Source organism: Sceloporus occidentalis, unplaced genomic scaffold, assembly GCF_023333645.1.
Source record: "Sceloporus occidentalis isolate IW3139 unplaced genomic scaffold, rSceOcc1.0.p SCAF_110, whole genome shotgun sequence".
In the NCBI taxonomy this organism is placed as follows: Eukaryota; Metazoa; Chordata; class Lepidosauria; order Squamata; family Phrynosomatidae; genus Sceloporus; species Sceloporus occidentalis.
In genome coordinates, this window is record NW_028317090.1 from 2236394 (window position 1) to 2524751 (window position 288358).

At 40.3% G+C, this 288358-nt stretch overlaps 2 protein-coding genes across 3 annotated transcripts; both read left to right on the plus strand.

The window, feature by feature from the left end:
• Nucleotides 1–62410: 62410 nt before the first annotated feature.
• On the plus strand, nucleotides 62411–199028 carry LOC149283183 (triple functional domain protein-like). Its single transcript, XM_089497907.1, has 57 exons — nucleotides 62411–62564; nucleotides 104257–104331; nucleotides 105842–105956; nucleotides 107059–107251; nucleotides 108228–108740; nucleotides 110175–110297; nucleotides 112631–112822; nucleotides 114139–114270; nucleotides 114970–115200; nucleotides 119935–120057; nucleotides 122450–122641; nucleotides 126070–126239; nucleotides 128102–128276; nucleotides 129848–130043; nucleotides 132348–132514; nucleotides 133086–133205; nucleotides 134255–134446; nucleotides 136018–136167; nucleotides 136853–136967; nucleotides 137184–137299; nucleotides 137924–138046; nucleotides 140248–140442; nucleotides 140851–140966; nucleotides 142182–142248; nucleotides 143345–143454; nucleotides 144208–144277; nucleotides 144935–145024; nucleotides 145678–145770; nucleotides 147534–147645; nucleotides 147771–147961; nucleotides 148221–148322; nucleotides 148608–148753; nucleotides 148892–148991; nucleotides 155131–155374; nucleotides 173203–173495; nucleotides 173767–173937; nucleotides 175955–176050; nucleotides 176708–176856; nucleotides 177199–177265; nucleotides 177523–177626; nucleotides 177877–177946; nucleotides 179620–179709; nucleotides 181190–181282; nucleotides 181630–181680; nucleotides 182110–182187; nucleotides 183002–183193; nucleotides 184041–184218; nucleotides 184792–185546; nucleotides 188612–188859; nucleotides 190088–190226; nucleotides 192048–192075; nucleotides 192894–193056; nucleotides 193423–193544; nucleotides 194172–194250; nucleotides 194585–194785; nucleotides 196353–196491; nucleotides 198486–199028. Exons 1-57 carry the CDS (start codon nucleotides 62411–62413, stop codon nucleotides 199026–199028), a joined length of 9252 nt encoding a protein of 3083 aa, XP_089354033.1.
• A 29009-nt stretch (nucleotides 199029–228037) lies between these two features.
• On the plus strand, nucleotides 228038–239195 carry LOC149283184 (protein disulfide-isomerase A4-like). 2 transcript variants are annotated; one of them, XM_089497887.1, is made up of 10 exons: nucleotides 228038–228122; nucleotides 230294–230474; nucleotides 233150–233355; nucleotides 233891–234029; nucleotides 234411–234616; nucleotides 235175–235333; nucleotides 235648–235799; nucleotides 237724–237880; nucleotides 238190–238423; nucleotides 238783–239195. In XM_089497887.1, exons 1-10 carry the CDS (start codon nucleotides 228038–228040, stop codon nucleotides 239193–239195), a joined length of 1932 nt encoding a protein of 643 aa, XP_089354013.1. The 2 variants fall into 2 exon arrangements, with proteins under 2 accessions (XP_089354013.1, XP_089354015.1); XM_089497889.1 differs by having other exon boundaries at nucleotides 230309–230474.
• The last annotated feature ends 49163 nt before the right edge of the window (nucleotides 239196–288358 follow it).

A 288358-nucleotide genomic window follows, 5' to 3' on the forward strand; every position in this document is an offset into this window, starting at 1 on the left:
ATCCTGCTGGTCTGCCCCTGCAAAAAATACCAATACCGGCAGGGTGCTCTAAATCAGCAGATATTAAATGAACACCTGACTACCTCTGCCAGGAAGCTTAAAAAGGGCCGTGGTTCGATCTTCAAGCAGGACAATTATGCAAAACATGCATTAAAATCAACACAAAACTGGTGTTTTGAACTAAAGAGGAGAGTCTACCAGCATCGACCTCGAAATTTGAAGGATCTGGAGTGATTCTGTATGGAGGAATGGTCTCAGATCCCTTGACGTGTATTCTTCACCTCCCCCGGGTTAGCCCCCCCATATTAAATTTTTTTACAAAAGATCATGGCATTTGTTAGATCATTGTTAGATCAGGTTTGATCAACTGTTTTTTTCGTTAGATCTACTCTAAAATAGGCAATATTAACAATCTTTTTCAGGGGGGGCTAACCCGTAGCCAGCCCCCCCTCAACAAAAATTTCAACAAAATGTTACTGATTATGATAGCTCTACGTTAGATCAGGTTTGATCAGACAAAATTTTTGTTAGATCTAGTCTAATTACTGAGATATTGCATATTTAATGAGGGGGGACTGGCCCCCCCTCAACTGAAATTTGGATTTTTTTTAATGGATCTTGGTAGATATTCGTTAGATCAGGTTAGATCAACAGTTTTTTTCGTTAGATCTACCACGCAGGAGGCGGTATTCACAATCCTATTTTGTGTGCGGGGGATGGGTACACATACGGTCTGGCCCCCCCTCAACTGAAATTTGGATTTTTTTTAATGGATCTTGGTAGATATTCGTTAGATCAGGTTAGATCAACTGTTTTTTTCGTTAGATCTACCACGCAGGAGGCGGTATTCACAATCCTATTTTGTGTGCGGGGGATGGGTACACATACGGTCTGGCCCCCCCTCAACTGAAATTTTGATTTTTTTTAATGGATCTTGGTAGATATTCGTTAGATCAGGTTAGATCAACTGTTTTTTTCGTTAGATCTACCACGCAGGAGGCGGTATTCACAATCGTATTTTGTGTGCGGGGGATGGGTATACATACGGTCTGGCCCCCCCTCAACTGAAATTTGGATTTTTTTTAATGGATCTTGGTAGATATTCGTTAGATCAGGTTAGATCAACTGTTTTTTTCGTTAGATCTACCACGCAGGAGGCGGTATTCACAATCCTATTTTGTGTGCGGGGGATGGGTACACATACGGTCTGGCCCCCCCTCAACTGAAATTTTGATTTTTTTTTTAATGGATCTTGGTAGATATTCGTTAGATCAGGTTAGATCAACTGTTTTTTTCGTTAGATCTACCACGCAGGAGGCGGTATTCACAATCCTATTTTGTGTGCGGGGGATGGGTACACATACGGTCTGGCCCCCCCTCAACTGAAATTTTGATTTTTTTTAATGGATCTTGGTAGATATTCGTTAGATCAGGTTAGATCAACTGTTTTTACGTTAGATCTATCACACAGGAGGCGATATTCACAATCCTATTTTGTGTGCGGGGGATGGGTATACATAGGGGCTGGCCCCCCCTCAACTGAAATTTGGATTTTTTTTAATGGATCTTGGTAGATATTCGTTAGATCAGGTTAGATCAACAGTTTTTTTCGTTAGATCTATCACACAGGAGGCGATATTCACAATCCTATTTTGTGTGCGGGGGATGGGTATACATAGGGGCTGGCCCCCCCTCAACTGAAATTTGGATTTTTTTTAATGGATCTTGGTAGATATTCGTTAGATCAGGTTAGATCAACAGTTTTTTTCGTTAGATCTACCACGCAGGAGGTGGTATTCACAATCCTATTTTGTGTGCGGGTAATGGGTATACATAGGGGCTGAAAAAATGCATGTACACAGACCTAAACAGTCTTTTCTGGGTTTTTTTTTAATAAACAGTTTAATTAGTATAATAAAACTAAATATTAAAGTTATTTGCATGGTCTAAAACACAACTAAGTAAATACTGTAGAAAAAAATGTGCAGTGCTTTTACAACAATGTCTAAAAATGGAAACATGAAACATCTTGAACATGCATAATAAATGCCCATAGTGTACAAATCCTATCTAATTTGGAAAATCAGAAAAACATTGTTTTGGTGTATGTAAACCAACATGTAGCTCAATTAAGAGGTGTGGGCCACATTTACATCCCATTGTAGCATGTTGATTGCATTTATATGAAAATGGTCTATGAATGACCTTAGATTAACTTTATAAAGAGTGTTTAAAACTATGTCTTACATAATTTGTTACATCCGTTATGTTAACAGAAAAAGCTACACCTTAACATATACAACTACCTCTGAAAGTCCACATACTTTGTTTGGGTCAACAGTTTTTACAGTGCGCACCATATCATCGTATACCTCCCAAAAATTGTCTTTTCTTCTACAACATGAAATGTAATGGCCTCCTTGAACATGCATTATAACTGCCCCTAGTGTGTAAACCATGCCTGATATGGTCACATCGTTAGGAAATTCAGAGAGCCATTGCTTTGTTGTTGGTGAACCAACACGTGGCTCGATTATGAGATGTGGTCCAGGTTTACAGATCACACAAAATAGGATTGTGAATACCGCCTCCTGCGTGGTAGATCTAATGAAAAAAACTGTTGATCTAACCTGATCTAACGAATATCTACCAAGATCCATAAAAAAAAAATCCAAATTTCAGTTGAGGGGGGGCCAGACCCTATGTGTACCCATCCCCCGCACACATAATAGGATTGTGAATACCGCCTCCTGCGTGGTAGATCTAATGAAAAAAACAGTTGATCTAACCTGATCTAACGAATATCTACCAAGATCCATAAAAAAAAAATCAAAATTTCAGTTGAGGGGGGCCAGACCCTATGTGTACCCATCCCCCGCACACAAAATAGGATTGTGAATACCGCCTCCTGCGTGGTAGATCCAACGAAAAAAACTGTTGATCTAACGAATATCTACCAAGATCCATTAAAAAAAATCCAAATTTCAGTTGAGGGGGGGCCAGACCGTATGTGTACCCATCCCCCGCACACAAAATAGGATTGTGAATACCGCCTCCTGCGTGGTAGATCTAACGAAAAAAAACTGTTGATCTAACCTGATCTAACGAATATCTACCAAGATCCATTAAAAAAAATCAAAATTTCAGTTGAGGGGGGGCCAGACCGTATGTATACCCATCCCCCGCACACAAAATAGGATTGTGAATACCGCCTCCTGCGTGGTAGATCTAACGAAAAAAACAGTTGATCTAACCTGATCTAACGAATATCTACCAAGATCCATTAAAAAAAAATCCAAATTTCAGTTGAGGGGGGGCCAGCCCCTATGTATACCCATCCCCCGCACACAAAATAGGATTGTGAATATCGCCTCCTGTGTGATAGATCTAACGAAAAAAACTGTTGATCTAACCTGATCTAACGAATATCTACCAAGATCCATTAAAAAAAATCAAAATTTCAGTTGAGGGGGGGCCAGACCGTATGTGTACCCATCCCCCGCACACAAAATAGGATTGTGAATACCGCCTCCTGCGTGGTAGATCTAACGAAAAAAATGTTGATCTAACCTGATCTAACGAATATCTACCAAGATCCATTAAAAAAAATCCAAATTTCAGTTGAGGGGGGCCAGCCCCCCCTCATTAAATATGCAATATCTCAGTAATTAGACTAGATCTAACAAAAATTTTGTCTGATCAAACCTGATCTAACGTAGAGCTATCATAATCAGTAACATTTTGTTGAAATTTTTGTTGAGGGGGGCTGGCTACGGGTTAGCCCCCCCTGAAAAAGATTGTTAATATTGCCTATTTTAGAGTAGATCTAACGAAAAAAACAGTTGATCAAACCTGATCTAACAATGATCTAACAAATGCCATGATCTTTTGTAAAAAAATTTAATATGGGGGGGCTAACCCGGGGGAGGTGTATTCTTCAACCTTTTAATGCAGTACAGAAGACTCAGATATACATGAGAGCATAGTATTTTTGTGTATTGTTTGAAGAAAATATCCAAAAGTTAAACAATAAAGATAGTTTTTCACATCTTCTTCTTTGCTCATATTTACCAAGCATACCAATATTTCTAGAGGGTACTGTAGCTGGTTCTCTTAGGTTTCATTTTATGTTTTGTTTCTCTAACTAACAGGCCAGGGTTGAGGCAGGAGGGGAATTTGTCAAAAGATATAGCTGAGGACAAAGCTGGAGAAACAAGAATAAGTACACCCAAAAGATACAGACACATGAGCACAGTCCTGAGTGTGTCAGGACTAAAAGAAATCAAGAGGCAAAACACTGAAACGTCATAAAAGATACCAGATGATACCAGCCGTGCAAAAGTATATACAGCATGTGTCTGAGTTCATATTGTCTAGAATCTATAGAGGTTTTGCCATGCTAAAATGTATTTATTGGGAACTCCAACCATATCTTTTTATATTATTTTGCTATTGTCCTATGGTTGTAAGAAAGATTTATATAATGTATTGTGAAAATCCCATATATATTATTTCTTGGTTAAATTGCTATTTCAGAAGTCTTTTGGAGATCAGAACGTGGCACCGATTTTGTCATATGTAATTACGCAAATATTGACAAACATCCTTACACAACAATACTCCAGCTTCACATACAACTTTTTTGACATCAGCTTAGACTAAAGGTCTATATAGTGTGTATATATGTATATATCTTACATAAATTAAACACATTCTTTCAAGCATTCAAAATTCATTCCTCATTAAAAGATTTTAATTTGCCAGCTAACAAAGCTGGAAGCACTCTTAGTCTAAGAAAACATTAATACAAACTTCTCATGTCTTGTATATAATTATCAATTTGATTCTGCTCATTATTAACTCAACAGCCTTATTTAAACATTTAACAATTAGTGATGTGGTTACATTGACTTTTCAAGCTAAATAATTATTTCTGGCCCGTGAGCGCTAGATCATCAGATTGACAACGCAGTCTACAAAACAGTGTATAACATAGCTAGAATATTGTACCTACACTAAAACACATTTCAAATACAGTAAAATAAAATGGTGCAATCTTCTGAAATAAATAATATTAACTCCACTAGGTGGCGATATTCTACATCAGATAAAGTGGTAAAAAAATAAAAATAAAAGGTAAGCTGATCAATTACGTCATTGGCTTAATAAAGGGCAAAGCCCAATTTCTGTAGGGTAGTGGGGCCTTCAACCGTCTACTCGGTGAAAGTCACACATTTAAGACTGCCACACATTAACTCCTAAAGGCCGAGGCTCAGTCTGGGGAGAAGCGAAGCCTGCTGATTGTTCTGTGACTGATCACCAGCTTTCCCGTTAGTGTGTGGGGTGGGGGGCGAATTGCTGCTTGCTACCATGGTAACCAATGCTATCCTAGACAAGCACGAAAGAGATAGCATGCTACAATCTGACCTATTGTGAGATCAGATGTGCAGGATTTTGGTAGGAAACCAAGTTCTCTGCTTTCTATAAAATATCCCTTCCACCCAATAAAAACAATAGATGAAAATCCAAGGGTAAGCAGATTTACACACACACATATATATATACACATATATAGTTTGAATGTGTTAAAATGGAAGAAAAACAGAATGGCAAGCTTTTTGTGGAGTGTAACTCTGGTAATTCTCAATATAATTGTGGAGGTGACTAGAGCTGAAGCAGGTGCACCAGGGGTACAAAGATGCTGCCATACTTTTGGACACGTGTATCTTCTACCTGTTTTCTTCTTTAGCATTATTACTTTATTGTAACATAAGCCTATATTTGCACCCTTTACCATATTACTGTATATCAACACCACAAGACCAAGCTGCTGAGGAGGTCTAATGTTACAGCTGGTCAATTCAAATTAACAGTGTGACGAGAACAAGATCACAAGCCTCTCTGAATGAGAGCAGAATATGTTTGCCAACTATAGCTTTAGGGAAATCACCTAAAATTAGGATAGATGGGAATATATGCTTTATAAATATAAAGCAAATCTAAAATTAAAATCCACACAAAAATTATATATCTTTTAGAGCTATAGATTCTTATTATTGCCTTGTCTCCTACCATCAGATTTTTTTTCTTTAAAACATCTGTAAAATGTATATAACACATCTGACACGAGCAAAAGGTACATATCGGTACAGTTTTACTATTTCTCATGTATCAGGTAACATCTACGCTTCTTCTAAACAGCCTTGATGGCAAAAATGGAGAACTAAAGGTGGCCGAAGAATGTTACACTGTTAAAATATGGTATATATTATTTTAGCTTAATGTTACGTTATATTTATTATTTTTCCTTAGATTTCTAAAACGTCTCAGATAATTTAGAGAAATCTCATATTACAACAACTTGTCAGTCTTTGCAGTTGTGAATTAGACAAAAGTAGGCAAACAGTCCAATGGGTAACTATTATATTGTTTCAAATCAAATATTTACACACAGTAAAAGATGCACCTAGGGTTTTACCACCAAAAAACACACCAAATACAGTCATCACGTTGGCGAAATAGGAATGAAACCTAAATGTATTTTAATTAAATACAAAAAATGTTTTGTTAATTCTACATACACATGAATACAGATACATACACATAAGCCATATACACACTTAGTTGTGTAATTTGAAACATAATTGAAATTACTGATATTTGATCTAGCAGTAGCTTTTATAAGATGCACATCTACTTACGTCCAATTCAGTGCCAGACTCCATTTCCTAGATCATATCAGATTTGACTCAGCTTTTAACAAGTGTAACGTTGAAGCCAGTGTCAGTTACAATATTACAGTGTCACTCAATAAGAGAGGAAGGATAACCATTCACCTGTAAACACTCTAGAGCACCAGGGAAACTTAACTCTCAAGCCTTATAAAACAATTCGATGGAATGCAGAAGGAAACACAATTACCACTGGACAAAATTATATGGTCTTGTTTAACAAGCCTCTTGTATCTGACAAATAATTGATATCTTAGCAACAGATGTTATTCAGTGATCCATATCCCCATTTTAATGTATTCATTAATCTCAACACACAACACAAAGCTTTTGTACTTGGTATTAGAAACATCTCTCTGTCATTCATTAACAGCCAAACTGCCCAGTTACACTCTCTAAAGCACACTACATAATACTTTATGTGGCATTGCATCAAATCATCTATTTGTAGGATTAAATACCACTTTGGTCCACAATAACAAAAAATGTTAACAGCAGGAAATTGGATAATTTACCTTGTTTTAGGGCCTGGTGAGATTTTCTAATAGCATCTATTATCCCTTGGCAGTTTAAGGGTCATTGACCTACTACTTAACTATAACGAGTAATAGTAAGCAAAGAAATGTTAATTGTCTTTCAACTGAAACATCTAGTAATGTTGCATTTATTTACTTACATTTTACAAATAGGGAAGATAAATAAATGCATTTGTTATTGTATTTCTTTACACTATTTGAAACGAAAAGGCACATTCAACAAGTGGTTATTTACTAAGCCAATTAATAGAATTTGAGCACAGTTGCAATTTGAGATTCTCCAAACAAAAAGGCATATGGGGGAAGGGTATAGTTTAATCTGCTTGTTTGATAATTTTGCTTTGGTTAATTTACAAGCAAAATTATTGTATTGGGTACGTTAAGCTTCGAAAACTGGATTGAATAGCAGTTAATTTTTAGATACCAGGGCGATGTATAAAAAGTAATTTTACTACAAAGTTTTAAAAGGAGTCTCATCACCATAGCAAATGACAGTTTGTTTTTGAGGCTGTAATGTCAAATGTTAGCATAATATATTACACTGGAACAGGTTAAAGTAAGCAGTTCCCCAGATATGTACCAGGCTTCAGCCATTGTTATGTTGCGTGCTGCAGCAGTGGTTTGCATCCAATTTTCTGCCATTTTTTCACCTCAGCCTGGTACCCTTGGTTCACACATAAACCATAATGTACCATATTTATCGGCGTATAACACGCACCCTCATTTTAACAAGGACATTTGAGTAAAAAAGTTTAAATAATAAAAAACTATATATAACACGCAGGTAGGGTTTCAGCTTCATGTTTTAGTTAAAGTGCGTGTTATACGCCGATAAATACGGTAACTATCGTGTCAGGTGCATAAAAGGGACTCCCCAAAGCTGCATTGTGCAGAAGCAGGCACTAATGACCTCTTTCCTAAATAGGCCACTAATGACCTCTTTCCTAAATAGGCCACTAATGACCTCTTTCCTGAATGGGCAGGACAGAATGGATTGTTTATTACATAATTATGTTTGTGAAAAATTCATACCTTAGTTTTGCAGGCATTTTCAACTATTAATAGAGAATAGGACACACATGTGGAGGGGGCACAATTGTCTGTTGTGCCACTACTGTTTGGGGATTTATACCAGTTGCAATTCATGATGTTTACAACTAACTCCTTATTTTCAAATGACTTGATATGGACAGAAAGTACTTATCTGAACATTTTCTCATCTGTGATAAATCAGGTACTTTTCATTCTACGTAAACATCTTTATACAACTGCTAAATATAATCTGTTGATTCAGTTTAAAGAAACAGTAGAATATCAGAAATATTTTCTCCACAATCGCTACATGTGGTATGTAGTTGGCACTCTGAGTCTTTTATGGCAATTACATATAGCCACACTCAGCTAGGCACACTCAACACACACGCTCCCCATGATCAGGGGCATTGTGGCTGTGGCTGCCAATGAATGCCAGTGTGGACTGGTCCCCTGTAAACATTTTTGGACTGGCCAAAACAGCTTCCCATTGCCAACCTTGTCCAAAAAAACAGCTTCCCATTGCAAACCTTGTCCCCAAAACAGCTCCATATTGCCAACCTTGTCCCCTAACAGCTTATCTGTGCCAACTTTGTCTCAAGAAACACCTTATCAGTGCCAACCTTGTCCCAAAAAACAGCTTCCCAGTGCCAACCTTGTCTCCTAACAGTTTCCCAGTGCCAACTGTTCAAAGTTTGCCAACTTACCTGGCTGAGCCTCGCACGGGCCCTCCATGCAGACTATCATTTTCCTGCTTTCATAACTCACTCTGCCGCAATGAAAAGAGCCACCCGAGAGCTCTCATTCCAGGACAATGCATTGTCCCGGATTGAGGTTGCCAGGGACGCGGCATATGAAGTCCCATTTCGGAACTGTCCTGGACAATCTGGAGCATGTGGTTACTCAATTAATTTCAAGGCTGGTGTTAATTCCCAGTCCAGCCCTGAATATTTACATAGATGTATGAATATTTGCATAGCTGTAAGTGGTTTAACCCTTTGAGGATAAGTGACGTGCCAGGCATGTCATGGAAATGTATTCCCTTAATGCCAATTGAATGGACATGCCTGGCACGTCATGAGGTTAAGCATGGGTAGAAAGCAATCAATGGCCAAACGGGGCTTTGGCTGTTTTGTGTTTCCAAATGTCTTTATATAGAGGCACTTCAGCAACACAAACAAAGTCAAGGCCCTGTTTAATTGCGCCTAGGAGTGTTTCAAACTGCCACCTGTTAGAGACACACTGCCTACAAGATGGCGGCGCTTGTTCAAAATAAAAGTTCCAAGAGGCTCTTTCCAGACCCTCCTGAGAACATGTACTGCAGCCAACCATGCAGGTCAATGGATCCCAGCTCACTAAGCATGTGATAAGTGAAATACATTTTTTTTTAAATATAAAAATTGAAAATGTAAAAATAAAAAGGATCTCAGTGATGTCACCATTACATGAGAAGGGGAATCATCCAGTTCAAAGACAATATGCCCAAAAAATGTAAAACAATAAATAAAAAAAAAAGTTTTATGAGCAAGTTCTAAAATTTTAGAATGACCAATTTTGAAAAAAATGATTTTGAAATAGCAATATTCTACTGGTACTTATTGCCCCATAAACAAATTGGGTATTTCTAAACCCAGGACAAATAGTAGAATCTATTTAGCAGGTTTTTTTCATTAGCTTTTGTAGATGAATAAAAGTTTTTTTCAAATAAAATTAACAAAAAATCTTTTTTTATTTAAATTTTCACCATATTTTATATATATATTTAGTAAATTAGATGATATGATCAAAATAATGGTAGCATTATATAAGCCAAAGCAAGCCCTATATAATATGTGTAGTCTAAATGAGGGATGAGAAAATTACAGCTAAGCACCGCAAAAAAGTGGAAAGAGCCATTTTCACAAACATTGCAAACATAAAAAAAAAAAAAAGCTCTGTCCATAAGGGGTTAATGGAGAAGAATTGCATCCAAGATGAAAGGTGATAAAACCACCCCATCTCATGCACCTGAGCTATAAGGTTTTTTTGCCATTCTTACTATATGTTGGTTTAATCAAGATCCCCAATTTATAAATTGATCTACCCACACAAATGAATAGGGTTTTCTTTTGAAACCATAAAAACAAATGGTTTGCTGAATATTACAAAAGTTTTTTCTATGCGTCCTTGCCTGATGACCACTCACGAGGGTTCGTAATTTTACAAAAAGCGGGGCTACCAAAGCTTACTCATGACATATTTAATGCGCCCATATCACAACTAGAAATAACACAAACCCTCATGTCCTTGTCCAATGCCAAATCAAAAGGCCCCGATTGAGTCCCATCGTAATACTTTAAGACCCTAAATGCAGATGTGGTGCCCATGCTGACATCTCTATATATTGCAATCTATCTAGATCAACTTGATACAAATCCTCGGTTGGAGGCAAAAACTAGACTTGTGCATTCGTCTTCGGGCGAACATGGAAACGAACACGAAGAGTGCGTTTTCGTGTTCGTTCCGAAGACACGCCGAAGAGAAGACGGCGGCGGTAAAACGTAGGCGAAGACGAAGACACACACCACGAAGATCTTCGTGATTGTCTTCGTCTTCGTCTACCATTCCCCCCCTTCATCTTACCTTGTCTTGTCTTCGCGGCTTCGCGGCATCGCGGCAGTTCCCGGAAGTGGAAATCCGCAGGTTCGCCGTCACGGGTTACAGGGCAGTGCGAATGAGCCTATTGGTCGCCTACAGGGACCTCCTCTGGCATCAACCAATTGGTTGATGCCAGAGAAAGACCCTGCAGGTGACCAATAGGCTCACTCGCACGGTCTTTGTAGCCCCTGACAGCGAACCTATGGATTTCCGCTCCCGTTAACCCCTTCGATGCTGCGTTAACACAGCATCGAAGGGGTTAACGGGAGCAGAAATCCATAGGTTAAAGGGCCGTGCAAGCGACCAATAGGCTCACTTGCACGGCCCCTTAACCCTTTAAAAAAAGGTTAACCCCTAACTAATTGAACAGGGAGGGAGACCAGTGGCATCGGCAGTGCCGATGCCACTGGTCTCCCTCCCTGTTCAATTAGTTAAATGTCCGTACGAGCGACTTTATTGGTCGCTCGTACGGACATTTAACCCGGCACAGACTAACTAATTGAACAGGGAGGGAGACCAGTGGCATCGGTCTCCCTCCCTGTTCAATTAGTTAAAGACCAGTGGCATCGGCAGGGCAAGTTGCAGCATTGGGGTTTTAAAACCCCAATGCTGCAACTTACCCTGCCGATGCCACTGGTCTCCCTCCCTGTACAGAGTTAAATGTCCGTACGAGCGACTTTATTGGTCGCTCGTACGGACATTTAACCCGGCACGGACTAACTAATTGAACAGGGAGGGAGACCAGTGGCATCGGTCTCCCTCCCTGTTCAATTAGTTAAAGACCAGTGGCATCGGCAGGGCAAGTTGCAGCATTGGGGTTTTAAAACCCCAATGCTGCAACTTACCCTGCCGATGCCACTGGTCTCCCTCCCTGTACAGAGTTAAATGTCCGTACGAGCGACTTTATTGTTCGCTCGTACGGACATTTAATTAATTGAACAGGGAGGGAGACCAGTGGGATGTGCCGGGTAAGTTGTAGCATTGGGGTTTTAAAAGTCTGCACGAGCGACCAACAGAGTCGCTCGTGCAGACTTTTAAAACCCCAATTCTGTAACTTACCCGGCAGATCCCACTGGTCTCCCTGTTCTATCAGTTAATAAATTATAGAACAGGGAGACCAGCGGGATCTGCCGGACAATTACGGCACCAGGAGTATAACAGTCTGTACGAGCGACCCTATTGGTCGCCAGCAGGGGGCTCGTCTGCCATCAACCAATGGCAGACGAGCCCCCTGCTGACGACCAATAGAGTTGCTCATACGGACATTTAAACTCCTGGCGCCAGAGCGGCTTTAACCCCGTTTTAACCCCTTAACCGGGGAAAACGAAGAAAACCCGAGCACGAAGAATGTCCGCGAATATTCGCCCGAAGAGAAGACAGGACCAGGCGAATATTCGCGGAATACGAAGTTCTTTTTTTTGCCGAAGACGAGCACGAAGACGAACACGAAGAGCCCCCTGGTGCCCAAGTCTAGCAAAAACCATCTTACTCCCTTAACCAAAAAAAAGACACAGAACTGGTAACCGTCTCATCACGTTACTAAACAATGACATTAAAATTCTCACCAAAATTATATTATTATAAAGCCATGAGACTACACTCTATCCTGCCACACATCATCTCACATACCCAAATTGGTTTCATACAGTCCTGCAGCCTAGTCATAGGTATTCGTAAGGCACTCACTGCGGTCAGGCATGCTACCCAAGCGAACCACCTGCATTATTATACATTGATCAATCTCGACACACGCAAAAGGCCTTTGATTCTATTGCATGGCCGCACATAGTAAGAATTTAAAGATTCAGGTATTTTGGTCCTAATTTTCTTGGGTTCTATAGAAACCAGGTACAGTTACATCTACAAATGGCTTAAATTTGATGCCTAACCTGATTGAAAGAGGGGGTCCTTCAGGGTTGTCCCTTATCCCCCCTTCTCTTTAACATTGCATTGGATCAACTCATGTGATATAGGACACACTCTGGGAGACCTGGAGATGGGTAACAGACCACTGTTGTGGTAACAGTAAGGATGGGTAAACAACTGGGATAGAGAGCAGCTGATGATCAGAGTACTGCACACAGCACACCAGGACGTCACAGACAAACGCTAACACAGCTAAAGTCAGGGTCAGGATACCAGAAATCCCCCAAAAAGTATAGAAGCAGTTTCCTGTGTCAGCGTCACAGACGAGGTCTCAGGGGTTACCCGGGCGCACTAGAGAAAAGCTGCAGGTGAGGTAAGGGGGTTGCGAGAGGGAGGGCGTATGTATGATTGTATTTGTGTATGTTAGACTGTATGTATAAGTGTTCGTTAACATATATTTGTAAGTGTGTATGTGTAAGTGTTTTTGTGTTAGCATGTATGTGTAAGTGTGTGTTTGCTGGGTGTGTATGTGTATGTATAAGTGTATGTTAGCATGGACGTGTATGTGTAAGTGGTTTAAGAAGAAATGTGTGTTAGCATGAGTGTGTAAGTGTATGTAAGCATGAATGTTTATTTGTAAGTGTTTGTGTGTGAAGGCATTAATATGTAAGTGTGTGTCAGGATAGATGTGTATATGTAGGTGTGTTAACATGGGTGTGTATGTCTAATTGTTTTAGTGGTGTGTGTGAGGAAGTGTGTGATAGCATGAGTGTGATAAGCTGGTTGGTGGCAAAGAAGGCACTGACAAGCTGTTTGGTGGCAAAGATGGCACAGGCATTCTCTTTAGGGAGCAAAAATGGTACATATAGGTTGTCTAGGGGCACCAATAAGCTGTTTGACGACAAGGAAGACAAAGACAGGTTGTTTAAGGCAAAGATGGCACAGCCAGGCTGTTTGGTAGCACTGGGGGCAAATATCGCACAAGCAGGCTTTTTGGAGTCTAATATGGCACTGATAATCCATGGGCAAAGAGGGCACTCACAAGCAGTTTGGGGCAAAGAGGACACTGTGGGAAATGTTGCTTAGTGAAGTTGGGGGGCCCCGGGGGAATTTTCGCACCAGGGCCCTGTGCTTTCTAGATACGCCCCTAATGAGGCCTACACAGAAAGTGTTCAGAATTTGCTCAAAGTGAGAGGAATATGTGTGTGAGTGAAAGGGCTGATGACAAGGCTCTTGTGGTGTCCCTAAAAGTATGGCACCCTTGGGAATTCTGGCTCTGTGAATTCTTTCTTAAATGCACTCATACCACTATGAACTGGGCCACATTTGTGTGACTCACCTTTAAGGGTGAATTAAATTATTTAATGGGGACCATTTCATTTATAATTCAAAACTGCACTAAACATCTATAACGATATAACGAAAAACTATATATATATATGCAATATGCATCAATGTAATTCAACAAAGGCATATATTTCCAGTAAGTCTTTATAGATATCAAAATATTTCTAAAAGCAGCCAGTAAGTTTCACCAAAGAAAACATATAATGTTGCTCCACAGTTTGCACACAGATTTTCCATTTATCCATTATACAAAGTTCTTTCTGCTAGTCACTGCCCCATGAATGCTAATCACTAAAATTATACCTTCTATTGTTTCCTATTCCTGGTTGTGTACTAGCAAGCCTTTGAATGCTATTTTAGGAATTAGTGTTCTTGAATTTATATTGTACATTTTTATTACAATCAAACATATGTAGCATGCTTTGATTTTAATAACGCATGCATGGTAACAGAAATTCCTTCAATGACTTCAATCTTGCAGCCGACTTTTAATTGGCAGTATATTTTTTTGTCAACCAAAAAATCAATTTCACCCCTTAACATTAAAAAAAATGCAATGTTGTCGTTTCACCTAAACAAATGGTGTTTTATTTAGAAGCAATTCTTGTTTATTAATTTTAGAGACTCTTACCCGGTGATCTATTTAAGAGGGTTACTGTCTAGGTCTGGGTCAGACTACATTGTCCAGCCACTCTCCCCAGGTACTACCTCAAGCTGTGACTTCTCTGTTCCGTGTGCCAGGACACTTAACATAATGCAAATGGGTCAGTTACAAAGGCAACCTTTCAACTGACCCATGGAGCACACCAGAAGTAAGTAAGAGTGGCCTGGGGGTATAATGGTTTTCTGGAGGCAGAGTGGCATATAGGGGTGTATAAGGAATATCTGGGGGGCAGAGTGGCAAATAGGGGGTTAAAAGGCATGTCAGGGTGGCAGAGTAGCATTTCTGAGGGGCAGATGTGCATAACTGGGGGCAGAGTGGCAAATAAAAGGAAATAAAAACAAAAAATCTTTTTTCTCAATCATAGTTTTTATTAATTATGAAAAAATAGATTACATGTGAATTAATATTTACTAGTAAAACTTTTTTCCTATAGGGTAGTCTTATATTCAGGCTTTTTCATTTGTTCCCTAAATTAATATTCCAATTTTGGGGGTCGTCTTTGAGCATTATAATTGAGCAAATATGGTATACGCAATGTAGTATAAAACAAAAACAGGATCAATAAGTGTACAGTTATTTCCTATTATAAAAAACACAAATCTTTAAAGTATAATTCAGTTTATTGCAAATGAAACCCCGAAGCTCTGTAATCCGTTTCGTTATTACACACCTGGATCTCCTTAATGTTCTCCACTGGTGCAATGGGCTGCGCTGGTCTGTACCGGTAGCCACTTCTGCCAAAGCTCGGCCGCCTTCCGTGTCCTCTGCTGAATTGGTTCAGTGCTAGGACTTGATTATCGGGATTTTCTTTCTCCATATTTGTTCCAACCTCCCCAGATCAATGAAATATGACTTTTAGGCTTGATTGGCATGTGATCGGCTGAGCGATGCTTGAACTTGTAACGTGTCTCTCTGTATGCTTCCTTTGGGATGAGTAAAACCGATTTGATTAGTTTGTAATGATGTGTCTCAGTGTATTCATCCCTTGTGTATATCTCACATGTTCTAAGCACAGTTGTTTGTGGTTGCCATGGAGAAGTAGAATCCTCAGACACCAAAGGCTCTGACATCATAATCCCCCAGCCTCCCCCACCCCTTTCTTTCACTGCTTTTGCAAAAGGCAATCAACGGATCAACAACTCGCGTTTATATTTTGGCAATCAAGTATGAATACTTTGCTGCAATAGGTATGTGTAACTATTGATGGATACACTACCTAGAAACCCGAAAGCTTTTTTCTTTGTTAATATTTTTTTTCTATTTTGAATGGTTAATAAAAATAAACTTCAGACAAAAAGTAAACTGGTGCCTCCATGACATTCTGGCTTGTGTTACTGTTTGCCTGCAACATTTTCTTCAACCAACATGATGGACAAGGATGATGATAGATATCCACAATATTCCCTTCATGTTTTTCAGGCCATCCAATAGTTCCATAGAATCACAGTAACACATCCATCCAGACAGTCACAACGCAACCATAGACTCAACTCAAACACACATACTTTAACACATATAGCCAGATGCTCACACTAACATGCACACTAAAACTTACATACCGTAACATACTTGAACACACACTCACGCTAATACATACTCACCCAGACACTCACAATAACACAACTATACATGCACATACACTAACATACACAGACACACATACACTAACAACTCCCACACACACAAATATTATGTTTTCAATAATATATTTTTATTAGACTTGCGCATTCGTCTTCGGGCGAACATGAAAACGAGCACGAAGAGGCCGTTTTTTTGTTCGTTCCGAAGACACGCCGAAGAGAATACAGTGCCGGCAAAACGTAGGAGAAGACGAAGATCGTCTTCGTTTTTGCCGCGCAGCCGCCAAAATTTCAAACAGGAGTGAGCTGATCTCGTCTGTCCAATCAGCTCACTCTTGTGACGTCACGCTAAGGGTTTCGTCCAATGCCTGTGCTGCTGTTTTTTGAATTCTGAAGGCGCCTTTATAAGACCAGAGCTTGCCTGAGAGATCCATTCATTTTTCGCTGTGACTGCTTTGGCAACACTGCTGTGCTGCATCCGAGCGTTACAGAGAGAGATTGTTCTGTTCTGTGTGAGACTGGTAAGCCTTAGCCTGCCATTTCTCACAGTGTACTTCATCCTCACTTCAGTGCTACTTAATATAATTAATAATAATAATTTGATTAATTTAATTTTTTTTATTTAATTTGTCATCAACTGTAGTGTAAGTGCTGTTGAGTTGACAGTGCACCCAGTGCCTCAGTGGCACTGGGGTGCCCTTGCCCTGGGCTGGCACTAGTGCCTATTGCCTGTCCTGCTTAAATAAATTAAATAGAATTTATAAATAATAATTTAATAGAATCTATAATTTAATAGTTCATTATTATATATATATATATTTGTCAGTCATATATATATATATATATATTCTATAGTATACTAGTGTAGAGTGTACTGTAGACATTCATCTACTAGTGTCTAATTTAAAATCAGTAATATTAATTAATATAATTAATAATTGAATTCATTATAAAATTATATATATATTTGTCAGTTATAGTTAGTAATAGTATACTAGTGTAGAGTGTACTGTAGACATTCAAGACATCTACTAGTGTCTAATCTAAAATCAGTAATATCAATAATTCTATAATTCTTTCTTGTCTTAATAGTTAATTAAATTAGCTATAAATAAAAGTAATAATATTAAATAATTACTACTAGCGTATAGTTCAGCTAATCTTATTAGTACTGGTGCTGCAGCTCTATAGTTTGTGCTTTGTTTTAGCAACAGCAAGAGACCAAGTCAATTTTTCTTAATTAATCTTTCATTTTATTTCATTTGTTTTGCTCACCTCAGTCCATCAGTGAAGTGAACTTGTTGGGCTAGTGAGTGCAGCCGCATAAGTGCTGTGTTTTTTTTTGATCAGCAAGCAGTGACGTTAACGGTTTTGCAAAGATTTTCTCATTTATTTTACATTTTATTTCAATTTTATTAAAAGTACCCTTAGTGTTTTGCTCACCTCAGTCCATCAGTGAAGTGAACTTGTTGGGCTAGTGAGTGCAGCCAGCAGTGAAGCTAACTGTTTTGCTGTGACATTTTATTTTATTTCTAATTCTTTTCAAGAAAAATTGACTGTGACGAGCTGTACTAAGCAAAGCTTCAAGCTACTAGCTGTAGTACTAAAATAATTCTAATCTTCTTTAATCTTAATCTATAATATATTATAAATAATATATAACAATATAAATTCTAATTCATAATCTATAATATAAGTAATTCTAATTCTAAATTCTAATTCATAATCTATATTCTTCTATCTATAATACATAATATATAAGTAAATTATTTCTAATCTATTAATATTATATAACTTAATATTAATTAATAAATCATATACTGAATCTGATTTAACCTCACTTTAGCTTAGTGGGTTTGAGAGCGTCTGCCTAGAGGTAGACTTATAGTAAGGAAATATAGCTTTAGGCTAGCATAGTAGTAGGCTAAGCTCTTAGGCCCGTGTAAATTCAAATTAAAAATAAAATACTGCTAGTTATTAAATAGTTAATCTTGAGTTAATAATTTAAATAACTTTAGCACTTTGGCAGATTGCACACAGCACAGTGCAGTAGTGCATAGTTTTACTTTTTAAGCAGTAGCACTGAAGAGAACTTCCTCTAATTTTTTGTCTTTAATTCGTTTTTCCTTTTTTTTTATTTTTATTTATTTTTATTTTTTTTATAGTTTTTTAAACACTACACTACACTACACACACAACACAAAATTTGAAATGGATCCTCCTTTTGGGACTAAGGAGGGACAAGCTCCATCTACCACCGCCACCACCAGCACCACCACCACCAGCACCACCACCAGTTCTAAGATGCAGCCTTTGCGTCAGTCTAGTCGGCCAAGTAGGCCAAGCTCTCGCTTATCATTTGGGGAAGCATTGCTTGAAGGATCATCAAGTAAAGGAAAGGCACCAAAAGCAGGCAGTAGTAGTGCGGCTAGGCCCACAAGCTCTATGGTTTTTTACGGAAAGCCTAAAGCACCAGAAGCACGTTCAAAGTTAAAGGGTAGCACAAGTAGTACCAGCCCAGTGACTAAAAAGAAGTGCCTTTTGCCCCAAGCAGCATCTTCCCCATCCACCAGCAGCATGCAAGGTACCAAGCAGAGCCAAATTAGCAGCAAGACTCAGAGGGGTCCCAAACCAAAGCGATCTCATTCCTTTGTAGGGAAAACCACCACCACCACCACCCCCGCCTCTACCACCACTAGTGCTGCGCCTACTGTTCCCACTGGTACCGCCACGCCATGTCCTCCTAGTACCTCTAGCAAGCCACCAAGTCCTTACAAAATTTTTGTAAAGACAGTTAGAGAGAGGGCTACACATAGTGGAACTCCACCTAGCGAGGTAGCAGAGGAGCCTGAGACTGAGAGGCCAAGTGCAGAGTCTATTCTTCCTGCTCGCACTACTACTAGTCACGAGTCTCACGACGATATCAGTCTTAGCTCCAGCCTAGCAGGAATTCCATTCGATCTGGCTAATGAAGAGCTAGACTATGAGCCAGAGGAAGTAGAGGAGATGAGTGGTCAGGAATCAGATTCCTCAGGGAGCAGTGTCCAAATGACTAGTGCACAATTTTCCCCTGAGCCTCCACCTTCTCCGCTACGATCATCACCACCACCACCACCACCAGCAGCAGCAGCAAAACCTAGCAAATCTAAAGCAATTAGCAGTCCCACTATGGCCAGTACTGTTACCACCAGTCCCACCACCACTAGTTCTGCCTCTGTTCATCCACCCCGAGCAGTAGGAGCAGCACCCAAGGCACACTCCCAGGCTATGCGTGCCCCAATTTGGGAGACTTTTGAAAATGTTGAAGAAGGGCGCTATGGAAAGTGCAAACATTGTGGGAAGCTAATAAGCAGAGGGAAAGTGTCTGGCTATTTTACCAGTGCTAGCATGAAGCATCACCTCAGCACTCAACACAACGCTGTGCTATTGGGGAAAGATGCAGAGGGAAAACTTAGTGCAGGCAGCATAGCTGGTGGCCGTGGAAAAACCCCAACAGCTTCTTCTTCTGAGCCAATAGCAGCAGCAGCAGCAGCAGCAACTAGTGCTGGCAGCCAGAGACCAAGGCAGGTTGGAGCACTGCATGTCCAGCCCACCCTGGAACAATTTGTGGCATTCCAATCCAAAAGGTCAATGCCCAAACAGCAGGCCAATAAAGTAACGCGACTGATTGGTCAGTTCATTGCTGTTGGAGGGGCATCCTTCTCTATGATCGAAGGGGAGCCTTTCAAACAATTGATGGCGGCTGTGGCTCCACAATATACAGTTCCGTCACGTTCCACTTTCAGCAGGAACATTGTCCCCTCATTGTATCGGTCCTGTGTTGCAGCAGTGAAAGAGGAGCTTTCCAAGGCTGCTGGTCAGTCTGTTCATTTCACTACAGATTTGTGGAGTGCACCTAGCGGCCAGCATGCCTTTCTTTCTTTGACAGCACACTGGTGGCAGCCCGGTGTGTCTAAGGAAGCTGCTGCAGCAGGCTACCGATCTTTCCTTCTCCATGCAGAAGTGATGGATGAAAAGCACACTTCCCAAAACATTCTGCATGCGATGAGGAAAATGTTTAGCCTTTGGGTGGGAGCAGAGGCGGGCACCAATGTTGAAGTTGGTTTTGTGGTAACTGACGGAGGTGCCAATATGGTGAAAGCGCTGCGAGATGGTCATATTGTTGGTGTGCGCTGTGCAGCCCACATCATCCATCTTGTAGTGAAGGCAGCAATGTCAGAAGGAACTAATGTGGCAGCAGTAGTTCTGTCCCGCTGCAGAAAGATCGCTGGGCACTTTCACCATAGTGTTAAGGCTAGCCAACTTTTGAGGGAAGAGCAAGAGAGGTCAGGTCTTCCCGTACACTGCCTACGTCAGGATGTCAGTACACGGTGGAACTCCACGTTAGACATGCTCGAGAGGATTTTGGAGCAGCAGAGGGCAATCCATAATCTTGCCTCAGAGCACAATATTGGGATTACCTCTCCATTGAATAGGGAGGATTGGACAGTGATCGCCCAGCTAGTGGCAGTCCTTAAACCATTCAGGGATGCCACAGAAAATTTAAGCTCAAACACTGCCAGTCTGGCCCAGGTAATCCCAGTGTTCTCCCATCTAGGCAGCAAGATGGATGTGTTCCTTGGAAATCGTGAGGCTGTTCAAGGTGGCACTCTACATCCTGACATAGCAGCCATAGTCAGGAAGCTGAAGGATCTGCTAAAAGTACACCTTTGCAAACGAATGGAAGAGAGTCCCGAAATGATGCTAGCGTGCCTTTGCGATCCAAGAATTAAGGGAAAGCTAGCTTTGAAATTTAATGTTCTCAGTAGCTACCGGGAGCAATTGGTCAACAAGGTGCGTGACTGGCAGCGTAAAATGGGAATGCTGTCCGAGGAGGGAGAGGTGCAGGAGGAGGAAGAGATGATGTGGTCTGCTACTCCTAGCAGCAGCATCAGCAGCAGTGCCACAAGCAGCACTACACAGCTGAGTGGAGCAGCTGCGTTTTGGGAAGAGGCACTTGGGAGTATAGTTGGACCATCTGACAGAGCTAGCAGCAGAAAGGAGAGTAGTGCTGCTGAAATGGTCAAACTTTACCTCTGTGAAGTTCCTTCTGCGCCTAATGTTGATCCTCTTAGCTACTGGGATGAAAAGAAGAGTGTGTGGCCTGCACTCTCATGGGTTGCGCAGCAGCTACTATCATGTCCGCCAACCACTGTTCAAAGTGAGCGCGTGTTTTCTATGACTGGAAACATACTGAGTCCACAGCGCTCACGCATGGCACCTCATCTGATGGAGCAGATTGCCTTCCTTAAATTCAATCTGCCCAAGTTGGGTTACCCAGCTCTTAGCTTGGAAAGTTAATTTTTTTTATCTGTAATGTTTAAGGTAGTTTCTCCCCCTGGTTGCACGTGTTTGCGGTGTGGCAACGTCTGCTACCTCCGCCGGTGTAGCCAATTTACGCTAGGGCCTAGTGTCTGAGTTCTGGAAGTCCGCTCCCAAACACCATGGACTGACAGACTTTCATGCTTTGCCCTGGGGTGAAACAGGTGAGCGGGTCGTCAATTGCCCACTCATTCACCTTTTTCCTTTTCCAACGGTGCTGCTGGTGGTGGTGCCAGCATCTTTTGCCAGTTCGCTTCCTGGCTGAAATCATGCCTCAAATGTCCCTAATGGAGAGGGTAGTTTCTCCCCCTGGTTGCACTTGCTGCGGTGTGGCAATGCCTGCTACCTCCGACCGGGGTAGCCAATTTACGCTAGGGCCTAGTGTCTGAGTTCTGGAAGTCTGCTCCCAAACGCCAAGGACTGACAGTCTTTGGATGCTTTGCCCTGGGGTGAAACAGGTGAGCGGGTCGTCAATTGCCCACTCATTCGCCTTTTCCAATGCTGCTGCTGCTGCTGCTGGTGGTGCCAGCGTCTCTTCTCTGCCAGTTCGCTTCCTGGCTAGTGTCATGCCTTAAATGTCCCTAATGGAGAGGGTAGTTTCTCCCCCCCTGGTTGCACTTGCTGCGGTGTGGCAACACCTGCTACCTCCGCCAATGTAGCCAGCTTACGCTAGGGCCTAGTGTCTGAGCTCTGGAAGTCTGCTGCCAAACGTCTAGGACTGACAGTGTTTGGATGCTTTGCTCTGGGGTGGAACAGGTGACAGTCGCCAATTGCCCACTCATTCGCCTTACCCAATTCTGCTGCTGCTGCTGCTGCTGCTGGTGGTGGTGCCAGCGTCTCTTCTCTGCCAGTTCGCTTCCTGGCTAGTGTCATGCCTTAAATGTCCCTAATGGTAAGGGCAGTTTCTCCCCCCTGGCTGCGTCTGTTTGCGGTGTGGCAACGCCTGCTACCTCCGCCGGAGTGGCCAGCTTATGCTAGGGCCTAGTGTCTGAGCTCTGGAAGTCTGCTGCCAAACGTCTAGGACTGACAGTGTTTGGGTGCTTTGCCCTGGGGTGAAACAGGTGAGTGGGTCGCCAATTGCCCACTCATTCACCTTTCCCATTTTTCAATGCTGCTGCTGGTGGTGGTGGTGCCAGCATCTCTTCTCTGCCAGTTCGCTTCCTGGCTAGAGTCATGCCCAAAATGTCCCTAGTGGTAAGGGCAGTTTCTCCCCTCTGGCTGCGTCTGTTTGCGGTGTGGCAACTCCTGCTACCTCCGCCGGAGTGGCCATCTTACGCTAGGGCCTTGTGTCTGAGCTCTGGAAGTCCGCTGCCAAACGTCTAGGACTGACAGTGTTTGGGTGCTTTGCCCTGGGGTGAAACAGGTGAGTGGGTCGCCAATTGCCCACTCATTCGCCTTTCCCAATTCTGCTGCTGCTGCTGGTGGTGATGCCAGCGTCTCTTCGATGCCAGTTCGCTTCCTGGCTAGTGTCATGCCTCAAATGTCCCTAATGGTAAGGGCAGTTTCTCCCCCCTGGCTGCGTCTGTTTGCGGTGTGGCAACGCCTGCTACCTCCGCCGGAGTGGCCAGCTTACGCTAGGGCCTTGTGTCTGAGCTCTGGAAGTCTGCTGCCAAACGTCTAGGACTGACAGTGTTTGGATGCTTTGCTCTGGGGTGAAACAGGTGAGTGGGTCGCCAATTGCCCACTCATTCGCCTTTCCCATTTCCTTTTCCATTTCCATTTCATTATTTTCCTTCTGATACACAACCAACCAAACATAACACACACAATAACACAAATAACACAGTGACATAACACATAACACACATAACACATATAACACAGTGACAAGTGACAACACACATAACACACATAACACATACACGTACAATGCAAAAATCACAAGGACCTTTCCTCTTGTTATTTGTCCTGGCCTTCATTTCTACACTCACTAGCATTAACGCTATAACTCACACTTCATACTATAACATTTTTCCATCCACATACCTGCCAACAGACCCAACTTTTTCAGGGACAGTCCTGCTTTTTTCCAGTCCTGTCCCATCTAATTTAGCTAAACTAGGTATGCAAATACACGTTGGTAGTTATAGCTCGGTAGGTAGCACTAGTATAAACATTAAATAAATATAATAAAGTACTAAATAATAAATCTAACTTTAAAATACATTTAAATAAACCCCTAATTTTTTTTTTAAACCCATTAAAATTAAATTATTATTTAGACATAATACATCTTTAACCAAAGCAGTGCACTGCTACTAATCTTAAACATAACCGTACATTAACCCTAAGCTATTTTTTAGTTCTTGTCCAACATTTTTCCATCCGCATACCTGCCAACACACCCAAGATTTTGGTGGACAGTCCTGCTTTTTTCCAGTCCTGTCCAGTAAAAGTTGGGTTGTTGCAAAGTATGCCATTGTAAATAGGTAGCAAATGTTAGGCATGTATTACAAGTGGTCCAAAATCAATTTAAAAATGTAAAATAATCCCTATTCTTTTATTAAACATCTATGGATGTGTGATTGTGTATGATAAACGGAGGCCAAGTTCCTTGGAGCATTTGTCTCTAGGTCATTTTGTGTACAGTACACCTCAGTACGTGTGTGCAACTCTATTGGTCGTTTCGGCAGGGGGCTGGCCTGCCATCAACGAATGAAGTGCGTTCTGCAATTCACTAGTTGATGCCAGACCAGCCCCCTGCCGAAACGACCAATAGAGTTGCACACACGTTCCTTCACGGCAGCTGCTGCTGCTCCGATGTGTTGTTAACCCCGTATTAACCCCTGCAAGGCAACCGGGAAGGAAACGAAGATTAAACGAGCACGAAGAATGTCCGCGAATATTCGCCCGAAGAGAAGACAGGAACGGGCGAATATTCGCGGAATACGAAGGTTTTTCCTCCCCCGAAGACGAGCACGAAGACGAACACGAAGAGCCCCCTGGTGCCCAAGTCTAATTTTTATTATAAAAAGTGCTATACTCAGCAAAGTGGTTGTAACAACACCTTAATTGTGCCATGATTATTTTTTTGTTGCTTTTTTTTGTTTTGTACACTGAATATTTAATGTTCATTCATAAACATCAGTTGAGACAGTCTAAAGCCATCTGGAATTTGTGAACACAGTGCAATTGTGCCAGATCTAGAAAAACAGGTAGTAGCACTTTCTTCTAAAGTTTATCAAGATAGACACAACTTTATTCTGTTCACACATTTCTTGTGCACACTTTGAGTATTTTGTTTATTCATCAACATTGGATGAGACAGCCTAATTGCGAGCAGGGCTCTCTCCACCAAATGTATTGGTTTGTCTTAGTCTGTCAATTCTCGTCTTGTCATACCCCTTGAATATATGTATTGTATTAAGCGTTATATAAATAAAAGATAATGATAATAATAATAATAAAATAATGTCATCTGGACTTTGTGAACACTTTGTGTCAGTTTGAAGAAAACAAGTAGTAGTACTTTATTCTATGTTTGTTCAAATGCATAAAGGTTATTTGCCAACTATTGAAGTGTTTGCTTGACTTGCTGTTACTAGTTTAATTACCTCCCTTAGAGACTGCAGGCCTGTTTAATTCATACAGTTTCTATGTGAGAAATTTCTTTGCCACATGTCCAAAACAGATGTAGTTAAGCAGTGATTATGCGACAGAATCCATCAAAGTGCTACTAAGTACTGCTAAGCAGATACAAACATCAAAATTAAAGAACAACTATTTGGAGGCCTTTTATTATAGGACAGTAGAACGTGGGTTCATCATATAATCTGGAACATGGACCATTTTTTAAAAACCTTTACCTTTGCAATGTCAGACATTTGTTCCTTGGAACAGTTTGGAATAGCCAATACAACCAAAAAAACCCTAGAAGCAAAGTCTAAGCTGGGTTGGAAACTGCAAGAACCAAATGCATTTAAATAACCAGAAGATGCTTTAATATTTAGATGAATTGTATTATTAGCTTTGTTTAAGATTTAATGTCAGAATTGAATTTAAATGTTCTTGTGATTAAAAACACATAGCCATTACCTAGCCCACATCTAATAGGTAAAACAAATCTTCTGTCCAAATGATGTATTCTGCTATTTGTCCACTATGTCAACCACTTGACTAAATATGCTGTTTTGAACCAAAATTGGCAGTAGTTTATACTGTTTTATAGTAATACTTTTTCAATTCTGGTTCTGTAAAGAAGTGTATCCACAGCATAGTCTCTAAATGCTAGGGAAAAATGCTGAGACAGAACCTATTACGGTATTACAAAATGCCACATGGTGGCGCAAGAATAAAAGCCAAAATGTAGAATTAGCTAGGATTGTGATTGCAGTTGCTTGTCTAGTACAGTGCTTACCCAAATCACTATTATGTATACTTAATATCCTTATTTTACATTACACTGAGTACAGTGGTACTTCTTGTTGACAGTTGTACAGTCTGTTCTTGTTGATTTCTTGCACAATCTGTTCATCCCTCAATGTGTTCATCACCTCAGTCCTTTCAATTATCTTTGTTCCAGTGTTGGAATAAAGATCTCTCTCTATGTGTTTCATGGGCCCATTTCTTGCTCCCTTCCTGAGCATCATGACGCACAAAGGAGCAGGAGAAATTATCTAGAGGTTCCCAAACTTATTTGGCTTGCTGCCCCCTTTTCAGAAAAAAATTACTCTGTACCCCTAGAAATTTGCCTGGATCGTTCCAGCACCCCCCAGAGGGCAGTATCACCTACTTTGGGAAGCACTTTTGTTATAACTTGCATTTTGTGTGTATATTTGAAAAATAAAGCAATCACTACGTCTTTAACTCTGTTACATAACAGATGAAACGTGCAAAAGGATTTGTTTATGCAATCACCCTCTAATTGCACCTAAGGCTTCTACCCCTCTGGACCGTTCTAGCGTTCCCCAGGGGGCGGTATCACCCACTTTGTGAGGCACCGATTTAGAATTTTTATCTGTTATGGCCCTAGAACTTTTGACATTTTTGTTAACAAACAATTTTTATAATGTAAATGGCTTTTCATTTATTCATTCATTCACTTGGTTTAACTGCACGCAGAATGTTGCGCCACTTCTGTCTTTCAGAAGAATTTAGCATTCAGTATTATTGCATTTAAGTGTTTTGTGGTTTGTAAAATGCACTTTACACATGTGAGCTGTGTGCTTTTCCTGTAGTTTTACATAATTCATTTGGTATTATCTCTCTTTATGTAGAGAAGGGAACAATGTTTTAAAGGAACGCTTTACCGTCACTGACCCCCATCCCCTTTAAAGAAGAATGCATTTTTAATTATTCTGTGAGTACTTTAATATGCATTCTTGCAAAGGAAAAAAAAGCACTTACCTGACATGGAAAAGACAGCCCAGCTACAGAAGCTGTCCACCTTCTCCATGGTTTGACTATTTTTGCCACTGATTGGCTGCTTCAATAGCAGCACTTTTCACATAGTGTTCCCTAAGCCAGTGCTGTAGCTGATTTCTAACTTCACAGGGTCAGGAAGCAGTATTGTATTTCCACACAATGACAGCATGCCATTTTCCTCAGTACCTTTGGCAGCACTGGTGGTGAACTAAGCTCCTCCCTTTGTTGTAGCGCAGGGAAGAATACGATAAAGTAATACAAAAAAAAGGTGTGCTTAATCAACCAAAATATTTTAAATGTGTTGATAAATATTTTGTGTACAATAGTGACCAAGGTCTAGTGTTAAGCACACCGAACAATAAGTGAATGATAAAAATTAGTGGTAGTACTTCCCCTTTAAATATTGAATTTTTGAGTTCTCAGTCTTTCTTGATCCATTGTGTCACGGTAACCCACATGGAGGTAGGTTTGAGTTTGAGAGGGGTCACTGATAGATTCCTGGGGAAACTCCTTGCCTGCCTGTCCAAGTCACCCTGCACTTATTTGGGTGCACAGGGTGACCGGAAAACCCCATCTGGTCTGCCCTAACCAGAATCCCATGGACTAGCCAGAAACGCTACATGCACCTGACCAGGACCTAGCTGCAAATTCATGGAACTGTACGACAGCTAGGAACTACATCGATGCCCTCCGACAATTGGAACTGAGTCACTATGGACGTCTTTTGCCCTACCACGTCGCTCTTTTGGGGTTATACTGTGTTAGTGGTGTGTCACAGAAAGGGCGTTTGTTTGGGAAACTTGGTTTTATTACCCATCTTTAGAACAGGGGTTTAACTAGCCGTGGCTCCGGAACTTTGGCCCGGCTACTGTACTGAATATTCTTGGGGACGTTCCTGACACTGTCACTCAGGGTCTGAGACAATAACAATCAGTGGAGAAAAACCATAGACTAAGATGTGGTTCATGTCATTGTGAACAAATCCTGAGTACCCACTACTAGACACTGTATAAAACCACTGAAGCTTTGCATTCTGAAAGTTGCCAATCAAATCAATCTCTGTCTGGACAGATTAACTTGAACATTTCTGGTTCTAGGGTCCATTGCCCAGGTGGAAACTTGCCCCAGCTCTGAAAGTTTGTACTTGTATTCAGCGATTGCTGTTACATTTTCTAGAGCAAGTTTAGCCCATCAACATATGCATGTATGTAGGTAGTGTGTATCGTGCATTGTAAACCCAATACCAGTTTAACCCACCAAATAACGACATGGAGACCGAAATTGGATAAAGCAGGCCACAGCACCATTTTATTATAAAACCATAAAACACTGTGTTGGCCCAAAACACCATAAACCAATAAGAATAATATACAATAACCGATAAATAATAAATACAAATATACAAATATACATAAAACATTACCGTAACATATTCAAAACATAACCAACACAGGAACCGAATTAACCCCGTCCTTGCCGGCCTCTCACACTGCACAATCCAGACCACAGGTCCTCACCTCCCCCCTCGTCCAAACAAAATTGACAGCTACCTTTCGCTGTCCCACCACCAATGCTAACCACCAGCCGTCCAACAAGCTCGGTGGGCACGTCCAATAAAACACCAGAGGTTAGGGGAGGATTGAGCCTTCCATTACACCAGCATCCAAACTCCATCACTTACCAAAACCAGTCCGGCAAGGACACACAAACCGCCAGCTGTGACAAAAGAAAGTTAGTACACAAGAAATAGGGAGGGAGGGTGGGAAGCAGGTAAGACTGTTGGCCGTGTCTGTAAAAAAGGACAGTGACCGGGGTCACCCAGAGGGCACCTTATATCACCTAGGGTCTCCCACCCCTCAATTAACATACCCCAATCAAAACACGGACATGCCCTGAGCATGCACTAACCCACACACTTACATGCTCCCTGTCCATTTAGCTACGCTGATTCCCAGGGGCCTGAACATCTAGACTCTGGCTTTTGCTCCCTGCTTGCTTGTTCATATAAACCATATTGCCAGTGTGGACCTTCACACTGTTGCACTTCAATTTCATGTGCCAATGTTTTAGGTTTTTCCAAACCACCATGAGCTCTTTAATTTGATAAGAAAAGAAGCTGTTTATTCCCTGGTCCAATCTACCTAGGCAACTTCTACCTATATTAGAGCAAGGCAAACTGTCGGTTGTAGTGATCATCAAATCCTCTAGTGCCCCAAAAAATTCTCTATTTAATCACGAGACTAAAGGAAGTCCTTAATAACCTTGAGAGGAATTGACCTGTCTAAAGAACAAATATCTCTGTCCCATGTTCTTAGGAGGGAAGATTGGGATAGATAAATATGAGCCAATACCCACTGTATTGCAAGATGATGGCAGAAATCTTCACCCTCATTATTTTGTTTTACCTTCAAAGCACTAGTACTGGAAATTGCGAGGTTTCCAGCTGAGAAAGTGTGCTCTTGTTGAGGGAGTCCTTGATGTGGACTGCTTAGAGATCCTGAAAGTTTACTTCCACCCAAAGACAAATCTGTGATGTATTCAAGAGGCTTGCTTCTAGTGCCCCCACGTTTGTTTAAGAAGGTTACCACTGTGGAATTGTCTGGAAGAACATGAAATCTGTCTCAGGAGATGACTCTAATGTTTAAAATCCTCCATATCGCAAGAAATTCCAGATAGTTGATGGGTAGCCTGGCTTCCCGTGTTGACCAAGAGCCTTATAATATATTTTCTTCCATCATGGTTCCCCAGCCTTTAGGGTGAAGTCTGTATACACAACAGTCCAGTGAGGAAGAGTCTAGGGTAGACCTTGAAGAAAATCCTCCACCTGCAACCACTATCTTAGAGATTAGAGTACTGTTGGTCTGAGGCATGGTGGAGATCCAAGGGTGATCTGTTCCAGTAGCTGAGGGGAAAACGCCGGATTGGTCTGATATGAGCCAAAGTGAAGCAACAAGCCGTCATAAGGCCTAGAACAGACATAATGCTTCTGATAATGAAGTCTTTTAGCCATTTGAACTTCTTCCTGGGAAAAAGTCTCTGTCTGTCTGCAACCAGCTGAGGCTCCTCTAGATTTAAAATTCAACCAAGGTCTTTAAGAAGACAAATAGTCTGTATAAATGGTGGTGGAGAACTTCTGTCAAGGGAGCAGCAATAAGCCAGTAGTCTGGATATGGGAACACTCTGATGCCCTCTAGTCTTAGATATGCCGTGCCTGCAGACATCTTCATGAAGATTACCCCTGACTTCGATGGCAGATAATCTTCCCTGGTGGGTTCATTGAGATATGCATCTTGTAGATCTATTAAGACCCTAAAGTCCCCTCCAGAAAGAGTCTTTACCGTGGATTTTATAGATTCCATCCTGAATCTGTAGTAGGTGATAAACCAATTTATGAACTGGAGGTTGATGATAAAGCCCATCTTCCTGGGGAGTAGGGGCCTAGCCACATCTCCTGAGGAGAAACTGGGCGTATACCGTATTTTGCAATGAGTTCATGTACGATTGTAGACAAGCCAATCCTCTTGTAAGGATCCTGAGGAATACAGGACACTAGGAAGTGATAGGGGGTTTCCTGTAAAATTTGAAGTCTTCTCTTTCCTTGTTGGAACGTAAAGGATTAGATTTGAATTATGGTGGAGCTTTCATCTGAGGCAGCCAATTCTTACCAAATTATTACCTTGGAGGTTGAGACAAAGTGTCAAAAGTAAAGTGTTCAAAGGTGGCTTGAAGATTGTCCTGCTTGAATCTGGAACAGGGGGAAGAGTTTTTTTAGAAGGATCCTTCAGTGTCTTCTTGAAATTTGCCATAGCCTTTCCAAGAGTGTTTTCATTAAGAGGAGGATCAGAGCTCCTATTATCAGTCAGCCATGCACAACCAGTTTCATAGGCACACATAGGATAAAAGGAAAGCCCTACGAGAGTGTGATGAGAAAACAAGAATTTAAATAGCCTGAAATGAGCTCTGGAAGTGATGTGTAAGGGTCTGCTCTGAGGTATCATTGATCACTCAGTCGTGGTAGGAATGAAACTAAGCTGTCCCCGAAGGCAAGGGCTCCTGAAACTGAATCTGCCCTCTAACTATAGAAACAAAAATATAAGATTTCCCCTGGAAATGACCTGCTGCATCTTGAAGTTCAAGCATGAGAAAATACCGGGCATATGACTTCCTCTGTCTCCTGACTCCGGGGCTGTAGATCTTCACCGCCTGCCTAGGAGAAATCATTTATACCAGGAAACCTGCCCAAGGCCTATGGGAAATGGGTAAGCTGGGGTTAATAACTGCACAGACCTTTCTCACAGTGCAGGTGCAATTTTTTTTTTACCACTTAACTTTTTATTGAATTTTTAACAAATAAAAAAACAACAGAAATACAGGCGATGAGATAAAAGAATACAAAGCTGAAGCATCAGTGTCATATAGTAGCATCGCGTACACATGAATAAAAATGTAAGGCCGAATCTAATGTGCAAAATGACAGGAAGTACGCGGAAATAGCCAGAGGTGACATACCCAATGACAACATTAATTGACAGAGCAGAACACATCCAGTACAGTAGATAAATGGGTAGCAGCACCTACGATAACAACAATGGAACACATATCCCGCTCAGTGTAAAAGAACAGTAGGTGTACTGCCAAGGAAGGAGGGGGAGGGGTAGAAGGGGGTAAAGAAGAGGGGGAAGAAGAGAAGAAAAAAAAAAAAAAAGGGGGGGTATGTGTGAAAGAAAAAAGAACAGACAAACACATTACGACGTACGAACGGCTCTCAGACCCCAAGGAGTACGCATATTGGGAAGCAAGAAGCCAGAGGGGAGACCCCGAAAGGCGTCAAGGTAGAACTGATCCCACCTGTCCCAGGTCGATTGAAAAATATGCGAGGTGCCCAGCGCCGAATGCGCCATACATTCATATGTGCGAGTAGTAGCTAAAGAGTAGAGGACCTCCTGTAATGAAGGAGGTGTCGGGTTTTTCCATTTTTTAGCGATGCAGCTTTTAGCTGCTAATAAAACATGGATCAGAAGTTTACGACTAGGAGCGTCTAAGTCGGGAGGAAGCATGTCTAGGAGGGCGACCGAAACGGACCTATCAATCGGGATCGAAAGTGAAGTATTGATAAGAGAGAAAACTTCCGACCAAAAATTTAATAACTGGGGACACTCCCACCATATATGTGCCATCGTGCCTACTTGACCACAGAGCCTCCAACACAGCGGAGAAGCGGACGGGAAAATCTTCGATAGTTTGGAAGGGACATAGTGGCAGCGAAAAAGGACTTTACGGTCCGTCTCAAAATGAGTGGCGTTCTTTGATGCACCTCTGATGGCTTCAAGGGCAGAATACCATTCCTGAACTTCAAAGGAGCAATCAAGCTCCCGTTCCCACGCCAGCCTGTATGGAAGCTTAAGATCCGTTTTACAATCTAACAGAGCTAGGTAACAAGTGGAGATGGCTTGAGGTATCACAGGGGTGGCTACGCACAAGTTAACAATCCGGGACACAGGAGTGGAAGGAGGAGCTGGTTTCCAATGTTTCTGAATAACGCTTCGAAGTTGCAAGAACGTCTTTGTTTGATAGAGAGTACTCATTCTTTAGGTGTTGAAAGGAGTGGACATGGTCCTTAGAGACAAAATGGTGAATAGAGCGAAGTCCAGCCTCTCTCCAGGAGTCAAAAGAAACGTGGGGTAGGAGGGAACGCAGGGCCGTGATAGGAGCACATGAAGGCAGCGTAGACGGGAAACCAAGTATTGAGCGGTGTCTATCCCACAATGTCAAGGATAGTTTTGTAGTATGTAGGAGATTTGGAAGGGTTGGGCGAGCGGATTTCGGAATCCAGAGTAAGTCTCTCATCTCCCATGGAGAAACAAAAACATTTTCAAGATCTACCCAGGCCACTTGAGCCGAGTCCGAGAATAACAGGAGACTTTGAGCAAGAGCAGCAGCAAGGTAGTATTTCATAACATCCGGAACCCCGAGGCCCCCTAACATCCTAGGGCGCTGCAGAAGTCGAATGGATAACGTCGCCTTTTTACCTGCCCAAATATAAGACGATAACATTGATTGAATGTCTCGTAAGAAAGCGGGTGAAACAGACACCGGTAATGTGCGGAACAAATAGAGCAGTTTCGGCAGAGAGTTCATTTTAAACAAAACAATCCTACCCGTCCATGACAGCTCCAGCTTGGACCAGCGCACGAGATCCCCTTTAATTGATCGCCAGATGATTTGATAGTTTGTTGTAGCTAAATTATGGATAGATTTCGTGAGTCTAATACCTAGATATGTAAGGTAATCAGACCTCCATTCATACGGGAACGGAGACGATAGGCGCTCAATCGTATCCACAGGGAAACCTAAATTCAGCGCTTGGGACTTACTCCAATTGATCTTGTAGAAAGAGACGTTGCCAAAAACTTCAAGGACGGAATGTAGGGACGGCAGAGATATCACGGGGTCCGTGTCACGTTCTACCCAGGCTATGGAGCTGCATATCTCACTCTTGCTTCAGTTTCCCTGTTTTGCTTGAATCCGTTCCTGGATTTCCTTTTGCTCTGTTCTGATCTTCCATTCCTTGCTTCTGCCTCAGCTCTGTTTCCTTTATAAGGTGTTCTCCACCCGTGTGTTCTGTTTGTCTCAGTCTGCAGTCTAAAGGTATGTCTCAGTGCTATGTGTTTGGTCTACATGTTTGGTTTGTTTCGTACCACTGTCAGCAGGGATTAGCGTTAGGACCCACCATCATTGGAGTACTTTGGCGTAGTGGTGGGCTAAGCATACTATGGCCATATGATGTGACGGAATCTCCAATTGTTATCAAACAGTTCTAGGCTAGTTCCTGTATTCATGTTTGTTTGTCTCTTATGTACCTTTGCCCTTCTTCCTTGTATCATCTGAGGATTCTGGTTCCTCTCTCCTCTCCCTATGTCCTAGTTTATATGGCCTATCCTTGCTTAAAGGAGAAGAGTCCGAGGATTCTGGCTCCTCACTCCTTCCCCTGTGTTCCTTGCCTTGTTCCCTGTCCTTTGTTGTGCCCTGTATCATGTATATCTTGTCTAGTAATGTTTATTCCTTGTCTGGTTCACTGTAGTGCCCTGCAACATGTATATCTTGTCTGGTTATGTTTCGTGTCTGGTCTCCCTATCCCTTGCTTGTTATGTTTCTTCTATAACCGCTGCGTAGCTTCCACACTCCCAGCCTGCAGCATCCTGCATATGAGTCTTGTGTGATGTCTCTTGCCTGTTCCAGGGTGCCTGCAGGATTTGACTTTGTTCTGGACTACATCCGCTGCTATATCTGGGCGCTGGTGTGTGGCTGCACTTCCCTAGATGCTCATCACCCGTGTGAGTGCAGTCGTCCCCGCAACCAGGCCCTGTTCAACTCCACTACTGCACCGTAACTCCTGCACACAATCTTTGGGCGCGCTGGGTCTTTTAGTCATCTGTACAGTAAGCAGAACGTCATCGGGGTACAACACAATTTTCGTATCAGCAGAACGACAGACAAAACCTTTGATATCTGCATTCGAGCGAATCGCTATCGCCAGGGGTTCCATCGCTAATGCGAACCGCAGCGGAGAAAGTGGACTGCCCTGCCGTGTGCCATTACGTATCCGAAAAGGCCTAGAAAGGAATCCAGCAACACGAACTTTAGCATGCGGGTGCACATAGAGGCGGGCGACCGCTCTGATGAAAGTGTCTGGAAGGTTAAATGCACGCAGAGTAGCCAATAAGAAGCCCCAGTGAAGCCGATCGAAGGCCTTCTCGGCATCCAACGAAAGGAGGAGGCAGGGCCGCCGCTGAGTGGAGGACAGATGAATGATGTTAACAATGCGCTGAGTGTTGTCTGAAGGCTGACGACCCCTGATGAAACCAACTTGATCATTCCGAAATAAGGTTGGTAAGAAACGGTTCAAGCGTTCAGTCAGAATTTTAGCATAGAGTTTCGTGTCGGTATTTAGAAGCAAAATAGGCCTATAATTAGCGCAGTCAGTCGGGGTCTTCCCAGGCTTTGGTATAGTAGTGATATGTGCCTCAGCCATCTCTGTAGGAAGAGCAGTACAGTCCATAAAGTGAGTAAAAAGGTCACAGAGGTGTGGGGCAAGGATATGCTGAAATTTCTGGTAATATGAGTTAGGAAAACCATCCGGTCCCGGAGCTTTGTGCCGCTTGAGAGCTGAAATAGTCCGAGACACTACCTCTACCGAGGGAGGTTTAATAAGGTCAGTCCAGCAATCCGGTGACAATCTGGGGATGGAAATAGAGTCGAGAAAGACTTGAAACTGTTGATCTTGCGGTTGAGGCGTCTGAGGTTGAGAGCTCAAATTGTATAAGGATTCATAATAGGCAGCAAATCGATCAGCTATATCTTTAGGGTTGTAGATTCTACCAGCATCCGGCGTCTGTAAATAGTGGATCGATGAGGAAGATGCCTGGGCACGGAGTTTCCGTGCTAATAAAGTATCCGCCTTATTGCCTTTAGAATAATAATTCTGGTGAAGCCGTCATAATGCCAGTTCAGTGTGCTGAAGATTAATGCGATGGATTTAAGCTTTTATCTCTAGAAATTCAGCGTGAGTTGCCGGGGACCAAGAGGATTTGTCCATTAACTCAAGGGTCGTAAGCTGGGCAGAGAGTGTAGAAAGGGAGTGCAGCCTCTTCCGCTTCAGCTGGGCCGCTAACTTCATCAGGTGACCCCGAATAACCGACTTATGAGCAAGCCAGAGCATGGAAGGCTGCAAATCAGGTGATGCATTCAGTAGAAAATATTGTTGAAGGGAATCCTCTATGTCAGCACAGATTTCAGGCAGTTGAAGTAAGCTTTCATTTAATTTCCATGTCGGGGGAGGAAGGTCTCGATTACCGGAGGCGAGAGAAATCCAGACTGGAGCATGGTCGGACCACGTGATAGTGCCAATAGAGGCCGAGGTAAAAGACTGCAGAGTCAACTTATCCACCAGAATGAGATCAATACGGGAATAGCTGGAATGAGGATTCGAATAAAACGTAAAGTCACGTCCAAGAGGGTCCAATACTCTCCAAGAGTCATAGAAGCCACAACGATGCAAAAGGTGTTGAAATCTAGAGCCCTGCGCTGTGAGGGTCCGCAGATATTTGGAGGACATAGTCGCGGAAGAGTCCAACTTGGGAACAGGAGCAAGATTAAAGTCCCCTCTGACGATCACACATCCCACGCGGACCTTCTGGAGTTTAAGAAAAACCTTCTCAACAAAAGATAGTTGATTGGCATTAGGAACATATAGATTGAGTAATGTAGACTGTGCCCCATTGACCACTGCTGTGAGCAATAAATAGCAACCCTTAGGATCAGCCAGTTTCGTACATAGTTGGAAGTGCACATTTTTATGGATAGGCAGAGCTACCCCAGCTGTTTTACTGTCGGACATGGCATGATATTCGACGGGGTAGGGTTTAAAATTAAAGAGACGGCATGAAGATTTTAGTAAATGCGTCTCTTGTACCATCACTATGTCAGCCCTCCTAGACTTGAGTATTGAGACCCTTGGCATTAATAGTTAACAGTAAGACTCATGACAAGGAGCAGAGAGCCGCAACACAGTTACAGAAAGAAAGAAAGAAAAAAAAAGGGGGGGGGATAGGAAAGGGTAACAAAGAAGGAAGGAAGGCTCAGACAAGCCGTCAAAGAGACAGGCGTTAAAGAGCCACAAAGTAGAGGAAGCCGTCAGAGAAGAGTCTCAACAGCGTCCTCTAAGAGGAGGGGAGGAGTCAGCCTGTGCGGTGGCGAACACACAAAAGAAAACATTAGAATATTATGAAAATTTTTTTAAAAAAAACGCAGTGACTGGGACATATATATAGAAGCATACATATATAATGAATCACCAATAAGAAACCACCGAAAACCCCTTGTGCACCGGGAAAGCGGTCCCAAAGGAATATCGACAGGCATTGGTCCCATACGTATCACAAGAGGCAACTAGAAATACATGGACAACCATAAGTAAAACAACAACAACATCCATGAACAGAGGTACCGTATCTGTGCAGGACAAAGATGATGGTGTAAAATAAAATGTGCAGAGTACTAATGTGCTGAAGAGGGAATAAAAAAAAAAAAATATCCCCGTAATAGACGATACAGCCCATACGTGAGGAGGAGTACGTGGGTAAGTATCCCGTAAAGCAAAAAGAAAGCATGAGCAATAATTGGCCAAGCAACGCCCCGACGAACACCATGTGTGTGCAAATATATAGTGGTTGTACATGCCGTAAAAAAAAAATAAAAAAAAATGGGTGGATAAGATGTATGGATTACAGAAAACATAAAATAAATGAAGCAAGGGTACCAACCCTTGTATACAGGGGACATGGTCCAAACGAAGTCGGACCAGCCCAATATGTGTCTCGTGAGGTAATTGGCAAGTAGCCGTATAGATCAGAGTCAAGAAGCGATAAGTGTAATGTGCTAAATGAGGACATGAGGGTCAGTGTATGAAATGTGTATACATAAAAAAAAAAAAAAAATCCCTTGAACAAAAACATCAACATGATAAGCGCATAACACATATAGGTATGTACAGAATGGTTAGGTGAAGTCAACACCAAAACAAAAACAATAAGCAGCACGAGAGCTGCACTCACGAAATCCGCGAAGGAGTCCAGCTAAACCTCTGGAGCCACCTGAGACCGGGAAGGAGTCCACATGAAAGTGAGAGAATAAGGCATGGACAGTGAGCCTTCATGTCAACGCAGATGGACCAGGTTTCTGACGCTTAGCATGAACCATCTCCCATTCTTGAGAAAGGTGGCGCGGTGAAGATGCAGAGGAAGCCGCCGGAGGAAGATCATCCACGTCAGTCAGAAGTTGCCAGGCTCGAAGAAGTCGGAAACCGTCGTCCGTAGACAGCACCACCGCTTGTTTACCGTTCCTCCAGATGAGAAGCCTCGTAGGGTAGCCCCAACGATATGGAATAGAGTGCTTGCGTAGGAGTAAGGTGGGTGGTGTAAACTGCCGCCGTGCCGAGAGGGTCGCCGCCGATAAATCCGAAAAGAGTTGCAGATTTTCGTAAGGAGCCAGGAATTTCGGATGGGTGTTAGCAAAGGACATTATAGCCGCCTTAGCTTTAAAATAATGTAGTCGGAGAAGCACATCCCGCGAAACAGAGGCAGGGAGCGATTTCAGTTTAGGAATTCTGTGGATACAATCCATCAGCAGGTCCGCCTCAGGCAAGTCCGGCAGCAAAGATGAAAAAAAAGCTTTGACATAGTCCTCCAGGGAACCAGGTAAGATGTCTTCGGGGATGCCACGAACTCTCACATTATTGCGACGTGAGCGATCTTCAAGACCCGTCACTTTAAGTTGTAGACGTTGAAGGGAGTCCTCCATAGCATTGTGGCGGTCCACCAGATCATTATAGGCCCCCGTGTATTCCTCAAATTTATTTTCCAGATGATCCGTGCGCGTTCCAAGTTGTAGCAAGTCCTGCTTAAAATCGGCAAACATGTCCTTAATGGAGTCCGTCATGGAAGTTTTTTAATCTTCTAACATGCGCTGCAGGAGAGTCGGAGTGATATGTTCCTCTGTCTCTAGGTGCAGATCCTCAACTTCCAAGTCAGGCTGGGAAGACACGAGGGAGGCCGCATCGCCATCTTGGCTGGTAGGACCCGCGCGTGTTTTCTTTCTATTGCGGCAACCTGTGGGAACCGCGTTTGGAGTGTTTAGAAGTCATCTCGGGTGTTTTCAGAGAACAAGGCAGTCACACTATAGCTGAGTGAGCAGAATTTAAGAGCTGGAAAAGCCGCTTAATCGCCAGTACACAGGCAGAGCTCCAGACCTAAGCCTCCATCTTGCTCCGCGGTCAGGCCACGCCCCCGCAGGTGCAATTTTAAATTAGTTTCTCATATCAAACATATAAAACCATTGATGACTAAGCTAATAAAACAACTGTTTGTTGGATGGAACAGATATGCGAGATATTATTACAGGGTGTATTGTTTAAAAAAAAAAAAATAAGCATCATGGTTAGACAAACTATAATTTAATTGTCAATAACCTTTTATTGAATAAACATAATATCTAAAACAGGGGGATATTTTACCCCTTAATGACCAATGATATGCAAGGCATGCCGTGGCAATAAGCAAGCTTAGAAAGCGAACTGAGATTGCTTTCTTCACTTAAACTCGAGACATTCAGCAACACCGAGATCAGCATCAGGGTCCCGTGTGGCCCCTCCCCGGCCGTCAACGTCCGCCATACACTGTATGGCTTCAGTGGTGTTGCTGAAATGTCTCGATATTGAGGCATTCAGCGACACCAAAAACCCACTCCAGGGTGCCTGTAGCAAAATGGTGGCCCTTAAAAAAAATAAACAGGATTCCAAAACGGTCACTCCATACCCTCCTGAGAACTCTGGGCTTCCCCTGCGTGTGGAATACAGGCACTGCATTCAACAGGGCAGGATCGGATACCGGGAAATTTCCCGGTGGGCCAGTCACTCCGTGGGCCGGTCGCGGGAGACAAACCTTCAAAACAGCCGCTGAGCGGCTGCAAGCGGTATTGAAAGTTAATCCTAATGAAGTTAAGAGGGCCGGTGCACACACCGCGCCGCCCAATAGCAGTGCCTGAGCACTTCGTCCCACGTCTTAAAAGGGGTGGGACGAAGAGCTGAGACACGGCCATTGGGCGGCGCAGTGCGTGAACACCGGCCCCTTTAACTTCATGAATGCCGGCCTCCACCGGCTGCCGTCACCTCCGAGTGGCATATAGGGGGTCAAAAGGCATTTCTGGAGACAGAGTGGCATATAGGGGGTCAAAAGGCATTTCTGGAGGCAGAGTGGCATATAGGGGGTCAAAAGGCATTTCTGGAGGCAGAGTGGCATAAAGGGGGTTAAAAGGCATATCATGGGGCAGAGTGGCATATAGGGGGTTAAAAGGCATATCACGGGGCAGAGTGGCATATAGGAGGGTATAAGGCATTTCTGGGGGCAGAGTGGCAAGCCTGAGGGCAGATGTGCATAACTTGGGGACGGGGCAGGTTGGCAAATAAAAGGAAATAAAAACAAAAAAATATTTTTCTCAATCATAGTTTTTTTTAAATATGAAAAATAGTTTACATCAATTAATAAAGGAATAAAAGTTTCTTACAAGAATATCGTGAAGAATAAAGTGATCACTGTTTTGTTTTGTTTTGCTTTCTGGCATTTTAATACAAAAAATGTGATAAAAGAATGTTTTATAGTTATTTGTATGGCAAATAGTGTGACTCGGGTATATATAAGGGGTGCGTGTGGGTACAAGAGCTCGACCGCGACATAAACTATATGGGGCTGGTCTCCAAATGTTTCCAGCAGGCCCGGACTGGGACAAAAAATAGGCCCGGGCATTTAAGCCTGAGCAGCCCATTTTTATTTATTTATTTATTTATTGTTAAAGCCCACCCTTCATGTACCATCTTTGCATTTACTCACTCATTCACACAAATCATTAACACATTCATTAATGCAGTCTCACAAATCATTCAAGCAATTCATCCACACATGAATTTATTAATTGTCATACGCATTCACACAATTCATCCACACATTTATTCATTCATTCTCATACACATTCACTATCCCCTCTCCCCATTTCTCACTATCTAAGCCCCCTCTGCCCATTCTCACTGCACCCCCCTCCCTCACCCTACTTACCTTGTTGCCGGAGCAAGCAGCAACTGCGACCGGGCCCACGGCAGGACCGGATTGACTTAGGGGCTGATGGAGCTGCAGCTCCAGGCCCCTACCTTAAAATAGGCCCAGTCAGGCCGCATTAACGCAGGGCCCCTTAAGCACGCCGCAACTGCGACCGGGTCTGCCACTCTAAGGGGCTGGGAAGCCCCCACCAGGGCCGGCCTTAGGGGTCTACGGCTGCACAGGGCTTAAATTAAAACATCAGGTTTTTTTTTTTTACTTTATTTAACATCCTCCATGTTAAATAAAGTTAACAAAAACTTTATTTAACATGGAGGCCCTGCGTTAATGCGGACGTGGAGGCCGCATAGGCCGCATAGGCCCAGTCAGTCCGGTGCTGACTGGGCCTATTTTAAGGTAGGGGCCTGGAGCTGCAGCTCCATCAGCCCCTAAGTCAATCCGGCCCTGCCGCGGCCCGGAAAATGCCCAGTGTGCCCGATGGCCAGTCCGGGCCAGGTTTCCAGGGCTGCTTTTCATTCCCAGTCCCTGGCATTCAACCATGCAAGTTATAGTAATTGTAGCAATGTTATACAAGCAACCTGCAGAGGGTGTTGGAGAGTTCAGTGTGAATTGTAGCAACTGTAGTTTGGAGCTAACCAGCTCAACATGGCAGTTGTATGTTATGAAGCTATGGATAATAAAGAAGCCTGTTTTACCCTTAACCCCTTCAATCCCCTATGGACGTACCGGGATGTCCAAAAAAGCCTCTTAAGAAACCCCTATGGACGTACTGGTACGTCCAGCCCTTCTTGCAGCGTCAGGGACACATCCGGGCATCGCCGGCTTTCTGTTGTCTGATCCGATGTAACAGCTTCCGGCATGAAAGCCAGAAAGCTGTTACATTTCAAACTGCCCGATCGCGCAATATGGCATTCCCTTCAGGGTTGCTTCACTGCTGACATAACCTGGATGTTCATCTGAGGACAGGAGATCCCCTGCAGGGAAGATTAGTTCTGAGAAAAGTTAGTTTAGTTGGCTGCTCTCATTGTATGCACATAAATTAGGTTTCTAATACATATATTAAAAGCTTTTTTTAATTTAATGTATGGAACTGCACAATATATGTGGATAAAACCTTACATGTTTACATCTTTTGTGCTTAGAAATCTGTTTCATTTACACCATCTCCCATTATACCAGATGTTATCTAAATAAAGTGGTACTGGTATATAAGTTATTAAAAAAAGGTAAATTGTCAAATCAAGGTTTATAGTTAAACTAAATAAAATAATGCTCTCATTATATCACGTTATCTGTGGCTGCTGTCTTTCAATTTGAGGACTAAACCTTCAGATACCATTTAAGACTTAGCGATGGTAAACTGACAACACAAATGTAAATCATCCATGTGGTTTTGTACTTGTATATATGATTACATAGTCAGAGGAAGATAAGGATCTTTTGGTCCAGGGGGGCAAGAAGCCCACCAACCCACCCGCTAAAACCCCACAAACTATATGTAACCAACCGTAATGTTACAGGTCTAAAAAACCACAGAACATATTCACAGGTGCATGCTGCTGCTGTGCAACTACTATGGGGCCATGTTACATGTTACTGTCTGCAGCAAAACTGAGTCTAAAGGATAGTAGGTGGTTACAGTACTTACAGTTTAACAACATAAATAGCTATGTTTAGATAATCCCTATGCTCTTTGTTGCTTAGCAAATAGCCACTCAGAGTATGTGTTTAATTAACTGATTACGTAAACTGTGCTCTAAGTATTACTGATGCAGTAATGTCTATGAGTGCAACCATTAACGTAAACAAATACATTTTCAAAAGGAACTGGTGACTATATAAAGCTAGCTATTTAATATAATCACCATTAAAGTAAGTACTTGGGTACGTACTTAACATTTAACTGGCGAATACTAGCTAGCTTGGAAACTCAATACTTAAAATGTGGTATAGTGTTAGTATTGTCTCTGGTTTACTTTCAGCTGAACCTAAAAAAGTGTTACAGATTTGGGGGCGTATAATAGGACAGGTTTTTTGACTAGAATTTCATAACATCTGGTCAGTGTACTGACGTCTTGGATCAGTACACAACCTGTTTAATCAAGCCTACTGCTTTGGCCCAAAAAGATAAATATATTCCACTTATGCTCCACCCCTTAGAAATGTTCCCTCCTTCAAAAACTCCTATGTGGACACCCATGGTCACAGTTTAATACAGTATTAATATAGAAAGATACAAAGTCAAATCCAAAGTGACACACTTAAATCTCAACAGTGATCCCAAGGACTACAGGAATCTCTAAGAATTGCTAAGCATTAGGAGGATGTGTCAGATGCGTTTCCATTCATAAAAATTAAAACTAGAAAAGTGGAATATACATGGATTAAGGATTAGACTCATGAATTACTGTAAAGCAAGATATACACTCACTGGCCACTTTATTAGGTACTCAGACCAGCCCGTCTGGCACCAACAACCATGCCACATTCAAAGTCACTTAAATCCCCTTTCTTCCCATTCTGATGCTCGGTTTGAACTTCAGCAAGCTGTCTTGACCATGTCTACATGCCTAAATGCATTGAGTTGCTGCCATGTGATTGGCTGATTAGCTATTTGGGTTTACAAGCAATTGAACAGGTATACCTAATAAAGTGGCCAGTGAGTGTATATCTTCACTATGAAATATTGTTATACTTTTATTACAATATTTGCTCTTTATCTCTTTTTTACATTACAAAGAGCAACTTATGGTTAAACAACCACAGAATAAATGAAAAAGGCTCTAGTTTTTGGAGTGCAAAATAGCTCACGTTTAGATGAGCAAAGACTGAGAAACAGAGACTGACCACTTGAGAGCAGCAAAGAGCATTGTTACGTATGAAAATGCCATACTGAAGCAGTCACACACTAACAATAAAGCTCAGGGCCGGACCGGGAATGAAAAGCACTCCTGGAAACATTTGGACACCAGCCCCATATATTTTATCTTGTGGTTGAGCTCTTTGTACCCGCACGCAGCCCTCATACATACCTGAGTCACACTATTTGCCATCCAAATAACTATGAATCATTTATTTTTATCCCATTATTTATATTAAAATCCCAGAAACCAAAAATGTTAAAAGGCCCAAATTAGTTACAGAGATTAGACATAATGGTATCAATGCTACTGCAAAAACTTTTTGATAAAAAAGTTCCAGTTCTGCCAGTGCATATGTAAAAAGTTCTCCCTTAAGGGGAAGGACAATGAATTACTCCCTGTAGAGCAGAATTAAATCATGCCTTACAATTAAATTGGTTTTCACAGACTCTGAAAATGCCAACCACCATCCCAGTTCCTGCAACTATATCTTTGTGATAAGATCTGCTTGTTGAAATAGAGTAAATAACACAATACCTTTTACGTTTCCTCTCACTGATTTCTGGGCCTAGAATGTTTTCTCCTCTGAAGAGACTACAAATTCAAGCACCCTATCAGCCTGGATCCTGACAGATATTTATTTGCTGTCATGTGTTTCTGCAACCACTAGTGGCCACTCTTCCCTTTCTGAGCCTTGGAGGAGGCCTGCCTTTATATACCTGCTCAGCCCCTCAGACAGAGCCTTTGGATTACAGTGTCAGCAACCTATTTGCTTTGTCTCTGTACCTGGTCCTGGTTTATTCCTGGTATCCCGTTATCCTGTTTCTGATCTTCGGTTACTGACCCGGACTGCCCTTTTGACTCTGCTTAGACGACCGCTGCCTGTCTACCGAGTCAAATTCCCTTTTGACCTTGCCTTTCTTCCTGCCGTCTGCCCTGCCAGTGGGCTTCCTGCCGTCTGCCCTGCCATTGGGCTTCCTGCCGTCACATCTGCCTGAGGACTTCCAAGCCGCTACAGCGCCCTTATATTCTGTTTCCAGTCTTGCTATTCCATCTGTTGTGTGCCTGTCTGTACCTACCTACCCATCAGGATGCATAAAGGGGTACAGACAGAACCCCTAGTATCCCCTGCACCTGGGCTCCTACCCGACCTGCTTGCCCAGGTCCTTACAGAATGCAAAGGCCATTACAAGGAGTCCACGGGGATATCCACTGTCCTAGAAAACCCGGCTGCGTGTGTTCTGGAGTTGTGTAAAACAGTGAGGAGTCTGCCAAAGACCAAAGCCCAGGATAAGCCAAAGACATGGACACCCATTAAGCACACACCAAAAAAAACATCCAGGTCCATCTCCAAACAAGCCCCTCTTTCTAAGGAGGAGAAGCAGAAGAGGCATGAGGCCGACCTATGTTTCTATTGTGGAGAGGAAGGACACAGAATAACTTTCTGTCCGTTTAGACCCGCTAAACCCACGTTACCTGACGGTCAACCCCAGGCCCAGGAACCTGCATACGTCAACCGCACAGTCTTGGAACAGGAGCAAACCCTGCCTCTTCTTCCACCTGGTGATCCTGGCTGTACCCAGCCCACAGCATCTGGGAACCCTACACCATCTGTAGACATGTCAGATGACCTCCAGACCATGTGTGATGAACCTGACTGGTCTGATATGGACAGCGTGTCTTCTGATGTTGATAAGACGGACACACCCATGAATGTTAACCCCACGGCTGTTTGTGCGGTTAGGACCACCACTCCTATCGCACACAGGAGTGAGAACAGTAGACCCCAAACCTTAAAACACTCCCTAGGGGCTCCTGGTAACATCCTAGCATCTGATGGCACAATCGTGCACAGAAAAGAGCTTAAAAGGTATGAGCAACATCTACATGATCAGAGGTCTGTTAAGCCTGCCACTTCAGGCTCGAACCGGTCCAGTCCTGGCAACACCCAACCCCGCTCAATGGAACTCCACGTACTTGGCACCTTCGTAACCACCTGGTGCAGGTGCTGTCAGGACAGAGAGAACACTGTCACCAGACTGTGTGGTGGCTTCCAACAGGACTGTTGTACGGCAAGGAGACCTGCACATGTTTGAAGAAGCTCTACGTGCCAGGGCTAGGAGCACTTACCATAATGTTGGATGCTGTCTCCCAACAGTCCTAGGAGCACACGGAGGTCGCTCCTTGAGGAGAGGGTACCGTCAGGCTCTACCCTACCAGCCTGGATCCTGACAGGTGTGTTTGGGTGTCGGCGTGGCAGAGCCTGTCCTGCTGTGTGTGTTAGGGTATCGGCGTGGCAGATCCTTTTCTGGTGTGTATGTTTGGTGTGGCAGTGTGGCAGAGCCTGTCCTGGTGTATGGGTGTCGGCGTCGCAGAGTCTGTTCTGGTGTGTGGGTGTCAGTGTGGCATTACTTGTCCTGGTGTGTGTGTGTGTGTGTGGTGTTCTTCCGTAGGCAGGCTCTAGTGTTAGGACCCACCGTAATTGGAGTACTTTGGCGTAGTGGTGGGCTAAGCATACTATGGCCATAAGATGTGACAGAATCTCCAATAGTTATCATATAGTCTTAGGCTAGTCCTGTTTGGTCCTGTGGTTTCTTTGTATTTATGTGTTGCCTGGTCAGTCTTGTCAGCTCTGTGCCTTGTTGTCCTGTCCTGTCCTGTCTTGTAACCCCGGTAGAGGGATGTCCTGTCTTGTTCATGTTGGATCCTGAGTATTCCTTGTCTTGTTCCCTGTTGTGCCTTGTATCATGTATATTTTGTCTGGTTATGCTCCTTGCTCTGTCACCCTTGCTTGCTTATGTTTCTGCTATATACTCTGCTTAGCTTCCCTACTCCCAGCCTGCAGCAACCTGCACATGATGCTATGTCTCATGCCTGCTCCAGGGTGCCTGCAGGATATATCTCCGAGTTCTGCTCTGTCATCATCCGCTGGTAGGGCGCCGGTATGTGACTGCACAACCCTAGATGCCCACCGGGAGAGTGCTGTCGCCCTGCACCAGGCCCTCTCCAACTCCGCTACTGCACCGTAACTCCTGCACACAATCTTTGGGCGCGCTGGGTCTTTACAGTCATCTGTATGGACCCGGTTCCTGACAACACACCAGGACGGGCTCTACCACACTGCCACACCAAAAATACACACCAGGACAGGCTCTGCCACACCGATACCCTAACACATACACCAGGACAGGCTCTGCCACACCGGCAGCCAAACACACACACACACCAGGACGGGGTCTGCCACACCGACACCCAAACAAACATGCCACAATCCACAATTAAGAATAAAAAAATATTTTCTACACTGCTTTGTCATTAACCCTTTTATATCTTTGCCCCTTGTGTATTAATGCCCCAGCCAGCCCCCCTTTTGTATTGATTCATGTCTTCCCCCACAACCTTGTGTATCGCTCACACCCTTGTGTATTGATTTATGTGATGCCCCCATCTAGACCTCTCTTTGTATTGATTTATGTGATGCCTACCAGCCAACCCCATCCCTTGTATATTGATGCCCCACCCCTTTAGTATTGGTTAATGTGATGCTCCCCATATACTTGTGTATTGCCCCCAGCCAGCTTCCCCTTTAGTACTGATGTAGTGATGTCCAGGCATCCTCTTGTCTATTGATGCCACCCCCCCCTGTTTATATTGATGTTGTAATGCCAAAACCCAGCTACCCCCCTCTTTAGTATTTAATTTTTAATGATGTCCCAAGGCAATCCCCCTACCTTGAATATGGGTCCCCTTTACTCTAACCCCTAACTATTTTTTTGGGAAATACTTACTTTTTCCTTTTCTTTTTTTCCCGCTTGTAGCGATCCTCTCCTTGACACGAGGAACTCTTCTGTGAGCCCGCCCCCTTCATTGTCACGTCTTTAAAGGGGCAGGATGAAGAGCCTCACTGCGGCACTGCCGCTGGGCGGCACAGTGCGTGACGGCCACTCTGAACCTCGCGGCCATGCAATGGCCTCTCCAATTGTTGGTCTGCCGGCCCACGGACCAGCTGGCCCACCAGGAAATTTCCCGATTTACTGGTGGGCCAGTCCGGCCCTGATAAAGCTGTAGAGGTATGTAGTCTTTGTCATTAAACTGTGAGTTTTGAGAAAAATAAGTAATTACAACAGCATAACAAAAATCAGTGTGGGTTGGACACAAATCTAACCTTACAGTGACTCTGTACATACTGTAACAAGGTGTGGGGTGTTGTTGTGGAAGGGGTATACATTCCCCCTCGATTTTGCAGGGTTTTGTATGACATATAGGGCAGGCTGGTGCTCCACCCCGCAGTTTACATGCACCTGGACTGACACAGGATCCAGGCCAGGAGTTTAAGCTAACTCCAATGCACTGGTCAGCTTCATGTACCTATATTCTGGCCTATAAGACGACTGGGCGTATAAGACGACCCCCAACTTTTCCAGTACAAATATAGAGCAGGGGCGTCCAACACGCATGCGGCCCGCGTAAGATCGGCAACCAGGGCAACCGATCTTACGCGGGCCGTACCTCGACCCCTGTTACAACAAAAGCCCTGCTGCTTACCAGTGGGAGGGTCTTTTGTACTGCAAAGAGGAAGCGGAACCCAGTAGAGTTCACGCGACATCACATGACTCTGCTCCAGTCCTGCCTCCTCTGTGCAGTACCAGAGAACGCAGAGGGAGGCCGCGCCCCCTGCCGAAGTTTGTGAGCAGCATCGAGGAGCTGCAGTGCAGGTAAGGGGGTGGGGAGGGTGTTTGAATGAGTATGCGTGATTGAGGGAATGCATCCTTGAATGAATGAGTATATGAATGAATGAGTGTGTGTGTGATATCATGGATGTGTAAGTGCTGGCACCTAGGCATGATGGGACTGTAATTGCTGTTAGCAATCACACTCCTATCATGCCAAGTCAGCCAGTACATGCTGAAACCTAGCTAGCTGCCCCCTTGTGTATTGATGCTCCCAGCAGTATGGAGTCTGCACATCACTTACAGCCACCCTGTACCCATGTACTGGCTGACTTGGCATGAGAGGAGTGTGATTGCTAACAGCAAGCACAGTCCCATCATGCCTAGGTACCAGCATTTACTCGTTGCCTGTGTATGATAGGAGTGTGATTGCTGTTAACAATCACACTCCTATCATGCCAAGTCATTTGCTAATTTTTTTGGTCCAATTGTGGTGTGTTACCTACTTTTATTAAAAATGTGAGTTTTTATTATTATTTTTAAAGGTGGGGGGTCATTTTCGGTTTTGGCTAAGTGAATGTTTTGGTCCAGAAGTTTCATTTTGGTGCATCCCTAGAATAAATAGAACTATTTCATTTTTAATTATCCTGAATTTGTAGTCAGAAAACTTTCTAGGCCCAGAAATCAGTGAAAGGAAAAGTAAAGGTTTTGTGTCATTTACTTTATTTTAATCTGCATATTTTATTAAGGGCCATATTTTCTCACAATGTGAAAAATTAGTGCGACCCACGCACGTATACAATTCAGATGAAGTGGCCCACTGCAGAAAAAACTTGGACACCCCTGATATAGAGTTTGGGCTATACTCACCATATAAGACTACCCCTATACCCAGTATACAACAACCAGCCAATCACGGCAAGCGATGTACCTTACCAGTGATTGGCTGGTTGTTATACAGACATATACATACATACACTGCCCTTACACACACACACATATATATATATATTTACACATACTAACATACGCCTGTCCGTACATACACATTTATACACTGCCCTCACCACACACCCCTGCCTTTACACACACACACACATATATATATATATATATATATATATATATATATATATATATATATATACACACACCAGCTTACAAACACACAAATACCTACACTGCTCTTAAACACACCTGACCATACACATACACTGACCATCTCACACCAACATATATACACATACACTGCACTCACACCCCTTTCTCCCCATCTCTTACCTTTCTCATCTTCTTTCTTCCATCCAGTTGTGGGAGCGTTAGGTCTGTCATTTCAGACCTCTGCTTTACTGCTCCCTCATCACTACGCGCCGGAAATTGATGCCGAGCGCCGGGACATGACGTCATCCCCTCGCTCGGCATCAATAGCCGGTGCGTAGTGATTAGGGAGCACGGAAGCCGAGGTCTGAAGTGCCAGACCTCAAGCTCCCTAATGTTGGGCTAGTTAGAGGGAGATCATGATCTTGCACCTACCTTGGCGCAGCCCTGAAGACCGGCCCAGGGGAGGCGGCTTCTCCACTCGCCCCTCCCGAGAGATTCGTGGCTTCGTGGGGAATCTCCGGCTCGGTAAGTAAGTATACCCGGGGTATAAGACGACCCCCGACTTTTGAGAAGATTTTCTCGGGTTAAAAAGTCGTCTTATACGCCGGAATATACGGTAATTAGCTGCACTGACTGCAATAAAGCTTTACCTGTAGGACAGAGGGAAAGAAAGAGAGAGTTTTGTTTGGAAGCAGCAGGGCTTGCTATGCACAAGAGACTTGGTGAGATTATGTTTTGTTTAGTTTAGACCCTGAGTAGTGAGGGACTTCTATGTTAGTAAATGCTCAGACAAGCTAGGCTTTGGTTTATAGGGATATTGTGTTCTGTATAATCCTGTTAAAATCTGAATACGTGGATTACAGATAAATGATGGTTGATTACCTCACTGAGACTGTGGCTTTAATATTGTGAAGGATCACAATACATATGTATATAGCAAATCAGGAGTGGGAGAGGTAATGAGAAAAGGGGGAGATAATGAGAAATGGAAGAGATGAGATGGTGGAAAAAGTGGAGGGATAATGAGAAATAAGGTATCAAAGAAAAGAGCGAGAGATATAAGACAAAGAGGAGGAGAGATATACAGAAGGGGAGATTTATGGGGAAAAAAGGGTATAGTTGTGTGAAAAACAAAGTACACCTTTTTTTATTATATGGTTTTACATATCAGGACATAATAACAATCATATGTTCCTTAGAAGGTATAAAAATAGGTAAATATAACCAGATGAACAACATTAAAATATATTACATGTCATGATTTATTCAACCAAAGTAAAGCCAAAATGAACAACATGATATACACTCACTGGCCACTTTATTAGGTGCACCTTGCTAGTCCCCGGTTTTGCCTTCAGAACTGCCTTCATTCTTTGTGACATACTTTCTACAAGGGGCTGGAAACATTCCTCAGAGATTTTGGTCCATATGGACATGATAGCATCATGGTTGCTGCAGATTTGTTGGCGGCACATCCATGATGCAAAATCTCCCGTACCACCACATCCCAAAGGTGCTCTATTGGATTGAGATCTGGTGACAGTGGAGGCCATTGGAGTACAGTGAACTCATTGTCATGTTCAAGAAACCAGTTTTAGATGATGTGAGCTTTGTGACATGGTTCATTATCCTGCTGGAAGTAGCCATCAGATGGGTACACTGTGGCCATAAAGGGATGGACATGGTCAGCAACAATACTCAGGCTGTCACATTTAAACAATGCTCAATTGGTACTAAGGGGCCCAAAGTATGCCAAGAAAATGTCCCCCATACCATTACACCAGCAGCAGCCTGAACCGTTGATACGAGGCAGGATGGATCCATGCTTTCATGTTGTTTACGCTTCAGTCTGACCCTGCCATCTGAATGTCGCAGCTGGAATCGAGACTCATCAGACCAGGCAACGTTCTTCCAGTCTTCCATTGTCCAATTTTGGTGAGCTTGTGCAAATTGTAGCCTGTTTCCTGCTCCTGTGTCCATCTGCTTCAAGGTTCGACGTGTTGTGTCTTCAGAGATGGTATTCTGTATAGCATGGTTGTGAAGAGTGGTTATTTGAGTTAATGTTGCTTTTCTCTCACCTCGAACCAGTCTGCCCATTCTCCTCTGATATCAACAAGGCATTTTCATCCACACAACTGCTGCTCACTGGATATTTTCTTTTTTTCAGATCATTCTCTATAAACCCTAGAGATGGTTGTGCGTGAAAATCCCAGTAGATCAGCACCATCCGGCACCAACCGGCACCAACAACCATGCCATATCCAAAGTCACTTAAATCCCATTCTGATGTTCAGTTTGAACTTCAGCAAGCTGTCTTGACCAAGTCTGCCTAAATGCATTGAGTTGCTGCCATGTGATTGACTGATTAGCTATTTGTGTTAACAAGCAATTGAACAGGTGTACCTAATAAAGTGATCAGTGAGTATCGTATTTGCTCAATTATAAGACAATCCCCCAAAATCTGAATATTAATTCAGGAAAAAAAGAGAGCCTGAATATAAGACAACCCTATAGGAAAAAAGTTTTACCAGTAAATGTTAATTCATGTAAACTATTTTTTTTTTTAAATAAAAGCTATGATTGAGAAAAATATTTTGGTTTTTATTTCCTTTTATTTTACAACCTGCCCCACCGTTATGCACATCTGCCCCCAGGCTTGCCGCTCTGCCCCAGAAATGCCTTATACTCCCTGTATGCCACTGTGCCCCATGATATGCCTTTTAACCCTCTATATGCCACTGTACCCCATGATATGCCTTTTGACCCCCTATGTGCCACTCTGCCTCCAGAAATGCCTTATACCCCAATATGCCACTCTGGTATTTAGGGGGTTAAAAGGCATATTATGGGGCAGAGTGGCATATAGGGAAGTATAGGGCATTTCAGGAGGCAGTGTGGCGTATAGAGGGTTAAAAGGCATTTCTGTAGGTGGCCTACAGAAATGCCTTATGCCCCCATTTAACACTCCCCCGCCCCAAACTTACTGGTGCTTCTGATTCCCCGGTGTGTAGTCGGGGCAGCGGGTAGACGTCGCGTAGACAACTTCCACTTCAGCCGGAAGGAGGTGCGGTTAGCAGCGGGGGTTGTCTGCGTCCATCTCGCAGACCTTCCCCGACTGTCAGAGAGAAATCTCCTCACTGGCAGCCGGTGCGGGGAACTCTCCCCCTACTTTTGCCCCCCCTTAAATATGATTGCTGGAGATGCCACTGTGCGTGCTACTTTATTTTCTCGTTACTACACCTCTCTCAAATCTTCTTTTCCCCCATTTCTTGTTTCTCGTTCTTTTAATCTTCACTATTTTTTTTTCTCAGCCCCTACTCTGTATTCCATTTCTCTTTCCTCTGGCTCCTTCTCTGCCCCAATTGTTATTATTTATATTCTGCTTTATTTATTTATTTTTATATTTTTTTACTTTGAAGAGGCCAGTGCCATGTGGAATTCACATTACAGTCATAATCCAAAACTGTTGTTGCAGGCACCTGTTGCCACAAAAAAGTTAGATAGAATGATCACAACATAAGTTTGTGCTTCAGGCAACCTTAAAGGAACAGTCTAGTTTCCCAGGCAGCCTCCTCAACGATGGATATGCATGAATATTTAATATTTAATTTTAAATTTAATTCAATCATAACTTCCCTTTAAGAGAAGCTGCAGTGCAACGTCCTGTGTGTCTTCCTTTTTTTGCGCCAGATCAATGTAACCCTTACTGAGCCAGTGCGGGAGCTGGAAGCAGGTGATGTTTCCGCACAAAAGCACATATTCCCGAAAAGCAGACAATCTAGGCTATTTTACAAAGGTTACTGTAACGCTATTCTTTGAAGCATTTCCCTTCAACCTGTTATGTGGCAATAAATAAAATGCATTGTTGCATGCTCTATTTCTTTGAAAGAACAGGTGTCATTTTTTTACTATAATCTCACAATGTGCTGATTATACCAGGGGCATTATATTAGGGTTAGTGGCTCTTGGGTGCAGCATTTTGTCGGCACCCCCCCAACATACACATACTAACATGCAAACTCACTCCCACCCACCCCCACACACATGCTAACAACAAATAATAACAAACACACACTCATGCTAACACATACACTAACATACTCTAAACACATTATAACACTATACAGTGCTGTGAAAAAGTATTTGCCCCCTTTCTGATTTCTTCTGTTTTTGCAGGAGAATGTCTGGCCATTTGTTTGTCACCCAAAGTTCAAGTGCAGTTGTGTTATGAAGCAGGACAATGGTTCAAAGCACCGGAAGCAAGTCCACCTTTGAATGGCTCAAAAGACTGATCTAGTCAAAGTCCTAATTTGAATCCGATTGAGATGCTGTGGTGTGTATGTAAGAAGGCATTTCATGCACGAAAACCCTCCAATGTGGCTGAATTAAAACAACTGTGCCAAGAGTCAGCCAGAATACCAGTGACATAAAGGACTCATTACCAGTTATTACAAACATTTGCTTGTAGTTGTTCCCCCCAAGGGCAGCACAACCAGTTATTAGGTTTAGGGTGGCAATTACTTTTTCACATGGTTGATATAAGTTGTCATGAACGCTTCACCTTTATTAAATGAAATGATCATTTAAAAGCTGCATTTTGTGTTTACTCACTTTTATACACTTAACTGCTACCCGTTCACATGCAGCACGTCCTCCTAATGTCTGGCCGGCTGTGAGGTGCCGTGGTCTGAAGGTCCTCAGCCAGATACCTAATCGTAGAGCTTTTAGTGTACGTTTTTTGTGATTTATCTGTAATTTTGACCTTGGCTAGTATTTGACCTCACATGACTTCTGCCCGCCCCAACCAAGCTTCGTTTTGGACTTTGTTGCTGCTTGTGCCCCTTTGTACCTTGCTACTGATCTGGTTTGACATTGGCTCATGATTTAATCCTGCATCGGAGTTTTGCCCTAACGTCTGCTTAGGCGTACCCTGGTTGAATCCTTGTTTACATCCCGTAATGTCAGTCATTTACATTCTATGACACTAGTGGTTTTGGTGAAGTATTCCAGGTGGAGTAACATACATAGTAACATAGTAACATAGTTCATAAGGTTGAAAAAAGACCAAAGTCCATCAAGTTCAACCTATATACATATTGTGTCCCTACTGTGTTGATCCAGAGGAAGGCAAAAAACCCTTATGAAGCAGATGCCAATTGCCCCATACCAGGGGGAAAATTCCTTCCCGACTCCAAATATGGCAATCAGAATAAATCCCTGGATCAACGTTCTGTCCCTATTAATCTAATATCCATAACTTGTAATATTATTGCTTTCAAGAAACACATCCAGGCTCCTTTTGAACTCTTTTATTGAGTTTACCATCACCACTTCCTCTGGCAGAGAGTTCCATAATCTCACCGCTCTTACTGTAAAGAACCCCCGTCTGTGCTGGTGTAGAAACCTTCTTTCCTCCAGCCGTAGAGGATGTCCCCTTGTTATAGATACAGTCCTGGGTATAAATAGGTCCTGGGAGTGATCTCTGTACTGTCCCCTTATATATTTATACATAGTTATTAAGTCCCCCCTAAGCCGTCTTTTTTCCAAACTAAATAACCCCAATTCTGATAATCTTTCTGGGTACTGTAGTCCTCCCATTCCCCTTATTACTCTGGTTGCCCGTCTTTGAACCCTCTCCAGCTCCACTATATCTTTCTTGTACACTGGTGCCCAGTACTGTACACAGTATTCCATGTGTGGTCTGACTAGTGACTTGTACAGGGGTAGAATTATTTCCTTGTCGTGGGCATCTATGCCCCTTTTGATGCACCCCATGATTTTATTTGCCTTAGCAGCAGCTGCCTGACACTGGTCGCTACAGGTAAATTTACTGTTAACTAAAACTCCTAAGTCCTTTTCCATGTCAGTCGTCCCCAGTGTTTTCCCATTTAATACATATTCCCAGCCTGGATTTTTCTTCCCCATGTGCATAACCTTACATTTATCTGTGTTGAACCTCATCTGCCACATCCCAGCCCAAGCCTCCAACCTATGCAGATCCATTTGTAATCGTGCGCTGTCCTCTATTGTGTTAACCACGTTACAGAGCTTAGTATCGTCTGCAAAGATTGATACTTTACTATGCAATCCCTCTACAAGGTCATTAATAAATATATTAAAAAGAATAGGACCCAAAACTGACCCCTGTGGTACCCCACTAGCAACAGTAACCCACTCAGAGTATGTACCATTAATAACCACCCTCTGTTTCCTATCACTGAGCCAGTTACTTACCCACATACACACATTCTCCCCCAGCCCAAGCATTCTCATTTTATGTACGAGCCTTTTATGTGGCACCGTATCAAATGCTTTGGAAAAATCAAGATATACGACATCCAGCGATTCACCCCGATCCAGTCTTGAGCTCACCTCCTCATAAAAGCTGATCAGGTTAGTTTGACAGGACCGATCCCTTGTAAACCCATGCTGATATGGAGTCATACACTTATTTTCATTGAGATACTCCAAAATAGCATCTCTTAGGAAACCCTCAAACAGTTTACACACAACAGAAGTTAAACTAACAGGCCTATAATTCCCCGGGTCACTTTTTGTCCCCTTTTTGAATATTGGCACAACATTTGCTATGCGCCAGTCCTGGGGAACAGACCCTGTCACTATAGAGTCCTTGAATATTAGAAATAGGGGTCTGTCTATTACATTACTTAACTCCCTTAGAACGCGGGGGTGAATGCCATCTGGACCTGGTGATTTGTCTATTTTGATTTTTTTTAGGCGGCACTCCACTTCTTCCTGCGTTAGACAGGCGACATGTACTGAGGCAGTTATCTCATCCTGCTGTATATTACCTGGCATTTCATTTTCCTCTGTGAATACAGCAGAGAAGAATATATTTAATAGATTAGCTTTTTCCTGATCCCCGTCTATAACTTCTCCCTCATTACTTTTTAAGGGGCCAACGCTTTCATTGTTAACCTTTTTACTATTTATATAGTTAAAGAACATTTTGGGGTTTGTTTTACTCTCTTTGGCAATGAGTCTTTCTGTCTCCAATTTTGCTGCTTTTATCTGATTTTTACATATTTTATTTTTTTCCCGATAGCTTTTTAGTGCTTCCTCACTGCCTTCCTGTTTTAGTAGCTTAAATGCCTTTTTTTTGCCATTTATTGCCCCCTTTACATTTTTATTTATCCACATTGGTTTTCTCTTATTCCTGACTCTTTTATTCCCATACGGTATGTACCTTTCACAGTGAGAATTTAAGATATTCTTAAAAATCTCCCATTGAGCGTCTGTACTCTTGTTTTTGAGGACATTTTCCCAATTTACAGTGTTAAGGGCTTCTCTTAGTTGATCAAACTTTGCCCTCCTAAAGTGCATAGTTCTTGTGGCTCCTCTAAGAGTTCCCTTATTGAAGGACAAGTTATAATGCATCATATTGTGATCACTATTTCCTAGATGTCCCCTGACCTGCACATTAGTTACTCTGTCAGGTCTGTTGGTTAATATTAAGTCCAGTAGGGCGCCCCCTCTGGTCGGGTCCTGTACCATTTGGGACAGATAATTATCCTTACTTATAGTCAGAAACCGGTTTCCTTTATGAGATTCACAGGTCTCGGTTTCCCAGTTTATGTCGGGATAGTTAAAGTCCCCCATAATAACCACCTCATTGTGATTAGCTGCCTTGTTTATTTGCTTTAATAATTGATCTTCTGCTGCTTCCATTATATTTGGTGGCTTATAGCAAACCCCGATCAGTATTTTATTATTTTTCTTTCCATATATTTCTACCCATAATGACTCCACATTATCATTTCCCTCACATATATTCTCCCGCAGTGTGGCCTTTAGGCTGGACTTTACATAAAGGCAAACTCCTCCCCCTTTTCGTTTTTTCCGATCCTTCCTGAATAGACTATACCCCTGTATGTTAACCGCCCAGTCATAGCTATCATCCAACCATGTCTCTGTTATACCCACTATGTCATAATTTTCTTCAGACATTATTAACTCCAGTTCGTCAGTTTTATTGGTCAGACTTCTGGCATTAGTAAGCATACAATTTAGAGGTGTATGGTTTTTTTCCCTATGAAGCCTATCCCTATTAACTATTCTAACCCCTCCCTCTGCTCCACCCCAGGTACATTTATAAGCCCCAGCTCTCTATCTACACTATCTTCCCCTTCTATATTGTAGTTTCCCTCCCCCCCTTTCCCTAGTTTAAACACTCCTCCACCCTTCTGGCCTTCTTCTCCCCAAGCACAGCTGCACCCTCCCCATTGAGGTGCAGCCCGTCCCTACCGTAGAGCCTGTATCCGACAGAGAAGTCGGCCCAGTTCTCCATGAACCCAAACCCCTCCTTCCTACACCAGCTTCTGAGCCACTTGTTTAGCTCCCTAATCTCCCGCTGCCTCTCTGGTGTGGCACGTGGTACAGGTAATATTTCAGAAAATACTACCTTGGAGGTCCTTGCCTTAAGCTTGCTACCTAAGTCCCTGAAATCATTTTTAAGGACACTCCGCCTCCCTCTCACTTTGTCATTGGTGCCAATGTGCACCATGACTGCTGGGTCTTCTCCAGCCCCTCCCAGTAATCTGTCAACCCGATCCGCGATGTGCCGAACTCGAGCGCCAGGCAGACAACACACTGTTCGGCGATCCCGGTCTTTGTGACAGATCGCCCTGTCTGTCCCCCTAATAATTGAGTCCCCCACTACCAGCACCTGTCTGGCCTGCCCTGCGCTCCTCCTTCCCTCCTTACTGGAGCAGACACCCCTCTGGTGGTCAGAGGCAGTGACTTGCTGCAGTACTGCTAACTCTGAACTAACATCCCCCTCATCTGCCAACCGGGCAAACTTGTTGGGGTGTGCTAGATCAGGACTAGCTTCCCTGGCGCTTTTCCCCCTACCCCGCCTTCTAACTGTAACCCAGCTAGCTGCCTGACTGTCCTGTACCTCCATCCCACTATCCTCCCCCACCTCTACCTGCGAGAGAGCTTGCTCAGTGAGCAGCAGACTCCTCTCCAAGTTGTCAATAGATCTCAGTGTTGCCAGTTGCTCCTCTAGACTCAGGATTTGTGCTTCCAAATGAGCAACCCGCACACATCTCGCACAGCAATATGCACCCTCGAAGCGCTGCTCAAGGATTGCATACATTGAGCAAGATGTACACCTGACCGCATTGTCAAACATGGAGGACATCTTGGCAATGGGGATAGCTCCAATAACTGGCAAAAACAGACAGTAAGGCGCAAAATATATATAAATATATTATATGCAATCACAAGGATTTATACTTTACCCTCCTTCTTGCTTTTTAACTCCTTCTTTGCTTGTAACTCCTCACTTAGAGATGTCACTTAGGAGATTCGCCCCAGCTCAGGATTCGCTTGTGTGTCCAAGCTAAATGCAACTGCAAAAGCCAAGCAGAACTCACAGAGTCCTTGCAGCCATGGAGTACTCTGGGGTCAATCATAGAGGAAAAGTGGCTGTTATCGGTGAAAACCCTCAGCTGGGCACTGACCCGACTCCACAGAGAGGGTCCAGCTTGAAATTTCAAGCCACTCTGAAATGCCTTATACCCCTATATGCCACTCTGGCATATAGGGGTTAAAAGGCATATCATGGGACAGAGTGGCATATAGGGGGTTAAAAGGCATTTCTGGAGGCAGAGTGGCATATCATGGGGCACTATAACACACACCCCGACTTACCACTGCTTCTGGTGTCTGGTGAGAGCAGCGAGTGGAGGCCAGCATTCATGAAGTTAAAGGGGCCGGTGTGCACACACCGCGCCGTCCAATGGCTGTGCCTCAGCTCTTTGTCCCACCCCTTTTAAGACGTGGGACGAAGTGCTGAGGCACTGCCATTGGCCGGCGCGGTGTGTGCGCACCGTCCCCTTTAACTTCATTAGGGCTGGCAGCGGGAGGAGACGGCCTGGGTGCTGCTTTCAATCCCACTCGCAGCCGCTCAGCGGCTGTTTTGAAGGTTAGCCTGCCGGGGCCGACCAGCCCACGGACCGACCGGCCCACCGGGACATTTTCCGGTATCCCGGAGCCTCTGCGCACACGGGGGGAGAGGCTGTCCTTGTGGTGCACACAGTGGCTCAGACATTTGTGGAAGTGCTCCAAGAAGCCAGAATGATGCAGATGGATTTGCAGAGGAAAAGAAGTGCAGAATCTGTATGCAATATTCTGGCCTTTTGGAATACTTCCACAAAAGGGCGGCGCCACGGCACGCACCAATGTCTCCCCTGTTCCGATTTTGGGAGATGGTGCCGGAGAAGCGCTACCGGAAGCCTGGTTGACAGAGCTCATACCAGGAAGACGCAGATAACGAAGGAAGACAGAAGAACAAGAAGAGGCAAGAGAAGCAAGGGTACAGAGAAAGAGACAGGGACATAAAATCAGTGGAAAGGGTAAGGAAGTATTGAGAGAGTGTGCATCATGGATAGTCTTGCGTGCGTCAAAGCGGGAGAAACAACCGCATTTACGGGCAACGTGTGACCTCTGAGACAGCACAGAAGAGGTAAAAATGCACCACTCCCCATCCTATGAAACTAAGCCCTAATTAAAGGCCGCACCGCTAGTTCAAAGATGTACAGGAAAAAAATGCAGCCTATAATCAGGAAAATACCATATATCTGTTTATTTATTTTATGGGAAGTTTTCACAGGTGAATGCGTATGATGACTGCACTGTTGCACATTGAATGCAGCTATTGTGGACTACAAATATAGCAAGGGACATTACAAAATAAAGTGTCCTCAGAAGACAGATGTAGTGGACTACAAATGAAGAAAACGAACAATACAAAATATCCACACAGCACATCAAACGAAGTTTCCTCAGCAGACACCCCTGTCTAATAGAGGATAAATATAAGGTTTTTGTAGGGCTGCAGGCACAACCGAAGGTGAAGTGTGGACAAGACATAATAAACAGAAAAGAGGAAAAGCAAACACTCATTCTGCTATGAAACTGTAAATCATAAAACAAGTTTTATTACACGCACAAGAAAAATGATAACAGTAATGGCTACTCTATTACTCTGCAGAATATAACATGGTGTCCAGCTAATTATCAAGCAATGCAACAACATATAATGTACGTACCTGAAAACCATCAGTCTCCGGCTACCCGGAGCCTACTCTTCTGCAGGATGTGGGCAGAAGGTCCCGGTGCCAACAAAGATGCATAGACATATGTGGCATGAAGCAGGATGACCAACCAGCATATGGACTTCTTATGGATGGCCATACAGGAAGGCCTCCTCCTAATGCCACGTATGCATTTGATAAGGCTATGCAGATATAGACACTGCCCACAGAGTATAGTGGAAATACTAGACTTCCCTTCACTTGTTCTTGCAGTGCCAGTTTGGACTGGCTTCTCTGGGAGCTCTGAACCATGAGTTCAAACACTCTATTGAGATAAAGTGGCTGTCCTAACCACGGCACATAATGTGTGAAAAATATACTTTACAGTTTGAGGAGAGAGCAAGTCTAGGTCTTAAGGATAGTCTAGAGGAGAACAAGTGTCACCTCCCTCCTTTAACACTCACCTATTTAATCCCTTACTTACCCCACATCACCCACCTAATACAACCCCAGGTGTTTCATGATGCAGTAAACCATATTTTGATCCTTAAGGTTCGAGGTTGCTTGAAGCCCAAGGTGCTTCTGAGTCCTCAGGGAGTTCCAAGATGGCCACCAATCAGTTTTGATGTGTTGGGGGTACACCAATGACTAATATGAGTTTGTTATAGTTACAAGAGTAAGAGCGCAGACATACTTTGGAACCTTTAACCAGACTTTCTTCACTTCCTGGCCTTTTAGCAGATTTTTTTTATTATTATAATGCCAGCCTTGGGCTTTGGTGTATGAGAGGTAAGTGGAAGGGGTGGCAGACCGCAGAAGAAATACTGCACCTCAGGGATGAATAAAAACAAAAAAGAGCTGTCTACGGAAATGTATGCGTGCATATATATATATATATGTGTATATATTTTTGTTTATTATTATTATTTTTGTGAACGAGTTTGCAAAACGAAGTTATTCAATTTAAGACATCTCTTTCAAATGCTTTTATTTAAAGTATTTTCAAACAGTTTAACAGGTTTTATCTGTACATTATTACATCCGTAATATGAAGGAGATATTGATGTTTTAACGGTATTTAAGTTCAAATATAATTTCAAATATATATATATATATATATATATATATATATATTGCTTGATAGTTGTCTATATAGGCAATTGTTCTAGTGTTAACGCTAAACAATATGATGGAAACAGAAAATAGTGCATACGTTACACATATATACAGTTCTGGCTCACACACACACTTTGCATTCATGGGGGGGGGTGTTACTGCATGATTTCTCTCGCGAGATTATGGTTTTTGCCAGATTTCGGAAGATGACCATTATGCTCCCGTATACCCACCTCCCCTTCAGTCGTCCTCCTGCAGCAGTAGCAGCGCGTTACGGGGCCGCCCTCACATGGTGAGCCGGCTCCACCTTCCCACCCCCCCCCCCGTTCCCAGCAGCAGTCGCCACCACCAGTCTTGTGGGTTCCCGGAGCCGGTGTGTCGGTGACTCCGGGGCGGTCCCGCCGGCGGCAGTAGATGCAGCAGCACCACCCTGTCTCTCAGCCCTGTCCGGATATTGACCAGTATTAGCGAGTAGGAGGAGATTTGGGGCTGCATTCTGGTCTTTCAGCATTTGCGGGGCCGCCCCTAGGGCAGAAGAAGCAGTCTGCCATTGAATTCTTGCTATCGGTGTGTGATTCCCCCAGCTATTCATATACATTTGTGTCTGTGGATTTATATATGTAATCTTTAGTCCAAGCCTCGTTAACGTTGGCCCACCGTATACCGAGGAGCCACGTTGGGTGACCGCAAGCAGCCGCAATCCCCAGGACAAAGGGGGGCAGAGAGTGTGAGATTGGAAGGACGCTGAGCGGATCAGGTTCATTTGCAGCTGCTGCCGGGGTTCAGAGGATCTGGACCCTTCCTCACCTCCCCCTACAACATGAGCAGCTCCAGCAGCGCCAACACCGGCACCACCGCTACGAGCGGCAGCGGCAGCAATGCAACAGCCGCTGGGAGCAGCGGAGGCAACGCCGGGGAGGGGGCGGAGGAGACAGCCAAGGACTCGGCAGACATAGTTGCCTTCTATAGATCCGGTGAGCATACACAGGAGGGGTTCGTATGGGCTGGGATCGTGGCGTGGGCAATAAGTCTGTGCTTTGCACTCGCCGCCAGGGTTCGGTGCGGACGTGATTTAATGGCTTGGGTAATATGGCTTGGGTAATATGTCACGAAGGGCCTCTGGATTCGTGATTTGCTACACGTTTTGGCTTCTTCAGATCTTGAAATCATTTTTTATCCTTTGTAGGGGTTGATGGCGAGGCGTATGGTAGTGTAAGGGGAGGGGGGAAGATTTGAGGCTCCCTTTGCTTTGGAGGTGGCAGCAGGGTAGCTGTTCGGGTGACAGGTCCCCGAGTGGGTGTGGATGAGGTGTCCTGTGGCTGTATGTTCACACAGCTCCTGGTGGGACTGTATTGGGTAAAGGTGAATGTGTCAGCTCCCAGTTATACAGAATGATGTCATGGATTAGGCCACAGAGATTGTGCTGTGGGAATGGGCCAAATCCCACAATATGAATAAAGAGACCCACCTATTAGCAGCGCATGGAATACAGAAGAACCCTGGCTTCTGAGGGCATGATGTTAATAGGGATGTTTCCAACTATTTGGTCTAGAATTATATCCCATTGTTTCTGATGTCTGATAAAACGCTCGTTCTATAGGCCTAATGTTTTGCCAGTTTGTCTTGAGTACATATTTTTGCGTTTAATAGTAATATCAGATGCTTTTTGCATTCATTCTGAAACATCAGAGTTAGCTTCGTTGTTAGAAAACGATGACTTTTTAGTATTTTCTGTCATTTCAATCATTAACTGGCCTTTGCTCTTAGCCATCTCTCCCTCTCTATCCTAAGGATGGGGGAGGTGTGGCGGTGTTTTTTTGTATGTTGACATGGGTATCCTTGAACTGATGATCAATAATAATGCATAATGTTATTCCCTGCGCGGACACCACACAGAATTAGCAATTGGGTTGGGGGAGAAGCCTAAAAGTCAATATAGCTTTTAATCTTCCATGTCACACAGAAAGGCCTTCCTGCTCCATCATAATAGACTCTGGAGATATGTATTCTTGTTTTGTTTCTTTGATCATTGTTGCGTTTAAAATGTGTCTCCTTGCGTGTAGCTGGCATGATATACCAGTCAGGTTGTGCCTGAGATGTGTGGTTTTGGGCCTCTTGTGACTTTTCAGCAAAATCTCCTGAAGGGTAGTGCCAGGAAACATGTTGGTCCTGAAAAACCTAGGCTCCGCCAGTCTTCATTCAGAGCACAAGTTTATCATCATGTAGTCTTGGCAGTTGAAACCATCATATCAAACATCTTTGGAAACTTCACTAGTTGAGATGAGATTTTGTACCCAAAATAATTTTTTCATAATAAACTATAATAGATTTTTATAGATTGTCCAAAATATATGATGGCTGTCAGGGAGAGTGGGCAGCATGTATACGTGGTCTCAGAGCACATTTCTTGATGGCTACCCAAGCCCTTTTGGTAGAGAAGTAGGAAGCTTCAGATTACAATGTCATTTTATCATTTACTAGCCTTTTGGCATGCAGAATATGTACGTTTCTTGGGTCACGGGTGTTGTGTAATGTGTTGGCCTTCTGAATTCATGGCTCCATCACTTCTGTTGAATTGTACAGCTATTGGTAAACAAATGTTTGCCCTATTGCTCTTCCAAATACATCTGATGTCACGTTCCTATTTTCTTTTCTCCTGAAAGCTTTACATTGAATCCATTTGTTTCTCCCCACATGGACAAACTAAGAAGGTTTAAGTCTTGTAAACATCCCAAAGTTATACAAACCTTTACAGGTGTTTGTATAACATACCCACAATAAATTCATTGCCTGTAAACATTTGGTTCTGTGTGTGTCTGTAACGCTATTTAAACGTTTGTAACATTTGTTTCCAGGCCACCTGAACTCTAAAGGACCATTTTGCATCTTTTTTTTTTTTTTAAATTAAAGCAATAATTTGAGGCCTGTCATTTCAGTGCAGGGTCTGTAAGGATCGTTCTTGAGTCTTTGAGCTTAATGGTTTTCTCTAATGACAATGCATTGTTGTTACACCACCAGATTGTCTTTGGATTTGGGCTATTGTGTTTGGATTGTTACCATTGCCATTCATCATATAAATGGATATGTTATACCATATAGTGTATGTGTGTGTGTGTGTGTGTATATAATATATTTATATATATATAACATACACACCATTTATGATTCACTAATCGGGTAATTCAAACATGATTATAATTTAGTTCATTTTTACATGTAGTGTAGTGGCATTTGCAGTGCTATGAAAGCTAACGTTAATTCACACGGTGATCTTACTTACATGACCTAATTTAGTTTCATGCTAGAGGTTCATGGGTTGCCTTGGATTGTTTGTGCTGTACTGGCATGTAGGTCAGTGATTTCATATGTAAACCCTTTGGTTTGTTCTTTAAAGGAGAGTTTGTTGTTTCTGCTTCCTTGTAACTCTTATGAAGGACCAATGCTAGTAAGTTTCTCTAGCAAGAATGGCAGAGATGGTCATATGTAATACATAGTTCAATGGCTGAGGATACTATAACTGTATATGTATTATACAAGCCCTATCTGCTGCAGAAGCTCACTGGGTTGGGACTTTCGTAATGTATAATAAAGTCCGAGTTAACCACAACTCTCCCTATAGTTAATTGACTGGTGACACCTTTGATCGTACTAATCAAATGATTTGCAACCAAAGACACATTTCAATTTAATGTAGTAATGTTAAGGTGTGTAGTGCGTGTATAAAGCTAGGAAACCTTTAAAAAAAAAAAAAAAGCCATTTCCTCTCTTTTTCTGTGTCATGCTAGGTAATGCGGTGTTGTCTTCGTGCGTAGACTAATTTTATAGTGTCGGCTACCTTTCTTCTGCTGATTTGGTTTAGTCTTGCATTACATGAATGTGCGTGTGCATGAGGGCTCCTTGTTGATAAGGGCTGGTTCTCACTCTTTTTTTTAAATTAAAGTGACTACACTATGCCATTCATGTAGATGTTTTTTGTGTGTTTAATTTGGCATTTTTGTCCTAGATATTGTGAATGTGTTTAGAGCACTTTATTTTTGAAGATCAATCAATGTAACAGGGATGGCATTTTACTGTAGTGTGCTCAAATGCTTCTGAAATAGGTATAAGTTGGGGGGATGGGTCAAAATTCCTCTTAGGTATCACATTTCTTTCGCCTCGCCATCTTGCCTTTGAATCGGAAGTGAGGACCTAAACAGTGTCACCACTCTTAAGTGACCTGTCCTTTGAAAATTAAAAAACATTTGGTATAGCAGGTCTTTTTACTATGTCTGAACTAAAGTAAACCAAGTATATACTGGGGTTATACTGTATTTTTCCTGTTTTTAGGCTTGTTCATGTTGGGTTGGCTAAGTAGCCCATTGTTTGCATTGATTTGTTCCAGCAGCCTCCCATCGTGAAACTAAGACGTACAGGCCAAGCCATTTGAATTTAATTTTCCATGGAAAAATGACAAATCTTAGTTAATGGATATGTGTGAATTGTTTAATGGTAACCACTACCACAATATCACACTATTATTGTATATTTTATTTTTTCCCTTATGTACATGCGCCCCACTTTTTGTTGATTAACCACTACAGTTGTGTCTGGACAAACCTCACAATATAAAGTAGGCCTGGCTTCTGAAGTTTTAGTTATGACACTTTATTATTTCTGCTTTTTCACGTTGACTTCTATGGGTCATTCAATTTATCAAGCCTCATAGTATAGTTGTGTGTTGTTAGTATAGCCAATCAAGAGATTGCGGAGTATGTGATTGCATTCCTGGTCATGTGTTTTATTATTATTATTATTATCTTTTAAATATAGCGCCAACAATTTACGCAGCGGTTAACACAATACATATATTCAAGGGGTATGACAAGACGAATCTTGAGGTAATATGACTCTTTAGCAAAAAAGTGTATTTGTCACCTTTCCAAATCATGTACGTTATACACCAGTGTAGTAAAATCAATTATGTATTGGTGTATACAAATATATATTATAACGATCACGATTTGTTTTTGTTTGTTTTTTCTCTCCCTATTAAGTTATTCTTCCTTTTTGTTAAGTGGTTTGATGGAATCTGATTGAAGGCACAATAAAGCCTTATTTGTATATTTTTTTTTCAGGCAGTACTTAGGGTAATTAAGATAAGGTGCACTCCTTATGTTGCTATAAGTGATCTGCGCATCACGAGGACACTGCTGAGCTAGATAGATTTTACTGAAATGATTAGCTGTCAGATTTCTAATTTATTCATTTTTTACATGTGTTCTTTTAAACTGCTTATCTCAAATGATTTACACTGATTGCAAAAGAAAAGGCTCACAATATAGGCAGTGCAATAAATATAACTATGCTAAAAGATGTGAGGGTCCCTTTTTAATTTCCATGTAGTGTATTTGTGTTGGTGAGGGGGGGGGCCGTATAGCATTATTGTACACTAAAGTGATTGCACAGTGCTTTAAGGCAACCCCTATCAAGTACATGTCCTTTCTAGAAGTCTGAAATGTGTAAGTGCCGTAGTTTGGATGGATATGCAAGTCTTCTTTTCCGCCTATCCCTTTAAAAAATATTTTATCGTTGAGACTGTTAAGACTCAGTAAGTCACAGTATAGTTATGGAAGCATGAAGGTCATTGTGGCCACTTGCTCATTGACTGTTGAGTGTATTAGAATATGAAGTGTAATACACAGATATCCGTTAAACACAAATGTATGCAGCACATGGGCCATAAAAGTACTTAACAATGTAAATCAATTTCGTTTTTATTGTATAATGATAATTATCTAGGCAGATTCTCAGGCAATCCACCAACATGTTCCATTGGTTTTAGATGGTCATAATGCCAAATGTCTCCTTATTTCATTTAGCATTTCTATATGGCTGTTGCCTTCTCCTTGATTCTGTGTTCCCTATCCCAGAATTTGCTTGAAACTTCTGCCACTTCCTTTTTTTGTTGTGCAGCTTTGTCTTTGAACTTTCATCAAGTCATCCATCAAGTGTTTTCTGCAATTAAGATGAATGTAGATGCGTCATCTAACGAGTAACCCAGCTTTACGCACTGACGCTTTGTAGTTGGTACCATCTACCATTGTAGCTTTTATAGCTCATGTGTAACTACCCGGTATATTCACACCATTCTTTTATAAATTGGGTATATAAATCTGCGAACCTGCTTCATAAACTGTGTCTATACTGAGTAAATAATCTGAAGAGTGATTGAGATTAGGGGTAGTATATAAGATATAAAACCTTGAAATGATTGCATGTTTTGTTGGAAAATGGTGCATAACTCATACAGAGGTGACGTGCGGTTGAAGTTTTTATCTTCAGCCAATAGGATTGCTTGGGAGGTGAAGCACTCGCTGAGGATAACAGTATTTTAAATGAATAAATAAAGTTTCATTAATACATTGATGGGCAAAGAATGATTCCTGCTCAGCAGGGAAGTCCCATAGAAAATATTTTTCCCTTGTTCATAAAATATAGTGCTGTCTCCAGTAATGTAGGTTAGTATTGTCAGAAACAATTAAGAAAAAATGCCCTGGAGGCTGCCATTGTTGTCAGCCATGTGATATTTTGGGTGACTTTTCCTGCTTAAACACCACACTGATCTGATTCTTTATGGCAATGCTAATGACGTCTCTTCCTGTATAGACATCCATGAGTCAGAGTGTTCAGTTAGATGATTAAGGCTGTGTGATAGAGTCGGGGTTTTAGTCAAGTAGACTGGACTACAATAACAGAATTATTACACATACAAATGGCTTATGTGCCACGGACAGAAAGTACAAAAACTAGAAATCTTTCCAAAAAAAAAAGGAAATTTTAATTTAATAGCCTGATACGGAGTATGTTTTATGTGACGCTGTGGTGTTGTGATGTAAAATTCCAATAATAATTCACATAAATGAAAGTGATCATTACAATGAGGCAGCTGTTTGTACAGCAACATACGTTAGTATTTTTAATTATACAACGTTTCAGCAAAATGATTTAGGCATCCAAAAATATCCTTGCAAAATTTTTAGTGCATTTTATTTTTAATCTGTTCTATAGCATGCTTATTTGTTTTTGGTGGAAACTATATCGGTGCTTTACCCTGATACATCAGGCGTGATTTTAGTTGTATCCTCCGGGAGGCTTGCTGCATTAATTAACACAGCAATGATGTGACATCATACCCACCAAGAGAACGTGTGCCAGAGGCAATCTGTTGTTGCTTATGCTGCTTGAATCCACTCCCCACCATCCATTCTCCTCCTATTTCGTTTCTCCACTCTTTCCCTGCAGAAAAAAAATGTCCAACAGTGACTCATCCAGTAGCAGCTACAGCAGCAGAAGGAGCCAGTTGAAGCTCTGCGTCCTTTCCTTGCTTTGAATGATTACAATAAGGCGTTCTGAAGCGCACGGATTGTTTACAGGCAGATCATTGTATGTTACAATCAACACAAAAGTGAACCGTATATAGCTAAGCAGCAGCCTGGATTTGTTAAGGGAGTGACTGCCATGTTTTTGTATGTTTGTGTATAAATCTTCCATAAATATCATTCTGTACGCGGACTTTAAGGAAAATGCAGACTCACCGCTGGAAAGATGAAGGGGAATCAACACTAGGTCTGTTTATATTTCTTGCATGTGTTAATGCATTGGCTTTATTTTACATAGATCTGTAAAGGGCAACGTATTGAAACGAAACATACTGAGTAGCCATAGGATTTTATTTTTCTTGTTAACCATCTCAGTGCGATGTTGCAGAACTACATCTATAATCTGTTCTTGTTGTTCTCTTCTGTATACATTTTTCTAAATTCACGATTGACTTATTATTTGGGGCTACATATGCATATTAGTCCTCCTTAAAGATGATTCATAGGAAGCGCGTTTAATTAATTGGTGTTTATCTTACGAAAATGCGTGCGCGGTGATTGAAAGTAACGAGTCTGTAGCTATAAGCAAACACATGGATCTCCCAGAACAGGCTTCTTACATACTGCTTTGTATGAGGAGAGATTTTTTTTTTTGGTGCGTGCTTTACATACATCACACAGGGATCCCCAAGATTAGAAACACAACATGCAGGGCTAGCAGTATTGGATGGAACCCGTAGGATACCTGAGGCATAAGATAAAGCAGTCTTGTGTCGCAGTGAAATCACTCAAACCTAAGCTTGGTTATTTAGCTCAGGTTTGTAGTTATTTAGTGAGCGTTTTCTGACATTAACATGTGAGATGTCCATGATTTTATATAATGTGGAAAATATCCACTTAACTAAACACGCTTTTGAGATAATTTGGAGCGATTTAAGTTAACCTTAGCTTAGTACCCACTTGGGCGCAACAAAAATATAGAATATTAAAAAAGTTAAAGCCACAACTTGCAAATAATTAATAATTTATAACAATATAGATCCATACATATGATGTATGAATCACAGCATTTATTATGTTTTCACATCTGTATAACATAACTCAAAATACTCATTCCATCTAATAGCGTAAATTCTAAAACTAAAGACAGAGTCTGTGCAAGATGCCCAATGTTTTCAGTGGCTACCTTTCTCAAGGGATGGATCTCAAAAGTAGGCTCACCAGCATATCAGCCAGTGACATATTCCTGCTGATTGGACTATTTCATTGGTTGCTATAGTAACAGGACCACTTTTTTGAGCCTTTCACAAGGATTACTTTTTGTACATAACCCTGTGGGTAAACTTATTTCAAAGCAAGGGCTGGTGATAAAGCGACCTTTGCACTTTAAGGACAGCAGCCCCCTAATGACCCATTTCATACTTCTACTTCTTACTTGTTGTATAGCATGTAACATTTGAATTTACATATAAGGAAATGCATTGCGGTGGCTACTTTGAAACAAGCCCGGACTGGCCATCTGGCGCACCAGGCAAATAACCAGTGCTTGAGCGGCAAAATGGGGTGCTGCAGTGTATGGCTGGCAGCTGAATGTGCCCAGCAGTACACTGCGTTTTTATGCCGCCAAAATGCATTTCCTTATACGTAAATTAAAATGTTACATGCTATACTGGTTATACAACATGTAAGAAGTAGGACTATGAAATAGAAGTATGATGGCTGCTGTACTGGATGATTTATGTGAGCCTTAATCTGTGTGATCTCTTCTAAAATTGTAGTTGCGTAGTAGTATTTCATTCTTAAAATATGCAGCTAGTTATGTGTATTTGCAAACCAGAATTTCTGTAGTATAGTTGGAAAAATCTAATGTAATGACAGGAATTTAAAAGGGAGAAAAAAAAATAGTGTCAAACCTTGGCAAGTTTCCATGGATAAACTTTTTACCTCCTGGGATAATCTGGCTGTTGTGCCACGCAAAATGCAGTGGGTGGTTACTTCCTATTCCAGAATGGGCTGAAGGCAACATTTCAAAATGACTTAACATTTTGGCACGTCAGGCAATTCTTGTTCTTTGAGGCCTCCGGCCTGAATTAATAGAATAAACGTCAAGAGTACAGTGTTTTTCTGTGACTGCACAGGTTAGTGATTACTTGCGTTTGCCACTTAATGATGTTGGTACCAAGAAAATGGGATTTTATTCTTAAAAACAATATATAGCAAACTAAGTCTTTTGTTTCTCTTAATTCTAAAAGTTCAAGCAATGCTAGGTTGATAAACTGCAACCGTTTTATTTATGAATTTTGAAGAAACACAATGCACTAAGTATTTGTTTAAAATTATTTGTAGAGTTAGAGATCTTGTGTACCATTTAAAGTAAAACATTGCTTTGAAATGGATGCAATACAGAGAAAATAACTAATCACTATTTAACCAGTTATTAAGAAATAAGTTGTATTTTTGATTTGTAACAATGTTCATTAAGTAGACAAAGCCTAACTTTACTATGTACACATTGTTTTATGTGATGGAAATGTATGTAAATGTTACTTGTGACGGGTACACCTGCTCTGGTGTATGTAACTAAATAATTCCTAATACTGTTGAAAAAGGCCAAACTCTTGCCTAGTTCATCATTTGTCAGTAAGTTGTCATATCATAAAGTAGATACTGATATTTAGGTATCGCATTAGGTTTCTCCCAGCATGCACCTGATCTACTCTTCTGCATTTACTTTTTGAAGGAAGAGGAAGTATCCCTTACACCTTTAGCTCCATGTGGTTTGCGGTTGAAACTATTATTAAAAATGAAAGAGACAATTAAAACTTTAGCTATTCTTATCTTCATTTAGGCATTCGTGTGCTGTCGCTGCAACACAGTAAAAACATTTACGCTTTGTGAAATCTACTTTTGACTTGATTTGAGGTCTGATTATAAGACGACCTTGATTATAAGACGAGGGGGATTTTTCAGAGCATTTGCTCTGGAAAAAACCTCGTCTTATAATCGAGCAAATACAGTATATGATGCTCTAGCAAGCCAATTATTGTTTCTTTGTAAGGGCTAAGCTGTAAGGCATCTCTGGACAGAAGTGAGTACAGATCTCATTGTGTCTGTCAGTAAACCTGTATCGTATGCATTTAACTGAAAGTTTTTGGCCCCAAGAAGTCTGAACCCAACGAAAAGGATTAAGGTCAAGTATTTGCAGACCTTGGTAAATAGGCAGGCGTGGTTTGGTCCGGTCTGCCTACTTTAAAACTAAAGTTGTTGAAGAATAGCTTGGATGGTCTTGTATAAAGTATATAAAATGAGGGATGTTTCTGGAAAGTCAAACTGGATGATACGGGCAAGTATGTGATGTGGACAAAGGCACCGGCAGATGTAGATGGCTATATCTGCAAGTCAAAGGGAAAGAGTCTAATACATATGGGAGAATTCTTGTGTTTGCAAGGGGACATACTCAGCCATCATAGGTGCATATTATGGGTGGAGAGTCCCTTTTAAGTGTGCTTAACACTGCCATGCCTGTGTATGTATTTACATGCACTGCTTAGTATAGTTAATTAATGTGTTCCATGGCTGAGGAAATCCCTGTAATCTTGTAGTCATAGGCATTTAATTCGCATTCTGCAAAACAAAATTGTTTGCTGTCCATCATGAGTTGTTGCTCTGGTAATAGTGTTAGTTCACTAAACTTAGAATGGTCTTTCTGGAACAGACAGATTGAATTGGATTAACTATAAATCCTACTATGGTTGGTACTGCATACCTGATGTCTGCCACATAAAGCCAATGGGCTGTGCGCCGAATGTAATAAAAATAAAAAAATAAATAAAAACATTGAGTTGCTTAGCAGAACTGACCACTCTATATTCATATTTCCCACAGCAGTTTCCACTACTAGGTTAGGTACCTGGCTGATATTTTACTGGGAGGCTGGAAAGAATATTTTAGAGATTTAGCCACTACGATGCAAATCGTAGAAATCTCCTGCAAATTGGGTCACAGAGAAATCCTGGAGATGGATTATGATGAACATGATTTTAGGGCATCAGGCACACATTTCTATATGGTTATCAATGTCGTATTGATCGTGATGATCGTAAATCTTACCTTGTGTCCACCTTGGGCACATGCCTTTCATCAAACAGGTTGCGTGCCTGAAATCTGTTGTGTTCTTCCTAAACAATATTAGAAAATTATCAGACAAGGCTCCATCTAGCTGTGGCAACACATTTCTAATAGCTGCCCTTAAACCAGTTTTTTGCTTCTTGTCAGTTTTTTTCCTCTTGATTATATTGATAAATTTATGCGAGAAATACCCTAGGAAGCCAAGTAAAACTAAATCTCCTTAACGCCTCGTGGTCGTGGACTGCCCTGAAGAGTCCTGCAAAGGTCCAAAATACTAGTTTGCTAAAAAACATTCACTATTTTTTTCACTAGAGTGTCACTATTTCTTACAGATGTTTTCTAATTCTGTTTGGTGAGTAAATTGTTAGGCCTTTTCAAGAGGCTAAGCATGATTTCTGTACATTTTCCTTCAGAGAGGTATTAAATATTATATTTTTTATACAATTGAATGAAGGATCTCAGTTTTTTTTCTTGGCTTGTGTTAAAGTATAAATGGATCTATTATGCAAATAGCAAATTGCTGTACAGTAATTTTCACGCTATTACCTGTTTTTTCTGTCTTTCAAGTACTTACCTGAGAACAATAGATATTCAAACACTGGGGTAGCTATGCAGTTCATGCTTCCTGCTGAGCATTCCATAGATTGAAACCCTAAACACATCTGGAATATGAGATACTGTACCATATGACATATGCCGTCCCCCCATTTGTGCATCTGAGGCCGTGGGTACAGAATAAAGACACATATGTACGTTTTCCCACAATTTAGTGCTTCACAATTATAGCTTGGTGAGCTAGCACAGGCTTTCGTCTTGTCTTTTCTAGTATCCATCACACATGGCTTGGCTCATTCACAGTTCATGGAGCCAAGTCTTTGCATCTGATTCCTTGCCTTGTACTGCGCAGGTGCTGGCTTGTCCACAGTTATAAAAAATGTGTGCGTATTAAGCTTGATGATGATTTTTTTTTTTTTTTTTTACAGTTTGTTGGTTTTAAAACCAAAGTATTTCAAAATTGATTAATGGAAAACTCCTAAATCACAGCAATATTGCTATCCACATTTTATTTCCCCCATTTTTTGTTATTATTGAAGTCTCCAGTTTCTACTACTGTATTTTTTTTTTTTAAGACAAAATTTAATCAGAATTTTTGAGTACATATGGTTCTTTTGAAAACGTGCTCTTGTACATGTTTTTTTCAAATTTCCTATATGTATTATTAGTATCCAGCAAGTGTTTTACCCCCCCCCCCAAAAAACCCCTAAAAGCTTGATTCTTGGGCCATAAGGGGATACTGGTTAATGTGCTTTTTTGGGTGGGGTGGAAGCTTGCAGGAGCTGAATGTTTCAAATCTTCTCCCTGTCAATAAATCTGAAGTGTCTCTCCATAATGCTTAGTGGTATTTAATAGGGCCTTAGCCGTGATTGCAGAATCTAGTGTCTCTAATGTACTTCCTTTTTAAGCATTCATGGGATACACATAAGACAAGGCTGAGCACAAGACCGTGGTTTAGCTTTTGCTACAGCTAGAAATGAACAGAGTTGGTGAGCTTCTGGTTTTATGAATCTAACGCTTTTCTTTTCCCTGGAACGTTGAGGGAACATCACATTTTTCCTAAGAATTTTTGCAGCTCAAAATTTCCTTTTTTTTTCCCCCCTCATACTGAAAAGTCCCAGTTTTATAAATGATGTGATGAGTGTCTTCCAGTTGTTTTATTTTTATAGCGACACTACTACTGACTAAGCATATAAGGCTGTGACATGAATGTCATCCCATCAGTCAATAAAGTGCTTTTATCAACTCCATATGTTACCCCCTCAGGGGCAGAATGACAAATAGCTGTGTTTCTTTTTGAATTATGGCCAATGGAGTTCTTTCTTTCTTTCATTGTGGAAAATTTCACTAAATAGATCATTGGAATAGTTAGGTTTTGTGATTACAGTTCCAATGTTTCTTCACATTATCCCTAAAAGAAATGGAAGATAGTCCATTGTCTGTTTTGTTAGCAGGGGAATTTTCAGGCGCAATCTCCTTTCAACTCGCTATTCCTTATAAAGAGCCACTCCACCAAGTTATCTTCCATTATGGTGAGGGGACTGAAGAAATTTCACTGATTTGAATGTATTATAAACGGTCAGTGAACGCACTAGTGAAACTTCATTTTATATCCATGTAAATTCACTGGCTAACGCTTACTTTACTGGGGTTTTCCCCCTAAACATTTTTTGTATACTATTTAATCTAATAAGATTAAACCCATCCACCAAAGCATTTACCTGACACAGAAGAGACGGCCATGCTGCAGCAGCAGGCCTCCTCATCCTTGGTCTGAGAATTGTTTCCACGAGTGTGCATGGGCCTCTAAACAGACCATCCCAGGGCCAATGCCGAAGTGACTATATCACACGCAACGACGTGTGTTCAGCCAAACATATCCCACACGACGTGGGGAAGGAGACAAATGCATATGGGGCATTCGGAAACCTCCTGTGCATTCGCAAAGCAGAAAACATTCAAAATTTTAAGGCACCATACAGATATCATACATTAAAGTGGATATGGTGGTTGGGTTGTCCCTTTAAGGTTGATTACACTGTGGTACTGTGCATTGTTGGATCTGTAAAGTATGTATTGAGCAGGTGGTCTCATGAAAACAGGGCTTATTTCCATGTCACCCCTCCAGTGTTTTATTCTGATACATAATCCAAACTTATTGCTGCTGTTGACTAAGACACTGTGTACCAACCAGAGAGTCATCCAAAAGAAGAACGAGAGTTTGTCTGCTAAGGCCGATATGAACAATGTTCTATTTAAGTTGAAGCCCTCTCTAGCCCCCACTTAGTGATAGGTTGGCTGAATCTTTCGTTTCGTACATGACTAAGTATGACTAGAGTAGTGAATCAGTATTTGTCAGCTCCCTGCATTTGGCTGCGCTTCTGTAATATTTTTATTCATGCTGATGCGTAGAAGAGTGAGTCTTTGTATCCCTCAGTGTGAAGCAAATAGAGTTAGAGATCACAGTGTGGTTCTGTATGGAATCTCCTCGATCAAATCATGTAATCCCTAATGATTTATTTACAAACAGCCTGAAATCCATGATGTCCTGCTGGTGGACTGTGTATCCACATTAAAAGGGTGAAAATCTGGGTTTTTATAACCAACAAGTAAATATGTAAATATATACACAATCAATAGAAACACAAACAATATTCTAGGAGTAATCAGAGACAGATGAAGATTCTAATGGGTCCAATACAAGATATTAAATCAGGTCCCCAGATGCTTGCACTGTTCCACGCAGTGCTTTAGCTTGTATGACTTGTAATGTATGTTGTAGCTAGTGGCAAGGTTGCCAGCTTGGCCAGGGACGGGACCCTTGGGAGTAACTAAGAGTTCCCCGACGAGGCTACGAGAAAATTAAAAACTTTAGCCTTTCTGGAATTGTGTATGAGCCAAAATGCTTGCCCATCTTGCGTTAAGAGCTATTCTTTAAAGGTAGTAAGCTAGCTTCCCGAGTCGTGTATCTATTTTCTGTTTTTAAATAGGAAACAAGCCCTCTTTCTGATGCTGGCATATTAAAATGTAGATTTGAAGTGACACTTGGATCTTGGGTTCCTGAGGCTAGGCCTGAGAGATGAGAAGTGATGCCACTGATTGATGGAGCTCTTGCAGTAATCAGATCATGGCAGCTCAATCATTGCATTCTTTACTCATTAAACCTTTCACATGTTTGGCCTAATTTGACATGCTGTGGCCGAGATATCTTTATGAAGGTTGTATGCATTAAAAATGTGTGAATGAGCAGAACAGAATGTATTCATGAACATATGCCAATATGAGCGTTTTTAAAAAACAATCCTGCTTGGAATCTGCTAAAATTTATGTCGCTTCACACTTTTGTATATGCCTTTCAACAAAGTTTAGGATTGGAGTTGTATAGAGTGTGTGTGTAAATTATATATATATATATATATATATATATATATATAATCGTACACACATTGCACTATATACATCAGTTTTGTTGTTTGATGATAATGTGCCAGTAATTGGTATCCACCCACCAAGCTATCTTTGCTTTTCTACGTGGCTAGTTAGTGGGAACGCCATAAACCTTGCACTACACCTAGAATTTGGTGAGTTAAAGGTCACTTGTGGAAACATACTGAGCTGCGATATAGTTTTACCTGCCAACTTCTTTTTATGTGTATCCTTATATTTACTGAGTGTAAATATTGTGTCTCGCCCTTTTACTTTATCTGTTGTACCCTGATACAGCAAGGCCAGTAATTTCCCACCCAGATGGAGCAGTGCTTTGCATATTACTTTAAAGGAGTGGTTTATGTTTCACAATTTATGTAATTTTCCTCTTTGCTTCCTTTTTTCTATGAAAAATTGGGTCTATGGAAATCTGTCCTCCATAGTTCCTTTCAGCCGACACCACATGTTCGTTAAAATAACTAATTTTAATATTTTGTATTCTTAGCACTTTAAGAGATTTATTTTTATTATATGTGAAATACACATTGTCAAAACTGCTAACTTTAAGATATATTTGAAAATATACTAGAGGGCTATCTGTAAGGACCGTACATTTTATAATAATAGAGACGTCCAAAAACATTGCCTCTTTTAAGTCAATTTTCATGCACCTAATATATCATGTTTGAAAAAAGGCATTTAATCCATGTTTGAAAATAAATGTACCGGTATTTGTTTTTGCCGTTGAAAAATAACTATTTTGACTGAAACATTTTCTAGCATTGACTAACCTGCAAGTTCAGTATTGGGCAGTTGAAAATTCAAAACTATATTTTGTGAACACCACATGTCGTTAAAATGTTGCTATTTTGAGATTCTACTTTGTAATTTTATTGGCCAAGACATTTTTGTTGTCTTTGGAGTCAAAGGTTGCATGATCAGAAGAGAGCCAACTCAGAAAGAGCAAACTCTATTTACCTAAAATTCCTCCTGTATGAAAGAGAAATGTTATGGCAGGAAGGACACAATTGAATGAAGTCCTTGCAAATGATTTAGCGTTAACTGGTTGGCTCAAAAAGTTCAGCGAAAAACTATTGCATGGTTGTGTTAAAAATATTGTTGTAAAATGTTTTAAAATGCCACATACACTTTGATACGATTCCATTTGTTTACTGCACTTGTGGATAAAGATGAACTTGCAGACTTCTTTGTTTAAACTTAAGGGATTCTTAACGTCTTATCTTTACCAGTTAACACTGTCAGTCCAAGCTGATCACTCTGGGCTGGGAGCTACAGTTTCCATGATGCTCTTCCAGTATTAATAGTCCACAACAGCTGGGGTGCCATAGGTTACCTATCACAGATCGATGCATCTTGATTTTTCATTGCGTATTTAACCTTTTCTATTATTTTAATCATACTACAGTCTGGAATTCTTTCCCACCATGCCAAATATCACACCAGCCATGTTCTGGTGTAACTCCTTCAGCAATATATATAATTGCTTTTTGTTGTACAGTAGGTCGACATACAGTGTGCTAAAATATACCGTCTGCATGCACACTTTTTTTTTATAACTCGTTTTAATTGTGTGTGTATATACCATGAATAAAATGTTTTACTACCACGTGAGATTTAAATAAACCTATTTACCACACAAATCATTGTAGTGTACTTATGGTATGTTTACAAGGTCTATTATTCCTCTATATAGCTGGACAGCATGTTATATTATTGAACCAGAATAGGTGGCGCTTGTATAGGCCGAGAAAACCTATTATGTTCTGTAAAGCTAGCCTGAGCACTGTTTGGATAACACACAATTGGTGCTCGGTGAGCTCATTTCATATTGTGACACAAACGCAGCATAATGCAGGACAAAAGAAATATTATTGGTCTGGAGTAACTTGGCAACTGCCCTGTTGGACATGGAAAATTTCTATCTCATTTCATCAATCTGGTGAAGGTTATTTATAGCATAACAGGTATGCACTCGGTTTTTAAAATCGTACAGATGGCTACAACTACGTAGGTGTCCATAGCCTGTCAAACAGGCCATCTGGATCAAAAGGCATGTAGAATAAATCTCTGCACCCACGTCTCATTTATTTCATCTATAGTTCACATCTAAATTCAAACTTGCTGATTTCTGATCTGTGTATATTAGAGAAGGCTTTAGAGACGGATGCTCTTCCTGTATTGGTTGGTAATAACGGTAATTCCTCTGGAGCAGCATTCAAAAGCATGCAAAGGCTAGCTCGTGAACTTGCTGGTACACTTATTTCCGTATGAACAAGTTATACCAATTAAAGTCCTGATTATCCTTCTGATCTTAACTGGAATTTCCCACTAGTCTGTTGTGAGTTTACCTAAAATGTTTTGTTGTAGACAATAATTGGTTGCAGTTTTAGCTAAATCATTTTGATTTTATTATTTTAATTCTCATTTTGAGGTAAAAAGGCAAAGTTGGTTTACTAGTGGTTTATGTATTAAGTGTCGTACCTAAAACAGCATAATTCAAGTAGGTATTGATTGTCACAATTCATTAATAAGCCCATGACTTGTTTTCTCTACCTGCAATAATGGAACACAAGTTATTTAAAAAGCACTTGGTGATGTATACATTTTATATTGAGGTTAGATACCCCGTTTTGTAATGATTTTGATTATTTTTTTTTTTATATACTGTTACTCATGACTATGACTCAGACCCACCATGCCAGGCGTCTAATTGAATTGCTACCCAATGTAATGCTCACTACTTATGCTATAATTATACTATTATCCAGTGATTACTAAATTGCAAAGTTGTAGTCCAAGGACAGAATAGCTTTTAAGCGATCATTAACTAGTAGTCTTCTTTGTTTTATTTAAACGAATTGAGTCTTGTATAGCGTGTGCATATATATGGAACATATCTTCTGCATTTCTCCTTGTGTTTACCCTGAGCTATCTACATATACCAGACACACACTGTGTCTCCCGCTACTGTTTCTTCATTGCGTCTGTGCCACTTATGTATCTGTTCCTGTTTGAACCCAAACAACCAAACTGAACCAGTAAACCATTTACAGAAAAGAATGAGACTGTATCTGCTACTGATAACAAGTGTAATAAAGTAAATGGCACATACGCTCCGTGTGTCCACACTTGGTCACTTTGTCTGCGGTATTCGAGTACTTATTATGCTACATGCAGTTTAATGACTTTTAATTGAGTTACATGTTATCATATGTAGAATTTAAGTATGCATAATTTTGTAATCAAGACTAGCTCAACAGCATTGAGATAATGACAAAATCATAAAAATGCAGGGATTTGATCTCATGATTGTTAAAGATTTAAACCAGCCAAGTAAAGATACGTTTGGGCAGAAGTCACGTGAAAGACATTTTCCAGAGGTTGTAATGCAGCTTCATGTTTTTAGGTAGCTTGAGTCATTTGGACCAATACATTAATTTAATCCATTTAACACACAAACACTTTATTGCACTGTATTGTATGCAACAATACACACCATGCAGTCTACAAAAACATGTATCAGGATTAGGCCGTGTGATAATAAGAATATCCTTCTAAAAGACTGCTTGGGTATGCTTGCATACTTTGCAGTAGTTAGGCCTGTTCATTGGATATTCCGTTGAGGCAGAGATTGTGTTGGTTCAACCTGACATTGAGCTGTGGAAGAGTTCTACTGCCTGCATGTCTCAGAAGGATTAGTTGTTTTCTGGGTTGTTGCTTCAGCTGGCATTCCTGTTGCAGCTGTCAATGGCCCTCAGAGATGTGTGTATAATGTATAATATATATATATATATATATATATATATATATATATACCATTTCTTTTTTTAAGTGGATTTGTGAACACAACGTGTAGTCATTTGCAGCATTAACAACTTCTACGCTGTGAAATCCACTGGTGTGGCCCAAATATTCTGATATTTTTTTCTTGTTTTATTATACATTTAAGTTTAGGTTTCCTTTCAAGAAACTATCACAAACTGGTATCAAGTTTGCTTTAGACAGGCACAAGGAAGAGACCATAGTCTCCAAGGAAATAAAAGAGTACATTTGGCAGTCTTATACTTAGTAAAGCTAAACTGGCAGGTACCAGCAAATACAACTAGTGGTACACATTTTATGCAAAATTATATATTTCTAAAACCAATTATTATATTATATTGCTTGCACAAACCAATGAAGTGAACAGCTGTTCATTTGTGGCTGGTGTGTGATCTTGAAATATAAAGTCTTGTATTGATAACCTAGTGTGGCATGAAATTGGCAGGAACATCACTGTTTTTTTATCACAGGGCAAGTGATCTATATTCCTCCATACAGAATCTCATCAGATTTTGAGGTGGACTCTCTTCTTAAGTTCTCCCAACAGTTTTCTATGGGGTTCAAGTCAGGGGGTTGGGATGGGCATGGTAGGACCTTGATGTTGTGGTCCAATGTTGAATCTTGATGTTTGTGTTGATTTTGATGTATGTTTTGGATCACTGTCCTGCTGGGACTTCTTAATTATTGCCCTTGTGGTGGAAATGGGCTGTTTCAATACGTTTGCTATTTTCAAATATCCACTTTCCATTTTACTGCACAGCTATATTCCTTGGTCTTACTCATTGTGATGAATGACTAAGGGAATTGCCCAATGTGTTACCTAATATTTATACCCCTGTTGAACAATTTCCTATTCCTAGTCACCCGGGTATACTAAAATTTAAATATTAATTTAGAAAGAAAAAGAAATGACAACTATAGACAAAAAAGAGAAAGTTTTATTAGTAAATATTCACATGTACATTTTTTTTCATATTTAATAAAAACTATGATTAAGAAAAATGAATTTCTTGTTTTTATTTACTTTTATTTGCCAACCTGCCACCCAGTTATGCACATCTGCCCCATGGCTTGCTTCTCTGCGCCCCCCCCCCCCCGATATGCCTTATACCCCCCTCTCCGACTTACCGGTGCATCCCGATACTTCCCCCGTGCTCCAGACTCCCTGGTGTGTAGTGGTGGCAGCCGGTGGATGTTTGCGCGATGTGCAACCACAACATCTGCTGCTACCTGGGACTTCCGCAAGGACTTCTATGACTGAACACCGGAAGGTCATGAAAGTGTTGGGCATCGGCAGTGGAGATTGTCTGCACGCATCGTGCAGACGTTCACCGGCTGTCAGAAAGGAGGATCAAGGTCTCCTGCAGCGCTGCGGGGATCTGGATCTTAGTCTTGTAGTCAGACCTATTTGAGGTCCGATCATAAGAAGACCTCGCATATAAGGCAAGGGTGTTTTTCAAAACATTTGCTCTAAAAAAAAAAAAAAAGTCTTGGAGCAAGTATGGTACCTCAAAAATATCTTCTCATATTAATTAATTGGGGTGCCAATAATTGTCACATTTAAATTTCACAGTTTAAAAAAAAATAATAATAATTTGAATAAACTTTGGTTTGCAATTGTTTGATATCCATTAGAGCAGAATATGACTTATGCTTGTGTATTTTTTTAATTAAAGGGTTAAACCATAGACAATTTCACACCCGGCTTTGCTCAAAGGTGCCCCAATGTTAGGGCAGAGCAGTGTATGTATGTATATGTGTGTATGTATGTGTATATAATATATATATATATACACACACGTCTATACTGAGTATTCGGTATCTTTAAAGCTCATTGTTCTATACAAGTGTAGTTGCTACAATTGCATCTAAATTACAGAAAATAGATGATGTCTTAGTACGAAAGGTCGCTGTTGCACAATAGGAATAGAGCTATGATGTGAACAAGTCTTTTATTTGTATCAATATTATGTGTCAGTCCATTAAAAAGAACCATTTTATTCTAAGTGTATTCAGTTTAAGAAATCAATGGTCTTTTTAATATGGATACAATATAGTCACTGTATTGGTGTAGTTGTGCATTGCGTGTTATATTCACTTGTATATTTTTTGTTAGTTGCGTTAGTGTGACCGTGTTATTATTGCTATACATGTTTCTTTGTGATATGCACAAAGAAACAGTGAATCTGGAAATGAAGATGTCTTTATTGTATGCCATTATTCCCTCAGCCTACATAATGTACAGCATGTTTTTAAAGATAAGTGGAAGCTATTTGCAATGTATCTTATTAGCTATTATAACGGCTTTCCTGGTATTCTTTTTATTATACCCATGAAATTACATGACCAAATCTACAACTGGTAGCTACCTATGAATATGTGACCTGCAGCACTCGAGGCAGGGGCATAAGTAGAAACCATGGAGCCCTGATGAGAAAAATTGCCCTGTGCCCCCCAACTTAAAAAGGTAGTCTGTGCTATCATTGCCCCCACACAACTGGTCTTTGCCCCCCCCCCACTTTCAACATATGTAATACACTTACACAATTACATACAAGCGTACATCCATACATATATATAAACCATATTGGCCCAATTATAGGCTGTACTTTTTTCCCCCCTACTTTAATTCTTTTAAGTGGGGTTGCTGCCTATAATCAGTGGGTTTAGCACAGGGATGCGCAAGTCGTATCGCCCGGAGCTGCAGGTGTTTTTCTTTTCTTTATCATTTAGCCCTGTTGCGGGTAAGCAGCAGGTTTAGGATCCAGATCCCCCCGCAGCACTACAGGGGACCTGGATCCTCCTCTCTGGCAGCTGGTGGGCGTCTGTGCGATGCAGACAACCCCTGGTGCTGCCAGCACTTCCGCCGAGGCTTCTATGACGGAGCGCCAGCGTGACATAACCTTCCAGTGCTCCGTCAAAGAAGCCGCGGTGGAACTACCGGCCAGCAGCAGAGGCTGCCTGAGCGCATCACGCAGACGTTAACCTCAGCTGCTGCCGGCACTTCCAGAAGTGGCAGATGTCCACTGGCTGTCCCCGCTAGACACCATGGAGTCTGGGGATGTATTGGTAAGTCTGGGGAGGGTGGCATAAAGCATATTAGAGGGCAGAGTGGTATATCTGGGGGCACAGTGGCATATCTATAAGGTGCATTATGAATTAAGGGGGAGGACTGTTAAAATGGCTATTGGTTTTCCAATTTTCTGTTTGTATATAACCTATGCTGAATAACTTCATAATAGATACCACAAATATATATATATATATATATATATATATATATATATATATATATACATGTATTCCTGTTCATTAGATAAAATACTGCTTTACCATTCCACTTGTGTATTTTTTCTCTAAAACTATTTTTTTCTTTAAAATAGCACCAAACTTTAAGGGTGCGGCCTATAATCGAGCCAATACGTGTGTGTGTGTGTGTGTGTGTGTGTATATATATTTGGTATCTATTATACAGTTTGTCAGCATATGTTATATACAAACAGAAAACTAATACACGTTATATATATATATATATATATATATATATATATATATATATATATATATATATATATATATTACACACACATACATACATGCCGCCTCCGCTTACCTTTCACCACTCCTGCAGCTTTCCCTCTGTGACCCAAATACGTTCCTGTCTCTCCGGTTCAAAATAGTTTGGAAAGGGCCCTTCCGACCTGGATAGGTGCGGTCCAGAGCATCGGGGCCCTTTTTGAACCGATACGAGGAGACAAAAATTTGTCGCCGGGGAGGCACGGGCTCCCTAGAGGTATGGGCCCAGTCGCATCTGCGACCCCTGTAGTTACGCCAGTGACTCAAGGCATTATATTTCCAGCCACCAAAACTTTTTTTTACCTGGTCTTAAGCTTTGATAGTATGATATATATACTGCTCTACCTCTTTACTTGTCTAAACATGAGTGTTGCATTTTTTTTTATTTTTTTTTACTTTGTGTTTTTATTGTATGAAACAGTCAAGTCAGTTTCCTGACATAACTGATAACATCAGCACAGCCATTTACAACATATTTTATGGTTGAATAATGTCTGTTTAGTCAGCAAAATGATGGTATCTCTAAACGAATAGAACGGAATCAGACATCAGGCTTCAAGGGTACAAGTACTGTATGCTAAGAGTTTTAGCAACCTTTGTAACAATAGTCCGTGGCAAGAAAACCATCTATGTGTTCTTAAATATGCAATGTATTTCACATATGACTGCTCCCAAATATAGTATGGTTTGTAATATTTGCTATGTGTGAGTAATTCTGCGGAATTGTGGATTTTGTGGAAGTTCATGGGCTTTAGATATAGTTAGGCACATTTTATTCACAACAGCAGTTAAGATATAAGAGAATGCACAACTTTTTTATTTTATGTTGACCAGAAAGCTATTTAACAATTTTATGTCTACTTCACACTTAAATGGATTGTACAAGTTGGACTCCTAATGTGATTTATTTATAATCTGTCCCTTCATAGTGCTATTTCCCTGATATTTCGTGAGAAAACCTGTGGGTGGTTTGAAGACTGTCAAAGCAAAGTATGGGTAACCTGAAGACTGTGATAAGAACTTCTTCAAATGAATGCCATGTAGTTCAAGTCGATGTACCGACACTGATGCATCTGGGTAGCTACAAAACGACAGATGACTCGAAAGAAATGTGGATGAGCATATGTGACAATCTGTCAGTGTCCTGCCACATTCCTGTAAAACATACTGTTCCAGATGTCAAACTCATTATTCTATGCTTACTCCATGGGACAAAAAAATTTCTTCCTGGAGAATGATGTCCCACCTCTGAGTGGATTTAATGTAGAAATAAAATTAACAGACCCATGGGTAAAATTGGTAACCTGTCAACGCCATCGACACACGATCCTGGGGTTTGTGAAAGCTCAATAGCAGGATGGGGGCTTCAACTAAATTCAAAAGAAACAAACAAAATGGGGTCATGGATACTAATTTTATTCCATGTTTTGCACCACACGAGTTTTCATCTGTTTGCAGACTAAACATTGCATTAAAGGACAGGCTACCACACCCTAGTAACCTATTAGTGTTGTATTCTATACTACTACAGTTTCTGTGGACTAAGTGCATAGCATTATGCTTAGAACACAAGCAACAACAAAGGTCTCTGTTAGAGGTATTGCGTTATGCAGGAAAGGTCGGTTTTTGACATTGTCTGATCCATCCCATCCATTGTCTGACCCATACTTGGGGCCTAACATGCTCTGGATAAGGGCTGAAACAACGAATCGATAATAATCGATAATAATCGATAACGGAAATCGTTGTCGACGATTTCCGTTATCGATTAATCGAGTGATCGATTAGTTGTTGGAGAACTCGGCTTGTTTTACCTCCTCCGCGAGCGTTTCCCGGCTTCTGCTACGCGCGCTGCAGTCTCCGCCTTCTTTGAGCTACGTGACGCGCTTCAATGTTGGTCTGCCGTTCGAATAAAGTTTTCGACTTCTTGAAGATTGGAAGTGGAACGAGTCCATAGCTGAGGTAAGTGATTCTCTATGTGTGAATGCCTATGTGTCAGAGTGTCAGAGTGGGAGACTGGGTGCAGGGCTGGGTGTGAGTGGGGATGCAGGGCAGGGCAGAGTGGGAGACTGGGTTCAGGGCAGAGTGGGAGACTGGGTTCAGGGCAGAGTGGGAGACTGGGTTCAGGGCAGAGTGGGAGACTGGGTTCAGGGCAGAGTGGTAGACTGGGTGCAGGGTGGGGGTGGGTGCAGGGCATGAGTGTGGGTGCAGGGCAGGGTGCAGAGCAGAGTGGGAGACTGGGTGCAGGGCAGGGTGGGGGTGCAGGGCAGAGTGGGAGTGTGGGTGCAGGGCAGAATGGGAGGCTGGGTGCAAAGTGCTGGGTGCAAAGTGTTGGGTGCTGGGTGCAAAGTTCTGGGTGCAGGGTGCTAAGTGCCGGGGCAAAGTGAGTGGTTTAGGTATTAAAACTAGTTTGATAAATATTGTTTGGGTTCTCGTAACAAAATAAGAATGTTAATGTAAATTTTAAGTTGTTTTTTAACATCCAGTTCATTAAATTTTAAATAAACTAAAAGTTTGCATATTGTTTTTTTTTTATCCGATTAATCGAAAAAATAATCGGCCAACTAATCGATTATTAAAATAATCGTTAGTTGCAGCCCTGCTATGGATGTTTTTCTTTTCTGCAATAGCACATTCTTTCCTTAAATATGGTGATAGCTCTGCATTATATGTTTAGTTTACTAGGCCTGATTAAGGACTCATTTTGCATCCTTCAGCTCTTTACCCACCCTCAGTCACCTCCTTTCTTGAGCCTCTTTCTTGGTTTTCCGTATGGTGGTCTGAGGAGGCATCATACATAAGCAACTTATCTAGCACACATGAATGAGAAACACCAAAGAAAGGTTGTGTTTGAAGACATTGGGAACAGGGTGCTATTTAAAATGGTACTTGTGGTACCTGTGATATATGAAATATTGACTCAATGTGCCTTATCATGGCTGCCAATATCTATTTAAAGTAATTTATTTTTGAATCTTTTGGGTACTGGCTACTCCAGCAATCATATACATTATAATTCATGTGCATTGATTGTTGAGGGGCACACTGGAACCCTGCAGTCTACTTTTCTAATATGCATTATTTTTGGAACACCTCCATGGGAGTCTTAAGTAATTTTTACTTCCTTGTCATTAGGCTGCTTTTGTGCCAGTTGGTTAGCCACGATATCTGCCAGTATTTTATAGCTAGCAATATAGTTTGGGTGCCCGTTAAAGGCATTACAACTGATTTCGCTCAGCGGTCAGTAAAATATCATCTCCTTTCCCTACAACATGTGGGTATTATTTAAATGTATGATCTATTTTAGAAAGCTGACATGGGTCTCCAACACATGGCAGTTTGCATTGTTTTCATTTTTGTGAGGTCTGAAATATTTTACAACAGATGTCTGGAAAGCACAGTGTGATGTTCAGCCGGGGAACATCACACAGTGGCAGGAATGTTTTTAGTAGTGACTTGCAAACCGTATCTGCAATGTTTTTATAGAGATGCATAGTTAAACCTGAATGAACCTCTATGTGTTTTTTTTTTATTTACCAGGTTTAACATTTCTCACTGTATTAAACATAGTATTCCCTATCCTACATTTTTCAGTTTTATTAAATTATTGTTTTTGAAGCTTTTTATGCAAATACAGAAAAGTTGCTGAAAAATCACTGCTGCTTTATGTCACATTTTTATGTCACCTGCTAAACATTTAATTCTGGATTATAGGAACAACATGTTGCTGGTAATAAAACAGGGTTGTCTTAAAAACTATGAAAGAATGATTTTACTTTTAAAGAATGACTCTTCCAGCTGTAGACCTAAATATGTGTATTTGTATAAATGTGTGTTTGTGTATATGTCTGTCATATATATACATATATAAAATACGCACACACTGCTATCCACATAGACCAGGGGCGTCCAACATGCGGCCCGCAGGCCAAATGCGGTCCGCGAGACCTCGAGGTGCGGCCCGCGTAAGATCGGCAGCACCTCGAGCCCTGCTACTTACCTGTGGGAGGGTCTTTTGTACTGCATAGAGGAAGCGGAACCCAGCAGCGTTCACGTGAAATCACATGACTCTGCTCCGGTCCTGCTTCCTGCTTCCTTCCTGGTGCAGTACCAGAGAACGCAGAGGGAGGCCGCGCCCCCTGCTGAAGTCTGTGAGTGGCATCGAGGAGCTGCAGTGCAGGTAAGGGGGTGGGGAGGGTGTTTGAATGAGAAGGTTAGATGAATCTGTGAATGAATGAGTATATGAATGAGTTTGTGTGATAGCATGGATGTGTAAGTGCTGGAACCTAGGCATGATGGGACTGTGATTGTTGTTAGCAATCACACTCCTATCATGCCAAGTCAGCCAGTACATGCTGAAACCTAGCTAGCTGTTAGCAATCACACTCCTATCATGCCAAGTCATATTGCTAATTTTTTATTAAAAATGTGAGTTTTTTATTTATTTTTAAAGGTGGGGGTCATTTTCGGTTTTGGCTAAGTGAACCGTGAATGTTTTGGTCCAGAATTTTCATTTTGGTGCATCCCTAGAATAAATAGAACTATTTAATTTTTAATTATCCTGAATTTGTTGTCACACAACTTTCTAGGCCCAGAAATCAGTGAGGGGAAAAGTAAAGGTTTTGTGTCATTTACTTTATTTTAATCTGCATATTTTATTAAAGGCCATATTTTCTCACAGTGAAAAATGAGTGCGGCCCTCGCACGTATACAATTCTGGTGAAGTGGCCCACTGCAGAAAAAACTTGGACACCCCTGACATAGACTAAAATTGACAGTAGAATTGGTTGTACATGGCACTGTCATAGGATGCCTCAAAGTCAGTTTGTGAAATTTCTGTTCTGCTAGATCTGCCCCAGTCCACTATAAGTGCTATTATTGTGAAGTGGGAGCTTCTAGTAGTAAGAGCTTGGCAATGAAGCAGTAGACTGCACAGGCTCGTAGAAAGGCACCACCGAGTGCTGTAGAGTGTAGCATGTAAATATTGCATGTGTTCTGTAGCGTCATTCACTACAGAGACCCAAACTGCTTCTGCAACATCAGCACGAACATTGTTCGTATGGAGCTTTGTGAAATTGGTTTGCATGTTTGAGCAGCTGCACACAAGCCAAAGAACGCTATGCGCAATGCCAAGCGTCAGCTGGAGTGATGCAAAGCACACTGTCACTGGCCTCTGGAGCAGTGGTAACGTGTTCTCTGGAGTGATGAATCATGCCAGTAAAGTTTGGTGGAGGAGGGATAATGGTTTGGTCTTGGCTAAGTGAAGGGGTAAAGTTAATGCTACAGCATACAAAAGCTCTTTAGACTAGTCTATGCTTCCAACTCTGTAGCACTAATTTGGGCAAAGCCATTTTCTGTTCCAGAATGCAATTCTGTGCTCCTGCACACAAAGCAAGGTCTCTAAAGAACTGGTGTGGCCCCATTGAATACATTTGGGAACACTTGGAGTGCCGGTTCTGAACCAGGCCTTCTCATCCAACATCAGTACCTATCCTTACAAATGCCCTTTTGGCTCAACGAGCATAGATTCCTATAGATACACTGCAAATCTTGTGGAAAGTTTACCAGAAGAGAGCCACAAAAGGGGGGAGTGGGGAGGTGCAACTCCATATTAATGCCCATGGTTTTGGAATAGAATGCCCAACAAGCTGATATACACCATATGGACAAAAGTTTTGAGACATTGACCATTATACCAACAGGCACTTAGTCATTGCATTCTAAATACATAGACATTAATTGAGCAGGGTCCTCCTCACCAGTTGTTAAGTTATAAACTACTTATGTCCTGTCTACCCATTATACAGAGCTATGGTATATGATGACGCTATAAAAAAAAATAAATTTGTAGATTGCAGCTATAACAGCTTCCAATACACTGAAGTGTTTCTGTGGGAATTTTCACCCGACTATGCAGTAGATCATTTGTGAGGTCAGGCAGTGATGTTGGACGAGAATGCCTGGCTCGCAGTCTCTGTTCCAGTTCATCCCAAAGGTGTATGATGGGGTTGAGGTCAGGGCTCTGTGTGGGCCAGTCAAGTTCTTCCAGACCAAACTCATCCAACCCTGTCTTTATGGAACTTGCTTTGTTAACTGGGCCACAGTCATGCTGGAATAGTAAAGGACCTTTCTTAAACTGTTCACACAAAGTTGGAAGCATATCATTGTCCAAAATGTCTTGGTATGCTGAAGCATTAAGATTTTCCTTTACTAGAAGTAAGGTGCCTAGCCCAATCCCTGAAATACAGCCCCATACCATTATCCTTCATCCACTAAACTTTACAATTGGTGCAGTCAGGCAGGTAACGTTATCCTGGCATCCTCCAAAACCAGACCAGCCCATCAGACTGCCAAACAGAGAAGTGTGATTTGTCGCTCCACATAACATGTTTCCAATGCTTCTGAGTCCAGTGGTGGCGGGCTTTACACCACTCTATCGGACACTTGGTATTGTACTTGGTGATGTGAGGCTTGCATGCAGCTGCTCCATAAAGCTCCTGCAGCGCAGTTTCTGTGCTATTAATGCCAGTGGAAGTTTGGAACTTTTCAGCTATGAAATGAGCAGAGCGTTGGTGACTTTCACGCACCATGCGCCTCAGCACTCGATGACCCCACTCTGTGACTTTACTTTGTGGCTGAGTTGCTGACGTTCTTAAATGCTTCCGCTTTCCAATAATACAACTTACAATTGATCGTGAGATAGTCTGCAGGGATGAAACTGACTCATTGCAAAGGTGGCATCCTATCACAGTACCGAGCTCTTCAGAACGACAATTTTTTTCACAAATGTTTGGAAATGCATATTTCATGGCTAGATGCTTGATTTTATACACCTGTGGCAATGAGTCTGAAAACAAAAATGTCATAGGAATAACCAGTCTTTTTTATGTGTTGCGCGGAGTACTTTACATCATTCTATATATAGTCAGGTAGTTTATTTGCACCAAACCTAAACATGTGTAATTGCTGCTGCTATAGTGCATACAGATGTAGGTGAGCCAGTGGCACAGCATTAGGCACAGGAGCTGTATGTGTATATGTGCTTAATTTTGTGAACCCGTTTCTCGCAGGGACAGTTGTCGGTGTTAGTAAACCCTATTTGGTAAGCAGTTCTGTGGAAAGTGTAAATAAACGTTTTTCGTTTCCGTTGAAGTAGGTTTGGTAGACACCCAAATGTCCTTAACTTGCACTGTGTAGCTGAGTGTCCTCATTCAGTGTAATAAAAGTATGAGGCAGAGTGTTGGCAGAATTCCCTCTCTGGTATGTTTAAACCACAGTTGTTTGAATGTTAGCAGTTGTAGGGCTGACGTGTGTGGGAGTGGACTACAAGTTAACACAGAAATCTTTAGAACTCCTTACATAGCCAGGAGTTCAAGTCATGTAAATAGATTTACTTACATGTTTGACAGCAATAACAGTCATTAATATAGTACTAAGCTTACACGCCCAGGAAAGTATCTGCCGCTGGAAACTTGAGCATGTGGTCTCATGCTATGCCTTTTGTTTTGAGGAGTTGCATTTGAAAATTAGGCAATATATACATATTGGATTATTAATGGAGTATTCCGAAAAAAGAATATTGCTGCTCATTCTAAAGTATTGGAATCAGTACAATTACTGCTTGCATCTTAATAGAACTCTTTTTTTCACGATATATGCATGTGATTGTAAGGGCTATAAACCAAACACTAAAACAGACTTCACATACACCACAATTAATAACAGTAATAAATAAAGACACCGACAACTTCAAATTGGATAAACAGGCCGTGGTCTTTTATTTAGCTTGCAATGTAATCAACAATTTACACACACAACCTTGAAACTTTGTAACCATAAAAAACACTCCTGGCCCAAGCCCCAGAGTGCAATCATTATTTAACCATTTAAAGACCATCCGCCCTAAAGCCAGGACAGCCAAATGCACCACCAGTTCACCCCTTATTTCTTAAAAAAAAAAAAAAAAAAAGGGGGCAACCTTAACTCAATAAAGATGATTAAATGGGTGGGAGGTTGGGCACCTCAAAAGCAGCTCCTCCATCTTCCTCCCTTGGCTCTCCCGCTATGCTGTTGCTCACCAGATGCTACAAGAGGTCAGTGCAGACAGCTAGCAAATTCCCGCCCTTAGTGCAGCGCGAGGCAGCCGCGAGCGCAAGGCGCGCAAAGGAGGGGCGTAACTAATGCTTCTAAAACATTTTTTTTTTTTTATTGTATAACCTACCTAACCTATTACTATAACCCTGACCTCTATCTGACCCCTTATCCCCACAACCACATGCCGCCCTGACTGCTAAATAGAGTCAGGCCTATCCAGATTTAATTGACTTCAATAAAATAATCCTTAGAAAAAAGGGTGTGTAAATAACCCCTCAAGTTCTGTGGATCAGTTTTTATCCCTGGTATGGAAGGAAAATTTATTATAATTTCCTCCGTTCCCTTTAGAAATAAAGCATCTGCTTTTGAGGGCTATAAATCCCATTACCCCGATCATCATTTTTATGGGGTGGGGGGTGGCACAGCTATCTCGCATGTTACCAGGAATCAGAATTTTATTTTTCTAGCATCTTTTTTTCTTTTCTTCTCTTTTTAGGATGCCTGTGAAATGGACCAATTCCTACCTAAAGGCAGGGATCTGATTTTCATTTTACTTTCCAATTTTATAAAAGCTGCTTTCCTCTTCAACTGTAGAGAAATTATAGAAAATTATTTTTTTTTAGATTTATTGGGGACCCCTAGAGTGCTACTACCTGTTTGGCATCCAACTGCATTGTACATACCTAGCTGGAAGAGTTTTTTCCCCCAGATTATTCTAATTCCTCTACTAAAATCTGAAATAATGCAAGTGATAGAAGGTTTTCAGGGCTGCATACTGTTACATTTGTTCTATGATATGAGAGTGCCCTTTAAGAAGACCTAATGGTTGCCTGAAAAGGTGGTTTTTATAAGTTTAAGTTATTCAGCCACGATTTTCGAGATGGTAACTTGTAATGCTAAGCCTACACCTGTATTTCCAAAACGTACCTGTGAGCTTCTACTCCTTTGATGTCATTTCATGGCACAGTTTATTAAGGATTTTGAAGCTAGAAATTAGTCTCATAAACATGTTTAATTTTATGGGAGGGGATCCTCTTTGCTATACATCTTCAAGTTGAAGACTTCTCCTGTTCAATGTCAGACAGCTGTTGTGCGCAAAGCATTTTGTGATATGGAGGATTGTGTGCACGGCCCACCAAGTAGCCCTGCTGTTTGTAGTGTTTAATCTCATTGCTATTTTACTGCCCTAGATTATAGGGGGGGAATTGAAACTTTTTTCTTTTGCTTTGTCACATTGGTGTCTCTTTAAATATGGCTGAACACATTTTGTTTTAATGCTATCAGTTTTGTTATTTGCAAATCACTGTGGTATTTTTGTGTATGTGAACTTCCATTTACCCTTGATTTTATGGCATGTTTTCAATAAGTAGTGTTATAAATTGTTTTCTATGGGCCAAGATTATTGTAATTTTTTGTAACCTTGGAAAAATGTAGGATTAAATTGTATAAATTGTGCAAGTTTGCACAGAACTCTTCTGATTTCCTTTTAAAGTCTGTTTAGGCATTTAATTTAATTTAATCAAGAGGAACAACTATTGTTAAAGGAAGACCATATGTATGTTACTAAGCTCCTTGGAGTAATGCCATAAGAAAATACTTGGAATGTGTTTTGGATAACTTTCTCCTTCTTGAAAGAGCAAATAATGATATTTCAAAATACATTTCCAATAGGGAATGAACCTTTTGAAGCGCTGAGTAGCTTATAGGCTTTACTGTGAATGCGTGTTTCTTGTCTTTGTGGTTAGAAATGTACATTTGTTTTAAATCTCCATGTCTGGTTGTTGACCAAGGGGCATATTAAACTTCACACCTTTTGGCTTTTGCAAAATGTTTTCAACGTAGTCACAACACATTTTCCTCTTAAATCCCCAAAGTTCAAGAAATACCTGTTCTTTTTATAGTTTATGAACAGCGATATGCTCAGTTTTCCATTGCACATAGTTGATTGGCTTGCCAAGTGAAATTTTATATTGTGTAAAGCCCTCCTATTTTCTTCCCTTTCCATATCATTACATTCTTGATAGAGTATTTGGTTTGGGAGATTTCCTTTCTGTCTGCCTTTTACACATGTGTCCTAATGCATCACTTTCAGCTGTTTGGCTTTGTGGTATGTTTAAATGTTTGTGGGAATTTCAGAGTTGTGTCTCATAATTGGAATTCAGAGTGATTGTTCATTCTTGTGTTAACAATTCACCCCACGACAGTTTCAGTATATAACTGTGGAAGACTCTACATGATCATGCACGTCATCAAGGGCAAGTTCAGGACTGGTGAAGTTAGCAAGCAACTATAAATACAAAAACATTTTGGGACATTTTTCTATTCAAACATTGCAGTTTAAATATTTTGGATATATATTAAGGATAATATATAAAACATCTGCTATAAAATATGTTCTTTAGAAGCTGTCGGCATGCGATCCGGGTCTAACAGTTTTATATTATGCCAGACTATGAAACCACCCATCACTATAGCACATTGTTATTAAAAAGTACCAAACTAAACTACGTTCGGCAACTTGAGTTGACATTTAACACCTAACATGGCTTAGTCTAGGACTGCAACAACTAATCGATAAAATCTATAATAATCGATGATGAAAATCGTTGCCAACGAATTTCATTATCGATTAGTTGAATCGATTTTTACCGATTATAAATGAGGTTTTTTTGTACCCCTCGTTTTATAATCCGTTTCAGTGTGACTCACAGCAGTTCCTACTTACGAGTCCCTCCCTGCAGTCACTACCGATTGGCTGCAAGGAGGGACAGGGAGAAATGGGCGGGGCCAATCGGCAGTGACTGCAGGGAGAAAGGGGCAGGGACAAACTGTTGATTGGCCCCACCCATTTCCCATAGCGTCCACATGGCTCAGGAACTCATCTAACTGTGAGTATAAAATTAATATTTGGGCTGCTGAAAGTTAGGGGAGGTGGGGGTTAATTTAGGGGCAGTTATAGTTAATGGGGTCTTCAGGGTTAATTTAGGGGCAGTTGTGGTTGATGGGGTCTTCTGGGGGTAATTTAGGGGCAGTTGTGGTTGATGGGGTGTTTAGGGTTAATTTAGGGGCAGTTGTGGTTGATGGGGTCCTCAGGGTTAATTTAGGGGCAGTTGTGGTTAATGGGGTCTTCTCTAAAGGGCATATCAGGGTGGTATATGGCATACCCGGGGAGGACGGAGTGACATATCTTGGGGTATAAGGCATATAGGGTATATAAGGCATATGTGGGGAGGGCGGAGTGGCATGTCTGGGAGAGCAGTGTGGCAAGCCTGGGCTCAGATGTGCATAACTGGGCGGCAGGTTGGGAAATAAAAAGAAGAAATACATTTTTATCAAAGTATTTTTTTTTTATTCTGCCGTTTTTAACATCCTACGTTACTTAAATTATTTTAAATGAAAAATTTACATTTTTTTATCCTATTAATGGAAAAAATAATCGGCAAACTAATCGATTATGAAAATAATTGTTAGTTGCAGCCCTAGTTAAGTCTGAGATTCACCAACTATAGAGTTTCATTAAGCTGGACTTTTTACCACTGTTTTGAAGTTGATACATGTCTTTAACCTGTAATGTGTTTCACATGTGTTTGTAGACTTTCATTTGTCTTGGTTTACATATTTGTGATTATCTTGTTTCACGCTGTACCAACTATGGGGCGCTTGCACATCTGTCTTCTTTTACTTTATTTATACAGAGCCAGCAGATTTCAAATGCTATAAGGAGTATGGAAAATTAACAACATTAAAATACACGCTATAAAAAAAAAATAAATAACAGGCACACACGCGAACACATAAGGAATGAAGGATCGTTCTTGTGAGGTTATGGTTTATTAGGAAGTGAGAAAGAGGAACAGAACTATTGCTTTGTATTTCAAACCCAGTTAAACTGTTGTATTCTTGACATTGAAGGATACAGTTGTGACAGAAAAGTCTAACACGGTTTGCCCATGACTGATACTTTGCCTAATATGCATGAAAACATATGACAGGCCGTTACAAGCACAGCCAGGTATGTAACAGAAATCCTTGGAATTCTGTATTCTGAAACTTCTGGTGTGGATTTTACATTTTTTTGGGTTAGTATTCACCACCATTGTACATTTCTTAAGTACCTCTACTTGTCATAAGGTTTTAAAATAATAGATCAGATTACAGTATGGCAACATCTACCGTGATACTATTAGTATCTTTTTGGAAGCTCCTTCTTTCTTGTGGACTTCATTTTGTACCTGTAAAGGGTCTAGGGTGAAATTTGTGTTCCCAGCAACTGTGTTGGTAAATGAGGTATGTTTGTAACTCTCCTTCAGATCTGAGTACAGTCATATCTGTGTGTGTTACAAGCAGGATTAAATCAATCAGGATCAAAGCCTATTTGTTTGCAAATCCTAGGCAGACCAGCAGCCTGACTCGTCTGCATACTACACGAACAAGCCATTTGGAGACCGCTATATAACAAGTATTATGTGCCTCTTTAAAAAGTTCCCTGTGGCACTACAGGGCATAAAAGAAGAACCTGACTTCTACAAAATGGGTTTGTAAATGCCAATCATTTTAGTTTATAGAATCTTTGTAGAATATTTTGTGAACCCAGGAACTAATAATCGTCCCTCCATAGTATAGAGGTAGGGATTCTACTGTGGTTTCAGCAGACATTTATGATCTTGGCGAGCTGTCGGTGAGTGTTACTACTGTGCCAATAGCCATAACCTTAAAGCCAAAGGCTGTATGTATGTATGTGTATGTGTATGTATATATATATATATATATATATATATATATATTTATATATATATATATATTTATATATATATATATAGTTAGGGCCCTGTAATAACATCTTGTTCCAGGGCTCCTGGATTTTTACACTATGCACAAAACTTGTTTGAAATTTTAATATAACTTTGTTTGGGATTGGGTAAATTCTGAACAGGATTCATTTTGTTCCCAGTCACTCTGCGTTGCTATTTGGTTCACACCCTAAATTTTGTATTGTTTGAAAATTCCCCCTGTACTTTTAATAATGCGTTTATTGTTTTGATTGAAAGATCCGATAAGCTGCTGCAAACTGACATAGTTGTCAGGCTGTTCCCCGCCTTGGCCCCTGGAACAATAAAGGTGGTTGTTTTCAGCTGTAATTGCAGTACCTTTTATTGGTTTTGCCGTTAGGATTAACAGAATACTTCCTTATTACCATACTCCAACAGACACAACATTGTAGTGCAACGATTTCAAGGTTAACAAGTTAGTCTCATTCTGTATATTTCGTGATTTTCTTGTCCATACTACTGACTTGTTTTAGTAGACGTCGCTGCCTATCTAAATTTTTTTTTTAATGTGAATTTAATAGCACGTTAAACTTGACAAGATAATTTCATATATGGAAATTCAGATGATAAATAAGAAAATACTCCCGTTTCATCTTTTGATTAAATTGCTAACCTACCAAGTAAGCTTTAATAAATGTTTCTTGAAAACTATAACAAACGTGGTCAAGGAGCCTGCCCTCAGTCGATGATATCCGTATGTTTGGTATAATAAAAAATGTTATGTTTTTCTCATAATTTCTCTTTAATACAATAGAGTATGATGAATGTCACTATCGCTAGTAGAGTTGAATGTGTGCGAAGTTTACACTTTCTTTCTTTTTAATTATAGAAGAGTAGCAGAAATGAAAGGAAGCGTGTTATGCTGCTGAATTATTTGTTGCAAGCTTTTATCATGGTTTGCCCCTCTTGGCTCTTGTCTTAAAAATTCCCCTGATTTATCCTTTGAAGAGAGGAAACTGACAGCATTTTCCTCGCCTTCACACTGAATAACACCCAATTTAGTACAAACAGATTTCTTAAGTGACAATGGGCAAATATAGATAGTATGGTGTAGTTATACCACTTAAGGGGACCTAAAACCAATTTTTTTGCATTAAATGTGGGGTTCCCCTATACAGTACTGTTTTTTTTTTTTAAGTCTTGTTTTTAAATAATTCCTGATTCTGAATCAAATCCTGATTACTTTTGTTACAGCCTTGTGGTAAACAATAGAATAGCTCAGTCTTAGTCACCTGAGACACTGACACTGGCTAATGAGAATCTATGGAGGAGAAGGTTTTGGAGAAGATGCGCTGGTATTGGTATATGCAGTCAATAAATATGTATATCTATGCCATGTAATATTAGTTATGCACAGACAATTACCGCTATTGCCTGACAAAAATTTGTTTGTTGATATTGAGCCTGAAAAAGCTCTGATAAAGTCTTTACAGTAATTATATTTTAAAGTAAGTAAAAATCCAAGCAGTTACAAGCTAGCATCTTCCATTTCTAAACTAAGGGTTGCCAAATTTCTTCTGCCATTGTGAATCCGGCACTGTGTTCCCCTGCGGGAATGCAATAAAGCGGGTGTAGCGATGCACCCAGTGTGGTCCGCGTGAAAGCATAGGGTGCCGGATTCATAATTGCCACCCTGGAAAGTCTTCTTACATGGAAGCTGAAAAGTTTTTTGTCAGGTTCAAATGTATTGGTTGTTTTAAAATGTTTAAAATGAGTTTTCGCTTGAGCTTAGAATTTCCAATTTACCAACAGCACCTCTCATAAAATAAGCTCTAAAATGAGATGAAGAGAAACCAGTATATGATAAAAATGGCAGTTGTAGTGTATAAGAACCCCTCGTCACTGAAAATAAAAATGTGTATTGATTTACTCTGTGAACTAGAGTAATAAATGAGGGAGCTGAATATGTAAGCCTTTCAAACACATTCTTAGCGGCTCATGCTTGCTTTTCTCTTAAATGCCTAATAAGCAAATATTTTGTTGCTTAGCGTGTGTCACTGCAACAAGCGGAATCACAGATACTGTAGTGCTGCAAATGTTCTGTCATTCAAGGATGTGGCAAGAGTTCTGGTCCTTGGACTGTAAAAAGATTCATATTGCACGCCTCGAAATCAGCAGAGCCGTAGTCATACGTGAGCTTCCTCGTTTAGAATGTGCCCTTTTATCAATTGTTTGGAATGAGTTACCCGGAGTCATGTATTTCATCTACGGGGTTTTGTTTATTGGCGTAACCCGGATCACCTTTTCAGCATGGAAATAATGAATATAGCGTAGATTTCAGCGAGAAACTCGTTACCATGCGCTGAAGCAGGCACAAAGAAGATGATGTAATCCTTCCCTGCAGCAGGGAATAGCGATCACATGGCTGCAGTCCTGTCATCAGCCTTCAGACAGGCTCTGCTATATTGCTATGCTTCATCATCTCAGAGGGCTGATGTGCTGCCGCCTGGTAGAACCTCACAAGTCTACACCTCACACATACAAATAATCCCGCGCGTGTTTGCTGGTAGGGTGTATCACCCTAAGAGCACTACTAAATCATGCACATACATCTGCTCAGCAATGCATCTATTATCCTAGGTGTGGAGTAGGGGGTGATGGGAAATGGTTGCCAATAGCAACCACTTGCCTGTTTATTATAAGAAGAAGAAAAAAAATCTATTCTGCGTTGCTATTTCCATAAATGCTCGGTAGCTGTAAAGGCAGAAGAGCATTACAAATACTACCCCTGCTAATGAATTATTACATGTTAAGAGTGGATTTATTAGGGTTGCATGCTGCTTGGTTATTACTGTAAACAGGGCTGTGCAAATGACCCCGACGTGAGGACCCCCTTGGATGGATGCCACGCTATTCTCCTATGCTGTTGCATACAGTAATAACCTCATCCTACCGCACACTGGCCTTGTAGTGACATCATAAATTCGGGGGGGCAGGGGTATGAGTCAGGGGAGGATTGAGCCCAACTCGCCTTCCTGCACATAAACTGTTGCTTACCATTCATATATGCTTTGAGTAAGAATATATATATTATTCATATTTCATATTGGCACACTGTATACTCTGTGGTCTACATCCCAGAAAGGGTTAAAATGCTCAGTTTTTGATCCCCCTGTGGTATTGTGTTTTTTTGACAGCTTATTAACTAGCGCTTGTTCTTACAAACACACCATCTCCGCTCCCACGCATTCTCAGTACCTGCGGAGGGCTGTTCATGAGTCATAAACTGAACTACGTGAAGGGACTGATCTGAAGAAACCCCACAGCAGGCAAATTTGCAGAGGCTTCTGAAACCTAGCGAGCGCTGCTTTCAAATTGGACATTAAACCCTCCACTGCTCTTGATTATTAACTTTATATGGTACTGTCAATTAATATACACTGTGCCGTGCTCTTCTCAAGTTACCCAAGGCGTTTGTATGAGTGTTAATTCAAGTTGCACAAAGCCCAACATTTGTTGATAATCCACTATTGCATAATTGACAGTTTCTGTGTCAAAGGGATATTTGGCCAGCAATCTAATCCAGTCATTTTCACAATATGTCATTCAAAAATTGCATGCATCGTTTCCCCTCTTTCCTTTGTGTATGCGAAGTTGTAATCGTGGCATATGCCAATACTGGTGCATTCTGCAACTTTTCTGATGGGGTAAAATCCCATACTGATAAGACGCCAAGCAGCTCTGAGAAAGTGTTTTACTTAGAACCATTCTGTAGGAGGTACTGGAATTGGCAGTTGGAAATTTCCAAAAACCTTGTACATGTACATGATCATTCGTATCTTTTAATTGGAACCGTCTCCTGAAGAAATCCAAACGCTAATCAGTAGGACATAGATATATTTCTTAGTTTTCCAAGGGTCCTTACTGTATTTGTAATAAAGGAATTGTGCTTCTGCTTCTAGTTTCTACTGGTGAGAAAATATTTCCCAGCATGCGCCAGGTTATGTCTTGAACAATTTTTGGGTCTGGTGCTCACTGGCAGTTTGACAGACTCTTCCTTCTGTGCATGGGGAACACGCTCAAGAGGTTTATGTATATATTGGCATTCAAAATGTGAAAAAAAGACATGGCGGGTGTATGGGTGACCGTGGCTTCTTGCCTAGGATGCTATTATGTTGAAGCTTGGCCCTGCTTGAATGAGGATTTTCAGGTACTCTTAGCAGCTTTTAGGGTATTTAGATAAGCTCCATAAGCTACCATAACTTGGCAAATAAAAAGTGCCATGTCATATGATGTAACACGCTGATGTCACATGTTCCAACCTTAGTTTTATTTTTATTTTTTTTGCCCTTGTTCTGTTGATTTTAAGGGATATACAGCTTTGGTAGCTCGCATTGTTATTAAACCTGTTTTTAAATCGGTTTTGAAAATTCTTTGTCTATATCGTTGTCTGTGTTTATCTGATGTCTGCAATGCTCCTAAGAAAACATACCTCCGACTTCTATTGAATAGAGACTCTGTAGCAGAAATTTTGTTGTTTTTTTGTCAGTTTGTGTTGGAGAATGTTCCAGACAATTTTTTTTCATTATTAGTTATTATTATTCAACAATCTGATAACCGGATGATGGGAGGAAAAAAATGCCCAAATGGCAGCAGTCGTATGCATTGTGTGTAAGTGAAGAAATTATTTGAAAATTCACTGCATTTTTTTCTGTTGATTTGCACCCTCTAGTGTGCGTGTCGAAGTATTACAACAGTAGTGATTCCTTTTTTTTTTTTTTGTTTACGTTTCAGCTATTTGAAATTAGTTTACATTCTGTTTTATAGCACAGACGCCTCTCTTCTGAATTCTGCAATATAATAAAACATGTTGCAAAGATCTGAATAGTAAAAGCGGAGGATATGTAAGTCAGTAATTCCGTAATGTAAACGGATTTAATAAAGAATACGCTAGAGCACTAAACTTCACTTTGCTACCCGAACTTCCGACTTTTCTGCTTTTTAAGCGTTACCCGTAGCCCTACAGTTTGGACAACACTAGAAATGTAGGGGAAAAGTAACCAACAAATTGAAATTAAAGCTGAAAATAAAGTTTCAGAGTTTTTACAGAAGGATGACAGATAACTATAGCCCATCATCTGTAATTGGAAGTAAAACTAAACGTATCCAAGTCACATAACATTAGAACGCACACAGGCGCTAAACATAAATTCTTCGTATCGTGAACTTAAGGTGAAACACTGCAGTTCTATACAAAGCATGTCGGTACAATTATTTCATTAACATTTCCCGAAGTGTGCCTTACCATAAGCTTGTCATGGCCAGAAGCATCTAGTGTAGAGAGTCTCGAAAAGCATTGGAGAACGTGTCCAGATTTCTGCCTCAGTTCTATATAATGTAGTGTAGATTCAATACTCGGACATTGTGTACCTGCTTACTATGTATCTCTTAGGCCAACATCAGAACATGCTTTGATTTTCTCCAACAAGAAATCTAATTTTAACTGTACACTGAGGAAGTTCCTTAGATCGTGGAGCATGAGATTTCTGCTAAAAGTTGCAGCACACAAAGCTTAAAATATGTTATTAGTATATATGTAAATAATATTGTTGCAGGCCTCATACATATCATTTATTTCTTTCCTTTCCTAGATTTAGCTTTATTTCAGTTTTATTTCTTTTAAATTAGCCTGCATATCATGCAAAAGTGGTACTGTGTGTCTACATCCAAGCACTATAGAGTACAGTGTTTCCATTTTTTTTTATATTGTTGTTTCAGAAATAGTGTGAAATTCCTTTTTATTTCGTGTTGAGGGATTTCCTAGGCAGATCCTCCCTGTTTTTTTTTCTTCTTTTTGCTAAATACTGCAGATAGCCGCAGTCAGAGAGGCTGCTGTGTGTACTGCATATTGACCTGGATCTGAAAGGATGACATCATCGCTATAAGCCGCCGCTCGCTGATTGCTCTGATGTGTTGAGAAACTGCTGCAGTTGCTCATGGGTTTTCTCTGTACGCTCTCTGCATTCAGGTTGTACTTTTACTAGATGGCTCTGTGGACACTTACGATCTTATTTCCTTTATTTTTGATTACTCTCTTCTTACTTTAAAATGACTCTAGCACCAAAGTCCCCCCCCCCCTACTATTTAAAAGTCGCAACAACAAAAAACCATGGTTGAGCCTTTTATGAAGTATCACTCTAATGGCAGAATGAGGGTGTTAGTAGAGAATTGTAATATAAATGTGATATGGCAAGGGTTCCATTATTATTTATGGTATTAAAATCGGACAAGGCTCAGAGTTTTGCTGGGCAGTTGATGATTTTTTTTTTTTTATTTATTTCATGATATTCATCACTATTTATTATGAAGGTCCAACACAGCTAAGCTAAGTTCAAAATAACAATACCGCACACTTCAATATTTTCTAGATGTAAGATGTTTGCCATCCACTAATTGATAGAAATGTGTCTGCATTCCTTGTACATGTCTAAATGTTAAAGGAACCTGGTTATTTTTTGTGATTTACAGAGGCTTTTTTCACTGGCTATTTGCCATTTGTTTGAAAATTATTGATAGGATAATTGAGTAAAAAATAGTTTTACTGTTAACCCCTTAAGGACAATGGGCGGTCCCTAAACCCATTGACAACAATGCATTTTGAGCTTGTACATGTGCGGGCTTTGTCATTAAGGGGTTAAAAATTGTCCTATATCCTTTTTTTACCCTTGCTCAAAAAAGCTTCAATCTTTTTTTCTTTTTCTCTCAATCCCGAGAAAGCAATTACAAACTCTGGAGGATTGAATTTCTATTAAAGTCATGGATTTTATTTTAAGTTGTACTTTTTTTGCTTTTGAAGTACTTGGCTGACTACATTTCCTTTTTTTCCTTTAAACTGACATTTTTCTTATTCTACCTAGGATTTCGAAAGAATGATGAACTGAAAGCAATGGAAGTATTACCAATTTTAAAAGAAAAGGTTGCATACCTATCAGGTAAGACCAAATCTCCATATTACTATAGCACCTTAAAAAATATAATGGGCAGCTTTGAAAACATGGCAGAGTACAAAAAACTGTACTGCTATTTTGTTAAATGTATTTAAGATGATTGGTAAATGGGCTAATGTACAAAATCTAACTTTGATTGATCCCTGCATTAGCCCCACAATATCTCATAGACTATCCCTGTGCATCTATAATCCTTATAATGCACCATTTTCCTTTCCACCTCCATTCTTCCCAAGCGTCTTGTTTTTCATGCAACAGGCTCAAGTTTTTGATGATGCCTTTGCTGGCTGTAGGGATCATGTGCTGATGGGGACACCTTCTGATCTTTCTTGATGGAAATCACAGCCCACACATGGCCACCTCATAATATAGTGAAACTGTGTGCCAGGATATGACATTGTGTCCCAGTGTCGGGGGCTAAGTTAGGTGGCCATGGTCCAGCCTGTAGCTCTGCGTTTGAAATCAATCTGACTAATGGCTGCCAGTCTCATATATGCTAGCTGAACATTGATCTTCAACCAGCATACATTCAATTTACTGCTGCAACTGGCATTTATTATGTTGAGAATGCTGCGGCGCATGTGAAGGAAGTGCACTTCCATATGCTTCCTGCTTTCAGTAGAAGCAGCCTGGAGAGGAAGAAAATGAGACAAAGGGCCTTGTTTCCAAACACCAGTGAATAAAGGATGCATGCACCAACTTGATGCACTATAGCTTTGCAGTCCATTCAAAAAATGTACTCTAATATATTAAAAAATATATTTAAAATGCCAATTTTGGAACTATACTGGAATATACATGTGTAGGCTTTATTAATATTGGAGGACTAGTGTGGCAGTAATTGTGGCCTGGTGCATGTAGATCTTTTTGATAACACCATTAAAGCATGCTAAAATTTCAAATTGTCACCTTCTTGTAGAATGATTTCTGAATAATTGTTAGTTAGTTTTAATGACCTTTAAAGTGCCACAAAAAGTTCATAGATGTTCAAAGCTTTTTGTACATTGCAGTTCTAGATGTTGTTGTGTTTTGAATTTCTTTGCTTAGAGGATAAATGTGATAAGTTTAGATAATGTTTTGCTGTAGAATTAATTTAAATTAGCTCATTTACTCTTCAGTTAGTTAAAACTCGGCTTTTGCACCTAAAAACACACTGCCTGCTATATGTCATTATGTGGGCTGTAGGGTCATAATTAGTGGTGGAAACCTAAATGCTGAATTTATAGCTTTAGTTTTGCACTATTGTCTTTAAAGGATAAGTCCCACCAAATTATTTTATTACTACTATGAGTAAAAATACGTATTAAAATATTGTGCTGTTTTCTTTTTTTTTTCTATTTTTTTTTCCTCAAATTGTTGTCTAGAAGCTGCATATTAGCCATTTGTATGAGTATACAATACAATGTGTTTCATATTGGCATAATATCTGGAAAAGGCATTGGGCCATCACTTTTTGATGTTCGTTTTGATCTTGACCATTTTATCTCCTGCTTAGGTGGTAGAGATAAACGGGGAGGTCCTGTTTTAACATTTCCAGCTCGCAGCAATCACGACAGAATACGGCAAGAAGATCTCCGGAGACTTATATCGTATTTGGCCTGCATCCCCAGGTATTTTATATATATATTTGCAAATATTAGCATACCTGTGTTCTATTCCTCGATAAAATAATAAATACAAACAGATTAATGAAAATAAGCAGTAAACATTACGGACTCCTATTTTTTCTTTCCTTTCCTACATTGCATTTCGAGTGTGTAACAATGTGATTATGTACATGTTCCCATGAAAACACTGAATGCATCTGGTGCTACAGTGCCAATGACACAAAATACTTGCACTTAAGACTTGCTGATTTGGTTGATATGTGTATTACATTCAATTCTTCTAATAAGGTTTTGTATTATGATTATTAATATCATATCCAATCCCGCAATATGCTCTAAAGTCCATGCAGTCATCTTTGATAGACTTAGGCACTTCTCTTCTTCTGCACTCTCCCTCCATTTACCAACCTACTGCATCCATCATTCCAGACACCCTGGCCTCTGGGAGCAGTTGCCCTTGATCGTTTACCCCATTCCCCGGGAACTGTCCCGGCAATAAATAATGTACGTTTTAAGGAGCTACTGAAAGTTGATAAATTCACTAGTTCTTTCTAAAGTCATATTATGATTGTTTTGTTTATGATGGCTGAGTAGGAAAATTCTTGTATAGTGCACGCTTCCATTTCATTAAACAAAAATGTTAATTGTGTGGTCGTCTTAAAGTATTTTCCACTTTCTCAAGCATATTAATGCTTTACATCTGTCTATTGCCAGCTAATTGGTTAACGCTCTAGCATAACGGATGGTGGTATACATTGTATTGTTGATTAAGGGCTAAATTGAATTCAAACTAAATACCCATTTATTCTCTGCTATAGTGTTACATAGTTATATAGGCTGAAAAAAAGACATGCGTCCATCAAGTTCAGCCTTTCCTATATCTGTTAATTTGTTGCTGTTGATTCAAAAGAAGGCAAAAAAACCCCAGTTTGGCTCTTTCCAATTTTGCAAAAATCTTTAGAGATTATTAACATGTAGTGCTTTACAAATATAGTGAGCAGTATATATTTTTATTTTTGTGAGTACATTTTCATGATTTTCATGAAATGAATAACTTCATTCTTGATAAATGTAATTTTCTATATGTGTATTTTTCTACCTTCAGTGAAGAGGTCTGCAAACGAGGGTTCACAGTAATTGTAGATATGCGTGGATCCAAGTGGGACTCTATTAAACCATTGCTGAAGATTTTACAAGAATCTTTTCCTTGTTGTATTCATGTTGCACTAATTATCAAGCCAGACAACTTTTGGCAGAAGCAGAGAACAAATTTTGGCAGTTCTAAATTTGAATTTGAGGTGAGTGGAAGCATTTCATTATTGGATATTAAAGCAGTACTTTTGAGGAAAAAAAGTGTTTTTGAGATAATGTGCACTCATCTGAGTGCCTTTTGAGATTTTAAAGATTCTGCAGAGCCCCCTCCCCGTGCAATTTGCCCGTTTCTCCTCCTCCAGCTAGTTTTTGTGAAGGAGCTGTGTTTGTGCACCTCGTTGCCTGTCATATACTTGCCTCCAGTAAGCTCCAGCACCGACTCGGTAAATGTCACTCCCATTGATTTCAATGGTTGCATGTTCCTGCCGGTGATTGGCTGCTTCATGGAGTCAATCAGTGTCAAGAATTGTCACGCTACTACGAAGGAGGGCACTTTTCAAAGAATGCATATTAAAGTCCTCACAAATACTTTAAAATGCATTCTTTTTTAGTGGTGCTGTCGGAGACAAATGAGAAAGCGGCAGGTACAGATTTTGGCTGATTGGAGGGCTTGGGTGCTGATGCTTTCAGCATGCATCTATTGCTGATCAGTCAAAACACAACTAGTAGAGAAAATGAGTATCTCTATAGATGCTTGCATCATAAAAATAACATTGGCTTTTTACATGCTATCGCTATTTAATACAGTAGCACATTTTTGCTTTCTGGTTTTTAATTTAATGGCAGCTTTACAGCACTGTTATCCAGTTGAAGCATGACGGGATATATACAGTCATCAATACATTTTATGTGAAATACATAGTTTTTCTTGTACTACGTGGCCAATATAATGTAATCCAATCCCCAGTCATTAAAATCTGAGATACAATAGCTAATAGGCTACCTTTTGTTATGTTTTTTTTCCCCCTTGAAACTACTGTCAACACTGGCTACTATATGATTTACATATGTACAAATAATACTTTTAGTTCTTCACAAAAATAGAATGTACTTAATGAACATTTGGTTAGTTCTCCGTCTTTTAACTTTTTTTTTTAATTTTTTTTTTTTTTTACCTTATAGACTAGTATGGTATCTTTAGAAGGCCTTACCAAAGTAGTTGACCCATCCCAGCTAACACCTGAATTTGAGGGTTGCTTGGAGTACAATCATGAAGAGTGGATAGAAATCAGAGTGGCATTTGAGGACTTCATTAGCAATGCAACTCATATGCTATCACGTTTGGAGGAGCTACAGGAGATGCTTGCAAATAAAGAGTTACCTCAGGATTTGGAGGGAGCCCGCAACATGATTGAAGAACACTCCCAAATGAAAAAGAGGGTCATTAAGGCTCCAATTGAAGATATTGACTTAGAAGGACAAAAACTCCTGCAAAGAATACAGAGTAGTGAAAGTTTTCCAAAAAAGAACTCTAGTTCTGGTAATGCTGACCTTCAGAATCTTCTTCCCAAAGTATCCACCATGCTGGATAGACTTCACTCAACCAGGCAACATCTTCATCAAATGTGGCATCTAAGGAAAGTTAAACTGGACCAGTGTTTTCAACTGAGGCTTTTTGAGCAGGATGCCGAGAAGGTAACCTTAAATGTTGTTCTCATTTGAGTGTTGTGGCTACTATTTACACGGTACATAGAGTATGACAAACTTTTTGGCAGACAGTTACACAGGAAGCAGTGCATAGGCAAAGGCATGGACACCACAGAGTCTGTGAGAAGTCTTTGGGAAAGCTATCTGAAATGGTTTGTTTTGTTATATCGGCCACAGACCCTGTTATTATTTACTTTTTATGTGTTGAATGCAATGAAAGTATGAGCCTAATTTTATAGTAGTTAGATTGTAGGTCATATTAGGTCATGGAGCTTTCTTTGTACCTAGGTTAGACAGGCTTTTCTTTACTTAGGGTTTGGGCTATAATGACGTTATTAAAGAAACTGCAACGGGTTTGGTTACTACCTGTAATGAATTTATATTTGTGGCTTAAACCCTGTCAGGTGCTGTCATTACTGTGGTACAGACTTGTTGTTTTGGCAGTAACTTATCTACAAAGCAGCAATTAGCTGTGTTTAGGGTAAGGCCTCTGATTCTGCACACATTAGCGATTAATAAGATCAGGATATTTTACAACACTGTTTGACTTAACTTAAATGAACTTTAATTCTTGTAATAATGAGCGGTGTAAGTGTTCAGATAAATACTTCTTAAATTAATGTGTTTATTTTAGGTTTACACAGTGTTTTAGGACGTTTGCTGTGTTTTGCAATATTATAAATCAGTGTATGTATCATTTGATGCCTTATCTATACATTTTAAAACAAGGTTTGGTAGTATATGTGTGTATGTATGTATGTTTATATAAATATGAATAAACCCAGGCTTTAAGCTTATATGAAAGCAGTATGACAACCACCAGTATTTGTATATAGGCACTTAGCTGATGACAGGAGATTAGGCAAATGTGTTCTTGCAAGGAGACTGCAATTTAAGTAAGCGTCCTGACATTATTGGAATGGACATAGTTAAGTGAATGAACATGCTTCACATTTCTGACTTCTTGTATGGCAGTTTGTGCAGGGGTTTTCTCTTAGCTGTAGTAAAGAAAAATCTGATTATTCTATTCATGGTAGGAGAGATGATGATGTTATAGCACCTTTAGTGTGTTTTTCTTCTGTCTTTACTATGTTTAGTGTTCTTTGATTATGACGTACACCCTGTGTTCGACTAAGCTTAAAGAGTGTCCAGGCACTACCATAGTTATCTAAGGACATATCCTTGTACTATAGAAAATATTTTTACTAAATTGTAATAGAAAACAGTAAATCTGAAGGCTAAAACCTGTTTTAACCCAACCCTCTGATTAAAAATTACACTTATTACTAACAAAAGTAATTTTAGATATGCATTTTGTTTGGTCAAGTATTTTGCAAGTTAGCACACCATTGCTGGTGGTAAAATCAGTAAATAATTCAATTTGCATGAATTATGGAATAATAGTGTCAACATTTATTACAGATGTTTGACTGGATTACACATAACAAAGGTCTCTTTCTGACAAGTTATACTGACATTGGGACCAGTCACAACCATGCGATGGAGCTTCAGACACAGCATGATCACTTTGCAATGAACTGTATGGTAAGTATGGGTACTTTACACACCCAGGAACTGGTCATTGTGCGAAAAGGAGGTCTGATTTGGGGAAGTAGGTCTAGCTTGTACGAGAGAAATTGATCTAGCCCCAAAATATTTTTTCATCAGGGCTAGGAGCAGGACCTCGGTAGGGACTAGAGCCGAATTCCTGCCACCATGAGATTATATGCTACTCTGGAGGTCAGGTGGTCCGTACTGATTCTCGGAGCCAGGGCTGGCCCAAGGCAAAATGCCGCCTGGGGCGAATTTTAAAATGCCGCCCCCCCCCCCTTATCTACCCTTCCTCTCCCGCTTCCTTCCGCCTCCCCCTTGTACTTACCTTTCAGCAGTCCTGCGGCGAGTCTCCCTGTTCGGTCTCGGTGCCGGCTTGTAATGCTGAGCGCCGGAAATCTTCCGGCACTCAGCATTACAAGCCGGCACCGAGACCGAACAAGGAGACTCGCCGCAGAGGAGAGAGCGAGGGGCGCCGAGCGGGTACTGACAGCTTGGTAAGCAAAAACCACTCGGCGCCCCTTTCTCTCTTTCGCTTTAAAAAAAAAAAAAAAAAAAAAAAAGGGCTTGGGGCGGCAAAGTGCCGCCCCTTCAAAAGTGCCGCCTGGAGCGGTTGCCCCACTTGGCTCCATTGTCGGACCGGCCCTGCTCGGAGCCTTTGGACTTCACCAAGATGATGCCCAGGAATTCCAATCAAATTGGACCTTGGAATATCCATTTCAGAACCCCTGCCTTTGATTAGTTTGCAGATAAAGTTTAGTAGAACAGCCAATCAGAAGTGTTCTCATGTAGTTACTCCAATGCAGTTTATTCCATTTACTTCAAGCTCAACCTGCAGGTCTGTAACCTTGCAGGAGTGTTAGCTGAGATAATGATAAGTAAAAACTTGGTTCACTAGTCAATACAAACCCGGAAGAGGGCGGTTATTTTAGTTGTAGCAACACTCTGAGTCCCTGATTATAAAATAATTAAGTTTGTGCTTAGATGTGCTTACAGTTATTAGACAGTATGTTCTACTTTACTTTTATTATTTTAACCATGCTGTGGGGTTAGTAAAAGCAAATTCTAGAGCAGTTTCTAAGCCATAATGGTGGCAGTTTTTTTTTTATTTAGAATGCAATGTCCTAAAAGTCCCTGTTGGTGAACTTGAATTATCAGGTGTCCCGATACTTTTGTCCATATAGTGGATCTGTGTCATCCATCAGAGAAAAATTAATGTTGTAAGCTCAGTAGCAAAAAAAAATAGTTGTATGTTCATATGTTGTATCTGTATTTAAGGCAATTTACCTAAACATACAGTCGTCTGTACTTTTTATGTAGTCGTGTAAAAAAAAAACAAAAAAAAACCTAGAATTAATTAAATTACATTTTCAACCTTAATTTACATATTAACCCGGAATAGGTATTTACATAACTAAGTCCCGGGAGTTGGCTTGCTCTGCTGGCCCTGTACCTTCCCATCTCCCATAAGGAGTACAAAACAGTTATTTGTTGGGGCCCAAGGTGAAGGTCAACTACCAGTGCAGATGTCACTTCTCCTAGATGCACATTTCAGTGATAATTAGCAGTGATATCAAAAGGGGTAGGGACATCTGTGCCAGCAGAAGATCAAGACTCCCAGCTCCCTGCTAAACCACTTTTTCATCAGTCGGGTACCTCCCCCATGGATGGTGATGGGTGACAGCATATTTTTTTTTTGCTAATAGTCATCTTAATCATTATATGGTAACTGTTTTTTTCTTTTTATAATCTTTATAGCACTATTCTAATGCACATAACATGCTTTTCTGCCTGAGCAGACAACATGTCCGCATGAGTAGGATGGATTGGTTTAGTCAATAGCCACCGACCCGGTGGCGTGGCATTCAGCTGTTTACCTCCTGAGAGACTGCTAAAACCACAGACCAGATGTTTTTATTTTGAATTAAATATGACATTTATTGTGTATAGCTGGCCAATATTCCACATATATCTTTTAAAAGTGCTGAATCTTGGAAAATATATTTTAATTTATTTTTGCATAGATACTGTTCTAGAGCTGTTCCGAGGTTGCTTGCTTTTTTTTTTGTGTGGAATTTGTAGGAAAATAAATTGCACATATGTTAACAGTATGTGACTAAACTAGATGAAAGCCACACAATCCCTGAATGTCCAAATGAAATTAGTTTTATAGATGTCATTATTTAATGCTTCTATTAAAAACAGCATATACCAAAACATCTAATGCAGTTGTGCAAAATATGCATTTCTCTTCCTTAGTAAACATTTACTCTAGGTTTGGTTATTTACTAAGGGCTCACAAAATTCTTTCATCCCTCTCCCTACAGAATGTGTATGTAAACATTAACCGTATCATGTCCGTGGCCAATAGGCTTGTGGAGTCTGGGCACTATGCCTCACAGCAGATTAAGCAGATTGCGAATCAGCTGGAACAAGAGTGGAAAGCTTTTGCAGCAGCCCTAGATGAACGCAGCACGTTACTTGAAATGTCTGCTGTCTTTCACCAAAAAGCTGAGCAGGTGAGTATTTATACCCTGTATGGCTGTCTCCAGCTATTTCCTTTTGTATGAGTTGAATGGCTCTGGAGGCATTATCAGGCTTAAGGTTTTCATAACTGCTGCTGCTCCCATCACTGAAAAAAATATAGTCTTCAACTGATGTTCTTCACGCTTCCCAAGAACAGCATAACTGACATCAAATGCATGTTGTGAAATTGTTTTTAGTCTGTGGTACAATACGATTTACCAATAGTGTCCTGTATTGAAATCAGGTTTGCTGCTTCTTGTGCTAGGTCTTCATAGGTTTTTCAGGTGACTTCAAATTATATTTTAGATATAGATTTTAGCATCTGTAGGTAGTTAACGCAAACTCCTCAAATGGGCTGATAGAAAATGTAGTTAACTGGAAACAGTTTTGGCAGTAAGATGGTAAAATACAATCAAATATGGATTGCTTGTTTTCTAGGCAGTTACTAAAGAAACAATAATCCACATTATTTTTTGTATTTTTAAGCTTGTGTATAGGGGACACCTCTCTAGGGCACACATTGCACAGGAGCACATAGCAGCTGTCCTTTGTGCCTGACTTATGATGGAAAGAGGACAAGCTTGTTGGAGTATAGTGAAGTCAAGAATAAAAAAGGGATGCTAGGATCTTTGGAGGCTACTGCAATGAGGGAAATACATGACGGTATTTGTAAGGGAGTTTTATCCAAGGGAAGACATGCCCAATGCATACTTTCTTGTTTAAAACACATTAATCAGTGGTTAAAAACAGATGGCGTAAATTGTCCCTAAAACCTTTCTTTTTGTTTTGTTACCGTATGTGGACTTGCAAGTAAAACAGTGGCACAAACCTCAGTGAGCTTTGCATAGCTAAATCAGTGATGTTTTAACAAATCTATGTGTGCATTAAGCATTGCCAACAGACATTCTGGTAGGAGACGCTCATTAAGGTTTGCCTTTGATAATGAATACCGAAGTTCAGATGATACCCTACTGGCAAACCTCTATTGATACAAATGCTTAAATATCCATTTGTGTGAAAACCATGCAAAAATTTGCAGAGGCTCAATTGTTCTTTCTGGACACATTAACTTGTTTGTTCAGTTTGAAATACATAATCAAGCATTTAAATCTAAACCAAAGGATTTTAGCATAAACTTCTGTGTATCCACAATATCCTGTTAATTATACCATACTTTTGGAGAGTGGGTAGGTGAAGTAGTCCAAGTTGGAATGTACTTCCCAAAGTAGTAGTAGCATGCTAGTAGTAGTGTTTGCTTGCGAACGTTGTCTGTACAAACAGTGATTTCTCATTTATTCCCCCCACCTAGTACATGAGCAATGTCGATTCGTGGTGCAAGGCTTGTGGTGAGGTAGAGCTTCCATCAGAACTGCAAGATTTAGAAGACGCCATTCACCATCACCAAGGCATATATGAGCATATCACTCTGGCTTACTCTGAGGTAGAACACCGATGCTTTATTTCTATGTTTAGAAACGTATTGGTTACTTTGTCTCAGATTGCTTGTTTCACATTGGGTTCATACATAGGAACTAATTCTCCATTAAAGAACTGTTCGAAGTATCGACATCTCTTACATCTTTGTTTTGAGGGAAAAAAACTCCAAAAAGTATGTCTAGTGAGATAAATCAAACTACACCGTACCTAATTATCTATAGGTTAACTTATCGCCTAATAGCGGATGGATTATAGACTGATCATCAGCATTTACCTCAGCCAGTTGGCCTTGACCAGAGGCTGAAAAACTGACCTCTGTTTGTCACAGCATGCAAAAAAGAGTAAAATAAAAAGATGGTATAGTGTACATACATGACTTATACATGAACACTCACATGTTGCTTTTAAAGAATAAATGCTGTCAGGGAATCTTCTTGCCAAAAAAAAACAAGAAAAAATAATCACAGAATACTGTTAAACTACTTACTATAAACCAATAAAAACTGCACACACAAACCGTAAAGCTGTAAAAAAAATTTAAAAAGCCCATGCAATCCTTTGATTTGCTGGAAAAGTCAATCAAGCTGCTTTTTTTGTTTTGCTGTTGGTAGTTATCCTCTGATTTACTTGAAATTTAGCATTTTATTTGAAGCTCCAATAGTTGTATTACACATGTTAATGTCTAAAATTCTTTCAACAACAGGTGAGTCAGGATGGGAAATCACTGCTAGACAAACTCCAGAGACCCTTGACTCCTGGTAGTTCTGACTCCCTGACAGCTTCTGCAAACTACTCTAAGGCTGTGCACCACGTTTTAGATGCCATCCATGAAGTGTTACACCACCAACGGCAGCTGGAAAATATCTGGCAGCACCGCAAGGTTCGCTTGCATCAGCGGCTTCAGCTATGTGTGTTCCAGCAAGATGTTCAACAGGTAAGGTATTGATGTACAACTATATCGTGTGTATCGATGGTACTGTAGACAAGTTCAAATTATGATTTTAATTCAGCGTAGTAGTTTGATGACATTGAAACCTCTTTAACCCCTTCGTGACAGGCTGATTTTACTTTTTGTACCCTTCGTGACAATGGCCGTTTTAACATTTCTGCGCTGCTCGTGTTTAGCTGTAATTTTCTTCTTTCCCGTTTACTGAACCCACACACATTAGATATTGTTTTTTTCAGGACAAGAAGGGCTTTTTTTTAGATGACATTGTTTTGATTGTATCATATTATTTACTATTAAAAAAAGTATAAAATATGGTGAAAAATTTAGAAAAAAATGACTGTTTCTAACTTTTAGTTGAAAAATCTTTTACTCATCTATAAAAGGTAATGAAAAAACCTGCTAAATAGATTCTACTATTCGTCCTGAGTTTAGAAATACCCAATGTTTTTATGTTTTTTTGCTTTTTTCTACACATTATGGGGCAATAAGTACAGGTAGCGTTTTGCTATTTCAAAGCCATTTTTTCCAAATCTGGTAATTCTTCCCCCCATGTGCCATTTCGGGTATCTTTGAAGCCGGCCAATGCATCAAGTCATATATTTTTGAAAACTAGACAGCCCAGGGTATTCCAAATGCTATTTTAACCCTTTCCAAGCACTAATTCTACCATCAGCCTTTGTCAAACTTTATGGTAGTAATTTTTTTTGCATTTGTTTTTTCACACACATTTTACTTCAGGTATGAATAAACAGGTTCTGGTATTTGTCACTATCATAAAACACCCCAATATGTGTTTAGCAACATCTCCTGAGTACAGCGATACCTCACATGAATGATTTTGCCTGCCTGTTTGGGGGCAAAAGGGCCACATTTGGGGCATGCGCATTTTCAATGTTGAACTTTGGCGTTTGGCGATCAACTGCCCATGTCCTATTTGGTACATCTTTGAGCCGGGCCATTTCAGTATGCCCAATAAAGCCATATATTTTTGAAAACCAGACACCCCAGGGAAACTAGTTTAAATGCTGGTATTTTAACTCTTTGCATGCACACATTTTACCACCAGAATTTTTTCAAAGTTTGCAGTAGTATTTTTTTGTGTGTATTTTTCCCCCACACACCTACTTTATGTATGAATTTACAGCTCCTGGTTTATGCCGCTGTCACACAACACCTCAATATGTGTTCAGCAACATCTCCTGAGTACAGTGATACCCCACATGCATGGGTTTGTCATTTTTTGGGGGAACTAAAAGGCCACATTTGGTACGTGTGCATTTTTGTAATTGGAAATTAGATGTGTGGCCATCCTTCCCCCCGTGTTGACCCCATCAAATCATACATTTTTTTAAAGTAGACACCCCATGGGCATTTAATATGCCAGTATTTTAACTCTTTCCATGCGAGAATTGTTTTAAGCTAATATGCTAATTTTAGGACTTGCTCACAAAAATACATATTTTATATATATATATATATATATATATATATATATATATATATATATATATATATATATATATATATATATTTTATTTTTGCCTTTTTAAAAAAAAAAAAAAAAACATGTAAATTTTTTTTCAACTTGAAGGTTCCCCTGATCATCAGTGGGAAATTATTTTTACATTTTACTGGTTTTTTTTTACTATTTTTTTCTAATTATTATTAATTTTATTTTTTTATTTATTTTTACTAATCACACTGTGATTAGGAAGCTGGGCTCCATTGACTTGCATGGTTCAATGCAGTACCTGTATTCAACCTGCAAGTGGAGCCAGAGTTCTCTAGAGGGTCTGGAGACCATCTAGCGAACTTTTTTGTCTTTATTGTTTTTTTTTCCCGGGCCGCCGCCATCTGGGTCACAGTCCATCCAGAGGTAAGTGTTTGGTGTCGCTGCCTCCAGATCGAGGCATTCCAGCGACACCATTTAAGTTTAGGAGGTTATCGTTGATCGCCTCCTAAACAATGTATGGCGGATGTTGACGCCCCGGGGAGGGGCCAGAGGTGGCCCCTTAGTGCCGATCGTGGCGTTGCTGAATGCCTCGAGGTCGAGGCATTACAGCAACGCCGTTTGGGTGCAGAAAGCGAAAGTAGATCGCTTTCTGCACCCGTTTAAAGACGTGTGCCGGTCCTGGCACGTCAATTGTCGTTAACGACTTGATTTTCCGTGACGTGCCTGGACCGGCAATTGTCATCAAGGGGTTACATTTGTGCCCATGGAAACAGAAAGCACCATCCTAGCTCATATACCTTTTTATACCGGAATTTATAGTGTTTTTATTTTCTTTCCCTTTGATCTATGTGCTTATTGACATCAACGCAAGTAGCTCTTTTCTGTTCTGCTATATTTGAGAGCAGCCATCTTTCTTCTGTACTGCAAGCTTTAAAATTGCTCTGAACATGGAAAAAATAAAAACGATTTACAGAGAAGCCTTGGAGCTGTAAACAGTCTCTAGTGATAAAAATCCATGCGCATTCTGTCACAACAATGTAGGAAGACCACCACAGCTTCCTATAGCATGAAAGAAAATATTTGGTGTCTATGCTGGGATATTTATGGAATATAAATCTGGATAACTAAAACATAGTGCTGAAATATGTATAATGAATATCACAACAAAATTACTTGTGTTCTGTTCCACTTCAAGGATTATCAATATTTAAATATAAAAAATAACTAATATTTTAACAAAGCACCACTTTTTTTATTTGAGACAATAAGCTGAACATTAAACTTTAGAATCTGAAGTACTAGAAATAAAGTAGGATCTTGCTGTATCTCCATACCTTACACAGGTAACATTACATTAAAATAAAAAGTCATGTTTATAGCGGCGTAGTTTATTATTTTGTGTGAGAAGCATGTCGGGCAACAACCAATTATTGAGCATGTGATATATAGTCCTTTAGGTGCGAACCTGTCATATCTCTTGAGTGACAGCCTCTTCAGGCACAGTTAAAATTATACTATAAAATTGCATGCAGCATGCAAAATCAATCTCAATTAAAAAGCTGCATACAGGCTTAATCCAATAACAAAAGCATGGCGCATACCCATTGTATGATGTATATCGCCCTGGGGAAATACATTGTTTGGGGACCTTGACTTAAAAGCACTCCGCTAAACAAGAAGCTCATAATAATGCCCGAGATGAGATGATGTGTGATCTCTTACCCAAAGACATGTGTTCACCCAGATTTAGAATGTATTTAAAAACGTGTATCTTATATCAATAGATGTATATGATTAGGTCACATTAACTATATTCTTGTCATCATCTTTATAATATTCATGTCTTTTAAATGTCATATACATGCCTTTTTTGGCTTGATTTTCATGTTTCATGTACCCAGCCTAGCAAATGATGAACAATAGATACATTTTATTGTTCTATTTGCATCAGATGATAAAGTATCATTCTGACAGGGATTTTATTAGGTATTGAATCACCAGGCGACAGGATGTATCTGTTGAAATCCCATCACCCCTTTTTTAATCCTCACTAAAGAGGCTGCACTGTTTTCTTTTAATTTTTAAAGCCTGTCGCTAATTTGGAATAATGTAAATCAAATATGTTGCGTACAATTTAAATTGATGCTTTTTATTTTTATAATGTTGCTAAATATTATTTTTGACTACTGTTCAGACCTGCCTTGTACTTTGAAACATTTAGAGTAACTGTAGCTTATGTTTTATTTTAAATGATTCCCAAAGAGAATAATTCATTTGTTGCAAACTGTTCAGTAGCAAAATAATTTATTTTGCCTTTTACCGCTCATTTCAAAAGACCTTGTCCTTATTTGAGTTCCATTTCAAGAAGATTCCCATTTTGGAAGTTTGTGACTCGTTTTTCTTTGTTAATAAGTGTTGCCTATAACTAAAGACCATATTTAAGCCACATATTGTTTTTTTTCTTGAAATTCAAAGAAATATCATGAAACAGCATTGATGCTGTGTTATTTCTAATCTCAATTACATTTACACTAGATCCATCTTTGAAATGGAATCTATGTTTAATTGTTCAGCTTAGCTGGATGTTTGTAAATGTATGTGGTGGTTTGGTCAATAAACTGTGCTGGTGGGCTATGGTAGATGGTTCTAGTTATATTTCTGTGATGTGTAGCCTCCAACATTGATCTGTAACTTTAATCCACATAGATTGGATTGGATTTTCAGTTACAGAACACCATTGTAATGTATTTTTGTCAACATCTTATTTTCATTCAAACGTACCAAAATCGTTATTAATATTGTCTATGCAGCCTCCTTTTTTTACTTTCTCCAGACATGTAAGCCAACATATGGTAATTATTTCGAATAATCACATTTTTTGGCCCTTTCATATCAGCTTCTCTGTTCTTTTCTAGTTCCTCATGAAATTCCTTTTCTGAAACAAACCGCAATATTTTTTCTGTTTTTTTGTGTCCCTCCTCCATTTCTGAATACTGTTTGACTACCCATCTTTCCTTTTTCATAGTGCTTTCAAGCTGAATGCTCACTACTTAATAATTCTGCTGTTTTGTGATGGCACATTAGAAATTATTAATTTTGTGTGGATTAGAAAGAAAAAGTATTTTGTTAGGTCAGAATAATGAAGACTGTCTCGAAGATGGGAATCCATCATCACAGGGGAATATAAAGCAAATGTATTCCAGAATCTGCAATAACAAAGTTACATGTTTTTGTTAGAATTAATATTTCTGTTTCTTTTATTTTAGGTGTTGGATTGGATAGAAAACCATGGTGAAGCCTTCCTAAGTAAGCACACCGGGGTTGGAAAGTCCTTGCATAGAGCTCGTGCTTTGCAGAAACGGCATGAAGACTTTGAAGAGGTTGCTCAGGTAAGGGATCATTTATCCTACACTACTAATTGGTTTGTCTGAGACCAACTCATTCACATAAAAATATTCCAGATTTATTGCTTCAAAAATCAGAGGATAAAAAGCTTAGTTCAGCAGCAGCTCCTACTACTAGGAGAGTTGTCATTGACTTAGAAATATCCATCCTCAGTGAGCTTCTATTGCAGGAAGAGCTGGCTCTGTATAATGTATAGTAAAATAAGTAAGGTTTGTTGAAAGCCACCTTGATGATTGAGCTATTTATTTTACAGGACCAGCTTGGTCCTTCTTGCAGGAGAAATTTACCAGGGATGGGCCTTCCTGATGAGTAGTAAAATCTGTGAGTTTAACTCCAATTTCCCTGAAGTCTCTCCTGGGAGACCAAAATGGTGTTGGGGATACAGGATAAATGATTTGAATGATTGCACTTGAGACAGAAAACCATGTTGCATGTAGATTTAAACGGTCTCTCAGTGTTGAAGTCGATCTTTGCGCCTTTAGTGTGTGTGCACCACGTTTTGTCTTTTGGCATGTTTGTATCATTCTTTCTTTGTGTACCAGTGTGCTTGATCGTCTAATTAATACATTGTGGTGAGAAGAATCTTTTCTTGTGGTATTAGACGCATTATGCAGTCATCTCCACTTTGGGAATGGGTGTCTTTCACTGTAAGTTACTCTCTACTGAGCCCATTGTATGCTTTCTTTGCTTATCAGAATCTGTTTCTCTGTCTGTATGCAGGCAGCTTCTCAATCCTTAACTTCCCTCTTGCAGTAGTTTCTTGCTGTTTGTGTAAGAATTCCATAGATAGAACGTCTATTAAAATAAAAAAAATAAAAAATTATATACTTAAATATTTTCCCATGGGACTTCCCTTTAAAACACTGCTGGAAAATGTGATATAATAATGCCTTTGTGCAAGTACCTATAATTTAAATACAGTTTTGACATAGAGACACTTAGCTGAGTCCTGGATTGCTTCAGGACTTTATTTTAATCATTTTAACTTACATAAAGTAAATTGGCCCAACTGTTGGAAATTCTGAAATCGTCGAGGAAATAATGTACGGTATTTGCTTTCCTGTGTTTTGTCCTCCAGAATGATATTTGAAATGATTAGTTTATACACAGTGCTCATATAAGTGTTTCTATCTTAATAGCAGTTTTTTTAAGGAAAGAAAATACATTCTTTAGATTTTATATGTTTGAACAATCATTTAGTATGAAGAAACTTTTTTTTAGTGAAAAATGTAACCAAGCAAACCAAAAAAAAATATTGGTTCCAGCACTATATGTAGGTAAGTGGACATCTGACATCAAACCTATTCCAAAACCATAGGCATTAATATGAAGTTGGCTTCCCCTGTAACAACCGCCAATCTCCTGAGACGGCTTTCCATTAAATTTTGGAATGTGGGAATTTGCACCCATTCAGCCAAGAGAGCATTTGTGAGGTCAGGCACTGATGTTGGACGAGAAGCCCTTACTTGCTGTTGATGTTTTAATTCAGCCCAAAGGTCTTCAGTGGGGTTAAGGTCAGGACCCTGTGCAGGCCACTCGAGTTCCCCAAACTCATCAAACCCATGTTTATATAGACCTTGCTTTGTGTGCAAAGTCTTGCTGTAACAGGAAAAGGCCTTCCGCAAACTGGTGCCACAAAGTAGGAAGCATACAACTGTCTAAAATGTCTTTGTATGCTGTAGCAGTAACATCACCCTTCACTGGAACTAACGGGCCTAGCCCAATCCCTGAAAAACAGACCATTGCACCTCCTTCACCAAACAGTAGGCACTGTGTATTAACAGTAGGCACTGTGTATTCCAGTAGGTAGCATTCTCCTGGCATCCATCAGACTTCCATGACTTCATGAAACATGATTCAACACCCCAGAAAGCTTTCCACTGCTCCAGATTCCAGTGAAGGTGTGCTTTACACCACACAATGCTTAGCAACCTCTGGCTTGTGTGCAGCTGATGGGCCGCAGAAACCCATTTCATGAATCTATGGAGATGACATGCATTTGTGCTAAATTTTATAGATCTGTTGGTTGTGGTTGAAACATCTAAACTCAATAATTAGAAGTGTCCACATACTTTAGGTCATATAGTGTATATATACCTGTATATTGTCCTGAGCACCCCTCTTACTAAAATTTCACGTTCAAGGGAGTCCTGATCAATGTAATAATACTCAAAAAATCAGGATGGCTTGGGATGTAATGGTGGCTGGGGGGGTTAGCAAAGAAAATGTTGTTAATTATATGTAATTATATACGTTATAATTTAACTTCTGTTTATCTAAAAGAAACTTAATATGTAAATTTGAGGATCACTTTTTGTTCCCTGTTTTGTTACATTTTTACTTGAGTGATTGAAACTTGTACATTTTTGTTCACAGAACACCTACACAAATGCTGACAAGCTGCTGGAAGCTGCCGAGCAGTTGGCCCAGACGGGAGAATGTGATCCAGAAGAAATATACCAAGCAGCTCATCAATTAGAGGACCGGATTCAGGATTTCGTCAGGCGTGTCGAGCAACGAAAGATTCTGTTGGACATGTCTGTATCGTTTCACTCACATGTTAAGGAGGTAGGCTTGAGTAAAAAATACTTGATAAACCCTTTCTTGCCATGTCGTGTTTCTACAATTTCAGTTTTTATTTTAGGATTATTGGAAAGTTAAGTGTTAATATTGAAAGGTGCTGTCCACCTATTCTACTGAGTTTCACCAATGCAGTATGGCAAACATTACTTAGGGATGTTGGATGCCTAAATTCGCATATTGTGACACAAAAGCAGGCACTGATGGGTTGTTGCCATAAGAAAATAAAATCCTTGCTGGATATGGACCTAACTGTAAAAACAGATTATGATTAGTTATGATGTTTAGTACTCTAGATAGACAGGGGTGCTAACAACTTTATGGTAAATGTCTTGTAAGAATACGCCAAGCTTCTGAATATATTTCCCCCTGACTACATGATAAGAATGGTTACCAAGTTGACCTTGCATATCTTTACTATGAAATATTGTTTAATATGAAGCACTTGTACTGCTGATCTGAAGTTAATTTTGCCCACATAGACTGCAAATGGCTATAAATACATGGACATCTCTAAAGATTTAGGTAGTGGTTGTACAGTAACCTTGGCTTCCTCAAACAAAGACAGCTATTTTTACACTTTAGTGACTATTTAAAGAGGAAGACATGGCATTTAACATGTATCTCTTAGCTCAAGTGGCCCGTTACGGATGAGAGACTATCTGGTGATTCCAGAAAAGCACTATTTAGTTCAAAGGCAAGAAACCTGAAAATCCTAAACCATATGAATGGGAAAAAATATTAATCTGGTTAGACAAGTCTTGCGTTTTGTTTACAGTTTATGAAGAATTTTGGTTTAGCTTAATAAAAAGTTAAAACTGATATCCTAAAATGTAGTTAAACAATGTAAACACCCCAAACTATTATAGTACATCCATAACAAATGTGTACTGTTACTGCTGGGATTTGAGCTGTGAGAATCCAGACCAATAAAAAAATCTTTACTATTAATGTCATGTTAAAGGCATGCAATGAAATGTGTATTTTCATAACAAGATGACAAATGACCATACAATTTCATATGCTTCTACTTAGTGGGGGATTTCTAAAAAAAAAATACTTCCATAGAACTTAATTGTAAGGTTATGATCACAACTTGCTTGCTGATGTTTCACACATCATATGCCTGTATAGTCCTTGCCAAGGACCACTTTTATAATACCTCTTATTGGGAAACGTTAAGACAGGCAAAATGCAGAAGTTTTCAAAATGTTCCCATTTAACTTTTTTGCTTTGGAAATATTATCCCCGGTTTCCCCCATATATGATATAAAGTTGAAGCATGACATGAGTTGTCAATTGAAATACGACCTAAATGTTAATAGAAAAGAAACCGTAAATGCGCCACTGCTATTAGTAATTATTTTCATACTAGATATGTGTTCAAATGGTTTGTTTAGTACTGTATTAGAGATAGACAAAACAACATGTTAACATGCTGTTCTGCGATTACCAGCATGCTGGGCTGTTTTTGTTAGTGTGTCACTTCCCTTTTAATAAAATAATAAGTAAGCATAATCGCGGACAGCAGTTCCGAAGTTCTATGAGTTTATCTCAGTGACTGACATCATATACTACTATTGACCACCTTTGGGTATATAAGCAAGATTTATATATATTTTTTGCATGTGTCGCCGGGTAATAGTGACATCTAACAATAAAAATCTATTCTTTTTTTCTACTTCTCTCTATGATGATTGGCTTGATCCCATTCTTCCTGTCATATTTTATTGTATAATTATTGTGGATCAGCAATTACTAAGAACTTTAATGAATAAATCTGAGATTTACATAGGTGATGTCCACAAAAATAGTGTTACCGACATGTTTCTGTAGCTGGATTCCTCTTTAATTACGCGCATACCTTTTTTCCACTAGTACATGGCAGTGAATGAGATCTCAGTTCTTTTTTAGGTACGGTAAATGCTAATTTCAGTACGTTCCCAACCAAGCCTACAGGATGAGCAATGCATACTGCTCAGAGTTAAATTTGCTAAGCTTCCTGTGTACCGGCGCAGAAAGCGTTAAGTCATTGACTGATCTACTGATGTTTACAAATGTGTCTCATCCTGCAGAAAAATACCCCCCTCTTTCCTTTTTTATATGTTTTTTCCTGTAAGCATTGCCGACCTGGGTAAGCCTGCTAGAATCCCTGCTTGAAGTGCTTCCTGCTTAAAATTAGGATGTTCCCTGGTTTTCAGTGGTTGCATCTGAATATAAGACTATACCAATGCATTATATTATTAAGTCTTAAGATTAGGGCTGTCAACAAAAATGGAGATTTTTTTTAAAGGAATAGTTTACTGTCCCATGGAGCTATTCTAAATAAAAATGCATATTGAAATACTTTTGTACTTTAGTGCACATTATTGATTTTTTTTATTAATACAAATGTACTTACCTAAAACAGAAGCTGCAGCTCTATGGCTGCAGTTCCAGCTTTTTCTGTGGTCCAGGTATTTTCAATAATTATTGGCTGCTTGAAGCACTCCTGTTGAAAACAGTGGCAGTGCTTTGAGCTCATGTCCTCAAACAAGCGCTCGAGATGACTTGTGTTAACCATATTACGTGCCAAGAGATGTATTAAGCTGAATACATTTTCTGCATAGTAAATAGCTTGAGACATAGCGACACATTTTATATGGGGGATTCTTCAAAGGGAACCATGCAAATGTAAAGGGCACTGGAGTGTCTCTTTGAGGCTGGTGTACAATAAACAAGAACTTTTTTCTTTTTTCAGACTTCAATGTCAAGACGCTTTATGTTCATCTTGTAAAGGTCCTGTTTATGTTTCCTTTTTAGTCTTAGGAAATTAATAATTTTGAGCTGTCGCTAGATTCTCTTGTATAACACAGAACAGTTGTGTTACAAGTGTTCTGGAGTACTTGAGCTATTTACTGATGAGTGATATAAATAAAGACATGAACAATTCATACAAACATTTTATAGGATGGTAACGAAAACTCCTCGCTCGCAGTGGGTGTGCGCAGTTTGGAAGGTTTTATATACCTATGTGTCATTGTGACCGTCAGCCGTAAGGCTTTAACAGTCACTGAGATAGCTCCTGACTCCCTTCCTTCCTTCCTCTTTTTTTTTTTCATCCCTCTGGAGTATGAGCCACAGTTTCCCCTTACAATGAGCTCTTCCCAGAGTAGCTGTCCGATGCTACACCATCTCTTCTTCGGGTTACGTGCTTGTGCTCTTAAAAATGTAATTCAGTTTAGGAGAACCAAAGAAGATATGAGCAGTCCTTTGGAGTCCTGTAAATGGTGGCAGCCACTTCATTAATATGCTGCTTCACACGGATACAGCGCAGTCTGTTCTCTAAGGTTAAAGTACAGCAGGAAATTCAGCGGATCTTTTTGTTCGTGCTTTGTCGTACATCCTACTTCATTCGCTTTACTTCCTATCTTTAGTTGTGGACATGGCTGGAGGACCTGCAGAAGGAGCTGCTGGATGATGTCTATGCAGAATCTGTGGAAGCTGTCCAGGACTTAATCAAGCGCTTTGGACAACAGCAGCAGACAACACTGCAGTTTACAGTCAATGTCATCAAAGAAGGAGAGGATCTGATCCAGCAGCTAAGGTAAGGAGTACCCCAATATTATTCCGTAATTAGCAATACTTTACGTTCTAAAAATAAAAAAAATACTATTAAATTAAAACTGAGGTTGTGTGTTCACAACTTTGTTCTGAGTGTAGAGTAAATCCCTGTTTCTGTATGTGAACATCTGTTATTTTAGGACATCAGTGTTTTCACTTGGAATACTTTTTGTGATAACACTGATAGCAAAGGAATTGTGTGTTTGCTGCATCAGCAGTTTGTGTCCATACACAACGCATTATTTCAATGGCTGGCAGCAGAAGTGGCCAACAAAATTGAGCTTTTGGCTGGCATTTTACACCTCATGAAATGTACGTGTATGTATATGTGTGGATGATATATACATACATACACATTTCTTAATAAAAATCCCAGGAAGGGACGGAAAGACTGTTTATATGTACTACTGTACGTTGGATTAAATTTGCGATTTGTTTTTATGGTAGTCTCAGTGTGCTCATCCTTATTTAACTATTTTTTTTGCTGGCTTGTGGATGCACTCAGGCACTCGTCCCTTCAGAATGCGGTGTGCAAGGTTTCTATGTTTTGAAATCCTGTACATGGGAGTTATGCTAGAATAGTGCGCTATTTTATATACCTTCTCGTTTGTGGTAAAAATCCACTTTTATAATAGTATTAGTGAAGATAAAAATGTAAGGTTTTTATTTTAGGAGATTGTTAGAAAAGTTGTGAAAAAGATGTAAAATGCTAAAAGTTGAAGGCTCACTGGCCACCCAAACGTAGCCATTTAGAAGTATGTCGTTTTGCAGTATATGCGTAGGCCTTTTGAGTTCTCGTTATCCATCAGCGTTTGTGAAACATGGGTGTTCTATAGTGTAAAACTTTCCTATAACGTACAATAGAACCGCAATAGACATAGGCTGGTATAGTACGGCACTGGTTGGAAACCAATAGACCATTACTGTGGTTTGTTTGTTTATGTCCCCATTTTTGTATTGAATGCTTGTCAACGTGACACATACTACTCTGAAGTCTTCTGAATCAAACTGGTTCATCAAACAGATCATAAACTGTTGCATGGAGCATGATCATATACTTCTGCCTATATACATTTTGGTGACACTGTTCATATATTAATCATATTTATATGCCTTGCTTACCACACGTAAGTCTCTTCAAGAAGGGATTCTTGAATTACCTAAATGTTAATATTCACAATGCTACTTTACTTGTCTATAAACCTGACTTATGGATCTGAATCACAAGAGATAGATATATTACGCAATAAGCAGCAAAACATTCAGGAGGCAATACATAAATCGATTAGTCATTTAATACATATATTGTAAAGAAAAACTCTTCTCCACAAGCTTGTGGTCTGACTCTCTATATAAAAAATGTATGCATTGTGTTGGCTAGACCACTAGAACATATAGTATATAACAGTATATTAACTTGGCGCATGCAGTTCATATATTCCATGTTTATAACCTTACACCTGATTTGAATACAACATTTAGAAAAATCTGGATAAATAGACAGAAGAGTCAAATATTTCTTACCCGCATGTTTCTATTACACAGTAGAACTATTTTTTTTTCTTTCATTCTGTGAAATGTACTTGGTACATAATTTAATTGAGTAGAAAATAACTAAAAATGTGTAAAGGAGAATAACCTGAAATTAAATTGCTTGGCTATCAGTGCCCATTGATTGCTCTGTGCACCAACCTTATGATGTTTTGGTCTTTCATTTACGTCCCCTTTGTGTGCCTGAACAAATAAGCTCAATCAGAACTTAAATAAAAGAGTAAAATATTTAATGCATGGGTTCTTCCTTCTTTCTCAATCTTGTTTATGTTGTGCCCTTTTCCCCTCATCTAGAGATTCTGCCATATCCAGCAACAAGACTCCCCACAACAGCTCAATCAATCATATTGAGACTGTCCTACAGCAGCTGGATGAGGCCCAGTCTCAGATGGAGGAATTGTTCCAAGAACGGAAGATAAAGCTGGAACTCTTCCTGCAGCTGCGCATCTTTGAAAGAGATGCTATTGATGTGAGTTGTGTGCTTCCTATTTGTGATTTAGTGAATGTACGAAAAAGTAGGAGCTATTTATAAGTTTGATATTTTTTTTACCGTATTTTTTCTGTTTTCATTGACATTTTTATATTTTAGTAATGTGCTACCAACGCTTTCATGCCTTTATCTTGTATTTCTTTCCGTGTTCCCTAAAACTCCTTTCATCCTTTTTGCAGCCCAGCCATCTTACCATCCATTACCCTGTTTTCTGCTGCTCTTTTCATCCCCTAGTCTATTTTGCATACCCCTTGGGTTCTATTGTTCATTATTTTTCTGATACCGTCAAACAGTTTATCTTTATACTACTTTGTTAATATCTGTTCACCTCTGCCCATGTTCATTTTTCTCACAATGGCATACCCTCATTCTACCATGAGCATATCTCTGTCCCTCTTGTTCATTACCCTCCATCACCTAAGTCCCAAAACCCTGTCCCAACTTGTCATTTCACTTCCTGCCATGGAGATCGCTGTAATGCAAACATTGACGTCATTGTTCAATTGCTCCTTGATGCTGGCCTGAGAATTTCCATACCATGCCTCGGAGTTATGATCTATATTTTAAAAGCTTATAGTGTGTTTGTTGGCCAGCCCGTGACCCACCAGATGCCAAATCGCCCTCTAGGCTCCCTGGACCCCTTGCATCTGTCTACAGGTGCCTAGTAGATAACGCGGCACCCTGCATTTTTATTTCAGCGATTCATTATCCAGCTTCCTGTCTGTCATACTGAGCTTTCTACTTCCTGTCTTTTCATTTTGTGCACCGCACTGTTGCCATTCCTGGATTGCCATTTTTTGTACTGCATATCAAGTGATTCATTTTACTAAACGCTGTAATGTGTTTTTGACGTTGGTAGGAGTATGCAGTTAGAAACAATCATGTAAGATAACAGTCTCCATGTTGGACACCTTGCATTGATTAGTTGAGTGGACTGCACCATATGTGATGGTTTAACTCTACCTAATCATATTTTTATAATGTCTATCAGGAAGTCTAGAGTTAGATTATCAAGCCATAGTTGTTTCCCAGAAACATATAATTTGCCCTATTAGTCAACAGGTGCAACAATCTCTGAGTTATAAGGAGCACTCTAGTCTTATTTTCATGTTAACTGCATATTGAAGTTCATTTACATAGACGGTGCATTTTACTGCATACAAATTGGTGCAATCATGTTTTGGTTACTGAAGTTAGGAAATCACGATTCTCCTCCAGCTGTGTCTGCTGAAAGCAAGGGGCAGCATAGCCCAGTTTGCTTATTAATCTGTAGAACTCGGCTTTTAAGTTAATTGCATCAGCATTTTACTTGTATACTATCTGAACACTCTTCAGTTAGCAAGCATATATGCCAGGGGCGTCCAATTTTTTTCTGCAGTGGACAACTTCATCAAAAAATGTATGTGTCGGCCGCATTTAATTGTTATTTAGAGAAAATATGGCCCAACCTGCCCCAAATTCACAGCAATATAGAGTATTAATATGTGTAGAACAACATTTGTAAAATAAAAAAAAATATATATCATTTTTTTTCCGCCTCATTTCGGTAGATCATCTCAGACTTGGAGTCTTGGAATGATGAGCTCTCGCAACAAATGAACGACTTTGACACAGAGGATCTTACACTTGCGGAACAGAGGCTGCAGCACCATGCTGACAAAGCCCTCACTATGAACAACTTGACCTTTGACGTCATTCATCAAGGACAAGAGCTGCTGCAGTATGTCAACGAAGTCCAAACCTCAGGTATATAGGACATATTTAAACTATGATTGTAACAAGTCACTGATTGCTGCTAGTGCAAGAATACTTCCAAACAAGGCTAACCATTTGGAGTTTATTTCCTTAATTATGATGAAACCTTGCATCTTGGATGGCCATTCTCAATATTTTTTTTCCTGCCACAAAAGCCAAGAAAGTCCTACATAAAAGAGGAGAAGAAGCTCGATGAAGTTGATCCTTCACACTTTATACTTTAGTTGATTCAGTGAAATGGTTAATTACATTGCGCATTATAAACACAATTGAATGTTGCATTATGATCGATGGTTGCTGGAGAGATTAATGTGTACTTATTTCATAGTTTTGTGTATTTTTTTTCCCCATGGACAAAAACTTTTTATTCACCTGCCATTTGACATAATCATGGTAAATGATGGATTAACATCCCTCGAGCATACAGTAATTAGGTACTGGGCCATTTAATGTGATAATTATCCATTGCTGTTAGCATCTTTTGTGGATACTAATGCAAATCTCAGTGGACATTATTCAATAATAGGAAAATGCTAAATATATGGGTCATTAGAAAATGGGTCAGTAAGTGATTGCCTGAACCATTTTCTTGCCTTGCAGTGACAGCATGTTCAGTAGGAATGTACAGTCATGGCCAAAAGTTTTGAGAATGACACAAATATTAATTTTCACAAAGTCTGCAGCCTCAGTTTAGATGATGGCAATTTGCATATACTCCTGAATGTTATGGAGAGTGATCAGATGAATTGCAATCAATTGCAAAGTCCCTCTTTCCCATGAAAATGAACTTAATCCCAAGAAAACACTTTCACCACATTTCATCCCTGCCCCAAAAGGACCAGCTGACGTCATGTCAGTGCTTCTATCGTTAACACAGGTGAGAGTGTTGACATGGACAAAGCTGGAGATCGCTCTGTTATGCTGATTGAGTTAGAATAGCCGACTGGAAGATTTAAAAGTGATAACTAAGTGGCTCGGGGAACAAAACATTGAAATGTTGGGTCCATGGCCAGGAAACTCCCCAGACCTTCACCCGCCTCGTGAGAATTGACCACAAATTCTCAACGGGGTTGACAAACAAAAACCCACAAATTCTGACAAACTCCAAGCAAGGGAGAAGCTAAGCTGCAAGGGGGAAAATCAGATAAGGGGTATTCTGCGGAATCACCATTTGCATTATGTTAAATTGGGTAAAAAAAATAAGTTTGAAAAATGCTAAGGCTGTATGTTTTCACATGCCTGGTTTAAAGAACAGACAAAATGTACATGACACTTAACAAATGTAACCGCTTTTTAACTGATTTTTTTTATGGGAATTAATCTGCTATTAAATGCATTAATGTGCATATGATGGCCGAAATATCCCTACAGACACCAGACAGGCTTGTTTTTCCCTCAGAAATCTCATGGTGCTGCCGCAACCACAAGGGATTCTGGGTAGGCGCATGCAAATAAGGTCAATAGTTATCACCTTTTGCCTCTATATCCACTTTATACATGGATCCCTTAAAAGTGGATATAGAGGCAAAAGGTGATAACTATTGACCTTATTTGCATGCGCCTACCCAGAATCTCTCTCCATCTATATGGCTCTGTTGCATTTAAATCTGTCAGATATACCAAATAATACATTACATCTGACCATCCATGTCTCCATTGCGACTAAAGTATTGATAGCCACACACTTGGCACACGATTTTGTTCCCACGTTTTTGGACACTGTTTTCTTTTTAAGAGGCAGTGAAGCCTGGACTTTGCTGGAGGAGGATTGGGAGCCTTCTGGCCCCTTCCTCTCTCTACAAACCCAGCAAGGAGTCTCACTCTTCGGGGTGAGACTCAAGATCCGACCCTCCCATGGGGGGGGTTGGAATTTGTCCGAGTTCTCCGTGAGGGAACTCGGAATCGTAGTCTGGCTTCTGTTGCCTTGTGCACAGAATGCGGCACCAAATGGAGCACGCACCTCGGGCTTCCAATAAAATAAAAATAAAAAAATTGATAGCCAGAAAAAAAAAAAATAGCCAGAAAATTGGAAGGTCAAAGCCCCCATAGGTTGCTAAATCAAGTTATATTTCAGTGTATAATGGAAAGGTATTTTTTTGGTCTTGTGCTGATTTGATACAATATTTTAATATTTGAAAATAAGTGGATTAACATCCTAGTGACTGCACTTTAAATTCAGTGTATATGTATATATATAACACCAGGAATTTCCAAATCTGGAAGCTGATCTACATGCTTCTGTGAATGTTATAGTTTATTTTACAAAGTGTGCGTACACTTTCATTCTGCACGCAGGAGTCGAGCTGCTTTGTGATAGAGATGTAGATATGGCGACACGGGTACAAGACTTGCTGGAGTTTCTGCATGAGAAACAACAAGAGCTGGATCTGGCTGCTGAACAGCATCGTAAACACTTAGAACAGTGTGTACAGTTGCGCCACCTGCAGGCGGAAGTGAAACAGGTGATCAGCTATAATACATGCATATAAATCAGTTATTTCCCTGCCTAGCAAATGCAAGTTTTTGAAGCTGTTTTTGTATTACATGGTTGCAATACTGTCTGCTACTTGTATGTAATTGATGTGTGCTAACTGACTAAAACATTTGTATTTTTCGTGTAATCTGTAGATTAAGTTGCGTTCTGTGATACAATATATGGTTAGTGTTGTCGAAAAAGTAGAGATGATTTTTCTTTAGAGCAAAGCAATATGAACGTTATTTAGTCTGTGTATTTTTAGCAGCACGTTTCTTATAGCAATTGTTATCTGTAGTGACTGTCTGTTATACGGTACATGTTAGCATAAAGTGGGTACTCTTCACTGTGTTTGGCTGTATGCTTGAAACAGGGACGTGAACTTGAAACTTGATACTTATTTGTGCTTGCAGCTATATTCTAGTTACAGTGAAGCAAGCTGAGAACCTCCTTTCACTTAATTCATTTGATGTACACAAGCTATCTGCCTCCCTTTCCTTGTGTGATTTGTGGTGTAGACTTTCCATCAGCTTTAATCATGACTGTCTATCCATTTCAAGGTTCTGGGATGGATCCGCAATGGGGAGTCTATGCTCAACGCTGGGCTTATCACAGCTAGTTCTCTTCAAGAGGCAGAACAGCTTCAGCGGGAACACGAGCAGTTCCAGCATGCTATAGAGGTAAGTACCACAGTCGTACTTTGAATTCCAATGTTCATTCATATATAATAAATATATACACAATATGTGTAGCTAAAGAGAGTGGCCATGTTAAATTGTTGTCCTTTTTATAGTATGGGGTAGGGAAGGAGCCTTAGTTAATATGCTACTCCTGCTGTGTTATCAAAAATACCAGCTTTCACAAGGGATAACATTATCTTTGTTTTTAACCGAAATGTCTAAAACATTTAAAACATGAGATATAGTTGGTTTTAAGAATTTAATTATGAGAAAAGTTATAGTTCTCTAATGCTGTGTTGATTTCTGCACATATGAGTTCCTAAAGGTAAAACAGAAGGGCACACCAAAAAATGCAAATATCTGGTAAAATACATATGCTTATGTGTTCTTAAGTAGGATGTTACACAAGGTTTTAGAGCAGATAAGTAATCTTGTACTAAAGTATATTGCTGTAGTAAAGGGCTTTAAGATCTTTGTGTCCTTTGAATGCATCCCCTGTAAAGAAGAATGCGTGTTAAAGTATTCTGTGTGTACCATTGTATGCCTTCCAACGGCACCTGTCCTGCTCCTCGTGGTCTTCTCCTGTAGTGATTGACTACAGTGGCCTCAAAGGGCTACTGAACAACACCCCCCCCCCCCCCGCGCTCTGCATTAACAGGACCAGTGCTGGAGCTCACTGGCCGTATGGAAGTCATGGGTAGGGAGATGTGTTTTCGGCCCAAGACAGAGCAACTTGGACAAATGCATATGGGGGGGATTCTGAGGAACCGGTATCATTTGCATTAAAGTGCATATGAAAACTGTACTGTCCCTTTTGAATTTAACACTTGTGAATTGAACACATTTGTTCTCCTGTGAAATTTTTAAATTCAAGTTAAAATCAAGGTCAAGCCTTGGAAGGAGAGAAAATCTTGACAAAGTTCTGCACTACTGCAGAAAATTGTTTTTCTTTGTTAAATGTTACATAGTGTTTACCGAAATAATTACTAAACAGAGGGTACATTTGTATTCCGTTACTCATCTTTGTTACAATGCTTTCCCTTTCACAGAAAACTCATCAAAGTGCCCTCCAAGTCCAGCAGAAGGCTGAAGCCATGCTACAGGCCAACCATTATGATATGGATATGATCCGTGACTGTGCAGAAAAAGTAGCCTCTCACTGGCAACAGTTGATGCTAAAAATGGAAGACCGTCTAAAGCTTGTAAATGCGTCTGTAGCCTTTTATAAAACTTCAGAGCAGGTACTTGAATGCGGTGCATAGTACATAGAAAATTTGTGTGTTTGTTACGGGAAATGTTTGAAAGGTACTCAACATAATGTTTTAATAATTTACAGGCGTCCTAAGCCAACACAGAATGCAGGCCTTCTCACTTGATTGTTTTGGAGTTGTGTTTATAACAATGGGGTACGCTTTGCAGTTTAGCATTAGTGAATGGATTGTCTCCATTTGTTTTTCCTTTATCTATCGCGTAGATCGCTGCCAACATTCTTTGCTATCATCTCACGTTATCTCTGTAATAAGACAGACTTGGGTAACTGAGTAAAGCAGTATGTTGTTGCATTGTTTTCAAATGGAAGAGCCTATTAACGTTTTTTAGCGGCTTTTTAAAGCTAAATTAACAGCAAGACACCTGCTTACCTTGAAAGTAATATACACCGTTGAATATAATCAGTTGATGACCAGTGTTGTGCCCTAGGGTCAAATTTACCTTATGTCATTGAGCCAACTCTACTGGCATTATACTGCGATAGTTGCAAATGTCTGGTAAACAACCTGTGGTCTACTGCTCTGTTGTTTCCAGTAGCATGGATACCTTTTTTGTTTTGCACCCTCAGATGTGAAGGAAATTTCCAGTACATTTAAGTTTTACAATGAATATAAACAAAAGTCAGGGTCAGACTCTTAGTAAGGATGGAATATATTTGTCCCGACCCATATGGTCATACTGCATATAATATTTTGAATTTACCGTTTAAATGTGCACAGAATGCTTCTCTTTGAAATATGGCTTAAAATGTCTTGTGTTCTGTAAAAAAAAAAAAAAAAAGCAATTACTGATTTAATATGTTCAACAGGCCATGGTGCCATTGGCACAGATGGCTTCTGGCAGCTTGGGGAAACATTGGTAGTATGAGGTTGGAAATAACCATTTTCTAGCGGTTCAGGGAATAATGCAATGCATATAGGAAAATCGATACTTTACTTTGCACAAGCTTAGTTGTCAGTAGTCTGCATGTCTACACATTCTCTCTTGCTTCTCTATGTACATTGGTTTTAATTTGATTGTTGCTTTTCATTGCCATTTAGTAGGTTCGCCATGATTCACTAAAATCTCCCAACACAATAATTACGCAGAAGTCTATACTAGAAGAGAATACAATGGAAGTTGATGCATTGGATGACAATAAGGCTATAGACCTTAGTAAATGGTTATTTGCATCTACAAATGATATGCTGATAGACCCTCCTTTAACAGATATTTCCTTTAATTTTTTTTTAATAAATGTAGTAATTATGCAATATATTGCATGTGTCACAAAGGGAAAACTAAATGTTGAGTCTACTGCTCTAAGCACTTTTAGTTGATGTTTTCTTGATCATCTTATAGAAAAGGTACAATGGTTATAGTTATGGATATATATAAAGCAATTCAAATAATAAGTGATGTGTGGCGAGGCAGTTTCTAAAATTTCTAGGTATTTGAAAAATCTAAATATGTCCTGTACTATTGTAATTGCATTATGAATTCAGTTAAATCAGATCATTATTTAGAGGTAACACTTGGAATGTTTTTTTAAACTTTTGCAAAGGTATGCAGTGTCTTAGAGAGCTTGGAACAGGAATACAAGAGGGAAGAAGATTGGTGTGGTGGAGCAGACAAACTTGGTCCCAACTCAGAAACTGACCATGTCACACCCATGATCAGCAAGCACCTGGAACAAAAGGAAGCTTTTCTAAAGGTATGAGTTGTGTGGTAAAACAGGCCAATAAATGTATTTTCAGCTGCCAAACCAGTGTTCTAGCAGTATTTATAGGGATTTGAAGTTTTCTCAAACATAACCCTCGACTAGATGCATAATTCTCAGGAGTTTGATTTTTTTTTCTTAGAAAAAGTGGCTGGGGGCTTCCTTGGGGAAGCACTCTGTATATGTATTCTCCATTATTGCACGCATGTTTTTTTGTGAATATTTTATTTTCAATAAACAAGGAACGACACAGTACACGGACACAGATTTTTTGAATGATGGCACTGAAAAGCCAAAGTGGAGCCGGGTCCCCTAAAAAGACCCATTTTGTTTCTGGAGAGGAGGGGAGTAAGGTAGCTCTTCTGAGCGGGAAGGGGCCAAGAAGATCTGGCCCCCCTGCAGGCCTTATGGCATATCGTTTGTGGAGTGTGTCCTCTGAAGAAAAGGGACCTGGTGTCCCCTGTTTGCCTTATGGCTTCAGTAATTAAAAAAAATGTGTCAAGTTAATGCCGAAGTCCCTGTTTTGGAAAATGATTACAATTGTAAATTGAACTAGAAAGCTTCTTAACCCCTTAATGACAAAGCCCGTACATGTACAGGCTCAAAATGCATTGTTTTCAATAGATACAATTTCTTTGACACGCAGTTTATTTAAAAAAGATGATTTTGGTCTTTCTAGGCCTGCACGTTGGCCCGAAGAAATGCCGATGTATTCCTGAAATACCTGCACAGGAACAGTGTGAACATGCCTGGAATGGTTACTCATGTAAAGGCTCCTGAGCAGCAAGTGAAAAGCAAGTGACTTTTATCCCCTTATGTTTCCTTATGGGATACAAAATGTATCATATTATCATCTTTGGGTGATGTCTATATTAGACACATTATAATGAAGCATGCAATCGTTACTAGTTAAATAACCACTGTGTGCATTCAGCTAAGGTATGAGCTGTTAAATGTCTTAAATTTAGGTTTTGTTGATTCTAAAGCAATTATTTTTCATGCTTTTTCAGATATATTAAATGAGCTGTTTCAGAGGGAGAACAGAGTACTTCATTATTGGACCTTGAGGAAGAGGAGACTTGACCACTGCCAGCAGTATGTTGTCTTCGAAAGGAGTGCTAAACAGGTCAGAATATGCAGTGTAATTGTGTAGCCTGCCAAAGTATTTTTGGAAAACTACCTTCATTTATTCTACCCATCGGTTTTTTATTGCTAAAATTTGTGATGGGGTTCTACATTTTGCTTCACTTGGATATATAGCTGATTTTGTCATGGAGTGCAGAATCCAAAAAAATAAGTTTGAACAAAGTTCCCGCCATTTTAACTGTTCAGTCTTTTTCTTTGTCTGTGATATCCAACACAGACTCTTTTGCATCCCTCTAGTCTTGGAGTTTGAAACCATTGTATTAGAGGTTGGTAATGTGCGGAAAGCAATCCTATAGTTCAAATACATCGACAGACTAAATATCAAGTAACACTTTTAAGTAACTTAAAAATACCTCTTCATGAAGGATCTTATTCCAAAAACTAAATGAATTAAAATGATCTTGTGTATGATTTCATCAGTGGCAAGGGGAACGTAATGTTCCTCACATAGTGTTTCAGACATTGAGTCTGATAATACTTCATATTACTTTGCTATATATGTTACTGTGATAGTATTAATATGCCACCTGCAGAACAAAACTAATGTGAGTTTCTCTTCTAAGGAAAATCTTTTTATAACGTGTATGTATTCATTTTAAATAAGGCTCTCGAATGGATTCAAGATAATGGAGAGTTTTACCTATCCACACATACCTCCACTGGCTCCACCATCCAACACACTCAAGAGTTGTTAAAGGAACATGAAGAATTTCAGATCACTGCAAAGGTAAAACATATATTTTACAAATATTTTTGTAGTACATGCAGTTAACACCATACAATTTTTATGAAAGGTTCTCTTTAATTGTCCTTGTCCTCTTTTTCCCTGTGTTATATTACAGAGTTTATTTAAAAACAGAGCAAATTAAATTCATTTTCATTACTCTTGTGTGTAAATATATTTGGTTTTGTCATGACGGTCATCGACAGAGATGACAGTAAATCCCCTGAAGTCAAAGAGTTGGGGAATTTTAACCATTGTAGGGCAAAAGTAAATGATGTGACACACATTTGGTTTCACTTCTTTACAGAAATATAAAACAAACTCTTACATCCCTGTGCATTATGCCAGAGGCTACCAAATGATCCCCTGGCTTTGTGGTAATATTTTGCTCTAAAGACAACCATAGTACAGCTATGTATGTTTTTTCAAGCAGTAAGTCAAAAGTGCAATTCCTGGAAGTTTTCAGTCCTGTCCCTTGGGGAATTTATTGATATAATAATCTATTTTATTGAAAAGCTGCCAGGAATTTAGCTACGGCCACAACGTAGGTACATAATGTGCAGTTGCTGCTAATACTTTGCTTTGTAAAATAACAAGACATAGAGAGCCCTCTCTTGTTTGCTGCGGTTCATATTTCCTGGGTTGTATAGTCCATTCCTGGAGCACTGAACAGTTATTGAAGCACTAACACCATCCGTCTAGTGGGGTACGGAGGTCCTTCCCCGTGTTAGCAAGGAAGTACATGCAGTATGGGGCACCCGAGAGAGACGGGGAGCAAGAGGCCTGTGTGCTGATCCCTGTGTGTTGGATTACCTGGACAATAAATTGAGTCTGGGTCTAATTCTTTTATTTGTAATGAAAGCTTCAAAAACCCACACAACTCAGATTATTGTGCTGCTTTTTAAAGAAAACGTTGATACAATATAACCGATCATAGTCCAGTCCTTTAATGCCTTCCCAACTTACTCATGACATCCTATTTCATGGTGGAGGAAGAAGATGGAGTTTCTAATCTACCAGGTTACCAGATTTTCCTTGGTCACCCTTACCATTAACATTAAAATATACCACATTATTTTGAATAGGTGATTGAGAAGTTTGTGTTGGGGCGCCTAGAATAATGAGCAATGTTCAAGAGCTTTTTCTTTTTGTCCATTGGAATAGTGGTAAGTCCTTGTAGTGGAGTTGTAGACTAAGGTGTCTGATGCGTAATAATAATCAGGAATATTACATTGGTTTTCGTGGGAGGGTCTTTTTTTAATACAAGATTATTTACTGGGTTTTACGGCATTTATATATACATTTATATTAAAAGACACTTTTGGAAAGAGATGGGTAAGAATGTTACATTTTTTTAGTTGTATTTTTATACTGCATGCATACATTTATTTGGTGGGCATACGTCTTTTAAATGGTAAAATACTGAGAAAGCATTTGGCATAATGTGTGTGTTTTTACACCAGATACAGGTACTAATCGTAGTTCGTTGAAGGGTTTTATAAGAAATAAATTAAAAAAAATAAGCAGAAGCGTGTGTGGGATAGTTAAGTATTGTAACAATTACGGTATTGTTCTAAAAGGCTCCGTGGTATGAGTTTGTTGCATAGATGGATACGAAGGGTTAATCCATACACTGTTAAAGCAAGTGTGGTAACGAGGTTCTGAGGTTGGTAGGCAGACTGATTACAAACTTAAAATAAAGGATTTTTGTTAACCATGGCCATTTCCAAGGATTCTGTTCAGAGGCTTAAACTGTTTGGAATAATCAGCAGATCTTGTTTGCTCAAATTTAAAATGTGAGCCCATCAAGCACCAACGATAGTTTTCATTTGCTAGGAAATCAGGCTCGTACGTGACCAAACAAAAATGAATACTTGTTTGTGTTAGATTATTTTCCCCGTGTGCATGGAAAGCGCATCGTTCCTGCTCTGCAGACTTTGCCAAAAAGAACTTAAGCCATCATGATGAGCCTATAAAACACTAAAGTGATAGCTTTGTTGTCCTGTATTTTTAATATGGTCATAAAAATAAATATATACTTTAAACAAAGGTGATGAAAGGAAATGTATACGCTTCTTCTTCTATGTGACTTTACAAATGTGTAAACTGGGCACGTTTGTTGATGCTAGATATTTCTTCCTGAGATAAAGGCTTTGGCATGCATCAGATTTCCTAATATCTTTATGTTTTTGTGTCCCTCACAGCAAACCAAAGAGAGGGTAAAGCTGTTGATACAGCTGGCTGACGGCTTTTGTGAAAAGGGGCATGCTCATGCAGCAGAAATTAAGAAATGTGTTGCGGCCGTGGACAAGAGGTACAGGGACTTCTCTGTGCGCATGGAAAAGTATCGGACGTGCTTAGAGAAAGCGTTGGGGATTTCTTCCGATTCCAACAAGTCGGTAAGTAGGATGTCGCAGGACTGTATATATCCACAAAATATGCATGGATATTTGAGCAAGAGCTTTCCTAGTTTGAGTTTTATTATTGTTTAAAACTGTATTGCCCATCTCAAGTATTAAATGTCTTTGTTCCAAAGCAATCCAGTAACTGCTTACAATATGAATTATTCCCTCAAATTCTTTTTGACGATCTTCAAAGACTGCAGGTTTTTGGGGTTTTGTGCATCGTGCACATAAAATTATTGTATATTTCAGAATGCCCTATCACTGAGATACATAGTCTTGTGTTCATTGTTACACTATATACAACATATACACTTTCATTTATTTGTGATATTCTACTCAGAGTATTGCTTATGCTGCTTTTTTTGTGGAGAGTATAAATTTACCTCTTCCTTTGTTGTACAGAGTAAAAGCCTTCAGTTGGACATCATTCCAGCCAGTGCCCCTGGTTCTGAAGTAAAGCTGCGTGATGCTACCCATGAGCTCAATGAAGAAAAAAGGAAATCCGCTCGCCGAAAAGAGTACCAAACCTTTTTTCTTTGGCTGGTTGGATGGGGGGGGCGTTTATTAGGTGTTTTGGATTTTAGTACTTTGTTTGTAGAAACATGTAAGGTATAGGGACTTGGATATGAGCTGTAGTGTGCACAAATTAGATGTGGATAAAGGGGGTAGGTGACTGTGCACTCTCCATCCAGACAACCCAGACTGGGGGTCTTTCTTGTGCCAAGAGCACATTTTATATGTGACCAATAACCAATACAGAAATGTTTTTTTGTATGACGGATACCAAATAATAATTTTGCAGTGTATCTTTCTTTTACACTGTTGCAAATCATTTGTGTTCTAACTTGGTAGGGCCTCCCAAAAAGACATTGTACCAAGTACCAAGGCACCACTATGTGGACCACTGCTCAGACGCTTAGTGACTTCAAACCGGGGTTTGCTCCAGAGAAGTTATACATACATACATATGACTTTTAATAGGTTTTGAACATATTCAAACTTGTATGTTTCAAAATATTTTGTTCCTTATTACTAGAACCTTTCATCTTTCACGTTCCTCGCATTTATTTTTTTTTTAACCGTTGCATGACTAGGAACAAGTTTGATTTTCATTGAACTGAAAGTCTTAGGAGTAGCAGAACACAAGTTAGAGCATGGGATTGCTCAGTAATTGAAAATTCCATGCCCGTTTTCCATCAGTTGTTATACAGATTTGTTTTTGCTGACATTTTTTATTCATGTGCAGCATCAAATTTCCTTTTCAGCTTATTAATAACGTTCTACACTTTAAATGTTAGAGTTGCTCTAGAGTTCAGTTATAAATCCTTGCGCTTTTCAGAAAAGAAAACACACAACTACATAATATCGAGACCTGCATGCGACAGAAAATGACCCTTCCTTTATGTTAAATTCTAATTTTAAAAAAATTTAATGGTTTAAGATAGTTTATCATTTTATGGCCCTTCATATGTTCCCCATTTTTAGAGCACTAGTTTAAAGGCTACAAGCATTAGTAAAACTTTATAAACTATGATTGTTTTGACCCATGCCAAAAATGCATTTGCAGTCCTTTCTTGGTGTATGATTATTGGTGTTTCGCTGATACCTCTACTGGCCTCTTATTTAAACTGTGATTACTGTGCAGCTAGACTTAATTATCAGATCGTTTTAAGAAAGCTGTTATGGTATCTCAAATTTTTTTTCCTTTACCTTACCGTTTTTCTGTCTGTTAGGTTCATTATGGCGGAACTTATTCAAACCGAAAAAGCGTATGTTCGAGATCTTCGGGAGTGTTTGGATGTAAGTCAGTCTCAACAAGTTAAAATTCCTGATAAAACTTCTGAAGTTAAATTATTACTATATACCGTATTTGCTCGATTATTAAGGCGACCCTGATTATAAGACGACCCCCCAAATCTGAATATTAATTTAGGAAAAAAAGAAAAAGCCTTAATATAAGACGACCCTATAGGAAAAAAGTTTTACCAGTAAATGTTAATTCATGTAAATGATTTTTTTTAATAAAAGCTATGATTGAGAAAAATATTTTGGTTTTATTTCCTTCTATTTTCCAACCTGCCCCCCCCCCAGTTATGCACATCTGCCCCAGAAATGCCTTATACCCCCTATATGCCACTGTGCCCCATGATATGCCTTTTGACCCCCTATGTGCCACTCTGCCTCCAGAAATGCCATATACCCCTATATGCCACTCTGGCATTAAGGGGGTTAAAAGGCATATTATGGGGCAGAGTGGCATATAGGGAGGTTTAAGGCATTTCAGGAGGCAACTTACCGGTGCTTCTGACTCCCCTGTCATGCAGCCGGGGCAGCGTGTAGATGTCTACCGGAAGGTAGCCGGAAGGAGGTGCGGCTAGCAGCGGGGGTTGTCTGCGGCTATCGCGCAGACCTTCCCCGACTGTCAGAGAGAATTCCCTGCACTGGTGCGAGGAACTCTGATCTCTGACAGCCGGGTAAGGTCTACGCGATGGCCGGAGACAACCGCCGCTCAAAGCCACATAGACAGGAGGATCCAGGTCCCCTGCAGCTGCGGGGGATCTGGATCTTAGTCGTCTCATAGTCAGACCTATTTGAGGTCTGATTATAAGACGACCCAATTATAAGACGAGGGCTTTTTTTAAGAGCATTTGCTCTGAAAAAAACCTAATCTTATAATCGAGCAAATACGGTATTACATTGATTAAACCCTGCACTAAAAAAAAATCTTGTGGTGACCTTGAGTACAATACATTTGTTTCTTTTATATCTGATGTGCTGGTACTCATCTCTTATGCTAATATAGTTGATGACTGAAACTATTTGCAGTAATACCATTGCTGGTAACATTTTTATGTCTTATGACTACCCTGATTTTACTTCCCTTGCTGTGTTGTAGACATATCTTTGGGAAATGACAAGTGGAGTGGAAGAGATCCCACCTGGCATTGTAAACAAAGAACACATTATCTTTGGAAACATGCAGGAAATATATGAATTCCATAACAAGTAAGTGGTCTCTATTTGTACAGGTTTATGTAGCTTTGGCAGGAAATGAAATTGATAAATCGAATAGTAATAACAAAGGATGTCAGAGTGGAACTGTTACATCTGATATAAAATAAGAATTGGACCCAGTATGGAAAATCATCCATCACTTGTGTGTTCAGTTCATTTTATTTAAAAAATCCATGCTTTTCATTCAGACTTTCCTTTGGGTATTAAAATCCCACTGACTGGTCAGATAGGAGGTTATAAAATGTTGAATCATATCAGTCACGATTGTTTGACTGCGGTTCTTACCAAACGTCAGATTCTGTGTTTCTATAATAATCTGAAATGTGATGGTTCCTCTTTAACTGATATTGAACGCTCCCTTCCCAATACTAGAAACACTTGTTTCTTGTTTCCTTGTGAAGCCTGCCAAACATCGTACTTTGATGTGCAATGATATAATTTTGTAGGTGATAATTAGCAATGAATTATGTATTCCTGTTTATTGTACCAGTAAGAATGGGTTGATGAAAACCTGCCAATGGAAATAGTTTTTCTTCAACGTTCATCTGTTCACCTTTTTACATTGGTAGAATAATCGCATGACAGCCTAGATCTTATTTTAGTCTTAAGCTGAGGTCCTGCTTCACATTTATATACTACTAATTGTAGGGAGAGAAATTGTGTTTTTCTTAGAAATGTAGTTTCTAAATGTAGTTCGGAATTGTTCTTACAATGTTAATTGTAATATTTACTTTTTCCCCACAGTATATTCTTAAAGGAATTGGAGAAATATGAGCAACTGCCTGAAGATGTTGGACACTGCTTTGTTACATGGGTAATTGTATAGGAATGTAATTCCAAATGAGATATTTACTTAGTCTAATTGTTTTACAATAAAACATCAAGTGGCGTACCACAGGGGTGGACCTTGCTCTGCAGAATACATGGCTGACCGGCATACCCTGTACCTGGTGACCTAAATGACGAGCCAGGAATATGTGTGTGTCCTGTCGTCTGTATGTAAGGGGTCCTTGTGTTGAACTCTATACTTTTTATTGGGTCAAAACAGAAAAAGATGTAATGTTATACAGTAAGCATTGACACATGAATGTAGATAATAGACAAATAAGTTAAGCAGGGCTTGTGATATGTTTTAAAATATATAGATTTTACAGTTGATATGTACCACTTTGGATTTATGCTTTTGAGTAAGGGTTTTAAATGATTTTACAAATGTAAACTATGAATTATGAAGGGCTGATTTCTTGCAGCAGGAACTTGCAGAGATCCATACATTAATATGGTATTGTTGTTTTTTTTATTACTTTGTCCATTTGTACTATAGGTTTTGCTTTCATTTCTCTTCTTTTTATACTTTGGTTGCTACGGCCCAATATATGTATGTTTACTAGGCGTCCGCAATCTGCCCTGTGCTTGGTTGAATTAATAGATTTAAACTTTTATATACATTACCCTGGTTTATTTCTTTCAGGCTGATAAATTCCAAATGTATGTTTCTTACTGCAAAAACAAACCGGATTCAACGCAAGTGATCTTGGAACAAGCAGGCCCATATTTTGATGTAGGTGTTTCTTTACTTAAAAGAAATCTTTTAATAACACCCATGTGGGCTTTAGTTGAAGTAAAATGTATAACTCCTGGTACCCAACATTGTGATAAGTTCCTGGCCCTAGGTAGAAATGTATTGCCTTCCTGGGATAGGACACCACATCAGACATGATTTTTTCCTATAAACAAATAAAAAAATAACAAAAAACTGTCGTAGGATTTCTGCTGCTGTGCATTGCAGCTTAAACCATTTGGTGTTGTCACGTGGTAAACTTTTTTGTTTTGCATTTGTACTTCTATTCTATATCACTTTATTGATCTGAATCAAGCCCCCCCCCCCCCCATATATTGAAATCTCTGTGCACCAAACTCTAATAACATATGACTTTTGCCAAGACCTTTCTGCAGCTAAGCTGTTTTATTATTTGGCCAAGCATCTCTTGATTTCAAATTTTTCTTTGTGCCCCCGTCTGAAAATTGAGGGCTATAATTTTGGTTATTGGTTCAAGACATAAGATACATTTTTCAAACCCTTTTACAGTGATATCTATCTAAGTAATTGAGTCTGTTTGTGAATACAGTGTTATGCAAAATATTGCGACTCTATGATCTTGATCTTGCTCTAAGCATAATATGAGCTGCTCAACCTTTCTCTAACCTCTGTAGGAAATTCAACAGCGCCATGAACTGGCCAACTCGATCTCTTCTTACCTTATCAAGCCTGTACAGAGGATAACAAAGTATCAGCTTCTTTTAAAGGTAATCTGTGTTTTTGGCTAGTATTAGACTTTTACACCAGTTCATATAAAGTAGGCACATCAAAACATTCCTGTTGAGGAAAGAGTTGCCAAGCAGTCATTTAGTTCCATAGTGTGATGGACAACCACTTGTTACACCTGTCTGTAGTATTCCTATTGCCACTAGATGTGAATAAGTAAACCGAAGCAGATAATTAGAAGGTGGGGAAACAAAAACAAAGCATGAAATACCTTGATGATCCCTCTTTTGAAATCGCTACGTGTAATATTCAGGCCAGCAACGTAACCAGCACTGCAACAACACTGACAACCACATCAAAGTACGTGAAGCACTGTGTTATGCAGAATTAGCACTATTATTGATGTCAGCTGACCTTGAAAGATTGAACGTTTGTCTTGCTGAGGTATGGCAAACGTTAACCTTGTGCCAGAATTTTGTTCTAGTTTGAGGCCTTTGATGAAGAAACTCCCAAGTTTCTTGTATACATGTTTCTAGTTGATAATGAAGCTACCTGTTTTACCCAGTGGCATAGAATTTCATCTCTGGCCGAAGTCACTAAGCATTAAAGTCATGTTTTCTGGGAAAAATGATTGCATCACAAAATAGTTTGAAATGTTTTAGACGATGTTGCTGGTGGGCAGAGCTTTAATAGGGCTTTACCTAATCTTGGTAATATAAACACCAAAACCTAATGTAAGGAGAGCACTTTATTAGACAATATGATTTAAATACATATAAAAAAATATATATAATAAAAAAGCATCTCGGCACCAAGACACATATAGGAAGGTACCTATGAACAGGGGCACAGGACTACAGGAACTAGGATGGAAATACGTATGTATATGAAGGCACAAATAAGAAACACAAGGATGACCACAGCGATAAAGTAAAAAGGAACAAATTAAATAACATACAGCAATGGTACATCAGTGCTAAAAAGTAACTAACCAAACCTAGAAACAAGGCTGAAAACAGCAAAAAGCCTGGTGATGAATGGTGCCAAGTCCAAACATACCAACCCCAACGTACGTTTCGCTGCAATGAGCTTCGTCAGGGGGCCCCACAGGGATATTGCTGTGGTCATCCTTGTGTTTCTTATTTGTGCCTTTATATACATACGTATTTCCCTCCTAGTTCCTGTAGTCCTGTGCCCCTGTTCATAGGTACCTTCCTATATGTGTCTTGGTGCCGAGATGCTTTTTTATTATATATATATATTTTATATGTATTTAAATCATATTGTCTAATAAAGATTTACTTTGTATATACCTTTTTTTCCCTTACGTGCTCTCCTTACATTAGGTTTTGGTGTTTATATATGTACAGTGCACGTATCTCTACCATTTTTGGTAGTTTGTTCGTTTTTGGTGACTAATCTTGGTAATCTAAGAGAAGAATATATTCGTGCAAACAAAAACACCACACATTTTTGTACATTAACATACACATTGTGCTGTAAAAAAAAAGTGGGACCCAAATGACAAACGCAGCTTGAGCTTCCTTTGTAGCGGTATATTGAATTAATTGTTTCCCGCTTCTGTACGGTTTACCGTTTTTCACCCTACCTATTTAATAGACTACATTTTTTCTTGTTGAAAGGTACTGAAACAGAGGTGAGCACTTTGACCTAGATACATCCGTGTCTTGTAGGCTTTAATGTCATTGTGCAATGCCTATTGTTTTAACGTTTGTCGCAGCATTATTCCCCTTATTTGTCAGTGGTAAACATGGATTTGTGCTAACAAGATCATTTTTTTTAGGAGTTGCTAACTTGCTGTGAAGAGGGCAAAGGAGAGATTAAAGATGGATTGGAGGTGATGCTTAGTGTACCCAAAAGAGCCAATGATGCCATGCATCTCAGCATGCTGGAAGGTAAACTTTATAGGAATACATTTAAAGTTATAGGTTAACAATCATGTCGTTAAAATTTATTTGTATGTTCTTTTTTGTTTATCTGTTTTTTACGGAATTACGAAAATGTGTATATTTTATTTCAGGTTTTGATGAAAACATAGAAGCTCAGGGAGAACTGATCCTACAAGAGTCCTTTCAAGTTTGGGACCCTAAAACCTTGATTCGAAAAGGCCGGGAAAGACATCTTTTCTTGTTTGAAATGTCTCTTGTCTTCAGCAAAGAAGTCAAAGATTCCAGTGGGAGAAGCAAATATATTTACAAGTCAAAATTATTTGTAAGTACAGGCTACTTTCCATTCTGTGTCATCAAATTTGTGAATGTCCCTTGATTATATTTAGATTGTAAAAGTACCAGCAGTCTCCAACAGAGCTGCAACATAACTTTTTATTTTTAGATTTACAACACACAAGTATGTATGCTGCTGTTCTATGTATGTAGTATATAAAAAAATTCTATTCAATATTTATATTATACAGGGTATATCAAATGTAAGCTATTTCACTGCTTTGTTAATTGTATTTCCATCCAAACAGACCTCCGAGCTCGGAGTCACAGAACATGTGGAAGGAGACCCTTGTAAATTTGCACTCTGGCTTGGAAGAACGCCGTCATCAGACAATAAGATAGTCCTGAAGGTGATAATTTTATATTCTCTATTTGACCAAGAAAAACTATTGCCAAAATATCAATAATTGCACATATGATTTTTCTAATTATTATTTAGTATGATTTTGGAATTTTTACTTTACTCATTCATAACATTTTTTTTATTTAGAAATTGTGGGTATGTCAGGTGTCATCTTCATATTGTTATAGTGGAAGTCAAATGAATCTAACATCTGTATACATCCATGAGACTGTACACAAGAGGCTTAGAAAGATGTACTTTAGTTTATAATCACATTTCAATCCCCAAATAGGGTTCCAGTATTGAAAATAAACAAGACTGGATCAAACATATAAGAGAGGTGATCCAAGACAGGACTATTCACCTTAGAGGGGCATTGAAGGAACCAATACACATCCCCAAAACAGCTGCAACCACAAAACAGAAAGCCAGTAGAAGGTAAGCAATGCATCTTCTGTGATACTTGATCTGCATGCATTACTGTCCCACTGTGAGACTCGTTTAGCTACTATATCACCTGTATATGCATCACAAATCATCTAGTTTGTGACATGCTTTGCAACGTTTTCTTTGCAGAGATGGAGAGGACCTGGACAGTCAAGGAGATGGCAGCAGCCAACCAGATACAATATCTATTGCATCCAGAACCTCCCAGAACACCTTGGACAGTGATAAGGTACAGTCAGATATGTAACCATTTCAGACTGCTCTCCATTGCGAACAGCTATTTGCAATTTCATTATGATTTTGTGGGCAGTTAATTTGTAGAAGTTTCTCAAGTGTTTAACAGTATTTAGACTTTAATCGAATGTGTTATTTACATAAAAACTATTTATGTAAAGAACATAAAGCAAAGAGAAGGCTGCTTTCTCACGCAGAATGTTGTGTTTTAGTGGCGTCAAATAACCAAGCACAAATTTTGAGTTGTTTCCCAATTTTAAATTTGTTTTCTTTTTAAGCGGAGGATAAAATGGATTATAGCTCGTTTTGTTTTTCTTGTCCCGTCAGCAGTTTATTTAGATATGTCTTCTCACTGTACAACAATATAATCCAAATAGTATGTATTCTTACTGGATTGTTGTAGTAATACTCAGTAATACCACTTATGGCATTAATTACTATTTGAAATAGTTTCATAGTAAAAACAAAATTGTATATAAGCCATTTTGTTGCTGTTAGTCCACAACGCGTTGATAGAGAATACTGTATCTGGTGTGCTCATAAGACAAACTATTTTAGTAATTCCCCCCCCCCCCCCCGTTACTGCTATCGTGATGTAGATATTACATAACTTCATTTACTTGTTACATGATGTTAAGTGGTCTAATACTTTTCTCTTAGACAAGCTTGCATGCGCTGATAGATTCCTCTAGTAGGTTTGATTCTTTTTTTGTTCTCAACATTGGCTGACCTCAGGCCATAAAGCTTTTTTGAGGATCACCTTTCAGTTGGAGACTGTATGTAACAGATGTTCCCTCTGGTGGAGAGGGCTTGTTAGGCTCTTAAATATGAAGAACTTTCATGCGTTACACACATCTGCCTGTCTTCCGTTTCCAAAATATATTTAAAAAAAAATTGGCATGGGTATTTGGTTCACTTAGTGACAAAGATGAGCTCTAATTTTTGCATCCGGAGCTGCCTTGTGTTTTTTTTTTCCATGGGGATAAAAAAAAAGAGAATGATCTGTGTTTGCAATGCTCCATTTGCTCTCTACAAACCTTTGCAAATATCTGACTAGCTTAAGGGGCGTAAATGATTATAACCACATGGACTATAATGGTATGGTGCTATTCAGGATTTATAGACACTCGTAGTTTAGCTGACTTAGCTGGATTCAGGCCATTATATGTTGATTGTTAGGGAGGGCGAATGATTGCAGTGTAGTCACAATGTCAGGCATTAGTCTCTTCCATTGCTTTGTTCAGGAACATTGTCGAATGTGTTAGATGGTCCACTGGAAAGGTTAAAGGCAAAGTAAAAGGAACAAAATCTGGAAGTATTTTTAAGCCTCAGTTCTTGTTTGCAGAATATTGTGGTGTAAAACCCATGGGTGCCTAGACACAAAGTTGTTGGTTTAGTCTACTTCACTGTATAATGAAGGATTAACCATGAAGAGTTACACAGGCAAATTGGCTCATTATAATTTTAGTTGGCCTTGGAATGTTTTAACTTCATCTTGGTGAACGCTACTGCTAATAATTTGATTTCTACAGCTCCATCATATTCCAGAGCACTGTACAATGGGCACACAAGGCATAAAAGGCCCTTCCTCACCACGTTCCACCCAGGTTCCCTAATTCCCTGCCTGATTTGGCTATGTCCTCCCTAAAATCCTGGCCTTGTGTGTGTTGACCGGACACCATAATTTATTTAGCGAGTGCTTACATCCAGTAGAACCATTCAGATATACACTTCGCAGTGATGCCACAATATTATTCAAATCAGAAATATTTTCTAAACATTTGAACTGATAAAGTTCATGGGTGTCAATTGACCACAGCTTCCTTTTATTCTTTTTATTTTTTATAACCAGTTAATCATGCGTCAGTGCATACAACAATGTACAGTACTGATCATTTCCATTGAGGATATGGGGCGGCTCATGGAAATCATGACTAATCATCATCGTTTAGCTGTGTGCCAATACCTGGCAGATTACTACTTCATTTGCAGCTCAGAATTCTCTCCAGTTGTTTCTCGATGTATCGGCCACTGTTTTGTGCGCAGGATCCACACCCTTGGTGTTCCTTAGAGATTTTAGTCATTGTTGGGGTCAGTTATGGTTTCTTAAGTAAATGTTAGGGAAGATAAAATATACGTATAGAATGGACAGCATGAAGTGTGGTTTGAATTATATGAATAATATAGTCTTTAATTGGCTGAATTAAGTTATGATTTAAAACGGTGGTGAAATTGAAGGAAGAATTCTGGATTTCTGGAGTAGACAGTCCAAAGTAGTGTCAGGGATTTAAAATGTGCTATCCGAAAAACTGGGGCACGTTGTCAAATGCGGTATTTCATTTCAATATAAAGGTGCGTGTTCTTTAGACAATTTTTCCTGTGACCAAGTGCAGCAAATTTTTCATTATTTGTATTAATGTACTTACAAAGGAGGGCGAATGAGTGGCCAAGTAAAATGGCAGCTCCTAAAACTCATTTAGATGTCCGTGATCAGGAACTGCAATTATCTCAGCAATCCTTTGTAAAAACAATTGCAGTGTAAAATGCTATTGTAACAAATATGTAATTAATTATAATTCCGCTATAGTAAATCCAAGTATAACCAGTGAGGAGTTTGACGTCACAGCCGCTGATGCATCGTGCGGGCTCATTCGTTTGTTTTCACTGCACTCGGTATGATTAGGGCAGCGTAGCAGTGGGCATCTTATGATCTAGTATCAAATCTCAAACCTAAATTTATTGATCCCTGATATAAAATGCCAGAGAGGAAGTGCGTCAGCAGAAGGGAACAAAGGATGGTTTGTGGACGCTTTGCTATAGGTTATGACTTTAAATATATAGTATGACTACAAAAGTGACTGAGCTTTTCTGAAATGATCCTTAAGCATACACACATCTGTTTTGAGTCAGGGTATCAAATATCAGAATTATTTAGCCTTGTATTAGCTTGTATTTTTTATTTTTATTTTTACAACTAATAAACTGTCCACTATGAACCATTCCAGACAATCAAATCTAAGAAAAAAATTGTACTAAATTGTAACAGTTATGATTCTACTTTGGCTCAGTTGTGGACAATTTAGAAGGTTAAATTAGTATAATTGTAGTAGTGTATACTTTTTTATATGTAACTGCAGTTTCAACACACAGTCATGTAATATAATTAATACAGTGAAATGTTTTTTTTGTTGTCAAACCATTATAAACGTGTGGTTTTTTTTTTTCTTCTTCTGGGGAGGGCTGGCACCTTCTGACCCGGGGGGCATGTAAAACCAAGTGGCCCATTGCTGCCCCCCCCCCCCCCCCCACATAGCGTAGCTAACAAACACACAGACATAGACTAACACACACTCACTCATTCACTTTCCTTCACCAGTACTTGTCTATAGCAGCTGAGCCTGCCTCCGCGAGTAAGCTAGCCCAGTTTGGAGAACTAGGACAAGCCCCAGCGTAGGTGGGATCTGTAATAAGAGGAATTTCTTTGATTGTTTTTAAGTTATTTTGTCAGCATAATTCAATGTTTTCATAATTGGCAATACTTCTAAAGGTATTTTCTGCCATGCGAGTGCTTTGTAGTTGCAGTCCAAAGATTCTCATGAACCAGGTTTAGGAGTAAATAATGTCTACAGCTAAGTCATCATCATGATGATTTGAGAAATGTAAATAGTTGTCTATAAATTGGGTAGTTTTAGGATACTATTCAAAGCAACTGTCTTTGCCAGTGCCCAGATTCAGTGTAGAAGTCAAGCAACATACATCTAATAGATGCTTTCTATATGTGATAGCTTATAGAACTCACGCGCCTTAAAGCAGAAACTAGCTTTGTAGGCAACAAGTTTTCTGCAGGACTAATGTTTTGAGCCTATAATCTTAGAATGTAAAACAATTGCTGTTATAGTTTCCTCTATGGACCTTTCTTTCAGTTTTTATAGATCCCCCAATGCAATGGTGGCTGAAAAGGTGAGCAGTAGAAATATATCCTGCGATTAAGAATTAAAGTTATGGAACATTTAAAGCAGATGGTAATAGGTCACCACAATGTCTAATTTGTTTGATATTACTGAGAATATATAAGGCTGGAGTTTATTTTACACGTGGTCTGCTTACCTATTGTAATTTCTAAATCATGGTAGCAATTTCCTAATCCTCTCCAAATCTCCATGGTGGTTTGCAAGCCTTGTGACATTTAATACAAATTATATTGTATACTTCCAATAGCTGTCTAGTTCAGGAGAATAATCATACTCACATCAATAAATCAACAGATACTTGGGAAAAAGTGTTTAACATTTAACTTTTTATTTTTTTTTTTTTTATAAAAAAAAATCTTGACTACTTTCACCAGTGACATATTCACAATACATATGTGGGAACATATTGCTGTGTACTTACATCACGATATATTACCGGAGCCACCACAATGGTCCAAAAATATGCAAAAACTATATTACTTAAAAGTAACATGAAAAAGAAATATATTGTGTATTAAAAAGCATATAATAAGATTTTAAGCTATGCTAAAACAAAATGCTGAATTACTTGTGTCACCAGTTTTAGCCTTGTTTTTGTTTTAATACGATGTTTATATACTGACTATGTATAAGAAGATAACAATAAGCTCCTGGTCAATTTAGACTGGAATGTTTACCTATTTTTAGAAATACAATGGCTCAATTTGAAAGTGGGACATGTAAAAAAGCCAGTTTAATATTTATTGCAGGGCATAAATTCTATGAGATAATTATATATTTTCCCAAGGCATGGTTAGCTGATCTGAAAGATTATGCAGGAAGTACTATATGATCTTTGTGGAGTTTACAACATTTGAAATGGATTTTGAGTGGTGTTCTCAGACATTGTCCAGTGCACAGCTGTTTTCAATTGGGTTTGCTGCAAAAGGAATGAAGCTTGCCAAAAATCAGGGGGGGCTGTTATTTTATACATATATATATATTTTTTTTTGTTTTTTTCTTTATTTTTTTTTTGAGGAGGGCTTAGCTGAACTTTGAACGGACAGAAAGTTAATACACTTTGGAAAGTGGAGGCATTGGCTGTTAAAATCACTTTAATAAGAGAGCGGGCCTGTTTTTTTAAGACTTTATTCATAGCAAGACCAAATTCTGTCCTTGGAGACCAATTTGAGTCGCTGTGTTAAAGTTCTGTGCTGTAATGGGAGGGGGGTGCTTAAGGGTGAGTGATTTATGATACATGTGACATGTATTAAAGACCAAAATCCCCAAAAGACCTCTTATATGACTACATTCCTGTATTTATATTAGCTTGTGCTTGTAAGTTTGCACCAGCTGAGAGCTAGTACTATACTATAGGTATACATTAAAGCAGGAAACGTCAGCAATGTATAAAAATGCAAATTGGATAAATTTATAAGCTCGTCTTTATTTGTGTTTTTGTACTTTTGTCATTTTACTTTACAGTGTAGACTTTATCTGCTTAATAAATGTATAATAAGCTGTTATTTCCATTAGTTTATACACATTTTGCTGCATTAATCTGGTGTTTTGATACTGCCAAAAAATGTAAGCATTAGTAGACCCCACTATTATGGTAGGGGACACTGGAAAGTTAACAATAATGTTAAACTTGACAGTATACAAAATAGACAATAACATTAACACACATTAAATATACTTATACAGAAGGAAAAGAGGGTATTGCTCTTGAGAGTTTCCAGTTTATGGGGTTTTTTTGGGGGGGAAATGAGACAGAAGGTGAGGTTTGCAAGTGTGAGCGCTGCAAATTGGGGAAGAGTTTTAAGATGAGATTCATGCGTCTGAGATCAAAAAGGATAATGAGATTTTTGATGAAAGATAACCTGGAAAAAAAATATATAAAGCATTTTTGTTTCAGGTGGAACTGTTTATATGTATGTGTGTGTATGTATATATATATATACATATATACATATATATATATATATATATATAATTAAAATGGCAATGCTTAAGCATTGTGAAGCGCACAGAAACATGCCGTGCATCAGAGTACTGTAAATTCTGACATCTGTTTATAGATATTTTATTTTAAGTTCAAGAGAATAAATATTTTAACTGTGAAATTGCAAAAATTTATTTTTTTACATTTATCTGACACTTTTTTTTTTTTTTTTTTTGCAGCTTTCAGGTGGATGTGAATTGACAGTGGTCATCCATGACTTTACTGCGTGCAATAGCAATGAGCTGACAATCCGGAGAGGGCAGACAGTGGAGGTACTGGAGCGACAACATGATCGTCCAGACTGGTGTTTAGTTAGAACCACTGACCGTTCACCTGCAGGCGAAGGCTTGGTACCGTGTAACTCACTGTGTATTGCCCATTCAAGGAGCAGCATGGAGATGGAAGGCATATTTAACCACAAAGGTAGGACAAAAAATGTCCCTAAAAAATTTTTTCTACAACAATCTCATAACAGCAAAACATTTCCCAGTTTGCAACATGTGCCTATCAGCAAAAGGGCGAAAAGAAGTGTAATGGCGTAAAATGATAGTGCCTTAGTGATTGCTTGAGTAAACAATTGATTGTCCCTCGTAAGTCATTAGTTGTGTGAAAGAATGATTATGAAGGCAGTTAGCCTTGTTCTGCGGTCAGAATCGGAGCATAATGAGATTGGATTTCTGGAAAATGACCAGAATGTTGACTGATATCTTTAGTACACTTATCCAATTAGACAGAATTGGATATTGTCTGTTAAATGGACACACATTATTACCAATAACTATGGCACTAAAGTTAGCTAAATATTTTACCACAATGAAAAGTACCAGTTGTTTATTTTGAACAGTCTCATTAACTAAAACATGACATGTTTGTCTCTAAATATCAATGCAAGTTATTATGTTTACATTCAACTCCATTAAGATATTTTGGACCACATTGGGGTAACATAAACATTTTGTCAATAGAAAATTTGTCTATGAAATATTACAGCCTTTGCCTGAATGCATATTCTTGTTCACTTGGCCAAAAGTTCAAGCAGAAAGGCAGTCATTGGTGGCAGTCGATTATTGACTTCTTACAGAACATGTCCACAAAGTGTATGAGATGAAGTGATTTTGTAAGAGTGGTTATAATGATGAAAGTGATTAATGGTATGTACCTGGATCCTCCTGTCCCCATCCCCCCCCCCCGCCCCACTTACCGGCACTTCTGAGTCCCCGGTGTGTAGCTGGGGCAGCGTGTAGATGTCTACGCGATTCGTGTAGACAACTTCCGCTGCAGCAGGAAGGAGGTGTGGTTAGCACCGGCACGGGGAACTCTGATCTCTGACAGTCGGGGAAGGTCTGCGCGATGGATGCAGACAACCCCCGCTGCTAGCCACACCTCCTTCCGGCTGCAGTGTAAGTGCGTGGGATCTACACGCTGCCCCGGCTACATGACAGGAATTTCTGGAGGCAGAGTGCTCTGTGAAATGCCTTTTAACCCCCTTAATGCCACTCTGCCTCCAGAAATGCCTTTTTAACCCTCTATACGCCACACTGCCTCCTGAATGCCTTAAACCTCCCTATATGCCACTCTTCCCCATAATATGCCGTTTAACCCTCTAAATGCCAGAGTGGCATATAGGGGTATAAGGCATTTCTGGAGGCAGAGTGGCACTTAGGTGGTCAAAAGGCATATCATGGGGCACAGTGGCATTTAGAGGGTTAAAAGGCATATCATGGGGCACAGTGGCATATAGGGGGTATAAGGCATTTCTGGGGCAGATGTGCATAACTGGGGGGCAGGTTGGAAAATAGAAGGAAATAAAACCAAAATATTTTTCTCAATCATAGCTTTTATTAAAAAAAAATAGTTTAGATGAATTAACATTTACTGGTAAAACTTTTTTCCTATAGGGTCGTCTTATATTCAGGCTTTTTCTTTTTTTCCTAAATGAATATTCAGATTGGGGGGGTCGTCTTATAATCAGGGTCGTCTTATAATCGAGCAAATACGGTAATATGAAAGTTGCCCTCTGTGAGATATCCTTGTTGAATAGGCCCCTGGGAGTTCCCAGGCTGAAACCATCATGTGCATAAACAATTAAGGAGCGAAAGGAAGACATATTTAGTAGGTGTGGGATTCCCACTACCACCTGTTGTGACTTAGTTTAACTAAATTTTTGCAGAATACATTTAGGTTAATGTAGAATAAGGAAATTAGTATTTGCAGCTGAAGAACATAAATAACTTGTCATGGCTGTAGCACATCACAAATCAATATGGATAAATTGAAAGAAAAACAAACACTGGATTTAGGTTAATTATCAGAGTGTTAGGGAAATGTTGTGCTAGTGGCCAGCCGTTGGTAGGCTGATCCTCTGATAAGAATCTTCATTTATAGTGTTGTGTAGAAGGGATACCCTTTCTAATATGCGGACTCTGCTATCCCGTTACTGTTTAAAATGTGTCATTACGTAGTTATCTAGATCGCCTAGGAGTTTGTCAGCCTCTTACATCCACAAAAAAATGCCCCCGCGTCACCACGCGGGCTGCTGCTGCTGCTGTCTGCCCAGGAGTCTGGGCAGACAGCCACTCAGAGCCCGCCCCCGAGCCTGAGATCACTCCCACGGAGAGTGATCCTGTAGGCTGAAACCGCGATTTCAGGAAAACCTGCAATAGCGTTTTCAGCTGCCACAGGCAGCTTAAGGAAAGGGGGTTCAGTGTTGATTGACACAACATCCCCCTGCTGCCTGATCGCTCCATGAGAGCGACAGGGCAGCGTTAACCCCTTTAATGCCGCTCTGCTGCTGGTGGTCTGCTTGGAAGCCCAGGCAGACTAGCAACAGCAAAAACGAGCCCCCACAAGCCCTTTGATGACTCCTGTAGGCATGGAAGCCTACAGCAGTCATCAGAGACTCCCCCTGCAATGGCTGGTCTATAGACCAGCAATTGCGTCCCAGCTGCCAGAGGCAGCTTCAGGGACAGGGGGAGAGGGTTCTTTGGTCTCCACATGAGTGTGGAGACCAGCCCCAACACCCCCCTGCTGCCTGATCGCTCCATGAGAGCGACAGTGCAGCGTTAACCCCTTCAAATCCACAATTGTCTATAACACATTCGTGGCATTGCAGGGGTTAACATTTGTCCCCACAAGCTTGTGGGGACTAAATATCAGTCAATGCTGTGCTCCAATGGAACATCAGCATTGAAAGCGTTAAAAAATAAATAAATATATATATATATATATATATATATAAGTCCAGGGTGCTTCCAGGTCAAATGCTGTGAGTTTAGTAAGTGGGCTGATGATGATCAGATCACTCCTAACCAACTGTTAGTGTAAAAAAAATCCTGGCTCCTAACTTTTTTAGCTGGCGCCTAGATTCACAACAAATTTGTCAAGCCCTGATCTAGATTATCGCTCAAAACGTGTGTGTGAATCACCAACTTAATCAGGAAATGTTTGAGAGCCGCCCAACAATTTCAAACTATACAGCAAACCAAAGTGGACTAGATCACCCTGAGGAAATTGGTCCGCTTGCTCTGTAATTCTCCATATTGTCAAAGTCTTGTGCAATGTTAAGGCGCTTACATTAGGAAACAGATCAGCTGTTTTGTGAGCTGACACAAAAGCCTAAATTCTTGCATAGCTGTTGTGCAAAGCTTATGAAGTACTAGATACAATTTGGAATTCTACCCATGCTGGCAACACAGGAAGAAATCCTTTAATTTCAACCACTAAACAGATGTTTGGTCTTACTTCTGACCAAACAAAAGTTAACTTTCAGCAGCATTGTCCGTTTTTTTGTTTGACATCTGATTTAACAAAATCGTTTTTAGATTGCTGGCTTTACATTGGTTGCCTGTATATGTCTAGGTAATTCGAATTTTTTCAACAGACATATTTTATTAATTAGTATATGTTGTAAGGTCCCTTGAGAGAGCTTGAGTGTCAATGTGTGTAACCAACATGCCGTACACCCATTAGCAGCCCAGTTCAATCCCACAAGGATTTGTGATTTAAGGCAGGAGAAGTAAAACAAACTTGGAAAAATACCTGCTCTGTATGTAACAGTGTTTTGGGTTAGCTGGTGTATGTTTTTGTTCAAATTGTAAAAAAAAATGGCACTGCCCTAGTTCTGTTTTTATTAGACGCATTCACCACATTCTCCTTCCTGGAGGTTGTTAAAAAGTTTAATTCGGTTTTGTGTTAAATAAAAATATTTTTTTAAAAAAAAGAAACTATAGTAACTACTTCATATGTCCACCCCCCCAAGGTTTAACCTCTTGCCAAACTTACTATAGTATGAAGGATGCCCTGATATCACCCTACATTGTACTGTTGTCTCTAGAATCCAGCAGTATGGGTTGGTACCTAACACTTTTATGTCCAATGTTACTTTGACTCAGTAATTAGAAAATTCCTCTGGCAGACCTCGAGGAGGGCAGTCCAGTAAGTCTGGTAACATTTGTAGACAATACTCTGTCCTACACATCCCAGTTGGTGTAAACCCCGTCTTTAGTCCGTGTAACACTAGACCTAGTGGCTGTATGTGGAATTGCAGTTAAGTTTAAAAAAAAAAAGTTTTTCCCCTCATCACATTGCATAAATAATTTTGACATTCCAGCTTTCTGTTTGTTTTACTTAGCAAGTACATTGCTAAAAATACATTTTTATTTTAAATGTTTTTTGAGTAATACACTTAATTCTTACAAGGTGGGATCAGATTTCCCCTTTAGATGAGGCCAAGGTTTCTTGAAGACATTATCTGCCAATAGCGTTCGTATTATACGTGTGTGTTTGCGTGTTTGTGTGTGTTCTCACAGGCATCAGCAAATCTTTTTCCAAATGGGAAAAAGACAAAGACAAACTGTCTAAGGCTGGATATAGCCCAAGGCATCTTTAACATATCACTCCTTTTTGGACATTTCTATTAAATTCCCTCAAAGAGTAAATACAGTTGACCTTGGATCATAATAGAAAGTATGAAGGCAGCAAATCGCATCTCTCCTAGTCAAAGGCCTCGCCATGTTTTTCATCCATTTTTTGTGACACTGGCCATGTGACCTAAATGCTGTTTAATATCCTTTGTTCACTTTAAAATGGCTTAGACCTATGAATGGGGATTTTAGTCAAGAGTCATCTGAAGCCACTTCTGTTGTGGTTTTGGCTGCTATGCGTTGGAAACCTCTGTGGTTAATTGTCATTCCTGAGCAGTTACTCTTTTAATAGTCATTTTTCCAAAACTTGTGGAACAAAGGAGGGCTATCTCTAAGTAGCTTGATACCTTTACAAAAAAAAATGGAACTACCTTCTCAATTTAATCCATGTCGTTTCCTTTCACGAACAAATTGACCAGACCATGCTAACTATCCACATTGTTTGATTAGAATAGTGCCTCAATAACTGTGTTAGGCTTAGGGAAATGGAAACCATTTTTTTCTGAAAATTAGTAAATTAAGCATAAAGAAACCATACTTATTTTTTATCTGGAACAATGACCTACAAGTCTTGTTGGTTTCATATCCAGGCTCTCATTCAGTGTTCATTGCCATATAAAAGTATTGTTTTAAGTATAATGTATACCTCACATTACATTATTTTACAATTTTTTTGCAAATATTTCAGAATGTAGCGTTAAATTGAATTATTTTTGTTTTCTTACTTTGTCCACTCACGTATACAGGGAGCACTTTGATGCTCTCATAAGGTTATGGAAATGGAAATTATTCACACTTGTCTACATTTATGTTGGCTGCTTTTCATAAATTCCGCAGTTCTGCTTCATTTAAGTATCTCAAAAGGGAACAGTTCTTTATGCATTTTCTTTTGTTCTCAGCTTGAACTGTGTACTTAGCAAATGCAAAATAACCAAAACCCCCCTACTGGAGAGTTTAAGCATGTAACCACTTTTTATCTTTCTGCCCAGATAATGTCATCAAGCTCTAGTAATTGGCTTTCAGTGCTCTGTATCTGCTTTAGCAATAAATGCCAAAGAAACGTGATATGACATTCGCTGTACCAATAACAGTAAAGGTAAACCCTTCATTTTGTGGGCTTGACCTTTGTATTTTTGGGAGATGCCTCTAAACCTCTCGCATGTAGCTTTTTAGGGACCTAGGTCCTTGTCTTGCTCTTTACTATTTGAGTCTCTTTAAACATAAGCACACACACAGGTAGATAAGGAAAAAAAACACATTTGTCTCTGTGAAATCATATACAGTGCACAAAAAAACTTGCGAATCAGGTTTACCATTCAATTCTGCCCGAAGACCATCAATACCATCAAGGTGTGAAAAGGTTTTTAATCCAGATTTTATTTATTCTTTATCTCTTCCTTATTGCTTTCCTTGTAACAGATAATACACCAGTAAAACAAGTTTCCACTTAAGGGTTTCTGTTTAATACACTTTGGATTGATGTTAACATTAAATTACGTTATTTTTCATACAGAAATTACATATAGTGTGTGATTGTCACACTTTGCCTCAATATATCTATGATTTAAGGTAATGCTGCCCTCTCTTGCAGCATTGTGGCATAAAATGCGTTTGTCCTTTTGGAATATAATCCATCCATTGTTTTCCCTGGAAGAGTGCATCAAGACCCCCCCCCGCCCCATATCCCTGACAGCTATATGTCGACATGTTCAAGGGTCTGTCAGGAATTCAGTTTGTAGCTACATTTATCATTGAATTAAAAGTTCTTTGCAGTTGAAAGTAATTATTTTAGCATTGAATGCATGCTGTTGTTATACATCTTATACACAATTTGATTTTTTTCAATTTGACTGTTTGTTTTTTTGTTTTGTTTTTACCCCTTTCCTCTTCAAATTACCTTTACCCAAGTGCATTAGATGTAAGGAATCGGGGTGGGACAGCATCTGCTGATGAATAGCATTGGGGGAGTGCCTATGAGCTTTGTTTAGAAAGTTTACGGTACTGTGTGATTCACAGCAGCTGGTTATTCCCATATGTGAGATGTGAAATCAGAGTGCTGTGGAGTCTGCAAGCAAATAACATCTTTTCGTAGACCAGAATGGCACATGAGCTCTGCTGCTCACTATAGACTTGTTGAATAGTGCCGCCTGTTAAGCTTCATTTTGAAAGTAAAGGTATCTCTGATATTCACCATGTCAAATGGGATTAACCCAGGGCAGACTTTGGGATCCCTGCACTGCCTCAATCGAAACTATTGTACCAGTGGAAACAATCCAGAGGAGAGCTGCAAATACTGGATTCTTGATTTAGGTATGACTAAAGGAGAGTGTATTTCTTCCGCTAACTATGGCATGTATACGGATTTGTTAAGGAATTATGTTCTTTGTGTTAACGACCATTAAGGATAAGGTTTTGTCTCAATGGTTTAATTTTTTCTGCTTATTATATGAGTTTCTTAACCTCTAAGAGGAAGAGTGTAACCCCCTGAGAGTGAGTGTTAAACCAAACAAAAAAAAAGCTGGATAAGAGACAACAGTTCATAAATGTTCTAACCTATCATTGTGTCCTTCTGTTGACTGTTCAAATATTCTTTGGTCATAAGGCAAATGCTAGATTCTTCAAGAGACATAGTAAAAGCAATGATTGTCAATGTGAAAATGATGTGCTGGCTTTACTATACCTTTTTAAAGTTAGTTTCGAGTATATAGGAGCATTTTTTCATTTAGTCGTTGCCCATCATTAGATCCTGACTGATGAGTAGTGTCTGTTAAGTTCCTTCTTAACAATATTAATACAATAATGTATTTTAATACTAATAATATGTAGCAATACATCTTAGTAAAAAAGGACTGCAGGCTTAGATCATTTTTTTTAGCTAAAAAAAAAAGAAGAAAAACATGCACACCCAATTAAAATTGTCTTCTATCTAGGGGAGATTTTCTTTGCCTCCTAGACGAGAACATACTAACAAAATTATAGATAATGAACTCACTGAGTATTAAATGGGTCATGCAGAAAGAAAGGGAAAAAAAAAAAGAAAAACCAAAGTTCCAGAAATAGTGGCACTTTGCCAACATAAATCTAGTTCATGCTCTAAATCAGCAGGAGACAAACTAAATGAGATGGTGACCGGTCTGGAGGGTACATAAATTTATTTTTAAAGCACATTTCAATATATATTTTCATATAAGTTTTTTATGATTTAAAGATATATTTTCATATTAAAAAAAATGAATGGCACTAGTTATAACCTATATAATCAGTTAGCATCAAGTTACTGCAGAATTTATTAAATAACCACCTAAACCTGTGTCTTACTCACTCAGTTAATATTTATTGTGTTTGGCACACTGACCGCTCACAATGCAGCTGGTTCAATATAAGATTCCTGGATGCATGCAGGTGGTCGACGCTGTTGTGCTGCACATATAATGACAATTTTGTGCTTTAGCAAAGTTTTATTGTTTCATGAGATTCTGTAGTGTTCCGGAGTTTACATGAGGACATTATGCAAGGATGCCATAAAGAGCTAACATTACTTGGTCGTCTATTTATTAAACGCTAGATAACGAACCCTGCTGTACCACTGAGGCAGTGGACGGGATAAGAATTTATTTCCGTTCTCCTCACTCTCTCTGTGGTAAAGCATAGGCGATAAAAGGACTGTCCACCCGCACTCAAGAAGGCCTACATGGCGCCTCTCACCATAGGCTGAGGTCTTTTAACACCAATCAGATGACATATTGCGTTGCTCACTTAGTTATCCAAGTCTGTCTTGTTATAGAAGTGGCGGAGTATAATTAGTTGAATAGGTTCTTTCATCTGTAATAAGAAAAATGGCCTCTTAATAAAACTTCATTTCCAGCATTAAGTTGTTGACTTAATTCACTAAATATGGCTTTTGTAGGAGTTGAAAGTTCTAATTTGAAGATACCACTATGAATTACACTTCTCTTGCCAGAAGGGCTGATGCAGTCCTGCATAATGCATCAATGGCATAGAAGTTTTCTTAAAGTGATACTCCAACCATCATGTGTAGACGCTTTCTAGGAACGCAATAATGCATTGGGTTTGGATAATTTCTCTTTTTTTTTTTTTATAATACCCTTCAAATAAAGGTCCTAAAGATGGTATTTTATGCCCTGCCTCTCTATTTTTAACACGTTAAGGATTAACATATTTACATAGGATGTAATCTGAAATGTATACGCTATTGCAACTCTAGCTAAAGAAAAATGAAAGGCATTAGCTTATGTTAGTTTATGTAAATTAGATTTAACACTAGGATTATTGAGAAGAGATATGGCTTACCTTCGATTCTATGTCCAATCAATGTAGCATAACAAAAATGTGGAGTAGGTTGGCCACTAGTAGGCAATCATGTAAGTGTAAACAAGGAATATGTTTGTTTGGATGTAAAACTAATCAGTTGTTTGCCTTTTGGAATATGGGCAAGCGATCATTCAAACTGAACTATGTTTATAAAATCAAGAGTTTCTTGGACAAGCCCTAAACATAAGGCAGCATTGCCAAGCCATTCTTCAAAATTCTACGTCACTTTAAGAGGCCATCATTCTCCATTAAGGAGATTACGGTTAGTCCTAGAACACGTTTTTTTCTCAGTTTTACTACTCTCTTTCGTTTGACAGTGTTGATCCAAAGCACGTTATACACATATGTGCTCATACTTTTTTGCCTTTACCCTGACTACACCAATTACATCAGAGCTATGCAAAGAATTGTGGCAAAAAAAAACCACTCCATATGTACCTTGTTTTGCTCTATACCATTTTTAGTTTTGTTTTTTTGGAAGCCTTCCAAGGAATTATTTACAGGTTTTGCATCTTTTAAAGTATAATTTCACCAATAACTTGAAATGGTTTACATTCAAAACAATCTGAAAGTCCATGTAGGTTTCTGTATACCAAACAAAGAGTACGAGATACTCACCAAGAACTGGCAGCTGCTTCATAACCTGTCCTGCATTGTGTCCCTGCTTGGGAGCATTTCAAATTTTACCTCTTGTGCCATTACAGAGGAAAAATCCCACCCAAAAGGGCAGTCCAGAACCAAAATGTGAGGCAAATTTCCTCTGCATGAGGGAACCAACAACCGCAGACTTCATTGGCCGCCTCAGTGTAGTACGGTTACTTTCCCTCTGGGCACAACAGAGCAAAGAGGTCTCTATAGGTTATATAGATAGAGGTTCTAATGACAATGTATTATTGATAATGCTACCTAACCTACCTACCTGGTGGTTGAACTTTGCCTGCTTGCGACTATTATCTGTCCTTAGTGATGTTAGGGAAAGTTTAGATGTAGGGCTTACATTTTCGCTGGTATATCATATTCCGTCTTTAAAGCATTTAGCAATCCAGCCTCGTATTAAGCAGACAAACGTGAATCTAGTTGTACATTACACTTTAACATACGTGATTGTGGAAGTATGTAAAACTACATACCTGGACATTGAGAAAATACACAAGTTAAGTGATACAATAGAAAACTTTAGAAGCATAGAAGGGATTAAATAAGGTAAAGGAGGGAAGAATGTGTTTCTGAGGAGGAAAAATAATAGGGCAAGAGGACACCGTTTTAAAATAGGTCAGGCGTTTACGTGTAAGAAAGTACTTAGCTGAAAATGTAGTGCATTATTGGAATAGTCTTACAGAAGTGGCAGAGGGTGATACCGTGTGTGGAATTAAGTTTTCCTGTGATCCACAACTTTGTCATATTCCGTGTGTCTTGGTAAAACCGGTTTATATATGCAAAATATATCTTCCAGAAATGATTAATATCATTATATGTTCCGCAATAAAAGCATTTGCAGCAATTAATAAATGTAGTGTAATACAACGGAACTATCCACTTGAATGACCTTGCGCTGCGCAGACACTGTAATAGTGATATTTATCAGTATTAATGACTTTTAATATATGCGCATATGTCCAGAGCCCTTTACTGTTACTTTATGCAAAGTATTCTGTCATCTAAATTGTTCAGATTTTTTATTTTAAAGCCTGCTAGTTGTAAGTGAGGCCACAGGTAACGGAAAAGATATGTCAGGCATGTATGTGGCGTCAAAGGCGTCAAGGTGATACCAATTTGAATAACTCTTGTCTGAAAGCTTTACATCTCAGTCAATATCTTGGGATAGAAATACGCCTTTGACGTTGCAAAGGGAATGCTATAAAGGAACCTGCTGAGGCAGTGGAAAGCAGCCATTCTTCAGTGTTAAAATAGATTAGCTTTACATTCTCCCTGTTGTAAGTGACCTTGTGCGTTTCCTATAGCCCTTCTGAACTTTTTTTCATCTGAGTGTTGTTTAAGTATTCCCCCAAACATAATCCATATTAGAGGATTTTCAAACTGTGGGTTGTCGGGGGCCACAGGAGGTGAGCAGGAGTGGAGGCTGCCCCATTATCATTAAAAACTCCCCTCATGGGTTTTAATGCATTCCAGGGTCTGAATTGGACACAAATAATAATATAGGTTATGCTGTTTGAGTATACTTAATACCAGGCTATATATATATATATATATATATATATATATATATATATATATATATATATATATATATATATATATATATATACCGTATTTGCTCAATTATAAGAAGTCCCTGAATACAAGATGCCCCCCAATTCAAATATTAATTTAGGGAAAAAAGAAAAAGCCTGAATATAAAACTACCCTATAGGAAAAAAGTTTTACTAGTAAATATCAATTCACATGTAAACTATTGTTTCATATTAAATAAAAACTATAATTTGAGAATTCTTTTTTCGTTTTTATTTCCTTTTCTTTGCCAACCTGCCCCCAGTAATGCACATGTGTCCCCCAGATATGCCTTATACCCCCCTATTTGCCGCTCTATCCCCCAGATATGCCTTTTAACCCCCTATATGCCACTTTGCCTCCAGAAAACCATTATAAGACAAGGGATATTTTTCAGAGCATTTGCTCTGAAAAAACCTTGTCTTATAATCGAACAAATATGGTGTGTGTATGTATATATATGTATGTATATGTGTGTGTGTGTGTGTATATATATATATATATATATATATATATTATTTTTTTTATTTTTTTTCTTCTTTCTTAAGGTATTTTATACTTTCGTATACCTACACAATTTTTTAAGGACAGATAGAGCTTTCTTCTCCAAACTAATTTCCTAAAATACCACCAAAAATATTAATATAAGTATCTGGGAAAATACCCCACATGTGTAGTTTTTTTTATAGGTTTTGGAAGTTGTGGGGCACAATATGGAACATGGCCCTTTCCCTCAGCTGCGTCTCCATATTATGAAAATAAACCTTGCAACACTTGTGTGGGGAATCAGCTGGAGGTTAGCACATGCATGCACATTGCTGAAAATAAAAAGTGCTGGATGGGATTCATCTCCAGCAAGGCAAATAGCTGTGGGGGGCGAGAGAAGAGATCAAATCGTAGAGATAATGACTAATGAATCCCTCTATGCATGTCCATAGTATGCATTTAAGCATATAATAGTTGGAGTGTAACTTTTAAAGTTATTATTTTTTTATGTTTCGCCTTAATTTATTTAATAGTATGCTAATTATGTTACCTTTAGGAGTAAGCATTCTTGGGATTGAAAAGGACACAAGTTAAAATTGTCATAGTTATTACTGGAAATGTAACCTCAACTAAACATTTCATGCTTTTTTGAAACATTTACCTTCTGCTCCTTATATTTTTTAACTTGCCTCAGGCCATGCTTCTGATATCAATTTGAGAAACCCTAGTTTTGGTTAAAGCACAAGAGTCTCTGCCTTGGAATATTGTAAAAATGACTTTTGGAGCAAGAAGGGAAACATCTGGTATCAATGTATAGCTAATGTCCCTACTAAATTACTCTAATCTAGTAATGGTTTCCCTGGATAGGAGGGTTGGATGCTTGTGACCCAACGTCATCTTTTAACAGTAACTCCCAAATCCTGCATGGGCTGGGAACTGTATTTATGTAATAATTGGGAAAAGTGCTGGTATTTCCCAACTGTACCTATCCTTTGGAGATTCTTCTCTCTTCCAGAGAATTGTTAATCTGTGCAGATGTTTATTGATGTAAGTCGCTGTTCTGCCTGCCATCATGTACTCTAATATGTTTCCTCAAGCCCTCTGAAACCTTATAAGTTAGAAGTAGGCTTCTCAGTCCTTTTGTCTGTCAGCTATTTTTCAGAAGATGCACATTCTCACACAAGCTGGGAAGAAGAAAATTGGTGTGTGTGTGTTTTTACAATCTAGGTCTACCCAAAAAACATATGTTTTATGTGTGATGGAGCTTCAAGCAGTCAGTGTACTGCAGAAGAGACTCAGCTGGAACAAAAATGGACAAATAACTTTTATGAGGGGCAGAAGATACCAGAAGGTATCTGCATTTTGAGTAAAATGAGGAAATATTTGCTTGTTCGTTTTTACTCCATTATGAAAATAAAATCAAGTTGCTTTAAAAGCAGTGTTCAAATAAAAGAATTTTGCAGCTGCAAGGGTGCGCCTTTGTTACTATTGATTTCCTAAATGCTTTGATGATTGAAGGCACTGATGCACAGTTCTTTCCTGATACTAAAAAAATGTCTCTGTCTAACAATGGATTAAGGAACTTTGTTGCTGGGTCACTTAAACACGCTATTACTCTTAGACAAAACATAAATCACATGCTCTAGTATACTGACTTTAGAAGGTCAGATCATTTGATTCTTTATATTCAATGTCTTATCATACAGAAACACCACAGTTTTAAGGCAGATAACCAATTAGTGCCTACTTTTTATTTTTTATTTTTTTTTACAACGTTGTTTTGTAGTTTCGATTTAAAAATGCCATGTTCAGGAAAAAAAAATCTGCTGTAGTTATATAGTAAACAGCGTGTGTACTTCCACATGGCTTATTTAAGTTAGTTGCGCCCACGTTGGTTTTGGCTTGTGCATAGTTGAATTACATTTTTGAAAATAATTTTTTCAACATTTTCAAACTGTTGTGAATTCATATAATTGTGTGTTATAATAGTTATTCTCTTCCTTTCACTTTTATAACTATTTCCTTTTAAATAATGGTAATTTTTGGGGGTTTTTTGCTTTATTTTTCTCTCATTCTTGTAATTCTGAAGTCAACTACCGTTTTCCCTGTGTTCCAATGTGAAAAAGATCTGTGAAGACTGATGCCACACACACACAGGCATTTTTAGTAGGGTTGCATGCATACGGCATGGAAGCATTTGTGGCTACATTCAGCCATGAATCCAGGGGATCAATGTGGGCAAGCACATTTTATTTATTCAACTAGTTTTACTCGTAGCTACTAGTTACTAAGTTACTGAGGATAAAGCAACGGGAGGCCCGAAGAACCATTACAAAGACAGAAAGTGCAGACATTTGAAAGTTGAATGTAGATATTTCATTATGCTGAAAAAAAAACCTAAAACATGGAATGCATGTGGGAAAAATATTCTTTTATTTTTTAAATAGCTTAATTTCTTTAGCACACTATATTTGACTCTTAATGTAGTTTTAAAAGTAGTAAAGCTTTCAGATATTGGCATAATATATATATATATATATTACTATTGATGTATAAAATATTAAACAGACTATCTTTTCTTTTTTCTGTAACAGCCACTTGCCAAGCAATTTTGCAGAATTTGTAGGCTCTGCGGGCCTTTACAGTCAAAATGTGGAGGAGCAGAACAGAGAGCCTTCTGTTACTCTTAATAAAAAAAATCCTGTAGTTGCCTTTTTACTTTTTGAAACATAGGAAGTCGCAGGAAATTAAAATGCTCGGCTGTTATAAATGGGGATGATTTGAGCAGTGTTAGGCTATGTTTTGTAATCTCATACTTTATGTTCTAGTTTCCTATGTATTTTAATAGGGTTTTTTTTTGGATAGGGGCATTTAAGCCCACACAGAGTAGTATAGAGGTTTTGTATACAATAGACAATTTTAGTAGTTTAATAACAAACTACCATAGTGCCAAATGACAATGCTGTGTATTCATTTTGATTTAGACCTAGGGAGTGCTACCCTGGAAATGCATACTTTTTTTATTCATAGGCAAGGCCATCCTACAAATGGTGTACAAATGCAATAAATAAATACTTTTTTATTTTGAACCTGGTGGAACACTGAAAACTATTTGTGTCCAGCGACTTAGATTGCTACCATCCAACCCTTTTCAATAGCAATTGGGGAATTAATTTACTCAACCATCTTGAGTAACAAGATTCATATATACCAGTTTATTCTTACAAAGTGAATGTTAAGTTTGGACAAACAGATGGGGAAAAAGTGAATTGTGTGTCCGATCTAGCTTTCCACCACCTTTACTATAAACAATATATCATGCATGATCCGTGATAAAACATTTAAAAAAACTATCTGAAGAAATATTGAAACTTTCATTCTATTGATATAGAATACTCAGTAAGTCAACAACTTGGTCTTACAGCACCTGGATTCTCGCAAGCTGAACCATTCACAGAATTGTGGGACTGACCATGGATTGAGCTAGTGAGGGAACCCATGAAGTTTCCCCTAAAAGAATTTCAGCATTTGTTTTTCAAAATCATGAATCGCTAACCTCACATGAAACATTTGACTACTACTGGGCCAGCTCAGCCCTTATTTTAAGTGTTTGGGAGGAATATTAGTGCAGCTGTAGTTTTCACTAAAAGTTCTTATTTAGATATCGCCTAGATGTCAAAGAAAAGACTGGTGTCTGGTCCGTATTTAATTTATCTTACAATTAAAATAAAAACGAAAGCATGAAGGCAGTGTTTATTTTTTTCTTTCAGTGGCCTTATAAATTGCTCATGTGAGTCTTGTTATGCACGTTGCATTAACTATAGTGAAAAGAAAGAAACATTAGCCTCCGTATGCATATGATGTTTGACACCTGTAAGCCGTTTAAACTTTTTGTATGTGTCTGATTTATTTGAATCGCCTCTATGCATTTGCAAAGAGAGCAAATTAGCAATTTGATTTTCACAGACTGTTTAGTGAACTTTCCCAAGCTACTAATGATCTTTCAGGAATGTTTTTTTAGGTGCTTAATTAAAAGCAGACTTTCAACAGATATCCTAAATCTTCCACATTCCTGTAATAACTGGGACAGGTCAAATTCATTATACAACAGAGATGACCGTATGTGCAATACTTTAAATACCACCTGTGACTATTATTTGTTCTGAGCTAATTACCATAACCAGTTTTCTGGTGGCACTTATTTTTAGAAGCAATCACATAACAATTACTTGTGCTTAGTGTTGTGATCAGCAAGTGTCTCCTACCAATATACATTTAGCTGTCAGATTATTTCTAAGCCCAGCTCGACAATCCATGTTTTCTCACTATACATCCTCAGGGGCAATGTTTCCAGGTAAGTTTATATTTGGATAGTTAAATTGGTCAGTTACCGTCACTATAAAGTCAGTATTTATCTGTTTAAAATTGTAAAAGGATTCGGGGATTTTGTTACCAAGGCAAGCATGTTTGTTCCAGGGTCCCAAATGGCTTCAAGGCTTAATGTGTCTATAACAACTATTGTTATACCCCTTGCTGAGTCTTCACTAATCTCAGACACTCAGTTCTGATCATTGATCATGAGTAAGTAGTGGTACAGCATATTAAGTCAATTCCCAATTGACTTAATTCCCCTTAATGTACCTGATTGTGCTGTTTCAAAGGAAACCCTGTTCTCCAGCTCTTAAATACTGCAATATGGAAATGGTTAGGCTGTAGGAAACAGCTCACATCTGATTATCGTTGAAATGGGAGAAAATATCTAAGAGGTTATTAATCACAGATGATGTAAGGTTATAAAGATGGGAGCAGAGCATATGAGGTTAAACTTTTCTATATACTTAGATCCTTAGGGCCCTACAGTTGACCAGTAATTCATTTGGGTGTAACTTCATATGTAATTTTGGAAAGGGGTAACGTACATTGTGAAAGTGTACTCTTTATGAACTCTGACTTCATCTAGAAACTTGCAGAAAGCTAGAGGGGATCTTAATTGACCCCACTGGTTCTTAAAGTTAATTAAGGAAGTAAAATAAAAAGAGAGGTAAGATATGTCTCCTATGTGAATTCACAGTTTATAATTCTTTCATGTAAATCATGAGCAGTTCCTTTTTGTAATCTTTCATTTTTGCTCATCTCATCAGTGTCAGAGCGAGAGAGGATTTCATTTCCTTTGTATTACCTTGGGACTGCTTTGTTTAGTTTGCCAGAATAGCTTTGATTTGCTGTACAAGATAATATTTCTATGAGCTGTTATGAACAATCTGGAAAACACAGTTGGCCAGCTGTTCTATCATGCAGAATGGCAATAAATCCGCTGTATATCGGTGTGTAAATGTGTCAATGTATATATTACTATAAGCATCGTATCAGAAAAGGGGTCATATAGTTATTTTTGAAGGATGCGAACCCATTCGCAGGGAAATTATGTTCAATAGAAGGTTTAATTGTCTGTTGTTAAATGTCTACTTATATTTTATTTTTTTTACATTCTAAGATTTGTAGGCATCTTTCCCAGTAGAAAGGAGCTTACATTTTCTAGCTTTCTTGGTGCTTTCTGTGCATTGTCAAGAATACACAACACAAGCTGTGTGTGTGGTTTCATGTGTAGTCTCTGTTTTCTGTTGCTTGGGATATAATGTGAATAAAGAAATTCATATAGACGAAACACAAGGCATGGACAATATTGGGAGGAGTACATCAGGCTCTCTATGCATGTTACTGTATACATATATAATAAGACAGATATAGACATAATTGTATTAATAAAGTGTGTGTGTGTGTATGTATATATCTATGTATATTGAAAACCATGAAGTTGCTAGACACTAATAAACTCCAGGGCCTGGTCCAGGAATATCTAAGCTAAAAAAAAGAGCTTCATTCACTAAAGGAAGAGTTGTGTTTCGGCAACTTGACCTCATTATTAATTATGAAGGTCCACTCCCGATAAAGTCCTGTTGCATGAAAACTTTTGCTGGTCCTGTATAATGTATAGTTAAAAAGGAGACAAATGGCCAGAGGACATCAACCCATTAGTCTGACGTTCTGTACCAGACATTTGGTCGGCTTTGGTGTATTCCGTCTAAAGAGTCGTCTCTGCTTGTTGTAGGGATTGTTGGTGTTTTTGTAATAGGAAAGTTCTCTACTTGCAAATTTTTTAAATTCGTTTTTTTTTTTCTTTTCCGTTTTAAGTAGGTGAATAATAGCAAGATTGGTTATTTTAGTTTTTGAGGATGTTATTTTTTTTAATTAACTGTTAAAACTTCATTTTATTCCCGACAGACTCCCTTTCAGTCTCCAGTAATGATGCCAGCCCTCCAGCTTCAGTGACTTCCCTGCAACCTCATATTATCGGTGCTCAGAGTTCTCCTGGCCCAAAGCGACCTGGGAATACTTTAAGGAAATGGCTCACAAGCCCTGTGAGGAGACTTAGTAGTGGAAAAGCTGATGGACATGTGAAAAAACTGGCCCACAAACACAAAAAAAGCAGGGAGGTACGAAAGAATGCAGACTCTGGCTCCCAAAAGGACTCGGATGACAGCGCTGCAACACCCCAGGATGAAACTATTGAAGAGGTCAGTGAGGAGTATACTTTTTGTGACTAGCACATCTTTAACCCATTAAGTTTATTGAGTAATTTTCCTGTTTATTTTTAATGTATTGATTGTTGAGGGATTCAGGGTTATCTTGTTGTTTAATACAATTAAGTTCTATAAGTTTTTTTGCAGACTTCAGTAACTCTCAATTAAAGCAGAAAGTATGACATGTTCCATTGGTTATGTTATTGACTTTTGTATAAAGCTTTTACTTTGTTAGGCCTAACTGTAAAGGTTTTCTGTCTTGTAGCGAGTACGAAATGAAGGTCTCAGTAGTGGCACACTTTCTAAGTCGTCATCATCCGGCATGCAGAGTTGTGGAGAGGAGGAAGGCGAGGAAGGGCCTGATGCGGTACCGCTGCCACCTCCTATGGCTATTCAGCAGCATAGCCTTCTTCAGCCCGACTCTCAGGATGACAAGGTAACTTCTACTGGACACAGTCGATTTGTTTTTGGAGCCTCAGCTTTTCGACCTTAGCCAAAAAGCATATAAATATGTTTTCTTAATTTATTTGCTTCTGAATTCTAAGATTTGTATGTTTTGGTGAGCTACATAAAATTAACCCTTTAATGACAAAGCCCGTACATGTACGGGCTCAAAATGCATTGTTTTCAATGGGTTTAGGGACCGCCCTTTGTCCTTAAGGGCGGTTAAGCCAGGTTCAAGTACCCATTTGGCTGGTGCTTATGTAACCAGTGTATTAGATATAATTTCATGTATCCTGGTTTCTTTAATTACTGCTAACCACTAAAGAAGCAGTTTCTTTTTTTGTTTTTTATTACACGTATAAATTGTTATTGGCACTTTTGCCATGTCATTTCCATTTTACTTATTTAGACTATCACACAAATTACATTTGTTTCTTTTCAGGAGAATCAGTGCTTTAGTTTGAAACTATATTGATACATATAAATCAATATTTAGTAGCATTTTTTCTTAATTTTGCTGAGGATTTCATCTACAGGATTAGAACACAGAATATTACATGCATATATCTTTGGGGGAATTTTGTGTGTCAAAGGGCACCTGGAGAGGTACATGTTGTTCAGTCTGTTTTTTCATTGACTTTTAAAAATTTGTTTTTATTTTAGTTTTTACATTTCTCGACTTATTTTTGCACTGCCCTCATCAGATAGCGATTCAAAATGACTCTTAGGGTCATTTGTATGCCTTACCAATTGGTATTTCAGTTCAACTGGTAAACAGTGTTTTCACAGTCGCATCTTAAACTATAACTAATATTTAATACATACCATTAGCATATAGCTTTGTATTTATTTTAATTAGACCTGCATAGATTTGTGTACTTTGCTATGATTTTGATTTTACTGTTGAACTAATTTTACTTTATTTCTTTTTTATTTTCCTTTTTTGTGGACATTTTCCTCTTGTTTAATGGCAGCATTACGTAGACTTGTGTTCTGTCTCTGTTTTGGCACAATTCCCATACCTTTCCATATAAAGTCAGTTGCTTTCCCTTACCCCAGTTCCTTTGTCTTATGTCAATAATAACCTAAAATACATAAACACTTTAAATTGGGAAATTCTACCAAATGAAAGGAGAAAAACATAATGCAAAGGTTTCTCATTGACTGACATTGTTATCTTTTCTGTAAGTTTAGTGTTTGAACAGCACACTCCGTTGCATGAATTACGTGTGTGTGAGTGATAAAGTTCCCATGAAATATAATCTGTATTGCACCCTGTTCTGGTTTCCAGTTACTTAATGACATGTGACCCATACACCACATGTTTGCTAATGGCTGTAACTTGAAATGAATGCCCCTCAACCCTGCATCCTTTAATTCTGTCAACACCCATTACCCCCATTTTTAACCATGGTTGGCATTCTATAGAGAATGATGCCAGAAAACTACCGTTCTCTGCATATACGTGTGAGCAATATGGATGGCAGAAAGAATGGTGAGCTATGTCACATATAACCCTGCAAGAGATTAGAATTCTGAGCATGCATTTGTTATGACTAAGACATTACCACAGTGGGAAATAGAAGAAGTATTACATTGTTTAATTCTAATCATTTAATGCATGGCTGTAATTCCAGTACATGGTCACAGTGTTTTAAATGTGGTGGAATTAAAATGACCTTTTTATTCTGTTGAGCGCCAATATTACAGTATTAGTGTAAAGCACAAGGACATTTTTGTTCTGTTAATTAAAATGATCATTGCTTAACATTGCTTCAATTGGTAATTTAAGTATTTTAATGATCATGGCACATATTAGATGCCAGGTGTAAAAAGCAAATATCATTTAATGGTCATTGTCTAAGAAGTGTTTGATTTTGTTGTACTGTTTGTGTTTATTTTCAGTATAGCTGATCCTCTGCTGCTCAAAGTAAATTATAATTTTAACTAGTTATTTTACACACAAGATTAGCTAATGAAAGTGATTAACTTTAGTCCTTGATTTGCAGACTTCATCTCGATTGCTGGTACGCCCAACTAGTTCAGAAACACCTAGTGCAGCAGAACTTGTCAGTGCTATTGAAGAACTTGTAAAAAGCAAAATGGTGAGTTACGTACAAAAAGTTTCTATGATTTTCCCTGGTATTTTTGCATGTTTTTATGTTGTCCCTGAGGAACTTTGTTACAGATGAAGATCATATCACATTAATAAGAACAACTTTATATTCACTTTTATATTGGTTGAGTTCTGAAAGCAGTATAACAGCATTGGCATGTTTAAGTAGAAAAGGCCGTGATAACAGAGCTAGAATACTAGCTTACATGTGTGAAAATCTTATTCTATGAAAAAAAAAAAAAATAGGAAAAAGAAAAGAGAAAACAAAACGTATTTATAACCTGAAACAGCAAATAACCTGTTCTCTTTTAATGTGGGTTTGCTCATTACCAGGAAACATGTCTTACCATGAAATGTATGATGTAAAGCGGCCCAGTATATCATTTTAGGTGCTGCATAACTACTTGAAAACATTTTGACAATTAAGGTTATCCCTACATGTATATATTTGTGGGGGGAATGTGTAGTTTGATGTAAGCACCTGGGATGAAACCCTCAGCATCAAAAGCTCAAAGTTACAACATTTTGATGCCGAGGATAAGCAATTGAACCATTTAAATCATTTCAATAGTAATGATATACTAATGTGTGTTGATAATATATTGGCACATATGGCTTAAACGGCTAACTTATACGGTATTTTCAGGCTCTAGAAGATCGTCCAAGTTCACTGCAAGTAGACCAAGGTGATAGTAGCAGTCCATCTTTCAATCCTTCAGATACATCTCTGCTCTCCTCCTCTTCTCCAATCGACGAGATGGAAGAAAAGAAGTCTAGTTCTCTAAAGCGTCGACAGTAAGTGTCGCGTTAATGCAGAATTAAATGTTTTGTGTTGGCAGTCTGGGATTTGTTTGTGTACCATAGGTAAATATGGGCAAATTGTTTAACATATAGCCCATTCTTAGAGTTCTCTTATGCGGTGTTAGTACCCCCTAACAGTACTAACATTTAAGGTCAGTGAATGCTTTTAGAAGAAACTATAGTGGTCCCCAAGGACATGCACTGCCTTCATCAGCACCCATACTTGAGTATAGCTGGCTAATCCATTCCTATAAAATAAAGCATCCTATTTATGAACAAATAACATTTTGTGACTGTTGGTGTATGATCATACTGCCTATTACTCTTATTTTGCAGTTACGTATTACAAGAATTAGTAGAAACGGAGAGAGATTACGTTCGGGACCTTGGTTATGTGGTGGAGGTAATTCTTGGTTTCTATATTTTTTTTTTTTGTTCATATACACAGAAACATTAATGCAATGAGCTTCAATTGAAATAGGTAGCATGATTGTTTTAGATTATGTGCAAAAGAATCTATGTCTGCAATATGTTTTGTGGCCTGATTATGCATAATTTTACATCCAGGTTTTCTGATGACATCTCAGCCGCTTAAAAAATAGTTCTTGCTTGTGTATACAGTTGAATATTAATATTTTAAATGTATATTTCATTTTAAAGGGATACATGGCACTCATGAAGGAGGATGGTGTTCCCGACGACATGAAAGGAAAAGATAAGATTGTTTTTGGGAACATTCATCAGATATATGACTGGCACAGAGAGTATGTATAATTGATCTCTTTTATCAAACACTAATGTCCTTTTTAAATGTGAACTACATTTTCATATGTTAATGTGTTTTGAATGTTTGTGAAACCGTAAAATTATTTTTTTTAAATGTGTATGCAAATATTGTACAGAGTTCCCCTGGAAATAAGTGATATTTAAAAAAATAAAAAAATAAAAGTTGGAGTACAATTTCAAAATATGTTTTGTTTTAATGTCCGTGATGAATCTTATTTTTGTTCTCAGTTTCTTTTTGGGAGAATTAGAGAAGTGTCTGGATGAGCCTGAAAGACTGCCCTCACTGTTTGTGAAGCATGTAAGTTTATAAGTAGAGCTGTTTACTACAGCATCTACACACAACCTGAAAACAATGGGTTAAGGTCTTACATTGTAATTTAAATAACTGCATGTCACAACAATCCCTATGATACCCTTGCACTAATAGTTTATTTTATAATATTGTTTGTTGTTACATTGAAAGCCGGAAAAAAAGAGTACCGTATTTGCTCGATTATAAGACGAGGTTTTTTCAGAGCAAATGCTCTGAAAAATACCCCTCGTCTTCTAATCGGGGTCGTCTTCTAATCAGACCTCAAATAGAGGTCTGATTATGAGACTAAGATCCAGATCCCCTGCACCGCTGCAGGGGACCTGGATCCTCCTGTCCCCCCCCCCCCACACACTTACCGGTGCTTCCTGCTGTATTGCCGGGGCAGCGGGTTGATGTCTACGCGATCCGCGTAGACAACGTCCGCTGCAGCCGGAAGGAGGTGTGGCTAGCAGCGGGGGTTGTCTGCGTCCGTCGCGGATACCTTCCCCGACTGTCAGAGATCAGAGTTCCCCCCACCGGTGCGGGGAACTCTGATCTCTGACAGCCGGGGAAGGTATCCACGACGGACGCAGACAAACCCCCGCTGCCAACTCCACCTCCTTCTGGCTGCAGCGGAAGGAGACGTCAACCCGCTGCCCCGGCAATACAGCAGGAAATTAGAAAGCACCGGTAAGTGTGTGTGTGTGTGTGCGCGTGTGTGTTAAATGGGGACATAGGGCATTTCTGGAATACCTTATACCCCTATATGCCACTCTGGCACTTAGGGGGTTAAAAGGCATATTATGGGGCAGAGTGGCATATAGGGAGGTATAAGGCATTTCAGGAGGCAGAGTGGCGTTAAGGGGGCATTTAATAGAGCACTCTGCCTCCTGAAATGCCTTATACCTCCCTATATGCCACTCTGCCCCATAATATGCCTTTTAACCCCCTAAATGCCAGAGTGGCATATAGGGGTATAAGGCATTTCTGGAGGCAGAGTGGCACATAGGGGGTCAAAAGGCATACCATGGGGCACAGTGGCATATAGGGGGTTACAAGGCATATCATGGGCCACAGTGCCATATTGGTGTGGCAAGCCTGGGGGCAGATGTGCGTAACTGGGGGACAGGTTGGAAAATACAAGGAAATAAAAACAAAAAAAATATTTTTCTCAATCATAGCTTTTATTTAAAAAAATAGTTTACATGAATTAGCATTTACTGGTAAAACTTTTTTCCTTTAGGGTCGTCTTATATTCAGGCTTTTTCTTTTTTTCCTAAGTTAATATTCAGATTTTGGGGGGTCGTCTTATAATCAGGGTCGTCTTATAATCGAGCAAATACGGTAATTAGCGGCTATTACTTCAAGTTGTCTTTTTGCAGTGACTTGGGTGATATTTCTATAAAATTCCCCAAAAAGACATTAGCCCCGATAATCCCTTTGGTCTTTTATTCCTCTTGTAAATATCAAGTTGTTCGCCAGACATCGTTTCCCTTCCTAATCTTTGGCACACAGCGTCATCAATAACAGATCTAATCAGGGTTTTGATGAAGGGGTTATTGCTGGTTTGGGAGATATGGAGACAGTTCTGCCGTGATAGCTGCTGTGATATTTTTTTACAAAATTCCTCATTGCAAAAGGTTGTATATTCATTCAATGTCTTTTCATCTATTTAACAGGAGAGAAGGCTTCACATGTACATAGTATATTGCCAAAATAAACCAAAGTCTGAACATATTGTTTCAGAATACATTGATACTTATTTTGAGGTAAGTAACAATCACAAAGTGACTTATTTTGCGATTTATTTATTTTTGGTCATTGTGGCTGCATCACTTTGTTACGTACAGTGTTTTGGCCACATTTCCTGTATGTTCAAGTATCACTGTGGTTTAATGACCAATGACATGCCAGCCACGGTTCAGGACCCATGGCTTGCCTGGTATGTCATGGGATTAAATTAATTTAGAAAGCAATGAGAGATCACTTTTATGCTCAGCCAATGTTTCTGCAGTCCCTCACTATTGCAGCATTCAGCCAACACCAAAACAAAATATGCAGGGATCGTTCCCATTCAGGGATCCCTTCCTTCAGCCAGTATTGCCATTCCGCAGCACCAAATAAAATAAAAAATTTAAATCAGGGATGCTGTGTGATCCAGAGCGATCACAAGCAGCATAGTAAGGGGCAGAATGCCTCTCACAAGATGGCGGCACTCTTCTGCTTGCCAGCGCCAAAAGTAAAAACATCCTCCTGAGACCTGAGCACCCCATGCAAGTTGATCAGGGTGTACTGTGATCAACAATGCAGGCCAAGGGAGCTTATAAAATATAAAATATTAAAAAAAAAATGTTAAATAAGAAATTGGGGGAACCATACAGGTCCAAGAAAATGTAAATAGGTGCCAAGTGATGTCACCATGACATCATTTGGGAATCATTATAGGCCATCCCTCCTTTCAATGAAATTTCTGGCGTCAATATTGATGTAACAGGATATACACCCTTCCAGATTGTGAAGCTTTTTCTAGGAGATGATGTTTTGGGGGACATTGTTTCCCAATCTAACCTTTTATGCCCAGCAGTTCCATCATGCTAGTCCGAATTCTTTTTTTTGGCAAAGCAGCCATGGGCCCCCCTATTGATGTGCCAGGTTTATTTTTTAAGTTGTGGCCCCTCACAATGCTAATGGGCATTGTTAAAAAGCTCTCCATCCAATCATACTGGAGCACCTCACTGCCAGGTTTGCAGAGGCTTATACACCTGGAAGGAATATCCTGTGTATATGAATCCTTGGTGAAGTGTAAGGGAAGGTTGGGATTCAAGCAGGATAAGACTCAGGCCTTCCAGGTATACGAGGGAAAGGATAGCTAACTTGACTCTCCAAGTTGCCGGATCGTTTGTCCCCCTTATGAACAAAAGGGACTGCTTGTATGTAGATAACTTCTACACAAATGTCCCTTTTTTCCAGCTATTGTATTGTTTTCATAAAGTAGCTTGCAGTACTATATGCATAGGTAAAATATCACAATTTTAAATACCCTGGATTGTCTAGTTTTACAGCTAAACACACACACACTGCAAAAATGTTAAAACAGCCATGGTCATGAAGGGTACAAAATTTGGAGTAACCCACTGATACGCTACTGGTGCCCTCATGACTGATAACGGTGAATGCTTTATGGACTTATTTCAGTTCTAGAACCAATTATCTGATTTTCACCTCTTAGTGATTGTTTTTAAATTATAGGACATGAAACAGCGTCTAGGCCACCGACTTCAACTTACGGATTTATTAATAAAACCAGTTCAAAGAATTATGAAATATCAGCTTCTTTTAAAGGTATGCTATGAAAACCTAGAGAGACGATTATACATTATTTAAAAAGAGTGCTGTTATTATACTCAGTAAAGCAAATGTATATTTTCTCAATTATTTTTGGACCGTGTTAATATAGGCACCAATTATCAGTGATATCTACAGACCTTTCATTTCCTTAATTTAATATGAAATTAGTGCAAGGGTCCATGCTGACATCTTACATTGTGTGCGTGCACACACACACACAGACACACACATATATATATATATATATATATATATATATATATATATATATATATATCTCCTCTCTCAAAATGAATTATAAAAATAGTAAACGATTTTGTATTTCTGTTTTCCTTTTTAAGGATTTCCTTAAGTACTCCAAGAAGGCTTGTGTGGATGTAGCAGAATTAGAGGTATTTGCTGCAGTTTTCAGTTAATACATTCAAACATCAATAATAATATTTGCCTGTAAAATAAAGCTAATTTTGAAGTTATACCCATAGTAATATTACGCTGAGAATGACATTGCTGCCAAATGTGTGTGTTCTGGCTGGTACTTGCCTGATGTTTTTGTACACGTGTCACCCTTTTTAGCTCTACATCGTGCTCCATTAGATGTGTAAAATCAGGCAAGGTAGAAATGTTAAAAGGTATTTTTGGGTGATTTAGCACAAGACGAGTGGTGGAGTAAATTGGCTCAAGATTAAAAGCATGTGTGTCACTGCTGTAATATTTCCAATGTTTTTGGACCACTATTTAGTGTTTTATTTTCCTTCCCACTCTTTTTACTGTCAGTGTTTTGCTTTGATTTGTAATTGCCTCATCTGTTTTTCTATCATCAGAAAGCTGTGGAAGTCATGTGCATTGTACCGAAGCGCTGTAATGACATGATGAACGTTGGTCGACTACAAGGATTTGATGTAATACATCTTTAGACTGTTATGTGAATGAGATACTTTGCATGAGTTAAAGTAGTTGAGTCTAAAGTACATATATCAGTTCATACTGTGGTTAAACCAGAATGTGATACATTATTTAAAATTTACTATTTGCCTGTACTATAAATAAAGCCCTGTACAGTCGGCTCTGGCAGACATAAATGAAGGACTTGGCCGCTTTTGGTGTTGCAGGCAAATACTACTAGATAGCCGATAGACAACCCTGAGCAACCATAACTTTATTTTTAAAATATACCGTATTTGCTCGATTTTAAGACATGGTTTTTTTCAGCGCAAATGCTCTGAAAAATACCTCTAGTCTTATAATCAGACCTCAAATAGAGGTCTGACTATGAGACTAAGATCCAGATTCCCCGCAGCGCTGCAGGGGACCTGGATCCTCCTGTCTGGTAACCTCAGCTGCTGCCGGCACTTCCAGCAGGGCATAAGGCTTTTCTGGAGGCAGAGTGCCCCATTATATGCCTTTTAACCCCCTATATGCCTCTCTGCCTCCAGAAATGCCCTATGCCCTGAATTAATATTTACTGGTAAAACTTTTTTCCTAAAGGGTCATCTTATATTCAGGCTTTTTCTTTTTTTTCCTAAATTAATATTCAGATTTTGGGGTTCATCTTATAATCGAGCAAATACAGTTAAGTGATTATATTTGCAGAAAGTGCTAATGTATTCACAGTTTGCTAATGTAACTATTAAAAAAAGTCAATGTTTTATTTTAGTAAAAACATCTGCTTTTTGCACCGTTAGTTAGAAATTATGTGCACATTTGTTTTAACAGGGTAAAATTGTTGCTCAAGGAAAACTCCTGATGCAAGACACATTCCTTGTCACAGATCAAGAAACAGGACTTTTACCGCGCTGTAAAGAGAGGCGGGTCTTCCTCTTTGAACAAATTGTAATATTTAGTGAACCCTTGGATAAAAAGAAAGGATACTCTATGCCCGGATTTCTTTTCAAAAATAGTATCAAGGTAAGCCTTTTCTACTGCTGGTGAACAAACTAAATTTTGTGGTTAGAGGTTTCAGTAGCTGAGGTGGTTGCAGTTGGGAAGCGTATGCATCATGTTACCTTAGGGATTCAATCAAGAAAAAATTAATTCATCAGAAAAACACTATACATTCATTTAGCATAACAAGAAATCCATGCATACCCACCAAATACCATTCAGAAATGCCTATCATAAATATTGGGAATTACATCACAATATATGGCCATATATTGCTTAGCCCGTCACTTTGTCAAAATACCCCAATCTAAGTTTACATGTCTACATTGCTTACCAAGTAGCTGAATCAGTAAGAGTTTACTGCCTTTTAACCTATTGACTCATTATTATTTTAACAGCAACCTGGGAATCTGAATGTGTATGCTTCTTAGGGTGTGCTCCTCTTTATGTGTGTATGTGTGTATATATATATATATATGTATATATATATGTGTATATATATATATATATATTTTACTGTACATTCATTGTATACCTGGTTTCCATGAGTAAGGTGACCAGGCAATTCGTTTAACTACATGCACCATAGTGGGCAGAAAAGACTCCCTTCTGTATAGTTTAGTAGCAGTAATTTTATTGCACCTCGCAGTAAATAATGTGACTTGGAGCACCCCTGCACTATGTGCAGTAAACATTATGTATACTACTTGTTAATAAATGGCTTCATCACTCTAATTTTCTTTCTCTGTTGCTATAACTATACGTACAAGTGCCTTGGGGATTGTAAACTCTGTCTCATGGAGACATTTATTCCTAGTCATACAAATTTCATGAACAGAACAATGGTCATTGATGGTAATTGTCCCCCCAGGTGAGTTGCCTTAGTTTAGAAGAATGTGTTGACAATGATCCATGCAAGTTTGCGCTGCTGTCAAGGTCTGCAGACTCTACAGAGATGTATGTCTTACATTCTGCATCCCCTGCTGTGAAGCAAGTGTGGATCCATGAAATCAACCAAATTTTGGAAAACCAACGCAACTTCTTAAATGGTAGGAATTTCTCGCTTTACTTTTACTATCTTCTGTAGATAGTAGTTACAGAAAGTAGTCGTATATATTGGACAGGACTGCTTAAAGATTATAACAAATGTTTTATTCCAGCCAATAAAAAACAACCACTGTGGATACTGCAAATTTCCCTTTAGGACTGTATGCGCGGTACAACAAAAGCTTAAAAGCACTCTTGTTGCATATGACTTAAGTGCGTGTGCCTTGCATCTATTTCGTGTTTACTGTGCTAGCTCTCCAGATGATGTGACATCTTATACTCGGTCCAAAGTAACATGTGTGGTGACTGTAAATGTAAAATTTTGAGGAATGCCAATTATAAATATAACTTCTATGAATGTGTAATAGTATCTTAACTACAGTGGAATGACCAGGTGGCAACTTTGAAACACACAAAAATGTCCCCTGCAGGGAAGTAAAATGTTCAGAGAATATACCTGAATACATATATTTTCAATGTGTGTCTCAGGTTAAAGGGGACTCATCTAGAGTTGCAATGGTGAATTCAGGTTAAAGCATCTACACTTGTTAAATTCTTTTTTTCTTCAATTTTAGCCTTGACATCACCAATCGAGTACCAGAGAAACCACACTGGTGGAAGCAGTGGCAGCAGTGTCACACCCACCAGTGGCCCAAGCAACTGTACTGGGTTGAGTGGCTCCAGTCGAAGCAGGCCCTCCCGGATCCCCCAGCCTGTCAGACATCATTCCCCTGTCCTGGTCTCCTCTGCAGCTTCGGCACAAGCAGAGGCAGACAAGATGTCAGGTATGTCTGTGCGCCACGCCTCAGTGTTACCTCTCAACCTCTCCTTAGAAACTGCCCCCAGTCACACAGACAGAATTCATCCCACTACAGAGGCAGGGTGTCGGGATAAAGAATCTGATTCAGTACCAAAGATGAAAAAGCTAGACGGCCCTAGGAAATCTTCTAGTGGATTAGTAGATGGAAACTCGAAAGAATTGCACGGAAGCACAGAAGATAGCCATTCCAGAAGTGGTCTGGGCACCCTTACATTTGTAAAGCCAAGAAATGGCACTGCGTCACCTCTCAATTCTCCAGTCTCATCTAATTTCCCATCAACATTTGGCAAGGAAACTTTTGCACCCAGCAGCCCCTTGCAGAAGGGCTCTTTTTGGAGTTCCATCCCTGGATCCCCAGCAAGCCGCCCTGGCTCATTCACCTTCCCAGGGGATAGCGATTCCCTCCAACGCCAAGTTCACCGGCAATCCACGCAAAACAAGGATACAGACCGCATGAGCACCTGCTCGTCGACCAGTGAGCAGTCAGTTCACTCAACCCAAAGTAATGGGGTAAGAACAGAGCCACCTCCGTTCTGCAAGCTCTTCTGAAAAACCTCCCATGCTACCTTTCTGCTCGTTACCATCACTCTGCGTTACTAACTTCTGGCTCTCCAGTGCTTCCCTGCTCTGAAATAATCAACTCTTCTGGTCTCCTTTTTTACGTCATTCACTTGCTTGTGATCTGTGCGCCAACAATTGAAAGGCTACCTAACACTAGATCTGATCTCTTGCATTTGCTAAATGCAGTATAGATTACTACTAACCATTTTCTTTGCTTTTTTTCACCCTACCCTCTTCTTCTTCAGCGGAATAGTAAAAAATAGCAAAAAAAATCTCCAAGTGACTTATTGTTTTGTTGTTGCAGTTATGCATGTCAGCGTTTCATACCAAGTGAAAATATTACTCTTTATTTTCTATTATACGATACGGCTATAAAGGGTTTTGTACAATATCACATTCTGTTGAATATTGTACCTCAGCAAAGATGCTGAACTTGAGGCTTTCTCTTTCCATTATTTGCAGTCATCAAACTTATTTCCAACAAATGAACAAATTCACCAAAGGATATGTGATCATTCCTCCGTCCACTACATCTATATGTTAAGTTAATATTTTGTATAGCTAATCTACACTCAAACATTCTGGATTTTCAGCTCATTTGGAACATCTTGAATTTAGCAAAACATTTAGATTTAAAATGGGGAAGGGTCCAGTAACCATTTAGGCTTGCCACCCAGCATGTATTTTACCAGCATAGCTGGTAACTAACCCTTTTGAATCACAGTTGGCAGAGAAGGTAGGGGAGACTTTAAGAGAATGAAAGAGAGAGAGAGTGCAATTTAAACATATCTGTAGCTTTAAAACTTTTTGATAAAGTAGGGAAAAAAGAGGGATACGGTGGGATATCCATGGCAACACGACAAGGTCGGGTCCAATCCCTCCAAGCAAATACACACCAGGAATATGGCAGGAATATAGGTAAGTGGCATTTGAGTTCACTCTTGTCAAATTCTGCACATTTTGGTAATACTCTGCTTTATTTAACATACACCATAAAAGCGAACACAGAGCCAGAAACGCTTAATGCATTTTACGCTAGGTGCTTAATCATAAGCTTGCCGGTTTGCATTTAAATGCATTCACAATTAAATGATTAATGGGTGAAGGAAAAATGTGAAATCTCTACTTGGAAAAGAAAAATAAATACAACTACTACTAAATAACTAAATATAACAACTGTAACGAAAGTATAAAACATATTATACTTATGAGCTATCTATATTTACATTATTAGTGATTTAGTTGTTTTTTTTCTAGTATGGTTATTGATTTCACAGTTTTTCATTAATTCTCGTTTCCTTTAATCACATTTTTAGACTACTTCTTATTTGGATAGTTTACAGCTGTGTAATTGTAAGCGCACACCCATCAATGATTTTAATTCTGATTGTATTTAAATGCTTGACTTTGGATCAGACTGTCGAGCCTTTGATTAAGCACCTAGTATAAAATGCGTTGCGCGTGTTTGGCTCTGTATTCGCTTTTTATGGCGTATGTTTAATAAAGAGCACTATAACAATCACATCAGTGTTTACAGAATATATTTGATGGGAGTGAACTTGAGTACTGCTTACCTACATTCCTTGTGCAGATTTATTTTTACCAGTGATTTAAGCCAAACTGTTTTGTTTTTTTGGGGGGGGGGATGTTTAATAATTACAGTTCAAACCACTGTTTGGGCTACAACTTTGTTACAGGATATCCGAGGAGCCTGAAGCTCAATCTCGTAGGGTCATGCAACTTTGAGGCTCTGGCCTATGTCACTTTTTTTTTTATTTCTTTTTTTTTAGGAAAAGATGGTTTCAGCAGGGACATGTAGTATAAAGAAGTATAAATCTGCAAAAAAACTATGCAAAAAATATAGCTTTCTATTTGGCCGCCAGTGGGTGGGTTTTACCTTAATTGTGGAATCGTTCAGAGTCTAAATTAATTGCTCTTGTGTATTTCTCAACTTTCCAACAATCATAAAGTTGTTATATAACATGGCAAGTATACAAAGTTAACAGCATAAAGGTAAACCGTGGATTATTTCACATTTTTAACTAGGACACTTAACGATATGAACATGTTTAATGTAATGCTTGCGGTAACTCCAGCTTAAGCCAATTTCAAGCTTTTATGGATTCAAACCATAAGTCTTTCTTTTCTGATTAATATCATGCTTTGCATTTTACTATTTCCCCTTTTATTTATTTTTTCCATTTGGTGATAGTCTTGGGTTAGTGTTTGTTTTTTTATTTTTTTAGTTAAAACAGATTTTTTTATATTATGATTTCAGAGACCTCTTCAAAAGGGAAATGAAAATAAAAATATAATGTTAGATAATGTAATAAAGTACTTGCTATATTTGTATTTGCTTGTGCTATAGTAAAATTCTTTATTTTTTGTTTATTTCTGTAATACAAAGTTAGTAGTAAAACAACCCAACTCATAAAATGTACTCGGTGCAAAAAGCATCTGTATACAGCATCCTGTATAAAGTAAAAGTTGAGCGAATAGGTAATCAGTGTGGAATTCAGACATATTGATCTGGACCTTCATCTCCGTGTATCTTCAATTAGTAACACCAGGCTATCGTTTGGTTTGCGTAACCTTCAAAGTGGAATCTTCACTTTATCAAGCAGGAACAGTGACGTACATCAATTTGATTGGATATCTCTCTTCAATGGAGTAAAGTTTTGATCCTGTGCACACCTAACTCACAATCTAAAATCACCACTATTGGCACTGTAAAAATAACATTGTTGCAAAATGTTTATTACATGCTACACTACACTGAATATTTTAGGGTCGGTGGGTTTTATGACCGCTGTAAAGAAGGAATAGAAGTATAACGTATAGTAAATATACCTGTTGAAAATGGGCATGTTGGTTAATCTTAAATACTTTATAGGCACATTTGTATTTTAGGTGCACTGTATAAGTAGTCACCTTGTCATGTTAACACTAAGATTGTGTTTTAACTCGGCTTTTCTTTCTCTGCCACTTTCTGCTTGCTTCCTATCCACCCTCAGAGTGAAAGTAGCAGCAGTAGCAATATCTCCACCATGCTGGTGACGCACGATTACACAGCGGTGAAGGAGGATGAGATCAATGTCTACCAAGGAGAAGTTGTACAAATTCTGGCAAGCAACCAACAGAACAAGTTTCTGGTGTTTCGAGCTGCCACTGATGAATGCCCTGCGGCTGAAGGCTGGATTCCAAGCTACGTCCTAGGCCACACGAGTGCAGTCATCACTGACATGTGCGACGGAACACTAAAGTGGGTATTACTTTGTGTTTTCGTTCATATGAGTTGTGCAATCTAGTAACTGAAAGAGAAAATAGTCCTTTTGGAACTTGTAGGTTTTGGGGGTGGGAGTGGGTAACCTGCCGCATGTTCTCTCATTGATGCGGGTTAAATAATTCCACTACGTTCAGTTGCTAGGTCAATAGTTAATGCTTTGCAGTGCATTTTGCGGTGGCACTATTGTATGTGGATAGCAGATCATTTATCGTTTTCAAGCAAAAAAAAAAAAAAAAGCATTTGGTTCAATTTTCAGCGTAACCCACATCATTAATAATAAAAATATTCATTTATTGAATGTGAGACTTATCCACATGTATAAAATTAAATTCTCAGTCTTAAAATCATGCTCATGACTTAATTATAGTTACTTTATTAAAGATCACAAAAATTACATAAGTCCACAATTAAGCAGAGTGTAACATGGAGCAGTCTCTTAGTCTGCCCCGACATTGTGAACAAAAATACCAAGTTGCTGAATTGCTTTCACAAAATAAGCAAAGGATTGTTATGCCACAATAACAAAAAAAAATCTTATGTAACGGAAAAGTACTCGTTTGGCATAGTTAAATCCTTGACCATACTTTTATGGAGGCCCGTAACAAGAGCAAATGAGACAGAAGTCTTGTCCTGAAATTTGCATTTTGTATAAACCCAGGGATAGATCATTTTCTCCATGTGTTAGGGAGAAAATGTTTGTACTAAATTAATTGGGGACAGAGCAAATTTAAATATAATACTTTAATATTTCTGTGATACTGAAACGGAACCATTGCCTTTGAGGATTATTTGTGCATCCTTTCCATTACATTGTTGTAGGCAGAAAAATAATCTGATTTTAAGAATTAAGATTAGATCAGCAGAGAAAGAAATCCATAGAAGTTAAAAGCCATCCACATACCTAGTCCAAGAATACCACAAGACTGACTCTTCAGCTCTAAATAACCTTTATTGCATAATAATCTTTTACAAGGTGATACGGATAGTAAGGCAAAGCCTAGCACATTAATCGGAGCCTTTAATCTTTTCTTGTTATACTGAGTTTTTCATGAGAATTTATGGGCTCTTTTTAAAATGAATATTTGAATATCTTTAAGTTGAGAACCTTTGTAGCTTTTAAGAAATGTTAAACTGCTTTAAACCTGACTACCGCAGTAACATGTATGAATGAAATGAACAGGGTATTATCTCTGCTCCCTTTCAGGAAGTCATCATCTTGGCACACAGCACTGAGAATAAGGAAAAAATCTGAGAAGAGGGAAAAAGAGGGTAAAAGAGAAACAAAACTAGAAAATGGCTATCGCAAATCAAGAGAAGGACTAGCCAATAAGGTATCTGTGAAGGTAAAAGTCATAATATGCACTAGAAGAAAGGTTATCTGCTTTTACTTCACTAATCACTATGGTATTCTGATTTTAACAAGATCACTTAACATTTTACGCCTTAAGCCTTCCCCTACCATATAGTGTGCACATTGAAAAGCAATATTCGTATTTAGGTCCAAGGATGTGCAAAGCTTCACACTTTCAAGGGGAACCCCAGTAAATGTTGGGTAGCGGTATATTAATAATTTGTGTGTGAGGCCCCTTATCATTCTGCCAGTTCTGTGAACGGAATGGCCATGTCTTAATTACCCAGCCCAACATTCTGACTAATGAAAGTCTATATGGAGAAAAGGATTTTATTGGACAAGCATGACTTCTAGTATTGTCGTTAACATTCGGCTCAGTGTTGGAAAGACATCCAAACTGATCACATGACAACAATGACAGCCTCAAGCTCTGCAGATAAAGGAAGTTTATTGGTGCTGTATGTAATGGTCAAATAAAAAATTAGTTTTCCTTGGGAATTTTCCATTAAATCAAATGTTGTGCAGACAATTTGGGATCATTGAAGACCCCCATTCTAGTTGGGAGAAAAAAGCTTAAATAGTAAAATCTTAAAAAAAAAATTTTTAAGTGTAGTGTTTTTTCAGCAGTTGCCACCTGTCCTGTTTTTTTGTTTTTTTTGTCCTTGAGAGGACCTTGTCCTTGAGAGAATAGTTTGTGTGGGGGGGTTTGAACAAAACATATTATAAGAATGGCAAAAAAAAACCCTCTGGGCACTACAGTGTAAAAACCTTTGTCCTCAAAATGTTTAACCTTGTAAACGTTGTAAAGGTTGCTTGCTTTTTAAGCTTGAAGCGGTGCTTTCCTGTAACAGTTACTGGGTCAGCTTTAGATGAAGTATGGACTTTCATATAAGCATTATGTATTATATTTACATTACACCAGCATATTCACCTGCAAATGTATGTGAAGAACTCAAATTATCGCACAACTCACAACAGTAGCAGCATCAAGGTCAAATAAAAGACGTTTATTGGAACAGCATGAGATAAAAACAGGTTTTTGTCAGTGCTAACCTAGATAACTGTATACAGCACAGTATTTTATGGTCATGCAGAATGTGAAATGACACCAGACATAGTGGAGCCCATGTAGCAAAAAAAGTTTCACTCATGATGATGAGTATTTGTTTGTTTTAGAGAGCAGCGGTTTCTACCTTGCGATTCTGCCATGAATCCCACATTATATCAATGTCTTTGACGGAGTCATGAACGCTGATTTAGACATGTGAGAAGCTTGTACACCAATAGAAGGCTACCTAAGGTGTTTTTCCTAGATGAGTTTACACATTGGCAAAAACAAATTGCAACCTTCTCCATTGGCCATCATGGCTGTGTAGACTCTTAGAGCCTTAGAAATGTAGAATTTTGTTTTCAATTTTTCAGTGAGGTCTTTTGAACATTTGTGTTCTTTATGTAATGCCAAGGGACAACTTTAGTCAGGTGTGAAAAAATAACACTTTCACACCTGAATACAGCATGGTTGATTACCTGCCATTTCAAACAAATGAAACAAGCCCCAAATGGTGTCTTTGGTTCTCTCAGACATCCTCTGGGTATTACTGCAATCTACAAAATGCTCAGACCCAAATCTGTGTGAAAAATATGCAACAAAGCAGTAAATCACACAGTGGACAAATACATTTTAACATAACTACATGTGAGCGCATCATTTCTCCGTCCATGTGCTGATAATTTCCTTTACTGGTACTTTCAAGCACCTCCCAATCAAAAGAACATACCACAAATTTGAATATGTTTTGTTTTCCTTTCCCAGCTCCTGAATCCAAACTGCATTTATGATGGTAAGTCCAACAAATGCTCTCAACGTTTCTTATTATTTCATACTTTGATATGTATGTCTTGCAAAAAGGTGGTTATAGATAGGAAGTTGCTCCTCATTTGTTTTTCTCTCTATGGGTTCTCTCTTGGGAGAGTTGCTGGAAAAGTTGTATTTTTAACTCCGGGGGCTGTATTCACTAAAGTTCTCCGAAAAGTTGTGGTGTTAACTCCTTAAGTTCACTATACATTATCAAGTGCCGACCCCAGTGAGCTTCTGCTGCAATATGTGCTTGGCTGTCCCTGTATAATGCATAGTTCAATCAGCAAGGTTTCTTTAAAGTTTCCTGACATGTTGGTTTATGCATTTATACAGGGTCAGCTCACTCTTTCGTACTGGAACAAATTGCTAGTGTGAACAAAGCTGAAGTGTTCCCTTTATTTACCTTTCATTTCTGTCTTTTTTTTATCCATATGAATGGCTTTTTCTTGAGTGGTCTTGTCCCGCAGTGTTATATAGAAATCTATGGTGTAGGTTAATTTAGGTTAGCAGCAGTATGTGTTTTGTCTCATGAGCAACTCCGCAACTAGACTAACTGCACGGTTAAAGGTGTACAGTACCTCTCGGCCTTGCTTGGTTGAATATGGCAGGCCAGCGTCCACTGGTGCTTTTTGATGCCAACAGATATCAATGGAGTTAAGCAACAACTGACATGTATTTAAGAAATTAAAATATATAAGGAGGGGTACTAAAGAGTTAATTTAATCAAAACACTTTTATATTTTCTAGCTGTGCTACAAATTTGTATTAGCATTCTAAACAATGTATCTTTTTCTCTTGAAGCTCCTCCAGAATTTATAGTTCCATTAAGTGAGGTGACATGTGAGACAGGAGAGTCGATCATTCTTCGATGCAAAGTTTGTGGTCGACCCAAGGCACCCATTACCTGGAAGGGTCCTGATCATAAGATATTAAGCAATGATGGACATTATAGCATCGCTTACAGGTACAGTGAGATTCTCACTCGGCTTTGCTAAAGAATCTTAATCCTGTCTTGTCTGAATAAAGAGTTAAATTACTTTTATTAAAATATAAATGAAATTATTATTTACTAAATTATGGCATTATTATAGTTTACAAAATGGTTCTAACGCTTTAAAGACTTGTTACGGATGGATACCATTTTACACATGCATTGTTTTTCCTGCCTCCAATCTTTGTTCTAGATTAGCACAATTCTGAAAAAGCTTGTGAAAACTTTCAATATACAATGAACAAGGACATTTTATGTCACTTCACCAGATTAATAAAAAAACTTCACAAGCATAAGGAAAGGGTGTGTTTATGATCTTGTAACCGTCTCCGTTTGCAGTGATCTTGGTGAAGCAACACTAAAGATTGCAGGTGTGACTACAGAGGATGATGGCATCTACACATGCATAGCTGCAAACGACATGGGTTCTGTATCATCATCCGCGTGCCTCAGAGTTTTAGGTTAGTATTTCTTTTAATATGCTAAGCACAAGAACTTGAAGCTTTCATGAAGATACTGTCCTTAAATATGTGCAAGTATCTGGACAATAACTAGATGTTGATGTATGTATGGATCTTAGTGTATGAATAAACAATGAGTTGGTCATTTTAACTCACCAGGTTCAGTAAGGGGAAGCGATAACTCTACTTTGGATATTGCAGTTAACTTTGTCAAGACTTTAATAAAGATTCTTACAAACACTTATACCCTTAAGTATGTTGCTCTATATAAAGGGGGAATGGTGCCTTTTTAGTTACAGAGCTTCTATTTTCCACAAATGGAGCAGTCGCCTAGCAGAAGTAGTAGAGGCTAATACAGCGATGGAATTTACACATTCATGGGACAGGCATAAAGCAATAATTAATCTATTGAAGTTTGAGTACATCAAGAAAAATAGGTAGACTAGGTGAGCGAAATGGTTTTTATCCGCAATCAGTATTGTCGCATTCCACAAAAATTAGTCACAAAATAATTTGGTGCAGTTTTGCATATTTTGTCCAAGTGTTCTTACTTACGACACACTTTTATATCGCATTGGTGTGTTTATATTTGCTGAACTGTTTCATATTTTTTCCTTTCTGCAACAGGTCCTGGGTGTGATGGGATGAGGGTAATCTGGAAAGACAACTTTGATGTGGCTTATGGTGAAGTGGCTGAACTTGGCAGGTAATCATTTATTTCTCAACAAATGTTGAGTCCAGTCTGTTGCATGCTAGGCATTTTAGTTACAAAATATCTGTATTTTCATTTTACACTGTATGTTTTTGTGTATGTGAGACTGGTTGTGTTTCGACTCAACTTCCCAACATTAGCATTTGCTTGCACTTAGTACATATATTCACATTGTACAAATCAGCTGTTTTAGTAAGTGAATGAGGACTTTGAATCTGGCAACTTTCACAGAAAATATGTCTACTGCATGTTGTGTTTCCAAATGATTTAATTGTATTTAAAATAATCCATAAGTATAGCACGTAATGTCTGTGTATTTCTTCACCAGAGGTAGATTTTCTGTTGTGAAAAAGTGTGAGCAAAGAGTAACTAGACGAGCCGTAGCCACTAAGTTTGTGAACAAGAAGTTGATGAAGAGAGACCAGGTTACCCATGAAGTTGGCATCCTACAGAGTCTGCAGCATCCACAACTGATCAGCCTCCTTGACACTTATGAGACACCTACCAGCTACGTCTTAATACTTGAGCTGTAAGTAGATACTTACTGGATGCAAAAGAATTTTACCTAATGGTTGGTATGTCTAGGTCTGTCAATTTGAATGAATCAGTGTGTGTGTGTGTGTGTGTGTGTGTGTGTATATGTATGCATATATATATATATATATATATATATATTGCATTTTTTGTCCCATTTTGGTGTTAATTTTAATAAAAGTGTGGTTATTTTATTTTTTAAGAAGGGGGGCCAAGTGACTTCTGAATGTTTGGTCTAGAATTTTCATTTCGGTGCATTTCTAATAACAACACTAAGATCCAGATCCCCCACATCGTTTCAGGGGACCCAGATCCTCCTCTTTGACAGCTGGTGGGGGGTGTCTGTACGATGCGCGCAGACAACCTCCGCTACTGTCCTCCACTTCTGCCGGCAGAAGTATTGGCTAGCACAGCGGAGGTGGTCTGTGCGCAGAGAGGAGGATCCGCCGCAGGGGACCCGGATCATTCTCTCTGGTAGCCGGTGGCATCTGTGCAATGCGCGCAGACATCCTCCGCTAATGCTGGCACTTCCACTGGGGCTTTTATGATGGAGCACCGGTGTCACATGACCTTCTGGTGCTCAGCCATAGAAGCTCCAGCGAAAGTGCCGGCCAGCAGCGGAGGTTTATCTACGTGCATCGCGCAGACGCTCACCAGCTGCCCCCAACTAGACACCAAGGAGTCTGGAGCACTGGGGTAAGTGGGGGGGGGGGCATATCAAGGGCACAGTGGTATATAGGGGGTTATAAGGCATATCTGGGGGGCACAGTGGCATAAAGGGGGTATGTGGCATATCTGGGGGTATGTGGCATATCTGGGAAGCATTTTTCACAAAGTTTTTTATTCTGCTGTTTGTTTTTAACATCCTGTTTGTTTATTAAATTATTTTAAATAATTAATCGAGAAAATAATCTGCCAACTAATCGATTATGAAAATAATCGTTAGTTGCAGCCCTTACATATATATATATATATGTGTGTGTGTGTAAGGGCTGCAACTAACAATTATTTTCTACAACTAACGACAATAATACTATACACACACGCAGGGTAAGCAGCCCAGTCCTTGCGGACAATTATTTTGCCGATAATGCCCTTTTCGGCCGATATATAAGTGCATCTATTTGAGGTCTGATTATAAAACAAGGGGTATTTATAATCTTATAATCGATACAAATCGATTTTATCAATTAGTTGTTGCAGTCCTAATATATATATATATATATATATATATATATATATATATATATATATATATATATATATATATAATATGTGTGTGTGTGTATTTGCAGCATCAATCATTTATACATCAATAATACACAGAGAGAGTAGCAGGAATATACAATTATGAGTTACAGAATAGTCAGTCATAGGAGGTTGGAGAGGTTTTCCCATCAGCATTTCTGACCATTATTTTGACTTTCATCAAAGAGTAAACCATGATCATCATCAACCTTTGCAGCAACAACTGATGTTTTAAACCAATATGTTTAGGCTTTAAATATGACAGCTCGTGTATTTTGTGAATTTTAACATATTATGCCTATCTTGTTCAACAGTGCTGATCAGGGTCGTCTGTTAGACTATGTGGTGCGCTGGGGGAACCTCACAGAGGAGAAGATTACATCCTACCTCAGGGAGGTTCTGGAGGCCCTACTGTACCTGCATAACTGTAGAATAGCACACCTAGACCTAAAGGTTTGTCTTAGAAAAAAGAATATCCGTAACATAGTTTGCGCTTTACATGTTGACAGCTTTGTGACACGTTGACAGGCTAATTGGTGATATGGTCCAACAAGTGTAAGGTATTAAGTATGTTTGACTATAGCAAGTTTATTGTTGAGGGAGAAAAATGGAATCTCAGCTATGATGAGTACAAATAAAATGAAAGGAATGTTGAGAAATTTTCTTTGATTATGTTACCATTAAAATATTAATGAAGTACCACTTTACTGACCAAACTGGTGTCATTGGGTTTATCAAAGCAATGTCATCACGGAAAAAAACCTTTGCGGTGAAAAGACGCATGTCCCAGTGTTCGGAGAGGTAGTTGTAGAATACATATACCGTATTTGCTCGATTATAAGACGAGGTTTTTTTCAGAGCAAATGCTCTGAAAAATACCCCTCGTCTTCTAATCGGGGTCGTCTTCTAATCAGACCTCAAATAGAGTCTGATTAGGAGACTAAGATCCAGATCCCCCGCACCGCTGCAGGGGACCTGGATCCTCCTGTCTCACCCCCCCCCCCCCATCATACACACTTACCGGTGCTTCCTGCTGTATTGCCGGGGCAGCGGGTTGACGTCTACGCGATCCGCGTAGACAACGTCCGCTGCAGCCGGAAGGAGGTGTGGCTAGCAGCGGGGGTTGTCTGCGTCCGTCGCGTAGACCTTCCCCGACTGTCAGAGATCTCTGATCTCTGACAGCCGGGGAAAGTATACGCGACGGACGCATACAAACCCCCGCTGCCAACTCCACCTCCTTCCGGCTGCAGCAGAAGGCGACGTCAACCCGCTGCCCCGGCTGGAAGCACCGGTAAGAGAGGGGAGAGAGGAGAGGGGAGGGGAGAGAGTGTGTGTGTGTGTGTTAGTTAAATGGGGGCATAGGGCATTTCTGGAGTGGCGTTAAGGGGGCATTTAATAGAGCACTCTGCCTCCTGAAATGCCTTATACCTCCCTATATGCCACTCTGCCCCATAATATGCCTTTTAACCCCCTAAATGCCAGAGTGGCATATAGGGGTATAAGGCATTTCTGGAGGCAGAGTGCTCTATACAATGCCTTTTAACTCCCTTAATGCCACTCTGCCTCCTGAAATGCCTTATACCTCCCTATATGCCACTCTGCCCCATAATATGCATTTTAACCCCCTAAATGCCAGAATGGGATATAGGGGTATAAGGCATTTCTGGAGGCAGAGTGGCATATAGGGGGTCAAAAGGCATACCATGGGGCACAGTGGCATATAGAGGGTTAAAAGGCATATCATGGGCCACAGTGCCATATTGGTGTGGCAAGCCTGGGGGCAGATGTGCGTAACTGGGGGACAGGCTGGAAAATACAAGAAATAAAAACAAAAAAAATATTTTTCTCAATCATAGCTTTTATTAAAAAAAATAGTTTACATGAATTAACATTTACTGGTAAAACTTTTTTCCTTTAGGGTCGTCTTATATTCAGGCTTTTTCTTTTTTCCTAAGTTAATATTCAGATTTTGGGGGGTCGTCTTATAATCAGGGTCGTCTTATAATCGAGCAAATACGGTACGTTTTACAGTTAGATAGGACAGTGTTGACAAATCCCCCAATGACTACACTGACAAGTTTGAGCATTTCCTTTATTTGTAATTATTTATACATGGATATCTGTCTTTGAAGTCCTGCGCATGGCTTATTTTGTAGTTTCTGCCTTGATTTTTTTTCCTGTACTGAAGGGAAGATTTGCAGAGCATGCGTACTAACAAACTCAGGGTGAGACGTAAAGCAGTAATGACTTTTTGACTGGTAGATTGAGATAACAATAGCGACAGAACACAGGTACTAAAATGTATTATGTGAAAACTATTATAAATGCTACCGTTTAAGCACAAAATGTGTTGTGGTTCCTGTTTTTGAAAGGTTAGTCCATCTGGTTGTGAATGTATTTAAGCGTTATTACAACTATAATGTTTCTCTTGTTTATTCGTTTTTTAGCCTGAAAATATTCTTGTGGATCAGAGCCTAACAAAGCCAACTGTAAAACTGTCTGACTTTGGTGATGCAGTTCAGCTTAATACGACCTATTATATTCACCAATTGCTAGGCAGTGCGGAGTTTGCAGCTCCAGAGATCATCCTAGGAAACCCTGTCTCCCTCACTTCTGATATATGGAGCGTTGGGGTTCTCACATATGTCCTTCTCAGTGGTGTTTCTCCTTTCCTGGACGAAAGTATGGAGGAGACATGCCTGAACATTTGTCGCTTGGACTTTAGCTTCCCGGATGACTACTTCAAAGGAGTCAGCCAGAAGGCCAAAGAATTTGTGTGTTTATTGCTGCAAGGGGACCAGACAAAGCGTCCCTCTGCTGCTGTGTCCCTGCAGGAACAGTGGCTGCAGCCAGGCCGTCACAGGAGTGCTAGTATCTTGGATATGTCAAGACTGACTTCATTTATTGAACGCCGCAAACACCAGAATGATATTCGGCCCATCGGTAGCATTAAAAAGTTCTTACAGAGCAGGCTTTTGCCAAGAATTTGACATCTCACTGAAACATTCTCTCCTTCTCTTTCACCTGTCTGCCGTGGAAGTAAATTCTCCAGCCAATCATTTTGTTTAAAGCTGGATAATAAAGATTCATAAGAAAGAAAGAAAGAAAACAAAATGCGGCAGCAAATGTGCATCGTGCGATATTGCATTGTAAAATCCGCTTACCTGTCTTGGGGTTTGAAAAATTTCACTTACTTTGGGATGGGTGGGGTGGAGAAGATTTTGTACTCTGCTAAAAAAAAAAAAAAAAAAAAAATAAAAAAAAAAAGACTGATCACAGCTTTGCTGTAACAGTATTTTATTCAGGTTTCTGCAAAAAAAAAAAAGAAAAAAAGACTAACATTGAAACGAGAACAAAACACTATTTTTTAAAATGATCAAGAAAAGAATTTTGCAAGCGGAATCTTGAAGGCTTTTTTTTTTTTCTTCTTCTTCTGCAAAAGTTTATCAAATGAAATAAAATCATGTCCCAAACAATCAGTTAAATTGTGTTCAAGTACAATTGGAGAAGTTGGCCATGCTGTCACCACAGCACTATACATTGCGTCCCAAACCACCTTTCTTCATTAAATTTGCGTTTTTGCTTGGTAATTCTTCATTGCCTGTTTTTTGACAGACATGCCCTGGTTCTTCTTTGTAGTAAATCCTACCACAAACTTTTGCATACAATAGAACAAAAAGACTTCCTCTGATAACATAAAAGCCTTACATGTAAATAGACATTTTATTTGACTCCACCCTGATATACTTTACTCTGTTTTATTTTATATCTTATATGAAGGAGTGATTGGGCAAAATGGCATAACAAACAGCACATGCTGTCCTACATAAAGAACCTCTCCTTTCCTCGTTTGAGGCATGGGAATTCAGAGAAATATGAAAATACTGTAAATGCACTCATTGAATTCTAGGTTTATCCATTTTTGGGGGTTTTTTTGTATTTTTTTTCCATATCATGTGCAATGTTGTGGCTTTAACATTTTATGCAACTATTTATGAAAAACTATGTTGTACCAGTAATAAATATATAGAAAAGCACACAGTACTCCAGGCTTTATAATTTTTCTTTTTCTGTTATGTTTTTATCAGACACAGCAATTATTTAGTGGGTCAGCACCTTAAAATGAGTTTGCTGTACAGTGGTTTGAGAGTTTTACTTTTTATTTTATATTTTAAATTCCCTTTTGGGATACTCATAGCCATTCAGAACTTGAGATTGTCAAATACAAAATATGTCTCAGCGTAAAAGTGACACAATTTTGTGCTTTACATAGTTTTCCCAACAGTGTGATATTGGCCTGAATTCTTCTCAACAGAAATAGTAAAGGCTTGTATTTCCCAAATCCATAACTGTATGAGAAACAGTTGACACTTTCTGATATTGTTACAGGTATTCTTTTATATTAATATTGTTGAAATGCCAAAGTATTATTTATATTATTTGTTGTTAGAGGCACAAAGTTTGTTTTTGTTTTATTTTTTTTGCATTTTAAAACAATCATGTTTTCTTATAACAGCACTATCATTTCCCCAAATATTAAAGGGTAATTGTGCAGCTATTGCTTTACTGTTTCATTGGTTAGGAATAGCCATTTCATCTACCAAAAAAAGGAGCATAAACTCTACAATAGTCATATGTCAACATTGCCTCCAAGTCATATTGCTCTTTTATGCTGAACCCTTCTTTAAAAAAGGTACACTCTTACTAATGCTCAGAACCCTTACCTATGCTAAAGAAAAACGTAAATTCTCTTTATCTTCTGGTTAAGTTTCTCCGATTTTAATATGAATGTATTGGTTCTTAACATTTGCTTCAAATGAGTAGTTCTTTTAATCTGAGCTATTCTTCTCGTGCACATGTTATTAGAATTATATATATGTAGAGTAATCTACTTCAACCTACCTTCCTTTTAAATTTTGGAGACCATGTAAGGAAATTCAACATTTTCCCAGTATCAAAAAATGTCTAGTTTTTTTTTCGTAAAATATGTAAAAAAATAAAATAAATACACACCGCAATGGCTGGCTTACAGTGAAGGTGGTGGCACCTTCATTCGAGTCCAATTTAGAACAAAGTTGTTTTTTTTGTGGTTAATCACAAGAGTGAACGAATCTTAAGAAAAATAACTTAATGTTGGTGCATGATAGCATTTACCTCAGTAGGCAGAGGTGATTTAAGTGCTGTCCATAGAATGATATCCAGTATATTTCTGCGATTAGTAACAACATAAGCCTTACTCTGTATCATATTGCTCAATCTGAAATGAAATTCTAGAACTAGCTATTAGGTTTGTATGTCCCTACACTTATTTATTTTCATTTTGTAAAGGTGTACAGAAACGTTTTAAAAGTAAACTTGGATGTATGATCATGCCAAACCTCATTACATTAGTTCTGTGTTATTTCCATATGATTTAATTTCATTTTATGCAAGTTTGTATTACTTGTTTTGCATGTATATTTCTTTGTACAGAAACATTGTGTTACACAGTATGTGATGTAAATATTTTATTTTGCCATCAGTTATTTTACAAATTAAACATATTTGATGTGACATTTTCTTGACTTTCATTTTATGCACAATTGTGAATATTTGCATTATGTGATGATGCAGATATTTATATCACTTCATTACATGATTATGTTGCATCATGAAACTACAATTGTTTTTCTATCGTTGTTTCAATAAACTTAGCTTAAACACAATATATGTATATACTTGGGAAGGTATGTTTAGTAAAATGTGAGCGCGTATGGGTTGGCAAAAACCCAGCTTCCAGTAACAAAAGTCCAACGAATGCCAGCTCGCGTATGCAATCAATAGTTGAACTGATGAGCTAAAAAAAAGAAAGGTCAGCAACACACCCTCCCCTGAAACAATTTAAGAGGGGAGAAGTTAAAAATATGGAAATACCTTATGGGATGCATAGAGCTCATCCTATAGCCCCTCCCCACCTTCCATCCAATAGGATGGAGGTGGTTTTATGAGTAATAAAATACCATAGGGAGCCATCTTTACCCCTCCCTTATTCCCTGCCCATTGGAACCATTAACCCTATACAGTAAAAGGCCCTGTCCTCTGCCTTTCACCTTCCACCCTTATACAATAGAACAGTGAAAATTCACAACATTCAGAGATATTGGTACAGAAGGAGAAGAGGGTCCTGTTCTTGTGAGCTTACAATTTGTTTTTAGTTTAATTATTATCACTTAATAACCAGATAGAATATATGCTAAACTAACAACAAATCCTCCAGGCTATCAGAAACTCCCCCAAGTGCCATCATGGCTGAAAACCATGCTTACACTAGAAATAATTAAAACTAATGCCATGAAAGCTTTTTAATCACCAAAGAAGAATTTCAGAGGAGAATTTGTGGACATACCTACATTTTACAGAATTAACTGAGTTGGCCCTACACAATGTATAGATCAATCCATATAAATATGCTTTATAAATGATCATCCAAGTTATTTATAAAGCAGGAAGTTTATGTGGATTATCTCTTATTGGTGAGATGAAACTCTCCGCTCCCTCTTTAGTAAACAAACCTCTGTGTCATCCCTAAATACGATATGTAAAAAATATTTTACATATCTGGACATAACAATCATCTGTTCTAGTTGAATAAAGGACTCAATATTGGTTAGTAGAACTCTTTCCTATGCATACATTTATTGAGGTCTAAAAAAAAAAAGTGTTTAGCCTGAAAGGGTAAGAGACCAATGGTATTATTGGTATTAAATAGAATTAGCCGGCTTCACTTAGGGCAAGATGTTAAAGTTCCAAGTTGAAAAATGCAAACTTCCCAAATGTGGCAGTTTATCTCACAAACATCCCGACAAACCCATGGTTTGTGTCCCTGTACTCGGGAGATGATGCTGAACAAATATTGGGATGTTGTGTGACGGACATATACCAGGAGCTGTAAATTTACACCTGAAGTATAATTTGTGTGATAAACACAAAATAAATCACTACCACAAAGTTTGACAAAGGGTGGTAGTACAATTAGTGCATGGAATGAGTTTGAAATACCTTAGGGTGTCTAGTTTTCAAAAATATATGGTTTGATTGGGTATGTTGTATTGGCCTGCTTGAAAGATGTCCCAAATAGCACATGGGGCAGAATGACCAGATTTGGAAAAACATACTTGTACTTATTGCCCTATAACAAAAAAAAAGCAACAAAACATTGGGTATTTTTAAACTCAGGACAAATTGTAGAATCTATTTCCAGTAACTTTTGTAAATGAATAAAATATTTTTTAAATAAAATGAGAGTTCATTTTTCATCATATGTTATTTATTTTATAGGAAATTAGCCCCTCTTGTCCTAAAAAAATATATACACTAAATAGGAGAGGAGAAAATTACAGCTAAACATGAGCACTGGAAAAGTGTTAACTTTTGGTCATGAAGGGTACAAAAAGTAAATAAAAAAAAAAAAGCCTGGTCCTTAAGAGGTTAAAGAAATAAGTTTAAAACAAAAAAAATAAACTGACTACAATGATGTGACCATCACATGGATCTCCTGTCAAATTCTGGAAATATTTTTTTTTTTTTAAAAATAGGTGCTCAAACTGCTCTTATCCCTCCCCCTAGAAGTATACAGTATGTAAGAGAACAATGCACATTATTGTTTGGGAATGCTTTACTGTTTTTGGGCATAAACAGCTTGCCATAATGTCAGAGTGGCTGTCGGTCAGTTGAAGCTCAGTAGAAGTTGGGTGATGCAGGCGAAAGACCCTAAACAATGAATTTAGTACAGAATGAATAAAAAATAAAATTTGGTCCACTCACAATACAGACCCGTTATTAAATTATGGTATCATTGTTTGTGTGTTATTAGTTAAACTAGATTGTTTGTTCATTATTGTAATTTAGCTGAAGAACAGACCATATTTACATAGAGGTTAGTAATTCCAAAGGGTTAACTTACTATTTCTTGCCACTGTATATGTATCTTTGCCATTGTTATAAAAAATAATAATAAACAATAGTACAAGAAAAATACATGAATAAAAGAAAGAAGGTTTATCAAGTAAGAAAAGAGAGAAGGAAAAGCAATGGACTTCTACAGCTGGACAAAGGCAGGTAAGATTTCCCAGTCGTGTGTCACAGTCATTTCAAATATATTAAAGAGTTGCTCACTTTGATTATGTACAACAGCATGTTTTTATTGGTACATGGATAAATGCCTAACACCTATCCACACGTATATGTGATTATTTCATAATGACATGATTTAATATTTTTATCATAGGAATTTGATTAAAGGGACAATAAATCACTACTGTAACAAAAAAATTAATTCCTAAATAAAATCTCAGAAATGTGCATAATTCATAAAGTGACTCAAAACGCCCATACGGGGGTGCCAAAAACAAAACAATAAAGCAAAAAGGTAAAAAAAAAATTATGTAGTTCATGCAGACAAAAATTCAGTCAAGGATGATATGTTAAACTTTTTGAAATATATTTTTTGCCCCCTCTGTAGCAGGAAGAATGACTTGTAAATTGGTAATGGGTGACAGATTACATCCCCATTGATGAAACACTCAATGTTATAAAATGGTCAAAATTATTCAATAACTACCCTCACCTTGCTCAGGATTAAGAGCTCTGAGAGCTTTCACGGTAATATGTTACAGGCACAGATTATAATGATACATAAAGAAGGTTAAATTCCTACCCTATGTGGGCTGGTTTTATTGATTAATGTAGATATGAAGTTCTATTCTAATATCACTTTCTACTCGTGAGTCCATAACACCATGTCCATGTAAAATTTTTTCCTTGCGTCTCCATACCTGCTCCCTGGATTTTTATCGGTGGGGCAATAGGGCAGGGAAGTTGCTGGTCACCATGGCAAAGGGGAAACATGTAAATCACGTTCGGTTGCCTGACGGCCAGGTTCTGAGCAACCCTAAAGATCTTTTTAAGGCCTTTCAACTCTGCTCTCAGGGGATATACAGTTTACTGCAGAGACAGATAACAAGGAAGAAGGCATTGCTATTTTGCAATGGTAACCCCAAATAACCAATTTAGGAAGTTATTGACTGAGCTCCCATAGAGGAAATCAAGGTAAAAGCCCTCTTAAGCCTCCTTGGGAATGCAAGACCTAGGCATCCAGTGGAAACACCAGGCGGTTATTTATTTGGATGTCAAACCAAATCCAACATATTTGTCCAACGTACCTTGGCAGGAAAGTTATGGGTGGCTTTCTTTAGATGTTGCCTCACTTTATTCCTGTATCCCCCATGACAAGGGTTTGGAAGCCATTAGATGGTGTCTCATGCATTTTAGTGAATATACTACCAACACTATTGATTTTCTATGCCAGGCCATTGAATTTTTGTTAACCCACAATTTTTTTTATTTTTGAAGAAACATTTTATCTTCAGGTCCGTAGGACTGCAATGGGGGCGCGGTTTGCCCCCTCATATGCAAATTTTATATGGTCTAGTGGCAGGAAAACTATTTGTTTTGTCAAGAGAATCCCTTTAGGAAGAATATTATTTTCTTTGGTCGCTATATTGATGATTTACTTTTAATATGGCAGGGTGACCCAGAAAAGATAGACTATTGTTAAGGACAATGGGCGGTCCCTAAACCCATTGAAAACAATGCATTTTGAGCCCATACATGTACAGGCTTTGTCATTTAGGGGTTAATCACAATGATATTAATTTGACTTTTACCCATGAATTTCAACATACAACTATTTCATTTCTGGACCTTTGGCTTCAGGGAGACACATCTAGCAATAGTGTTAATACCTCAACATTTAGGAAAAAGGTTTCTGGCAACACACTCTTACATGCTAAAAGCTGTCATCCAGGGTTATAAGAAGCGTCCCTACCAGTCAATTTGTAAGGTTAAGGAGGAATTGCTCTTTGGACAAAACCTTTGAATCGCAGGCTACTGATCTCTCTGATCGCTACTCCCTATAGTCAAGAATTTAATAATTAAGATTCAAAGCATAATTCATAAACATTTAGCCATCCTCAAAACAGATGTGGTGTATGGTAAAATAGCGAAACAAGGCATAAGATTTGTCCCCCAAAAAGCATGCTCCCTGGCCAACAAACTCTCTTCAAGCCAGCTTCCTAGGATCAATAATATTAAAACTCGCAATTTGCTGGATAGTACAGGAATGTTCCCCTGTGGTCATAATATATGTTGTAAATTTGTAAAAAATGATAAAAACAATATATAACAATATATAAACTGCTCAACTGAGAATGTGATCTATTTGATTTTCTGTAAAAAATTTAGTATTCAGTATGTGGGGCGTAGCACACATCAGCTTAAGGTCCGTATTAAGCTTAACCAGCATAGAAACTAAAGACTTGAAGTCTCCCATCGGCAAGCATTTTGCTCACTGTTGTGATGGAGACACTTCCTTTTTTTCATTTCTCGGTATAGAAAGAATTATAGGCACCCAAAGAGGTAGCATCATAACTTTAAAACTTTTACTTTATGTACTAGAATTCCTCAGGGTCTTAACTCACAATACGAAGTTAGCTGCTATATTGGTTAGAATTATTCTTAATTTAATTTAATATAATTTTTACTGTGCTGTATTTAACCCCTTCAGAACCGAGTTTTTGTTACTACGTTTGCGCTAAAACCCTATTGAGCTTCTGTGGGGCATCCTCAAACGGAAGTTGGGGGAGCGCAAGATCTCTAACATCCACCAGGTCCGTGATGTCGTCATGGAGGAGTGGAAGAGGACTCCAGTGGCATCCTGTGAAGCTCTGGTGAACTCCATGCCCAAGAGGGTTAAGGCAGTGCTAGAAACAAATGTTGTAAACACAAAATATTTACACTTTGGGCCCAATTTGGACATTTCCACTTAGGGGTGTACTTTTGTTGCCAAGGTTTAGACATTAAAGGCTGTGTGTAGAGTTATTTTGAGGGGGCAGCAAATTTACAGGCTGTACACTCACTACTTTACATTGTAGCAAAGTGTCATTTATTCAGTGTTGTCACATGAAAAGATATGTGCGCAGTGAGTGAAACGCACTCCCGGGTGGCGTTGCGTTCCACTGAAGATCCAATCGCGCTACTGCGCATGCGCGTATCGGATCTTCTGGAGGGCGCCAAATTCAAACCTTTAAAAGGTTTGAATGCATCCTGTCTGTCTGCATGGGCATTGTTCAGCACAGGATGTCACCAGCCCCCCCCCCCCCCACGGTTCAGAGGATTTGGAGGTAAGATTTTTTTATCTTTTCCCTTCATTTTTTGTGGGTTTGTTTCTACTCTCACTATTTGTTGTCTTTTGCCAGATGTCTAGTCCGGTTTCTCCAGGGGATAAAGACAAGAAACCTGCTCCCACTCCAAGGAAGGCTACTTTTAAGTCAAAGCATGCAGCTTGCTCTACTCCTCTTCCTGATGCAGGAAAAAGAGGTGTAATGCCTGCGCGGCAGAGCAACTTTCTAAAGAGAAACAGACTTGCAATCCTTCCTGGGATGGTTCCAGGAAAACCTAGCGCGGACCTTTGAGGCTTTTCAGGTTTCTGCAGCTCAAGCTCAGTCAAAGGTTTCGAGTACGTCCTCCCACAAACGCAAAAGATCTCGGTCATCTTCCAGATGAGAGCTATCATCTGGTGAAATCTCTCAGTCCTCAAGCTCTACAACTTCGTTCAGTTCAGAGCAGGAGGCCGTTTTTCCTCCCCAAGAACTTCGGAAATTCATCAAGGAGGTGACTCGTATTATATCTGACGAAGAGGTTAATAAGATCAAGGGCTTTCCTGTTCTTCCCAAGCTGAAGCAACTTATGGAAAGAGAATAGAAATACCCGGGGAAGAAGGTTTTTCTATCCAGGCATTTTAAACACCTTTTGAGGCTCCAGAGTGATGAGCGTTGGGATGAGCCCCCCAAGGTTGACGTCCAAATAGCTCAACTGTCACCGGCCTTAAAGACTCGATGGATAGGAGGATTGAAACTTCCTGCAGGCGTATATTCCAGACATCAGGTGCCCAATGCAAGCTGCTGTAGTGAGTGCATCGGTCTCCAGGGCTCAAAGCTATTGGTTACAGGCCTTGGAAGAGTGCTTACCAGACGATCAAGACTCCGAAATTTCTCAACTACTAAAGAATTTGAGATTGTCCAATAGTCTTTTTATGGATTCATCTCAGGAAATGGAGAAGATTTCAGCTTGCATTATGGGCTTATCCTCGGTGGCCCGCAGAGCTTTATGGTTAAGATCCTGGTCGGCGGATACAGCCTCTAAGGCATCACTCTGTTATTTACCCTTTGAAAGGTATAAATTGTTCGGAGCTCTGTTGGACGACTTGATTGGGCAAATGTCTGACACTAAGAGGGCTCTTCCTCAGGATAAACGCTCCAGATGGAATAGAAGGTATCCATTTAAAACCTCCGGGCCCTTCCAGTCATCTTCCAGATCGCAGAATTTTCGGAGTTCCTTTGGAGACCGAAAGTTCCAGGATCGTCCCAAGAAACAAGAAAAGAGAAAATTCTGACAAAATAGGGGGAAGGCTGCAGCGGTTCACTTATGTTTGGGAACAGACTACGCGCAGCAAGTGGATTCGGAATCTCATTTCAGAGGGATACAAGATCAATTTTTCGTCACTTCCCAGAAGTCAGTTCCTGATTTCCTCGTACCCATCCCAATTAAAAAATTTAGCGCTTCATTCGGCTTGCCTGTCTCTCCTTTCAAAAGGAGTCATAGAGAGGGTTCAGGCTTCTCTACACTTCCAAGGAGTGTATTCCAGACTCTTCCTAGTCCCAAAACCGGACGGATCCTTTCGCCTAATTTTGGATCTGAAAAAAGGGAACAGCTGCATACCGTATCGCCACTTCTGAAATGAGAATTTATCTTCGGTCGCCCAGTTGCTTCAACAAGGAGACGTCATGGCAACCTTGGACCTGAAGGATGCATACCTTCACGTCCCAATTGCAATTGTCTTCCAGAAGATTTCTGAGGTTTGCAATCCGAATACGTGGAGTCGTTCATCATTTCCAATTCAAGGCACTATCCTCAGCCCCAAGAATCTTCACAAAGATCACATTGGCTGCATCGCTGCGGGAAAAGGGGATTTACATAGTTGCCTACCTCGACGACTGGCTCATCAAGGCCGAATCTCCAAGGAAGCTCCGGGCAGACCTTGCCACCACGATACAGTTTCTGGGAAATCACGGCTGGATTATCAACCACAAGAAGTCCAACCTCATCCCTTCCACCAGGATCCAGTTCCTTGGTGTAGGAGTGGATTCAATATCTCAACAATTTTTTCTACCGTCATCAAAAATCAAGAAGATCAAAAAGGAGATCAGGTCCCTTCAATTATACCCAACTTGCACTATCAGGAAGGCCATGAGCATCCTTGGTCTCCTTACGGCATCCATCCCGGCGGTCAAGTGGGCAAGAGCTCAACTGCGGCCCCTTCAATGGGATATTCTAAGGAATTGGTCAAGACGAGAGGAAGACCTGGATCTAGATGTTACGATCGCGAGTCAAGTCTTATCCCACCTTACCTGGTGAAGGACGCCTTTCTTTTCGTTCCCCCAAATTGGTAATACTTACCACGGATGCTTCCGGCATCGGATGGGGCGCCCATTTAAATTGTCTCTTCCGACAAGGCGTGTGGTCTCCAGCAGTCGTTCATCCAATTTTCGGGAATTAAAAGCGGTTCTTCTTGCCCTCGTAGCCTTCAGAACCCTGTTGGAGGGTCGTGCACTGAGGATACAGTCGGACAACGCCACGACGGGTGCATACATAAACAGGCAAGGGGGTACTCGGGTAAGGAGCCTTCAGGTTCTTTGCTCTGTGCTGATGAGTTGGGCCCAGCGGCATCTGGAAGACATATCGGCTACTCACATAAGAGGATGCGACAATACCATTGCGGACGATCTCAGCAGGCTAAGATGGTCACAAGCAGAGTGGTCTTTAACCAAGGGAACCTTCGCCTCCTTGGTGTCAAGATTTGGCCTCCCGGAGATAGATCTAAGGGCGTCCAGGAGAAACAGGAAAGTTCCAATTTTTGCCTCTCTCAACAGGCAAGATTCTGCAGACTTCCTGGACGGTCTGTCCATGAAGTGGGATTTCCGTCTGGCTTATGTTTTTCCTCCAGTCGCATTGATTCCTCGCGTCCTCCAGAAGATCCGTTCAGACAGGGCATGGGTCTTAGCCGTCATCCCATATTGGCCAAACCGCAGCTGGTTCTCCCTCCTAAAACAACTAAGTCTAACTAAGTCTAACGTGTTGGGAACTGCCTTCTTCAGATCACTTGCTGGACGATGGGGCCCTGCATCTGAATCAGCTCCAGATGTTCAAGTTGACGGCCTGGCTACTGCAAGGATGATTCTGCGGGGTCAAGGTGTTGAGGATGATTTGTCTGTCTTGCTGTTAAAATCAGTTAGAGGCTCTACTTCAAAGATTTATTTTCGGATCTAGAAGAAGTTCCTTCTCTGGTATGCCTCAAGGGACTTTTCGGTTTTTCCTCCTACAGTCAACTCTATTTTGCTGTTTTTAAAGGCCGCGGGCCTCAGTGTCTCTACCCTTAAAGGTCAGGTTTTGGCCCTTAGTAATTTTTTTCTGGAAGACCTAGCTTCTCACTTGCTAGTCAGACGATTTTTTAAGGCCATCACCATTCAACGTCCGCCAAGGAGGGCTCACTTTCCAGCTTGGGATCTTACGGTGGTTTTTCACTCTCTCTGCTCGCCTCCGTTTGAACCCTTGGAGGAAGTTCCGTTGAAGATCCTATTGTTTAAGACGGTGTTTTTGGTGGCCATCACTTCGGCCAAACGTGTGGGAGAAATCCAAGCCCTTTCATCCTCGGAGAAGTTTACCATCTTCCATCAGGATAAAGTTGTTCTCCACCTTCAGCCTTCCTTTCTGCCGAAGGTCTTATCCAAATCCGCTATTAATCAGCCTCTGGTTCTTCCATCATTTTTTCCATCTCCCTCCTCTCCGGAAGAAGTTACATGGCACATGTTAGATGTCAAGAGAGCCCTTGAGTTGTATATTTCTAGGACTGCCTCCATCCGTTCCACTAACCATTTGTTCATTTCTTGGTCTGGTCGTTCGGCAGGGAAGGCTGCCTCAAAGGCTTCCCTGGCAAGATGGATCACGGGAACTATTCGTATGGGCTATCAAGTCTCTAACGTTCCTCTTTTGTCTCCTGTCATGGCCCACTCCACCAGGGCTGTGTCTGCTTCATAGGCTGAGAAGGCTTCTGCTTCACCGGAAGATATTTGCAAAGTGGCTACGTGGTCATCATTCAATACCTTTGTTCGTCACTACCGGCTAGACGTCTTCTCATTTCGGGCGTAAGGTGCTCCAGGCGGTTGTTACCTAGGAGTTGGTTCCCTCCCATTCTTTAGGGAACTTGGTACATCCCGATCGTACTGCCACTGTATGGCAGGAAAAATGGAAATTTTTTACTCACCTTAAATTCCTTTTTCCTTAATACACCGGAAGTACGGATTTCCCTCCCTAAATAAATTATTTTTTCATTCAGTTTTGGTGTTCTTGTTATTTACTGGATTCGTTCAGGGTGAGCCTGGCTTTATGGGTAAGGGTCTGTAACAGGGCCTGTCTGTTAACCCTTTGTTTTGCCGTAGCGTCTTCTTGTCCATGAAGAGGCTTTACCCAATCGTACTGCCACTGTATTAAGAAAAAAGGAATTTACGGTGAGTAACAAATGTGTGTGTGTGTGTGTTTTATACTATATGTTTTGTGTCCGTCTGGTTCCTTGTCCCTATCAGCCCGTGACACGTGGGCTCCCTTTTGGGTGATACAGTATCTCCACAGAGCACTATTTGCCGCCGACTGGTCCCCTATTCTTTACACCACGAGGGAGGCTTTGAAATCTTGAAGCTCCAATTCCTGGAGTGTGAACCTACTAATCCTAGGATCCCGTGCAGGGGCTTGACGGGGAACGATCCTAACTTGGAAAGTTAGTAGTTATTGCTATAACAATGTTTTCCAATTATTAGAAGAAGCATTGGTTCACTGAGCCCACCTGTTGGCACACCATTATATTAGGCAAGTGCCTTAAAGCCCTGCTTTCCCCGACCGGAACCTCCCCTGTTTCCCTTTTGTAAAGGGTGTGAGCTTGATTTGTTGGGAGTGGGATTGCCATGCTGGGGGCCCATGTCCCATGCGGGAGGACCCAGATTACACAGGAGAGCCCCGTGAAACCGTCTCTGGATCTTCACTTGACACAGGAGAATCACATAACAATAATTAGATATACAAGGGCCCAGATGGGACTTATTTAACCCCTTCAATCCCAGGGGTTTTTGGTACCTCAAAGCCTGGAGCAATTTTGCCATTTTTGCGCTATGTCGGTTCAGAGATTATTCTCTTTTCCTGTGAATAGTGTACCCATGTAAATTATATATTGTTTTTTCAAGGAGAGATAGAGCTTTCTTTTGATACCATAGTTGGATGATTAGCTGAAAATTTAGAATGAGAAATTTAGTAAAAACTAGAGAAAATTAGAAAAAAAGCTGGGTTTTTTTACATTTTCCCTCTGAATCCTCACAAAATTAGGTAAAGTGATGGAAAATCCCCTCCAGGTTTATCAATTCAGGTGTCCTGATTTCAGAAATACCTAATTTATATAGATTTTCCATACTTTCCCAGCACCAGGGAGCATACTATAAGGTGTAAATTTTTTGTATAATTTTTATGCCTATGGCTTAACAAGTTTGGGGGTTGTGAACGGGGGCAGGAGGGTTATACTGGCTAGATGTTATGCTAGGGCAATGGGATGCAAGGTTTTATAATTATTTTTTTTTTATTATCTTTTTTTATATTTTTTTTATATTTATTTTTTTTTTACACAAAAATGGTTAGAGGTCCTCTTAGGGACCTCCTGAACATGCCAGTGATGTCACAATGACATCACAGCTCACATTATAATTTTATTTAATATTATTTATATTATTATTTTAATGATTTTTTTACTATTATTTTTTAAATTAATTAATTAATTTTTCTGCTTTTCTGTTTCAGGACGGGAGGGGGAGTGAGAGACATGGTTTCTCGCTCCCCTCCCCACGATCCCCCTGCACCGATCACACTGTGATCTCACAGACGTGCATAGAGATTGCAGCTTCTGTTCTTGATGCTGCAAGAAGGGCTGGACGTACCGGGACGTCCATAGGGGTTTCTTAATAGGCGTTTTTTGGACGTCCTGGTACGTCTATAGGGGATTGAAGGGGTTAAACCATACAAAGGAAGGATATGGGACTTGGGAGATCAGCTTGAATGGTTTGATCTTTCCTAGGGTTCTTTTAGGCTTGGTCTCCCAGGATTAGGGGACAACCAACTGACTTTTATCCATGGGCCATCAAATACTTGAATAAGGAATATAAACAGAGATCTTGTTTTTGAAGGAAACTAGTTTCAGTCTTCCAGAGATTTGAAACTGGGAAGGAGGTTCACATTCCAGCAGGATAATGACCCTAAGCATACTGCTAAAGCATCACCCGAGTGGTCTAAAGGGAAACATTTAATAATCTTGGAATGGCCTAGTCAAAGCCCAGAGCTCAATCCATATGAGAATCTATGATATGACTTAAAGATTGCTGTACACCAGTGGAACCCATCCAACTTGAAGCAGCAGTTTTGCCCTGAAGAATGGGAAAAAATCCCAGTGGCTAGCTGTGCCAAGCTTATAGAATCATACCCCAACTTTTGCAGCTGCAAAAGTTAGCTCTACAAAGTACTTGGGGGGGTGAAGAGTTATGTATGCTCAAGTTTTCTGGAGTTTTTTCTGTCTTATGTCTTGTTTGTTTCACAATAAAAAATATTGTGCATCTTCAAAGTCGTAGGCATGTTGCACAAGTCAAATGATACAAATATAAATCCATTGTAATGCACCAAAATAGGAAAAATGCCAAGGGGGTGAATACTGTTGCAAGATACTGTATGTTGCAGATTTTTGTTTTATTGAAGCCCCGAGGTCAGTGGCTCCACAGTGAAGAAAAAAGTGACTAGTGCCAGCGTGAAATAGGGCCGTGGTTGACACCAGGTCCCATTCTTCATTTTTTTCAGGGGTCACACTCCACAAGGGATATGTGGTCCCTTCCTTACCTCCCAGCCATAAGGCCTGCAGGAGGACCAGATCTTCTTGGTCCCTTCCTGCAAGGGTTGGGACCACTGGAACAGCTGCTAGAGGAGGGGGGCTCAGAAGAGCTACCTAACTCCCCTCCTCACCAGAAAAAACAGGCCTTTTAGGCTTCCAGTTTCACCTTGGTTTTTCAGTGTTGTTACAAAATCCATGTACTGTGTCAATCTGTTTTGTTTGTATCAATATCATTTCAAAATAGAAGTAAAAAAACACACATGCTCTATGCAAAATACAGTGCAATTGTGCAAACAAAAAACTATATAGAATGTGCTCCCCAGGGAATCTCCAGTCCTTAGGCTGGTGTGATAAAAACACATCCCTTATGCACCGCACACATAGCCATAATGGCTGGGGCTCGTACATACAAAAATAAAAAGTGCATGGAGGGGCCCGAAGTGCAAACATTGCTTACTAGCATGTGCAACAAAAAAGGTGAAGTGCACTTAACCTCACACAACACCATTGTGCATAGCGCCAAGTCTTGGACCAAAGACTGGGGACAAAATGGCAACCTCAGGGCTTCATGCTATCCCAGCCCTAAGGCCAGAGGACCAAGCTTTCCTTCTCTTACAGGTACTCACTTGATCTTAGCCAAGAAGCGATGTATGATGCAGATTTTTTTTCTTTATTGAAGCTCCGAGGTCAGAGGCGCCGCAGTGAAAAAAAATAAATAAGTGCCAACGTGCCTTTAAGGCCACAGTGGACACCAGGTTCACTCCATGAGGGATATGTAACCCCGTCCATAAGGCATGCAGGAGGACCGAATCATCTTGGTTCTTCACCGCAAGGGTTGGCACCACTGAAACAATCGGTTAGAGGGGGGCTGCTCAGAAGACCTAACTCCCCTTCTCACCAGAAAAACTGACCTATTAGGGGACCTGGCTCCACATTGGCTTTCATGTACTGTGCATCCTATATTGTTTATCTCAATAAAAATGAATTACAAATTCAAAATAAAAGTGAAAAAAACCCACATGCGCTCTGTGCAATCATGTGAAAAGAAAAAAAAAAACTATATGCAAGCGTGCTCCCCAAGGAAGATGTATGTTGCAGATGCGTTATACAAGGCTTCTTGAACCATATCCTAGAGGGCAGGTAGCTTGGACACATATTGGTCTACCGCAGGGATCTGGACAGACCTGACCTTGCATAAGAATGTATATATGTGTGTGGGAAAAGATCAGAAAAAACATAAATAAGTAAATGTGGTGTATGTGATGTCTATTTATACAACAATATTGTAGTATATTTAGATAAAAATCTACAGTTCAGCTGAGAGAAAAAAAAAAGGAATAGTGATACTAATAATAATTATACTTCTCCTTAATCGTTTTCAGGCTGCCACCCTACAGCAACAAATGTTGAAACAGTAATGTCAGTACAACTTCCACTAGGGGGCGCTCACATAGAACGAAAAAAGAAGATACACAAAAAAATAGTGTAGATTGTAACAATGTACCATATTTGCTTGATTATAAGATGACCCTGATTATAAGACGACCCCCCAAAATCTGAATATTAATTTAGGAAAAAAGAAAAAGCTTGAATATAAGATGACCCTATAGGAAAAAGGTTTTACTAGTAAATGTTAATTCATGTAAACTATGTAAACTATTTTTTTTTAATAAAAGCTATAGTAACATAGTTCATAAGGTTGAAAAAAGACCAAAGTCCATCAAGTTCAACCTATATACATATTGTGTCCCTACTGTGTTGATCCAGAGGAAGGCAAAAAACCCTTATGAAGCAGATGCCAATTGCCCCATACCAGGGGGAAAATTCCTTCCCGACTCCAAATATGGCAATCAGAATAAATCCCTGGATCAACGTTCTGTCCCTATTAATCTAATATCCATAACTTGTAATATTATTGCTTTCAAGAAACACGTCCAGGCTCCTTTTGAACTCTTTTATTGAGTTTACCATCACCACTTCCTCTGGCAGAGAGTTCCATAATCTCACCGCTCTTACTGTAAAGAACCCCCGTCTGTGCTGGTGTAGAAACCTTCTTTCCTCCAGCCGTAGAGGATGTCCCCTTGTTATAGATACAGTCCTGGGTATAAATAGGTCCTGGGAGTGATCTCTGTACTGTCCCCTTATATATTTATACATAGTTATTAAGTCCCCCCTAAGCCGTCTTTTTTCCAAACTAAATAACCCCAATTCTGATAATCTTTCTGGGTACTGTAGTCCTCCCATTCCCCTTATTACTCTGGTTGCCCGTCTTTGAACCCTCTCCAGCTCCACTATATCTTTCTTGTACACTGGTGCCCAGTACTGTACACAGTATTCCATGTGTGGTCTGACTAGTGACTTGTACAGGGGTAGAATTATTTCCTTGTCGTGGGCATCTATGCCCCTTTTGATGCACCCCATGATTTTATTTGCCTTAGCAGCAGCTGCCTGACACTGGTCGCTACAGGTAAATTTACTGTTAACTAAAACTATGATTGAGAAAAATATTTTTTGTTTTTATTTCCTTTTATTTTCCAACCTGCCTCCCAGTTATGCACATCTGCCCCCAGGCTTGCCACTCTGCCCCAGAAATGCCTTACACCTCCTATATGCCACTGTGCCCCATGATATGCCTTTTAACCCTGTAAATGCCACTGTGCCCCATGATATGCCTTTTAACCCTCTATATGCCACTGTGCCCCATGATATGCCTTTTGACCCCCTATGTGCCTCTCTGCCTCCAGAAATGCCTTATACCCCTATATATCAGGAGGCAGTGTGGTGTATAGAGGGTTAAAAGGCATTTCTGGAGGCACAGTGGCATAAAGGGGGTTAAAATGCATATCAATAGAGCACTCTGCCTACAGAAATGCCTTATGCCCCCCATTTAACCCCCCCAAACTTACCGGTGCTTCTGACTCCCTGGTGTGTAGTCGGGGCAGCGGGTAGACGTCTACGCTATTCGCATGGGCAACTTCCGCTGCAGCCGGAAGGAGGTGCCGTTAGCAGCGGGGGGGGGGCATGTCTGCGTCCATCTCGCATACACCCCCCGGCTGTCAGAGAGAATTCCCGCAAGGGTGCGGGGAACTCTCTTCTCTGACAGCCGGGGAAGGTCTGCTTGTTACGTCTTATGCTTAGGGAGTCATTCTTGTCCTTCTGTACTGAGCATCTACTGATATGCACCCCACGCAGTGTGTTCCCAGAACTTCACGGGATACCAGCCAAATGATATATAAATAAATAAATGTAACCATATATTTAGAAAAAATATATTTTTAATAAAGGGACTGTAACGGGTTCACCAAGAAAGCTGTGATCACACAGATGTATCCTCCTGTTGTCCCCGAAATTACTTCCAGCACCAGTCAGCATGCACACCTTGGAAACCTGCTATGTTTACCCAATAAGTAGACACAACTACCTTGAATTGAGTACAGCAGGAATGAACAGTTTATTGTTGCAAAACATAGACTCATATATCCACAGAACTGCATTAACATAAATTAGCAGATACGTGTATTCAACCCAACCTTTAATCCCCTGGCAGCAATCCTATTGATGGGATTAATTAAACAATGGAGTTCCTACCTTTGCTATCTTTGTTTGACAGCCAGGCTGGAGCCATCTCTGAGTACCTTGTATGACAGGCCATTCTGTCACAAGGACTGTTCCCACACTTGGTATAAAAAAAAAATGAAATAAAAGTATTAGAAATTCGTATTAAAAATGTCCTCTACGCGTTTCGCCAGAAAATTGGCTTCATCAGGAGGTTTCAGTGAAGATCCGCTCGCTCTGTTCTTCCTCTTTTATACTTTCTCAGGTAACTGGAAAAACGCTGCATTCACTTCCGTGTTCCCCAAGATGACGTTAACACCCACTGGTTTCTTAATTTTTGGGAGTACACTCGGTGAGAAATAATGTTTCAATGTGTTAGTTTTTTTTAATATATAATTTGTGGATTCAACGGTAAAAAGGATCATAACATTGCATCACTTCTTAGTATTTGCCAGTGTTTTAAAAAAAATCTTCTGATTTGATGTGGTTTTGTGTTGTACTTAGTGATAAATGAACAACTCCAGTCCTTTTTATTATTCTCTTTCTTTTGTCTATGTTTGCTCCCTTCTAATAATTTCAATCTATCCATTTGTTCTACTTCCAATAAACTTCTATTTAATAAAGTTTCTGGATATTTTTTCTCTACGAACTTTTTATTTCCAAAGCCTGTATTTTAAAATCCTCCCCTCCTAATCCTCGTCATTTGACCTTTCCGGATGTTTTCTAACCAGGACTGTTGATGGCAACTGGTATAATCTATATAACCGTTAGCATCTGTTGGTTTGGTGTAACCAAAATTGCCCTCAACAAAGAGTTCCACATCCAAAAATTCAATACAATATTCTTGTATATTAGATGTGAATTTTAAATTCTATGGATTATCATTGATATACTTAATAAACTGATCCAAATCTGCTTCATTCCCCTTCCATATCACCAGTACATCATCAATATATCATCTCCATAGGGCCAGGTTCACTATGTGTGGGTTGTTTTGTATTCCTCCTCCCACTTGGCCACAAACACGTTACCATAACTAGGTGCAAACCTGGTCCCCATGGCTGTATCGCATTTCTGTACATAAAAACTGCCTTTAAACCTTGTATGTCCACCAGAACCGGCCTTAAGTGTTCTGGCGCCCTGTGCGGACTACTCCTCTGGAGCGCCCCCCCATCCCCAAAAAATGAAAGGAAAAAAATCTCCCCCCTCTGCCCCTTCTCACTGCCTCCCCCTTCTGCCCCTTCTCACTGCCTTCCCCCCTGCCCCTTCTCACTATCTTCCCCCCCTGCCCCTTATCACTATATCTACCCCCCTATCCTTACTTACCTTGTTGCCGGAGTCCTGCGGTGGGAGCGGGAGGCATCTGTTTTCCCGCTCTGCCGGGGTGCACGCTTCACAGCTGAGCACCAGAATAATTCCGGCGCTCAGCACGAAACGCCGGCACCACAACGGAGTCACAGAGAGTGAGGGGCGCCGAACGGTTGCTGAAAACTTCACGAGCAACCGCTCGGCGCCCCTGCCCGGGACTTAAATGAAAACACCGTTTTTTTTGTTTAACTTTATTTAACATCCTCCATGTTAAATAAAGTAAAAAAAAAACTTTATTTAACATGGAGGATGTTAAATAAAGTTACAAAAAAAACAAACGATGTTATAATTTAAGTCCCGGACGGCACCCCTGTTGACATGGCGCCCTGTGCGGTCGCACACCCCTAAGGCCGGCCCTGATGTCCACTATATACCGTATTTGCTCGATTATAAGACGACCCTGATTATAAGACGACCCCCCAAAATCTGAATATTAACTTAGGAAAATAAGAAAAAGCCTGAATATAAGACGACCCTAAAGGAAAAAAGTTTTAGCAGTAAATGTTAATTCATGTAAACTATTTTTTTAAATAAAAGCTATGATTGAGAAAAATATTTTTTTTGTTTTTATTTCCTTGTATTTTCCAACCTGTCCCCCAGTTACGCACATCTGCCCCCAGGCTTGCCACACCAATATGGCACTGTGGCCCATGATATGCCTTTTAACCCTCTATATGCCACTGTGCCCCATGGTATGCCTTTTGACCCCCTATGTGCCACTCTGCCTCCAGAAATGCCTTATACCCCTATATCCCATTCTGGCATTTAGGGGGTTAAAATGCATATTATGGGGCAGAGTGGCATATAGGGAGGTATAAGGCATTCCAGGAGGCAGTGGCATTAAGGGAGTTAAAAGGCATTGTATAGAGCACTCTATAAGGCATTTCAGGAGGCAGAGTGCTCTATTAAATGCCCCCTTAACGCCACTCTGCTTCCTGAAATGCCTTATAACTCCCTATATGCCACTCTGCCCCATAATATGCCTTTTAACCCCCTAAGTGCCAGAGTGGCATATAGGGGTATAAGGCATTCCAGAAATGCCCTATGTCCCCCATTTAACACACACACGCACACACACTTACCGGTGCTTCCAAATTCCTGCTGTATTGCCGGGGCAGCGGGTTGACGTCTCCTTCCGCTGCAGCCGGAAGGAGGTGGAGTTGGCAGCGGGGGGTTGTCTGCGTCCGTCGCGGATACCTTTCCCGGCTGTCAGAGATCAGAGTTCCGGCACCTGTGCGGGGAACTCTGATTTCTGACAGTCGTGGAAGGTATCCGCGACGGACGCAGACAACCCCCGCTGCTAGCCACACCTCCTTCCGGCTGCAGCGGACGTTGTCTACGCGGATCGCGTAGACGTCAACCCGCTGCCCCGGCAATACAGCAGGAAGCACCGGTAAGTAAGTGTGGGGGGGGGAGACAGGAGGATCCAGGTCCCCTGCAGCGGTGCGGGGGATCTGGATCTTAGTCTCATAATCAGACCTCTATTTGAGGTCTGATTAGAAGACGACCCCGATTAGAAGACGAGGGGTATTTTTCAGAGCATTTGCTCTGAAAAAAACCTCGTCTTATAATCGAGCAAATACGGTATTTATCTTGCGTGAGTGTATAATCTATGGCTTCAGTTCCCTGATTGTGTCTAATCACCGTATAGAGTGATGGCACGTCCATAGTTACCCATCTCCATCCTTTCCTTCATGTAATGGTGTCCAAAATATTCAATATATATGCGTAGTGTCCTTAATGTAAGCTGTGGTTTTGGGGACATATTGCATGTTAGGGAGCCTATTCCACTAATGATGGGTCTTCAAGGAGGTTCCATCCTACTTTTATGTACCTTTGGTAAAAAATGGCACACTGGTACTTTTGGGTGTTCCTCTTGCATAAGAATGTGGTGTTATCTCTGGCAAATTCAACCCAAGAAGTTATATCCAGTCTGCTTGGTAATCTCCCACGAACAGCCAGAGAAACTGTTCCGACTTGTTGGTTATATCTGTAATCCCATTAGTTTGAGGGTGGTAGGCAGATGAGAATGCAAGTGAGATTCCAATTGCTGGACAGAGAGTTCTCCAAAACAAAGCCAAAAATCCCATCTCATATAATTTGCACTGGAAAACCATGGAGAAAAGTTCTTTGGTGAAAATAGGTACTAATTCAGGAGCAGCTTGGGGAACAAAATAAAGTGAACCTACCAGGCCCCATTCAGGCTGCAGTGCTGCTTATCTCTAGTTTCCCGTCTTGCCACAGTTGCCCCTTTGCTCCAATCCATTCCTGGATTTCCTTATGCTCTGCCGTACTTCTGATTCTTAGATTTCAGTCCTGCTCTTTGCTTCAGCTTCTGTTTCTTTTATAAGGTGTGCCCCACCCGTTTGTTATGTTTGTCTCAGTCTGCAGTCTCGGTATGTTTTATCTCTGTTCTGTGTTTAGATTCAAGGTTTAGTTTCAGCTTATTAGTAATTCAGTAGGCAGGGTTTAGCTCTAGGACCCACCAAATATTAGAGTACTTTGGCGTAGTGGTGGGCTAAGCATACTATGGCCATAAGATGTGACTAAATCTCCAATTGTTATCATATAGTTTGTCAGGTGCCATCCAGGCTGCAGAGGTGCATATCTCTGTTTTTCCCTGCCTTGCCTCAGTTCCCATGTTTTGCTGTAATCCGTTCCTGCATTTCCCTATGCTCTGTCCTGTACCTCTGATTCCTTGATTCCAGTCTTGCTCTTTGGTTTAGCTCGGTTCCCTTTATAAGGTGTGCCCCACTCGTTTGTTATGGTTGTCTCAGTCAGCAGTCTAAAGGTATGTCCTTGGTTTTGTGTTTAGATTCAGTGTTTGGTTTCAGTTTATTAGTGATTCAGTAAGCAGGGTTTAGCATTAGGACCCACCGAATATTGGAGTACTTTGGCGTAGTGGTGGGCTAAGCATACTATGGCCATATTATGTGACGGAATCTCCAATTGTTATCACATAGTCCTAGGCTAGTTCCTGTATTCATGTTTGTCTGTCTCTTATGTACCTTTGCCCTCCTACCCTGAATCATCTGAGGATTTCGGTTCCTCTCTCCTTTCCCCATGTCCCATTTAAGATGGCCTATCCTTGCTTAAAGGAGAAGCATCCGAGGATTCCAGCTCCTCACCCCCTGTGTTTCTTGCCTTGTTCCCTGTCCTTTGTTGTGCCCTGTACCATGTATATCTTGTCTGCTATATTTCTTGCTCTGTCCCCGTTGCTTGCTACGTTTCTGTTGATACTCTGCTTAGCTTCCGTACTCCCAGCCTGCAGCATCCTGCACATGACTCTAGTGCTATGCCTCATGCCTGCTCCAGGGTGCCTGCAGGATACCTCCAAGTTCTGATTTGTTCTGGACTACATCTGCTGCTATATCAGGGCGCTGGTATGTGGCTGCACAATCCCCAGATGCCCACCTGGGATAGTGCAGTCGCCCTGCACCAGGCCCTGTCCAACTCTGTTACTGCACAACAACTCCTGAACTCCATCTTTGGGCGCTCTGAGTCATTACAGTCGTCTGTATGGACCCAGTCCCCTGACATAGTTCTAGGCTATTTCCTGTATCGTTGTGTCTGAATTTTATGTACCTTTGCCATCTTTTCACAGTGGGCCGGCCGGTCCGTGGGCAGACCATCATTCAATGCGGACGCCCGGACGCGAAATTCAAAGCGGCTGTGAAATTCAAAGCAGCTGTCGTGAGGCTGTAGGACCACCCCTCGGCGGGTTGACTATTGAAGTTAAAGCAGCTGGTGTGCACACGCCTTGCTGCCCAGTGGCAGCAGTGCCAGCAGTGCCTAAGCTCTTTTAAGATGTGACATTCAAGGGGGCAGGCTCACAGAAGAGTTCCTCCTGTCACGTCTAAGGACAGCAGAAATATAAGTATTACCAAAAAAATTGTTAGGCGTTTTAGGAAAGTGGACCCATATTCAAGGGGGGGGGGGATTCCCTTGGGACAAAAATTAAATACAAAAGGGGGGTGGCTGGGTTGTGCATTACAAAATTAATAGGGGGGGCTGGCTGTAATACACACGGGAGTGGGGGCACAAATAGATAGGTTGGTTGGTCATCACATTAGCCAATACAAAAAGGGTGGGGACATCAATACACAAGGGAGGGGATTGGCTGGGGCATCACATACATCAATCTACAAGGGTGTGGAGGCATAAATGCACAAAGGGAGGCAATACACAAGGTTGTGGGGGGGGACACACATTAATCAATACTAAAAGGGGCCGGGCTGGGGCATCAATACACAAGGGGGCAAAAATACAAAAGTGGCAGTTGATGACAAAGCACTGTAGAAAATACATTTTTATACTTCAATGCGGCAGAGCCTGTCCTGGTGTGTGTGTTTGGGTGTCGTTGCGGCAGAGCCTGTCCTGACGTGTGTGTGTGTCGGTGCGGCAGAGCCTGTCCTGACGTGTGTGTGTGTCGGTGCGGCAGAGCCTGTCCTGGTATGTGTGTTGGTGGGGCAGAGCCTGTCCTGGTGTGTGTGTTTGGGTGTCGGTGTGGCAGAGCCTGTCCTGGTACATGTGTGTTTGGGTGTCGGCATGTCAGAGCCTGTCCTGGTGCGTGTGTTTGGGTGTCGGCGTGTCAGAGCCTTTCCTGGTGTGTGTGTTTATGTGTCAGTGTGGCAGAGTCTGTCCTGGTGTGTGTGTTTGGGTGTCGGCGTGGCAGAGCCTATTCTGGTGTGTGTGTTTGGGGGTCAGTGTGGCAGAGTCTGTCCTGGTGTGTGTGTTTGGGTGTCGGTGTGGCAGAGCCTGTCCTGGTGTGTGTGTTTGGGGGTCAGTGTGGCAGATCCTGTCCTGGTGTGTATTTAGTTTTGTGTTTCCTGGCACTTTACTTACTGCAGGAATAACTGGAACTATTTAATTTTTACTTATCCAGAGATAAGACGCCCTCCTGAATTTGTAGTCACTTCAGAGGACAAAACTTTCTTGGCCCAGAAATCACTGAGAGGAAAAGTAAAAGGTTATTTAATCTGTTTCAATCTGCATATTTTATTAAAAAGGATTAGTGGCACTAAATTGTGGCTTTAGGCATCCCATGTATGAGTTTTGTATGTTTTTAGTGTACTGATTACTCCCAGTGCCATCACATAAGATTCTTATATTATCTGCTGTAATCTTTATCCAGTATACATTGATGCTGATGAGTGAAGATTCTGTCTTTTTTATTTATTTCCATAAAATGGCCACCAAAATCCTCAGCACCAGGCCCGTGATGCTCTTAATCTGGCCATACCTCCAGTGTACATCAGATAGCTTAAATCCATCTTGTACCCACAGTGTGGACTGACTTTGTTTTACTGTTCAAGTAATTTAGTATTGATAGAATAGCATATAAAAGTTGATCAAAAAAACTTTTCCACTACTTTTTTCATTATCGCCAAATTAACCCTGTATTAATATGCATTTTAAAGCTTAACCCCTTCGTGACAAAGGCTGATTTTACTTTTTGTACCCTTCGTGACAATGGCCGTTTTAACATTTCTGCGCTGCTCGTGTTTAGCTGTAATTTTCTTCTTTCCCGTTTACTGAACCCACACACATTAGATATTGTTTTTTTAGGACAAGAAGGGCTTTCTTTAGATGACATTGTTTTGATTGTATCATATTATTTACTATTAAAAAAAGTATAAAATATGGTGAAAAATTTTGAAAAAAATGACTGTTTCTAACTTTTAGTTGAAAAATCTTTTACTCATCTATAAAAGGTAATGAAAAAACCTGCTAAATAGATTCTACTATTTGTCCTGAGTTTAGAAATACCCAATGTTTTTATGTTTTTTTGCTTTTTTCTGCACGTTATGGAGCAATAAGTACAGGTACCGTTTTGCTATTTCAAAGCCATTTTTTCCAAATCTGGTAATTCTTCCCCCCATGTGCCATTTCGGGTATCTTTGAAGCCGGCCAATGCAATTTACCCCATCAAGTCATATATTTTTGAAAACTAGACAGCCCAGGCTATTCCAAATGCTGGTATTTTAACCCTTTCCAAGCACTTATTCTACCATCAGCCTTTGTCAAACTTTATGGTAGTAATTTTTTTGCATTTGTTTTTTCACACACATTTTACTTTAGGTATAAATAAACAGGTTCTGGTATATGTCACTATCAAAAAACACCCCAATATGTGTTTAGCAACATCTCCTGAGTACAGCGATACCTCACATGAATGATTTTGCCTGGCTGTTTGGGGGCAAAAGGGCCACATTTGGGGCATGCACATTTTTAAATGTTGCACTTTGGCATTTGGGGATCCACTGCCCATGCCCTATTTGGTACATCTTTGAGCCGGGCCATTTCAGTGTGCCCAATAAAGCTATATATTTTTGAAAACTAGACACCCCAGGGTATTTCAAATGCTAGTATTTTAACTCTTTCCATGCACCATATCTACCACCAGTCTTTGTCAAACTTTGTGATAGTCATTTTTTTCCATTTGTTTTGTCACACACATTTTACTTCAGGTATGAATTAAAAAGTTCTCGTATATGTCACTATCACAAAACACCCCAATATGTGTTCAGCAACATCTCCTGAGCGCAGTGATACCCCACATGAATGATTTTGCCTGGCTGTTCGGGGGCAAAAGAGCCACATTTGGGGCATGCACATTTTTCAATGTTGAACTTTGGCATTTGGGGATCCACTGCCCGTGCCCTATTTGGTACATCTTTGAGCCGGGCCATTTCAGTATGCCCAACAAAACCATATATTTTTGAAAACTAGACACCCCAGGGTATTTTAAATGCTGGTATTTTAACTCTTTGCATGCACACATTTTACCACCAGCATTTTTTTAAAGTTTGCAGTAGTATTTTTGTGTGTGTATTTTTCCCACACACACCTACTTTATGTATGAATTTACAGCTCCTGGTATATGCCGCTGTCACACGACACCCCAATATGTGTTCAGCAACATCTCCTGAGTACAGTGATACCCCACATGCATGGGTTTGTCATTTTTGGGGGGAACTAAAAGGCCACATTTGGTACGTGTGCATTTTTCTAATTGGAAATTAGATGTGTGGCCATCCTTCCCCCCGTGTTAATTGGGACCTTGTTGAACCCGGCCAATTCCATTTACCCCATCAAATCATCCATTTTTTAAAAGTAGACACCCCATGGGCATTTAATATGCCAGTATTTTAACTCTTTCCATGCGAGAATTGTTTTAAGCTAATATGCTAATTTTAGGACTTGCTCACAAAAATATATTTTTTATATATATATATTTTTTTTTGCCTTTTTTTTTTTTTTTTTAACATTTTTTTTCAACTTGAAGGTTCCCCTGATAGTGACATCAGTGGGAAATTATTTTTACATTTTACTGTTTTTTTTCTAATTATTATTAATTTTATTTTTAATTTATTTTTTCTAATCACACTGTGATTAGAAAGCTGAGCTCCATTGACTTGCATGGTTGAATGCAGTACCTATATTCAACCTGCAAGTGGAGCCAGAGTTCTCTAGAGGGTCTGGAGACCGTCTAGCGAACTTTTTAGACTTTGTTTCTGTATTGAATTTTCCCGGACCGCCGCCATCTTGCAGATGGCTAAGATCACCGGCAGCTGCGGCTGTGACCGCTCTCCGGAGCGGTCACAGCCCATCCAAAGGTAAGTGTTTGGTGTCGCTGGATGCCTCCCGATCGAGGCATTCCAGCGACACCATTTAAGTTTAGGAGGCGATCGTTGATCGCCTCCTAAACGCTTTTAAAACGGGCGTCCGCCGCCATACAAAGTATGGCGGATGTTGACGCCCCGGGGAGGGGCCAGAGATGGCCCCTTTGTGCCGATAATGGCGTTGCTGAATGCGTCGAGGTCGAGGCATTACAGCAACGCCGTTTCGGTGCAGAAAGCGAAAATAGATCGCTTTCTGCACCCGTTTAATGACGTGCCGGTCCTGGCACGTCATTTGTCGTTCCGTGACGTGCCCGGACCGGCAATTGTCATCAAGGGGTTAAAGGCCATATTTTCTCTCAGTGAAAAATTAGTCCGGCCCACGCACACATACATTTTTGATTAAGTGGCCCGCTACAGAAAAAACTTGGACACCCCTGTCATAAATCAGTATAATAGTAGGTGATCTTTTACCCTAACACAGATTAGGTAAGTATGGATCAATAATGTGTTTCTACATTAAACACATTAGCAAAGCTATACTGCTATTGATGGTGGTGGTGTTGTTGATTCAATTCACGAAGGAGCCATTCACAAATTGTTTATAATGATTAGATATACATGAATTTTATGGTAACATACTTCCCACGACACTAAACCCTGCTGCAGCAACCTCACGTAATTTCTGCACGTACACCGCAATATAGGAAAATAACGAAGTGGAGCATTTGTACCGCATCTTCAACTACACGTGTAACTCCTCCAACGATACACCTTTCAACAAACATATAGATTTGTTTCCTGTGGGATTTATCACGTCGCTCTATTAAGGCGTAAAACGACTTCCCACGCCTCTTTTTCATACCGAACCTATGAGACAGCGACATGTTCCCCATGACATTTCTAAGACACGCCCATCTTTTGGTGTCCTTTGCAAAAGTGGCAGCTCGCGATTGGTAGTTGGGTCGAGCAGCCAATGGGTGAAGCGCAGCTCAGAGTTCGTGCCCCATGCAACTGGATCCTTGTCACCTCTCGGCATGCAAAGCAGGGCGGAAGAATGTTGGCATTCCAGTACTTTAGATACGATTCTGGATGAATTTGTTAATGAGCTAGACATTAAATAGTATTGGTCAAACCAGACGTGTATAAAATCAGTTGCATTATTTTAGCCAGGGAGAGGGGATAACGGCATAGGGGTGTGGTATTGGGCGAAAAAAAAAGCCGGGCTGTGATTGGATCACATCACAATTTCCCCCGTGTTGTCTCACGCCAATCGTACAGGGAGACTTCCTGGAGGGGCGTTGCCAAGGGTTTTTTTTGTATATTTTTTGGAGGAGTAGGGGTAGCACTTGGGGTAACTTCGGTAAAGGTGTGAGTGTCTGCAGGGATGAATCTGAAGAAAGCCTGGCTCATCTTGCTTCTTCTGGGCTTGGCACATATTGCCATAGTAGCCTGTGATCAAGAAGAGAAAGGTAGGCATCCCAAAACAGTTATAAGCTTTTTACAAGGAATTGTGGCCAATAGTTTTGATGAGACATGTATTTCATGCTAGTGCCATGCTAGTACAATTGATGATAGAAAGTTGGAAGGGATATTCTTACCTGTGCCGTGTATTGCATGCTGTAAAAACTTGGTTATATTTCACAAACTCCTTGGATAGACGGTTGGTTCCCTAGCAATCACCAACTTCTAAACAGTCAAGACATGTCTAATTGCAGAGCTTATATCATGCAGTGCCAGGCTATGGGGTTTATTCACTAAAGGGAGCGTTGTGGTTTCAACACCTTTACTTCACCGTTCAGTGGCCGGTTTCTCCAGCAAAAGTGCTTTAATATAGGATCCCTAATCTGCTTTTGCTTCCACTCTAAAGAATGAGACTATATATAAATGTTTGGCTCTCAGCAGTATGTACTAGAAACCCGCTCTCAGAAATCACAGCTACTGCTTGAGTTTAACCAGGTTTTGTTATCAGTTGAGCCTGAGCTTCTCTTAGCTAACCCTATGCAAGCAGTTTTTTTGTGATATATAACATAGTTTTGGGTTTGTTTGTTTTTTTGTTTTTTACATATTTTAAACGTAAAATATATTTTGGTGTGTCACTTGCTGTGTTTGTAGTAACATCACATTAAGCAGTTTACCCGTGTTGAGTGTAAAGCAACAGCAATTTACTATAAAAATGTAGCTATAATTATGTGTCTCAGGGGAATGTGGTATGTAATTGCTGTAGAACAATGCACTCCATGGAGTGTCTGTTGCGCCAAGAAATTGTCTCAGTGGGATAATATAAAGGATTTAGGCGTTCTGTTTGCAAAGAGCGATCGTATTAAAGTGCCCACAAAGTTGTTCCCAGAAAAGACAATTGGAACATGTCTAGCTCACATATAAAGATGGCTTACACGTTCTTAAAGTGGGGACATTACCCATTCAAAATGTGAGTTCCTTCCAAATAATGACATTTCCTTTGGCTTTCTTTATTATAGGTAAGAATGCCTTAGTTTTGTTAATGGGCCCCATATAATTGCTTACTTTATCCTGTGACCATGCAGTTAGAAAATATACACCGATCAGCCATAACATTATGACCACTGACGGGTAAAGTGATAACACTCATAATCTTGTTATTGTGGATATATTAGGCAGTAAGTAAACATTTCATCCTTGATGTGTTAAAACAGGAAAAATGGGCAAGCATAAGGATGGCTAGACATCTAGGTCAGAGCATCTTAAAAACTGCAGCTTGTGGGGTGTTCCCAGTCTGCAGTAGTCAATATTAAAAGTGGTCAAAGGAAGGAAAATCTGTGAACAGGCGTCAGGGACATAGGTGGCCAAAGCTAATTGATGGACATGGGGGGTGAAGGCTGGCCCATGTGGTCAAACCCAACAGGCGAGCTACTGTAGCTTAAATTTCTGAAAAAGTTAATGCTGCTTCTGATAGAAAAGTGTCAGAACACAGTTTGTTACGTATGACCACTGCCGAAAGCGCCTACAATGGGCACGTGAGCATAAGAACTTCGAAGAAGATAGCCTGGTCTGATGAATCAGGTTTTGTTTTACATCAGGTGGATGGCCAGGTGCATGTGTGTCGCTTACCTGGAGAACACATGACACCAGGATCTGCTGTTAATATCTTGGTACCAGATCGGTTTGTATATATCCTGAAATCAAAGATCCTAACCCATACAACAAGATGAGGAAAGCCCGGTTAACATTGCTTTTCACTTCCTCTATGCCACCTGTAAATTCTCAGTGCTTCCGCTATACCACCCATAAACTGATTACAAGTGTGAGCGGCAGGAGGGGAAGCTGAATATTGCTCCAAAAAAAAAACCAATGCACTCTTAAGTACCAATGCTGCAGCGCTGCTATAAAATGCAAAAAAGGACAAAATATATAGTATTTTTATCTGCAGTTTAAAATGAATATATCGTACATCTACAAAACCATTTAAGGGAATGGTCTGAACCCAACCACTATTACACTGTATTCAGTATGGTTTGTTATTTTTAACATTTACTGGCCCCTCCCAGTCCTTCACCAAAACTGAAATCTATGCTGTGTTTTGCCTTAAAAAGAAGTCTAATAAACTTGTCCAGGTTTTTTTTTTTTTCAAATTTCAAACCATTCTTTTAACTTTTCCTTTTAGAAACTGAAGCAAAAGAGGGTGTTGACGACGATGATGATGATGATGATGATGACGACGACCATGCTGTTGATGATGATGGTGAAGTGAAAGAAGAAAATGATGTGTTAGTTCTTACGGATACCAACTTTGATATATATGTTGCTGATAAAGACACTGTGCTGCTAGAATTCTATGCTCCTTGGTGGGTATTTTGTTTATTTTAACCTTTTATTATTTTTTTACATTTATTCTGTTTTAAATCCTGTTTTGGTAGCAGGATATCTTGTTTGGGCAGAGTTCTACTTTACTAGCCAGTCAACTAGTTGTCTTGAATTGAAACGTGGGTCTTTACAACTCTCTCTAGGATGACAATTCCTTAAAATTGTTAAAGACTAATACAGCAAGTTTGAAAATTAAGTTAACACACCCGCTTAACATCCTGAATAAAATGTCTTATTTATGTAATGTGGTCCAGGATTTGTTGATGCTCACTCTGGAGTGTTTTGCTTTACATAAGAACATACACCATTCTGAAAAATATTCACTAGGCTGCATATATACGAGTGCACTGAACAGTTGGGAGAAGTGTTGGTGTATACTAGAGCAGTATATACTTTTTTGAATTTTATTTTTATGAGCAACAAATGGTGCACATTACTAAGGGCTCTATTCACTATAATGTGGGTATAGCTTATGCTAAAGTCATGTTTTAATTAGGGCTGCAACTAACGATTATTTTAATAATCGATTAGTTGGCAGATTTATTTTTTCGATTAATCGATTAATCGGATAAAAAAAAACAATATGCAAATTTTTCGTTTATTTAAAATAATTTAATGAACTGGATGTTAAAAAACAACTTAAAATTTACATTAACATTCTTATTTTGTTATGATGTAATAAAAAAACAATATTTTCAAAGTACAAAAACCCAAACACAATATTTATGAAACAAAATAACCCCAAACATTCTGAAAAGAGGTGGACTATTACTGTTCAAGAAACTTTGCACCCGGCACTTTGCACCCAGCCCTGGCACTTTGCACCCAGCACTTTGCCCCACCCCTGGCACTTTGCACCCGGCACTTTGCACCCAGCCCTGGCACTTTGCACCCAGCACTTTGCACCCAGCCCTGGCACTTTGCACCCAGCCCTGGCACTTTGCACCCAGCCCTGGCACTTTGCACCCAGCCCTGGCACTTTGCACCCGGCACTTTGCACCCAGCCCTGGCACTTTGCACCCAGCCCTGGCACTTTGCACCCAGCCCTGGCACTTTGCACCCAGCACTGGCACTTTGCACCCAGCACTTTGCACTGTGTCCCTGCACCCAGTCTCCAACTCTGCCCTGCACCCAGCCCTGCCCCCACATTCTGCCCTGCCCCCACACTCACACCCTGCACCCACTCTGCTCTGCACCCACACTCACACTCTGCCCTGCACCCAGTCTCCAACTCTGCCCTGCCCCAGTCTCCTGCCCTGCCCCCACACTCACACCCTGCCCTGCATCCCCACCCCCGCGAATCGCTCTGTGCGAATGGAGCCACTCGCACAGAGCGAACCGCTCTGTGCGAACGGAGCCACTCGCACAGAGCGAGCCACTCGCACAGAGCGAGCCACTCGCACAGAGCGAGCCACTCGCACAGAGCGAGCCACTCGCACAGAGCGAGCCACTCGCACAGAGCGAGCCACTCGCACAGAGCGAATCGCTCTGTGCGAACGGAGCCACTCGCACAGAGCGAACCGCAACTAAAAGAAGGCGCGTGTAGCGGAAGCGGGGAACGCTCGCGGAGGTAAGTAAAAGGAGCCGAGTGCTCCAACAACGAATCGATCACTCGATTAATCGATAACGGAAATCGTCGACAACGATTCCCGTTATCGATTATTATCGATGTTATCGATTCGTTGTTTCAGCCCTAGTTTTAATTATGTGACATCTGAAGGTCAGAGTTGCCATAAATATCGGCAGTGAGCATTCCATTTTGCGTTATAACAGTTGATGATGGCTGATGCACCCAGTGGCACCTTTTGCATTCACTTTTGTTTAGTTTGTAATTTAAATTAATACATTGACTTTTTCTGTTCCTTTCTTTTGTTTTGGTAGGTTCAAGTTTTGAATTACCTTACTTTTAGTGCTGCAACTAACGATTATTTTCATAATCGATTAGTTGGCCGATTATTTTTTTCTATTAATCGGGTGTTAAACGAAAAATTTTTATATATTTTTTTTTTTATTTAAAGTAAAAACTTATAATTTACATTAAGATGTGCCATTAACACTTTCATCTCTTTATCACAATGGCATTTCACAATTTGCCTTATTATTTAACTGACATAATAATTAAAGCTATATTTTAACAAGAACCCCAAAAATACCAAAAAAAGCTTTACTAGTAAATATTAATGTAAACTATTTTTGCCCAGTTATGCATATCTCACCCCCAGCTTGCCTTATACCCCCTATATGCTACTCTGCCCCCATATATGTCTAAATATCCAGGGAACTGTTGTGTTTTTTTTGTGACTTAGACTGACTTCACCCCTTCAGGACCGGCGTCCTCGTACTGCGTCTTCCCTTGAAGACCGCAGTTTTATTTAAATATTTTAATTCTGCGTTCGTGATTCGCTTCAAAGCGATCACGTGCACGGAATTGAGGGGGAATGGCTGCTACGGATCGCTGGGGACACCCATTGGCCGCTAGCAGCCGCCCCTTGTGATCCCAGCGTCCGTAGTGACACCGGACCGCGCATCATCAATGACGTACCTGGTACGTCCCGGTACGGAAGGGGTTAAAATAAGTACTTATCAAATATGTCATTTTGTACAGTATAAGTAAGCATTACCATCATCAATAGAGGATGCATTTTTCATGTGTTAGGTGTGGACACTGCAAGCAGTTTGCCCCAGAATATGAGAAAATTGCAAAGACCCTGAAGGAGAATGATCCTCCTATCCCTGTTGCTAAAGTTGATGCAACAGTAGCAACAGCGGCTGCTGCCAAATATGACATTAGTGGCTACCCAACCATCAAGATCCTCAAGAAAGGCCAGGCAGTGGACTACGATGGTCCAAGAACCGAGGAAGGTAAGATACATGCCGTATTTACTGTAGCACCTGCTGCGGCATCAATGACTAATATATAGTGGAGAATGGCACATTTGCATGTCTGTACATATTTAGGTGGGAAGTTGTAATTCTGCAATGTTCATCTTTACAGCTCATGCATATTTTCGTTCAGCGATAGATGCTGAACTGACCATTTATAATAAAATCACACAAATAATATAGTAACTATATTTTAAAGAAAACTTTTAAGTTGTTTACTAACTTTCAGCTATAACTGTGCCTATAGTAGGAATTTAGTCCAGGGCAACCAATTACTTTTATAAATAAGCCAGCTGCCATAAAAGGCTTAAAAATTGTGACTGCATATATTATAAGGACCGAGCACTTCTGAAAACCTTTATGAGACTTGATACTAAAGTTTACTTAAGGAAATAGAGTACATGAGCAACTGGGTTAAATATGGCATTATTGCATAATGTAGATTTTTATGTTAAACAATAATAATTAATGCTCTAGTAAACCATAACAATGTTTTTCTGTCTTCTTTCTATAGCCATTGTAGCAAAAGTGAAAGAAATCTCTCAACCTGACTGGAAACCACCTCCTGAAGCAACGATTGTGTTAACAAAAGATAATTTTGATGATGTTGTAGATAATGCCGACATTATATTGGTTGAATTTTATGCACCATGGTATGTACCAATTAGAAGTAATGCAATTATTGTTTAAAATACAATAGTGGCGTGTGTTGGTAAAGTTTGGTAGATTTAATATTTCTCAACGTTTCAGTCTCACATTTGTTATAAGAAAACTGCGTAAACAGTAGGTTGACTTCCATTGCTGTGTCTTGTCTTCTGTTGGATGCCTCGGTTTTATACAAGTCATGAGGTAGCCAATAGTTAAGTAAACATTCCGTGCTTCTGTCCAGCAGTACTGTGTGATCTATGTATGTGTGCAGGAATCTATTCTGTTGGCATGATATCTGCTTGTTTGTAAAGGATTTAATTTATTTTGTATCCATAGTGATGTAAGCCCAATTAAATATGTAATGAAAAATGCATGATTTCTTCTAGGTGTGGACATTGTAAGAAACTTGCCCCGGAATATGAAAAGGCAGCACAGGAGCTTAGTAAACACACACCAGCCATACCATTAGCAAAAGTGGATGCAACTGTCGAACCAGACCTTGCCACCAAGTATGGAGTATCTGGGTATCCAACACTAAAGATATTCCGAAAGGGAAAAGCTTTTGACTACAATGGACCAAGAGAAAAATACGGTGAGGCTTAAAATATGTAATTCAGTGTTAACAGCTCTGTCTATTTATTTGATCTTAGCTTCACTAAAAGTGAGACCCACAGTTGTCTGCAGGGGTGGGCTGGCCTGGGGGATTCAAAGGCCCAATTACTCTCATAACCACTCCTAATTCTAACCACACTGGACCAGCCTGGTAGCAGAGGCAGGAGCTCAATGAGGTCATGAAACGTTGTTACTTGACTCCACTGAACTGTCACCATGGCAAGCCCAATTGATAGCATGGCTCCTGACACAGTGTGTGAGAAGCTATGAAGACTGACCTCAGGAAAGGTGTGTGTGTGTGTGTGTGTGTGTGTGTCATTTCACTACATTTACCACCTGGACAAGAAGGTGCCTGCCCTCTATTGGTTGCTGGACCTCTGGGGGCAAAAACAGTACTGTAAGAAACAAAGCAGGAGTATATTCTACTTTTTACACAATACTAGGTGTGTGTGTGGATTCCAGACAATTAAAAATAACAAGCACCAGACTATACTGTTGTAGTTTGCTTGTTTTCCTTTAAAACACATTTTCTTTTTAGGTATTGTTGACTACATGATCGAACAGGCTGGCCCTCCATCAAAACAAATCCAAGCTGTGAAGCAGGTACAAGAATTCTTGAGAGATGGAGATGATGTTGTAGTAATTGCTGTTTTTAATGGAGAAGATGAGACCGCATACCAGCTTTATCAAGATGCGGGTATGAATTTTGAAATCTTGTGTATGACCTTAAACTGATTTCTCTGTATAAAAATAAAAAATAATAAAGTGCCAAGGCTGCACTCTTAACAGTACAATTCAATACTTCTGAAAAAACATATGAGACACACAGGTAACTTTCTTTTTATGTCGCAAGGAAATCTATATAAAGGGGGGCTAAAGTGATCTATATAAATTAGTCAGCTATAAAATATCTACCATATTTCATAACTACATTTTGTGAATTATTTTGTTTGGGTTGCTTTAACTTTGAACATTTTTTTTTTTTTTTAATTTTTAATTTTTGCTTTTCAGCAAACAACTTAAGAGAAGACTATAAATTTTACCATACCTTCAGCCCTGAAATTGTGAAGTTCCTGAAAGTGTCACCTGGTCAGCTTGTTGTTATGCAACCAGAAAGATTCCAGTCAAAATATGAGCCAAAAAAGCATATTTATAAATTCAAAGTAAGTACTAGAAAATGTGAGAATAGTATTTTTGTGTGTCTTGTTGGTGGACTGTAAAACAAATTTTCTGACTTTTACCCGAAAAATGTTTTACTCACCAAAAAAAGCTAATGAAAAAACCTGCTAAATAGATTCTATTTGGCCTGAGTTTTTATGGTTTTTTTGGGGGGGGAGGGGGGGGGGTATTTTGCTTTTTTTTCTGCAAGTTATTGGGCAATAAGTACTTTGCTATTTCAAAAGCATTTTTTCCAAATCTGGTAATTCTTCCCCCGTGTGCTATTTCGGGTATCTTTGAAGCAGGCCACTAATTCTACTACTACCCTTTTTTCAAACTTTGTGGTAGTAATTTTTTTTTTTTAAATCACTAAAAAACACCCCAATATGTGTTCAGCAACATCTCCCGAGTACAGTTATTCCCCATGCATGATTTTGTTGGGTTGTTTGGGCGGTAAAACACCACATTTAGGAGGTGCACATTTTTTTACTTGGAACTTTTAAATCTGCTCCTACTGCCCCGTGTCCTAATAGGGCCATCTTTGAATCCAGCTAATTCAATTTACCCCATCAAACCATATATTTTTGAATACTAGACACCCAAGGAATTTCAAATGGTAGTATTTCAACCCTTTCCATGCATGAGATTCTACCACCAGCCTTTGCGGTGGTATTTTTTTTTTCTTTTTTTAATAAATTTATGGCTCCAGTTATACATCACTATCAAACACCCCAGTGTGTGTTCAACATCTCTCGAGTACAGTGATACCACACATGCATGGGTTTGTCTAGTGTTTGGGGGCTAAAAGGCCACATTTTGGAAGTGTGCCCCCCCCCACGCCCTCTCTTTGAGCACGGCCACTCCAATTTACCCCATCAAACCTTTTTTTTTTTTTTGACACCCATTGGATATTTGAAATGCTTTTACATTAACTCTTTCCATGTCAAGATACCATGGGAAGATACAGCGCTAATTTTAGCACTTGCTCATAATAATAAACTTTATTTTTTTATTTTATTCTTCTTGGACTTTTTTCTACATTTTGCTGTAACTGGATGGTTCCTCTGATGCATAATTAGTTTTAAATGTTACCACTTTTTTTCATTTTTTTTTCTTCCACATAGTGATTAGAAAGCTGGGCTCCATTGACTTGCATGGTTGAATGCAGTACCTGTATTCAACCTGCAAGTGGAGCCAGAGTTCTCTAGATGGTCCAGAGACCCTCTGGTAAACTTTTCCAACTTAATTTTTTTACAGGACGTGCCGCCATCTTGCGAGTGGCAGTGACGGTTGTGACGGTTACAGTGAGTCCTGGGGTGATCGGTCGGTGTCGCTGAATGCCTTGTGATCGAGGCATTTCAGCGACACCATTGAGGTTTAGGAGGTGCCTCCTAAACTCTTTTAAAATGGGAGTCCGCCGCCATGCAGTGTATGGCCCGTGTTGACGCCCCGGGGAGGGGCCAGACATGGTCCCTGATGCCGATCTCGGTGTTGCTGAATGCCTCGACATCGAGGAATTACAGCAACACCCTTTAAGCGAAGAAAGTGATCGTTTTAATGAAACTTGTTTTAATTAAATGACGTGTCAGGCATGTTTTTGCGTGACGTGCCTGACCCATCAAGGGACGTTAAGGGGTTAAATCCATTACCATTTCCAGTCTATACCGGAGTTTTTTTTTCTGTGCATATGCTGCGTAAATTGGCGCTGTATAAATAAAATAATATATCACACATGCCAATTTTTTTTGGGGGGAGGGGTTCCATGCACACTTTGAAGGGTTATGTGCTCCCCCATGTATGCAGATAAGATTAATGTGGGGCCCTCAAACCTTGTACCCAAATTGTTCTCAATTGAAGAAAACAATTTAATGAAGTCGCAAACAAAACAGTCTTTTGTATTAATTTGGCTACATAATCTCTCTCTTGTAGGACTCCTCTACTGATGCAGAGATAAGGGAACATGTGAAAATGCATGCACTACCCTTGGTTGGTCACAGGAAGACTTCTAATGATGCTAAAAGATATACGAAACGTCCCTTAGTTGTTGTCTATTACACTGTTGACTTCAGCTTTGATTATCGTAAAGGTAGATTTCGATTACCCTCTTTCACTACTCATTTGCAAGACTGTATTCATTTATACATAACTAAAATGGTTTACAGAATTATTTGGATTGCATTAATGTAAATAGACAAAAAGCCTATTTTGTTAACTTTGTTTTGTGGCTTTGTGAAAATTTTATGTATTTTGAATCCACCTGTTTAGAATTGATGGACCTTTATGGATGGTAATGCGTGAAAATAGCTTATATATGATGATCTTTTATCATTTCTTTAATTTACATTTATTGTGTTGCACTTCTTAAATCAACTGCATCCTATATTATTTTTTAAAGCCACTCAGTACTGGAGAAGTAAGGTTTTGGCGGTTGCAAAAGATTTCCCAGAGTACACCTTTGTGATTGCCAACGAGGATGATTATACATCTGAACTGAAAGATTTGGGATTAAGTGAAAGTGGAGAGGAAGTAAATGTTGCAATTTTTGATGCAAGTGGCAAGAAATATGCTAAAGAGCCAGAGGAATTTGACACGGATTCTCTTAGAGACTTTGTAGTGGCATTTAAGAAAGGTGAGATGATTTTGTAGACATTGATGTTCTCCATCATTCTTTTTTTCCATGTTTTTAGCTTGAATTTTTTATATATGTTTTGCTTTCATGTAAAATGTGTATGTTTACGCACAAATAGTATTTATGAAGTGCTGCCTGCTCTACAGCAGAATTAAGGAGCACATTGGGGGCAGTGGGGTTGATAGTTTAGCATATTTTTAGTTGGGTATGCAATATTTTTTGGCTTTGATTTCATTCTAAAACGGTACAGTTAAAATAATATTAATTTTACCAAATAATTTGTATGTTGTGCTGATGTGTTTGTATGGTGTCATCCACCTGAATTACTGACTTTTTTTTTTTTTTTTTTTTAAATGTAGGAAAGCTTAGTCCAATAGTAAAGTCACAACCTGTGCCAAAAAACAACAAAGGACCTGTTAAAGTAGTCGTGGGGAAAACGTTTGAACAGATCGTAATGGACCCAAAGTCAGACGTTCTGATAGAGTTTTATGCTCCCTGGTGTGGACATTGTAAATCACTGGAGCCAATTTATAATGACTTGGGTAAAAAATACAAGTCCCAGGAAGGCATTGTTATAGCCAAAATGGATGCTACTGCCAACGACATACCCAATGACAAGTACAAAGTGGAAGGATTTCCTACAATGTATTTTGCTCCCAAAAACGATAAACAAAACCCTATTAAATTTCAAGGCAGCAATAGAGACCTAGAAGGACTGAGCAAGTTTATTGAAGAACATTCAACTAAATCAAAGAGAAAAGAAGAACTTTAGGGCTATTAGGGGTGTGGGCTACACTTTTTTAAAAAAATAAATAATAATTTCAGTTGTGAGATTAAGGGGAACTAAAGTACTAAAGTTTTTTTGTAACATAAATCATTTATGTGTTTATGAGCACTTTATAAATGTCTAAAATAATGAGATTATGTGCTTGCATTTTTTTCATCACAAATTGAGTTTCTCTGAAGACACCAACGTTCTTTAGCTAACAAACTTTTTTTTTTTTTTTTTGTAGAAAAATTAATTTTGATTTGTCTCAATTTGACTTACTCACTGTGTGTAGTTACATCATGCTTTTGGTACAATTGAGAATTAAACATTGAAATTATTTTTCTATGCTGCTGTACATTTTTTTATATATTGCGGGAGATCTTGTTTGAAAAACTTTTTTTTTTTTTTTTTTTTTAACGTTCTTGAATGAATCTGTATGATATTATATCACAGTCCAGTGCAGTAAAAATTCAAAGGTGCAATGATCATTCACCTGTGAACAGCCTCTGGACTCTGATGATTATTCAGTGTTTCCCGTGCTTTGACTGTTGGCGTACTTATGACATTCCTGCCTGCTCAGAAACAAAGGTTGGAATACAGCACTCAGTTGTAAGATGGTGCACAAGGCAGGGTACCTTCAATAAATACAAAATAAAGAAGCAGAGGCTCAGCACTCAAATGGTAAGGTGAGTTGTTGTTTTTTTCCACGCAGGCGATGTTTCCACACAGGTCTTTCTCAAGCCATAGAAACATAAGTGCACACACTCGAATATTTATGCAAAATAAGTGATTAAGGGGTCGGACACACCCGATCTTACATAATGATTTAAAGTGACAGTTTATATATAATGTGACAAAGATAGCCAGTCAATGTGTATATATAAATTAATATCATTGTATTAAAAGTCTGAATAAATATGAAAGTGAAGGTATCATTTGTGAAAAATTAACCTACAAATATATATCTGTTATATCAAAAAAGCATACACAAGTTTAAAATCAACACTGTACTCCAAATACAGACACCACATGATCTAGAAATATTGCTGTAACAAAGTTGTAGCATAATATACAATATTAAAGATTGGTCTGTCCACGCAGCTACACTAGTCAAAAATATTCCATAATCTCAAAATCTACAAAGAAGTATATAATAAACCTACAGAACCAGCTGTGTCCCGGAATAACCATCAGTCGAGCTTAAATAAACAGAATTTAAAAGAGATAAAGGATAATGCTTAAGTTTATGAATATATATAAGAATGTCATTATGTAAAAATATATTTTTCCAAAATAATTTAATTATCAGACACGATTGGGTGTATTCAGGATGGTATGGCCATAGGCTCACAAAAATGGCATTAAATCTAATTCCCTATTAAGTCCATTTGGAAATAATGTATCCAATCATAAATCCATCGTGGTTCACGTTGTTTAAGAATATTAACTTGATCGCCCCCTTGTTTAGGTCTAGACACCTGTTCAATAACACGAAATTTAAGGTCCGTCAATTTATGTTTCAACTCATCAAAGTGTGATGGGACTGGTAAATCCAATTTTCTTAATTTGATGGTGGATTTATGTTTGGGAAATCTACTTTTGATCTTCAGTGTAGTTTCTCCCACATATAAAAGGTTACAAGGACACGTAAGTGTATAAACCACATAAGATGATTCGCATGTATAATGGGATTTAAGATTATACCATTTTTGTTTCTGTCCCCCTTTTGTATATCGGACAGGCCACACAACCTAAACATGGGAAACTGCCACGTATTTATGATAAATTGTTTTTTAAGCTAGCTGATAAGGGGGGTTCACTTGTGGTAATAAATCAGATTGATTTATGTTAAAGAAATTCAAAATCAACTTAGTGATAGTGCCACTTATTGTGAACTTAATGCAGACCCTCTTCCAAAGATTAAAAGGTTAATATTTGATGGTGTGGACAATGCAGTACAGGATTATGTCATTGATGGAGCTTTAAAGGATTTCTTGATTAAAGAATTTCCTATGACACCTGTTCTTTATATTTTACCTAAAGTGCATGAATCATTGACCCGACCTCCTGGTAGGCCCATTGTAGCAGGGGTGGACTCTGTATTTAGTCCATTATCTATCTTTTTAGATAGGATTTTTCGCCCTTTTCAGATTCCGTCATATCTTATTGGTACCACTGATTTGTTAAATAAAATTGCAGATACCGTATTTGCTCAATTATAAGAGCAAATGCTCTGAAAAAGACCCCTCGTCTTATAATCGGGGTCATCTTATAATCAGACCTCAACTAATATTCAGATTTTGGGGGGTTGTATTATAATCGAGCAAATAGGGTAAGTCTGTAAGTCATTGTTTTAAATGCATTAGTATATACTTTCACTGATTTAAGTACTGTTTCATGTTGATATATATTATTTTCATGTCAGTAAGGTGATATGAGCTTGGCTAGCTAGGCCTTTGTTTTCTATTTGAATAGTCATGTATGCCTGTCACTTGTATGCATTGTAGTTTGAGAATGTGTACAATGTTCTAATATATGTTCCTAATTCTGTATATTTTGTAGTTTTACAAATTAATAAAAAGTAAAGTCAGTAAGAGTCCAAACAATACCCTTGCTTCCTTGGTTTTTATTGAGAAGTTGTTTGCTGTCTGCCAAACCTTGTACTAGCAACACATCGTGAGGGCAGAAAAGTCTGTGTGCGATCTGGTTGCTGGGACATGTCCTTATGTGTGCAATCTTGGCTCTGCCGAAGACAAAAGTGATGTATATTATGATAATAGGTAAGTTCATTGCCACACCAACCAATACTTTTAAAACCGGGATAAGAGATGACACGTTTCACTATAGCTCTTAGTATTGTATGCAACTTGCCAGTGGCCAACCACCAATGTGTGATGCAATATGGGGGGGGGGGACTGAATCCTTGTCCCCGGTGTGTAATTTAGGTGCTGCAACTTCTGTTGATACAATCTGGGCAAGTCCTATGTCTGTGTGCAATCTGGTGGCCAAACAATTTGTACCTTAATACTCTGTGTCTCAATGCTACCACCAAGATAACTGTGGGGAGGAAGCCAAGCTGGGACTAGATTTTTCAGTAATTCTCTTTTTCAAACTAGACTGGACCATTGGATGAAGTGAAGAGATGAAGATAAGTTGTTTGTTTATTAAGTGCTTATTGGGTTTGGTTACTTTGTTGGGGGTAAACTCTCTGGATGTTTTTTTACTACAGGAAAAAGGAGAAGGTCAAGGAGATTGGAGATGACAATTCTGTGAACAACGTATGCTGCATATCTTTGCTATGTAATACAAGGTTGGCATTACTTTCTATACCCTTTGTAAAGATTTCAATAAAAAACTGTTTAAGAAAATATATGGGAAATTAAAGGGTAGTTAGCAGCAGTTTTGCAAAGTGTGCCCAGGCTTGTCTAGTGATTATCTCCAGGTTTTGAGATGCTAGAAAGGGTAAGGGGCAAGATTAACAGGACGATTGTAAAATTTAGGTTAACAAAAGGATATTATGGAGTTGCAGGGTCGTTGTGAAGATTTTTGCTATATTGATGAGATTAATTTAGGCTGTGATATTTTAATCAAGATCTGCAATGTATGGTTGACCAGGCCGTTGTTTGGTATGGTTGGGCTGCATCTAGTTACTAAAGTAGCCATATGTGGCGGTTGGGGTAGACCTGCAAAAGGTAACATTTTCCTTCCGGGTTAAAGGGTGGCTGCTTCTTTCATCGGAAAGTTTTCAGTCTAGACCAAAAGATTATTGTAAATTTGTCTTTAAAGTTTGTTCATAATTTTGTAATAGGTGAACTGTAAGATGAACTTTGTTCTTTTATTGTCATGATATAATAAATGTGCTTGTAAGTGATATATTTATTTTATTGTTTTTTGTGTTGGCTTTTATAAGGGTAATGGTCAAGGTCAAAGGGGTGTTTTTTCAAAGGTGCAGTTTGCCTTCCAGCTTACAGGGAAGTTGGCTCTTTCATTTGAAATATTTTAGTACTCTGTGTGTGGGTCAAGAGTTTGTTAAATTGTTGTATGCTTGTATTTAAGGTTGTTACATTGCTTATAATTTTGTGTTAAAGTTCAGGACAAATTTCCCTCCTGGGTTACCTGGACATTTTCAACAATTTCTGTATCTTTTCTTTTAAGTGTGATTCCCAGGAAAAGTTTTTACTTTACCCACGGGAAATTATATATTGTTTTTTTTTTCAGTAGAACTGTATTGATAGCATCGTGATATCAAGCCCTAATTACATATATATATATATTATCCTACCAAAACTCAGAGATCTTTCAAACAAATATTTCTTATAAACTACAAAATTCCATGAGTTTCTGTTTATTCAATATGAGCAGAATTAAGTGTTTTTTTGTGTGAACACAAAATTGGCTGGACTGGTAAGCGCAAACAGGACTGATTAGCGCATACAGGAAAGGGCTGTGCACCAAGGTAGGCTGTGGCTATAACACAGTTAGGAAAAACAGACTAGAAACTCATGGACAAGGAAGAAGCTGGATCCAGAGCACTCACACTAATACACACATTCAGACACTTGCACACACAGACACTCCTACAAACATACTCAGATACTCACACTAACATAACTGGAAACACATATACTAACATACCCAAAGTTACATTTTCATACACAAACTTATCCAGACACACACATGCTTACATAGCCAAAAATACATGTTCATACACTAAAATACCCAGGCACTCACATTAACACAGGGCTCGACAAATCCCAGGTGCCAGGTCGCCATGGCCACTGAGAATTTTGTCCTGGCGCCTAGGTGTTTGTCAGCCTGTTAAATCCCCCAAAAATGCCCCCACGTCGCCACAATCGTGGTGATCACGGGGGCGCTGCTGCTGTCTGCCCAGATGTCTAGGCAGACCAGCACAGCCACCCCGAACCCGCCCCCTAGCCAGTGATGACTCCCACGGAGTGATTCTGTAGGCTGAAAACGCGATTGCTGGGCAAACCAGCAATTGCGTTTTCAGCTGACACAGACAGCTTCAGGGAAGGGGGTTATGTGTTGATTGGGGTCCCCACACAAGTGTGGGGACCTAACACATCATCCCCTGCTGCCTGATCGCTCCATGAGAGCGAAAGTGCAGGGTTAACCCTCTCAATGCCGCATTTTAGGCGTTCATTTCCGTTTGTATGGCCTAGAAGGCAGACCAGCAACAGCAAAAACGAGCCCCCACAAGCCCTTTGATGACTCCTGTAGGCATGGAAGCCTACAGGAGTCATCAAAGAGACTCCTCCCTGCAGAGGCAGCTTCAGGGACAGGGGGAGTGTGGAGTGTGGAGACCAGCCCCAACCCTCCCCTGCTGCCTGATAGCTCCATGAGATTAACCCCTTCAATGCCACAATTGTGCATGACACATTCATAGCTTGTGGGGACTAATATCAGTCAATGCTGTGCTCCAATGGAACATCAGCATTGAAAGAGTTTAAAAAATAATAATTAAAAAAAACAAAACAAAAAAACAGCACTGACCTGAAAGTCCAGGGTTCTTCCAGGTCAAATGCTGTGAGTTTAGTAAGTGGGCTGATGATGATCAGATCACTCCTGACCAGGCCCGGACTGGCCATTGGGCACACCGGGCCGGATTGACGTAGGGGCTGATGGAGCTGCAGCTCCAGGCCCCTACCTTGAAACAGGCCCACTCAGGACCGGACTGACTGGGCCTATGCAGCAGTCCTTAACGAAGGGCAAAAGGGGCAGCTGCTCCTTAAGCCTGCAGCAACTGCGACTGGGCCCGCCACAACTGCGACCGGGCCCGCTACTTAACTGGCAGACGCGCGCGAGCAGCGTCTCTTCTACCGCCAGGGGGACGCAGGAATCCAACGGCGTCACGTTACGTACGTCACATGACCCTGCTGTGCGTCTACTTCTCCTGTGCAGTAGAACAGGTTGTCCGCGGAAGTCTGCGAGCGGCGCGTACATCATCAGTTCAGGTAAGGGGTTGAGGGAGGCTGTATGAAGGAGTATGTGAGATTGAGTGAGTGAGTGAATTAATGAGTATCTGTGAAGGAGTGAGTGAATGAATGTTTGTGAATGAGTATCAATGTATGAATGAATATCTGAATGAGTGAATGATTATCTGTGAATTAGTGAATAAATATTTGTGAATGAATATGTGTGTGTGTGATAGCATGGATGTGTAAGGGGGGGCAAAGATGCCACAGACAGGCTGTTTTGGGGGCAAACATGCCACAGGCAGGCTGTTTTGGGGGCAAACATGCCACAGGCAGGCTGTTTTGGGGGCAAACATGCCACAGGCAAGCTGGTTTGCGGGCAAACATGCCACAGGCAAGCTGTTTTGGGGGCAGCGACCATCGCATAAATCAATACCAAAGTGAAACTGTCCGTGGAAAACCTCCGGGTGCGGGTGTCAGTGTGGCAGAGCCTGTCTTGGTGTTTGTGTGTGTATGTTTGAGTGTCGGTGTGGCAGGCCCTGTCCTGGTGTGTGTGTTTGGGTGTCGGTGTGGCAGGCCCTGTCCTGGTGTGTGTGTCAGTGTAGCAGAGCCTGTCCTGGTGTGTGTTTGTGTATGGGTGTTGGTGTGACAGAGCCTGTCATGGTGTGTGTGTGTGTGTGGGTGTTGGTGTGACAGAGCCTGTCCTGGTGTGTGTGTGTGTGTATGGGTGTTGGTGTGACAGAGCCTGTCCTGGTGTGTGTGTGTGTGTATGGGTGTTGGTGTGACAGAGCCTGTCCTGGTGTGCGTGTGTGTGTGTGTATGGGTGTTGGTGTGACAGAGCCTGTCCTCGTGTGTTTGGGTGTCGGTGTGGCAGAGCCTGTCCTGGTGTGTGTGTTTGGGTGTCGGTGTGGCAGAGCATGTCCTGATGTGTGTGTCTGTGTAATAAATATAAGTCAACTATTAATCTCCAAGGACAACAGCTGGCTCCCAACACAATGGGATTCCTCTTGAGTAAACCAGTTTCAAGGAATTACACTAGTGGCGAAACCCAAATGTCCAGGAACTCACAATACATCAAAGAGCTATCTCTCTACCAGGTGGGAACAATAAACAGGAGATACAATCTACAATCTCCTACAACAAAAGGACTGCAGGAGATAGTATCTGGGCTGGAGACAAGCATGTGTTTGTCCTACAACAAAAGGAGACAATATCAACATTCCTGAGACCCACCCTGAATTTGCCCTGAGGACCATCAACTTCACTGTGGGGGCAATCTAACTTCATGGACAAGAGTTCATGGACAAGAGCGGTCTCTACAGGCAGCTGGTGCAGGTACAAGATTGTGCCTTCCTAAGGATGAGTGGACACAAACTAAGAAGATGATTGGCTGGGACTGTTTGGGCATAGTGGCTATAAAGGTGTTGTGTGAGCAACAAAGAAGAGAGAGAACCAGAAAGAAAGAAGGAAGGATAACATCAAGGTGACAGGGACACCCCATCCTTACATGCACACACAGAGTCATTAGCATAGTGTAGTTAGGGTCATAGAGCCTTGTATTTCAGACGCTTCTCTGTATACTCATATATATGTATTTGTTATTTTAATAAACCCATTGTTTAAAGCCACCGGTGTAAGTGGAGTTTCATACGACGAGGAATCTGTAGTAGTTAAAGGAAAGCCAGACGGGTGAAGGTTATATATCCCGGGTGTTACAGGGTCACCGTACCCAAGGCTGGGTACCCCTGTTTGAGGGCTGAGGAATCACCAGTCAGTCCCTCATACGGATAGCACTCAGCTATCCACGGATCATCCAGACCACCATTCGTAGTAAACCAAGAAGAACTCTCTTTATTACAAACACACAGACATTATATACAATCTCAATGCAACGTGTACCGAACCCAACCCCCAATCTCATCAGCCACATCCCATCACAAATCCCGTCAGTATACAGGGGATGTATCAGGTGAGGGGATTACAGAATACAATGGGTTCCCCCACCTGTGTTATCCCCCCTGTAGTGCGGGTGTCCGTCTGGGCAGACAGGGCTGTGTTAGCTGATTAAGAGCCCCAGCCAGATTATAGGATCGTCTCTTTGAAGGCTGGAGCTGAAGCCACATCAGTCTCTGGGCCGGTTACACAATAATACACAATATAAAATATTACCGGGTCACGAGATACGGAACCGGACACAAAAGTGCTCTTTGACCCGGCTAAACTTCATATGACACATGAGCCAGCTAGCCTGGCCCTGTCACAGATCTCCCCCTTGACCAACGGTCCGGCAGACCAGGCAGATCCTCACGGGTCTGCTGCAGGCTGTCCGAGTGGACAAAGTTCACAGGTGCAGGCCTTAGTTCATGGCGCCCTTTGTCAGAAGCATCCAGAGAAGGTGGGCCAGGGCCCTGGTTGCCCAAAAAGATAGTCAGTAGTCCTCTGTGAATTGGAGGACGGTCCCAGCTCAGCCGGGGGCACATGGCTATCCCCCTCACTGGGGTAACAGGGGCACCTGGGGACTTTTGCTCCCTAGCCTTGGGCTTGGGAACTGGGTCTGGGGCAGCTGCCAGGCCAGGGCGGTTGCATTGAAAGAAAGCTGTGCTCATCGGGCCGGGGCCACTCGGGGAACCTGGGAAACACGTAGAGGTAGGAAGAGGGGTCTCTACCGGGAGCTGGGAAAAGACAACAGGAAACACAACCTCTACCCCCGGGGCTAAACTCGGTGCCACTCCTGGGCCACCAAGCAACGTAGAATGAGGCACCGGGACCAGGGTCTCTGCGGGCAGGTCTGGGGCATTGTCGGGGCTGGGGGCCAGTACCCTTACAGGGTTACTGGGTGCACTCAGCAGCTCTGCTGAGATCTCGGGAACAAAAGGGGTGTACTCAGGGACAGGGGCTTGGATTTCATCCAGGGACTCAGGAAACACTTTGGGGATACGGACCGGTGTCAATACTGATGCATCGGGAGGGCTACGCAGGCCCTCAATCTCCCTCTCTGGGATAAGTGTCGCTACCAGCACACGGGGAAATTCAGGGGTGCACGCAGGGCCAGGCAGCTCTGCGGGAATATCGGGAAGACAAGGGTGATGCATATGAACAGGTATCTGGGCTTCTTCCAGGATACTCAGGGAATCAGGGGGCACTTTGGAGAACACAGGGATAGGAACCAGGGCCTGCGCTAGGCTACTGAGAGGACCCAGGGAACTCGGCAGCCCCTCTGGCGCCCTCGATAGGTCGGGGAATGGTGCCTCTACCGGGTCACCGGGGACTTCATAGGGAACCACTGGGGCAGTGACCCGGGCTTCTTCCAGGACACTCAGGAAATCAGGGGGAGAGTCTGGGGCACTGGCTTCTACGGGCATAGCTAGGGGTTTGGTGAGGGGGATTGTGCCACTTACTCGGGCGGTGGGGACAGTCATCTCTTCTGCCGGGGTAGAGTAGCCAGGGTTTTTGGTGAGGACTTGGGTCGGAGCTTTTGGCTTCCTCCTCCGCTTCTTCTTACTGGCGAGGACCTCGGTTCTTCTCGCCAGAGCAGGGGCCGCGGAGTAGGTGAAGAGGACCTCGGTCCCACTCCCGCAAATTGTAGTACCATGCTCCCAGTCTCCTTGTAACTCCTGGAGCTCCACTCTCCGCAGCAATTCTTTATAGTCCCTCTCGAGCTGCCATTCCTCTTGGACCAGGCAATCCATAACAGCCTCCAGCTCGGGGGGAATAGCATAAACCAGGACTTCTGCACGGTTGTCCCAGATTGTATCCCTGCGGTACTGGCACGGGCTTCCGAAGGACGAGTCAAATTGGAAGGCATCATATATCAGTCCTGGGTCGACGGGGCTATACAGCATCAGAGGGTCGCTGTGGTCTTCACCTGCTAACTGCTGGGAGAATCCCTGGTAGCGGCTCTGGAGGTCGAGCTCTGCATATATGAGACCCCTCAATTCGTCTTCCCACTCCGGCAATGGGTTCTCCCCCAGGAGTGGAACTCGTATATACCACATTGTCCAGTACTGTGCCCAGTACGTTTCAAAGTGGGGATGGGAGAAATCATCCCTCCAGTCTGCAGGCGCAGACCCTAACTGCCATTGCTGGTGTTCCAGCTCACACACCTCGGCTGTAACCCGGTCTGTCTCATCCTCGGGTTCTCGGAAGGGTTGGATATCCTGGTATGATATTTTGGTGGTCTGTTCCCCTAGTCTGGGAGATACAGACCCACTCTGGCTCAGTTCCTGGTGACACATTTTAATCACCGCCGTCACTTGCTCCGGTGTAGCCCCTCCTGGGTACAGGGATAAGTGCCATAGAATGTTCTTTTGTAGAGCACTCAGTCCGAGGCTCTCCTCTGGGGCATCCTGGTGCCGGTCCATCTCTCTGCAGTCCGCTATCAGAGTAGCCTTTCCTTTGCTACAAACCTCCAGGAGCTCTCTTGGTGTCTCTCGTCTGCAATCCCAGTTGGTGGTTTGGATTTCACCCAAGTCGTGGGATTCATCCCACCGCTGCCAACCAATGTTACAGGGTAACCTTACCCAAGGCTGGGTACCCCTGTTCGAGGGCTGAGGAATCACCAGTCAGTCCCTCATACGGATAGCACTCAGCTATCCACGGATCATCCAGACCACCATTCGTAGTAAACCAAGAAGAACTCTCTTTATTACAAACACACAGACATTATATACAATCTCAATGCAATGTGTACCGAACCCAACCCCCAATCCCATCAGCCACATCCCATCACAAATCCCGTCAGTATACAGGGGATGTATCAGGTGAGGGGATTACAGAATACAATGGGTTCCCCCACCTGTGTTATCCCCCCTGTAGTGCGGGTGCCGTCTGGGCAGACAGGGCTGTGTTGGCTGATTAAGAGCCCCAGCCAGATTATAGGATCGTCTCTTTGAAGGCTGGAGCTGAAGCCACATCAGTCTCTGGGCCGGTTACACAATAATACACAATATAAAATATTACCGGGTCACGAGATACGGAACCGGACACAAAAGTGCTCCATGACCCGGCTAAACTTCATATGACACATGAGCCAGCTAGCCTGGCCCTGTCACACCGGGATTTAAAGGTGCTTTCTACAGTCTGGATGTCAGTGTGGCAGAGCATGTCCTAGTGTGTGTGTTCGGGTGTCAGTGTGGCAGAGCCTGTCCTGGGGTGTGTGTTTGAGTGTTGGTGTGGCAGAACCTGTCCTAGTGTGTGTACGAACACAGAAAAGAACCCCAGCACTCCAATCCTTAGGTTACTTTATTCACAGAAAGCAAAACAAAAAAAGCAAAGTTTCGGCCAAACAGGGCCTTTGTCAAGCTCAAAAGGCCCTGTTTGGCCGAAACGTTGCTTTTTTTGTTTTGCTTTCTCTGAATAAAGTAACCTAAGGATTGGAAGCTGGGATTCTTTTCTGTGTTCGTATACTTCAAGAGGGTTTATGCTGTCCCTTTTTTCCTGCTAGCACCCAGCTTCCTGGGAGTTGAGTGCAGGAATCCAACGGAGTCATGTTACGGACGTCACATGACCCTGCTGTGCGTCTGCTTCTCCTGTGCAGTAGAACAGGTTGTCCGCGGAAGTCTGCGAGCGGCGCCTACATCATCAGTTCAGGTTGAGGGAGGCTGTATGAAGGAGTATGTGATTTTGAGTGAGTGAATTAATGAGTATCTGTGAAGGAGTGAGTGAATGAATGTTTGTGAATGAGTATATGTAAATGAGTATCTGAATGAGGGAATTAATGCGGTACTTACTTAATATATACGGTACTTTAAAAAAAAATTCTGATATCTGTACATTTATGCTCTAAAAGATACTTTTGTATAATTTTATGTTATTTAAGATTTTAATTAGGAGTGCAAATTCAATTCTATATGTATTAAGTATTACAGTGATTACCAACAAATATATCCTGAAAGAGTTCATTGTCATCAAAATTATAAAAATGAAACCCACCAAAACAAAAAGATACTGAACCTTTAAAAAGCCCCATAAGATGGGGTTAAATGTCATACAGAAGAATTACCAGATTTTACTATTTCATGACGTAAAGTCATGATTTTATTAATGACACGGAGGCGAGTATTATGCTATTCTCTTTCTTTATTCCCAACAGCAGCAAAGAGATATTAACAAAAAAAAAAAAAAACAAACATCAGCCAATAAGCAGGTAGCGCCTCCAATATTGTCACGCCCAGTCCCATAATGCTCCTCTTTCTTGCTGGAACCGAAGACTGAAACACGAACAGCACCTCCACAACCGTAAAAACAGGAACAGAAGAAAACTCCATACAGACGCTTCAGGCTGAAAAATGGAAAACATACGGTAAAACAGGCCCGAAAACATAATTCAGGTCATGAAACAAGAATACAGATGCATGAATGCAAAACAATAACAATACACACCGCAATAAAGGCAATAATAAACATTAGAAAATCACTACCGTCAAACAATAGACTTACCTCATGATATACACAACACAATCCCCTGAAAAAAACCCACAAGGGTATGGGAGGGAGGGAATACTCGCCTCCATGTCATTAATAAAATCATGACTTTACGTCATGAAATAGTAAAATCTATTTTACTAAGTAGTAATTTTATTAAGACACGGAGGCTTCGTATTATGCTAGTTCAAAGCTGATGAACTACACGTAAAGCAAAATGTTGAACGGGCCGAAAATAAAAATTACGGAATGTAGATTCAGATGACCAGTCAGCCGCCTTCCAAGCGACACCCTAAGGATGAAGCTTTAGAAGCCATAGCACCTCGAACAGAATGAGGTGCGAAAACCGAAACATCTACACCAGCTTGGGCCAGTAACCACTTGACCCAACGAGCGAGAGAAACAGAAGAAACCGGAAGATGAGGCGAACGAAACGATAAGAATAAAGGAGCAACATCGACACCCCTAAGGGAAGCAGTACGATCCTCATAAGCACGGAGACACCGCACCGGACAAAGCCGGGGCCGATCGGGAAAAGCCGGATAAAAAACTGACGAAATAGAAGTCTTGGTACGGCGAGAAATATCAAACCGTACACCCTCCGGCATGAAAGAACGAGCAGAAATATCCAATGCTCTAACATCGGAAACCCGCTTGCAAGAGATCAAACAAAATAAGGTAACCAACTGCTTCAAGGATAAATCCTCATCAGGGCCCCACTGATCTAGAAAATCCAAGACCAAATTAACATCCCAGAAAAAAGTATAGCGTGAAGCAGGTGGACGAGAAAAACGAATACCCTTAAGAAGACGACATATAAGCAGATGACGCCCAATGGGAACACCCTCAAAAGAAACATGTCCAGCCGAGATAGCCGATCGAAACACATTCACCGTACGATATGCTTTCCCTTCCTCAAATAGCACAGTGAAGAATCCGAGGATATCATTCAAAGGAGCAGATACGGGATCCACGTGTCTCCCCATGCACCACTTAGACCAGGAACCCCATGCAGAACAATAAGCTCTTCTGGTACCAGGCGCCCATACATTCGCCATAAGGCGGAGAGTTGATTGCGGAACTCCAGGGAAAGACCATGGTCCCGGGAAAGCAGCCAAACCATCAGACGAAGAGTGCTGGAACACACCAAGCCGTGCAGATTCCCCTCCAGGTCCGTCAGAATGTCCGGACGGTCCGGGAGCAACCGAGGCATGTCTATGGACATCTCCAACAACTGAGGGAACCACGGTTGAGACTGCCAAAACGGAGTGATCAACACTAGAGTGTCCCCTTGGGTCCGGAGCTGGAGAAGGGCTCTGGCAATCATGTTGAAAGGCGGAAACGCATAATGCCTGCCCTGAGACCAGTCCTGAAGGAAAGCATCCGTAGCCAAGGCGTCCGGATCCGGTCTCCAACTGATGAACCGAGGAAGTTGAGTGTTGAGTCTGGATGCAAAGAGGTCGGTATGTAAGGGACCCCAAATGTCGTTGATCCGATAGAACAGATCTGGATGAAGACGCCAATCGCTCGCATCCCAAAGGTACCTGGAATTCCAATCTGCCGTGGTATTGGAGAGGCCGGGAATATACTCGGCCACTACAGAGATGTTGTTGCGAAGGCAAAAGTGCCAAAAATCCCGTGCCAGAATCGCCAAGGCTCTCGATTTGGTACCGCCCAGGTGGTTGATGTAACGAACCGCAGAGATGTTGTCCATCCCGAGGAGGATGGAACAAGAAGCTTGAGCGGGGGAGAGGCAGCGTACCGCGAACGAACCCGCCAACAATTCCAGGCAGTTGATGTGGAGGAAAGATTCGTCTGGAGACCATCGCCCACCTGTAGAGACATAGTAACATAGTAACATAGTTCATAAGGTTGAAAAAAGACCAAAGTCCATCAAGTTCAACCTATATACATATTGTGTCCCTACTGTGTTGATCCAGAGGAAGGCAAAAAAACCCTTATGAAGCAGATGCCAATTGCCCCATACCAGGGGGAAAATTCCTTCCCGACTCCAAATATGGCAATCAGAATAAATCCCTGGATCAACGTTCTGTCCCTATTAATCTAATATCCATAACTTGTAATATTATTGCTTTCAAGAAACACGTCCAGGCTCCTTTTGAACTCTTTTATTGAGTTTACCATAACCACTTCCTCTGGCAGAGAGTTCCATAATCTCACCGCTCTTACTGTAAAGAACCCCCGTCTGTGCTGGTGTAGAAACCTTCTTTCCTCCAGCCGTAGAGGATGTCCACTTGTTATAGATACAGTCCTGGGTATAAATAGGTCCTGGGAGTGATCTCTGTACTGCCCCCTTATATATTTATACATAGTTATTAAATCCCCCCTAAGCCGTCTTTTTTCCAAACTAAATAACCCTAATTCTGATAATCTTTCTGGGTACTGTAGTCCTCCCATTCCCCTTATTACTCTGGTTGCCCGTCTTTGAACCCTCTCCAGCTCCACTATATCTTTCTTGTACACTGGTGCCCAGTACTGTACACAGTATTCCATGTGTGGTCTGACTAGTGACTTGTACAGTGGTAGAATTATTTCCTTGTCGTGGGCATCTATGCCCCTTTTGATGCACCCCATGATTTTATTTGCCTTAGCAGCAGCTGCCTGACAATGGTCGCTACAGGTAAATTTACTGTTAACTAAAACTCCTAAGTCCTTTTCCATGTCAGTCGTCCCCAGTGTTTTCCCATTTAATACATATTCCCAGCCTGGATTTTTCTTCCCCATGTGCATAACCTTACATTTATCTGTGTTGAACCTCATCTGCCACATCCCAGCCCAAGCCTCCAACCTATGCAGATCCATTTGTAATCGTGCACTGTCCTCTATTGTGTTAACCACGTTACAGAGCTTAGTATCGTCTGCAAAGATTGATACTTTACTATACAATCCCTCTACAAGGTCATTAATAAATATATTAAAAAGAATAGGACCCAAAACTGACCCCTGTGGTACCCCACTAGCAACAGTAACCCACTCAGAGTATGTACCATTAATAACCACCCTCTGTTTCCTATCACTGAGCCAGTTACTTACCCACATACACACATTCTCCCCCAGCCCAAGCATTCTCATTTTATGTACCAGCCTTTTATGTGGCACCGTATCAAATGCTTTGGAAAAATCAAGATATACGACATCCAGCGATTCACCCCGATCCAGTCTTGAGCTCACCTCCTCATAAAAGCTGATCAGGTTAGTTTGACAGGACCGATCCCTTGTAAACCCATGCTGATATGGAGTCATACACTTATTTTCATTGAGATACTCCAAAATAGCATCTCTTAGGAAACCCTCAAACAGTTTACACACAACAGAAGTTAAACTAACAGGCCTATAATTCCCCGGGTTACTTTTTGTCCCCTTTTTGAATATTGGCACAACATTTGCTATGCGCCAGTCCTGGGGAACAGACCCTGTCACTATAGAGTCCTTGAATATTAGAAATAGGGGTCTGTCTATTACATTACTTAACTCCCTTAGAACGCGGGGGTGAATGCCATCTGGACCTGGTGATTTGTCTATTTTGATTTTTTTTAGGCGGCACTGCACTTCTTCCTGGGTTAGACAGGCGACATGTACTGGGGCAGTTATCTCATCCTGCTGTATATTACCTGGCATTTCATTTTCCTCTGTGAATACAGCAGAGAAGAATATATTTAATAGATTAGCTTTTTCCTGATCCCCGTCTATAACTTCTCCCTCATTACTTTTTAAGGGGCCAACGCTTTCATTTTTAACCTTTTTACTATTTATATAGTTAAAGAACATTTTGGGGTTTGTCTTACTCTCTTTAGCAATGAGTCTTTCTGTCTCCACTTTTGCTGCTTTTATCTGATTTTTACATATTTTATTTTTTTCCCGATAGCTTTTTAGTGCTTCCTCACTGCCTTCCTGTTTTAGTAGCTTAAATGCCTTTTTTTGCCATTTATTACCCCCTTTACATTTTTATTTATCCACATTGGTTTTCTCTTGTTCCTGACTCTTTTATTCCCATACGGTATGTACCTTTCACAGTGAGAATTTAAGATATCCTTAAAAATCTCCCATTGAGTGTCTGTACTCTTGTTTTTGAGGACATTTTCCCAATTTACAGTGTTAAGGGCTTCTCTTAGTTGATCAAACTTTGCCTTCCTAAAGTTCATGGTTCTTGTGGCTCCTCTAAGAGTTCCCTTATTGAAGGACAAGTTATAATGTATCATATTGTGATCACTATTTCCTAGATGCCCCCTGACCTGCACATTAGTTACTCTGTCAGGTCTGTTGGTTAATATTAAGTCCAGTAGGGCGCCCCCTCTGGTCGGGTCCTGTACCATTTGGGACAGATAATTATCCTTACTTATAGTCAGAAACCGGTTTCCTTTATGAGATTCACAGGTCTCTGTTTCCCAGTTTATGTCGGGATAGTTAAAGTCCCCCATAATAACCACCTCATTGTGATTTGCTGCCTTGTTTATTTGCTTTAATAATTGATCTTCTGCTGCTTCCATTATATTTGGTGGCTTATAGCAAACCCCGATCAGTATTTTATTATTTTTCTTTCCATATATTTCTACCCATAATGACTCCACATTATCATTTCCCTCACATATATTCTCCCGCAGTGTGGCCTTTAGGCTGGACTTTACATAAAGGCAAACTTCTCCCCCTTTTCGTTTTTTTCGATCCTTCCTGAATAGACTATACCCCTGTATGTTAACCGCCCAGTCATAGCTATCATCCAACCATGTCTCTGTTATACCCACTATGTCATAGTTTTCTTCAGACATTATTAACTCCAGTTCGTCAGTTTTATTGGTCAGACTTCTGGCATTAGTAAGCATACAATTTAGAGGTGTATGGTTTTTTTCCCTATGAAGCCTATCCCTATTGACTATTCTAACCCCTCCCTCCGCTCCACCCCCAGGTACATTTATAAGCCCCAGCTTTCTATCTACACTATCTTCCCCTTCTATATTGTAGTTTCCCTCCCCCCCTTTACCTAGTTTAAACACTCCTCCACCCTTCTGGCCATCTTCTCCCCGAGCACAGCTGCACCCTCCCCATTGAGGTGCAGCCCGTCCCTACCGTAGAGCCTGTATCCGACAGAGAAGTCGGCCCAGTTCTCCATGAACCCAAACCCCTCCTTCCTACACCAGCTTCTGAGCCACTTGTTTAGCTCCCTAATCTCCCGCTGCCTCTCTGGTGTGGCACGTGGTACAGGTAATATTTCAGAAAATACTACCTTGGAGGTCCTTGCCTTAAGCTTGCTACCTAAGTCCCTGAAATCATTTTTAAGGACACTCCGCCTACCTCTCACTTTGTCATTGGTGCCAATGTGCACCATGACTGCTGGGTCTTCTCCAGCCCCCCCCCAGTAATCTGTCAACCCGATCCGCGATGTGCCGAACGCGAGCGCCAGGCAGACAACACACTGTTCGGCGATCCCGGTCTTTGTGACAGATCGCCATGTCTGTCCCCCTAATAATTGAGTCCCCCACTACCAGCACCTGTCTGGCCTGCCCTGCGCTCCTCCTTCCCTCCTTACTGGAGCAGACACCCCTCTGGTGGTCAGAGGCAGTGACTTGCTGCAGTACTGCTAACTCTGAACTAACATCCCCCTCATCTGCCAACCGGGCAAACTTGTTGGGGTGTGCTAGATCAGGACTAGCCTCCCTGGCGCTTTTCCCCCTACCCCGCCTCCTAACTGTAACCCAGCTAGCTGCCCGACTGTCCTGTACCTCCATCCCGCTATCCTCCCCCACCTCTACCCCCGAGAGAGCTTGCTCAGTGAGCAGCAGACTCCTCTCCAAGTTGTCAATAGATCTCAGTGTTGCCAGTTGCTCCTCTAGACTCAGGATTTGTGCTTCCAAATGAGCAACCTGCACACATCTCGCACAGCAATATGCACCCTCGAAGCGCTGATCAAGGATTGCATACATTGAGCAAGATGTACACCTGACCGCATTGTCAAACATGGAGGACATCTTGGCAATGGGGATAGCTCAAATAACTGGCAAAAACAGACAGTAAGGTGCAATATATATATATATAAATATATGGAATCACAAGGATTTATACTTTACCCTCCTTCTTGCTTTTTAACTCCTTCTTTGCTTGTAACTCCTCACTTAGAGATGTCACTTAGGAGATTCGCCCCAGCTCAGGATTCGCTTGTGTGTCCAAGCTAAATGCAACTGCAAAAGCCAAGCAGAACTCACAGAGACTTAATTACTTAATTAGCAACACACCTGAAATAGCCCTTACCCCTTTTTTTTTGCTTTTTTCAACAAAACTTTACACTGAACACAACACAAACAAACACAGTGCTCCCCCTTGCAATAGTAATGAATATACTCTCCTTCTTTGCTTGTAACTCCTCACTTAGAGATGTCACTTAGGAGATTCGCCCCAGCTCAGGATTCGCTTGTGTGTCCAAGCTAAATGCAACTGCAAAAGCCAAGCAGAACTCACAGAGACTTAATTACTTAATTAGCAACACACCTGAAATAGCCCTTACCCCTTTTTTTTGCTTTTTTCAACAAAACTTTACACTGAACACAACACAAACAAACACAGTGCTCCCCCTTGCAATAGTAATGAATATACTCTCCTTCTTTGCTTGTAACTCCTCACTTAGAGATGTCACTTAGGAGATTCGCCCCAGCTCAGGATTCGCTTGTGTGTCCAAGCTAAATGCAACTGCAAAAGCCAAGCAGAACTCACAGAGACGTTCCCGCAGCGCACGCCCCAACCGCGTAAGCTTGCGTCTGACTCTATGATTAAGTCCGGCACCGGTCCGCATATCGCTCTCCCATTCCACGCGTCCATATGAAGAAGCCACCACATCAATTCCTCCTTGGCCTCCGCGTCTAGGGCTATCTTGGTTTCGTAAGAGAAGCCTTGTCTCAGATGAGCTGCCTTCACACGCTGTAGCACTCTGTAATGCAATGGCCCTGGGAAGATGGAGGAGAGAAGTCCCAACATGCGAGCTAGGAGCCGCAGGGAAATCAATGGAAGACGTAGAATTCCCCGAATCTCCTTTTTGATAGCTACGACCTTCGTACGAGGAAGTTGCAATGTCTGCAGGACCGCATCTACACGAAAACCCAGGAATTCGATGGATTGAGAGGGAGTCAGGATGGATTTCTCCCAATTGATCAGGAAACCCAGATTCTGCAGTAAAGCTACCGTCCAACCGAGATGAATCTTGAGGAGTGCCTCTGATTGAGACATGATCAGGATATTGTCGAGGTATATGATAAGCCGAACACCCCGACTTCGAAGAAACGACACCACCGGTTTTAGAACTTTGGTAAAACACCACGGGGCGGATGAGAGGCCGTACGGGAGGCACGTGAACCTCCACTTCTTCCCGAGCCATGTGAACTGAAGAAAATCCTTGTCTTCGATGGCTATGGGAATCGAAAAATAAGTGTCCTTCAGATCCAACTTGACCATCCAATCTGACGGGAGCAACAGATCCCGAAGACAATGGATACCTTCCATCTTGAAGTGACGATACACTAGGAAAGAATTCAAAGACCGCAGATTGATTACTGGACGTACTCCACCTCCTTTCTTTGGAACAAGAAAGAGGTTGCTGATGAATCCTGGGGTATCCCAAGGAACCTCCTGAATGGCCCCTTTGCCCATCATTTCTGCAACTTCTGCAGAGATCATTTCTTGATCCTTTGTTGGAAACACGAAAGGCTTTGCAGGAGCCACCTAAAAGGAATGGTTGCCCATTCCAAACGATAAGCCTGTACAGTTTCCAAAACCCAAACATCTTGTGTCACAACATGTCATGCGTGAGCAAACAGAGCCAATCTTCCCCCCACTTTTACATGGGAAAAAAGTTGAAACCAGGTACTTACCCTAGGGTCTCTAACCCCGGAACAGCTCTGGTAGTGCAAGACTGCCATGGTCGCCCTCTGGAAGGGAAGAACGGAGTAGTCCTGGGCTCTGCATACACAAATCTACTGGGGAAGGAGCCTCGATTCTGGCGGAATGAACCGCGAAATCCACGGCCGGACAGACAGCCCCTAACTCTGCCGGCCCCGCCAAAAACCTTAGGCGTAAAAACGCGCTTCATAGAGCTTTGAGCCTTATCCAAGGCTGTGAAAGTCTTCACAAAAGACCCCAGATTCTTGATAAAAGAATCACCAAACAACAAACCTTTGGCCGAGGGACCAGGTTCATTATCAGCCATATTGACTAACTTAGGCTCTATCTTGAGGATGGCCTTCCTACGCTCAATAGCCAGGGAGGAATTAGCGTTCCCCAGCAGACACACCAAACGTTGAACCCACCCTAGAGCGGTATCAACGTCCAAAGGTTGATCACCCAGTTTGGCGGCCTCCAATAATTCATATAACTTAGTGACCAGACCTAGAGCATCCAACACCCTGTCCTGACAATTCTTGAGAGAAAACTCAAGACCCTTACGGGGTTTCCATCCAGTCTTCCCCAGAAATTGAATGATCCGAGGGTCTACCTCGGGAGTCTTACAAACCCCATCGGGAACAATTGGCCGTGGACATTCGGCTCTCAGCTTATTCCTAGTCTCCTTAGATAAAGGAGTACGAATACGAGATGCCAGATAATTAGCAATGTGTACAGGGGGCTCCCACTCCGCAGAACGAGGATGGCGGAGATCGTCTAGGTCAAATAGAGGTAAACCCTGAGGATCTAGCAGAGGACCCTGAGACTCCACACCTCTAACACCCAAAGCCTGGTTAACAGGCGCATTAGGAAGGGTAACTGGAATTTGAGTGGGAACATCAGACTCATCCGAGTCTGCACCATCCAGAGGATCCCTATAAGAATCCATAGACTGGACATCCTCACCATCACTGGCCTCTGAATCAGAGGACTCAACTAGGGCACGCGCCCTTTTCCATTTCCTGACCGATTTAGCCTGATCAGAGGCACTATTGCGCGGTGCATACGCGCCATCTGTGACAGTTTGGTAACCGTCCATAACAGCAGGGGAGACCCTGACATCATGCAGTGAGGGAAACAAGTGTTTGGTCTTAGCAGAGGCTTTACGCCCCGTCGACCGGGGCTCAGAATGCCCTGAAGTAGAAATCCCAGGCTGAATCAGGCCGGGGCCTTGAGCTTGAGCAAAAGCCTGGGCAATAGAATGAGATATGGAGGATGACATAGCCCCCACAGCTTGAACTAAGGCCTGATTAATGGACCTGGACATAGTAGTGTCCATCATTAATTGGAATTCCTCAGAGGAAACCAAATGCTCATCCCAAACCATATTGGTAGCAGGGACAGCAGTGGGAACATTAGCCCCATTAGGGAGATCGCCTCCAGAATTCTGCATAATCAGAAATAAACAGTAACAATACCTGAAAGAAAATACGGACATGGAGAATATGAAAGGGTGAAATAACCCTTAAAATAACAGCACAAAATGGAGAGGCAGAGCCAGAGAACCGCTATCAGCAAGAAGCGCGCGAAACGAACGTAAAATGGCTGCAGCGTACGAAGAAAAAAACTTCACTGAAGATTTAGAAGAGAGAGAGAGAGAGAGAGAGCCGCGTAGGACTCATTGCCAGACACAAAGATGGCCGCCGCGACACAACCGCGCATGCGCGGCCGCCTCAGCAGGCCGCAAAAAGAATGAAGGCGTGACGGCGTAGACGAGAATGACACGCCGAAGAGCCGAAACAAGGATAAAATTGCCGCGATCGGCCAGAAAAGAACAACAGCACCTCCGGAGAGACGCTGACAGGAGAAATACAAAGACAAACAAGGTAAGAACACCGAGAAGAGGGAAAACTCATACAAGAAAACGTAAATAACGGAAAGCAATATAATACAGACTGAAAACACGAAATTACATAAAATATAAGGCTAAAAATAGAGAAATCAAATACAATAGAAAACAAAATACACTGAAAACATCAAATAATCTAAAATATGAAATATCGAATATAATATATTTAGAGAGCAAAAAATTGGTACTTAGCTGTCTGAGGGAGCAGCAAAGAAAGAGGAGCATTATGGGACTGGGCGTGACAATATTGGAGGCGCTACCTGCTTATTGGCTGATGTTTGTTTTTTTTTGTTAATATCTCTTTGCTGCTGTTGGGAATAAAGAAAGAATAGCATAATACGAAGCCTCCGTGTCTTAATAACATTGTAAATACTAGTGAGGTAGAGCTGTAAGCGAGCTTTTTAACTGATATCTTAGATATAGAACAGGCAAAAATTAAAGAAAAAATGGGATCCATATCTTGCCGTTTGTCCTTGTGGTGTAATGACTCAGGCACAATATTTACAAAAGACTATAAGGATTGCATTATTGGTCAAATTTTTCAAGTTTTGTCTACAAAATGCTGTTTATCCTTTCTTTGCTCAGCATAATTTATTCACTGAGTATTATTAAAGCTTCTGTGCTCAAATCATGGTTGCCATAGCAACTGATATTGCTTGTACATCTATGACCTTTAAAAAGATTATGTTCACAGTAAACCATGAAATTAGGTGCTTTCTAACGATCTATGTAGAATAATGCTTTAAGATTTCTGAAATATTGGAACCATGTACGGGAAATTGCTGATTAATTCACTAGGTGTCAGTGTCCACACACACAATCTCACTTCAAGAAAAAAAAAAAAACTCACCGACTTATTCTTGTATGATGCTGAACAACGGGGTCTTTTCACTAAACTATGAATGCTTGAGAGTTAGCTAAAAATGTAAACTGTAGCTGTAAACTGACAAAAGTAAAAATTCCAAATTCACTAAAGCCAACTCAAATGTTCAGTCTTAAACAGCAGACACTGACCTGACTGCCATGAATCAAGAATCAATAAGAACTGAAAAAGAGCAAGAAACTCACAGATTCATGAAGCAAGTTGGAACTTATTTTTATATAGTTTTATTTAACCCCTTGATGACAATTGCCGGTCCGGGCACGTCACGGAAAAACATGTCATTAACGACAAATGACGTGCCAGGACCGTCATTTGTTAAAACGGGTAAAAAAAAAAAATTCGATCCGTGATCGATTTTTTTTACCCAAACGGCGTTGCTGTAATGCCTCGACCTCGAGGCATTCAGCAACGCCATGATCGGAATCAGGGGCCATGTCTGGCCCCTCCCCGGGGCGTCAACATCCGCCATACAATGTATGGCGGCGGACGCCCGTTTTAAAAGCGTTTAGGAGGTGATCAACTTAAATGGTGTCGCTGGAATGCCTCGATCAGGAGGCATCCAGCGACACCAAACACTTACCTCTTGATGGACTGTGACCGCTCCGGAGAGCGGTCACAGCCGCAGCTGCCGGTGATCTTCGCCATCAGCAAGATGGCGCCGGCCCGGGAAAAAAAAAAAATAAAGACGAAAAAGTTCGCTAGACGGTCTCCTGACCCTCTAGAGAACTCTGGCTCCACTTGCAGGTTGAATACAGGTACTGCATTCAACCATGCAAATCAATGGAGCCCAGCTTTCTAATCACAGTGTGATTAGAAAAAAATAAATTAAAAATAAAATAAAATTAATAATAATTAGAAAAAAAATAGTAAAAAACCAGTAAAATGTAAAAATAATTTCCCTCTGATGTCACTATCAGGGGAACCTTCAAGTTGAAAAAAAATGTTAAAAATGTTTTAAAAAAGGCAAAAAAATTTTTAAATATATATATAAAAAATATATTTTTGTGAGCAAGTCCTAAAATTAGCACATTAGCTTAAAACAATTCTCGCATGGAAAGAGTTAAAATACTGGCATATTAAATGCCCATGGGGTGTCTACTTTTAAAAAATGTATGATTTGATGGGGTAAATTGAATTGGCCTGATTCAACAATGTCCCAATTAACACGGGGGGGAAGGATGGCCACACATCTAATTTCCAATTAGAAAAATGCACACGTACCAAATGTGGCCTTTTAGTTCCCACCCAAAAATGACAAACCCATGCATGTGGGGTATCACTGTACTCAGGAGATGTTGCTGAACACATATTGGGGTGTCGTGTGACAGCGGCATATACCAGGAGCTGTAAATTCATACATAAAGTAGGTATGTATGGGAAAAATACACACACAAAAATACTACTGCAAACTTTGAAAAAATGCTGGTGGTAGATATGGTGCATGGAAAGAGTTAAAATACTAGCATTTGAAATACCCTGGCGTGTCTAGTTTTCAAAAATATATGGCTTTATTGGGCATACTGAAATGGCCCGGCTCAAAGATGTACCAAATAGGGCATGGGCAGTGGATCCCCAAATGCCAAAGTTCAACATTGAAAATGCGCATGCCCCAAATGTGGCCCTTTTGCCCCCAAACAGCCAGGCAAAATCATTCATGTGAGGTATCGCTGTACTCAGGAGATGTTGCTAAACACATATTGGGGTGTTTTATGATAGTGACATATACCAGAACCTGTTTATTCATACCTAAAGTAAAATGTGTGTGAAAAAACAAATGCAAAAAAAATGACTACCATAAAGTTTGACAAAGGCTGATGGTAGAATTAGTGCTTGGAAAGGGTTAAAATACTAGCACTTGGAATACCCTGGGCTGTCTAGTTTTCAAAAATATATGACTTGATGGGGTAAATTGCATTGGCCGGCTTCAAAGATACCCGAAATGGCACATGGGGGGAAGAATTACCAGATTTGGCAAAACGCTACCTGTACTTTTTGCCCCATAATGTGTAGAAAAAAGCAAAAAAACATAAAAACATTGGGTATTTCTAAACTCAGGATAAATAGTAGAATCTATTTAGCAGGTTTTTTCATTACCTTTTATAGATGAGTAAAAGATTTTTGAACTAAAAGTTAGAAACAGTCGTTTTTTTCTAAATTTTTCACCATATTTTATACTTTTTTTAATAGTAAATAATATGATACAATCAAAACCATGTCATCTAAAGAAAGCCCTTCTTGTCCTGAAAAAAAACAATATCTAATGTGTGTGGGTTCAGTAAACGGGAAAGAAGAAAATTACAACTAAACACGAGCAGCGCAGAAATGTTAAAACGGCCATTGTCACGAAGGGTACAAAAAGTAAAATCAGCCTTTGTCACGAAGGGGTTAAGCATCAACCTTATAAATAGCTTAACATTTAGCTACACAAAGCTATATTTTTGGTAAATGCCTAGATTAGAGTAAACCCATGTTTTACATCCCATATTATAATAAAAAAAAGATCCCAGAATTATACAAAAATAGTTAAGTATGACACCCTTTTTATCATCTGTCTTTGTGGACTTTGGGGCTAAGGGTTGTGGTAGTTGTAGTCTGCTGTTCTTGTGTGTTTTTTTGCATTTGTTTATAAGGGACTTTGATAGATTGGGCAATCTGTCAGATTATAAGGGGTTCTATTCACAAAAGGCAGAGTTGGCATTATAGTTAGCAGGAGAGTTATGGTTTCAACTACTTAACTTTACTATACTTTTTATAAATCCAGTCCCAGTGACCTACTGTTACAGGAAGAGCTTTATTGGCCCTGTATAATAATTACGTTTTATTAGCGAGATATATTTTGTCTCCCTATCCATTGACTTATGCACTATACAAGGTCAGCTCAGCCTTTCTTACTTGAGAAACTTCCAGGTGTTAGACCTTTAGATTTAACCAGGACATACTTAAAAACCATGAGAAATTTCAATAAATGCTTCCTGGTAAAATACTTTATAAATAAATAATGAAGGCGAAAAGACAGTTCTCTACCAACTCTCCTCTAAGTGGATTTAGCTAAGTCCAAATGTATGCAAATTAAGTTTGGGCTTTTGCAAATGTGAGCTGTTAATAGTGCCTTTGCGAGCTGGTTTTAATAAACTATATTTTTAATGTGACTACATGATTTATCAAATACAAATCATCATGCTCGAGGCGCAGAGTGGCAATTATTCCTCAGGTTGGTTCAACTTCTCCAAACAGAGCTAGCCAAGACCCAATCTTGGCTAGCCCGCTCACAAAGTCTCATAAGGGCTCAGCAGGGTCATGTAACACAACATGCTCAGTGCAAGGTGAGTGAGTGAATGATTAAGTGTTTGTAAGTTACTGTGTGTGTTTTTATATGTTTAATATGTATTTTTTGTTGGTAATGCTCTATGGGGCATTATTCTGTTCCTTTATTTATAAGGGAAAAGTCTACTTTTTAGAGCCTTCTCATGCATACTTAGAACCTCCAAACATTTGCATATTACTTTCAAGTGTTCTTATGTAACCGTTGTTCACTGTTTTTTTTAGTCAAATGGCTGAATTACTTTCTTTGGATAGTTACCATTAACAAGGCATCTGTGTGGTGGGAGGTATGAAACAGGTTTTGAGTGCTGCTGAAATGACTAACAGTTACACGCAACAAGGAATAAGTATACCCCCAGATAATACATACTGCAGACCTCTTTCCCAGAGTAAATCCCTTGTAACCGGCTCATTTAGACTACAGAGGTCTTTGGCCAGCTGTCCCATAGGACTTTGTTTACATACTTCCGACTAGAGAGTTAGGTTATGGTGGGGTATGATGTATGTTGTAAAGTAGGTCCTGGAGGGGCAGCTGTCCTGCACTAGGCCTAGGGAAGCAACCCCAATAAAAATACCATTAGTACTGCCTAATGAACGAGGGACTATTCAGTAAACCTGCTTCATGCAGAAAAGTTTTCTTTTTATGTGATTGGACTTTTGTTGTAGTAGGGGTATCTCTAGGCACTCAAAATTTTGAATATAAGATTACCCATGCAAGATAAATTGGGTAATTGCAAGATACAACAACAGACAAGATCTTTTACGCTGTACATGACATGTTGCCCACTTTCTAATGTGAAGGGCAAAGACTGGTGCTGACAGAAACTATCAAGTTAATGTAACCATCTAACAAACCATGTTTTTGGGTTAGCTTACCAAAAGCTGCAATTTCTTGCTGTTTTTATTGCAACAGTGTATTAGAATAGTGATAACTTCTGTCTGCTAAACAATGGAAATTTTGTGCAGCACAAGTTACGGCAGTAGCGTACCTAGCGGGGGGCAGGGCTTACCGCACCGGGTGCCGCTCATCAGGGGGGTGCCAACTTGCCGGCACCCCTCCAGAGACGGACAGTAATGGCAACTGCTGCTGTGTGCCGGGGTTTGTTGTCGGATCCCGGCGCACAACACTGAAGCCGCGCCCACCGCCGTCCGTGCCCTCTGAACCGGAAGAAGACAGAAGAGGAGCGAAGAGCAGGAAAAAGAGCTGAATGCTGTAAGGAGAAAAGAGGAAAGGTAGGAAAGCATTCAGTGAGAGTGAGAGTGGATTGGTACGTGTGTGGAGTGGTACGTGTGTGGATTGATTAATGTGTGAGAGTGATGGGTGTTATGCTGTACCATTTCCAATGTCTTTTTCATTATATAATTATGCTCTAAAAGTACATCATAACTCCCATCACTCTATACTGTTCCATACAGTAGCAGAGCTGGGAGACAGAGGCCTTGCACCCCCACCGCAGGACTCCTGAAAAGGTAAGTGAACTTCAAAGGGGGGAGGGGGTAGATAGGGAGAAGGGGGTAGATATGGCAGAAAGGAGTGAGAATGGGTAGATCGAGAGAAGGGATGAAGGAGGGTAGCAAGAATATTGAAATAGAGTCACAATGAGAAAATGAATGGATTAATGTGTGGACGAATTGTGTGAATGAGTGAGAGAATTAATGAATTTGTGAGAATGCATCAATGAATATGTGTAAATAATTTGTGTGAAAGAATAAATGATTGTGTAAATGAATTGTGTGAATGAAAGTGAATTAGTGAGTGACTGTAAAAGTGTTTGTGTTAATCATAGGTGTATGATTGATTTGTCAAAAAGGCAAAGATGGTATAAGCAGGGTGTTTATGGGACAAAGATGGCACAGGTAGCGTGTTTATGGGACAAACATGGCGTACACTCGGCTGTTTGGGAACAATGCTGACTCATGCTGGGCTGTTTGGGGGCAAAGATGGCACGTCCTATGTGTGTGTAATTTGGGTGCTGGTCACGTTCTATGTGGGCAATGTGGACGCTGACTTTGGGGTGTGCAATCTGTGATACATGCCTGTAATTTAGGGGGTTTTATCTATACCTTTATTGCCGAGTTTTTATGTGATTTCTAGTTGATCTGCAATGCTATGTTTCCTTACATTATTATTGTATACCTGCAAATACGGGATTTGTATGTCTGATTCTATGCCTCCAGTGCCGAGTTCACATGTTAACAACAACAACATATATATAGGCAACCAGTACATGCTAGAACCTCGGCATGATAGCTGATATATATATATATATATATTATTTTTTTGTCCAATTTTGATGTGTTACTTACTTTTTTTATGGTGTGTGTGTGTGGGGGGTCATTTTCGATTTTGGCCAAGTAAATGCAGAATTTTTGCTTTCAGTCCAGAATTTTCATTTTGGTGCATCCCTACTAAGCCAGAAACTGAAGTGGTAGGCCTATACCACATCAATGTCTGCCTCAGTATATAGCGATAGGTGTTATGCTCTACCCTGTGAATGTCTGCTTCAGTATATAGTGATAGGTGTTATGCTGTACCCTCGTCAATGTCTGCCTCAGTATATAATGATTGGTGTTATGCTGTACCCTCGTCAATGTCTGCCTCAGTATATAGTGATAGGTGTTACGCTGTACAACCTTCAATGTCTGTGCCATTATAACGATAGAAGCTATGCAGTTTTAAAGTGTGTGTGTGTGGGGGGGTGCCACATACAGGATCCGCCCCAGGTGCCAAATACTCTAGGTACGCCCCTGAGTTACGGTAAATCTAGAATACATTAACACATGGATATTGCTTTTAGCTGAAATAAAAAGTAGTCTTGATGATTCGCAAAGTCTAAATATCGTTCATGCTGTGAGGTATAGATCCATTTTTTTCTTACTTTTATGTAGACTTGCGCATTCGTCTTCGGGCGAACATGAAAACGAGCACGAAGAGGCCGTTTTTTTGTTCGTTCCGAAGACACGCCGAAGAGAATACAGTGCCGGCAAAACGTAGGTGAAGACGAAGACGCACAACCACGAAGAATCGAAGAATCGAAGATTCTTCGTGATCGTCTTCGTTTTTGCTGCGCAGCCGCCAAAATTTCAAACAGGAGTGAGCTGATCTCGTCTGTCCAATCAGCTCACTCTTGTGACGTCATGCTAAGGGTCTCGTCCAATGCCTGTGCTGCTGTTTTTTGAATTCTGAAGGCGCCTTTATAAGACCAGAGCTTGCCTGAGAGATCCATTCATTTTTCGCTGTGACTGCTTTAGCAACACTGCTGTGCTGCATCCAAGCGTTACAGAGAGATTGTTCTGTTCTGTGTGAGACTGGTAAGCCTTAGTCTGCCATTTCTCACAGTGTACTTCATCCTCACTTCAGTGCTACTTAATATAATTAATAATAATAATTTGATTAATTTAATTTTTTTTTATTTAATTTGTTATCAACTGTAGTGTAAGTGCTGTTGAGTTGACAGTGCACCCAGTGTCTCAGTGGCACTGGGGTGCCCTTGCCCTGGGCTGGCACTAGTGCCTACTGCCTGTCCTGCTTAAATAAATTAAATATAATTTATAAATAATAATTTAATAGAATCTATATTTTAATAGTTCATTATAATATTATATATATTTGTCAGTCATATATATATACTATAGTATACTAGTGTAGAGTGTACTGTAGACATTCATCTACTAGTGTCTAATTTAAAATCAGTAATATTAATTAATATAATTAATAATTGAATTCATTATAAAATTATATATATATTTGTCAGTTATAGTTAGTAATAGTATACTAGTGTAGAGTGTACTGTAGATATTCAAGACATCTACTAGTGTCTAATCTAAAATCAGTAATATCAATAATTCTATAATTCTTTCTTATCTTAATAGTTAATTAAATTAGCTATAAATAAAAGTAATAATATTAATTAATTACTACTAGCGTATAGTTCAGCTAATCTTATTAGTACTGGTGCTGCAGCTCTATAGTTTGTGCTTTGTTTTAGCAACAGCAAGAGACCAAGTCAATTTTTCTTAATTAATAATCTTTCATTTTATTTCATTTGTTTTGCTCACCTCAGTCCATCAGTGAAGTGAACTTGTTGGGCTAGTGAGTGCAGCCGCATAAGTGCTGTGTGTTTTTGTTCAGCAAGCAGTGACGTTAACTGTTTTGCTGTGACATTTTATTTTATTTCTAATTCTTTTCAAGAAAAATTGACTGTGACGAGCTGTACTAAGCAAAGCTTCAAGCTACTAGCTGTAGTACTAAAATAATTCTAATCTTCTTTAATCTTAATCTATAATATATTATAAATAATATATAACAATATAAATTCTAATTCATAATCTATAATATAAGTAATTCTAATTCTAAATTCTAATTCATAATCTATATTCTTCTATCTATAATACATAATATATAAGTAAATTATTTCTAATCTATTAATATTATATAACTTAATATTAATTAATAAATCATATACTGAATCTGATTTAACCTCACTTTAGTTTAGTGGGTTTGAGAGCGTCTGCCTAGAGGTAGACTTATAGTAAGGAAATATAGCTTTAAATTCAAATTAAAAATAAAATACTGCTAGTTATTAAATAGTTGATCTTGAGTTAATAATTTAAATAACTTTAGCACTTTGGCAGATTGCACACAACAGCACAGTGCAGTAGTGCATAGTTTTACTTTTTAAGCAGTAGCACTGAAGAGAACTTCCTCTAATTTTTTTGTCTTTAATTCGTTTTTCCTTTTTTTTTTTTTTTTTTTTATAGTTTTTTTAAACACTACACTACACTATACACACAACACAAAATTTGAAATGGATCCTCCTTTTGGGACTAAGGAGGGACAAACTCCATCTACCAGCACCACCAGCACCACCACCAGTTCTAAGATGCAGCCTTTGCGTCAGTCTAGTCGGCCAAGTAGGCCAAGCTCTCGCTTATCATTTGGGGAAGCATTGCTTGAAGGATCATCAAGTAAAGGAAAGGCACCAAAAGCAGGCAGTAGTAGTGCGGCTAGGCCCACAAGCTCTATGTTTTTTTACGGAAAGCCTAAAGCACCAGAAGCACGTTCAAAGTTAAAGGGTAGCACAAGTAGTTCCAGCCCAGTGACTAAAAAGAAGTGCCTTTTGCCCCAAGCAGCATCTTCCCCATCCACAAGCAGCATGCAAGGTACCAAGCAGAGCCAAATTAGCAGCAAGACTCAGAGGGGTCCCAAACCAAAGCGATCTCATTCCTTTGTAGGGTAAACCACCACCACCACCACCACCCCCACCGCCTCTACCACCACTAGTGCTGCGCCTACTGTTCCCACTGGTATCGCCACGCCATGTCCTCCTAGTACCTCTAGCAAGCCACCAAGTCCTTACAAAATTTTTGTAAAGACAGTTAGAGAGAGGGCTACACATAGTGGAACTCCACCTAGCGAGGTAGCAGAGGAGCCTGAGACTGAGAGGCCAAGTGCAGAGTCTATTCTTCCTGCTCACACTACTACTAGTCACGAGTCTCACGACGATATCAGTCTTAGCTCCAGCCTAGCAGGAATTCCATTCGATCTGGCTAATGAAGAGCTAGACTATGAGCCAGAGGAAGTAGAGGAATCAGATTCCTCAGGGAGCAGTGTCCAAATGACTAGTGCACAATTTTCCCCTGAGCCTCCACCTTCTCCACTACGATCATCACCATCACCACCACCACCAGCAGCAGCAGCAAAACCTAGCAAATCTAAAGCAATTAGCAGTCCCACTATGGCCAGTACTGTTACCACCAGTCCCACCACCACTAGTTCTGCCTCTGTTCATCCACCCCGAGCAGTAGGAGCAGCACCCAAGGCACACTCCAAGGCTATGCGCGCCCCAATTTGGGAGCACTTTGAAAATGTTGAAGAAGGGCGCTATGGAAAGTGCAAACATTGTGGGAAGCTAATAAGCAGAGGGAAAGTGTCTGGCCATTTTACCAGTGCTAGCATGAAGCATCACCTCAGTACTCAACACAACGCTGTGCTATTGGGGAAAGATGCAGAAGTAAAACTTAGTGCAGGCAGCATAGCTGGTGGCCGTGGAAAAACCCCAACAGCTTCTTCTTCTGAGCCAATAGCAGCAGCAGCAGCAGCTAGTGCTGGCAGCCAGAGACCAAGGCAGGTTGGAGCACTGCATGTCCAGCCCACCCTGGAACAATTTGTGGCATTCCAATCCAAAAGGTCAATGCCCAAACAGCAGGCCAATAAAGTAACGCGACTGATTGGTCAGTTCATTGCTGTTGGAGGGGCATCCTTCTCTATGATCGAAGGGGAGCCTTTCAAACAATTGATGGCGGCTGTGGCTCCACAATATACAGTTCCGTCACGTTCCACTTTCAGCAGGAACATTGTCCCCTCATTGTATCGGTCCTGTGTTGCAGCAGTGAAAGAGGAGCTTTCCAAGGCTGCTGGTCAGTCTGTTCATTTCACTACAGATTTGTGGAGTGCACCTAGCGGCCAGCATGCCTTTCTTTCTTTGACAGCACACTGGTGGCAGCCCGGTGTGTCTAAGGAAGCTGCTGCAGCAGGCTACCGATCTTTCCTTGTCCATGCAGAAGTGATGGATGAAAAGCACACTTCCCAAAATATTCTGCTTGCAATGAGGAACATGTTTAGCCTTTGGGTGGGAGCAGAGGCGGGCACCAATGTTGAAGTTGGTTTTATGGTAACTGACGGAGGTGCCAATATGGTGAAAGCGCTGCGAGATGGTCATATTGTTGGTGTGCGCTGTGCAGCCCACATCATCCATCTTGTAGTGAAGGCAGCAATGTCAGAAGGAACTAATGTGGCAGCAGTAGTTCTGTCCCGCTGCAGAAAGATCGCTGGGCACTTTCACCATAGTGTTAAGGCTAGCCAACTTTTGAGGGAAGAGCAAGAGAGGTCAGGTCTTCCCGTACACTGCCTACGTCAGGATGTCAGTACACGGTGGAACTCCACACTAGACATGCTGGAGAGGATTTTGGAGCAGCAGAGGGCAATCCATAATCTTGCCTCAGAGCACAATATTGGGATTACCTCTCCATTGAATAGGGAGGATTGGACATTGATCGCCCAGCTAGTGGCAGTCGTTAAACCATTCAGGGATGCCACAGAAAATTTAAGCTCAAACACTGCCAGTCTGGCCCAGGTAATCCCAGTGTTCTCACATCTAGGCAGCAAGATGGATATGTTCCTTGGAAACCGTGAGGCTGTTCAAGGTGGCACTCTACATCCTGACATAGCAGCCATAGTCAGGAAGCTGAAGGATCTGCTAAAAGTACACCTTCGCAAACGAATGGAAGAGAGTCCCGAAATGATGCTAGCGTGCCTTTGCGATCCAAGAATTAAGGGAAAGCTAGCTTTGAAATTTAATGTTCTCAGTAGCTACCGGGAGCAATTGGTCAACAAGGTGCGTGACTGGCAGCGTAAAATGGGAATGCTGTCCGAGGAGGGAGAGGTGCAGGAGGAGGAAGAGATGATGTTGTCTGCTACTCCTAGCAGCAGCATCAGCAGCAGTGCCACAAGCATCACAACACAGCTGAGTGGAGCAGCTGCGTTTTGGGAAGAGGCACTTGGGAGTATAGTTGGACCATCTGACAGAGCTAGCAGCAGAAAGGAGAGTAGTGCTGCTGAAATGGTCAAACTTTACCTCTGTGAAGTTCCTTCTGCGCCTAATGTTGATCCTCTTAGCTACTGGGATGAAAAGAAGAGTGTGTGGCCTGCACTCTCATGGGTTGCGCAGCAGCTACTATCATGTCCGCCAACCACTGTTCAAAGTGAGCGCGTGTTTTCTATGACTGGAAACATACTGAGTCCACAGCGCTCACGCATGGCACCTCATCTGATGGAGCAGCTTGCCTTTCTTAAATTCAATCTGCCCATGTTGGGTTACCCAGCTCTTAGCTTGGAAAGTTAATTTTTTTTCTCTGTAATGTTTAAGGTAGTTTCTCCCCCTGGTTGCACATGTTTGTGGTGTGGCAACGTCTGCTACCTCCGCCGGTGTAGCCAATTTACGCTAGGGCCTAGTGTCTGAGTTCTGGAAGTCCGCTCCCAAACGCCATGGACTGACAGACTTTCATGCTTTGCCCTGGGGTGAAACAGGTGAGCGGGTCGTCAATTGCCCACTCATTCACCTTTTTCCTTTTCCAACGCTGCTGCTGGTGGTGGTGCCAGCATCTTTTGCCAGTTCGCTTCCTGGCTGAAATCATGCCTCAAATGTCCCTAATGGAGAGGGTAGTTTATCCCCCTGGTTGCACTTGCTGCGGTGTGTCAATGCCTGCTACCTCCGCCGGTGTAGCCAATTTACGCTAGGGCCTAGTGTCTGAGTTCTGGAAGTCCGCTCCCAAACGCCAAGGACTGACAGTCTTCGGATGCTTTGCCCTGGGGTGAAACAGGTGAGCGGGTCGTCAATTGCCCACTCATTCACATTTTTCCGTTTCCAACGCTGCTGCTGGTGGTGGTGCCAGTATCTTTTGCCAGTTCGCTTCCTGGCTAAAATCATGCCTCAAATGTCCCTAATGGAGAGGGTAGTTTCTCCCCCTGGTTGCACTTGCTGCGGTGTGGCAATGCCTGCTACCTCCGCCGGTGTAGCCAATTTACACTAGGGCCTAGTGTCTGAGTTCTGGAAGTCCGCTCCCAAACGCCAAGGACTGACAGTCTTCGGATGCTTTGCCCTGGGGTGAAACAGGTGAGCGGGTCGTCAATTGCCCACTCATTCACCTTTTTCCGTTTCCAACGCTGCTGCTGGTGGTGGTGCCAGTATCTTTTGCCAGTTCGCTTCCTGGCTGAAATCATGCCTCAAATGTCCCTAATGGAGAGGGTAGTTTCTCCCCCTGGTTGCACTTGCTGCGGTGTGTCAATGCCTGCTACCTCCGCCGGTGTAGCCAATTTACGCTAGGGCCTAGTGTCTGAGTTCTGGAAGTCCGCTCCCAAACGCCAAGGACTGACAGTCTTTGGATGCTTTGCCCTGGGGTGAAACAGGTGAGTGGGTCGCCAATTGCCCACTCATTCGCCTTTTCCAATGCTGCTGCTGCTGCTGGTGGTAGTGGTGCCAGCGTCTCTTCTCTGTCAGTTCGCTTCCTGGCTAGTGTCATGCCTTAAATGTCCCTAATGGAGAGGGTAGTTTCTCCCCCCTGGCTGCGTCTGTTTGCGGTGTGGCAACGCCTGCTACCTCCGCTGGTGTAGCCAGCTTACGCTAGGGCCTTGTGTCTGAGTTCTGGAAGTCCGCTCCCAAACGCCAAGGACTGACAGTCTTTGGATGCTTTGCCCTGGGGTGAAACAGGTTAGTGGGTCGCCAATTGCCCACTCATTCGCCTTTTCCAATGCTGCTGCTGCTGGTGGTGGTGGTGCCAGCGTCTCTTCTCTGCCAGTTCGCTTCCTGGCTAGTGTCATGCCTTAAATGTCCCTAATGGAGAGGGTAGTTTCTCCCCCCTGGCTGCGTCTGTTTGCGGTGTGGCAACGCCTGCTACCTCCGCCGGTGTAGCCAGCTTACGCTAGGGCCTTGTGTCTGAGCTCTGGAAGTCTGCTGCCAAACGTCTAAGACTGACAGTGTTTGGGTGCTTTGCCCTGGGGTGAAACAGGTGAGTGGGTCGCCAATTGCCCACTCATTCGCCTTTCCCAATTCTGCTGCTGCTGCTGGTGGTGCCAGCGTCTCTTCAATGCCAGTTCGCTTCCTGGCTAGTGTTATGCCTCAAATGTCCCTAATGGTAAGGGCAGTTTCTCCCCCCTGGTTGCACTTGCTGCGGTGTGGCAATGCCTGCTACCTCTGCCAATGTAGCCAGCTTACGCTAGGGCCTTGTGTCTGAGCTCTGGAAGTCTGCTGCCAAACGTCTAAGACTGACAGTGTTTGGGTGCTTTGCCCTGGGGTGAAACAGGTGAGTGGGCCGCCAATTGCCCACTCATTCGCCTTTCCCATTTTTTAATGCTGCTGCTGCTGGTGGTGGTTGTGGTGGTGGTGCCAGCATCTCTTCTGTGCCAGTTCGCTTCCTGGCTAGAGTCATGCCCAAAATGTCCCTAATGGTAAGGTCAGTTTCTCCCCCCTGGCTGCGTCTGTTTGCGGTGTGGCAACGCCTGCTACCTCCGCCGGAGTGGCCAGCTTATGCTAGGGCCTTGTGTCTGAGCTCTGGAAGTCCGCTGCCAAACGTCTAGGACTGACAGTGTTTGGATGCTTTGCTCTGGGGTGAAACAGGTGAGTGGGTCGCCAATTGCCCACTCATTCACCTTTTCCATTTCCTTTTCCATTTCCATTTCATTATTTTCCTTCTGATAGACAACCAACCAACCAAACATAACACACACAATAACACAAATAACACAGTGACATAACACATAACACACAACACACATAACACACATAACACATACACGTACAATGCACAAATCACAAGGACCTTTCCTCTTGTTATTTGTCCTGGCCTTCACTTCTACACTCACAAGCATTAACGCTATAACTCACACTTCATACTATAACATTTTTCCATCCACATACCTGCCAACAGACCCAAGTTTTTCAGGGACAGTCCTGCTTTTTTCCAGTCCTGTCCCATCTAATTTAGCTATCTAGGTATGCAAATACACATTGGTAGTTATAGCTCGGTAGGTAGCACTAGTATAAACATTAAATAAATATAATAAAGTACTAAATAATAAATCTAACTTTAAAATACATTTAAATAAACCCCTAATTTTTTTTTAAAACCCATTAAAATTAAAATTCAATTATTATTTAGACATAATACATCTTTAACCAAACCAGTGCTCTGCTACTAATCTTAAACATAACCGTACATTAACCCTAAGCTATTTTTTAGTTCTTCTCCAACATTTTTCCATCCGCATACCTGCCAACACACCCAAGATTTTGGTGGACAGTCCTGCTTTTTTCCAGTCCTGTCCAGTAAAAGTTGGGTTGTTGCAAAGTATGCCATTGTGAATAGGTAGCAAATGTTAGGCATGTATTACAAGTGGTCCAAAATCAATTTAAAAATGTAAAATAATCCCTATTCTTTTATTAAACATCTATGGATGTGTGATTGTGTATGATAAACGGAGGCCAAGTTCCTTGGAGCATTTGTCTCTAGGTCATTTTGTGTACAGTACACCTCAGTACGTGTGTGCAACTCTATTGGTCGTTTCGGCAGGGGGCTGGCCTGCCATCAACGAATGAAGTGCGTTCTGCAATTCACTCGTTGATGCCAGACCAGCCCCCTGCCGAAACGACCAATAGAGTTGCACACACGTTCCTTCACGGCAGCTGCTGCTGCTCCGATGTGTTGTTAACCCCGTATTAACCCCTGCTAGGCAACCGGGAAGGAAACGAAGATTAAACGAGCACGAAGAATGTCCGCGAATATTTGCCCGAAGAGAAGACAGGAACGGGCGAATATTCGCGGAATACGAAGGTTTTTTTCCCCCGAAGACGAGCACGAAGACGAACACGAAGAGCCCCCTGGTGCCCAAGTCTACTTTTATGACCAGAAAAGGGAGTTATATGAATTTAGATGACCTCATTTAAATGGATCAGGTAAAAACATGCATGACCTAACTTGGGCACATTAAAATAAGTGTTGCCATGAATACAGTTTGCATGTTATGTAATTATACAATACATGGGATGATACTGAATATATAATGCTATCAGGGATGTTAAATTATCATCCGAGACAATTCATCATACCCTACTGTATATCTTGAGAAATATATGTGATTACATGTTGATCATTGGGTTTCTACCAATAGGGACTTAAATCATCTGCAGTAATACATTGATACAAAAATACATTTTAAATATAAGAGAACAAAAGACCAAGGTTGTGACATATGATGCAGTTTTCTAGATGTGACGTCTGTTAGATTTAATACTTATACACCCTTAGCGAATGGATCAATTCAGAGTTTATAGTGTTGTGTCATTTAAGATATATATTTATACATTGTGAGATAGGTCAGGGATCGCCCCTCGCTGAGGTCAAGGGACAAGTGCCCGTCTTCATTCAAACCAGGCAAACAGCAGTAAGTTCGTGCAATCTGACACAGGGTCAGGTTTATTAGAAAGGTTGCAAAGACAAAAGAAATATAACAACACAGCAACAAAAGAAATAACTTGCCTGTCCGGCACTTACTATACAAGGGATGTCCCTCACTACCAGCTGGAGAGCTTCTCTCTCTGCCAACCAGTGGCGGAACTACCGGGGTCGCAGGGGTCGCGACTGCGACCGGGCCCCGGCGGCAGGGGGGCCCAAGCCAAGGGGCCGCCCGAAATCTTTTTTCCGTTTTTTTTTATTTTTTTTTTTTAAATAAGGCAGGGGCGTCCAACATGCGGCCCGCGGGCCAAATGCGGCCCGCGAGACCTCGAGGTGCGGCCCGCGTAAGATCGGCAGCCAGGGCAACCGATCTTACGCGAGCCGCACCTCAAGCCCTGCTACTTACTTGTGGGAGGGTCTTCTGGACTGCACAGAGGAAGCGGAGTTCACGTGACATCCTACTTCCTCTGTGCTTTAGCAGAGAAGGCAGAGGGAGGCCGCGCCCCCTGCTGAAGTCTGTGAGCGGCATCGAGGAGCTGCAGTGCAGGTAAGGGGGTGGGGAGGGTGTTTGAATGAGTGTGTGTGATTGAGGGAATGAATCTGTGAATGGATGATTATGAGTGTGTGTGTGTGTGTGTGTGTGTGTGATGTGTGTGTGATAGCATGGATGTGTAAGTGCTGGAACCTAGGCATGATGGGACTGTGATTGCTGTTAGCAATCACACTCCTATCATGCCAAGTCAGCCAGTACATGCTGAAACCTGGCTAGCTGCCCCCCTTGTGTATTGATGCTGCCAGCAGTATGGGGTCTGCACATCACTTACAGCCACCCTGTACCAGCGTGTATTGGCTGACTTGGCATGATAGGAGTGTGATTGGTAACAGCAATCACAGTCCCATCATGCCTAGGTTCCAGCATTTACTGGATGGATGTGTAAGTGCTGGAACCTAGGCATGATTGCTAACAGCAATCACAGCGAGCACAGTCCCATCATGCCTAGGTACCAGCATTTACTGGTTGCCTGGGTATGATAGGAGTGTGATTGCTGTTAGCAATCACACTCCTATCATGCCAAGTCATATTGCTAATTTTATCCAATTGTGTGTTACCTACTTTTATTAAACATGTGAGTTTTTATTATTATTTTTAAAGGTGGGGGTCATTTTCGGTTTTGGCTAAGTGAACCCTGAATGTTTTGGTCCAGAATTTTCATTTTAGTTCATCCCTAGAATAAATCTAGGGAATCCTGAATTTGTAGTCGCAAAACTTTCAAGGCCCAGAAATCAGTGAGAGGAAGAGTAAAGGTTTTGTGTCATTTTACTTTATTTTAATCTGCATATTTTATTAAAGGCCATATTTTTTGTCACAGTGAAAAATGAGTGCGGCCCGCGCACGTATACAATTCTGATGAAGTGGCCCACTGCAGAAAAAACTTGGACACCCCTGGATTATGCCCTTTGTACATGCGCCCCTTTTTCTTTGATTTTTTACAGATATGATTCAATATGTAAATTGAATTTGTTGAATTTGTTGAAAAAAAATTGTTGGGTAAAAATCATGTTTTTTGGGGGGGGTGAGGGGGTGGGGCGGCCTTTAACAGATTCTCGCACCCGGGCCCTGAGGCGTCTAGTTACGCCCCTGCTGCCAACTTAACATATATGTCCAGCAACCTTTACTCACACGTCTCTCTCACAGACAGGCGTTCTGTGTCCTCAGCCAGAGAGCTACTTGCCCTCCTGGCTTCCCTTTTATATCCGCCCTCTCATTCACCTACATTAATCACCTAGCAGGTGGAAGACTCTGGTGTTACTTCACATAGGAAAGGAATCTAGGAGAAACATACCTCCCTTCCACCACCAATCCTACATGAATGTCACAATATATATATATATATATATATATATATATATATATATATATATATATATATAATGTAATTAAATGGCAAGCCATTCCCTGTGCACTGATACAAATTGTGTGCATTTAACATTGTTTTTTCCCCTGTTTAACTGTATATATTTTAAGCTATGGGTAACTTGAGAACGCTATTAACACATTTATGTTAGCTATAGCAATTAAATTAATAAAAGCATTTTTTTTCAACAACGAACAACTTCACAAATCTCAAATTAACTAGAAAGTTTTAGTGTTACTGAACTGAGTAAAAAACCCAAACAAATTAATCAAGTATACCTCTCAGTTTTGTCTTGGGCTGAACTAATTTAATACAAATCCTTTTAGAATGTTTTGGTTGCTAAAACATGTTTTATTTTTAATTACATGACACATGCATGACTCCCAAGTTTCGCTCTTTAGCACCAAAATCCCTCTGCCGCTCTTTCCTTCTACTGTGTCTCTCTTTTTGTCGGAGCTTACAATACTTATTCTGTATGAATATATGAAAATGTTTTTATATATTGGCATAAATAAAACACATAATCCATCATCTAAATATCTTAGTTTCATAAATTGTGGCTTCAGGGGTCCCGTGTATGATGACTTTTTTTAGTTACATTGCTCCGCCTAGAGGATTGAGTGCTGCAATTCAGTTGGAGTGGTCTGAGGTCTGAGTTTCTTCCCTGCTGTGCTGTGAGTCTGTGACAGACAGACTCACTCGTTGTAAGGGTGATCTGACCAGCCAAGGCCCAAGGAGTGCCACACTGCCACTAAATGGTCAAAGATTAGTTACTGTTTTGAATCTTTCATTAAAGATATAGCACTTTATAAATTGCATGACTGGCACAGCATAGAATGGAGACACTGAAGTCAGGTAGGACTGGTAAGGAATAGTCCAGAGAGGTCAGGGAGCCAGAGATCAGGAACGTCGAAATGCAAGCCGAGGTCAGGACACCGGAGAACAAGAACGTTGTGGGATAAGCCGAGGTCAGCATACCAGAAGACAGAGTAAATAGGAACAAGCCAGGTAAGCAACAGGAGAGCAAATGGAACGCGTACTGAGGAATGGGCACTACCGAGATAGGCACGACCATCAGAAGGCAATGACTGAGTGTTTCAAAGTCTCTTAAATAGGCACAGGTGTTTTGGCACTAATTAGAGTTTTCCCGCCAAATATTCAAAGTGCCATTACCTCACTTCCTCTGCGGCCATCTTGCGTGTGACGTATTCGTAACCTCCCTGTATAAGGCAAGGCAATTTCCGCCGGCACCACTAGGTAGCGTGAAGAGGAACGAGTCCGGACACCAGAGCTGGACCTGTCTCGTGCCTGCAGCTGCCGGGTTTGGAGCGTGGAGGCGGGAGGTCTCCCTCACCTTCGCGGCCTACTATTTTCTATCATTAGCATTTCTTCAAACTGGCACACCCATGATTTTACCTGTGCTCTAACTATTCTTTGGTACTAATGCACTAATTTTGTTTATTCGAAAAGACTACATCGGCCTGACTTCTGACAAGGCTAAAGTTTAGCTTAGTAGATGTAATTTACTGTCTTATTTATCAGTTGTCATTTATTGTTTATTTGCTTGGATCCTTTTGTCTTTTTGCTAACCCAGTAACTTGGTATCCTTGGTTACCGCATGCTTTCACTTTAACTTCACCTTTTCTCTTCTTGTCTCAGATTACTATGGCAACCTCCAGTTTGTTCCAGATAGAACTATTTTTGTATCTGAGCAATTTTCTTTTTTTTTTTTTTTTGATTGCTGTTATAATCTTTCAATCGTTTTCCCCTTGGCACGTCACTTTTTTTGCGGCTGAAATGTTTGAACGAAAGCCATAACAATAATATTAATAATATCATACTGAAGTTTAAATTGGAAGAGATTTTAAATGGTCTATAATTCACATAGATTATTTTAATATTAACCCACTCAAAGCTATTTTAATGGTTTATGGTAATACGTTCTGCTTACTCTAGTACTTAAAGAATCAATTTTTCATTTTCTGACATTTTAAATTTTTTGTTACTTAATATTTTCTCACCTTAGAATCATTTAACTTTAGAAATAAAGTTATCTGTTCCACTTTAGTTGGACCAAATGGGCAATATTAATATATATCATATCGGCAGCAGGGTCTAATATTAAAGAATGAAAAACAACTGCCAGTTCAGCTGTTAACTTGAAATCATATTTCAATCACAGTCTTCACTTCAAAGAGATAAGTACAGATGTAGTTAAAAATGCATGTCTAACACATATCTAACGCATATATATATTTATACATATATATACCATATTTGTTCGATTATAAGACGACCCTGATTATAAGACGACCCCCCCAAATCTGAATATTAATTTATGAAAAAAAAGAAAAAGCCTGAATATAAAACGACCCTATAGGAAAAAAGTTTTACCGGTAAATGTTAATTCATGTAAACTATGTGAACAATTTTTTTTTTTAACCCCTTCAATCCCCTATAGACGTACCGGGACGTCCAAAAAACGCCCACAAAGAAACCCCTATGGACATCCCGGTACGTCCAGCCCTTCGTGCAGCATCAGGGACACATCCCTGCCGCTGCACGGGAGACCAGGCTGTCGTTTGACAGCCTGGACTCCCCCCTGGCAGCAGAAGCCGGCATCGCCGGCTTTCTGCTGCCCGATCTCCCGTTTGGTTCCTGATTTGGTTCCTGAGTTGCGGCCAGCGCCCCACTAGTGGACTCCCAAGTCGAGTGCCCTGCAAGTGGGCAACCTGCTGTGTGTGCCCCATCCAGAGGGCTTCCTGCCGTGTGTGCCCCATCCAGAGGGCTTCCTGCCGTGTGTGCCCCATCCAGAGGGCTTCCTGCCGTGTGTGCCCCATCCAGAGGGCTTCCTGCCATGTGTGCCCCATCCAGAGGGCTTCCTGCCGTGTGTGCCCCATCCAGAGGGCTTCCAGCCAAGAGACTTTCCTTGTTTATATGTTGTTGTACCATCATCTGCAATACAACTATTATCTGCATCTTCTGTCTGTGATTTATTTCCTGTGCCTGTCTGTACCAACCCCAAGCCATCATGCATCGTGGGGTACAGACAGAGCCCCTCGTATGCCCTGCACCTGGGCTCCTATCAGACCTGCTCACCCGGTCCGTGACAGTCCCATGATATGCCTTTTAACCCTCTAAATGCCACTGTGCCCCATGATATGCCTTTTGACCCCCTATGTGCCACTCTGCCTCCAGAATTGCCTTATTCTCCTTTATGCCACTCTGGCATTTAGGGGGTTAAAAGGCTTATTATGGGGCAGAGTGGCATATAGGGAGGTATAAGGCATTTCAGGAGGCAGAGTAGCGTATAGAGGGTTAAAAGGCATTTCTGTAGGCACTCTGCCTCCAGAAATGACTTATGCCCCCCATTTAACACTCCCCCTCCCTCCTCCAAACTTACCGGAGCTTCTGAGTCCCCGGTGCGTAGTCCGGGCAGCGTGTAGCGCTCTACGCGATTCGCGTACACAACTTCCGCTGCAGCAGGGAGGAGGTGCGGTTAGCAGTGGGGGTTGTCTGCGTCCATCGCGCAGGCCTTCCCTGGCTGTCAGAGATCATTTTTTACTCTTACTGACCAGCCTAATACAATTTTCTGTTTTGTTCAATAATACAACTTAATCCCGTTTCTCCTGGACGCCATTTAAATTGCCCCGTCTGATAATGACTCTTCTACACATATTCTCATTTTAGAAATGTCAGCTTTTCTAAAACTTTTGTTTTTGTGGACTGATGGTCCCAAACTGTCACCTACAGAAATATCTGTTAACAAATCTCCATTTCTGAACACTAAACCCAATATCGCCTCCTTACGAGTTGGCTCCTCAACTACTTGTTTTAAAGATAATCCCAGTAGAGAATTCAAAATATCTGCACTCTGGGCAGAACCAGCTACTTTGATTAAAGTTCATTTTAGCTATTTCCTCCACCAGTAGATTATCTAGTTCTTCTACTTGTCCTGGGGGTCTATAAATCACACCTACACAAGTTACTTTACTTTTGCCAAATTGTAATGTAACCCAAACTGACTCTATGTTCTCCTCACCAACTTTAGTTAGATTTTATGTTATTTTTCACATATAGGGCCTCTGCTCTCCAATGTAACATCTCTGAGCACCTTGACACTCTGTGACGCTACTGGGAATTTTTTTGTGGACCGATGAAGCTAAGGTTGAATTGTTCAGGAAGAACACTCAGCAGTATGGCGTAAAAAGGGCTCCACATACCCACATAAAACATCATCCCAATGGTGGAGGGAGCATCATGATTTAGGGCTGCTTTGCTGCCTCAGGGCCTGGACAGCATGCTATCATCAAGGGGGTCAGGGATAATGTCAGGGTTGCTGAAGCTCAGTAAAAGTTGTGTAATGCAACAGGACATTAACACTAAACATCAAACTAAATCTACTACAGGATAGTTTCAAAAAAGAAAATCCACCTTTTGGCATGGCCCAGTCACAGCTCAGACCTTAACATGAGATATGTTGTGGAATGACCTCCAGAGGGCTGTTCATACCAAATATTCTAGGCATATGGAGTTTAATCAGCTCTGTAAGGGAGAATGGTCCAAAATTTCTCCTGAACGTTATGCAGGTCTGTTTGAGGTTATTGTTGCCAAAGGTGGTTCAACCAGTTATTAAATCCAAAAGTTTACTTACTGTTTCCACCAGCACTGTGAATGTGTAACGGGTATGTTCAATATCAAAATTATCATTTTGGTATTTCTTACTTTTTCTCACTACTGTATATTGCCTACTAAACATGTGCAAATGGTCCCAAACGATTTGGACACATTTTTGGTTTCCTTTTTCACCCATTTATTTTTGGGCAACCAATTGCATTACCAGCCCATTTGGTTTAGACGAAAATCCGGGGGCATTTGTAATTTGGGAACAAAGTTCGTTGACCGGTGACCACATTCACTCTCATTCACTTTCTCACAAACTATCTCACACTCTCTAAATGTTTTCCTACCTTCTTTGCCGCCCACTTCAAATTCTGCTTTAACTTCCGCATTTTCTTGTTCTTCATCTTCTCTGTTCTATCTTTGTCTGCGTGCATAACCTGTTGTGAACTACAAAATTGGGGATGTTTTTGGTGATGTCACTGCTTTAGGGGAGAGGATATCGCTGCAAGCACCCCCATTTCTGTGGAAGTTTGCGCCACGCTATGTAAGCAGAGATGCGGACAAAGAACGAAGATAAAAGCAAGAAGATGAAAGAGAGATGATAGAATAGAGTTGAGAACAAGAAGGTGCAGATGTGAAAGCAGAAGAGGAAGTGGTCAGCAGAGAAGGTACAAAACATTCAAAGAGCATGAGAGAGTGAATGATTGTATGCGAGAGTGAGTACGAGTGTCAGACAGTGTGTGTGAAAGAACCCATACATTTCAGCAAAAAATTCTGAGCTGTTTTGCTTTTTTTTCCTGTCCGCTTCATGGGGGGGGGGGTCTAGCCTCATTTTTGTGGCTTCATGTGAATCACAGAATTTGCCAAAATCCCAATGCACAAGTCTATTGCCCGCCTCAGAACTATATCTGAAGTTGGTTTCCATGTGGTTTTCCATGGGGTCTTTAAAATCCATTTCATCATATGTAGATACCTTTGGAAAGCTACAATACCCAAATATCCACCTTGTGTTTTTGATCGTCCTTTCTCAAATTACATTATAACTAATACATGGATGAACATTTTTGTTTAAAGCAATAGGAATATTAACAGTTTAGATGCCCAAAGTGACCAAAGAACATACATAAACATATTAAAATATATATGCATTGTGGAACTAGTATAATAACACTGTAATATGTTAGCTGCAAGATCACATCTATACATCAATCTGGATACATTTAGATACTATATTTGTAATTGACTAGGGAGCATATATTCCGTAAATGTGTTTGAAACTAGGCTATCTATAATACTTTTGTCAGCATCTATGTAATAGCAATACGTTAAAAGGGATATAGATTTTCAGTTGAAGTAACAAGCCTGCATTAAAGTCCAAAGTGGTACTTCACCTTAAATAGTGTAAATTGTTAAACCATGGTACATGCTTGTTCAGAATGTGCAGAGATTGTATGCAAAACTACAAACAGAATATTTTAGCTATTTGTGAGTACATACTCATCATTGATCTGTAGATAAATAATAGGGGCATCTTTGAATCACCAAAGTTGAACTTGAAGAAGGTGTGTTCACATGACAGAACATAGCTGGATACATTCTGTTTCATGTAAATTCACTACATATTTTTATATTACGTAGATAATAACTGTTTATTTAATATCATGTTTGGAGAGTATACATTCTCACAGATCTTAGTTGCATAAAATTTTAAATATAGCAGGATATTTTCATGTGGGAGTACTGACTAAACATACCACGTATGTTGCATGAAGGAAATTGCATGAATTTATACATTTGAATGGTCTTTAAAATAAAATAAACAATATATGCATACACATTTTGCAATCCAACAAAATTATTTGTTTTTTGGGTAGCAAAAATATGGTTATGCATTTAGCACTGCAAGGATACATATTTGTCAGGTAAACAATGCTTTATGGGGTGAGGAAGGCTGTCAGCCTAGTGCAAAAGACCATATAAGTGGCCATTTCACACATTGGCCCAAAATTAATTTTGGTAGGTAGGTGGTTCAATATTCTTTATCTACTCATATTCAACACATTCAAAATGAAGGACTGCAGGGAATACTTGGATACTTGGGAAACAAATCAGCACCCAGCGGCCGTTTAGATTAGATTTCGGGCTGGGCCGGGGGGCAGGGGGGCAATTGCCCCCCAGACCGCCCGAAATCTAATCTAAACGGCCGCTGGGTGCTGATGCCGCCAGCCGGCGCTACTTTAATACTTTTTTTTAAAATTTTATATGGTAAGCCGGATCGGCTATTAAATGGAAAAAAAAATAGTATTAAAGCAGCGCCGGCCGGCGGCATCAGCACCCAGCGGCCGTATGCGATGGCAGCCAAGTGATGCGAGCAGCGTGAGGGGTGAAAGCTCCGCCCCCTCGCACTCACCTTTCACCCCTCACTCTGCTCCCATCACTATGCGGCCATCAGATTGTTGGACATCGAATCTAAACGGCCGCTGGGTGCTGATGCTGCCGGCCGGCGCTACTTTAATACTTTATTTATTTTTAATATGGCAAGCCGATCCGGCATATTAAATAAATAAAAAAAGGATTAAAGTAGCTCCGGCCGGTGGCATCAGCACCTTAGGCTGCCAGCCCTCCCCTGTACTTAAGTCAGGTAATAGATTGCAAAATAACTGTTAAAATTTGCTAAAAGTAACAAAAAAAACCCCTAATCGCTTAATGGTGCATGATTCAGTCACAAAATGAGTCTGAGCAGATCAAAAGTAGCATGTGTTCAGGAGCTATGACTCATTGTTTGCTGATTGGCTCTCAGTCTCTTACTGGGTCTGTTGAAGAGTTAATATAAACAAAATCCAGCAGACAGAATATTCAGTCACCAAAAGGTGTATTTTTACAATACTTTGGGGCAAGGCTTTTCATAACATGCCATATGTCTATCTTTTTTCCCTGTATACACCTTTAGTCAGCACAAAAAAACATTTTATTAGCAAAATTACAAATCAAGAGACAACTCCATGGACAAACATTGGCAATAGAATGTGTCGTAATAAAAAGTTGCTGAAGTTTTCAGAGTGTAAAAATCACCTGTCCTTGGAAGCATCACTCACTAAAGAGTTCCAATCATGAAATTAAGCAGCTCGACACAAGCCAAATATCACTTAACACCAAACTTTGGAGCAGTGAAAACATGTTATCTGGAATGATAAATTAGGCTTCAGTGTCTGGAAATCTGAAGGACAAACCAGGATTTGGTGGATGCCAAAAGAATGCTACCAATTGGAATTCAAAATGCCTACTATAAAGTTTGGCGGAGGAGGGATAATGACCTTTCCTGTTGCAGCATGACTGTGGCCCAGGACACAAAGCAAGGCCCTTAAAGACATGATAAAAAAAAATCGTATGAAGGAACTTGAGAGGCCCTGTGTGTTACTTTACCATGCAGTCTACCAGTAATCTGCAGTACCTGTAAGAAGTTCAGTATAACAGTATAACCCTGCTATAATGTTGTTAGAAGTTTTCTATAAAAATATCATATGCACCACAATCTTGCAATCAAGAAATATGATATGCAAGAAAAACAAAAATGTGACAGAGGTGGGAAACTCACACAGTGCCAAACATGTTTATTTTAATTTTATTCTTGTTGTTCTGTTCAAGTTAGTGTTCATTAACCCCTTCAAATCTATTATGTAATCGCCATTGTTGTATTTTTGATAAAATTAGTCCAGTGCCGATGCAACAAATGCAGCTGCTTTTGGAACAAATGCAGATTCTCTTTTGAGGACCTGCTATATAGGATTAGTATAAAAACTCTTAAGGTTGGTTCTGCATATACCACCAACAAAAAATATTAACATTTTACAACTGAATGTGGCAGCTGGAATCGAGACTCATCAGACCAGGCAACGTTCTTCCAGTCTTCTGTTATGCAATTTTGGTGAGCCTGTGTGAATTGTAGCCTCAGTTTCCTGTTCTTAGCTGACAGGAGTGGCACCCGATGCAGTCTTTTGCTGCTGTTGCGCATATGCTTCAAGGTTCCACTTGTGCATTCAGAGATATTCTGGATAACTTGTTTGTAAGGAGTTATTTGAGTTACGGTTGCCTTTCTGTCATCTCGAACCAGTCTGCCCATTCTCCTCTGACCTCTGACATCAACAAGGCATTTTTGTCCACACAACTGCCGATCACTGGATATTTTTTTCGGACCATACTCTATAAACCCTAGAGATGGTTGTGTGTAAAAATCCCAGTATTTCAGCAGTTTCTGAAATACTCAG

What these genes read in the sequence shown, in the direction of transcription:
- LOC149283183 (XM_089497907.1), top strand. Translation starts at nt 62,411, where the DNA reads ATGAGCAGCTCCAGCAGCGCCAACACCGGCACCACCGCTACGAGCGGC. An exon ending in AAATCCGCTCGCCGAAAAGA is followed by an intron (nt 140,967 to 142,181) that starts GTACCAAACCTT and finishes TCTGTCTGTTAG; the next exon opens with GTTCATTATGGCGGAACTTA. An exon ending in CATTATAGCATCGCTTACAG is followed by an intron (nt 193,057 to 193,422) that starts GTACAGTGAGAT and finishes CTCCGTTTGCAG; the next exon opens with TGATCTTGGTGAAGCAACAC.
- LOC149283184 (XM_089497887.1), top strand. Translation starts at nt 228,038, where the DNA reads ATGAATCTGAAGAAAGCCTGGCTCATCTTGCTTCTTCTGGGCTTGGCA. An exon ending in GTTGAATTTTATGCACCATG is followed by an intron (nt 234,030 to 234,410) that starts GTATGTACCAAT and finishes GATTTCTTCTAG; the next exon opens with GTGTGGACATTGTAAGAAAC. An exon ending in CCAGCTTTATCAAGATGCGG is followed by an intron (nt 235,334 to 235,647) that starts GTATGAATTTTG and finishes TTTGCTTTTCAG; the next exon opens with CAAACAACTTAAGAGAAGAC.